This window comes from Xiphias gladius, chromosome 3, assembly GCF_016859285.1.
Source record: "Xiphias gladius isolate SHS-SW01 ecotype Sanya breed wild chromosome 3, ASM1685928v1, whole genome shotgun sequence".
Taxonomy (NCBI): domain Eukaryota; kingdom Metazoa; phylum Chordata; class Actinopteri; order Istiophoriformes; family Xiphiidae; genus Xiphias; species Xiphias gladius.
Genome location: NC_053402.1, coordinates 15,685,852 through 15,919,593, shown reverse-complemented (window position 1 = coordinate 15,919,593; position 233,742 = coordinate 15,685,852). Strand labels below are relative to the sequence as shown.

The following is a 233,742-nucleotide window of genomic DNA, read 5'->3' as shown; positions in this document are numbered from 1 at the left end:
CTATTTACACGCAGAACAAAATCATTTTCCCCACTAGCTCTCGACTCTGCCTTTTGGCAGATCGCATCACACTGCTAAAACCTTGAGCCCATAAACCCTGCCATGGTATATCATGGCATTATAAAATACCCTGGGCACAATAAAGATTAGGTGGGATGAACAGAGATATAGAAGCCAGAGGTCTCTTTTGATTTCGCACTGGTTTTAGCTTGTGAAATTTTTCCTTGTAGCCGTCACTCTGGCATAAGTCTCCTGTGTATACGACACTGTTGCAGTGTACCTGTTCAACCTCTAAACAACTAAACCGAGAACAATCCATATCTTGGTTTTAATAACATGATGTAAAGGGTCTCTGGTGACTTGATGCCTCTTTCTGGGTGTTCGTTAAAGCCTGGCAATGCTGCAGCTTGTCCGCTAACAATGCAGGAGGCAGAATTATAATAGCCTCTTGAGTTTAACAAAGTGTGAAGATTTTGAAACCTAATGATTTCCAAAACCAGCACTGGTGTATGCACAGCTAGCATGGCCAGAATTTTAAAAGCATATACAGCATGTTTGGCCCAGCTGTGTTGATCCCACGGAGACGAAACTATTGTCTGCGTGGTCTGCATACATTAACTGTATTTTCAACACAATGAATTATGGGGCAGAATGCTTGCACTGTACGGATGCCATTATACCATATTATCTAGCTAAACTTAAGCCAGTTGATTTGCCCAAGTAGCCTAGCAGAGACAGAGTGATTAATGCAGTTTTCAGGGGTTTGGGCTGTAGAGTAATATAAATGAATCTGGTAGAGCTGAAGTGCTCTCATGTGGGTCGGGCATTGTTTGGGCTGTCTAGAAAGCACAAGACAAGGTGTATATAGAAATTAGGATTCAGTCCAAATACTCTGCACCCTCTCCTTCTTATTGTCAACACAATCACAGCATAAATGAGACGACAATAAAATAAGGAGTGACAAATCCTTTCTAAACAGCATGGCAAGTTAGAGCATACGGTTTTATGTTCAGTTTCAACTGAACATAAAGTGTCACTTAGAGAAATTTACGTGCAGAGTAATGGACATAAATCACTATTTAGACAGCAACAAAAATAGAATACAGAAAACAACAGGTTACCCTGAGTAATGACATTGATGATTCCCACAGATGTCTTGCAAGAGCATTTGCTAACTGTCATTAGGAAATTATTCCCAATAGAGTAATATTAAATCATTAGCAACACAATCCTGTCCTGTGAATGAGGCTTGAAAAACGGCTTCTTCCCTCTTTTCAAAGGTAATTAGCCGCAGGAGATTAAATGACCTGTTAACACTATATTGACAGTATTTGTAAGATATGCCATAAAAAGACATATTGATTTTCATAAAGCAGCAATAAAGTGGGCTGTAAAGGACATCCAACCACAACCCAGTTATAACAGCATCAAAGCTGATGAGATTTGATGGAGCTGTTCAGACTAAAGGTTTATATTCATGATGTAATTTCTTATTTTAAGTATGCAGCCCATGTCCTCCACCGTTTAACACCTGAGTGTTAAAGGCACACAAGGTTAACAAAGCAAGGCATCATTTTCTTTGGAGAAGCCACTTGAGCTAATCATAGAGAGCTCTTGCGAGGTGATTATGTCAAAAACATAATTAGCGTCCTTGTGACGTCAAGACATTGTTCTTGAAATTGGGCAGCGGCAGTAACTTCAGCAGACATACTCTTATGATAGAGGTCATTTTTGTCATCGGGAGTATGGAGCCAAACCTTTATCCTGGCACTGAATATAGCTACTCCATAAATTTGATACAGTGCCAACGGGTAATCATGTCCTTTAAGTCCATTAAACATTAACCACTGAGCAGGCCAGTGGTTTTCTTTTTGACAACAGTCTTGGATTGAACAGAGTGAGCACATTCCAGGTTCACATATATTTTCCCCCTTAGGCGGTAAGGGAGGAGCGTCAGATATTATCTCCTGTTGATGCAACAGCCTCCATCAGTCTATACAGTCAGCCTCCTAACCTCCAGGAAGAATGCCTGCAGGCTTCAGCAGCAGCGGTAGTCTACAATGGAGCCCATTCCCAAGCGCAAAGCCTTTATGTTTCTGCTTGGGGTTTACCACTGTCAATAGATCACAGTCAAATGCATCAGAAACAGCTCTATTGTTCCCTTTCCGATATACACACTAACCCATAATAAAAAAGCTCATTAGGAATTATCTTTAAGAGAGACGGGTATGCTAAGATAAAGTTATGATTATCTTAAATCAAGTGTAGTCAATTGATGCAAGATTATCAACACAAAAAGTAGAGTGTATAGAAAAACTACAGTGATCTGTACAATTTATGTATTCTACAGATCCCATATGCTGGATAAATTCTGGTCTTGACCTGCAGTCCTGCCCTCACAGATCTTTATTGACTTAACTCCGTTGTTCCTGATTCAATGCCAGCATCCTTGTGAGACTTCAGTGTCACTCAGCTCCCAAACCCTTGAACATGTTTTCGCTCCTTCATCTTTGGGTGAAATAATTTCATGTCGTATCATAAATCCAAATAGGAATGTACTGTACAAAGAAAGCACACGGAGAGCACCCAGAGAACTTCTTGTCAGCTCATATAAAAGTTTTCAGGTGGATAAAAAATATAGTTCTGTTGAGATCTGCCCTAAATTCCATAGGTTAGAAGAGAATCTGTGTGCCATGTGACTGAACACTGTCCTGTCACATCACAACAATCTACCCTGGGCACATTTGTACACATACTGTACCATGGCCAAAAGGCTGCTGTTTATTTCACCTCCTTTTGATCTTCCAGCTTAAGAAAGAGCATCTGCGATGATGAAGACACTCTACTGGCACCCAGCCTGCTTCAGCTCCAGCGCCGTCAGCCCCAACAACCCACCCTGGCTGCTGCGACTTTGAGATGGTGAAGAACAGTGGACTAGTGCCAGCTAGCTGCTCCTGGAGCTCTTTCCATCCGGCCAAGACAGTCATGACTAGTTGTGGCAGGAACTGACCTCGACTGAGAGTAGTCTCTTATGTGTTGGTGCTTGCAGAGTGCTAACGGGATGCGGGGGAATCATGATGAGGTCAGTAGGTAGAGCGCAGGCCACCGGCAGACTAATCGAGGCTGAACACCTACATTGTGAGTCAGATCTGGATGTGGATGTATGCCTCGAGGCCAAGCACCCACTGTACTCTGTGTTTTTCTGTGTCACCTCACAATGATTTACCCCGAGTTGATATGACTGCATACACACCACGGCCAAACAGCCCTGTCTATGCTATTCATTACCTTTGTAAGATCTTCCAGACATTGTAGTGCCTTCAAAGCCCAGGTGAGAAGGGCAGTCTCTCACTGTGGTGTAGACCATCCAGGGCATTCATGTTCTCTCTGCCATTTCCTCCTATAAGGCAAAATGACCAACTTTTTTAGAGGTCTTATGTACAAAAAGAAGTTGACCCAGTGAGCAGCCCTGCTGGTTCAGCATCCTCTTTCCTAATCTGGTGCAAAAGGTTGTGTAATATTATACAAGAAGGGTATATCTGTCAGTAATTTCCTCTTATCATGTAAAAACACAAAACACAAGGAGAAAAAACCATGCTTTGTAGCTCCAAGCCGATACAAAACAAAATAAGTATGTATTACAGCAAGCTTATGCTAGAAGTTATACACATAGAGAATAGCTTGTCTTGTTTAAAATGATGTTTTCTTACTTGGGAATAACAAAAACTGAGCAATACTGCAGTGCTTGAAAATTCTTCTGTGGACCTCAATTGTTACATTTCTTTCCTAAAATATCCCCTGACAAGCTTTACCGAGCTTTCTTTTTCTTTCTGCACAGCATTGCTTCTTTGCCCTGTTGTGTATCCAAAGTCTAACCTGATGTTTTCTACACCTATCGTAAATACCTTGGCTGCTGCAATGGTGAGAACTGAACACTGGCGTGTGGTGTGTCAGCAGTAGCTGGGCATCACATTGGGACCACATTTCAACCACAATGTGACAGTGGAGAGTGGAAAGTGGGAAGGATGCTGAACTGGTGCATTAAAACCTGCATTTTAGTCCACTGTTATTTCACGGCTGAGATCATTGGGTTCTTTCAGGTCAAGGATGGTTCACCTCAATGCCTTTTGATCTCCACCTCACATTTAAGAAAGGAAGAAGAAAACACGTAATGTCTGCTCTGGGTCTCTGTCCTGTTGGTCAAAAGTCAGTGAGAGCCAATCATACGAACCAAAACAAAACAAAGCTTGTAAAAGCTGCTGCAGTGTTCTCACAAGATTCTTAGTGGGATCTGCATCACTAACCCTCTCGCTTTACGGATAATTACATATCATTTTTAGGAAATGTCAAATGTATTGCCTAAAATTATTTTTTTTTCATTCACTTATAGTACCTCCAGTTGAGCAGATGAAAAAACAAAAATTTGGGAATCGAGTTAATGAGGCAGTTGACTGCTGTGGATGTAAGTTTGGTCTCTTTAGCCTTTTTAGCCAGAAATTAGTTTTCCCAATCACTTGCCCTTTTTTTTTTTTTTTTTTTTTTTAATCCTGTACCAGCTTATGTCTCATTCATTTCTCAGTCCTTCTCCACCTCAGTGTTGTTCCAATTTCCTGTTTCCCCCCTTCTCCAATTTTCTTTCACATTCTCTGTTCAAATGTCAAGTAGCAGCTGCCAGTGTCTTGCCATTGCAGTCTTTGCTCATAAATCTGGGTTAATTCTCCACCTCTCTTCCGTGGTGTATAAATCTTCTCACTCCCAAGAGCATTTCAATGAATGGGCTACAGAAAGTACTGGATGCCAACTGAGCTCCAGTAGAGCGTATAATCCAAACACAGCCAGTGGAGGTTCAACAATGTTAAAGTCAGCAGTTACATATCTGTCTTTCCATGTGTTTGGTGCACCTTAATACCTCTAATGTAGATGTTACAGCCCTACTGCTGTGGGTTGTTATTCTGTGGAGTTGCTCTCCTCTCTCCCGCGCTTCAGGTACCGCCCCTCCTGCTGTGGAGCGGGTGCATTGCGCGGTCATGAACAGGCATGCAAAGGTGGAGAGAGGGAGCCCAGCCAGGGCCACTGGGCCACTGTGTTGGCAGTGTGTGACCTGCGTGCAGCTATTATTCCTTTCTGTGGAAAGGAGGGAATTCATTAATCTAATTGGCCTGTTTTCTTTTGATCAAGGTTTAAACTTAGTTCATTGTTTCATTTTGTCATTTTGTGGTGAAACCGGGGTCTTCTGATGTTTAGTTTTGTTTAAAACCAGTGTATTAGTTATATTTATTGATTTAGTTTGTTAATAAACAAACTTCTTTTCTTTTTTTTCCCTTTTTTTTTTTTTTTTTTTACATGGTTCAACCTTACGATATTTACTTTCCCAGGAACACGTTTTTTGTTTCTTACCCTCATCCCCTGGTTTTTCCCCGGGAAACGTAACAAATGTGGGGCTCATGCAGGATGTTTAAAAGAGAGGGTTTGGAACCTTTCAAGTGGCCCGAGCCTAGCGTGTTCTGGGAAGCTTGGGCTAGGCAGGAACTGGGCGCAAGGCAGTTTATTTTAAACTTGCTGTATTTGCCACTGGTGGATGTGAGTTGGTTTGTCATAGCAGGTAAGTTGCGAATAGGTTAAGCAACAGGTTGAGTAGGTGTAGTAGTGGTAGGCTAGTTTAGCTGATTTAGAATGTGCATAGTGTTTTGTAGGTTTCTCAGTAGTTATGGCAACATTTGATGTTATGTTATTGATCCTACGCTGAGTCAACTAGATAAATGTAGGAAAACAGATTTGTGTGAGGTTGCTGCAAATTATGGTGTTTCTGTCTTGGGTTCTCTTCCTAAAACCTGAAAGCAGCTCTTAGCATTAGTTGTTAAACATGACTCTGAAATTAGCTTCCGATTTTCAGCTTTCAATTCGGCAGTTAAGAGGAAAGTTAAGGTAAACTTAATTTGCATTGCTGAGCGACCGATCCTGCATTTTTTTGCACCTCTTACTTATGGGAAAATGTGTTAGACATTTACCTGTGCAGGTAGCTTTACTCCTGGTTCACATGGCGTGGTGGAGGAAAATCCAGTTACGCTGCTGCAGCTTGATCCTTTCTCTGTTGAGTCCACACCTAGTTCTAAGCTGGATGCTTGGTTAAAAAGTCGCCACCAGTTAGGAAAGGAGGAGCGGGAAAAAAGAGAGGGAATTTCAGGAGGATTTCAGCAGAAGTTACAAGTAGAGACCGCTAATAAAATGGAGCAGTTAGAGTTGCAGTCGGGTTCAGGTTCTACTGGAATGCGTAGCCGCTGCGTTAAGCTGGCCGCAGGATATGTTGGCCATTTTGATACAGTGCAAATTAAATGGTAATGTCCAGGAAATTGCTCTTCACTTACTACCTGGTGTATTAAAAACTTGTGAGCATACGAATTGGTGCCAGAAGCTTATCGCCAGCATTTCAGGGATCTTAAAAAAACCCCAGTCAGACATATACTGATTTTACAAGGGAGAAAGGGACTTGTAAGGCTAATGATTCAGTTTCCGCACAGAGGTAAATTTCGGTGGAAGAATTTAAAAACTGTTTGCCTGAGCGTATCGTGACTTATTTAAATGAACAAAAAGTCTCCACTCTGCAGCAGGCTGCCGTGGCAGATGAATTTGCAAGTAGAAAACAATACAGAGTAATATACCCTGCTGACACTTTAATGCTGGGGAAAAGCTACGGTTTGCATTTTTGTTGTTTGTTGCATTTTGGTTTTGTTTTCATTTTGTATTGATCTTTTACAAGATGTTTTTACAATCTATAAATGTAGGTTCAGGAAGAATGCAGTCTCAACACCTACATTATTTTATACTATGGGTAAAAAAACAAAACCAAACTAGCTATAATATTATCTAACTAGTCATACAGTCATCTAGCTCTCATCATCATAAAAGCCAAGAGTTTCAAGTAATTCATACACCAAAAGAAGAAAAGAAGGTCATGTCCTGAAGCTTCAATTCCTCAGTGAAATGTTGAGGGTAGCGTCATGAGCAAAGGTTGAGGCTTTACTAAACATGACAGTGGATCATCTAATTGCCACAGCAACACATAAGTCAGGGCTAGCTTGGTACAGAAGAGTAGTTTGTTGCCAAACAAGCGCAGCAGTGAGTGGGTGTTGTGGTTAATGAGAGGGAATGAGGATCTGTGCAGCCACTAGCTAATAAACAGTTGTTATTTTGTGCTTCATTAATACCAGCTGCTTGAGTCGGCCCAGTTGATCTCCATGTCAACACACATTACAAAGTCAATCTTGCAGCTTGACTACTTGCTGAGAAACCAATCATAATCGATCGCCCTTTTCCCACCATGGGCAAGAGAGAGACAGAAACACCCTGCCAGCTTGTCAAGGGCCAGAAACACTCATTCAAAAAGACATCTTGATGACATGGTCCCTTGGCACACTCTGGGCATTTGTACATCACTTTGAACAGTAAATGAAAGTGCGGCAGATGCCATCAGTCATTATGAAAAGCCTGTCATGGCAACTCTCCAATGCAACTCACAGTATCAACACCACCTGATACTTCAAGGGTGATGGGGGAAATGCTGTAGTCAGTTTCCAGCTGGCAAGAAGGGGGTGAAGTTGCTGTCTGAGTTGAGCTGATAAATGACACATTAGATACATCGCTATCTTAAAAATACGAAGAGAGAACACTCTCTGGTCAACAGTCTCTAAATTATGTTATCAGCAACTGCAGGATCAGTTCTGAGAAATATTCAAGCTTGAATGTCAGGAAATTCAACACATGTATAGCAACTTATTTAAAATGGAACTGGTAATTCACCTGCAATGTAATATTGTACTTCAAAAATAATTTTAGCATCAACACTTAAGTAGTTTGTATCTATTACCTGGGTATATGACGGTAGCAATGTTCCAAAGTAAAGTTGACAGAAAAAGAAAGATGTGACTCCTGAGATAGTATAAATTGATGACCTCTGTGCACAGCCACCTTTGTGGACCCAGTTGGCCAGTCTAAATCAGGTTAGCCAAACATAATGGGCCATTTATTTCTTTCGTTTTTCATATCAGTGCTGCTGGAGTCACCACCAGCCCAAAGGTCTCCCACGCTCCAGATGGCTAGTCTGTCCTTGAGTGGCTGTAGCATAAAAGTTAAAGAAGTGGGTCTCTGAAACGGATGCTCATTAAAATCTCTACACAAGCTGAAGGTCTGGGTTTGGGAAGTGAGTGAGAAGACCCTTACTTTTGTCAACAACTACTCTCACAAGGTGGCCCACTGTAAGGCACTAAACCTTCACCTGTTCTGATTCTGCTGCTCATTGGTTAAAAAAATGTCAGAGAGGCTCTTTATCCTTGTGAGGGTGAGTGGTTTTTGAAATTGGGATGATGCTCAAGCAAGAATAAGAGTCTACACTCCTGCTTGCTGAAAAAGTGACAGAGCTGTCTAGCGGCCATGGGAAATATAGCTGTTTGTTTCCTATCGACAGTCATCGTTGGTTTCTTTCACCATGACCATGATCATTCCCTAACTTTACCCAAGTAATTATTACTGTAACCATAATGCAGAAGGTCCTCTAACCTTAATGAAGTATTAATTTTAACCCAAACCAAGATGTTTTTCCAACCTTAAGTGCCTATTTTAACCCAAACCAAGTCTTGTAAGTCATCATCCTACTGAGAGGGTCGTCAGATCAGAAAACAATTTTATGCGTTGACCTGTGAGGACAGTTACAAACAATATATATTTATATTTAAATATATTTTGTTGTTTAATTTAGAAACTTGCTGAATATATTTGACAAAGGTGATTGTAGATAAGGATCACGATTTATATTACAATTCTTCCTGGGGGCAGCATGAATTTCATGTTAATCCATCCAATAGTTGTTAATAATTTTCACCCCCCCCCCAAAATGTCAACTGATGCTTAAGGAAAAGTCAGAGGATCACCGAAGTCAATTGGCTACACTGTCTGGGAACCATGAATGTCTGTACAAAATTTTGTGCCAATCCATCATGTAGATATTGAGATGTTTCACGGGATAAGTAGAAAAATTTGACTTGCTGATGGCACTAGATGAAAAGTCATGGGATCACCAGAGTACAAAATGTCATGGCAGTGTACCCAATGGTTCTTAGAATGAATTCACACAAGTTCTTTCACTAATACCTACCAAGACCCCTCCCTGCTCACATCTTTTTCCTCCCTTCTCCTCTCTTTCTATCTTTGTCACCCTAGAATGTTACATGCTACCTGCCAATTAGATTTTGCTTCCCACCCAGTTGATATGACTGATATAGAGATGTGGGGTACCGGAGCAGAGCCCTTGGGGGATGGCTAAGGTAAAATATGAGTGTCTTGCCAATCACAATGAAATGCTGGAGTCGCCTGTTTCGCAGTGTGCCCACCCTAACACCATATATCACCCAGCACTGCTATATCTTCTCTGACAGGTTCAGTAAATCTCTCACTGTTTTTTACTGTTTAAACTGTTACTCGTTGCTTATCTCGAGTCACCCTCCCAAGGCAGGTTGGGGAAGAACATTGTGGACACCATGCCAAGCACTGTTAGGCCTTATACTGAAGTGACGGAACTTTAATTACAACTTTCCAACATGTGATTTCCCAGGATACTTCTTATTCCTTAGAACATACAGGTTTTGATGATGGAGCATAGCAAAAGTTCAGAATGACACATTTCATTCTCATATTCATTTCAAATATGCATATTTCATATATCAGCTGACTTTGGATGTTGCCACTAGTAATTTCAACTTACCTTTTTTTTTTAACTAATTTCACCAGTGTGATTCTGATTTGATCCTCATTGACCAGTCATCCTGTTGCTGCAAGATGATTACTTTCTGGGGTGCTTTTAGCTGTCATGTCAGTGCTGCACGTACGTCCACCCCTACACCTTCATGATGAAAGCCCCAGGTTCCATCGAGTGAGCTCCACAGAAATTATGATCCAGGTTGCATTTATTCCACTCTTCAGCTGAAGGTCTGTCTGAAAAAGATGTCTCCTTGGTTGCTAAATCATTTCAAGATCAGCACTGCCAGTGTGACTCCATCAAGGGATCAAAGGGAAATTCCTACACTGAAAGTAAGGAAGACGTCAGCCTTGCAAAAGGCACTTTGTATTCCTCTGTAGTATTTTCTATCATTAAAGGTGCCCTACAGAGTTTTCTTGTCAACAAACAAAACTTATGTTTACATTCAGTATTTCTCACCAATTTGCAATGTGTTTATCCATGAGGTTTAACAAGCATGTTGAATGCATTGCCTTCCTCAAAAAAAACCCCTGTGATACCTTTTTTTTGTTTTGTTAAAAATGCTAGCTAGCAGTCTTCTTCTTCACTCCCTTTGTTGGGATATTGCAATGTATCTTTTTGCGTTACCACCACCAACTGTCAATTTGTGGAATACTGTAAAACAGCGCGGCAGGATGTGAATCGCAACGCCTGCATGCTCATGTGCTTGCATGATACAAATTAACCACTGACCCACTTGTAAAAACCATAGTGCTACTAGTGGCCGAAATCCACGGGGCACCTTTAAGAAAATGAAAAATAAAATCTTATCATCACTTCTCACTTTATTTAAACTAATCTCCTTCTCACTTATTCATATATACAGAATGTCCATGCATCCAAATGAATTGACAAGTTCACGAGTCCATTACTGTATATTTGCACAGTGTGTTTATGTGTGCATATCAGCAGGAGTGTGTATGTATAAATTGGTATCTGCGCGTAAAGAAGGTATCAGCAGCAGTAATCTAATTATCCTGACACTAAGTGAAGGGCACAGGGGGATTATGGAGGTTAAGTACTGCATTCCATTTGCAGTCTGACACTTATCGCCCCTATCAATTCATTATCTGTAATTATCCTTATATCAGTTGAAAAGACCAACAAATTCTACTAGACTGTAGAACCCGAGACTGTGCTGTACTTTCAGTGCTTTTAATATAAGATGCTCCAATCCCCAAAAATAGCCTCATTTCCACACTCACAACAATTGTCTAACAGCATGCACTGCAGCAGGGGAAGATGGGGATTAAGCTGAATTGTCACTTGGGTTTGTACCAGTGCACAATCCGGGTATGGGAGTCAGAGTGAGTAGGAGGTGAAAAAAATATAAGTTGCCTGAGGTGCAGAGGGGTCTACTTAGCACATGAATAATGTAATGAAATAGCTGGTGATTTATTCTACAGTAAACACACCCTGAATGTCTTCAGATGGTAAGAGTTTGTACAACTCCGTACATTGCTTGTGTGCACATCAGCATCTGGATGCAACCGTCTTAGTACGTGCCATCAAGTGTAGGTTTAGGTGTGAGACCCTTGCAAGGTGCTGGCTGAGCTGATCACAGGTGAAGGCTGTGTGTGGGCTGCTGCCCCTGTCCTCCGTAATTCCATCTCCCCAGCCTGTCCCCGAATCTCAGGGCTTTTTCATGGCATTCATTAATGGATGCCCCAGGGCCAACAATAGCTCACTACAGCCTTTTATTACTGTCACTTCACTCTCAGAGCCGTCAAGGTCAAATCTGCTTCACTGTCGTTCACCTGTCACACTCAGCCTGCTGACATTTGTGTTATAGGGAGCAAGAGGGAATGTGTGTGTGTGTGTGTGTGTGTGTGTGTGTGTGTGTGTGTGTGTGTGTGTGTGTGTGTGTGTGTGTGTGTGTGTGTGTGTGTGTGTGTGTGTGTGTGTGTAAAAGAGGAAGAGGGTGGAAGAAAGAAAGAGACAGAATGACAGAGAGAACGAAGGGAAATAATCAACGTCAGGAGACCTGCCATGTGAACAGATGTAGACTGTTCTCTGTCCTTGATTAAGCGTGATGAGTATAGCTCCTATGAGAATACAATATGTAAATAAAAATATAAATGCAATCTGTTTCCTTGGGAGAATTGTTAATTACAGGATCATTGTGTTTTGAAAAGAGGTGATAATTTTTCAAAGACAGTTGAAGAAAATAAAATTAAATGTTGCATCTGCCATAAACAGGAAGAGAGGGGCATTCTAAGTCTGATCAATCATACTTTGTGGTAATTTTCTGGTGTAAATGTGTTTTCTTATGCTGTACATGATGATAAATAAAAACTGTAAGAAGTCATGTTTCATTCACAAGCCTTGGAAAAGTTTTTAATTCGGGGTATAATATGACACCATTTCCTATAATTTAGCACCAAGTTATCTTAGGTGTGGCCTATTTGACACAAACTCCAGGAATTTTGTTCAGTTGCAACCAGAATTTGAAAACAGCTGTACACATCTTCTCATCTCCTCTAGGAGATCCTAAATTGATATAAATGGGGTGAGCAATATAGAAACACCTGTCTGTATAATACAATACAATTCAACAGCGCGACAAACACCATAGCATCCAAAATGACCATTAAGTTGATTCACAGCCTTCTTGCAGGGCTGCTGTCTCAGACTAAGTGTAATTACTGAACACAAACCCTGGATATTTGTTCTCCAATAATCTAAATTACTTCAGTCTGAAATATACTGGGCAAACCCCTTGTTTTCCCTGATGACTCCACTTACGCAACTCTAATTGTTGTTTCTAGGTATTTATGCAAGCACACTGACTGTTGGCACAAATTCCTCGGTTAGCTGCGTGTTCTCACATTAGTGCGACCGGCTTCAGACTGATTGTTGTAATGATGATCAGGCATTGTCAATGCGACATACAGGTATCTCTTTTGCATTCCCTAGCAAAGCTCTGATTTGTCACAAACCTTCAGTGTGCAGAGTAAGTACTCTCATATATTTACTTTATTTGATGTATGACTTACCCTCCAAATTTATAGGCCTTTATTCCATGTGTAAGATAAGAATCATTTCAGTTGTTTTACAATAAAATCTACACATTGATCTCCTTAAGATGAGAAAAAACAACATCTGGTATATTATTAGTATCTTTATTTTTTCAGAAACTTAAGTCAAAGTTCCCTCATTTGTGCTGCATTGCTGATTATCCTTACTTACCACCATCTCTGTCTTGTAGGCCCTGTGACATTAGCCCTGAGAAAGAGCTTCTCTGTTTAATTTCATGCTCAGAACAGAAACATGCTTCCTTGGTGTTATGAGCATTTTGGGTTTGTGTTAACAGAGAAAAACTCTGTTGATGGTGACATCTGAGGTTGTCATGCTCTTTTGAAGGGCAGATTTCTTCACTGAATTGCTGTTCAGGCTGACTTCATTCCTTGTCTCATGAACGTGGGAGATGATGGAGCAGACTGGAGAAAAGGCCTCAGGGGGAAAAAGTATGACATCAAGCATTATATCTAAAAACTGTTTGCAAAGAATATAGTTAAACACTGCATGCGGCAAGAACTTTGGACTTAACTTGAGCTAGTAGGAAACTTGTACAGTGTTCAGGACAGGCTGACAGCCAATTATCAGCATCTTATTCTCCTTAAGAATTCCTTTTTTCCCTCAATTCCAGTTCTGGACTCGAAAAGTAGACCATTTTTCCAGACAGTGATTTCTTCCAATATCTCATCTCCCAGTGTCTATTTGTGTTTTTAACAGGCAAGCCCATGGGATTACAGTCTTGCAAGCCTTGCAACTCCTGCCTAGAAAGTAAGGAGGGACGCAGAACGGCTGGTGGCTTCTCTTGTGTGTGCAACGACTGGAGATATTGCTCTGACCGCTGCTGTGACATCTGCTGCCAGATGTGTGTGCATGTGTACTCTGGCTTGTGTTCAGGAGACTGCAGCTACACCTTCTGTACTCTCTGCCTCAGCCTGGCACACAACTGTATCTCATTTTGTACCACCGAACAAACTGAAACATCAGAGGCGCATAGTAAGTCTGTTATTCAAAATGCAACCATTTACAGGTGACTGTACGTTTACTTGAATTACTATTTTATCCTTAATGTTTTTTTTTATCTGTTTTAGTGGCTATGATAGATCCAGAGCAGCACGTCTAGATAAAATGTGAGACGTGACCAAACTCAAAAGATTTATCAAATTCAGAACCCATTTGTACACCAGGTGAATTAAATTTAGCTGCACAGCATTTTTTTTGTTTGCTCCAGAGTTTTGACATGTACTGTGGGGTTTTAATGCAACTGGGTCCTCTGTTTAATCAAAGACTAGATTAATGCCAATTTCAGATGCACTGTAACTAAATGAGAAGATTTTTCATTTGAGCTATTTAATCCACATTGACCTCTAAAATTCCTGCCAAGCATACTGTGGAATAGATCCAGCCATTTGTATTGTTCACTTCCAAGTGCATGTCAGTGATAGTATAAGTGCATTTCAGTGGTAAAGAGCTCTTTGATCCCAAGACGTGCTGACAATAACAGAAGTCTCACAACGCCTTTAACTAGAAACAATAATCGCCCTCTAACTTACAAGGGTCAAAGCTAGGCCTGTGTATGTATGTAAGTCATCTTAAATTTGACCTGTGAGTGGTAAATCTAAGTTTCGCCAAACCTGATTTTAATAATCACATTGTTGGCAATGGCAAGGGTTTTTTTTGGTCTCATTTGCATTAAATGCAAAGTTGATTTTGTGCTTGCTGTGGGTTTTTCTCGTGTGCTTGGGAGGAAAAAAAGGAAAAAGAATGCACATGTTGTGCAAATTGTATTTGATGATCAGTGTAGCGCTCGTTCCCTCTGTACAGGCTGATCTGGTGACAAAAGAACAGCAGGGCCTTGAAAAACTGCAGAAAGTTTTTTCTAGATGGAAAAACTAAAGAAACTTCCATTGCAGTAAGATGAAGATAAGTCTCAAGCATTTGGAGTACCACAGTTAGAGGAAAAGAAAAATGTTCAGTTTGCTAGATCATAGTATGTTTTCAAAATGAGAAAGAGTATTCATAACCTTGACCTTTGATTAAACATATTTGTCACGAGCTGTAAACACTCCCCAATCTAAGAAAGAGCTATATGCCTTATAATAATGAGACAGGGCAGGGAAACTGTAGGAGACAGAAGGCAAGTCATATTTCAATGGAAGTTTGATTAGCTGGGACAGGCTTAGCTGTAGGCTTGGGCTGTAGGTGGGTCAGTCTAGACGGGTTTGAGTTACCAAGTGTAAAGAGGGAGAGAGTTTAGATACAGTTTGTACACGGAGCATTGTGAGAGACAAAAACTGCCCATGTTCTAAGTGCAATAAGTGCATTTGGGGAGGAGGCGAGACAGTCACGAAATTGAGCTGCCACTGTGGAGATGGAGAACTTAGGTTCAGAGGTGGTAAAAGTCTTGACCGGAGCCATTAGTGAAGCAGAATGGACATCTATCAGTTTTCTGAAAGTGATTGTCTAGGCAGTGTTTGCATTAATTGAGAACAATTTTTCAAGTGACAAAGAATGGCATTGTGGTCTGATAGAGATATGGAGAGGGCAGTAGGACCGAGTGGATGGCGAACAGCAGAACTGACAGATCCAGGGCGTGACCCACTATTGTGTGTGAGGAAAGTAGACCTGCTGCTAAGTTAATAAGTCTCAAACTGAAAAGCCAGAAAGTCTGTATCAATGTTGAAGCCGACAAGCAGTAAAAGCTTTGTTTATGTATCTACTAGTGTATTAACACTGACGATAGACACTGATAAACATCACTGTCAGTATAAAATGTATGAAAATAAAGATGAGTAAATTGATTAAAATGGCTGAAACAGGATACAAACACCTAAATATAATGTACAACTATGTTATACAGGGAATATATACAGAGACACCACTGAGCAACATTAGCAAACATAAATTAAACCATACAGCATAAAAACATGTGATTTAGAAATCGAGCAAATCATACAGAACGTGTAAAACAAGACATACCTTTAAATTAGTTAAAGTAACAATAAAAAAATTACATTAGAAAAACCAGCAGAACATAGAGATTTGGTTGAGCGTAGACAGGTCAGTGAAAAATGAAGAGCACAGTTTGGAGCGATGGTAGATTAACTAAACTGAGGAAGGACAGACTGGAGCCACCTGGTAATAAAACAGGAAGAGAGATGCAGGATGGTAGGGTGGTTCAGGTTTATGTGATGTGGATCAAAAATGTTGATGCAATGAACAAGAATCAAACTCCAGTCTCCCGTATGGCAGGTAAGAAAACCATAATTTTAGTATAAACCAAATAATTAAAAATATTTCCTTCTATATTTATTTGATAAATCTTTATTTTTGTACATTTATACTGTATGCCATATGGTGGCGCATGCTAGGTTTTAGAATTGATAGAATATTTTTGGCTTAGTTTGGTCTAGGGACACCTGTATATTGTGACAGAAAAGACAATGGGAATTATTGCGCACCCTAGAGTTCGGGACTCATAATGCAGCTGCACACCAAACAGCCCATGTTTTCACTGACTTGCCTATTTATTAGCAACTGCTGTACAACCTACAACGATCCAACACCACAGCAACAGTAACTACGACATCCAAAATGAACATAAAGTGATACATGAATGTTGCTCACAAAGATACGCTTTACTGCAGGACTGTGATATTTGGATTATATTAGACTGTAAAAGTGTAACTAATACCTTTGTAACTCACTATACACACTGGGGCCATGAATCTTACGAAGACATTTTAATAGATTTAACAATTTATGTTCCTGGTGAGGCTGCTCTGCCAAACAAAAGGTATATGCATTGAGTATTTTGCACGACCTTTCTATATTCATACTGTATGCTCATGTTGTATTGACAAATACTGTTTTCTACACCCTAAATTTAATAAAATTCAACTGGCAGCATGAAATTCCGCAGAGGTAGTTTGACCCACAACATAACCTGCACATAAAAACATGGTCGGTGAAATCCTGATATTTCTCCTTTGCATCAGATTGATTGACAAGTATATATTGAAGAGAGTCGGACTGCGTGTTCCACAGTGACTGGCGAGCCAAGCTATGGGCTGCTCACTGATGAGGATGGAGATGGAATCACAGAGACTTTGACAACGGGTGTAAAAAAGAGCTGTCTGCAGAGCGGCGATGTGTGCGTGTGCATGCACGTGGGCTTGTAAGTTCAAAGTTTGTGAAATCTTTCGTGTGTGTGAAGACAAATAATGTACAATCACTTATTGCCTAAGTTTTATATTCTATTACAGAATATATTATGTTTTGAATTAAACCATAGATAGTTTAAAAACTTCATATGGCGATGGACTGCCAGAGCTATCTCAAGTAGTATATTGTATGTTTTCTATTTTCAGAACAATGGCCCTTACCATAAACTCCGGCTTGTCGTGAAAAGCTCCCTGAACAAACAGGCTTTCCTTCTCCTGGGCCACACCCATCTGATGGCAGAGACTGTACCCTACTTAAGACTCATGTCACCGCCTCACCAGCCCCATGCTGCACCTCATTTCGGGATGGATTTCCTGTGTATCTTCATGTTTGGATTACAAAAAGGACAACTACTTTTTCCACATTTTTCAGTACAGGACTCATAAGGGGACAAACAGCATTCCCCAACATTAGCCCAGCCAAAGTGTTGCATTTTTCACATATGGAAGATTAGACTTAAAGTGTATAAATGTCCTCATCCTGGCATACAAGCAGCACTTCAGACCACTTGTTATATGGCTGCAAGATTGTTTTGCACTTTGAGGCTAACAATAATATAATTTGGTTTGCACACAGTGTATAATTTAATATCTCTTTGTGAGATAAGGGCGCCTGACGACACAAGGTGCTATTTGCTTCCACTGAATTAGACCTTTTTATTATCCACAAAATTGCTAGTGTATGGGAATTTTAATGATAGAGTGAGCCATGTCAGAAGCTTAGAATAACAACACAGAGTGTGATGGGCTGCACTGTGTCCCCAGCTGCTCCTATTTTCTTGTCCTCCCAGTTCCTCTGGACTCTGCAGTGCATTCGGTCCATCTCAAATTCATATAACTTTCAAACTCAGTAGATATGCGGTGTGGCCTAGTTTACTCCTTGAGCTGACCTTATATTTATCATATCTGCAGTAAATCCTGTGAGTCCAAAACAATTTATATACTCTTCACTCCCCTTGATTGAGAGATCGTCTCAGAGTGTGCTTGTATATGTTTTTCTGCTTATTTGCTTGAAATATCTAGAGAATAGAGGATTTGATATTGTGAAATCTTAATGTCAGAAGTCCAGCAGGAGCTCTGATGTGAATTGAAATATTGTTCAAAAATGTTGCATTAAGATCAATAAATATTAAATGCTAAATTGCTTAAGAAAAGATGTAATATTCTGCCTCAAAGAAGTCTGTTATGAATATATCTTATACTGTATTTGTCCTAGTTTGTTAACACTAGATTCAGTCTTTCTACCTTTACAATGTGGACCTGTCAAATCATTGATTCCATATCTTTAAATACCTCGTCTCAGGGGGCTTGTCTTGAAAGATGTGTTCATTTAAATCCAGCAGAATGTGAGCACAAGCCATGGTAACGGTAATAGAAAGTCAGGGCGAGAACTGAAATGACTGAGGATCTAACTCAAAAATGTGTAGTAGGAAGAACAAAATTTAAGATCTTGTGAGGATTTTTTCCCCCTACCTTTGCTGTCTTTTCATCTTCTTTCCTCTTTCTTATCTCTGTGGCTGAGTGCATTTCTCTCACCTAGCTCCCTGTCTGTGTTCTCCTCTCATGAATTGCATGGCTTTTACTGAATGTCTTCTGGTTAGGTGTGGAGAAAGGCATTGTCTGCTGCTGTCAGTCAACTAGATTACAGCTCCGGAGGATCCTTATTGCTCACCCTCCAAAAATAAGTAGATGGCTGCTAACTTTGCCGGCCAGATATACTGTATCTGAGGATGTCTGTTTTTTACCATTTTGGGAGGCGGTGGAACAAAAAACTCAACATGAGAGACAGAATTGAAAGACTAATTCTGAATTTGATTCAACAAAGCTGCTATCAGTGAATCCTCGCACACCTTGTAACTCTGTAGATGCAAAAATCGTCTGATCTAAAAAGCAGAAGATAATCAGATACGCTTTTCAAAGCTTCAGTCATTTTTTATTTTATTTTTTTTGCAGCTATGTTCATAATGCATTTTTTCAACGGTTGGTTCTCTTTTCACCTTGTCAACAGTCCTGCTGAGCTGTAAGCTTAGTTAGATGTGGCCATGCGGGGTGTACAGTGTTTCCCCCAAAGACAACAAGAGTGAGCACGTCCATGGCTAAGAGACGCCTATTACTGCAGTGAGACGCTTTGCTTCATCATTAGGACAATGGAAACAAAATGTTCACTGCATGGAAAGTGATCTCAGCTGACGAAGAGCTAATTGCTATTCATACATCCAAATCAAACCCTCTATCCATCACAAAGCTCAGTCTAAACAACAGCACGAAGCCCCTTGAAGCCCTTCTTTCCTCTTTTCACTCCTAAAATTGTTTATCTATTAAAATACTGGACTTGCAGTTTTCAATAATAGAAAGTCTTTGGAGCACAGCTTTACTTGGTACACTCTCTGTCTATTATAATATCAACTATGTAGAGACTTTAAAAGTAAAAACAAGGGCAATGTTGTGTGTCCAATCTCAGCTGGGAGAGAATGGAGGCAGTTGGTGCATGGTCCCTCTCTTTTTGCCCTCCTGCTGTGTGACAGCCTGCTGAAGATGGGCACGGAGAGCTAGGAAGGCTGCAGTTTGGAGAGGTGGGGGGCAATGAGTTTTTTTTTTTTTTTTTGTTAAAATTGGATTTTATTTTTGTCCATTCTGAAACCTCCATCTTATCCTGCAACCCGGTCCTCCCACTCAATTTCCATCTCACTGTGTGAAAATTTGAGCGATATAAAGATGTGAGCTAGAGATGGAGAGGACAGTCAGAGATGGTAAAAAGGAGGGCAAGGGAATGGCAAAAGATACAGACAGTGAGATGGAGGGGAGGGAGTGAGATGGAGGGTGGACAAGGTGGCAGCACACAAATTTCAGCATTTCCAGTGCAGAGCGGCAAATGTCTTGATCAGAATTCTTGTGATAGCTTTTACTCATGTGGCAAAACACACTATGTAGCTATCACACTTCAGTAAATTATTTACTTCAAACCTTTTTTTTTTTAGTAGCAAAATATACACGACTGAAAAATAATGCATAAGAAACCAGTAGATTGTAAGAATGATTTACAAGAAAATGTTATAATAGATAAATAAGACTTTAGCTTGAAAATCAGATATCTATTATTTCTTTGGCCACTTGGGATTTAAAATGTGGTTGCAATGAAACAATGCCAGCCCTCCCAAATCTCCTCTCAGATGGACAGACAGAGACACTCAGTGACAGAGATGTTGCTCATCTTGAATGCATTACATGTTGCGATTTGATAACAGGTCAGTAAAACAAAATCTTTGTACTTCAAATACATTCCAAATGTTGTTGTTTTTTTTTTGTAGAGTCTACAATGGAAAAGTATTTAACAGATTCACCAGCATGCATATAAAGAGGAGAAAATCATTAGCTAAAGCTAAAGAGAGAAATCAATGAATAGAAAAAAGGCTTTAATAGCGTGGTTGGGCGGTTTGTGTTCAGCAGGTTTGCATTTATAATGTATAGGTTGGCAGCCCATTAGACAGTGTTAAAAGGAAATAAGATTCTGGCCCTCCACCAAAGCCATTAGCTGGTGGGGTCAGCCTGAAGACAAACTGGTAATTGGCCGAAAGATTCAGGTAAATTGCATGTAAATTGTTGGTCCCTGGGATTACAGGTGTATAATAGCAATGACAGTGCTGCAACGGGCCCAGCAATCAGACAGTCCTATCACTTTCAGCTCTATAAATGTCCTCCCAGTGCAAATGCAAACACCACAGTAATGGAGAACTATTGTTGCGAATTCTGGGATGTTTTACTTGACAAAATCGAAAGCCTAGAAAGATGCTGACAGTAAAAAAAAAAAAGAGACATGGCTTTATAAATGATTTTGAAGAAAGTGAACTGGTTGGAAGTTCTGCATGAATGAAGGGTCAGAGTTTGTTCAGCTAGACATAGAAGTCCACTGAATACTAACAAAACCTCAGGAGCCAACTGTCAGTCACACTAATGGACACTAACACTTGTAAGGTCAATGCTTTTGTAGGTACATTTGTGTGTGTGTGTGAATGTGTGTGTGTGTGTGTGTGTGTGTGTGTGTGTGTGTGTGTGTGTGTGTGTGTGTGTGTGTGTGTGTGTGTGTGTGTGTGTGTGTGTGTGTGTGTCTCTGATTCTAGCCTGTTTAGTCTGAAATGATAAAAATGCTTGACCGTGATGTGGTCATGCTTCATGAATATTACTTATTGATCGAGTGTCAGTGATCAAGTGCCCATTAATCTGTTAGTGCAGCTACCTGGTTTAGTAATATTAAATTAGTAATGTTAATAATATTAAAATTAAACTTAGCGCCATTGCACATGTGGAAAAACATATCAATAAATAAGTAGAGTCTACAACAACTTTTAAGGCAATAGCTCTTTCACCTAAACCATAGCAAAAGATGTTGTGTTAATTGTTATTGGTGATCAAAGTTATTTAGAAGCTGTAGTAACCTGTGGAGATTGCGTTTCCATTTAATTGAAATACTGTAGCTGTCTTTCATTCCCCGAAGGACAGTTAATATGCTGAGCACATCCACAGCACGTACCAGTCATGTTTCAAAGACTAAGTGAATTCCGGGCTTGGTGCCACAGGACTGATTAGGAACTTGATCTCACAATAACATGCGGGCTTGAATTTGATCAAGGCTAGAGAGCCCAGGCAGCAGCTAAACAGTTACCATGGGGAGATCTGATCTGCTCCTTCCTAAGCAGCACGGCCTGCACTCTGTACCACCCAAAGTCTCCCACTCTATGACCTTCTGTAAACAGACCCCCCTGGTCAAACATGGAGCGGCAGCCTGGTTGATGGGTAAGAAGAGAGAAGAAGAGGAGGAGGTAGGGGATGTGGACGTAGACCCCACGCCCCGCAGGTATGACTTACGACAGTGGAAGAGACCTGCTGCTCAGTTACAGTGATGAACGACTTTGCCTACCCTCTGATAATTGCTCACTCAGGGCCAGAGAGAGGTCCATTAATCAAAACGGGCCGCGTTACTGCAGGACTCCTCCACCTATGGCAGACTCCAGCATGCCTCAACAATCCTGGGGCAGACCCGGAGGCATCAGCTTCAAAGGAATCTGGCTGGTCAGGACACTGTCATTCTGCGATGACAGTCAGCGCCTCTGCCTGATGATCTGCAATCTAACCTGCTGAACAGAGCAGAGATGGGTGGAAGAGGGGAGGCGGGTCTCCATTAAGTGACTGCCAAATGGAATAGCCTTTCCACTTCAACTTGAAGCAATCTGCACTATGCACCTATGGGATTGTCACACAGACTTTGTTGACATGTCTGAGAGTGAGAGAGAGGGAAGGAGACGAATAAATGTGAGAAAAGGACAGAAAGAAAGAGGAAGAGGGAGAGGGATCTTCTTTCTTTCTATGACAAATCTAGGAAATACGGTGAGGGTAAGGGTCGGCCATTGATTCTGGCAATAATGCATCAGCTGGTATGTCTGTTGGTGGGCGATGGCAACGTGTTTATTTTTTCTGTTAACAAAGGAGCAGATGCAGCCAGATCACTTTGTCTCAAGAGTCAAATCCATTAGCTCACGCTAATGTAATATAGTTAAGGGATGATTCTGCTTCTTCAGTTAGATTGATGGGACATCACAACCAAGGTCACAGTCTCATCTGTTTCGCAGTGTTTGTTGCTACTGTTGTTACTGTTGTTATTTCACTGTTTATGAAAGGCGGAAACAAAATGCACAGATGCATAGTGAAGCTTTGATGTTTATGTTTACTTTCTGTTCTGCTTTGATCCGCAGTATACAGGCTTTGAATGCTGGAATACATATTTTGTATTATATGAATTTTGTTTTAATTTTAGTCTACTATATTCAACTTCAATGCCAAACGAGTTATACAAACTTATATCTTTAGGTTGTTTGATTATTAGAACAACTCTGCAAGGCAGGGTAATGTCTCCTGTACCGATATAGTTGAAAATAGCCATAGCCAGAATCAGTCATTCTCTCTTATCATTTTACCGTAAATATCTCTGTTCTTCATGGGATGTGTGAATCTGTCTACAAATTCCATGTGCTTTTATTATTATTATTCATTTCAGTACATCCCTTGGGAACCATTTGCACTTTGACTCTGAGGCTGTGTGTCTACTCCTAATATTGAAGATAGTCGTGAGCAATAACATTTCAGGAAATCTTTGTACTCAAGTACATTTATATCTTATCAGTGGACCTTGGATTTCCAGGATTTTATTTATGCAGTATACAGAGACACTATAACCCTAGCCCTCAATCTAGACCTTGAATTTTTATCAACAATAAAACCATGGAGCATCAGAAAAATGATTCAAAATTGTATGCTGACCAATGTTGAAACTATCACGACTGTGAGATAATTGTTTCAATAACAAGGGCTCAGGGGGTGCAGCAAAAATCATAAGACATCACTACAAGGTCAGAATTATAATTAATGTCATTAAGCTGAAGATGGTGAACATAAAATGTCTTCTTAATGAAGAACAATTCCACTGATTTCAGTAAGAGTCACTTTGACCTTGTTCATGGATACACTTAGGACCGTGAGGTCATACACACTAAGGTTAAAAGAATGAATTTTCAAAAAATAATTTTTAAGCAAATAAATGAATAAATAAAACATGTAGCAGGAATAGAATATCACTACATGTTTTTACAAACTGTTCGTACATAGCTGTGGTCAGCTTTGATACTATCTTATGAACACGGGCATGATCAGTATCTAATTGTCTTGAAATCTAATGTTTACCATTTAGCAAACAAAAGTGGCAGATTTCCCTCAGGAGGTGGTTGAGACCAAAAACAGATCTAAAAGAGTGTGGATATTGGACTTACATTCACCAGGCGGTCAGGAACGGACTCCAAATTAATGGTAACCTTGCTCCCTAACTCATGGATGTTTAAATAAGCAACTGTTTGTTAACAAGTTCACCATATCAACTTGAAAGGGGATGACACCTCAGTCTTGTGTATTTATATATATATATATATATATGAATCAGTAATTGCAGGTTTAATAAAAGACCTACACTGTATACTGACATGACATAATGATGATGTACTGCTAATTGATAACATCAATCTTTATATTGCAAAGGGAGCACATGGATCATGAACACATGGTGAAGTTGAACAGGAGCAGCAGAATTCAGACCCTCTATCAGTGGTGTGAGATCAGTCCTTCACCTCAAAGACAGCCCCCACCAATCCTCAGGGCCAAATCTTAGTATTCAAGTCAGCAGGAGCCAGATCTTATTATCCTGCCCAGCTGAATGTGGGCACACTTGTCCTGGACCTTTTTTTTCCTCCTGAGTGTGTGGAAGCCAATGTTTTTAGATGGGCCTGTCTGAGTCCACATCACACAGCTGGTTGTTAAATGAAGATCAGTTCCTTCCATCTCATCCTAACACACAATAAACTACCTCTATGCTTCCTAGCCAATCTGCAGGCACCCTGCCTATTTCACAGTCCAGTTTATGTGCTGTGTGTTGCTCCTGTCTTGTTGCTGTGTATACCACACATCTGCTATAATGGGAGGCAGGAGAGGGAGCCTTGGCTTCAAGGACTCACATGGGAGCCCACATTATTGTCTTTATATTAAATAGCCTATAGTGGTTTATCTCTGCATTAGCTCTGCCCAACACATTAGAATGGACATCAGCGGGGTGATTGAGACCTACAGTGTAAATGAGCAGTAATGGGCACTATTTTGAACACGGACATAGATATATCGTGCCGATGTCACACTGGTATGGAGACAGATCATCCGCCCGTATTCAACACAACCCGAAAGATGGAAGAACTGTGCTCTCACTCGCACCACAGCTCATCTTCCAGACAGTTGCACGAATTAATAGCAGACCGGGGGCTCAAAGTGCCACCTCACTCCTCACTCAGTGTGGGGACAGGTACTGTGGGGCTGCCAGCACTCCCGGTTGTAACTGTCTCCCCCACTGGACGTCATCTCCATCAGGCATGTCCATCCAGCCAGTTCAGTACTTTGTAGTCATTACGTGATGGATACGCTTCAGCTCTCAAAAAGGAATTAAATCATTACTTTGTCCGCATCTTATTTGTGTACTGTGTACTGTTTCTTAGATGGGATGTCTACATTTTAATGCTGCGATTTTCTATTTTTAATTTGATTTTGGCATAGACACAATGATAACTCTTTCCAAGAGCACACAGGTCTGTGTGACACTCTGTTTGATGCTTTGTGGGACAGCCGGATAATTTAGTGATTGACCTTTTAGTTGTATGCCAAACATGCCATGTGCCTCTCTGTTAGACAGAACTACTTTGACCGCATGTACAGGCTCAACCTGAGAATTAGTCAAGAAGAGTGATGATGTGTTCAAGGTGAAAACTAACTCTTTAGTGTATACTCATCTATCTTCCCTCTCTCATTCACAGGATCAAGGCACAGTGAAAACATGTTCCGCACTAACTGTGCCTGCCAAAAACCAGTCGTGTTATTTAAAACTAATGAAGACCCAGCTGGCTCAACTGTCCTCAAGCTGTAATAAAGTACTCAGTGAAAATTTCTGATAAGCCTCCTATGTGCTGTACAAGGGCGAATGTGCTGCACAAACCCCTCATTATTCAGTAACAAAGGGACTCCATTAGACACCACAGAGCATTTGCAGGTAGATTTTACTATTGGTGACAACACTGAAATTGCCTCTTTTGTTAGATTTCTAGAAAATTGGAATTGTCTTCCAAGACAATGAGAGCCTGTCCTTTCTCAGAATTTCTTTTGCCTTTGTGGAAGCTAGCTATGACCATGGCAAATTTAAAGAAATATGTATTAATGATGAGTAAGATGTCATGTACAAGAAAATAACAAAAAAAGAAAATCTGCAGTATGTAATAAAAGTGGGGCCTTGTAATGAAAAGTGCAGACAGTATCTGTGAATCAGTGAAGAAAGCAGAATGGCTATCACTACAAGGTCCTCTCATTTGCCACCGACCATGGATCTGTTCTCTGCAGCTATGGGCTCAGACACAACACACACAGGCACACATACGCATACACACGGACACACGCACACACACACACACACACACACACACACACACACACACACACACACACACACACACACACACACACACACACACACACACACACACACACACACACACACACACACACAAGCACACACACAAGCACACACACAAGCACGCATAAACAAGAAAAATTGATTACCACCTCTTCCTGATTGCAGCCCCTCTGTCTTCTAAATCTAAATTGCAAGTCCAGACACAAAAGCAGCCCATGCAGCTGAAGCATGCTAAATCAATCTCCCCCACTCTCCAGCTTCTTTACTGCCAAATAAAAAGTACAACCTTTTGCAGGGAAGCGAAAAGCCCCAGAATGTAAAGTATATCATGTAGGACACTACTTTCTGTATTCTATGACCTTGTGCTCAAAGGGTGGAAACAATAAGTTTTCATGTTTGAGGCTAATGGATTTAAGAGCCACTTGCAAGGATATCTTGACCAGACTTTGAGATGTGAGAAGAAATTTGAAATTACAGCTTTCACCAAACGCTCTTTGTTTATAGTTTGGTATTCCTTTAATTTACCAAACTGTGGCGTCATGTATTCCCTCCACATCCTACAAACAATTGGACATTATTCCACCAGGAACCCTATCTGTCTAATTACCGACTGACTTTACACTCCATTGATTTGCATTCTTGGCTATTCAAATTATACAATACATTGCATTTTAAACACTGACAAAACTACTTAAAATTCAGTGATTAAACTCATTTAAGTATATCAGCAGTTTTACTCTACTATGGGATACTTTAGTTCCACGCCTCAAGCCCGTGGTATTGATTCACCACCACCACCCCTCCCCCCATTCATTACATTTATCTGTCTCAGCCCACTTTCACCACCTTCACTTTCCCCCTGCATCCTCTACACTGGTTCCCCAGTATTGTTTGTCACATGTATTACAACCCAGTCTTTAATGTGTCCTTATCCGTCACTCAGACAAGGCACTTAATATGAGAATGAATGTGAGACCTTGTCCTCAGCAGGGGCCATTATGTGTAGTGGTTGTCAGCTGTTTAGAAAGCATTACGCATGTGTCACTGAAATCCTGTCATTTGTACCCTTTCTTAGTATCAGTGTATGCATGAGCACTCTTGGTTATTCAGTAGCAGATATTGGAAACCTTGCCAGCCAAATGGATCCTTGTGATTTTGCCCACTCTTAAAAAAAAAATGTTAGTATGAAACAATTGAAGCCGCAGGTGTCATTGACAGAGAGAGGATATTATTATCTGTGATAGCCCTCTCCAGTCAGCTTTGCATGAAGCTGGCTCAGTTCCTTCTTGGACGAAAAACAGGACAGTGCTTCTACCAGGAATCTCACAGTACTTCCTCTATTTGAGTGGCAATTCGCTTTTTTTTTTTGTATTAGCATACTACTCTGTTTGACACGCCTGAGCAAGCTGCGCTGAGAATGTGTACTCAGAAACCTCTTAAGAGTCTTCGTAAATAACATTTAAAACTGATAGCAGTCCCATATGTGAGTGGGCCTGTCAGGGTGGTGTGAAGTCATTTTGGGTAACACTTCACAATAAGGGACAGACTCCTGAGTAGTTAACTAATGAGTGGGAAACTATGTATAATGAATTAAGATGGGTAAGTTTAAACACTGCAACTACAACCCATTAGATATGCAGCATCAGGCTAAGAGGCACATCAGCTATGCAGCAGATAATTATTAAATTAAGCATATTGAGCCCAGAAAAATCATAGCCTTGAGCAGATAATCTCTTTCTATGAAATGTTATGTAGCATTGATAAGCAGCAGATGACCATCAGTTCATAATCTTATTGTTTGCAGTGAATGTGCCTGAGAGTAGCAGCAGCACAAGCGGTAGAACAGAGACTCAGCAGTTAAGATGCAATTATGATATGAAGTATAATAAAATAAGCGGTCACATATCGCTTTGAATTTGCTCTAATGCTTGAATGAATGAATATGAATATGAAGTGTGTGGAGAAAAAGGTCCAGTAGTGACAAAACGTTTTAAATTTGAAGCCAATATTTGAGGGAAAAAACTGAAAAATGGGGGAGTGTGCGAGAAGACCGACATTCCTAAAGCCAATGTACATGCACAATATAACCCTCTACAAGAGATACCCTCAAATGAGCGAGTATTCATATTTCATTGCAATATAAATCAACAATATGAGTAAATGCACATGTCAAACAACCACCAAGATAAATATAAACTCAGCAAGTACAATAAAGTAATTCACAATTAATACTTCAGTTAGATAATAATAACTTAATAACTAAACTCAGTATTACACTTAGTAGATGGCAGCAGAAATCAGCAGCGAACAGGATCCAAGGTATCACAAGCGGATCTGCAATAAAACAGCCCAAAGCCTCTGTAGCCTATAGCTGATAGCTTTCTGATATTGCTAACACTGTGTCCAGTTCAGGCTTAAAGTGTCTCCGAGACCAGCAGCTTGTATGATGATCACCCATGCTGCAACAACGGGGAGTGCAGCATAGACACAAATGTTCCTGCACGATCAGAATATACAGGTGAGTTTGCTAACGTAAAGCTTCGTGAGCAGCAGCTCAGCTCGACAGCGTGGGCGAGTGTTTCCAGCAGTGTTACGGCAGAGTTGCGAGCGAGCAAAAAGACAGCCCCGGTAGCAGAATCAGAGTCAGACTCAGAATCCGTGTGTTGACACGTTCAAGGAGTCTGACTGCAGTTCTCAGCGGCTTTCAGTATACTTAGACACAGTGAAGAGGACAAATACAGACGTACGGCTAAGATATCGAGCTCAAGTAGTAGTTACAGTAAAGCAGCAAAGAAGTTGGCAGAGTGCTGACAGTTTAAATGGAAAAAATAATGATTTCATTGCAATTTCAAAATGAGTATACATTAAGTAGCGTGTCTGCAGTAAACAGAGTAGTGTGAATAGTGTGACAGTCGTTTGAGTGTAGCACTGCTGAGTGGAGTTGTCTGCCTAATTTAGCTCCATTTAGTTTCTGATTTATTCCTTACTTGTTCATTAGTAACTACTTGGAATTTTGACACCATCATAGAAAACTGTTGTACTGGGGTTCTAAGACTTTTTTATGTCCCTCTCTCCTTTTGATTTTAGGAAGCGCAGTCAGCCTTAACCTTTACAACATTCAACGACTGAATAGAGGAACTGGGGGCATCAATGGGGAAGTTTTCCCTCACTAGCAACCAATAAAACCTAAAGCCTATACTATATCTTATTGCCTCACAATTACATCATCACAAAGGCCAGATAAACAAACCAAATATTATTGCACACAAGGAGCACCCTCTCCTTTTCATCATGTGCTCTGTTTGTTTCCACCGCATGGACCCACTAGATCAATACAATTCTGTTGCAATTATTACCATCAGCAACCATTTGGAATGATTGGATTTGCTCCAAAGGCTAAAAAATAGACTTAGGCTGTATCATGTGGTCGACTTTACACTGCTGTAAATCCGTAATTGGATAAATTGCAGGCAAAGAAAGCCGTTTTCCTGCAGGGGAATAAAAAAAAAAAAGGACCAATGTGCCAATGTCAGTTTAGTTTTTTCTCCTCACAAAATTTATTAGTGCATGAAATAGCCCTTATAGCACTGGGCAGCTGTATAAAATAATAGTATAATCATGACATCAAAGCTGCTGTCTCATGTTGCACCAGTGTCTTAGCTCATTTTAAATGCCTTACCACACACAGAGTTGAAAAAACCACGCAGAACAGAAGAAACAGACAACATGGGCAAGTCTCTGGAGGGACAGATCACGGGGGGAACACACTGAATGCTTTGCTCACTAAAGGTTTCATCTGGGCTCCAAGCATTTGCAGACTGAACATGAATTTCACCCTTGCAGGAAAAATAAAAAAGACCGAGGTTCAAGGCAGTCTTCTTGTCAGGATGAAATTGAAAAACCTTTGTTTACTGTAGTTTGTGATGGAACAATAGTAAAAAAGATTACGTGTTTTGGCCATCAGAGCATGACAGCAGGACTTCTTGTTGTTAAAGAACCCCCCGGAGGACTTTGCAAAGCTGTAATACTACTGAAGAATTTACCTCCTCTCTTTCTTTGCAGTGTTTCACAACATTCCGCGGGTAGAGATGGCACAGAGGTGTTTACATTCAACATCTGTAGAGCACCTCCACCTAGAGTGCTGGCCAGGCTTTTGTTATTTTGTCACAATTTGGAATTAACAAACAAACAAACAAAAAACACTGCAATCTTGCAAGCCATTGGAACAATAAAATATGTTTTATGAAGTCTAAAGAGACCTAGGTTTAGACATTAAAATAAATCAATGTAGTTTCTTTAGCTGTGAGGAGACTCTTTAGGAAATAGGTTCCAGGGACTCTGTTCTATTTAATTTACTGTACAGAAAGAGACAGGTTGCAGTCTGGTTATTTCCCCTGCTTTTAAAAAAAAATTATTTATTTTTGAGTCACCTGCACTGCTTTGACATTTTATATTTTCTCTCCATTCAATCACTGATAAAATAAATTACGCATGATAGGCAATTTTTCATTAATTCACCACAGCAGTCTCCTACATGAAACATCACCTAAAAAGACAAATCCCCTTGATCATAACATGCGGCTATAGCATCAGAGGGACCTTGGGTATTTCAAAGTGGCAATATCCTGAGGATTGCTGCTATGATATTACACTTTAATGCAATCTCAGGAGCCACTGAGCGGCCCAGTTTGATTGGATAATACCGACACATCAAGCTCTCAGGCATAAATCTTCATTCATATGTATAAATCACTCAAAATGGAGCAAGGGGATTTGAGTCACAAATCCAAAAAAGCAATAACCATGAAAGAGAAAAAGTCCACTACAACAAATTCCCACATTCGACTGAGCAGTAACTGTTATGGCTCGGAAGGAGCACAGTTGTATAGGAAGTGGTGCGCGTCAAAACACTTTTAAATGAACCAATCATCCCTATGATTGTTATGGAGACAGTCAATCAGGAGGTAAATCCAGCACTTGTTGAGGACACTTGAGCACATGATGAGGAAGAATCAACAGCTATGTATCCACAAAGACTGTCAAGAGGGTTTTTTTCTTCCCCCTTTTTTTTTTCCATGAAAATAACATCTGCAAACCACTGCACACAGCCAAGTTTTGTCAAGGGGGAGTGGGGGAGTGTCAACGCATCTCATACATTTCTTATTCTATCCATATGGTATCATGGAAGGTTTTATGGAACAAAAAAATGGTTTATAGGAAAGTCCAAACAGACTTTTTCTGTAATTCAAGTCAGGGATGTGACATTATTCTCAAGGCAGTTCTAGTCAGTTCCGGGTGAAACATGGTTGTACCACAGGAGTCAAGTTTGGAGTATCACCTGCTCCTAAAGGGAATATTTTGACCCACGATTTGAAATTTCTGTCCGACACTACAATACAATCATTGGAATACTACTAGCTTTGAGACTTATCACTCACTATGTGACTTTATTCCTACACTACATACTTCTAGGTTTTTCTGCGTGGTCAAAATTACTTGACTTCAAAGTTCTCTTGGATATGTACTGTATTTCCTGTAACATCGGGGCTCGAATGGCTGACCCCAGGGCCTCTTGCTGAAGAGAAGCCCTAGAGAGCAGTGGATATGATCTATAGGCCACATTAAATCTCTTCTGGACATTATTATGCACAGAGGAGCTCCGCGCAGTGAATATTTCCCTCTTCACAGATACACAACCACAGGACGCCACTGGACAACAGTAAAGTGCTGGGCTGCCACCTAATGGTTCACCTTCATTGTCTGTTTAGGAAAGTGTTGTATGAAAATTTTAATTGTCTCCCAGTTGGCGTTTGCTTTTATCCAAAGTACTGTAAGCCCCCACAACTGCATATATTTGTAGTGAATCCTTCGCAGGAACCAAACCCGAGCAGTGTCGGTACGATATTTTAGACAGTGATGTACAAAATTACACGCACATACTTACGTTTAATTAAACGTAAGAACATTCTCAATTTCCTAAAGAAATGGTATTTTAGTGCTCCTTGTGGCCTAACTACGTACTGTATATCCTTTGGGTACAAGCTTGCACCAGCATCAATGTGATTTGTGGGTGTGACTTGTTTTGTCGGCATCAAGATAACAAGAATAAATGAACAGCAAGCAGGGAGGCTTGATGCATGTAGTCGGAATTAGAGAGACAGAGACAGTGGTGCTTTAATTCATGTCATTCTCTTTTTTTCCACATTGGTCCCTCAGTACAAACACTGAGTGATTGGCACTGCAATCACCGGAGAGTTTCCTGGCACAAAATCCAACTGTTTGTAAATGCAGAGCACAGTCAAGAATTCATATTCATACAGTGCAACTCAAGTGTCACCCTTTCAGAGTATTCAGACGCAGAGCACACTCTCTAGGCACTCTGGCCGTGGAGGTGCATCAAAGCATCCAAATAATTACAGCTGTAGCCATATGATATCAAGATGGTTTAGCTTGCTAGCAAACTGCTCTGGACTCCATGTAGATAAAACAGCTCTTCCTCAGGGCAAAATGCATATGACATATTTTCATTTTCTCTTTTATCTGCCAATTGACTTTTATTTTATTTTGTTTTATTTTTTTATTTTGTTGATTTCCCAAGGCTCGCTGTTTATATTACTGAGTGATGGTATTGTATAGTGTTTTTTGTGTGTGTGTGTGTGTGTGACTGTAGCAGTATGTTGAATCTGCTGTCTTTGCCACGAGTCTCCATTGCAAATAAGATCGGAAAAAATCTCACTTTGGTTAAACAAAAGATAGGACCCCTTTACAGATATGGTCCAGATATGCTGTAGGCGTACCTGGATTACACGCAGTTCATACAGGCAGTTCTGGAGGCATCGTTTTCTGTTGGTTCCGAGAGGACCCACTAGACATAGCGGGACATAAAGTACGAGTTAGAGCAAGGTGTCAGTCAGTTATAGTAGGCTACAGAACAACAAGACAGAACAAATGATAAAACCTGCACAACAGTTAATGTCCTATTCACCATTGTTACTGCTCAATCCCAATCAACAGAAATGGGAACCATTCAAAGAAACTTGGCAATATTATTAAATACAATGAATGGGATCTATAAATCTCTAAGTTTATAGAGAATGCATCATAAAAATGACATAATTAAGAATCACTTTCATCTCTACATCAACACATTACTTTTCTGCCTTGGGAAATCTATGCCAAACAGTATATTACTGTCAAATTCAAATATTTTTGTTAAGTTTTTATTTCAAATCTCAAACAGGTATTATATCATCAATTGGACTTTTGTATGACAAATACTGTTTTTGAATCCAGTTTCCATTTTTTGTCGGTCCGCTGCCATCCGTTCTGCCAGAGTTTATACCGCAGCAGGAAGGTTTTACACAGTTTAAAAACACTTTGAGACACGATACCAGCACATTAGCACTGGCGTCAACTTTCTCAACCCGCTCTTTTGCTGCCACTTTGCTCGACATATAAGTAGCTGACTTTAGCCGCACTCGTGCTGCTAACTGCATTTTGATGGCTATATTTTTCCAAGTTTAAAAGCCTCTGTACCCAGTTCTGTTTCAGGTCCATTTTCTCACATCTCCAAGCCCTTTTTTTCACGCATCACATCCTGCCCAGTACCACATAAACAGTTCTACTGCATTTTCCTTCTCTACAACTATAATGAATACAACCCACGAATTCAAAGTGACCCTTACTTCTCTGTTTTAGTAGTTTACTGAGTTGTACTGTGAATTGCCGTACCTTTGTACCAAAAGGGGTTTGTTTATTCAACTAACATCTGCCTGCAGTTGCAAATGAGTTCAAAGTGTATTTCTCCACCATTCAACAAAATAAATTCCAGCATGATTATAACAGTTGGTGTGGTGATTCTGATACATTTTTCACCACAAAAAAAAAAAAAAAAAATCTCACATTGTAAATAAAAGCAGAAGCTAACATTGTATGACTTTGGCTGCAGCATCTCATTACCATACTCATTACTGTTCACCTCAGTGCGCCTCATTGTCCACAAGAGGTCAGACATTAACAGGGGAAGTCATAAACTGTATACTGAATTCCCCTGCATCGTTACCAGCAGCTCGAGGTTGAGGCCGGAGACGGTGCAGGGCGTTTACATTGTATGTGACTCAGTTTCAATGTGTAATCAAAATTTTGAGTTTCCTCGGAAAAAAAAATCGCGCATGTGTGGAGAAGTGGGTGCAGGCCACTGGCATCATGCGGAACAATGTGTCATGAGGAATTCTTCTTCTCTCTGTTTGATCATTTACATTTTTCAGTTTGCAAATTTAACAGAGAAAACTCTCACCACATACTTTTTTTTTTTTTTTTTTTTGTCAGTACAGAGGGTTAACATATAATTGTTTACCTTCCAAAAGTGAGGTGGGCCTGGCCCACTTCACTTTAAAGTGGTTGTCACGCCCTCTCTGTTTAAGGAGGAAGGTTGATATCGTCACTCGGTCCCGTGTCTCGGATCCAAACGCTTGGCCCTCAGTGAAGCTGCGTATTTTCTTGTAGTTGCGTAACTCAAGAGTTTACAAACAACTATGGGAACTGGAGTGGGAAGTAGTAATAGTCAGCCTTGATCTTAAAGTGTCATGGCAAACGAGGAACTTCCTCTTTAATCGTCCGTGGTAATTGTAAGCTGTACTGAAGTCGCGTCTTTTTTTTTTTTTTTTTTTTCTTTTCGCAAAGCCTGGGAATATTTGGGTGTCAAGGTCTCAGAGGGAACCGTGCTGCCCGTGATCCGGTGGATTTTAAAGCAGGAATGGCCACCGCCAGGCTTGATTACGTTGCTCCGTGGTGGACGTACTGGCTGCACAATTTCCCGCACTTGAGTTTCTTTTTCCAGTCGGTCGACAACACCTTCAGACCGGAGGAGGCGAGCTATCAGCAGGTTGGTAACTGTGCCTGTGCGTAAAAGCGCAAGTAGTTTCCAAAGAATCTCACTAGGAAAAAAAAAAATCGGTGCCGTTGTGGACCACTGGCTTTCAAAAACAACGGTAAACCAAATATTTAAAAGTACAGTGTGACAAAAAGTGCTTTAAGGCACAATGCTGTGCTGATTGAAAAAAACCTTCTTTTTTTTTTCCTTTTGACTGTTTCTCTGAAGCACCGGTCCCTCAAAGACAAGTGTTGGTCCCAATGTCATGACCTGTATTAACTATGTGTAGCATCTACTGTATATACACGTATGATTTTGTACATGCAAGTTTGTACGCACTGCTTTGAGACACACAACAAATCCTTTTTTTGCCCTTGATAATCTAAATACTCATCATGTACCCCCCCCCCCCTCAATATTATATCATACTGTCTCCACTGTATCAACTGCTAAGTGAAAAAAAATAAAATAAAATAAAAAAGTAACACTGGATGACTGCTCAACCTTACACCATCAATAACTTATTCCCTGTAGGAAATCAGTGGGGTTTTTTTTTTTTATCCACAATTTTCTTTTAATTCAAATTTGATGGCAAGAGAAATGACTAAAAGTTAGAAACAATTGTCCCAGCGTATAAAACAAAAACATCTATTATAATTTCCCCGGAGTACATTTACACAGCCATTTTAGGCCATATAAATGTCTCAGACTGTCATGTTTAGTGATGAGGACTGACTGTGGACCATAGTCATTATGGATAAAATATGCTGTATGATGGGGATAGCTTTCCAACTGCAGTGCATCAGTGCATCATTACCTTTATTTTATATCTTTATATTATGGAGTTCATTTTCCTCTCTTTTTTTCTGTTTGACTCTTCCTTAAATCTAGACTTGGTTTAGAATGTGTTTGTCTACAAAAAATTTGGATTCGTCTTCTTTCGCAATGCAAAAAAGTCATGTGATATCACAACAGCATATTTTGGCAGCTGAAAATTTAATTAAAAATCACTAATGACATTCATATGAGTCAAAATATCAACACTGCATTATTTAATTTACTCCAACTAAATACAAGCTTTGTATTAATTTTTTTTAACAGAAAGCACTGTTTCCAAATCTTTTTTTTTTTTTTTTTTTTTTTAATTTGGGCATATTAGTTCACTGTATGACGATAACATTGGGTACTGATCTAATTTTGAGCTTGGAAAGATTTCTCACATCCATTACTTTCTGGGCTATCTTTCAAAATTCAGTCCCCGAAAAAATGAACTGAGTTTGTGTGTGTGTATCTGTGTGTAAGTGCATATCCAAGTGGCACTGCATAGTCCTATTGCCCCAGGTCATTTATGAATACAGAAGCCATTACCACAAACCTCGCTGCACTGACTTGTGTCCTCCACTGTGCCCCTCTTTTCATGCACCAGGGTCCACTTGGGTCACTGAGTCACAGCAATGTCACACTGGCTGGTAGTCTGTAGGGTTGACAAAGCCTTTCAAGCCTCAAAATAACTCTTGTTCCTAATTTGACATGCTGATCTTTGTCTGTTGTCTTTTCAGAAAAGTGGAAATTGCCGAGACGCCACAGACACTTTTCCTAAACCTTGTTGTTTACCCTTTAATTAAATTAGAGAGGTATCCATACGTAAGTCTACTTTATAGAAAAACATCCTTTTGGGAAGATAAAAGATCAATGACCTTCTAGTCAATGACCATTGATACTCTGGTTGTTTTTCTGTCTCTCTTTTTCCTTCCTTTCATGCATCCTTGCCTTGTTATGGCACTGCAGCCGGTGGAAATTGAACTGCCTGCATGTCTAATTACAAAACAATGGAGTGGAAAATTAGAGGAAAGAGTGGATCCAGCAGCACTGTGCTTATGAAGGGCCTGAACAGAGCTATAGTGATGGGAAATCTAACCGGGGTTGAAATAATCATAGACTCTACACACATAGCGTCTCTTGGCTCCTCAACAGTGTTATCAAAACCAATGATTAGCAAAGCATTGGATTAAGGTTTTGGTGCGGGTCTGTAATTAATGTTAAATCACTTTATATAAAGTAAACTGTATCTTTCTATTTTTATTTTTATTCCTGTGCAGTCCCATTGTTCGTTTGGGCATTTTTGGCATTTTTGAGGCCACCATTGATCTTAATATGAAAAGTAATGCACATCAAAATGCCAGTTATGTAGTGTTTATACTGTATGCTTCTTCATTCACCCTGGCCATTGTTTTAGTTTAGTGTCTGGTGATCTAATTTTTTTTTTTTTTTTAACTGCAATATGCTAATTGCTAACCTACCTGATAAGCGAAACTAAGAGCAAAAATATTGCTCAGCGAAACCTAACTTGAAACAAAGTTTGAACAATGAAGGACTTTGTTATGATATGCAAAGAGCATAATTTATATTCAGTCACAGTGTCAGTGACATCCAAATGGAATAATTAGTCACAGACGTTGTAGTCCAGGAACGGCTCCACTTAGTCAGCCAGAGCCAGGCTCTTTGAACTTGTGGGCATTAAAACTTAAGTGGAAATTATTTGCAAGTAAAATCAAGGTCATGTTTATTTTTGCTAGATTGTCTTTAAACTACCCAAGAGCTCAAATGTTATGAGTTTGAACCCACAAAATGTTCTTAATGATAAACACAAGGGATCCTCCAGTCTGGATATTTTGGCTCAGATACTGATACCACACTCAAAGTGTCAGCCAGTGACAGTAGCAGTGTCTGTGCAGCAGTATAAACACAATAGTATAAACGGCTGGGGATTTGTTTTTAAATGGTGGTATAAAGACAAACGGCTCAAGCGATGTGTCCACTGCCTTTAGACAGCTAATGCATTTGGAAATAAGTTGCTGAAAACTATTAGCAAGTTTGTTCAATAAAATGGTAATATGACATTTCTGTAAGAAAATAAGCAGGATTCTAAACTGCTTGTTGTAATGCAACTTATCCCCCCGAGGTATAATCTGAAACAAGCAAACAATGGCATTTTTCTCTGCCTTGGAACATTCTGTATATTCTGTATGTACATTTTTGTACTCTTTTTACTTACTATGAAGCACAGTGATGACAGTAGCAGCTCGACAGAGAGTGAAACATTACTCATGGAGTAATCTGAAATACATTGTGTTTAATGTGCAGAGTGTCCATATGCAGACTCTTTCAATACAGTATTTCCTCTATGTTCTCTACATCAGTGCTCTTCTGTTTTCCTCGATCCTTCAGACTTTAAATATTTTGTACACTCAGAAATCACAAGACTGAATGAAAGCCACTGTGTCACATGATACTCCACTCCCGCAGCCTTGGATCATTTCTGTTTTCCCCTCAGCAACAATCCAAGTACTCCTGCTGAACTTGGCAGAAAAACCAGGATTCCTTGTGAATTCTCTCTGCCCCAAGACCCCCAACTTCTGTTTTTCTGCTCTCATTACTGTAGGCAGCAGTCAGCAGTGATAATGTTAATCAGTGGATGAGGTAGTTACACACAAACCTCAAAAATATCTCTATACCTGAGTGTTGTTTGATACTGGTGGGTTGTTTTCACTCAGGCTGTCAAAGGTTCAGGTGGTGGGGTCAGGCTGTCTGACACCTTGAGACCTCACATAACCGCTGTGTGACTCTGTGAGGATATTTGTTGATATAATCTGCTGAAAAGTTCTTGGTAGACTTATTTTTCAGTTTTCAACTGATGGTATTTCTGTCTTTTTGCATCCTTTCTCTCTCCACTCTCCTGCCTCAGTCTCTGATATTAATAGCATGTGCGGCTGCAGTGGGTCTCGCTCTGAGCCTGCTAATTCTGGCAGTATATCTGGTCTGCCTGTGCTGCTGCCGCAAGGACATAGAAGAAGACACCAAAAGACCCGATACCTGCTGTGTCACCTGGGCTGCCGTCATCACAGGTCTCATCATATGGTAAGTCTGAATGGTAAAATAATGCCGTTGTGTGTCTTGTTGTACCACCAAACTCACAAATACACATGATTACCTCAATCAGTAGCTTTGCACATAAGCATAAATGAACTGAAAGCTGTGTTTTGTTTTTTCGGGGAATTTTTTTGGGATCAAAGCACCCATCTACTTTGGGCAAACAATGGAAAACACCAAAAATTAATCCAGACATTCAGGAAGAGGGATGACATTGTACATAAGGTTGGTCTGATAATCCAGGGTCACTTGAACAAAGCATGGCACTGCCAAAGGAAATGCTGCTCAAATTCAAACATGAGTCAATAGACTGGGCTAAATCTGCAGTTTGTTTTTCATACAATATTTTAATATGGTGTGAGATTTGTTAGTGGCCTCAGATTAGGAATACAAATTGACAGTACTATGGGCTGAAAGAGAGAGTGCAAATATGCACCTTCACTACCTACTTGTAACCAAGGTACAATTCTTTCTTTTGAAAGAATACACATAAGGCTAGTGTAGCTGCTGCTTTGGTTATGCCCTTTGAATATTGTGCTTTACAAAATATCGTCTTGTGCTTCGCTCCACTGCCAACTGTTAATTACACATACTGTACCCAAATCTTACAATTAGTAGCAATATTAGCATGGTTGCTGTTGCAGCAGGTTTATGTAAGCAAAAAACGAGCAGCGAGCTCCAATAAAACTTCCAGAACCACGTCAGCAAACACAATTGTACTTTTGTGTATGATTTAATTCTGGCAGAGAATGAAAGAGAATGAGTCTCTCCCAGAGGGCTTCATTGAATTTGCGCTTAAACTGGTGACATTTATCTGAGTGTTAGCCTCTAACTTTGTTAGTTTTCTGTATCCATATCGAAACCACTGCTACAGCACACACAATTTGTTGTAATGCTAAGTGAGTGGGCATGATGCTCTTTAGCAAAGGAGCTCTGTTATTTAGTCTCTGCACTAATCCGTCTCTGCACAGGCTTGTTCCAATGGACATAAAAATACCCAGATCAACAAATAAACTATCGCATACAGCATCCAATTAAATAATCTAGCCATGAATAAGCATCAGGTTGAGGAGAGACTTAGAGACAGACTTATTACATTTTAGGTTTTGTGGCTTAAACCCACACTTGTACTGGGTTCCTCTACATAAAATTTTACTCAGTAATAACATCATTTTGTCTTTGTTTCTTTGAGATTGTGAAGTTATTGCTTTTGACATGTCTTTAATGTTTAACCCTATGTGCCTATTGACTGGTCTTGTTATTGATGGAAGTTTTGAGCTGTAGCAGGATTATCTTAATTGAAAATATGCTTCTTTCATTTTTCTGTAAGTTTTTTAAGCTACACTGGAACAAAGAAAGCTTGTAGAGAAACACAAAAATGCAACAAATGTGCCTTTGTATAATATGTTACTTAACTGCACACATTTAGTCCTTTATTCTGTTGGGTCATGGGATTTTTATTAGCTAAAATGAGTCGAGATGTGCTTGCATGTCATTTAAGAAAGATCATATTTTTTACCATGACCATCCAATTCACCTTTTACCACTGTTTAAATGAGAGTGATATTAAAAAAGAATTACATCTGAGTTTCACTGCAGAATTTGAGTACTAAAAGGGTTTAAGAGGTGCTGCACCTCTGCGGATGATTATTTCTGACCCCAGGGGAGTGAGTAAATTCAGGTTATAGATAGAAAACAAATCTAATATTCTACTAAACCTCCCTCACTGTGTCAGTCTCTGTTAACCCTGATATAGTTTATTATAGCAGCAATATGCTGATCTCCAAAGAATCAAGGCGTTTATCTGTCATTACTTGTTCATTACTTGTTCAGCTCAGCCCACATCATGATTTGAATACTAAGGTACAATTGTCCAGTCGTCTCCCAGTCAGTGAAGTCATCTATCCTTGGAGGAACGACGACACTACATATCCTGGAGCGTACATATGCACGAGTCCTGTGGTTCATAGTGTGGGTTCTTTTAAACACCTCCAGCTGCTACAGGCAGCCTTTTCTATTGCCACAAAAGCACACATGCTTCCCTTGAGGCTACACTGCCCCATGATGTGCTGTGTCATTACGGTTTCACTACTGTATCATTAGCGGGTCTTTATTGTCGCTGATGTGTCACTGGGTTAGCCACCGGGGTTAATGATGGGCTCTTTGTCCAGGCCACGGCAGATCAGCTGGAACACAAATGTCTTGAAAAGCATAAAGCAAGATTGTTCCGTTTCCTTTAACCAACTGAATGAAGTAATTTTATAACCACATCCATGCAGTTTGGGGTCTAAGGATTACTGTAATTGTATCTTTTTTTGCTTAGACCGGATTGTACAGAATGTGGCCCCCAGTGCCCCTAATCATAACCAGAGGGAAATAGTTTAATAGAAGAGACCTAGGCAGTGGTTTTCATTATGCTTACAAGGTTACAGTGACAGGAAGCTAGCTGGCAGCTGCAAAAAGAAAGATACACCTATGCACATGCTGCATTCACGATGACATATCACACACACACACTGACAGTATGGATTAAATGCTAAAATATAATTATACTCCACATCCTCACTTTAAAGTTCACCAACTTCCTTTGTTGTTTCCATTATTTGGGGGGATTTGCAGCACAGATGCTGTTAAAAGTCTTCAACACATGAGTTATTATGAGAGTAAACTAGAACTTAGTAGATTATGCCTTTTTGTGTTTGTGTGTTTATGCGGTTTGCCAGAAAACAACTATCCTACTCAGGTCTCCTGCTATCCGAAGTGTGATAAACGAGCTTCCTCCAATGGTGGCCGAAACTGCCCCTAAATGCATTTCAAAGTGTTACTAACCTCCGACCTTTGTGTAGAGCGACCATACTGCAGTCAAGTTAGATGAAATTGTATCATTGCTCATGTCACTGTAGACTGTTAGCAGTAGGGTACACTGACTCCGGGGGTTAGGACACTAATCCTCCCTATTGCAGAGGCTCAGGCACAGTCACAAAAGGCTGAAGGGAGGAGGGAAATAGGGATCCTGTGCATTGCCACTTGAATACTTTTTCAGATGTCGAGCAGAATTCTGATGTGGCTTTGGCCAAGAATGGGATAACAAATTCAAGCTTGCAGCTGGAAATAGAGGTTTGATATGTTTAACTCCAAACCTCAAATTGTAATAAACAAGAGTAAGCAAAACAGATTGAGGTAATGATGGATGGATTTTACATATCAACATCCCAGCCCATATGAAAGCTAGGTGGAAGATGAGTGAAGCAAGTACAATAAGAGCTGGATATTCTGCCTGGACTTCATCAAGATATCTTACAAACACAAATCTAGGAGTCAAATTACTCATAATCTTTTGTATGTCCAACCAAACACATTTTTTTTATTTATTCATGGATTTGTTGAAAAGTGTCCAGATGCCAGTGGCATTTTTTAGTCTATGAATGTCAGTAAAAAATGTTCAAGAGTAAGAACAAGAGTAAGATTATAAAAAACTATACAAAGGCTTTATTGGTGTGATATGCCCCATGTTTCCCCTAAAGCCACAATGTTTCCCCTTTGGGAAATAATGAATAACATTTCTTGGTCTTAATTGTCTTTTAATAACCTGATGCAATCCATAATCCAGAAGTAGCATGATAAAACAAACATGGAATTAACACTGTTTATTTATTTTATTAATATTTACCCGAACTTCTCCCTTTTTACAGTTCTGCTGTGGGGGTGGGTTTCTATGGAAACAGTGAGACCAACGATGGGGTTTTCCAGCTGACCTACTCACTCTACAATGCCAATCAGACATTTGGTGGCATCAACAATCTGGTGAGAGAAGCTTAACAGGCTCTACTCTACAACCTACACCTGTATCATGATAAACATGAAATGTGGTCACTGAAACTTATTTGTATCAGTTGCAATTCTAACAATTTTACAGTTGAAACACAGCGGGTTGGCCGGGCAGTAAAAATGTCAGAGCTAACAGAAATTATGAATATTCATTTTGCTGTTAATAAATTCTCATCTCATGATTCTTATATTGTAGCTTTTTTCAATTACAACATATTCTATTAGCCTGGATGGCACAGAGCATGATGCTTTCATGGCTTACTGTCTGACTGTACTTGGAAACACCGATTTACAGCTTTTAGACACCAGAGCTCCTTCTTTATTAATGGGGTGTGCATCTGTCTCAGAGTAGCTCCTCACTGCATGGGGTCTGTATCCGCTTTGTATCACAGTGAAGGAATTGAGGTGACTGCTGACACGGGATTTGTAAATAGGGATTTTTTTTTTTTCTACACAACTCCTGACCTGCATTCAGGGAAGTTATTTGGGAGGCTTACGGGGGAGGAGGGATAGGAAAGGGGAAGGCGAGCAAGGGAGTCAGAACAAGGCCCTGCAAGAAGCAATAATCACAGTGAGGAGGAAGAGGATTAACTCCCATCTGCAGTACATTAATGGATGTTAAGCCTCTCCTCTTTCCATCTCTCTCAGTCTTACTATCTGTACTGTATGTGTGAGTGTTTGTATGTGAGTGTGTGTGTGTGTGTGTGTGTGTGTGTGTGTGTGTGTGTGTGTGCATGGCCATGTAAGTATCACACATCCACTTAAAGGCCTCATATGCACACATATTATATTAATGTATGGACACAAATGGATTGGCGCGCACCCTTTCATTGTGCACTCTGAATATCACTGTATATGAGGTGATAACAGATTTAGATTTAATACATTTGCAGCTCACACACTGATTTTTATGATACAACAATTTCGGTCATGATGGTTAAAGGAACACTTCAGAAACAAACACTCATTAGCCAGTTTATTAGGCACACCAAGCGATAGAATCTACCTTTTGGAAGGTTTTAAAGTTCAGTTTTTGTTGAAACTTTTTGTGAGAGGTTTTTTTTTGGTTCATTTCAGTTTTGATTCACCTTTATGGTCATTGTGGAAGCTGTACTTAGTCTCCCCTCATTGACATAAATGTGTTGGACATTTGGACATAAATATTAGAAACACCTCTCAGTATAATGCAATATAATTCAGCAGCACCACAAATGACCATAAAGTTCCATAGGATTTATTTCAGGGATGTTGTATTAGATTGCATTAATTTCAGCTTGGTGTAACAAGTAATCTGGCAATGGGATGCAGTTTGCATCCCATTGCACATTTTCTTTGTGCTGTAGGAAATAAATGGGATTCAACTTTGAGTCCACAGTCTTCCTACTGACTTTTTCTGTGGTGTCTTGGTATTGATTTGATACTGTAGCATGATGTATTATACTATGGCTGCATGAGAAACATAGATGTTCCCCAGGGGAACAAGGGCTTTCTCACTTGCAGAATCATATCTTGATGTAATGTACTCCACTTACAGAGCTGATGAGTTGGCCAGCTGTCCATCCCGTAAAGCTGCTTTAGTCTGTGTTTAGTCTTGAGACTGAAAGTAATCTCTCGACTGTTCTTTACTGGTTGTCCAAACCATTTTCTGCCTTTTCATGTGTGTTTCTAATTCGCCTCAAAAATAATTTCCTCAGTAGTTTCCTTTATCTTAAAGCCTTAAAGATATTTCCTTTCTTGTATTTCACTCACTGGGTTGATATCAGATTTGTCCTGCAGAGTAAAGAGCCACCTAATCTCTGCTTCACGAGACTCCTGTGAGGTTAGTGATTTACACTAAGAGCTGTTTGGCTCTACTGATTGCTTGATAAAGCTCTTCTCATCATAAAATATGCACTCTCACACTGCAAAGGATCCTCGTGTGTAATAGAGGGAAAGATCTGATGAGGAGGAGCATTCTCCCTTTGCTATGGAAGGGAGCTTTTGATTGCTCACAGGCATTCTTTATTTCAGCCTCATTTCCAGTGTTAAGCTCGCAATATGAAAAGCTCTTCAGTGCTGCCATGAAGTAACGGATGAAGAAATGTGGCATTCACACTACACCTATTCCAATTTACAGCCATAGTTACAATTTAATGTATAGCAGCTCCTCCTCTTTGAAAGTGAAAGCCGTATTGTGATTCTTGGAACAAAATGATTGCTACTTTCTTCACTATACATCAGTTCCCCTGAATGTCTCTCCTCAGTGTCCTATTTCTTAATCTATGACTCTGCTTGATTTTGAAATACTGTGATCATGTATATTGTTTTATTGTCACAAGTTGATACTGTACATCTCAGATATATAAAAACACTGTAGGCAGAGCAGTTCAGTTGCATATGAAGTGGCATTTGGAGTACTGCTGCTGCGAGCCTCAAATCAGTCAGTTTCATTTAGCCGGCATGTCAAAATATGGAGAAGCCTCCTTGTGACCCGCTTTTAGTAAGAGTGAACGTTAATCCATTTTAAAGGAAGATGGGACGATTCAGATTAGGGAAATGCGGATCACCCAGAGCAGCTAGCTGATGGATCCCGTTTCTCACACTCAGGCAGACTGGCTCGGAGATAAGATTGTTTGGGTGTTGTGGCAGGAACTGTGAGAGATGATGAACATAGAGGCGGGGAGTGAGAGCAGTTTACTGGCAATCGCATGCGCTACCCTGTGGGAGTGTTGGAGTGGAGGATGGGCCTAGATCTTTGCCTCATCTCCACATGGATACTCTTTCTTAGAAACCATCAGAAGCATCCACTCAGTAGAATTTAATCAAGAGTGTTTGAAATGTTATAGTGTCAAGGAGACCAAGATACATTTCTGTCTCCTTTGTGGTGAGTTTTCATGGCCTGCGAATGAACAGTCTTATGCAAAGAATTGGATGTGTTAAAGAAGTCATCGGTGTAATTGAGAAAAGATGGGACTATAAAGAAAGTGGGACTGCTGCAAACTGTTGCAGATTAGATCACAGAACACAACATCTGTTCAGAAAATATTCGAGCCTCCTACTCTGTAATATTAAGCGATGACAGTCACCTGTCATCTGTTAAATTATTGTGACTTTAAGAGGTTCTTAACTGTTATCTTTGCTGTTCCTCGGACCACACTTCTCTTGACAAAAAAAAAAAATGCAAATGTAGCATCTACTTGACCTAGAACCTCCAACCTAAAGATAAATAGTTTGACATTTTGGGAAATACACTTATTAGCTTTCTGGTGGACAGTAAGATGAGAAGATTGATACTATTCTCATATTTGTCCCTTAAATATAAGGCTACATATTAGTATAGTAGCTGGTGAGCTTAGCTTAGCACAAAGACTGGAAAGAAGGTGAAACAGCTAGCCTGGCTTAGTCTAAAGGCAACAAAAAAGCTCTAAAGCTCACCAATTAATACGTTGTATCTCATTTATTTAAGCTGTAAAAAAATCAAAGTGTAAAAATAGCAGTTTTTCCATTTTCAAAGGGGGTTATGTGCAGTTGCCAGGCAACCAGCAGAAACTCCAGGAAGTTACTGCTCAGAGCCAAGAAATGGTTGGACCGATAACCCCCTGGTGAAATGGCAAATTGTCGTTTTTTACATGTTGTTTTTTGTACATCTTAAGCAAATGAGATATAGCATGTTAATTAATGAACTTTAGAGGTGCTTTTACGTGGATTCTGTTAGTTAGAGAGAGTGAGACTAGCTGTTTCCCTGTTTCCTGTCTTTGTGCTAAGCTAAGTTACCAGATGCTTGTTGTAGCTTTCTATTTAACAGACCAATGGTTTGGTATCGCTCTTCTCATTAAACTCTCTGCCAGAAAGCGGAAAAGTGTATTTCCCAAAATGTTGAACTGTTCCTTCAAAAAGAGGAAACACTGATTTTCTTTCTTCTATGTATGTGTTCTACACATGCTAATGTTTTCACAAATAGTACTGATATAAACCCACTCTGTCTGGACCTAGTCTAGGTCTATGTATCAAAAGACTTGTCAATCAATTTTAGAGGGACAGCTACTTTCAAGTATACATTTTCAATTTCGATGGCAGGTTTACCCTTTTGTTTTAATTGACAGAGTGGATTGGGCCTTTAATGTCACTTTTTGAAATATCTATATAAGTAGGTCAAGCTATTGTGGCTGTGATCTCAGTGAAATGGAGCTACAATAAAGAAACAATTTCCCCCTGTCAGCATCGGGCTAAAATTGACCTGTTTCTAGTTCCATTGTTGCTGTGAAAGTGCAGGCGTTTGCTGCATCACATTGTTTTTGTTCAAACAGAAAAGTAAAATGTATTTACTCTACTCCACCATGACTCCCCCCACTCTGTTCTCCCTATCAAAGACCCCTGTGATAACAGGTCTCCCCGGTATTGTCATCAGTATTCCACTCTAACATTGTTTATCTGAATAAAACACACGGTTGAGGAGAAGAGTTAATCTTTTCTCGAGGGAGTGCTCCTTTGGTTCTTTCACCTCACTCTATATTTTCAATCTTCTCTTTATGAATATCCCTTTTTTCATGAATTTATTTCTGTTCCTGTTTCCTTCTGACCCTGTTTTCATTCTGACTCCTCTTCACCTTCCCCCTCCCTTATTCTATTATCCACTGTTTCCCATTTTCTTTGATGTCTTTCATTCTCTTACCTTCATTTTATTTTTTAGGTTGCAGGATCTCTTGGCAATGCGGAAACTGGACTCAAACAGCACCTGGAACGGCTGGATGAGATCTTTGCTACAAGGGCCGACTACCTCCAAGCTCTTCGCTTCATGCAGCTCATGGTCAACAATGTCATCCGCGAGCTAACTACTCTGCCAGACATCAGCAAAGCCAATGCTGACTTAGCAGCCATTGCTGACCAAACAGCCTTCATTGAGTATTACAGGTAGGTGGGGCCTCAGCCACTCCCCCTGGGGTGTTTGAGGTTATTTTATTTCATCTTTGTGTGGCTGAAGTAAACATGCTACTCAGAATGGGACCATAAGTCATCCAGTCCAGACACAGAGCAGATGGGTTTTTATTGATATCCCCTCTGGAACACAGACCGGAAAAGCTATTTTTCCTGATTGCCAAATAAAGGAAAGATGAAATTGAGCTTATTGTCCACTGTGCAGTTTGAGCTTTAATGCTTATTGCTCTCACAGAATATTATGCATGGCAGAATGGCTATTAGACCGTAAATGACCTTACCCCAAGACTCTAGCTTACATTGATTGAAGTTATTTTGACATGGTTCTCTCTTTGAGAATTTCTTTTTTTTTTTCCAAAAAGGAACTCTGAGAAAGTCTTAAGAGGCCAGAAATGAAATTCAATAAACATAGAAAAATTAATGAACCCAATCAACAACAAAGTAGTCCAAATGAATAAAATATCCAGCAATAATTCAGGAAGGAAATTATAATTTATGAGGCACCGAAGCCTGCTGCTCCAAATCGTGAGAGTAATTCGAGAGCTTTTGTGGCTTGTTTTATTTCTGAGTACATAAAACTTAAAACTTCACGATGCTGTTGTGCCGTAAAGTTTTACATTTGCAACCTGTTTATGACTGTACTGTACGAGTAAACTTGAGTACACTGGAAAAAGAGACTAACAAAAGACAGACTTAGGGTTGTATGCTGCCTTCGGCAAAATAATTTGTTTGGTATACTTTATAGACACAAAGTTAATCAGGGACAGGTGCTTATCTGGGTGCATGTTAGAGCAAGTCCTCTAGGAATCTGGAGATGATAATATCCCGTCAATTAGCATGTGTCTTATTTACGCAACTGTGCGCAGCAAGATGATTAACAGCATAGTTTATTGTTTGCTATGATGCTCAACTCCCTGTGTCTATGGAAAGTTGTGTTAGTCACCTAGACCCTGGTTATATACAAGATAGACAGTTTTAGATAACCTCCACTTGCATCCAACATCAGTTTAAGCAATTTTCTCACTTATACATGGCCGTTAAAGGAAACTCGAGAACCGCTCATCCAAAAACCTTCACAGTCGACACTGCACTTTCTTGGGTCCTCAGCAATACACACGTTAAGTTTGAAGTCGATCGGCTGAGCGGTTGTTGAGAAAATCAAAGGACCAACAGACAGACAGAGAGACAGGCAGACAGATATTTCTCTATTTATTAGTAGGATTACATTTGCTTAATAGTAAGATTTATACTGTTGACTTATGTTATTTATATGATTTTCTTTATGATATGTTTTGTATTTATTAGAATGGAGCTTTCTTGTTTTAGACTACATAAAGAATGTGAAGAGGTTCAACACATATTGCAGTTTTAGAGGTGCAAAGAAAATATGGGTGTTCAGAGTGCCTTCAGTGTCTAGGATCCAAACGATCTAAGAGAGCAGATTATCCGTGAGTCATGATTCATGACCTCACCTGCCCGTCTTGCCGGCTGCCATGTAAACCTATGTATGGCAGTAAGTGCGTGCCTGCAAAAAGGGACACTTATGTATAGCCCTGTAGTCATGGTATGAAATGGGTCTTAACCAAAATGAAAGGTGAGTGGGCTGTTTGTCTCTAATGTAAACTATAAAGTCCTACTTAAATCACAAAATAAGCTGATTAAGACAATTTCTTTAATTTATTTATTTGATTTTGACGACATTTTGAAACTTTCATTCTCTAACTTATACAAGTGTCCAACATCATATTGTATCGGCATATATCAAGTACTATATCTAGTACTATATCTCTAATTCCTGGCATGATAAAGCACAACTACCCACTATTGTATCACTGGTAGTGTTGTCTCACCGACCTATTCCTATCATAAATTTCATACATACATATTGCTCTTTCTATCCCAACGCCAGATCTTCTTTTGGACTACAGTTGCCACTTTTTGCATCCTGATACCAATCTCCTGGGTCTTGATTGGATTTCATGCAGCCATTGGGCTATGAACAGCCTGTGGCAGGGCTTTATTGATGAACAGGAAATGTTACAGCCAACCCAGTGTTATTTCGAACAAGGGAAAAAATGACACTGCTCTGTTTTCCAATATTATACTCTCTTACCTATTCTGTTTCTGGATTCCCCCCCTGCCCCTGTGCTCACAGAAATATTTCTGCTGTTCTGTTTATGCAGATAAAGTAAAGTGCAGTCTCAGTAAGTGTTTTTCTCCAACCATATGCCCTCTTCTGTGAGTAGAGAAATAGCCAATCTACATTTTATTTTCAAAGTCTATTAGAGTACCTCTGGACTTCTTCGCATAGCATGGGTGATTTATATTCTCTAGTGACCTTTGCATACATATTTACTTCAGAATTTGCCTGTTTGTGTGACACCCTGAAGGTCGATGTTTTTAGGCATTGCTGTAAAATTTACAAAGCCACTAGTACTTGTGGCATTCCCTTGTGTTTGGTTGGTCAGAACACACACAGACAAGTCCTGGCTGAATGTAGGCCATTCCTGTGAAGGACAATTTCAGAGCTTGAAAATTTAATATCTATGGATTTGTGGTGTTGAATTATTAAGCCAACAGCCTGAATATTACCTGAAACAGATGGGCTCTAACTAGGAGACAAGAATGCTGATATACAGCACACACAGATCTCACACATTAAGTGCTGAACATATGTCAGGCAGGCCCTTCCCGGGGCTTGTACTTGTGCATAAAGTGTGCTGTTTGCAAGCGAAAGTGATCAATCAGGATTATTATGCTGGTGCTTCATTTTCCTGTCTTATAGATGGCTGACCTATCTGCTGCTGCTGATCCTGGATTTGGTCATCTGCTTGGCCTTGTGCTTGGGGATAGCTAAGCATGCTCGATGGCTGCTGATCACGTATGTATCCTGAGTGTGTATGTGGAGGTATTTTTGCCTTTCAGCTTGTTTATGAGGCCATTTTTTTTTCCTTGCAGTCCACATCTGTTCTCAATGACCTCTGCTTGGATCACAGACTGCAGACAGACAGGGCAGCGGTCAGCCTCTCTGGCACCATATAGGTCACTCCATTAACAGCACCAATAATAGCATTACATCTTCAAATAACACTAACAGTGGCACTGCCTCTTTTCCTCTCCTCAGTGACTCGCCTTACGTTTCATCCACAGACAATTAAAGATAACCTTGTAGCACCAAGTTTAGATTTAATCTCAATCAAACCAACTGATGAGTTTGCTAAATTCATAGATGCTCAGTCTAGATCAAAACCACTTTAGTTTTCTTTCTAAAAAAGAGATAGGAAGTTTAGGTTCCAAAGCTCTGACATAAGCAGAAAAAATAAGAAGATGCACATTTGATTCAGTAAATTGCAACCAACAATTTAAACCAACGCTGATGTTTGACAAATAAAAGCCACAATCCAAACTTCCTATCCCATTTGCCCAATTTAGTGCGGTCTACGTGTCAGTGTTAGCAGATGATGCTCAGGATCTCTCTTCCCATCCTCCTCTGATGGCTCCCACTAATGTCTATTGATCACCCCGAGCAGGATGAGTCTGGTCCCTTAACTAATTATTAAGTGCTCTCAGGCTACTTTATTGGTGCTTTCAAGAAGGTCCAAGGAGTGAGTTGAGAAGCAAAGCCCTCTGCAGCCGTTTTACATCCATCAGGGGGCCATTCTTCTCTTTCTACTCGGTTTATCACCCTCTCTCACCCAGCGCTTTCTCTAGCTTCTGCCAATGGTCACTAAGAAATTGTGGTTAATAGTGGGGAGATTTTTTTTGATGTTTTTTTTTTTTTTCAGGAACCACCTCGACAATGTTATGACCCTGCTGAACTCATCACTCTTTTCAGACAAAAGGGGGCAGAGAAAACGAGGTCTACAAACCAAAGCACGTGGCAGCTTTTGATTGACAGTGACTCTGCAAATGGATTGACAGCTAATACATCCATGACTGACAGGAAGTGCTGCCAGTTAAAATGTTCCTGGTGGAATCCGGCAGAGCAGCAATGACAAAAGACAGTTAGGGAAAGTCCCCAGACGTCCAGTAGGATTATCTTTAGTTGTGGCTTTGAGAGACCTCAGCTGAACAATTCTTTTGCTTCAATCAAGTTTATTTCTGAGTAGAATAGATCTTTTTTTAAAGTCAAGAACTAACAAATGAATTCAGCAAGGAGTCATGAGTTAATTTATCTTCATATCACTCAATAATAAATTGAATTTCAGCTGTGTCATCTATTCTACGATGCACCAGTACAAAGTATGAGCTGGGCCTCTGTCTTCAGGCAGAAGGTTAACAATTCCCAAGCAAAAGCTGAAAAGAATAAATCAAATTAACTTGGTGAAAAGGGACTGAAGATCACTAGTACAAAGAAAAACCGATTCATCTACTTCTCCCCATGTGTCTTTGTCTTTGTATGCATCTGCCTCTCACCCCCTCTCTCTCTCCCTTCTGCTGGTTTCCTCCAGGATCATGGCTTTTGTAATGCTGTCTCTGATCCTGAGCTGGGCCTCACTGGGAGCGGGCACTGCTACAGCTGTGGTGAGAAATCAATGTCTTTAAAAAAAAAAAAATAGTTCTTTAAAGTCTTATCACGCTTAATTCTTACTTATTTTTTACTTTCTAAAATTTTTGATCTCCCCATCGGACGCCCAGAGCTGGGGCCTGTACCATGAAGCAAGATTAGTGAGTTATCAAGCTATCTTTGGGCTTAACTCAGTTTTTTTTTTCAGTATCCTGAAGCTGGCTCACTTTTTAACCGGGGTAGATCACCATGGTAACCTAGGCTGCACCCAGAGGATCAGATCCAAACCTGTCAACCGCCTGACTTACTGACCAAACAGTTCACTAGTTAAACTGGGTCATCATTCCTGCAGGATCCCGACATGGATTAAAGAGTTTACAATAAAGAGTTAAGAGCCACAGATATTTTTAGACATCAGTTTTGCTGTTGGAGGCTTTCAGTGTGTCCACTCTGGTTTAACAAGCAAAGGGAGAACTTACCAAACTAAACATCTACATAGTGAAAATTATAGCTGCATTTTAATTGCACAAAGATTATTTTGTTCTCGGCAGGATTTCTGACAGCACTGATGCTTTTACACTCTTATTCCATCACTGCAGCTCATAAAAAAATGACAAGACTGCGATGATAATTGGAAATAAAAACTATGCACTCTTTTGTCTTGTATCAGTAAAATAGTCCACACACTCATAAATATTTCCCATGATTATAAATGCCACATTTATGTCAGATAGACCTTAACAAACATGAACTGTTCCTCTCCTCTCTCCTCTCCTCTCTTCTTTTGCAGTAAAACCATTCACTTTAACTTTTTTATGTGCATATTCGTAATAGTCATCAGACATAAAAGAAAAAAATACTCCCTCTATACTAAACACATACAAAATAATTACCACATGTATTTATAGACATAGCTTTATTTGGAAATAATTTCTATTGTTTGGATTTCACCTTGTTGAATATCATTTCCTTGCCGTCACTATAACCATATTTCTCGCTGATATCATCATTTCATCTCATGCCATATTAAGTACTTCATTCATGCTTCTGATGATGTTGCTTCCGATTAACAACTCTTCCTCTTTCACATGAACACGCTTGTGGCCAGATAGGTAAACCCAGACTTAACAGAGCCAATCGATAACCAGTTTTGGATTATCCAGGACGACCAATGTTAGGCTCAGTGAAGCCAGATAACCCAGAGAGAACCAGACTAAGATTAACTCACTTTGTGATACAGGCCCCAGAAACCATAGACATCTTGTTGGACAGTGTGGGTTCTTGTATTTAGCTTCACACCTCATGCAGTTACTCCCTTGGGTATTACTGTCAATAAACATATGTTCTTGGACATCTCTCCTGCTTAAAAAGCTTGTGTTTAGTTTACAGCGGGTGCTTCTCTATGGTCAGTCACGCAGTAAAGCTGATTACAGGTCCACAGCCATTTAGGTTAATCAACCCTTAGCACCAACGTTGTAAACTAAGCTTTTACTAGCATTAATTACCAGCTCTGCTTTCTTCAGAATGTCTTCTTTTGTTGTGCTTAGCTTTATTTCTCTTTCAGTCCTCCTTCTCTCTGACAGATTGTTGTCTCTTCCTGTCCGTATACCATGTGTTCAGCACATCTGGCCCGACTGTGTTTAATTGAGCTCGTATTAGGGACACTGTCTGGTGTGCAAAGAGTAAACTCTTGCTTCCAGCCTTCCTTTATCCTGCCTCCTCTCCTCAATCTTCTTGCCTCCCGTAAAGCGACCTTGCATCTGTGGATTATCCCACAGGATTTGGCATCTGGACAGCCGTATAAGTGAGGCAGGGGATGTATACAGAATGAGGGGGAAGACAGCTGTTTTTAACCAGAAATTAACTACAAGGGTGTGAAATGCAGACATCTGTTGAGGTTCTTGGTGAGCTTCTCTGCAGTATTGCCTGTGGCTTAGCTCAGCTAATTATAGCAGAACATGACCCTGCATTAAAACCTCTGACCTCTCAGGCCATCTTATCCAAAATAGTTGATTAAGGCCTGTCTCTAGCATCCATCTCTCTGTCACTTTCAGACTGTCACATCACAGGTGACCTGAGGTAAATTTTCTCAATAACTGCACCTGCCTAGTTATTAATAGGTTGGCTAGTCCTCCGCACAGAAGCGGATTATCAAAGAGCACGGTCTTGAATGTGGGACAGTATGCAAAACACGCCAGTAAACTTGTTGCCACTGTACATCAATACTCAAAAAAACTGCATGGTGCAAAAACATGGTACATCTTGAAAAGAAGGCAGATGATGGTAGTGCCCTAGAAAATGCTCATAAATTTATACATATTTGATGAGACGCGGCATAAACAAAATGTCCCCACTAGTATAATGAGACAGAGATGAAGAGTAACATCTAGCAGCAGTGCTGACATCTCGCTGTACAGTTTTTGCTGAAAAACAAATGTGATCAGGGTCAAGTTCAGAGGTGTGTTGATAATTTGAGAGTAGGTTGGGAGAAGCTTAAATTTTATGATAAAAAAAAAAAAGACATGAAGGTTCGGTGGGCCTATTTTGCGTTCTTGTGCTTGCTTTATAATCGCAATCCCATGTATTTTATTCTCTTGCATCCTGTGGTGCATCGTTTGTTTCTTTATTGATCATTGGTTTGGTACAAGTAGGTTAGCTTGCAATGTCAGCCTCTGAAAAGAAACTTTTTCATCGGTGCTGACATGAAAACCAGTGGATGCAAGCCTATATTAGGAATAAATGGCATGAGGCTTTGATGTGTGATTCAGCAACACAAAAGACGTCTTCATCTCTTTGAACTTTATCAGTTTGAATGGTAGCCCATTATTTTCAACTGTGAATTTTACACGCGTGTAATAATTTTCTCTGTTTGTTTATTTTTGCTGTTTGCCCCCCCTTTTTTTTTTTTTTTTTTTTTTTAAAAATTCACATCTTTTTATGTTCTGGGGAAGACTAAGTGCACGGAGGCTGTGTGATCTTGACCCCTAACTGTTTATGCATGCACATTAGCAACTCTCCATGGATGAATTAAAAAGCATGAAAATATTTAGTAGATTTCATACATGGTCAGCAAAGAACAGAATGCTCTACGCTGTCAATAAAGCTGGGGGTTTGTTGCTACATACCACACTTCTCTCTGCGTGCTTGTTTAATGCATGTTTGTGTATCTATACTGTATGTGCGTGGAAGAGTGGGTGTTAAGTGTTTGCACGCTGCTGTACTACACATCTGTGTGAGCATTTATGTGGATACTTTTATTTCAGAGGCTCACTCTCTACCGAGTTAAAGGGTGTTAAAATTGTTATAAAGCAAGTAGTTTGTGGTGCTGTAAAATCAGTTTTATTCAGTCGCAGCACAAGAAATTGTATCTTGCACTCATTTTGGTCTTGCATACTCGCAAGATTACAAAATATTGTTGTTGTTTTCCTACAGGGCACCAGTGACTTCTGTGTGTCTCCAGACAAGTTTATTGTCAACAAAACCAGGGATTTGATCAGTGCAGGTAATTTATGTCTATAAACAGAACTGCAAAAATACCAGCTCTGTTTTTGAATGTTAAAACACAATTATAATCTCCCTCACTGACCCCCCCCTCTCCCTATGTCTCTCACCCTCCAGATGTTGCACACTATTATTTGTTCTGCAGTCCGAATCTACCAAACCCCTTCCAACAGGTATTGACTTAACGTCCAAAGTCTTAGCTGTTTGCTTATACATGTTGTTATTTAGGGGTCCCACTCTCTGGAGAATGTATTGCTATGTTGAAATTAGCTTTCCATTGTTAGATGCCAGTTAGGTTTCCAGTTAAGGTCTTCTTACTGTACATGACTAGGTGCACCAGATGATAATGTGGGGTGGCGAGTGATAGACAAATTCATGGACAAGACAATGAAAGCAGCTTCCATGATCACCTAATCTAACACTGGGCCCAGCGGGAAGGTCTGAAGAACAGAATGTGAACTGGATGCCCATTTACAGATGAGGAGGTTTTCTCTCTTGGGGAATTCTTCACTTTCCCACCACACGCAGTTTTATGGCATCATATCAAGGAGAATTTAAACTAGTGTGACCCCACTATTTCACATGTATTATATTATTTGTATAATGGGAGATTTTTGCATGAGCAGCACTGTATTTCTGTGGCATGTATGGAACAAATTTATGGAGGCTAAATCCAGGACCAATAATTGTTAAAACCCACATGCTTAGTTATCATTGCAGTATCCATTTAGGGATTAAAATAATGCTTGTTAAGTAGGTAAGGATAATCTCTTCTCTGATGGCCTAGTTGATTATAAATATTGGTCTTCTGTTTGTGCTTGAGATCCGGTGGCAAGAATGGGAGGAGGGACAGTGATAGGTGGGCGAGACGGTTGGTGACGAAGGATAATCTGGGCCTATCTGCCTGGAAAGAAATGTGTCCTCTGTTAAGCGCATTAGAAAGCCTTACTTAACACCAAATTACTTGTTGACATGCTGTTCCCAAACAAAGCTCTCCTTAATATGATCCTCCCATTGTTTGTGGTGGATGTCTGTGCGTGTGATGTTGGCGGGTGATTATGTTTTCACAGTCTTTGACAATCTGCCAGCGTTCTCTGACCACCATGCAAATCCAGATCCAGGGTTTGCTGCATTTCGCGGTGCCCGTCTTTCCCACTGCTCAGGTAAGTGGCTGGCTGACAGAATATTACACCAGACTGTGGAGACGTGTATATCATTCTTTCCCCCTCTCCTACCTTGTTATACAGAGAGACCTTTTGGGGATCCAGCAGCTGTTGAACTCCACCGAGTTCAGTCTACACCAGCTAACAGCCTTGCTTGACTGCCGCGGGCTACACAAGGTAAGGTCAGATCCCAGCCAGGACGCCTTAATAGGGCTGCTTTGTAGCATAGCTCAAAGCCACTTACAGGACAAACTTGACTGATTTTCAACCTTATCGCTATGTACTTCTCATACACTGACATGTTTATATACACCACTGCAATTGTCAGTACACTCTGTGTCTGCTAGACAGGCTATATTCACCACCCTCAGTTTTTCTGACTTTAAAGTCAAACTTTACTTTTCCGGGTTTCAGATTGTCAGAGTTTTATCTTGTAAAGGAAATAAGCCATCTCTGTGCTGAAATGACTCTTTTCTTGCTGCTGTGAATTCAACATCAGATGTAGACTTTGAGATCAATAGAGCTTTCCAGTAGTCTATACTGCACGAAGGTGCAGGTGTGAGAAAAGGTCAGGTGGTGGTTGTGTCTGCCTTGTATGTCACATTAGGGCCAGAATAGGGAGGGTTTATTCAAGATGTCAGCTGGGTGGTGGTTCAAGTAAGGGTAAGGTTGCCAAGCGTGCCAGTAATATATCCAGTTTACATTATAAAGGGAGTGAACATTAAATGAATACATCCCAAACAATTGTAAGTGACGACCCAACTGTGAAAATGTCACAGTCAAGACTGCTCTCAGAGCTTGTTAGTCATTACTCAGACATAACAAGCAAAACAAACAAAAATTCCTTTTTTAGTGTGCATGTCATCAGCGTAAAATGACGGTCTGAGCATGGAAAGACAACTTTGTTATGTATAAGGCCCGTGTAAAAGTCTGAGTTTACATTTTAAATTGTTATCTACATTGTTCATGGTCCTGATATGGACTTAATCTGCCCTTTTTGAAGAAATAACTTTGAATTTATGATGTTCCAAAAACCAAAACCTGAATTCAGTTTAATTAAGGAGACAAAAAAAGTGTGGTCAGGTTAGGTTTAGCCATGCTTCCAGACAGGTTTACGGTTAGGTAAGCCTCCAGGTAATTTATGAAAGTCAATTAAATATCCTCAAAAAGTGGTGTTCCCATGTCATGAATTTAATCTCTGGTTTTAGATGAATAGATATACACACACAATACATTGATTTTTTACCTGAAAGTAGAACCATTATTTGTGAAAAGTAATATTTTCACTGGACACTGACAATAACTGACTGTACTATATGTATTGTGTCTAAATGTCTAGGACTACCTGGATGCCCTTATGGGTGTGTGCTATGATGGGGTGGAAGGGCTCCTCTACCTCTCTTTGTTTTCTCTGCTGGCCGCCTGTGCACTCTCTGCCATGCTGTGTGCGATTTTCCGAGTGTGGACACTAATGGGCAGCAGGTCAGCACCAAGCGCGACCCCCTTATCCCATTACGTACTGCCAGCAGTGAACTCTTGCAAAGTGTTAATGCGTGCACTTTCTCTGTTTCCGCCTTTGTCTGTGCTGTGTGTGGGTGTACCACTTTCATCCAGGGACAAAGAGTACGATGACATAGATGAGGAGGACCCGTTCAACCCTCAAGCACGGAGGATGTCCTACAACCCCAGAAGGTCCAACATCCACAGTTTCTGTAGCTATACCAGCAGCCTCGGCAGCCAGGCCAGCCTTCATCCACCTCCACAATCTGCTTCTAATGCCATGCCACCCCCTGAATACATGTAAGATAAATGATGATGACAGTGTGTTTGTATTTGTGAGTTTCACCTCTCACCCCCTTCCTCTCCCTTTCTGTCACAGGAATCAGTCCATGCTGTTTGGAGGGAGCCCTCGATATGAGAACGTACCACTGATAGGGAGAGGATCCCCGCCTCCCTCGGTGCGTTGGCCCTACGAGGCTCTAGTGTCCCTAGTGTGATGATGATGATGATGGCACTACTTACCTCAACACTGCTGCAACACTAACAGAAAACATGCACAGCAGCACCATGAACATAGCAATGTATTCCCAATGTACACAACCTCGCACTCTCAACATTTACTTAGGGGAGTTATGGGGCTCTGCACGTGATGGAAGACTGCTCTCTGCTGGCCATTGTCTGAAGTGCATTCATTTTTAGCCCCGTGCCATCTCTGTATGCAGACAGACACTCATGCTCCTAAGCTCTAAGCATACGCTGGTATGCTTTCCGCCATTGCCTTGGTTTGCCTTGTAGTTAAAAACTAATAGTTAAGTGGTGTTACTCCATAGTCGAAGCTAAATAACAGATAACACTGGTAAATGCACTGTTAAAGTATCTTTTAGGTAAAGTTTCAGCTTAAGTTTTCTGTTTGCATGGCTGACTCAGTGCTTGAACTGCATTCAGATCGTACCACAGACTTTGAAAGGGAGAAAGAGAGCGAGCCAACGTGGACCCTTATTTGAAATTTTACATTGCTTCTGTGAGACACATTTCTAACAGTCACTGGCATGGGTTTTTTTTTTTTTTTTTATGAAACAGATGCGTGAAACCTTGGAAAAGATACTTGCAGTAAAGTAACTATTCTGCATTTTATGAATCTACAGAGAGAAATATGTGTAATTTTTTATTTAGTTTTTTGCAAATAAGCTCGGCAATGCATTTTATTTATTGTTTGTTAATAAGGTGTCTAACTGCCAAATATTAATAAGTGTTTTATAACTAACCCTTTTTTTATTTTCATCCTTTGACTCAGACCTTTAAAAACCGTAAGTTTTCTGTTGTCTAACTTCTTCCTGATTTGTTTGATTTCATTTTCATTTAGCTCCCGGAAACACGCTGTGGGTTTATCTCTGTAATGATGCTTGCTATGCACAATGTTTAACCTATAACCCCCCCCTTAAAGCTCCATACAGTGCATCAGCTGTGTGACCTTTGACCTTTGGCACTGTTTTATCCACAGACTGTTAAGTGTGAGTGTTACTTATCCTGTGACCCCCAACTCATGCCCTCCATCTGCTCTTCATCTGCTCTTAAACTCCCATTGATATTAAAGTACCATCCCCTGGTTCCACAACCCCCTCATCAAAGAGCAACTCATAATCAAAACAAGTGCTCCCCAAACTTAGATTAGATCTCATCATTTTGATGTTTCACTTTATGTTATCTTATGATGCCGTTAAATGCAAATGTGCTAAATTGTGTTTTGTTTTTTGTTTTTTTTATCATTTCCCTTCCAGTATTCGCCCAGTATGAGGACCACCTATCTATCTATGACTGATGCCCAGATCAGACACTTTGGGACTGACTTCCAGGTGTAGCCTTCTACCCACTGAATCCCTATTCAGAGAGGCACTGTATGAGACTCTGGGTTCTTACCAAGGAGGCTGTCTTCATGGCATAATCCTGTTTACGGGAGCTGCAGCCCGCTGTCCAAATCTGAGACATGAAAGCAGGCCATATGAGGCAATTACCTCAGTAACACACCCATGCAGTGCTCTGAAAGCCCTGCATGCAGTTTTGAACAGAGGGTTGCCTGTACAGGATCATCTCAAGACTGTTATTGTTGTCATGATGTGTGGAAATACTGCTGCTCAAATTAAGAGCCTTTGAACTGAATGGATCAAAAAATGCCTTTTTGCTTTTCCTATATTCTGGTAGCCTGCATGGATATGATCATAAACATGGTCAGTATTTTGATGTGAAGTGAGATGTTGGGGTATGACTAATGCTCAGACCATCCATCAGGACATTTGCTTTTTGAAAAGTCCCTACTGTTTGGAAGTAATTGAATTCCTTCTAATTTCAGGCCTTTGTGTAATTTTAAAAATGCCAGTGAAAACCATAACAAATATTGTAGTTTTTCTGTGAACAGCCAAAGATGCTGCTCAGTTGATATTTCTGATCATTATTTTTTTTTTCTCTTTCTAGATGTGTAATTGCTACATTTAAGCATCTCTTGGTTCTTGTTGTAACACTGGATTGCAATGTATGACCTGGTTATGAAGGATGAGTCAAATAGTCACAGATGAGGGGTTTATTGTTGTGCTAGACTGTACTGCAGTTGCATGTGGGAAAATTGCCTTTGACCAAATAAGCACAGCAGAATGGGATCTGACTCCCATCCAGGCATTTATAACTGTGCCTTGAGACAATCACAGCAAAAAAGACAATTAAAACAAAACTGTCAGTACTTTTATTTGCTGTGTTATAATAATATTGCATTTTGAAATACTCAGTAGAATAAAAAAACCCAGCACCACTAGTTATGAAACATGAATCAAATGTCCAGATTTGATTGAAGTTTTTTTTTCTCAGATCCATCTATCCTCAATATCTTGTGAATGTGAAACAGTTCTTTACATTTTGGAGAACTCTGCTGTATGCTGTTATCTAAATTGGATGACATATCAAACTAAAATAATGTTGGACCATAAAACGCTGTATGCAACCTTGTGTGCTATTGTGTCATTCTATTCTATTTTAACGTTGTTTATTCTTTTATTCTGACTCTGATGGCCTAGAAAGACCTGTAGTAATGGTAATAGGGTATTTTGGATTTTGAGCGTCCCGTACCTGGTGTTGTTATATGAGGCGATAACCCTCCACAGATAACATAAATCTAAGAAATAAAATGGCAGATAATGATGGTTGTGGTCAGATGCGTGCTCTATTGCACTTGTAACCACACTCAACATATCACCTTAAAAGGTGATTAAATGAGAACGGGACTGTGAACTTCTGCTGGCGCCGGGAGGACAGATCTATCTATCTGTCTATTAAAGAGTGTGACTTAATTTTGACTGGAGACCCCTGGATCAAAACGGAAATATGGTCGGCCTCACGAATGTAAACTAATAATACGTTCAGGCGTGATAACGTAGGTTGATCAATTGACCAACCCACAAGTCTATGTAATCCTCCTGTCCTCCTTGTCAGCTCAGGTGGGTCCTTTCTTTCTTTTTTTTGTTTTTAAACAAAAAAAACATGTAGCAAAAAAGTATGGTTGTCACTGTCCAAGGTGCTGATCTTGGAACCCCCCCCCACCACCACCCAGCCCCGGGGAGTTGGGAGCTGTTCGAGGTACTCAGCCCGTCTTTAAAAAAAAAATGTGTGTGTGTGTGTGTGTGTGTGTGTTGTCATTGTGCCGCCCCACTGTTATTCCTATCCTTATCTACTATATGTGCTGCTGATATCGGGCCGTAGCTGTGTCGTGTTATCATGTTGCGATCTCTCTGCTACTTCAGCGCACTGGCACCGGGTGTTCTTTGAGGAGAACCAGTTAGTGCGAAGGCTTGTACGACAACAGATTGAAGGTCCCGCCTCGCTTGCCGTAGGTAACACGGGAAAAAAAAAAAAAAAAAGAAGTGTGGCCATGGTGGTCGTCAGTTAGCCTGCTAGCCACTTTAGGCTGTTTATGACCATGGCGAAATGTGCAGTGAAAAGGGATATTTTGTAGGTCGACGGAGGAGGGTTTGGCGGGGATGTGGCTAAATGATGGGAAACATTTTTGGGAGAAATAGTCGACCTTCTCGTGTAACGGAACAAGACAAAGCCATTTTGGTGAGCTGATAGCGGCGGTAGCGGCAGATTAGCCCCGTTACATGAGCACAAGGATAGTGTCAGCTGAGGAGCGTTAGCCGGTGTGTTTGCCTTTGGATATTAATGCAGTCCATAGTTAGACGGGGTTGCCTTGTCTGGACGAGCTAAAACTGTTCCCCAACATGTGTGTCTGTGACAGCTGTTGTGAAGGAAATATAAAACCCCCCGTGCTTTGTAATGCGGTCAAAACACTCATGCCATAAATATTACTTTTGTCAAACGTAATTTTTCAATCGCTGTCGACACATTATAACTTACGAACAGATTAAACTCTGGGCATTTTTTCGAGAGCGTTTGCAGTATGTTGTCATTATATTGCCATAGTAGTGAACATCAAAACTAAGGGTGTAATGTGAGTGTTTGTACAAATACAAACACTGGACACGTGTGTCAGGTCAGTGTACGATGTGGTACTGTGCAAATTAATCAGCGTTTTTATTTATTGACTCTTCCCTTAGATGGCTCATAAAGGCTGTATTGTTACTCTATAAAAATAGCTCTGCCTTTGTGCGTTCATTCCCAGCAATTGAAGCAGCAGAGAGATAAGCTCAAGCAGTACCAGAAGAGAATCACCGGGCAACTGCAGAAGGAGAGACTTCTTGCAAGGCAGTTGCTAAAAGATGGCAGGAAAGAGTGAGTATCGAGAGCTACTGCCATTTAGTCAGTAAAACCCCTTCTGTTCAGATCTGTAAGAGTGTAATATCTGTATATACTTCTATCACCATGTAGGCACACCACTGTGAAGGCAGTCAAGAGAAAAAAGGGAGAGGTTATTAATTTGAAAGAATATTCAATGTGTACTTGACCAGCTTTAAAAAGAAAGTACTGTACCATCACGCTCAGTTGTCAGTTTATTAGGTACACCTTGCCAAGACTAATGCAGTGTAATACAACAGTCCTGCAATAAATCCTCCCTTCGTGAAGGTTGTAATATTCATTTTTTTTGAAACTGTGTTAAAGAGAAGTTGATTCAGCTTTATGACCATTTATGAGGCTGCAAGGTGCTGTTGAACTGTATTGCATTATGTTGACTGTTATGTATTCTGTTATTTTGTGCACTTCATCCAAATCAGTGAGGGTAGGCTAAACAACAGACACATCTCCTTGTACTGCAGCCTCCAAAATGATCATACAGTTGGATCAGCACCTTTTTAACAAAAACTGAACATTATAACCTTCACGAAGGAAGATTCATTGCAGGACTGTTGTATTAGATGGCGTTAGTTTTCGCTAGGTGTTCCTAATAAATTGACAGCTGTTATGTCCTACGTGTAATGGTACTTGATTAAAAAAAAAAAAATCTGCATGCATTACATGCAGAACTTAACACAGATATTGACACTTTTGAAATCTCCTGGGGCACAGACCCCTCCCTGGGCTCAGTAGCGTCATCTGTAATTGTTTTATTCGGTTTGCAATGCTACACACTGTATAACAAAAAAAAAAACATACTCTTTGCTAAATTAGGTTTTGTCTTTTTATTTGTTATTGCAGAAAAGCACTGCTGCTTCTTAAGAAAAAACGATATCAGGATCAGCTGCTAGACAAGACAGAAAATCAGATTTCAAACCTGGAGCGCATGGTAAGTTTTTTGAGATTACTCTCTTCTGTCCCCTCATGATATAAGGATCACTACCAAGGTGTACTGTAGTGTTAATAATTCAACAACATTTAACAATTCATCATCCTAAGAGGAGCAAAGGTTGTGTTCTCTCCATTCACAGCATATTCTTTTAAATAAAAAACTCTAATACGTTTGGCAAAAGTCGAACGACACTGTGTCGCATGACAATATCAGACTTATACCTGATGCGCTTGTTTTAAAGAGCGAGAGGAAGGATTCAGTGTGACTCCAAATATTACAATAAAATCTTTCTAAGGCCTCTGACTCATTCCACATCAGTGGAATTGTGATCTCATCCTGCTGTAATCTCCCTTTATGCTGCTTGGTTACTATAATGCAATCAAGCGGTTTTTCTGCAAAATCCAACCTAAATCTCGACTTTAAAAAAAATGTAGAGAATGATGGGTGTTGCTGTCTTTAAAAAATCAATATAGGAAGGACTTATTAATTCTAAAATCCTATATTTAATGTAATGAACCACTTGTTTGTTTTGTTTGTTTTGTTTGTCATGCGTGTCTGTAATTTTTTTTTTTTTAATATGCTAATATCTGTCAACAGGTTCAAGAAATTGAGTTCATGCAAATTGAGATGAAAGTCATCGAAGGGCTTAAGGTTGGGAACGATTGTCTGAAGAGTATGCATGAGGTAGATATTTTTTTCTATTTTTTTCCTGCCTTTTGGGTTGAGAAATATGCTTTTCACTTTATTGTAATAATAATACCCCCTTAAGCTTTAGATATGTGTGTCTATACTTAAACAATGTAAGAGTTTCCACTGATAAGCATACTTTCTTTAATGTGATCCTGGGGTGAGGATTGAGCCGCACAGAAAGCTTGTGGTTTGTGGTAGCATTGGTGGTGCACATTGTTTGAAGATTAAAGGATTAAGAAGCAAAGCCTTGATTACAGAGGTGTGACTGCAGCACATCCTTGGATACGGTGTACAGAATTTGCTCAGGAAATTCACAAGCCAGGCAGTATTTGTGGAAAACACTTTTCCTCCACATCACCTTTCTTATTTAATGTGGGCTTTCTTTCCTTGTTTGTGACAGATCATGTCAATAGAAGATGTGGAGAGAATCCTGGATGAGACCCAGGAATCAATTGAATATCAAAGGGTAAATGTCTGCTTGATGTTAGTCAAATACAAGTGCACAGAGGTATTTCTGCTTTTCCAATAGTCTGCTTATAAGCATAATATCAACTTAAATGAATTAAAACTGCACTATAACTGGTGGTCAAAATCTGAGGACTTCTTAATGAATTTTGAAAAAAGCGACTATTTACCAGTAACTTATTAGTTTCTTCATATAACAGTGTACATGTAGGGTGTGTGATGCAGACCGCTTAAAGCAGAACTTTCCAAGAGATTCAAAAACTCATGTTTGTCCACGGTTAAATGTCCATGCCTATTTTAGGTCCGAAAAAAACGGAGCTCTCGCCGTCCTGTCAGCTAACAGATTTTTTTGCTCCTGCAGCAAATAGATGAAATGCTGGCTGGAGCCCTGACACAGGAGGACGAGGACGCTGTTTTAGCAGAGCTGGAAGCTATCGCTGAGGTGGGTGTTAAGCTGCGTGTTTAACCTCCATCGATAAAGGGAATGTTTGCTGGGCGTGCACGCTCTTTTCCTGTAACACCCCACTTCACATTTATAGTTACACACACCGAGGCCTGGTGCAGCCATAGGCTGCAGCCGTTGGCCACTTAGCGCTTCCACTGGAGCGGTACTGTGGTTAAAGCTGTGATTGAGAGGAGAGTCAAGTGGGGATTTTGTGCCAAAACTGCATGTTGGTCCTCTGACCTCAGATTTGTATAATATCTGTCTCTTGAGGAGGCGGAATGAATTGAGCAGAGATGGAAGAATTTTGAAGTAAGCCACTGTATCATTTTAATGTAATAACAGGCTGTAACTGAGCCGGGAATGTGATTTTGGTTGATTCATAATAATTAAAACCTCAGCAGATTTTTCTTCTTTTATGAATGAGTCTCAGCCCTATCACACTGCACAAATTACTTTGTTTCACTTTTGAACACAGACACTGTTTCTTGGTTTGATCCAATTATACGAATAAAACACACGAGCTCTATAGTAAATGGACTGCACTTATATAACGTCTCACCATATTATAATTTCTTTTGGACAGTGAGCATGGTACAGCAGTATATATGTCTAAGGATACTTGGTGTTTTATGTTCTACAGATTGTAAAGCTGTTTGAGCCAAATTTGTGATTTATAAATATAAATTCAATTTAATTGACTTGACAGGTTTTGGCTCATTAAAATAAAAAATAAAAACCTGACATTTTCAAAATTATAACTTAAAAAATATTTCTAGCTTGACAACTGAATTTTTTGCACTTCTCTCGTTAGTTTGCATAACCTTTACGGTCTCTGTTCCCAGGGAGAAGATGTAACACTTCCGGAGGTCCCCACTGAGCCAATACCAGAAGTCCCAGAGGCAACTAAAGCTGAACCAGGTACAGTTGATCTTTTTTTCATTCTTTCCACAATTCATATAATTTTAATTGATGCCAGACTGAATATATTTGCTTTACTTTCTTTTCTAGAGAAGAGAGAAGCAAAGAACAAGCCAGGCAGAGAGATGCTGGCAGCCTAACAGACTGAATGAGTGGTTGATGTCCTGGTGTTGGACTCCAGAAAAACGGAGCAGGCTGTCTTTGTTCTGAAATTCTGTCAATTTCAGTATTTCATCTTTAATTCGTAGTAGCTGAAGGTGGGACCTGCACACATCCGCGCACCTTTACACATTTTACAGGATCAGCACTGTGTCTGTACTTTAGTTCACTGTTCCCCTGACGTATGTATATAAAGGAAGCGCAATGTCCTGTTCCTCCATGTCTGACTTGGAATAGCATAGCAAGGTGACATTGTAACTGTGCTGGTTAAGGCATAACTGAATGACAGGACTAATTTTTAGATGTTTTACACATTGAATTCAGTTGTTTTATGTATTAAATGGAGCTGTGGCAATAATATGTCGTCTTGGCTTTCTCATTCTTTCCCTTATAATAGAGTAACTGTTTTGTTCACATATTTAATTTGTGTAGCCTGCATCCTCCAGAAGGTGGCACTCCTCACTAGTTTTTTGGCTCAACACAGTACAAAACAGGTGTCTTCATTCACATGCCATCAGTGAAGTGTGTGTGGTTATTGACAGAAAGTAGAATGCACGTGTTGCCGATATGTGGTAAATGTTTAGACAAGAAAGCTGATATAGTATTTATAATCCTACACTGAGTGGGCACTCAGACTTAATTAGCATGCACAATGAAGCTAACATAAATTACCCACTGTGAGAAAAACATCACCTATGGTGTTACTGAAAACAGTCCAGAGTATGACTGGCTTACAGCCTTGCGTGGCGCAATTACATGCATAAAATATTCTTTTGTAAACTGAAAAAAAGCGAAACTTCATGGTGACAACTGCACTGAACATCATTTACAGGTTACTGAGATGACAGCAGCAGTGTGCGCAGAGGCTTGAGTGGATAGGAAACAGCTCAAATGCAGCACACAGTTCCTCTTAAAAACACCGGTGGAAATGGTACACCGGGGTACAGGGTGCACACTGTACCCCAGTGACTATTATGTCATTTTGGATGGATTGGTTTCATTTAGAGCTGCCATTCTTTGTCCAAATGATGCATGAGAGAGAAAGAAAAGGGAAGCGAAAGACAAAACAGGTTTTCATTTTCTGTTTGAAAGGCACCTTTTCTCTGAAGACAAAATGGCAGGGGGACTCCACCAATACCTTATGGCACTTGTGTATTGCTAATCCTATAGATTTATTGTTTTACGTGGATGCAGATTATAGAATAGACTTGTGACTTTTTAAGATCATCATAACACAAACCAGAAGTATCAATATAAATATGGCAAATATGTAATGACAGTTTGTTTTTTTCCAGGGAAATAACAATATTTAAATAGGCTATTAAGTGTTATTTGAAGACACACATATTTGCCTCTATATTATGGGAATTGTGGAGCTAAATGGGTACAGAAATACACAATTGGACGAGATGGAGTTATCATATTGCATTTAGGATCTGAGTGCTCAAGTGGTAAACAAACGTTCTGTGATAGGGAGGCCTTGTCAACATGGTAGTAATTTTATTACCTGACGTAATAATGTTGCGTTTGTTAAATATTAGCCTTTATTCCCACCTCCTTTAAATTTTAGTATTTTAATATTATTTACTAATGAACCCAATTTCTATATTTTCTCCTGTGCTAGTGCACCGTGTGATTTACAAAGCAAACCATATTTATAAAATGTTACAGTGTCCGTTTTTTTTTTTTTGTTTTTGGCTATTTGTGAACACCCCTGCGCGTCTGAGATGGCGAGAAAACGGAGCTCTCGAGGAGTCCGTGAAGGCAGCAGCGGACTTGTCAGCGGCGGAGAGGGAAGGTGTGTGTGTAGTTGGAGTGGGGTTTCGGGAGCGCAGCATCGTCTCAACCCTCTCAAGGGCGCGTTGCCTTGCCCGTGGTTTGATCAGCTCGGTGTAGTCGCTTTACCCCTTCCCCCTCTTTTACGCGGATACACCTCTCAAGGGACAAAAAAAAACAAACCAAACAAACAAAAAAAAACAACAACCGTTTATGGTCCTGGCCGAAGATTTCACAATGTCTCGCACCGACGAGGTTCACCGCTTGACGGAAAATGTCTATAAGGTAAGGTTCAACTAATGAATAAAGTTTTGAAATGCATGTGATGATAGGGGTTCAGGTGTCCGACACACTGTAGAAATCCACCATGAATCAGACTTTATTATTTATTGGCCAAGCCGCATTCAAGCCTCGTACTTTTTTTTTTTTTTTCTTCGATAATCTCAAGGAGAGGCGCAGCTCAGTTGGTTGAATTTTTTTTTTTTTTTTTTTTTTGGATCACTTGTCAATTGACCAAAATGCTCTGTCTTCCACCTCCACATACTTTTGCGCGACGCCAGGTTTGATAATTAAGACAACTACTCTCAGCTAAAAGTCACTCACTCGTTCACTCAGTCTATTCCTACATGCAGGCCTATATTGCGTGGCTATAATCCACCTACCGCGCTGATGGTGGTGTAGGCCCTTTTTTCCTAGTATACTAGTGGGTTTCTATAGGGCTGGTTGTCTTGCTGAAGTAGGAACATATCGCATTCCAGAAGTCAGTGTTTGACGGGCAGAGAAGGTTGGGCTTATCTGTTGCAACAAGGAAAACATTTGCCCCATAGGGATTTCAACATTCAGACCTGTTCTACATGAAAGGGGAAAAGAAAAAGAAAAACCCTGGGTAAACCTTGCAAGCAGGTGTTAAGAAAATAGGAGGGGGGAAAATGCACACGATCTACAAGTTTCCAAAAGTATGTCTTCAAATTGCTTGTTTTGTCCAAGCAACAGTCCAAAACTGAATCGCATTTAATTTGTAATAATATAGAATGAAGAGAGGCGGCCAATGTGGGGATAATGTGGGGATTTGTCATTGTTGGTTGATGAGTGGCCGAAATGATAAATTGATTTATCAAATTGATGGATGATTGACTTTGCTTGGATCAACTGATACATTAATCAGCTACTTGTTTACTGGCCTGGATTCACTAACTTTGCCGTGTTTCGGGGTTGCAGGCCACCACTGATGGAATGTTAACAAAACTTCATGTTATAAGGGCTCCACACCTGCGTCTGCATAGTGATGATCTCAGGTTTCGCTGCCACTAGAGGAGGCCCCTTTTTAATATGTTTCCAGTCACATAATAATCCTTAAATGTTATTCTACTTTTACGCGTCGCTGTACCCTAAGCCAGCAGTAGTTCCTCTAACAGGAGGCCAAGAATAGGCAGAGGGGAGCTGCCAAATCTCCTACAGGGAATAGACATCTATCAGAAAAGAGGTCAGATGAGCCGAGAGTGACTGACTTGTGCTTCTTTTAGAGCCGCCGAGTGGAGCGAACGTTTCAGGTGGCTATTTCTGTGACAAATTGGCCACACAGCCAACAGTGTATCCTTCTCATCATGAATTGGATGCTGTGCTCTGTCGGGGTTTGTCAGAGTGTTGAGCACCTACTCATGTGGGTCAATCAGCACAGACACACTGCAGGTGTCTGGATCCTGAACCCTTGAGGACGAACAGGTCCTTCCGTAGATGGCGTTGCTCATTTAAGTGCAAGCCCAGCAGTGGGGCTCTGTCTCTGGGGTGAAAGCGCCCCGTCAGAGCCCTGACAGCCGAGAACGCTGATGGGCAGTGGGGTGGAGAGACGCAGTCCCTCTACCTCACCGGGGATCTGACCCAGTGGCAAAAGCTAGGAGGTCAGAGAGAGTGTTATCTATAGTCACTGCTTATTTGGCACTCCTCTTGCTTTCTTCACAACCCTGCAGTGTAAAAGCAAGTTTCTTAGTGTGCTTTAATATTTTAAGACATGGATTCAATCGGACTCCCACCATATTTCAGTGATGAAAAAGCATCAGTCTTTCACAGTATACTGCACGCTTTTAGGTGTTTATACCCTCAAAACCAAATTTGTTTTTGTTTTTTAACTTCGTTTTCAAATGCTGACATTTTATCCTAGGGATAGGCAGTAATCTGCGTGTTTGGTCACCGAAATCTGCTGACATTTGGTTTGGTTGCTAAATGACACATTGTCTGAGGCTGAAGTGCAGACTGTCACCTTTAATTTCGTGGGAATGTAGGCCAGACTGAGGGAACGGTGAAGCTGCGGGGCTTGTTGCATAAGTTTTAGAATTAGAACGAGATTATATTACTGATGTAAGTAATTAAAAAGATGCAAAATTTACTCCAAATCTAAACATAAACAGAAAAATTGAACCAAGTTTACCCCATCATTACTGGCACAGAGAGTGGGGCACGATGATTGGATATGTCTTCCCATAGTGTTGGCCGGGACTCAGTGTTGACTTCTCCCCTGAAGTTGTTATGTTTACACTGTTGTACCTTTGACCTTTTTCTCAGCTTTGGACCTTTTTTAATGCAGTTGCTAAAACGGGGGGGGGATTACTTTAATATTCACAAACCTGGCTGCCGACTATAACTCTGCCCATTACGCATTTGAATACCTCCTAGTACCTAGACAGTAATTGTGTTTGTCTGCTGTGTATGCAAACCGATATCTCCTGAGGAATAGGAGATGTAAAAACACACGGTGGCTGCAAAGTCATTGCAGCCAGCAGCTGGGCAGATACTGAGTAATCGCAGGGAGAGAGAGGGGGGCAACTCCACTGCCGTGACTCATGTTAGCCCAGTTGAGTGTGTGTGTTTAACAGGGCTTGGACTGTAGGCACAGTGAGGGCGAAACCCAGGATTCAGAATCTCCCTGCGAGCGCTGTTCCTTTGGTGAAGACCAAAGGCACTCCTTAGGTTTTCTTAGATGACTTTACCTCGATCAACAGGGGAGTCAACCCTGCAAACCCAGCAATCTCAGCGTGATCCTCCGTGACTCACTTCATTTCTCCTCCCTCACATAGACAGGCAGTTCCAGACGTGGCAATTGGCATCTAGTCATTCCCGCGCTGACAGGGTGAGACGGATACTTAAGACTGACACCCAGTGCTTGCGTGCGTGTGTGTGTGTGTGTGTGTGTGTGTGTGTGTTTGCGCACATGTGCGCGCGCACCACAGTCATCTCCACCAGCTGGCCGTGTTGCTGGGTGTCTGAGAGAAGTGGTGCCCTGGGACAAGCCTCTTAGCATGCCAATGGGTTAAGTCTGACCTGGCTTGGGGGGGGGGGAGGACAAGTTGAAGTGAACAAACAGATTAATCAGACTAGAGACTGAAGAAGAATAGGGCTTTTTGTTAAGTCAGTCACTGACGCAACCTTTTAATCACTACCATGAGTTCAACAGTTACTTTTGATAAATAGTAAATAAAATAAACAATAAAGGTTGTGAAAGGTTACATCCAGGGGAGACGGTTGAACACATCCTGTAGCTCAGTGTAAATTTTACTTGTATTTATTCAGTCTTTGTCATAGAAAGTGTGGTTTGTTCTGTGCCCGATACATGCGGTGCGCGTTTTGAACACGCCCTTGCAGGTAAGGGAATAGAAGGGTGTGTCTCGTGTCTACCAACCCTCAGGACAACACTAATTTTCCCATGCAGCACCACTCCCTCATCGTCAACACAGCCTGGAAAACCGTGGATGCCGGTTTCTCAAATGGCTGTTATGTAGAGGGCAGAAAAGTTGTTTGACGTTAACTGGATCAAGTGTGATACTCCGTACTTTAAGATCTTCATTGTGTCATGAGTCTGACACCGCTGCAGTATGCTCTTTGATTTAAAAGAAGAAAAAACAAAAAAAAAAAAACCCTGATCTGAAATGCAGTTTTTTTGGCTCAAAAGACATCTTGTTATATAATAGGTTTCTCTCTCAGTTGCAATATTGTCGTGACATTCACTAAACTCAAATCAAAGATATTCTGATGACGATAAGAGGACTGCAGTTTCACCACAATCTCATGTGAGAGATCTGAACAGGTGGTCTCTTAGCAACAACGTGCCATTATTCTTATGTGTTTCTGTCATATCATTGTGCTAAAGGACGTTCAGTTGGTGAAGGGCTGGAGAAGGCGATTGAGAGGGAAGAAATGGGAGGTCACATAATCTTTTGCAATTATTCATGCGTTTTTCTCAGACAGAGATAAAAGGGAGACGTTGAACCTGTCGTAATTGATGAAAAATGCTATATAAAAGGCCCATAAGTGGTCCAGTGTAAACCAGCCCTTTCTGCTGTATATACACTGCTGTGTTTTGTCCCTGTGGGCTTGCATAAAGAAGTTGTCCAGAGCCACTTGAATGGAAACGTCATCCATCGCTTTATTTACCTTTTTCTAGCAGTATATCACATCAGGCGCCACTTGCCATATAATATACGATTTAATGGAGTTTAAAATGACTTCGGCTCCCGAACATCTGCCTCCAGAATATAGTGTTTCAACAAGTTTATGCCTGCTGCTGCCCAGGGCATTGAAAAGATTGCCTTATGCACTGCGGGAGATATCATAACATTCATTGCCTGTGGAACAGCAGATTTGTTCCCTGTGCCTTTGACTGCGATGCAGAGAGAGGACTATTGCTCCACACACCCACCTCCTCTGCACGTCCGGGGGCGGATGGTTTAGAGACATTCGCTCTCCTCTTTTACTCATCACTGCTTTTTCAAGGACGGAGACTGAAGATACTCAGTGCTAAATCCAAGGCTACACTGTATTGACCGCAAAGAAGCTTTGTAGCTATCGCTGACAGAAAAGGTTGATTTGAAGTCACCTTGTTAAGATCGCTATCATCCATAATATTACTTGTCCGTCACAAAAAACACATGCATAGGGTTTTCCTTTGCTTTATAGAAAGCATTAAAATACTTAGTTTTAGGGGGTGGGGGAAAGAGGAAGAAGAAGAGAGGGCAATATAGATGGAGACATTCCACATCCTCGTTGAAATAGTCCCTAATTACTGTGGAGGGTGAAGGTGTAATTACACAGGCTGAAAGAGACACAGAGGCAGAGACAGAAAACTTTTAGTTAGTGCTGTGGCAGTGGACAGTGGCCTTACATTTATGGGTCATGAGCTACAGTTAACATGCCTGTGGCTAGCTTTAATGTATGTCTCTGTGGCAGATGCTGCTACTTTCAGTAGCAGTGGCCACATTGCACCACTAGGCTCGCTGAGCAGGCAACCACAGTGTTCCTCTGAGCCCCAGACTAGTTATGCTATTGTACAGAAAGTAGGAAATTTTGCACGCATACCCACATTTTGTGCCTTTTCCTTTTGGTGAGGACGTTTTCACCGTGGGAAACTTTGCCATTGGGGTGTAAAGTGACCAATGCAACAGACACACTTCTATGACTCTCGTTGTCCTTTTCAGTGTATTTATTTATTTTGTTCTCTGTTAATTGACACTATAGCAGGATGTGTATTTTTTTTTTCACAAGCTCACTGAGATGCACTAGCATGAAGTAAAAAACAGACGGGGAAAAATAGTACTACCTCCATGTTGCATTCAAATTGAAAAGACTGGAACTTTAGGATGCTTAAAAAAAACAGATATAAGTGCATTTTGAGTTTACATTTGTTGAGCACTAGAAACATGATTTTCTGTCTGTTTTGGACTGTGGTGAAACCTGAATGTTACAAGGAGGTGGTCAGCAGTGGGACCCTCACACATTTCATCCATAATTCATAAAAACCCTTTCTGGAAGCTTTAAAGCTGACATGCAAAATTCACCGATATCTTCCTCATCTGACCAGTTAGCGTAACCTGAACTGAAATTAAGCTTTTCATTGCAAGACGTGTTGTTTTTTCATTAGAGTGGTCAGTTGGAGAAACAACAATCTCTGCTATATGTTTATTACCATCCTGCTTTTGAGCAGAGTCTTTCACAATCGATTAGCGTTAGAACAATATATTGAGGGATCTGTTTCCTCAACCAAAATGAATGGGTCTTTTGCTGGCCAAAGAGCTAAAGCTAGCAAATAAGTCTGGGTCTTGGTTGCTGTGGCAACCAGCACTTGTGGTGGGTTACTTGAGTGGCTGATGCCTTGGCTGAGGGGGGGGGTCACACTGGATGCAGATGACAGCAAAGCAAACAAACAGAGTAAATAGTTGGTTTCTGGTGAGCAAATGTATTTGTTGTGCCCTGGTAGCAGGAGACACTGCAGATCGAAAGTGGGGGCGGGACGAAGAACCTGAGAGGTAACGTCTTTCCTCCTCTACTTAAGACCCCTTGCAGATAATTGTGGGGCCCAAGACAGTCATCAAGCCTCACGTCTAGTCGAGTTGTGATCGTATTTGACTAAATTGTGCCTTTTGGCTATAGCCATTTCACTGGCAAAAAGCAAAGCTCCTAATGATGTATCTGTTAGTCGCGGCAGAGCGTCGTGAAGAGACAAACATTTACCAAAGTGTAAATAATACCTCGCGTTCCAAGGTGGGAGGCAACTCCAACATGACAAAGCACTCGACTTCTGCATGATGTGGCATGAGGTGGTATCATTGTGTTGCCGATTTTGAGGAAGTTTACAGATGCAGCTTGAGAGTCACCCTCTTTATTGCCATATGATTCAAGATTTATATTGTTAAGATGCGTCTTATAACATGAGTCATGCTGGGCTCATGAACCATGATTGGATAAGCAGAATCACAAAGAGAATTTATGAAATCTTACTGATAGGAAACTGCCTTTCTGCCATTATGCTGTTTTCACATTTGCAAAAACAATACATTTACAAAAAGAGCAGAAGAATACAATTAATTGATGCCTTCATTCTGTATTGTGTTATTTGATGTGGTTTTACGTAACACTACAGAATTAACTGTCAGTGGAGTGCTGATTTTATTGTCTCGGTTCTCTTGAAAATTCTGCAGGTTCATGAGTTTTAACATGACTTCTGCGGCCACAACCCATAATCGGATCGGTGCTACTTCTGTGTTAGCTGAAATAATTAGTGCTTTATGATGCTTGCTAGAGCTGGACAAAGAATTCACCAGGGGCCAGGTTTTCATCCCCATAGTTTCTGACAGTCCACAGAAATAATTCTCATTAAGTTGTTTATCCAGGTCAAAGGGGACAAAACCTATCCCCCTGATTTTCAATTGCACTGGTAGATTTGAACTGTTTGCAGAGCATGAGCAACATAATTATATCTGTAACATAAGAGCGAGTCCAGAAACTGTCAGTGTTTACTGCCTCCACAAAGCAAGAATTGCCTGGCACGCTACGAAGTTATAAGAGGAACATCCTTGGTTTGTTTAATATAGATGTCTGACTGTGGGTGACGTGACTGAAGTGCAATAGTATATTCTGTACACTTCCATAACAAAAGAACACAGGAACTATGCAGTGTTCTCTCATTTCACGCTGTTGAAGTTTGCTTACTTCAACACAACTTGGAAAGGACACAAATATTCACATGGTATTCTTGGATTTGATGTTTTCCTTGGCTTCCACTGAAAGCACATGCTTTGCTTCCTGCAGGATTAGTAAGGCTTTAGGTATGCAAAACGGACAAACTTCTTCATGGCATCCACTCAAAGTGTATACCTGGACTTTGCTCTGAAACAAGCACGCGCCTCTCTGCGTGCTTTTTTTTCTGGGAGTACGTGTGTACTTTAGAACGTTCTCTAGCCTGTCTTTTAGATGTATTACAGTAGGAAGTTGGCTGTGTTCCCTTCACTTGCACAATAGCTCTGCAGTGATTCTTTAGACTCCTGGTACTAAACATCCTCAGCCCTTGTGAGGTCCCCTTGATAACTCACTATCTACTGTATTTTAGAAGGAACTGATTTTAATCTGTAAATCTAAGATTGTCGGATCTAGCAAAAAGTTTGCCACCACCCCTTTTGAGGAAATGGGAGAAGTCAAAACACTGACTTGTGCCTATTTTTGAGCTTGATCTTTAAATTATTTGGTATTCTCCTGGTAAATGTAATAAGATTTGGAATGCAACCTCTCACAAGTGGGAGTTGTCTTTCCGATAAAGCATACAAGTCTGACATTCTCAGTGATTGCAGAAAGAGGAATAGTTAAGACATACAAGCTAGTTGTGATGAGCTGTGACCAGCCTCTGTACCAAATTAACTCACTTGGGAGAGGAACCCAGGCAGAAGAAATAAACTTTACAGAAATAATGACTTTATTTATTTGTAGCTAATGTCTTGAGCACACATTTTCGTGATTACAAGGTCAATTTTAGAGCTGGTAACTGGACAAAACTTAGAAAAGTGTTTACTTAGCTTGTACCCTGGCTGTCCATGTTTTTCTTTTCAGTAAACATTCCACAAGTATTGCAACTAGTGTCATCCTTAAGGATCACATAATAAGATCAGAACATGATATGGCCCAAATAGCAGTTTTCTGCTTGGAAAGTATGGTCAAGCCTACCTCAGTGAAGTCACTTGGGCGACAATGGGATTCCCCCAGGAGAGTTAAACTGATGTGGTGAGACAGATCCTGATGTGTCCTGTCGCTGTCCAGTGTTCCTCATCGATTTGGTGAAGTCAGCCAGACAGGGGATTAAACTGCAACCTGACTATTTTCCCTTGGCAGAGTGGCTGATTGAGACCCATCATAAACTCGCAGTCCTCCTTATTATGAGAGAAAAGACTAACTCTAGGGTTGTCGTAAGTCCATCAACACATTATTCACTTTCTTTACATTCCTCCCTGATTACATCATTAGGCTTGGCTGCCTCTGCTGCCTGTCACCACATGACATGTCTTTATAGTCCACACAAATACAGTAATTGGTGGCTTCAGTGCTCATCCGATCCGGGGCATTTCAGGCCTGTGGCTGGTTGCCATGTAGAAGAAGGAGCGAGGAGAAGGGAGTGAGAGGAGGGCGATAAGGAACAGATGATGGCATCGTGGCTTCTGACTGTGCGTGATTCCCCCCTGGTTCTAATCAGCTGGTGTTACTTTGAAATTAACCCCTTTGCATGTCATTACTGTGTTTGTAGGTGTAAGTGTGTGTGTCTGTGTGTGACAGAATGGAACAGAAGGAGCAGAGGATGATGAGTATCCCGTAGTTTGAATCGACAATCTATTTCATATACACTGACCTTGTTTCAATTGATATTTCTACGCTGAGGAGAAAATCATTTGCTTAGGGCGCGGGGAGAAGATCATTTTAATCCGCTTAATAATGTTTTCCCTTATCTGCTGCCTTTATGCTTGTGCTCCCGACTTCTCCATATTCTTCCTGTCTCACCTCAGAGCACAGACGGGTGTCAAACAGATTTGATTCATTTTGTAGGAGACATTTCTTGCCCCTCTTTTAATTGTCTGCTTTCATTTTTGCACAGAGTGCTGATAATGAATTCATTCAGTCCTCATGTAGGCAGTCACAAAATGGACAAACCTCTCCATCTCCTGAAAGGAAAAGATGACACTTTGGCCGTGACATATTTCTTATTTTATTATTTCTTTAATTGAAAGATAATGCCGAGAGTGTTTTGAATAGGAAAAGATATACAGTACATGATTACGAACCTTCTGTTAGTAATTCTTAAAATATAAGATTATTACATCCTTGCAATTTTCTACTCAGTCACTTGCGCTCTCTCTCTCTCTCTCTCTCTCTCTCCCTCTCTCTCTCTCCATGTCACACAACTACAAGTGCCTCCTGGCCCCATTTCCCAATTAGCTGCCACAATTAGGATAACAATGTAGTACAAGAGAACTGGGATGACAAATTTAGCAACAATGGGAAGAGATGAAGAAAGAAACTACCTCACTGTTTTTTTCCCTCTCCACTTCCCCCTGGCTGCATGTCATTTAAAATGCACAGTAATTTATGTGTCTTATATAATATTTATACCAGTGGCTAATAATCTAATTCTTTGTGTAAAGTTGCATGTATGTTCTGTGTGTTTATTCATTGAGAGTGGGTTAGCGTGTGTGTGTGTGTGTGTGTGTTCAGCGCATGTAAGGAAGGCAGCCAGGCCTGTGTCAGCTACCTTTGGCCTCCTCAGTGGGAGAGTGTGCCGTAATGATGCTGCACCGGGCTTTTCTTTGTTATGCAATCCTCCCACCAGTTTGAAACACCACCACTCTTTATGAAAAGCCTTGTATTAATGTAGGTGTGTGCATGAGTGCGCACACATGCATGAATATGTGTGTGTGTGTTTTGTGGTGCGCCCATTCATGTGACCTCATCCTCATCAGCAAGATGCACTTTGCATCAGAATCAGGCAGAGCGGAGAAACATTAAGGAATAAACATTTCCTTAGCGAGGTCCTGAGGGATGCGTTAGTCTTTTATCTTCCCAGAGGCGGAGAGAGCAGGGATACCTTTTTATACGAGAGCTTTGTGCTTGAAGATGGGATTCTCCCCCAATTATGCTCCTATCCTTCTAGTAGATTAGACAGAGCCAGATGATAAATAAAAGGAGCTGCTTTAAACATGAGTTGCTGTTAGTTTGAGTTGCTTCAGTCTGCCGTTGCTTTGTGGTAGCTTTGAAATAGGTTCAGATAAAACAATTCGCTGACATGATGCCCTCTGTAAAAATGAATCAGCTGTGTATTCAAGAGTCTGTAGTACATTAATATGCTCTCTTTTTTGAGAACATTTTTTCCTCCAGGAAAGACTGTTTTCAAAAGAAGTTGCTCTCCAGAATCTCAATGTTTTCCTGAGAGCTGCCGAGCTGTAGCACAGTGGACCTGTTGTGAGTCCATTTTGCTTGAGGAAAAGACCCAGTTGGCGGATGAGTAGGAACTTAATAGGGAGGATGGTGACCTCTGATCTCAGCCAGCCGGTAGCCAGGGGAACCTGGATAACACCTGACCCGTCTTTTTCGCTTGCTGTTGATACTAACCTCCATTTTCACAACGACCAAGGCAATATTAAAACGTTTTATACACAATTTGAACAGGTTGGTATGCTTCCAAAATGCAGCAAAGTATATAAACAATCAGAGGTGCAATGATTAATTGATTTAGTCAATAGACATAAAATTAATTGGCAATTATTTTGACAGATGCCATTGTATGGTTCCAGCTTCTCAAAGATCTGATTCTTTTCTTTGTTGTATATGATAGTAAACTGAATATATTTCGCTTTCGGACTGTTGGTCAAATAAAACAAGCAATCTTAACAGATAACCCTGGCCTGTGAAATTTTAACAGGTATTTTTTCATCATTTCTTTCACATTTTGTTGACAAGAGCTAATTAATCGAGAAAATAATTTGTGGAATAATTGGTCATGATTGGTTTGTTGAGTAACTAGAGACAATCCCTACTCTGAGGCGTACATTATATGAAAATTTACACTTGTGTTGATTAACAGGCTGTATCATCAGCACAAGTGAACCAATCTAGTTACAAGCTATATATGATAGGTCCAGGTGCATCTTTTACTGTGGACTGACTGCTGCTTTTTTTTCATTGTGTCCCTATTTTTGTATTCCAGACCAGTTTTTGCTGTACCGGCCTCAGATGCAAGCAGTTATGGAGCGGCGTAGTAAAATAGTTACTGCTGGTAATTTAAGTATCAGTGGTTTATGTCTGACTCATTGGTATTTCTACTGTAGGTGGGTTGTGCTGCACTCAAGCCACTTGAACTAGGACTCCTGATGTGTGTATGTGTATGTGTGTATCCCATGTATAGACCTATCCAAAGCTTGGCTCTCATTAAAAAACAAAAGAGAGACAGCAAGATGAAGGCAAAAGCAAAAATGCTGAGGTCGGACTGAAGATACGAGGCATAGGATTTTCAGTATGAGCTGCTGGGGTTGTTTCAGGTTGACACCGGTGGTACCTTTGCCATATTATTCTGCCACAGAGTGGTTTCAGGCTAGAGGTAGATTATTAAGTGTTCTCCTGCAGTATTGATGGCTTGTGTAGGGAATGCTGCTGCAGCAGTGTTGTGGTTGTCTCGCTGTCCCCTGGCTGTTCCTGACTCGCTGACTGGGGACCGGCTAATTGGAGGGAGCATGATACTGGGAAGGGAAGGGAGTGTAGTGAGATACTGTATCACTGCAGTAACAAAGCATAGTGCTGCTGCCATGACAAAAATCTTCTCAGTTTCTTTTCATAATGACAATGAGATCGTCGTCTTGTTATACTGTACTGTAATGATATAAGGACATAGCAACGTATATTATTGTAGTAAGAAACTTTTCTCCTTATAACAAGTTAGGTAGGTATGTAGTTACAACAAGGATGGCAGCAAGGATAGCAGCACAGCATTTATTTCCTTCATGCAATAATCAGTGTTATGGCAATAATTTTAAGTCTAGATGCTGATGAGTTATGGCCAGCAGCATCATATATTATCCGTAGAATGTACACTGCTCTTCTCTCTTGTGGCCATAATGAGCCTTTGTGTCCATCATCTAATGCTCTATAGGGTAACTATATGCATCACTGTCAATGCAAATTTAACAGTCACTTTGTTTTTGGTGCACAAGTTCATCTACCCACTCCTCCACCACCATCATCCACCCCAGCCATTCCTGCCCTCTCCCACCTGGACTATTTCTCACTGTAAGAGGGCAGGATGTGGGTGGAGAAACCCACTCCTGCCCTCATTAACATTCAAGACAACCACTGAGTGTGGCCAAAGGTTCTGTCGATGGCTGTTAAGTTTGTATGAGGCAGATCTTGTGCCGCTGAGGGAGGTTTGTGTATGTCAGAAAGAGAGAGAGAGAGAGAGGCATAAAGTGCAAGAGAGAATGAATAGAACAAGGTGAAAGTCTTTCTTCTCTGCCCTTGATCCCACTGTGCTTATACGTGAAATCTCCACCTCCCATCTATCTCTTGTTTTTCTTTCAGACCATCATGGAGCAGTTCAACCCCTGCTTACGGAACTTTGTTGCCATGGGGAAGAACTATGAGAAAGCCCTCGCCAGTAAGTGCTTTTTTTCCATTTATTTTCTCTGTGCTCCCTGTTTCGTTACAGATTCAGGCACACAGCCAAGCCAGCACTCCGTCTTTCTATTTCTCTTTCTCTCTTTCTCCATGTATGTATCTATCTACCTGTCTTTCCTTTTGACTCTAAAAAAGGACAAAGTTAACCCTCCTGCCAAATGAGCAGGCCTTGTCATGTGGTGCACAGCCTCTGCCATAGCTTCTACACTGTAGTGGAGGTGTACTCAGGGAAACACAAAAAGACTCTAATCTGATGCAGAAGTGAGGGTAGCTCACTGTCAGCAGTCAAATTATTAAAAAGTAAAATGTGAGGATGTATGGTTTTTGCACCTTAAACACTTTGAGTGTCGTACTTTTTTTGGCCCTCTGACTTGGTAACATTGTCACAAAACTTTTCCCCCAATATGCCCCTCAACCATAACACAAGTTAGAACCCCCCCAGTCCAACTAATCCAGCAATTAGTAGGGTTTCTCCTCCCTCCCCACGCCTGCACGTCTTTCCCCTGACACACACAATAACTAATCCTAGCCTTCCTGTAGGTAGGAGACAGGCTGGTAGGGACTCACTGAGCCATTAAAGACCCACTTTGTAGGATTGGCTCGGCCCAAGGGGCTCAGAGGCTCTAATTTGCGGGGGCGGTGGATGGGAGGACACGCTTCCACCCATATGGTACAATCACGGAAATTATTCAACACCAGAAATGCCAAAAGGGCTTCATGGGTAAGCTTGCTAGAACTGGAAGTGGTCACGTTCCAGGTTTTTCAACACAGCAGTCAGCTGCTGAATCTCACAGCACTTTGATAAGTGTAAAAGGCCTGCAGCTTGTTATACAAGTCCCCTGGCAGCATGAAGAGGACGATGCAGGTACAGGAAACAATGATTGTCCTGATTAAGAAATGAGCGGTTCTTCCTCCTCTTCTCTGGAGTGAAGGATGAATGATGGATCAGTAGCTCTGAGATGAGCCCCTCCCCTAGTGATTGTCTGTCTGCCTTGCAATCAGAGATCCAGTAATCCTCTCCGTCTGTCGCTGTGAGCCCCTCACCACACATTTCATTAGATAGAAGTAAAGAATCTATATAGATCCGGCTTATCCACTCAGCAACCCTTCAACCGCAAGCACGCGTGCACACACACACTCACACACTCTCTCTCACACGCTACAGCATCAGCGTAAGCAAGAAGAAAGTGTCCATTGCTTGGAGATCTCTTTGAAACTCTGCTGTAGCTCCCACCATCCTGCTTGCACAACTCCCTACCACACATATGCAAACTCGCATGTACGGACACACAACCAGACACACACACTCACACACACTTTCCACATCAAGCAAGGCAGGAGTTCTGTTTTCCAGAATGAAGAGAAATCAACCGTGATGCTCTGCGGGCTCTGCTCTCACTTCTCAGGTGTTTCCCCCAGCAAGAGAGGAAGGAGGAAACATAAACCGTATTCTGCCGTTGACTCAGCTGTAATTGGGATTAGCATTAGCATATGTCCCTCAGCCTTGGAGCAGAGCTGCGAGGCCTGGGAGACTTCCTCTATCGCAGGGCTGCATCTGTCTGCTAGAATTAGCCCGCCCCTGCCAGGCTATTGTTGTAAATGTGTCCCTCACCTGGCAGCTGTCTGCAGGCACAGGGCCATCTGTCACCTGGACCGCTGTTGAATTTACCTCCGAAAAGCAGCGGCCATTATTCACTGGAGATGGGCTGATTGGCAGTCTGTATGGCAGTGGGGCAGAAATCACTGGAAGCTGACTCTGGCCCTGTGTGACCTTTGTTGGCCAGCACAGCAGCAGTTGGAATAATAGGGGCTGAGGTGATTATTGATCTGGGCAAGCAGGAGTACTCTTGATCTTTATTTAGTCAGTGAGAGAGAAGAAGAGATAGGGCTGCTGATTAGGATTAACGCCACAGATTGTTTTTCTGTATGCTAAAGATCTAGAGCAGAGGTCAAGCATTTTGTGCGTATGTTACTAGATGTACGTTGGTTTGCACAAACTTGCACATTCATATTTGTATACCTTACATGTGACAACTTATTTTAGTGACTAAATAATTTTATATCAGGGAGTAAACAGATTATTTTGAGCAGTCAGGTAACACCGTGCATTTTAAGGGCCATTACAGTTGTATACCTTGTATCGGTGCTAGAGGGAAAGTTATTTTACTCGCCCCCTCTATTGAAAGTCGCGGTGCAGTGTCGGCCACATAGCCTCACACGTGAAACAGAAACTTCCAATGTTGCCATGGGGCGCCCCAGCAGGTGGAAGCCTTGTCTATACAGGTGAATGAACTTTAATCCATCTGTTAATAAACAGTCTCCCCAAGTTACAGTTTCAACCCTGCTGTCCAGAGTTCAGAAATATTGACTCAAAAGGATGAAAAGGAATGGAAGACGGAAAAGGCCAGGGGTGGTTAACAGCATGTGGTTAACAGCACGACAGTGCTGATTCATTGGTGGGACAACAGTGTTTTCTCAGAGCTATTGGCTGGAAAATATTGATTTTTATTGGCCCATTTGATCATAAAAAAGAGCCCAGGGGTGAAGAATGCCGCTGTGCCTTTTTTGGACTCCCAAGTGGTCCACCTGATTTACCACACACTACCACCCAGTTACTCTGTGCCAGACTCATGTAAACATCTTCCAGAATGGACTCAAACACCAGACATTTAAACATACACACAAGCGTGATGTCTTGATAGACTCACTGCAGTGTGTGGTACATATGTCACCAATAGACAAGCTGTTAAAATAAGTACCAAAGTAAAAGTTTCCAGTTGTAACCTTTTTTGAGCTATATTGATTAATGCTTCACTGGATTTTGTATGTAGAGGACATATTCTTTAAGCAAAAAGAAAGTCCTTTTAAATATTTAAACTTAATTCTCACATACACCTTGGGGTTATCACAAGCCAGCTTTTCTTCTCATTATAACCGAGTGTGAAACAAAACAAAGAGATTTAGCGGTTGTGTAGCTTACCCAGTAAGCACAGATTTTCTGTCGGAAAATAATTTCCTCTTTGCAATCAAGCATGCGGAACGCCAACAAGATGATGCTGAGTAATTACGTAGCAGCAGCAGTAAAAGCATCTGAGGAAAAGCAGAGGTAGAAGGAAAGACTATGTGAAAGTAGGAGAGATCAAATATTTCTGCGTCACTGGCAACAAAGATGTTGACTGAGTTTACACAAATCTTAAGTGTATAATGGTTTGTATTTTCTAATTTGAAAGGACCCACTGTTCTCGTAACTTAATAATTATCCTGCTTTGTTTTTGTTCTTGATTCTCTTTGCTCATAGATGTGACATTTGCTGCCAAAGGCTACTTTGATGCTCTGGTCAGAATGGGTGAACTGGCCAGTGAGAGTCAAGGATCCAAAGATTTGGGTAAGTGACTGACAAATACCTGATAACCTCCTTGTTGTTTTTTTTCTTTTTTTTTCTTGTTTTTTTGGGGGAGCTTTTTCTCTCTTTTTCTGTCTTGGTGTTGGCGTCAGTCACACTGACCTTCTGTAACAGCATGAGTTCTTTATACGGTTACATACACACACACGTCTAACATCAACATTAACTAAAAACGTGGCAGGGGGAGCCAAGTCGCATTCAGAGAGTGTGTGGGTTGATACAGGAGGCGTTTTTTAACTAGATTTTTACTGAATCATTTTAGTCCTAAAGCAGTTTGATGTTACATTGTGTCGTGGAGGGAATAACTTTTTCGGAGAAATGTCATCTGAGAAAGAAATAAGTAACCAAGATGAGTGCAGTACTGTCAGCACAGTGAGGTGGGAGCTGAACATCATTTATTTACAACGGTATAGACGATGGCAACATGTTGACATCTGAGCTGAAGATTAGATTTTAGAAAAGCCTTTTTATATGACTATTAGGAGTTTGCCATTTTCATGTGTTTCCACTGTAATATGTATTGACACTGTGTGGAAAATAGCAGACGTCAGACGTGTTGCACCTTATGTGATGTGTGTATGTCATGTCAATTAGGTGTGTGTGTGTGTGTGTGTGTGTGTGTGTGTGTGTGTGTGTGTGTGTGTGTGTGTGTTCTGGTTACAAATATGAAGGTCAATTGGCGAAACAACACCTGGTGCTCTCATAGGGAATAGTTTCCTAGGTGATTGGTGTCTGTGAGTGTATCTGTATTTGCTGTCACCAGCCCGTGGGAAATCAGCTCCTTTTTGTAGAGATTCCCTTTGCACTGATTGTGCTTTCGACAGCTTGATCTGCGTGGAAGTAGCTGTTGATTTGACGGGGCCTTTGTTGCAGTGGAGCTGAGATCCAGTTTGGGTTTCCTCCAGCCCAGCCAACAGGGACTGACATGAAAGTGCTCTCAGGATGTTTTATTCAGCAAGCGGCCCTCTCACTCCCTCTCTCTCCATCTCTCAGCCTCTATAAGGTTTTCCATTGATTCCAAAGTTTACAGCAGTACCTCCGTGTTGACCTGAGCAGCGCTAACAGTAGCGAGCTTTTCAAAGCCAGACATCCTCAGCACAACTTGTCATGAAAAGAGAGTGAAATGTACTTGACCTAAGTGACAGCTGATCTAATCTCTTCTTGCACAACACAACACTAACAACAAGGAATTCTCCATTATTTAAAAGAAAACATATTGTCAGGCACTCTTACATGTGTGTTTACATTTCTGTGTGTGCTGGTAGGTTAGTTCACTCCCTGTTATTGTTGCACATATTCACAAGGGAAGTAAAATTGTCAGTTTTGGAAACCGGGCATATATAGTGTGTGTGTGTGTGTGTGTGTGTGTGTGTGTGTGTGTGTGTGTGTGTGTGTGTGTGTGTGTGTGTGTGTGTGTGTAAGTATATCAATGGACTGGAAAACCACTTCCATTTTCAAAAACCCTGCCTGGAGGAAGATCTGCAAGGGACTGGATATTTGAAATGACTCATTCTTCTGCTCAAACAATTCCTCTTGTCTGTCTATATATCTGCTGTAGCTTGATGAACACAGACCAAAAAAAAAAAAGACAAAGACTGATCACTTTTGTGCAGTTGTAAGTTGAAAAAGAAAGTTTGTGATGTAGCTAAAGGTATTAGCGCCTTGTTGTTCACTGTCAGTGTCGAGTACAATATACCAGCTACACCCAACACTCTCCTGCATACCAATGTGGTGCCCAGGGGAAAGATCGGTGCTGTTTCATTTTCCAGCAAACTGCTTTTTTGACTTTTTTGTCCACACCCTGAGGTCGATGCCAGTGCTATTGACCTCCTGTCTGATCATGTGCAAGGGTGAGCTCGGCGCTTCCTGTTTGATTAGTGGGAGTGCACAGAAATATCCACAGATTGGAGGAAAAGAGAGTACTGGAGGTTAGCTGCACAAACAGCGGCCTGTGCGCTTAGTTTGACAACACAGAGAATATGAATGTAGATATTGGTTGAAGATATCAGTCTTAGTCTATTTGAAGAATAAGCTTTTAAATCTCCCTTTTATTATTAATCTTGCCTGAATCGTATTTTTCTCAAGGGATGATGCCATGCGAAATATTTGAATTGTTTCTCTTTAAATAAAGTGCATAAATAAGTAACTTAGTGTCTCAGTAGCTGATTTCACCTGCTTTTAATGTCTGTATTGATGGAGATTTTAAAAAATAACCTCCCCACTAAGGTGATATTAAGGCTTGAGGTTGATATATTTTGGATCTCTCCGGTCTCCCAGGGCTTCAGACTCAGTTGTCATGATTGTTGCTTGCTTGCTTGTCTGTCTATTTGAACTCCAACCAGGCCACAGATTTGAAATGCCTGGCTCCAGTAACTGATAGAGATGGACATGAATGTAAACTCAAGCTTCAAAGCATCGTCTTATGTACCTGAGTGACTTCATAAACCCACCATTAGTGATTTTCCACACTTGTAATCAATCAGATCATTTACATGATTGATCAGTTGGCATCATGTCATTTTGAGCCGGCTGATTGTCCTGAAGAGACAAATACCAACTTGTTTCTATGGCCTTTCAGTATGAAAGAGGTGCAACACACTCTTGTTGCACCTCTTTAAAGCCTGTTAATTCCATAGAGGCTCAGTAAGAGACGGGCTACAAATGGTCCCACCCACACACCTAAGAGTCGGCAGCTGCTCTCCGTTTCTTTCTTCCTCCTCCCTTTTTCTTCCTGACTGTCATGCACGCGCACACACACACACACACACACACACACACACAGACACACAGCCACACGCACACGCACAAACACACACACACAGACACGCACATACAAACATTATGCTTAAAACAGGGTATGAAATTACCTTGTGATATAATGCCCTCTGTTGATGTTTTCATTATCAGTACATCAACATGCACTATACCCTGGCTTAATTGAGTCAATTCATTCCCTTAAAACACAGGAAATCCACCCATGTGTGTACGATCCATATGTGCATGCATGTGTTCATGTCTATTATACTTACGTGCTTGTTTGCATTTGCTGTGCATAAATCTCCTGTTATTTCTGTGTGTTTATACAGAACGAGTGCTCTTTTAATCCACTTGTGTATATCTCTGCCGAAAGAGACGGAGTCTCTTTCTCTCACGCCAGCCCCACTACTCCTACACACACCCTCCCACATATCCTCCTCTGGTTGGGCTAATCATCGCCTGTCACTTTGCCACCCACACACACACACACACACACACACACACACACACACACACACACACACACACACACACACACACACACACACACGTGCATTCACAAATACACACACACATGCTAACACACCCACCTGCTCTCCCTCCCTCATTCCCCTCTCTTTCCCTTCTCTCCCTCCGTTTCTGCCACCCTCATCTTCTATTATCCCTCTTCATGTAGAAGGAGTGAGTGCTTATTACCTTGGTGACATTATTGGCTTTCCACCCCTTCTAGGGAAATACAGGAAACATAGGGTTTGTGGGGCTGAAGACATTTATGACAATCCTAACCAACCAGTTCTGCTCCATTGTTTTTATATTCCTCTCAACTAAGAGGCTTGTTATTTACCACCAAGCCTGTAGCCAAGGAGGCAATTCACCTCATCCTAAAGTCTTAGTATTTTGATTTGTCATCATTCCTAGAGCTCCTTTATCTTTGTAGTGACTGACAGAAGCCCAACCAATCAGCCAACTTTGCTGTTTTACAAAAAGCTTTGCATTCATATATTTTAGAGTTTGATTGCCAAAAGTATGGAGAGAACAAGAAAAATACTGTTACCAGGACAAATTAGAGCAGCTTTGTAGAGATGATTTTTTTTTTCTTTTTTTTTTTTCTCAACAAATCAAGATTGATCACATCACCTAGATTATTGATATAATTTGTTTGAATTAATTTAAATGAAACCCCTTATCCTATACTAAGTTGTATAAATAACGTGATGTCTCTGCTGCCTTATGGGCACAAGCTAATTTCCCTGTTAGGCGGTTGCCTTTTACAAAGTCAGCAAACAGCCTTACCTTTATCCATGATTTTTCTAGTAACGGTGTTGAATCCAAAATGTTTGCTCACATTATTTGTCAAATATTTTGGTGTCATGATTATTCATTCAGTGTGGCGCACTAGTTTTCTCCATTTTGCATTTGGTAAGAAAAAAAAAAAAAAACGATAGCCCAGTTACCTGATAGCAGGGTATGCTAGTGCACTTTAGGAACACCACCCTCTGGCCTACAAGGCACTTTGTGAATAAAATTGACAGCTCTCCAACATTGCTATCAGAGTACACAGACATAAAATATATTATTTTGATATAATCTGGACAAAAACAAGACCAGCAGACCTAAAGTTATTATAAGATCCAATTTTATGTATGTATTTTCTTTGTCCTACTTGTATATAATGCAGTGGCGCAACAGAATAGCATAGCTGATACACCCTACATACTGAAGGGAGATAGGTCTCTGGCTGCGGGCCTGTTTTCAGACTCGCTGGTGTGGTCAGCCTGTTCTTTTAGTGTCCTCAGGTGAAGTAGAGTTGAGAGCTGCTCTCTGCTTGGCTGGGTGTGTTCCACAGTTCTGTCCTGCATGGCTAGTGTTTCACTGTTGGAAGAGTGAAAGTACACAGTACTAGCCTAATTCTAACAGAAGTATAGAGCATAGACATAATATATTATACTGTACTAAATTGTATGTTAAATTCCAGATGGCTTCCCTTCATCCTGCCCTCTCGTTATAATAAACTCCCTCTCAACCATTTGGCTGAATAGTCTGTTTTTAAGAACCTTAAAAGGAATGTGAAGTGTTTACAGTCCAGCCTCCCCAGCCAGAGGAAATCAAATATCTTTCTCCCCTCTTATTGACTCCTGTGGCCTTGCTAATTGCCACATTTTAATAACACACACGTATGATTCAGCACAAAGACTTGTCTCTTGGGAAATTACGTGCATTAGGGAAAAAAAAGAGGCCATATTAAACTGTACTCAAGTAATGGATAGTTTAGGTTGCTACTGGGGAGAGGGCACAAACACCTCATAGCCCTGAGTAAAAGGTTCACATGGGGAAAAGGAGGCTGCAAATTGATGTAGATAATGGATCTAGGACATAAATGTTAAATTTCTGCTGGTAAATGGATGCCGTCTAAATGGCTAAATGACCTGTCTGTTGTTAAGGGCGGAGGTTAGCGGCGGCGGATGAAGTGTCAACTCTGGCTTGCTGCATTTGAATGAGCATCCATGAGTACACATACTACACGCATGCAGCTCTCTCTCTCTGTTTCCCCTCTCCGTCTCAGTGTCTTCAGTCTGGCCTACCTCCCTCCTCCTCCAGCACCTGTCCCTGTTTAAATGAGAGCAGAAGAGCTCTTTTCTTAGCCCTGCGCCACCATCCCAAGGGCCCCTGCCTTCTCCTGCTCTATTTCTGAGACACGCACTGCATGATGGGAAGCGGGTGGCCCCCACACTCTCCAGCTACACACTTTCACATTGCCCTTCATTTGTTCGTGGCAGTGACATGTGCCGAAGGTACGCTTAGATACAGCTGGGATGGACATGGACAGGACTGCACAACTCTCTCTGTCTCTGTTTACTTCAGATAAGCACACACACACTTACAGTGCAGTGCACACCTGTCAGAATAATCGATGTATTTACGTACCGCACTGGTTAGGTTGCAACAACACAAAGCACCACAGTCAGTGCCATGCTAATGTGAAAGTGTGATCAAACCAGTGTGTCTTCATTTTTGGGTCATCTGGTATTGTGATGTATGCAAATGTGCATTTTGTAGATGTGTGGGTTTTACATATTGTCTTTCATGACTATGCAAGAGCCTCTGAAGTCATTTGTATAGTTGAAAAGAGTGAGATCTGATGATGTCCCGATTTTTATGATATTAAACATTATACATATGTGCTGTGTTTTGCATATGTCCAGTGCTCTCGTAGGATAAGTGTATGTGTGGACCTAAACTCAACCTGAACTCCAGTCTAATAGTGGCAGCAGCAATGTGTTTGTTTTTGTTTTTTTAATCCTGCACTTTCACCATTCCTTTATCTACTTTGGAATCAGTTAACATCTAAATTCTGGAGACAATCTGCACACTTGCATGTTCATCTCAGCGTGCGCACAAGCATACATTATTAGGGCCATACAGTATTAATGACATTTTCCCTGGATGTTACCGCTGTGACACAAATTTTAATAGCTGGAAGAAGCTTCTTAAAAAGTACATAATTCAGTTACACCTAAAACTTGTATGAGAAGTAAAATACCTTTTAAAGATAAGATAATCCTTTATTAATCCCACAGCGGGGAAATTTGCAGTGTTACAGCATCAAAGGGGATAGCGCAATAGAAGAGCATCAGTAAAATTAAAAATAAGTAAAAAGAGGTAATTAACGAAACAGGTAAAACAAATACAAAAGTAAAATAGAAATAAGCAAAATAAACATAAAATAATAATAATTAAGTAAACAGACTCAACCGTTGAAGTCACATTATTACACATAGGAAATATTGATATTGCACATGGGTGGATTTGTCAGTTTTGTTGTGAGTGGTATATTGGGGGCAGTTGTCTGACAGTGGTAGGGAGGAAGTTCCTGCAGTATCGCTCCTTCGCACACCGTGGGTGAAGCAGTCTGTCACTAAAGGAGCTGCTGAGTGCTGTCAGAGTGCCCTACATGGGGTGGGACATGTTCTCCATCAGGGGCGATGTCTTAATCATCATTCTTATTTCTCCCACCACCTCCACTGGGGACCAGTGTGCAGGATTTAGTGGCCTCTACCAGTGAGGTTGCAGATTGCAACCAACTGAATAACCTTCCCCTCACCCCTCCCTTTTCAGTCGTGTAGGAGAACCTAGCCCACCTGGCCTTCAGGTAACATGGAAATGCGAAAGACCTTCTCTAGAGCCAGCGCTTGGTTTGTCCATTCAGGGCGACTTTAGAAACATGGCGTCGCAACATGGCAGGCTCCATGGACGAGGACCCGCTCTCTATGTAGATATCAAGGACTCATTCTAAGCTAACGAAGACACAACGATTCTTAATTTCAGGTGATTATACACTGATGAAAACAAAATTATGGTTATTCAATATCTGCCAATAGATCCCCCTAAATCCTACACACTGGTCCTTTAAATGGAGTAGAAAGAAAAACATATTAGTTTTAGTTCTCATATTTTTTTGATGTGTGACCTTATTTGCTGACTTAGGGCTCTTCTCAATGGCAGAATACAATACAGACCTAGAAAGCTGTGTGAAACATCAGCCAGTCCACCATTCTCCCCTCACTAGTGCAAATTCAGACTTGCATACACTCTGTCTGTGTTTAGAGACACTTACTAACCCTGTCATTTCTTAGTGCTAACTTCCTGGATCAAATAACACACACACACACACACACACACACACACACACACACACACACACACACACACAGTCAAAGAGCTCAGTTTGGTTTTTCACTCAAACCCTCCTTGAATCGCCATACCTCAACAGGTAGCCTCATGACTCTGCTGTTTTTCTTATTTGTGTCCACTCAAGTTGAAGCGCTATCATTAAAGTTCAAACTTTAGTATGAGTTCACAACTGTCTCTTTCCTGTTAACCTGAGGTATCACTTGTTATTACTGTATTCTCCAGCGATTTTTTTTTCCCTATCATTCCACTTTTTACCTCCCCACATGTTGCGCTCTCTCTGTCTGCCTAATTTGCCCTAGAGCAAAATTTGTTTCCCTTTCATGTTAAGTTTTCTTCACTTTGAACTTCTTACTGCGATTCTTAGAAGACTTTGTCGCAAAGAGCGGGAAGACAAAAACACCCTAGATCTTTAATATGATTCCACACCCAAAAACACATGCGCGCGTGCGCACACACACACACACACACACGCACACACACATGCACACACAGTCAGAGTAACTCTTCCTGATCTGAATCATGCTTGCTCATCTCGCCGTTATTTGACTTTCTTTCTCCTGCCTTTCTCCCCCCATGTGTGTCCCGAGTTTGTCATATGAAAGTGCATGTAATTCATCACTTTCGCTGTCACCCACAAGAAAAAGCGCTCAAGTTCTCAAAAGGGGGTTTTGTGCAGCAGTTATCAAAGTTTCTCTCAGGAGACATACTTTTTTGGTTGTTTTTTATGAGAGTTTGAGTCATGACCCACAATTGCTTTTGTAGTCGTGTGCAGGTTTCAGTTAAGTTATTAACCTTTTACCGTACAATAAAAATCTTGTTTCAATCAGGGGGGAAACGATTTGAATTAAATAAAAGACAAGTTTATGTTTCATGTGATTTCACACTAGTCAAGCTTTAGCTGTTGTTTTAGCTGTAGTTTCCATGGTGTGGTAACCCCTAACCTTGCTAAGCCTGGCTGCATCTCATGACCTCAGCAAATATGATAAATGATCCAGCCCTCTGAGAAATGTTCTGGACCAATCAGCAACTCTGTAGACTGTAACGTGCAGCAGTCTAAGACACATCAACTATGCAGGACAGAATTATTAGCTTATGTGTTATGAGAGAGCAGGAATTCATGGACTGGAGATCAGAAACATTATAAAATGTTTGCTTGATGTTTGCTTTAGCCCAAAGCCCTGCACCACTTCAGGGGGCAGGGCAATTGGCTTCATGTTTCATCATCATCACTCAAAAACTAGAACCAGATGGTTTGGATTTGCTCCATACTGTAAAGTATTGTCCAGCAGACAATGCACGACAGCCTACCTGAGACCTTTTTAAAATAAATGTCAAGATTACTTACTTACAGTCATACATTTCTCCTTCTCCCTCTTAAAGCTTTTAGTATGGCCTAAATGCATGACACCATTGCTGGACAAACTTATATTAGGCTAGTAGGTCGAACAGCTGTGATGGCTGAGTGTCCACTTTTAGTAACATGTCATATACCATATATCAATAATATTTCTCCCGTGAGAGGCCTATGTGAATGAGCATAGTGGGAAAAAAGAGTTAAAACTGGGTTTATCATCCAGTTTACAAAACTACTAAATGAGTTTGTGTGTGTGTGTTTATCAGAGCAAGAGATGGCTTAACTATAAGCATAAACTGCCCTCACTTGCACATTAACTGTGTTTAGATGTTGTGGTTTCACACAAACGCACACATGTACGCGCTCACAGAGCCACCCAGACTCTCAGTTATTATCTACGTCTCGCACATTATCCCGCCGCCCCATTATACTTGTTTGTTTCCCCTTGTGACTTAGCATGCCAAGTAGGCAGGTATTAACATCCCTGTACTTTTTAGTCACACGACACACTGTGCACATACACACACACACACACACACACACACGTGCATGTACTGTACACAGACTCCCGCGATGGGACTTTCCTCCCCAGGGTAGTGTAGATGCTGATGTGATGATAGCTAATAGTGAGGGTTGAGATCTTTGATCAGCGTTTTGTAACACAGCACTTTGCAGCTGCTGCTGCTGCTCCTCATCTTGTAATTCTCCCATGGCAACGACCCTAGCATTATCCTGCTTCCATGACAACCCGTAGTGAATCTGGCTTGACCTTCAACAGTGATTCAGTGTCTCTCCATCCACCTCCATTCTCTCCTCCCTCCATCTCTGTCTCTCTTGTTCTCTCTGTTCAACATTTCAAACTTCCACTTTTTTTTTTTTTCCTGCTCCATAGCCCACATTCTGTTGTTGTTTTTTTTTTTTTTTTTTTTTCTTTTTTTTCTTTTTCTCTACCTGTGTGGGTGTATCATTGCTGCTGTTACACAAGCAGTCAATACATCTACACAGGCTGATGTCATACTTCAGGGGACAGTCTGTTCATGTGCGCCCAGGTCCTGTGTCCATGCTTCCTCGTCTGACTCATTGGTTTGAGCGAACGGGCATGTGGCTGCTTGTTGCTGTGCTGCAGCTGCAGATCAACCTGAGCTCACCTCCCAACAAAGGAACTATTGTTTACTCTCAGCCAGGGACACAGGCGTGGTGGAAGAGAGCTGGGAAATATTGATACAATAATGACAAGTACTTGAGGGTTTAGATGTGCCCGCATGCGTGCGGTTGTGTATCTGCGTGTAAGAGGGTCCGTGTTCCTGTGCCTGTTGAGCTTGTCACTGTGGCTATCGATCTGTCTGTCACGCCACTCTTAGCTGGAATGCGGATACCCTCGTCAGGCTGGTAGCTCTGGCTTCAAGTCTCACAGGTTGTGTCATGCCTGCCAAATATTTCCTGTACGAAACGATAACATTGCACAACACATTCAAATTCTCCACATTAGGCCTCTTTATTGATTGAATTCTCTGCTGTTAACTGCCCATGAAGGTTGCAGTCCAATTTTCTGTAACTGTTGTTGTGTGACATGATATCGAAGTTGCCATGGTAACTATTTGCATCTCCAAAGTGTGATTTTTTTTCTTTTTTTTCTTTTTTTTCTTTCTTCTTTGCTTCGGCATCATACATTTTGCAGTATTGAAACCGCAGATGACAAGATGAGATCTGTTGCAGATTCATTCCTTCTTAACCTATCCAGCTTCTTGCAAACACCCTGTCCTACTGGCAGTATTGACGTGTGTGTGTGTGTGTGTGTGTGTGTGTGTGTGTGTGTGTGTGTGTGTGTGTGTGTGTGTGTGTGTGTGTGTGTCTGTGTGTCTGTGTGTCTGTGTGTGTGTGTGTCTGTGTGTCTGTGTGTCTGTGTGTGTGTGGTACAGTGATGGCTGCTCATTTATTAATTGATCCAGCTAGTTGAAGCCGCCAGCAGAATGCTAGTGTTTCTAAGCCTGTGGGGCTGTGATCAGGGATGAGTATCTGTAAGCTGCTTAGCAGGACTGCTGGGAACTGACAGGATGGTTTGGCCTGCTTCTCTGCTCCTGCGAGAGGCACAAGATCAGCAGGCAGGTTACACCATAGGGAAAAGGCCCGGTGTCTTGGGTATTCAGGAGTTGTAGAGGCAGTGATTGCACTGAATTTAGCATGGAATGCAAAAAAATCTCTTTTTAAATATATGTTTGGTTTTGCTGCACACACTTCACACACGTTTCTGGTGATGAACATTTCACCAAGAACTGCAATAGCATTTTACTAATCAGAAAAAGTCATTTATTTATTATTTCTATTAGTGTCACTACTTAAACCCTTGCTTTAAAAAAAAATCAGTGACAGTGATTGACTCCTCAGGATTTAATCTTCCACTGTTTGACTTCATGGTAATGCTTTCCTATAACCTGCCTATTGACCATTCAAAAGCAGTATTTAAAACATTTAATAAATGGTCTATAACAGGTTGTAATGTAGTTGTAAGCAGATATAAATGTTTATTGATGTATATGTTAAGAACTACATCACCCATAGATGAGGGTTGGTGTATAACAGATAAAGAATAAAACTAACATGTAATGATATAAAGTATTTCTTTATAAGAGAATCAATAAAGAGATTAATAAACATGTAAAATTTCCTTATATCTGCTTACAACTACATTATGTCGGTCATAAACTATTTATTAAAATTTATTATATACTGCTTATAAATGCTAAATAGGTTTTTAAAGTAAAGTGATACAAACTACAACAAAAATATCAAAGCACTTTATCGATTATACTTTTTTCCTGCTCTATTTTTTGCAGAATGTTAATTCCTGTGCATATTGTATTTCCTCTCCCTTATGTGGTCTTAAGCTACAACCTGCTTCACTGCCTTTTTTTTTTCGTCCTTCGTTGCAGTCACTTCAGTGTCATCTGTCTGCAGCAGTTTGCATTGTACGTGCCGTCTGTTGAGACGGAGACCACTCCAAAGCCCTTTGCTGAAGTCTAAAGTTTGTTTCTGAAACCACTCAAGCGGAAGTTGTGATTTCACTTATGAAGCATTTTGCGATTAAAATGACATGTACGCTTACAGGTCAGCTTTCAAAAGACGGCACAGCAGGGGTGTGTGAAATGAGATTTTTTTTTAAAATCTGATGCGCACACAACTTATTTTTCAAGATGGTTTGCTATATAGTATTAATGTCTGCAGTAAGACAGTAATACATAATATTTTGTCTTCTTTTCATCATGCTTGCTAGATTTCATAGATGCTATTAAATTGATATATAAATGATGTCTCGGTTTTCACAAATGACACCAAAGTACACCTGTCACAACCCACAAAAATCAATATACAGACATGTGAATGTAATGCAAGTATGTTCCTCGAATAATTGAATGCAGTCAATACAAACCAATACTAGCTAGTATTACAGGTTTTTCTAAGCAACAAGTAAATAACTCATATGTAAGAAGTCAGACAGAACTACTGTAAATCTGAGGGGCTTTGGACCTTTTGGCCAGGGGAATGTGTGTGTCTCATTTTTCTGTACATGTAGATCTCACGCTGTCTCTCCACCAGGTCTCTATGTGTATACGTGTCCTTCGCTCAATGTAGCTCTTTGTGTTCCTTTTTCTTGACAATGCACTGCATATTCAGAAGAGGCAGCCTGTAGGTATATGAAAATGAAACCTCACTAGCTGCATGACCCCCCCCCCCTTATCTCTTCCCTTTTGATTATTTCCTTTTCTTCTCCTTTTCATGTTGAGACTTTAACCTTTCTTTGAGGTGTTTATTTTGTTTTTTTTTTGTTCTAGAAATCAAATTGCCTGATGTTAAGATGAATCAAAGAAAGAGAGGCAATATTTTTGATCTCCACCAGACATCATTACTTACTCGCTCAAAGAACCAGGATTTCATTTTAAGCATTTTCTTTCCTTTAGCTTGTTTTGTTTTTCACTTCATATATCTCACTTGGCATTACTTGTTGTCGTTTCATATTCTCTGTTTTCTGCTATCTTGTACCAAAAACAAACTTTCATCATGTTCTTCATTGTCTCAGTTACAAGTCACCTGTCCTGTATGTTTGTGTGCCTTGTATTACTGCATGAGTATTGCACGCTGGGGTCTCTCCGTTTCTCTCTCTTGCTTATCTTGTTTCTTCTTTTTTCTCTGTAGTTTCCTACCTTTCTCCTCTCTGCTTTTCTGCTGTGGAAATGCTCATGCTCTTGACTGTTGGTGATTAGTTTTCTTCCTTTCTCCCTCCTTCTCTGTGCAGGGGATGTGCTGTTCCAGATGGCTGAGGTCCACAGACAGATCCAAGTGCAGCTAGAGGAGATGGTTGGTATTCTAAGCCCAAAGGGTTATTAGTTTTGTTGTTCAGCCCTACAGCACTCAATATAAAACTCAGAATATGTAAAAGGTCTCTATTTTAACAGTAATTTAGACCCGACTACAAGCTATTACAAAAGTAATACACTTTAGTTAGCCGGTGTGGGCTCCTGAACAAAATCTGCCCAGCTGTGACACAGATTTGTCCCTGAGCTCTTGAGCCCCTGTGGGCAGTACACAGAAAACATGACAATTAAATGAACACGAACTCATATTGAATGAACAGACATGCTGAGCTCATATAAATCCAAACTGCTAACTCAGGAGTTGGCTGGGGAAGTCGAGTGAGTTAATTGAGCAGTACGGCATTCTGGGTAGTGTGCTTGTTTGACAAGTTTATCCACAGTCAAAATTAATTTTATTGCTGTGCATGTAATACAGGAGAAGGCCTGGACATAGGTGCTGATCATGTGGCTGCCCTGGAGCTTGAGCACCCTGAGTTCACCCACAGCTCAGCTGCCCCTAAAGGACCATTTCATATTTAAAAATGTTTTTTTTTTGTTTTTTTAAACATCTATCTTGATTTTATATTATATAGGATATTATATTATATATATACCCGCAATATCAATTAATCACTATGATTATATGTAGAATAAATAGAATCTTTGTTGCATATTATGCACATATATTGCTGTTAAATGTCAAAACCACATAACTTCAATTAAGATTTCAATAAGCTGAGATAAATCTCTGATGCAAGAGAAATAAAACAGCAGATATGAGGAAAAAAACAAGAAGGGTTCTGGTAAACTATGTAAGCGAATTGATTTTAATTAAACTGTACATATAACAACGAATGTTGGCAGAGCATATATTTAAAATGTTATTCTAGTTTTGGGATTCAGTTCCTCAGGCAGGTCAGTTTAACATCTAGTAACTAAAGATGGAGAATCAGTAACAACGAGCTGCAAGCTGAGACAGGCTTCACAGGCAAGGACTGTTGGTTAAACAGTTATTCAGCATCTGAGTTATGAGGATAACACCTTATTTAATAGCTTATTGATCTATTCTGAATAATTTAACGTGGAAATCTTTTATTCCGTTTCTATATTCAGCATCCATTAATGATTTTGCCATTGACATTGCTATCATAAGCATGTTATTGAACTGCTTTTGTGTTTCTTCCCCAGTTGAAATCCTTCCACAATGAGCTGCTCTCTGAGCTGGAGAAGAAGGTGGAGCTGGACGCTCGTTATCTGACTGTGAGTATCTGATGGGCTCGCGTTTCCAAAGCCTGAGGTCAGCCTCCATCCAATAAGTGCACTCCATGTTTTAGCCCATTTTACTGCTTTATAATATGTTCCATCAAATCTTTTAAGACCTAATTTGACTGAAGCGATACCAGAGATGGAGGTGAAACAGTGTGTGTGTGTGTGTGTTAACGTCTGTCTCTGAGACAACTAGAGGATGTGTCTGTGGGAAAAAAAAGATGCTTTCAACTAACAGTTCATTTCACGTCTACTCACCCCTCAAGGGCAGACTGATTATAATAAACCCCTCCTGGAGAATGTGTGTGTGTGTATGTGTGTAAATGCTGTGGAGCTGGTCTACATGTGTTATCTTTAGAATGAGTGGGTTGCAGCCTGAGTTTAGAGCAGCACTGCTGTGTGTTGTCTTGGGGGATGGGATAAGATTGCATTTATTGTATTGTACTGTATTGTTGGAAGGGCCAGGTTACAAGCTGCTTTGGCTTACAGCTACTCAATCACTCACACACAGTTTATATAATTTTGCTTTTAAGTTTGAATAGACACATTGGCTCATTTTTCAGCTTCTGGCCTCTTGACTTAACGGGGAGGCTTATCTATAAATTCAGATGCTGTCATGTCAAGGGCAAATTAAAACCGTGAGTGTTCTGATGTAAACCATTTCTAAGTAATCCATGCACATCTGCCAAAATGTGTGTTTGCTGTCTAAACTGATATGGAAAAGATATGAAAATGTTTCATGCTTACTACATTAGTTCAGATGCATCAGCCATTTCAGACATTTCTATCTTGGTGTATCCCTGAGGTCTTAACATGCCTTACTTTTAATGAATTTCCTACAGATCTGCCACAGTGATAATAGCAATCACTGTGTTTCAGACTTTGTGAATTAATCATCTGAAATTTTGACTCAGTTTAAAAAGACTCAAAGGAAAGCTTGCTGTTTTTTGTTTTTTTTTCCGGACTCAAGTGTGTGTGCCGTTCCCAGCGGTGCATCTCTCGCTCTGTTCTCCTTCTGTCCCGCTCTCCTGTCATTACACAGGGGTCAGGATTTGGGCATGAACTTAAAACGCAAAAAACAGCATATACAGCGGATGTAGATTACTGATGTAGAGGAGCATTTCTGGCAGATCAGCCTTTAGGGACAAGGGGTCAGATTCTCCGAGTATACCAAAGTTCATCCACTGTCCAATCTGGTTCTAATCAGTTTTAAACAAAAAACAAATCTACAGCATCTAATTATCTGTCTGCAGTACTACCCAGTGATTGAGAGTTTTGCGTATGTGGACTGGCAACAAAACTCGACAGGCTTTTGCTTTGTTAATGAGGAGGAACATTCCAGCTCAGGCAGATGCTCGCAATATTATTTTGTTTACCCAATATGGCCCTGCAAACTAAAAGAAAACTTTTCACAACAGCCAGCTGTGTCTTCTCTAATCATTACTATGATCTATATGCCGGCTGTCCGGGAGTGAAATAAATGTGAATAGCAGAGCAACACATATTGGCTCAACTGCTTTACCTCGAAGACGAGGAGGGCGTGAAAGGATGAGTCGTTCATTGTTATTGGGTTACAAAGTCAACAACTGTGCAAATGCATGTTTTGGTCCATTTTGTGTGGGGACATTACAATATTCAAATCTGCGTTTCAGAGAAGCTCCTGACATGGGGAGAAAAAACGAATCAAAAGTAGATAAAGCTTCCAGCTGTTTTTTAAGTTTACTGTTGCGAGGTCGCTCAGACCTGCAGAACTAATACCACCCTCTCTGTTATGAAATCCAACCACAGCATGTGTCATAGTTTTAGTCTTCCAGTGACAACATCTTCTTCTTTTCCACTCCATTTCAGCCAAATGATGCCTAGAGGATACCTACCTACATTCTCAGTGCCTTACACTATGCAAATGTGGGTGTTGAACCCTCATGCATGAGCTCTCTGCCAATTTTGCCTCGTACAGAAACCACATGAGCTTTGTCACACCAGACAGTTACTATAGCAACAGAGCTGGTACAGCCCGAAAACAAAGCCATTTTTTCTCAATAAATAAATAATTATAACAGGAAATTAAATAAATGAAATATATTTTTTCATTTTTCGTTTTTTTCTGCAGGCGGTCACTGATTTCTGTTCTTTTCACTACTTAAGAAAATCACCTTGAAATCTGCTTGAGATACATAATCAATTACAATGGCTGTTTTAAGAGGCAAAATCAAAAGCTGCGTTGTTGCAAAATCAAACCTGGATGACAAGTATTACGCAAATATGGAATTTGTAAAGAATTATGTGTAATAGCTTGTTTGCTTAATTAAAAAGCCCCCATCAGCACGCCAAGATGGAGTTTTTAAAAACAGTCCCTCCTTGTATCCGCAGTGTAACACAACAGTAATATAACTTCACCAAAAATGAAGGAGAAACTTTCTTATGGATAACTAAAGACGGTTTTAAGCCAAGGCAGGGTGACTTTCATTACTGTAGTGAAATGAGTTGAGTCCGGTCCGGCTGTTAGTAAAGTATGAATTGTTGAAAAATCTTTCCAAAAAAAGGTTGGCAGTACTTTTATGTACAGTCTGCCCAACCCCTCTTTCACCCAGACTTTTTAATTTTGATTGTGTGTTTGTGCACTGCCTGTTGCCCCATGTAGGCTGCCCTTAAGAAATACCAGATGGAACACAAGAGCAAAGGGGAGAGTCTGGAGAAGTGCCAGGCTGAACTGAAGAAGCTGCGCAGGAAGAGCCAGGGCAGCAAGAACCCCTCCAAGTACGGAGAGAAGGAGATGCAGGTGAGCCGATTGCTGGGTTTTTGCAAAAATCCTAATATTACATTAGTATTCAGAATTACACAACAATTAGAATAAAAATGTCTTATATAACCATCAAAAGGCATCGGTCAATTAAGAGTTAAATTTCAGTTGTGAATGTTCAGTGTAAAACAAGAAAACAGCACAAAATATCCAGACATACCATCCTGCTCTACTTAGTTTTTCCAGTTTGCGTGCATGTGGGTGATTGTTGAATTACAGATTTATGAGTCCTGGTGCAAAATAATGACTTTATTCTTCATAAAGTAAAGAGAATACACAAAACAGCAAGGACGGGGGTGGAGGCGGTGGCGACAAAGTGCCCTGAGTGGGAAGGCAAATAGTGGAGGTTTGATTATGAGTCTTGTGCCCTTGCCAGTCTTTAGCGCATCTACACACATACAGCAGGCACGTAGACACACACGAAAAAGATAATAAGTCAGCTACACTAATTGATGTACTGGTAGAGTACACATTTACTTCAGTGTATCCAGTGTGTTTCAACAGAAGGAGTAATCAGCACAGCTCGTAAATACAGCGCAAAATAGCCGACTCAATTATCCAAAGTGGACTCGATAAGATGGAAAACTACCTCTGACCTTTCAAAATAAAACACAACTTACAGCAGAATGCTATTTTTCACATTTTTAAAGTTATTTCGTAGTTAAAGTAGTAGTACACTGTATATAAGAGGAAATATACACTTTGTTTTTATTTTAAAATTTCTGTTTAGTTTCCAATTTCTGTGTTTTTATTCAGAAATCAGTTTCTAAGGCTTGACAAGGACCCTGAAGGCCAATATGAACTGTCGTGTGAAATATATTATGCAGTTGGAATTTGCTGTAGAGATGGACTGATTTGTTGGGGCATATACATCCGTTTTAAACAGAAACCCTGAAAATGTCTTATTTTGGTAAAGGTGGTTAGGTGGCATGGCACACAGAGGGTGTGCTTGTGTAACTACTATTACATTTGGATGACATGCTCAAATGCTTTTAACAAAAACAACATTTTTTGCAAGAGTTCCAGTCCTCCAGAGTCAGACGGCCAACATTTTAAACCTGTCAGAATGTGTATACGTCAAACCGAAGCAGTCACCTGATTCACAGAGCGAACAAAGCAGTGTTTGCTTCGGACGTCATCGTTCATGTGATAATTTCCAAAGCCAAGCAACCTCCAATAGAGCAGCTCAGGTGAAATGAATATTGATGAGTCGGAATGGACCTTCAGTGTTGGACGTAACTCAATTTGTCTTTCACATTTAGTTTTCCATTACTCGACCGCCTGCTTGACAGGAGAAGGAGTGACAGTGTACCCTCATATGCAGACACTCCATCTCTGCATTAACCTGCTCTTGCAGGCCCGTGGTGTTCCTTCAGGTTATTTATCTGCCCCGTCCTGTGACCAGTGTGCACTGTCAAACTGAGAAACACGACGCGGCGAAAAAAGGTGACAGTGTGACTTTACAAGGAAGCTGGAAGGCGGACTGGCTGGAGGGATGGGGGCAAAACTCTCAAGCTAACGGTCCAAGGCTGGCACAGTACTGACTGTGCTGCTGTTGGTCCAGCAGTGAAGTGTAGCCGGCCTTTGCAGAATCAGATCGATAGCTAGACCAGAAAACTGATTCGGCCAACCCTTGTGGATACAGTGTTTTCGTAAGAGTTCATTGGGTATTGAAATTTTGCTCTTTGCTGATCAGGTTCGAGAAGAAAAACACCTACAGAGTTTACATGCAGACACACACATCTTCCCTTTCCTGTCTGGGAGGGTCTGGCGGTGTTGGATTGGTCTGACTGCTGTGTCCTATTGAGTTTGTTCCACTGTGTCAGGGATGCCATGAGGAGATGCTGTATGAAATTTCATCTTAAGGTGTCAAAGTTGGCAGTGTGTACGGCAGTCCAGTTTTGTGTGGAGCAGTGTTTAAAATGGGAAGTGCTGTTTGAGTGCATAAAGCCAGTAAATCTGAATGGCAAGTGGTTACACGTACCTGCCTGTCTAAGACTGCCGTATGTGCTGAATAATTTGATGAACAGAAACAGGTATATGAATGAAATCCTTTATTGCAAATCAGTAGGAGTTTGTCCAGAAATTAAAAAAAGAAATAATTTAATTTGACTAAATCTAAAAATACAAGTAAATGCATATTAGGGGCTGTAATGTTCATTACACCCCAATAACAATCTTGGACTTAATTACTGACAATTATGTCTTTTTAGTTTTAATTGGAAATTTGTCTTGAGAAAGTTGTGAAAGACTAAAGTGGCATTAAATATAAAACTTTTATCCCCTGAAGAGGAATGTGCTCAGAAATATGTTTAAAATTTAGTCCCAATGATTCTGCACGAGGAAGGTTTGTGGAGTGTACACAAAGGACAGATTAGTTTTCATGGCATTTCTTAGCAATCAGCCCCCATAGATTTTGTTATTTCACTTGTTAAAATTAAAATATTATGGCTTGATGGTGACACCAGATGAATGGTACAAATTCATTAGCACTCATGAACTGGGAACCATAAATATCCACAGAAAATTTTGCAGAATTTCAGTAATTTAGTTTTCCAGATACACTGGTATGACTTGTGTTGTCGGTTAAAATTATGTTTTGACCTGACCCACGCACCAAACGAAAGGTCAGGAGTTCATGAAAAACTTTTCTTTTGGGGACCATGATGCCACATTTCGTTGCCAGCAGATTATACTCCGTGATACAGTATTTTGAACATTAGCACAGCCAAAAACCAAATGAATTTTATCTTATAGGGACCGACAGAGTAGTGGCATTACTGCACAGTCATACTGAGGCTGCATGACTGATCAGCTGAGCCCATCTGCGCAGGGGAAAGATCTCAGCAGGCTCTGGACTAATAATGCACAGTCTGTTAGCAGGAAAAGGAAAATCAATCTCCCTCTCTCATTTTCAGCCTGCTGACTTTCACTGATCATATCACGGCTGTGGGCGTGTTAGAGAAAAGTCAACTTTGTGCCTGAGTCCTCTGGAGAGAATGACACAAAGAGAAGGACATAGCCCTGCTCTCTCTCAAGAACTGCGCTTCACAATGATATCCACCTACTGTAGAAATGCTTAGATAGTGACACACTACAGATAGAAAGTCTGCAAGTGTTCTCTTTAATTGTATGTATAGAGATGGTTTCTTTCACACAGTGGAAAGCAGTTGACAAGTACAAGTAAAGTTGCTAAGGTGAGCTCAACAATTCCTCCTCCTTCTCCTCCACCACCACATCTTTGTTATTTTAGCAGATGAGAGGCACCAAGTTTTCTTTTTTTATCTCCTTGCTTTTCATTAAAAAGTAAAGTATGTTTGAGCACCGTCTGGCAGCGGACACAGATGGCGACCGCATTTCATTGATCGTCGTCGCTATCGCTCTCTCCCTCCGTCTCTCTCTCTCTCGTACTTTTTGCTGTTGTCTCACCCAATTCTCTCTGTCTCTTTGTCTGTCTCTTCTACCCTCCCTTTTTTCTTTCACTGTGCCATCTCATCAATGGGTAAAGACCCTGCCAAAATGCTAATCAGCTCATTATGTAGTTCAGTGGAGTGGGCCATGGTGCCGTAGAAAGGGGTTTCATCTAGATAAACTCCTGTGCACTACATAGGCTGTTAATAAGGGCCCAGACAGATAGAGAGCGATGGAGTACAGGATTCAGAATTAATGTCACCAGATGCTCGATAAGCTCGGGGATTCTTCAGCCCCGTGTGATTCAAACGTGGAAAAGTGGATGGATATATTCATACAGATGCAGGAAAAGGTGTAGCTGAGGTGCAAGTGCAGTAGACAAACATTGACAAACACACACACACACACACACACACACACACACATGTCAGATCCATGCAGGTACTGTAGGTGTAGGTGCTTTCTGTTGTGCCTCAGAGCGTGACAATACTGTACAATTCTTTTGAACCCAAAGAGTGCTAATGATGGAGGAACGAAAGAGCAGACCTAAGCAGCTCTCAACTGTGCAGGGAAATGCTTTTTGATCCCCACAGGAATGAAAATGAGGATAAATAGTTTTGTTGTTGTGAATCTTACTGTATGCTTCGCTGCTCTTTGAAGGTTGTGATTCCCTCTCTTCCAAGTATCTATAATTTCTAGAAACTGTGTTGGTGTGCAGTGCAATAGAATGCATAATGTCACACAGTTGAGGCTGTGAAATTGTTTTTCCTGTCCTGAATATGCAAGCGAAGGGGACACACAGAGAGGCAGTAATGCCGATCAGTTAAAGTCAGAATGTAAGAGCTGCACTGACGTGTAGCAGGTTTCATTTAAATTCATAACCTTTGCAAAACAAGTCATTCCAGCTATGATGTAACCTGAGGTTGCTCAGATATAAAGGTGGCTGGTGTCTGCCTGGGCTTTTCCCACTGCACTCATTGTCTTGGGTTACTTCAGTGACCTTTTTAAATGGTTGGAGAATTGGGCCATGTGGATTTGACAAGAGGAGAGGGCACACCGGTTGAGCCGTCACTATTAGCTCTGCTTATAAGTGCTGGAGAGGCCAGCAGAGCGGTGAGTCAGAGGCTGCGAAAAAAAACAAAAAACAAAAGGGTCACTCCATTACTGAGACAGTGGGAGAGAGGGAGAGAGGGGGCAGCCAAGCTGGTTGTGATCTTCCAAATGGTTGTTATGTGGCTTCCTTGAGGTGACCAAAGACTCATTCACAAATGTTATTAGCTGAACATCCAGCTGTGTGAGTGTGTGTCTGTTAGACATGTCTTTACTATGGCATGTTTTTCTCCTTCTTTCTCCCTCATCTCTTTATTCTCTCTCTGCATTAAAGAGTGTGACTCATACCAAAAGAAAATCACTATCTTTTAACTTTTTCACAGGAAAGAAAAAGAAGAAAAAAAAAAAAAAGGTTTCAACTTGGCAGCTCCAGTGGCATATCTACAGTAGCTATCTTTGCTCCTCCCTTAACAACCCACATTGTTGAGATGAGGCTCGGGCCTTTAACTGTACGCTGTGCCTGTCAAGAGCTAAAGCAACTAAGTGATCCAGTTTCCGAGCACTTAATTTTAGCTTAAAGTGTAAAGTAAGGTCAGGCTGCACTCATCACAATTTGATCCTTCTCTTGCATCATTTGACAACTTTGCTCCAAGGATTTGTGCTATGGTGTAAATCTTCCAGCGCTAATGCAAAAGCCCATTCGCCAGAATGTTTGTGTTTCAGTATCATTTAGCCACTTAAAATATTCCTCTAAGCTTGGAATTTCAATAAAGTAACCTTGTGGCCTTTGGCAGTGGGGAAGTAGTGTGCTCTGGTGGTTACTGAATGAAATACAACTGCACTGTGTGGTGGCACCACAGGACCTAAACAGAAACGTAACAAACTTCATTAGTCTTTGTGGAATATAATGTAAAACCTTCTAAACTGTACTCTAATGCTTTGAGAACGCTGAACTTGAGGAGAGTGAAACAACAAAAGTAACAGAATCATCCATAATCTTGATCCAGTGTTTGTCTTTTCCATGTTGTAACATTGCCGGGTTTTCGTATATAATCAGCCATAACAAGCCAGGTTTATTTGAATACTACAACAACCTTAGGTGTGTATGGCTACTTGATTCGAGTTACATGTGAAAAGCTTCCCCTGTAACTTCAAACCTACTAATACACCCACGAAAAGTTAAGTTAGAGTAAATCAATGCAAGTAAATATAACACTCCCTTCTTGGTCAGTTTTTATTAGCAGATGTTACTGTGTTTAAGCCATGAAACTAGACTCAGTTGTAGTATTTAATAATGATAGTAACAGTATTTCATGTTACCCTCACGCAAAAGCTCACAGAAACACCTAAATGCCAATTCTTCTTCAAAATAAGACTCCCAGCCACTTCTGTCCACTGTCACTGACCGTCGTGTGTGTGTGTGTGTCTGTGTCTGTCTGTGCCTGTGTCTGTGTGTGTGTTTTCAGTGAATTCAGTGAGACATTTCCCATTTTCCGAGAACTCTTGCTGAGATAAGCTGACAGCTCTCTCTCTCTCTCTCTCTCTCTCTCTCTCTCTCTCTCTCTCTCTCTCTCCAAATCTCTGTTGCTCAGTCTTATACACAAATTAACACACCTGTTATTTGTTATTTTCTGACACGTAAAATGGATTAGTGGGTCTTTGTGAGCAGTTCCTCCTCCACGCTGCGGGACCTTCGGTCATAATTGCCTCACCGCGGAAGCGCTTGGCAAGGAAAACCTGGCCAGAGAAAGTTACTGAGAAAGGCTCTCTCCTTGCACAACTATTACCACCAAGGTGTAGTCAACCTCTAATTGCTCCAGTGCACCCGTGCAGTGATTGACAGTGTAAGACTGTGCTGTACTGAGCAGCTCCTACGTGTGAATGTGTGTAATAGTATGAATTCTGAAGCAGGCTTTTATTAAAAAAGTACTTAGTATGCAAGTGACCTTGCAAGTAGTGCAAGTAAGAAAAATATCTTTCTACCTATCTCAGCATCAAATTTAATTAGGCATAACTAGGTATATGAAACAAAAGAAAATATTTATTATTTATTTATTTATTTATATGTATTATTATGTCAAACAAATGTGTCCCAATTAGTAAATTATACTGATGTCTATGTATCTTTGTTCCCCTTCAGTTTGTGGAGACCATCAGCAGTAAGCAGACCGAGCTGGACACCTTCATTGCTGAGGGATACAAGACGGCCTTGTCTGAAGAGCGTCGCAGGTACTGCTTCCTGGTGGACCGCCAATGTGCCGTGGCCAAGAACAGCAGTGCCTACCATGGCAAGGTAAGTCCCAAGTGTCAGTGGACCACCCGGAAGATAAAAAACAATGATTATTTTACTATCAAAGATGGACAAAGACTGAGATGTGTGCCACAGAATTAGAATAGATAAGGATGTATTTAGTGTTGGCAGCTGAGCTTTGCTGGAGCAAGTCCTTGGTTGATATTCTCAAGGCGATAGCTGTTTAAGTCAATACTGCCACTTAAAAAAACGAAAAACTTTCAAATCTCAAGGATATCTATCTATCTGTCTATCTATCTATCTATCTATCTGACTAAATAAGCAGTTTAAGTTTAGGAAAAAAAATCTTTATGTATTATGAAGTTTTCCACTGGAAAAACTCAGCTAATCTACTACAATAAGACTGTACGGGTGACGTTTGATCAGATCTGATTGACAGTGCTGGCAGCAGAAGCAAACAACCCCACAACTGTCATCCTATTTTGATTTCAATGTTGAAAAACTGATTGGTGCAACAGAAATACATGACATCACGTTTGTAAAAAAAAAAAAAAAACAGTGAGAAAGACAAGGACAAATAGACAAAGACGGACAGCTCTCATTTGAAATATGCAAACCTGTTCAGCAAAAAGCTGAATGAGAAAATAGGTTTTCATAGTCTTTAGTTACGATATGTTTTTATGGCCAGAATTAGCGTTTTCGTGAAAACAATTGTTTAAGCATAAAGTACTTGTTTGCAGTAGCACCTCAGTAAGTTGTGGAGTTTAGCCTGTTTTCAGTACTTTTGATCTTTTGACTAATAGAAAACACGTTTCTGTCCAATATCTTCATGAAAGTTTACGTGCAGAGCTTGTTAGGTCACTTTACAAAACTTAAAACTTATTCTGTGGATTCTAGTCAACTACTCCCCATCTGTCATCTCTGTTTTATTTGGAACTCACCTGCTGTAGACCATTGTTCAGTGAAAAGAGCACACTAGGAGATATATAATTCAAAGTCACATTAGCTTTGACCGCTCTTAGGGGCTTCTTCATTTTAAAAATTCATAGGGACTGTAGACAATGCCCACCTGACAGGCGTATTTGAAGCTGCAATCCATCATTACACCTTCGAGTGTCTCTCCACCTTCATGTGTAGAGAACTGCGTCGCTCATTCATTTCATCAAAGACTTTAACAGGAAAAGACATCAAAATTCTAAATCTAGAGCAAGATGGAAAAAAAGTTGCAAATAGTTTCTTATCCATACTATTATTTTCACAATGCTGCTGACATTTGAAGCGAAGAACCTTTGAATCCGAATAGATTTCACCTTATATAGTCCCATCGAAGGTAATGGATCGTTATTAAGCAGGATCTGGTCAAGTTAATTTTTTTTATGTATTTTTTTTTTGTGTCTGTGTATGCTACAAATATACGCCTATCCGTGTCCCACAAATATCAAATTCTCGTGTAATGGAGTACATCATTCTCCTGGGATTACTGGTGGGTGTGAACTGCCAGCCTGAAGATGTGGCTGGAGGAGGACAGAATGTGTGTGTGTGTGTGTGTGTCTGTGTGTGTGTTTGGACTGTGCTTCCGCTTCGTTTTTCAACATGAAGTCTAGTCATTAATCAGGATGGGGTTATGTGTGGGAAGAGTTCACCTTCAGCAAACTGAAGAACCATCTCCCAAAGGGTTCGTAGTGTGTTTGTCTGTGTGTGTGTGTGTGTGTGTGTGCCTGTGTGTCTGTGTGTGTGTCTGTGTGTGTGTGTGACTGTGTGACTGTGTGACTGTGTGAGAGAGAGAGAAAGAGAGAAAGATATATTGAGCGCTACAAATCAGCGGATACAAAGGGACAAAACCGTTGTGTTTTTTTGTACGTGTGAATGCATGTATACTGTACATTCATATACAATGTGTGCATTTCTGTCCGTTAAACTCTATTTCTATACTATAGCCATGTCCATAGGCTTCGAGATGCTGCAGTGGGCAGCTTGGTTGTTTGTTAGTCTGTCCCACTGGCTCGCCCACGCAGCATATCATCACAGCTGTGCAAAGGGCAGCAGTATAGGATACACAATGAGGAAGATCTTTGAGGACTGATTGTTTTTGGATAATAGGGAGGAAATTGAAGGTTTTACTAAAGAAATTGCTTAACTGAGCTTTTCAATGGTCACATTGAAAAGCTCTTCCACATCTCTTTTCTCGTAGTACTGCCTACTTGTTTTTTTTTTTTTGTTTTTTTTTCCATTTTTCTTGTGTTTCATGAATCTTTCTTTCCTCCTTTCAGGGTAAAGACCTTCTGACCCAGAAGATCCCAGTGTGGCAACAGGCCTGCTCTGACCCCAACAAGCTGCCAGAGAGGGCCATGCTCCTAGCCCAGCAGATGGGCTCTGCTGCCCTTGGGGGCACAAGCCCCCTGCATACCTCCAAATCCAACCTGGTCATCTCAGACCCCATCCCTGGAGCCCAGCCTCTTCCTGTGCCCCCAGAGCTGGCCGTCTTCATGGGCAGTGGCCTCGGACACCCAGCGGTGAGTATAGGATATGGGAGCTGAAAACATGTCACAATTTTATTTATGTATGGTTCTTCTTAATTTTTTATTTGATGTTTGATGATTAGGAAGCAGTTTTTTGATGATGTTATGTATTTTTTTTTATTATTTATTTCTCTATTTTTATTTTTTTTTTGTTATGTTGTCATCTTGCTGCTGTTTTACATGGATAACCAAATGATTATTAGCCAACCTACTGGAGGCTAACTTGAAGCCAGAGGAAATACTATCAATTTTAATTATGATGATGAACGTTAGTGACTGATTTGAGTATAGCATCACACAGTAAATAAATTACGATATTTTATAAAGAAAAAAACCCTCCCATTATTTAAAGAAAACCGCTTAAAAACTCAGTTTAAAGATGCCACTCAAGTTAATTAGCTGTTTAGAGTCTACATTTCATGTCAACTCCACCGTTATATTTTATCGAGATGAATTTATGTCACCTCAGCAGATGTCAGTCATAACATATCATCACTTCAGCTTAATCTAAATATTTAAAGATTGCTGCTGTCGTATATTTATGACTGAATCCATGTGTCCGCCTGTTAATTCCAGAGGCTGATGGGCCCTGATGGTATGTCCATGGTCAATGGGACAACAGGAGTCCACGGAGAGGAATATTGGACGGATGGGGGTACCATGTCCGTGTCTCAAGTGAGGCCTTCATCCCCTCAGACCCAGGCACAGGGCCAGTCCCAGGCTCAGCCTCAGAGACAGGTCAGCGATGTCTACTCCAACACCCTCCCTGTGCGCAGGCCTGCCCCCGCCAAGAATAAGAACCCCGTGGGTAAGATATCTGAACGTTCCTAGAATTTAATGAGCAGCAGTAGCACTGCAGCAAGAAAATCACAAGCAGAATGATAAATTGAGCATCAACGTGATTCCTCTTGTTTGCTTTACAATTATGTTGAGAAGCATTTTAACATCATATAAATAGTGTAGTCACATTAAGACTGATATCACCTACCAACCTCTTTGCTAAATTACAACGCAGGCTGTTGGGTTGGGAAGGAAGGAATCAACATCCTCTGAGCAACAAGATTTGTGAGAAATATTTTCTCTATAGATACCAGTCACCTCAACTAGTGTCATGTGTTTATGGTGATTCTACCAGTTAATCTGGCAGTGATATATGGATGTTTACAAATGCCATACAAAAGCCAATTTAAGATATTGCTAAATTTAGTACATCTGCCTGACTTCTGACTGTGCCTAAAAAGACATAAATATTACTGTACCTTTAGTTAGCACCACAGACTCCAGTTATCCAGAACTTTTGTGACCCTGGTACTCTGAACTTTTAATAATGTTCATCGTGTCTTTCACCATTGTGTCTGTCTGCAAACCCCTTCAGGTGAGACACGGACCCTTCCCAGGTCCAGTTCCATGGCAGCAGGCCTGGAAAAAAATGGACGCTCCCGTGTCCAGGCCATCTTTTCCCACGCTGCGGGCGACAACAGCACCCTGCTCAGCTTTTCCGAGGGAGATGTCATTACCTTGCTAGTGCCTGAAGCCCGCGACGGCTGGCACTACGGGGAGAATGAGAAGAACAAGATGTAATTAATGTATTCATTAATTCTGTTTCGCCTGAATCCATACAGTGAGATGGGATAAATATTTATCCCACATTCAGGTACGGAAAAAGTATAACGTTTGACAAAGTCTTCACTTTTCGCAGGCGTGGCTGGTTCCCATTCTCCTACACACGCGTGCTGCCCGACAGCGACAGTGAGAAGCTCAGAGTGAAGTACGTGGCCTTTTTCATGAACAGTGTGTCAGCTTAGCGAGCCCCAATGAGTCCAAGTCTGAGGCCTTTGTTTTCTGACCTTCCCAGTTTGCACCATGGCAAAAGTAGCAGCACAGGGAACTTGTTGGAGAGCGATGCATCACTGCCCACACCTGACTACGGCCTGACTGCCCGACTGCTTGCACAGAGCCTAGCACAGACCCGCCCACGCCCCTACAGCATGGCAGGCTTTGGCACACAGGTGGGTACGGTTTAACATGTGTAGTACCTGCGAACAATACAGTCTCTACACTTGTTACGCTCACTCAGGTAATTTGTAGCCCCCATTTCGTTTAATCTTATGTTGCATAATTGGATATGAGTAATCCTGCAGTAACTGTAAAAGGAGACTTTTGCTCGGGTTCTGCTGCCACCTAGTGTTTGTATTTAAGTACAGCAGGTACTTCAGTCCCAGGCATACAAGCAAACAAAGTAAAAGAATATTACTTTTATCGTTTCAGCCTGCTATTGAGGATTATGACGGCCGCTTTGCCACAAGGTAAGCACCCTTTCTGCCTTGCCTTTTAAGATATGGCTGATACTGTATGACTGCTGCTGCCATCCGAATGAGGTATACTCCAAAAAGGGCGCATGCATACTGTGTACCGCAAAGAGTCAGTATGGATACTAAGAAAGTGCTGGATTGTTTCAGTGCGCTGTTGATGATGATGCTGTTGAACTGATGGAGCCAGTCACAGCTGAAAAACGTTAAGACAAATAGTAGACTGTGATGAGATTAGAAAAAAAGTACAGAATGATTAGCTTTTGTTCAGTGAATTTAAATTGGCACATGTATTTTGACTGGCGTCACATATTTCATAATTTTTTGATTGAAGTGACACATGGTTTCTTAACAGCAAGGAGTATTCTTTGATAATACAGTAGCATATTCTGTATACAATTAGTATGTAGTATGGAACTGGGATGCTTTGATATACTGTTCCACACAGTGTCTGAAACAAAGTCCACTCACCCACATTTACGTGGTATGCGGAGTAAGGCTACAGCTATTGATTATTTTTTATTATTGTTAGCCATAGATTTTTTTTCGATGAATCGATGAGTCTATAGCCGTCTTCAATAGCTAGTTTTGCCTGGCCAACAGTCCTTAACCCAAAGATAGACGAGATAGAGATAGGCTACATAAATGACTTAGACAATTATCAATTATCAAAATTGTTGGCCGCTGATTTTCTGTCCATCAGCTAATCATTTCAGGACTCGTGAGGACTATAGATGAGCTCAAGCAGTACATTTAATTTTGCTGTAGTTTTAAAATCCCCACCTTGTCAGATGTATGCACAGTGTTTCCTTTCAATATTTATTGCTGTGTCTTCTTTGTCCTTTCCTCTTTGCTCTTGCTTACCTTACTCTGTTTTAATAGCTCTTTAAAGTAATGAATGCAGTCCAGTGGTGTCAGTGTTTCAGTTTATAGTCAGAGTGCTCTTGGCTATTTTAACTGTAATCCTACGAAGTCCTCGCTGACTGACTGGGGTTGACCGAGGTTAGGGTTAGGAATTATGCTCTGTCTGTCTGATCAGCATTCTTGTGTAGATGAACAGAAATGTGTGCGTTGGTGTGTATGAGAGAGAGAGAGATTGTGTGTGTGTGTGTGTGTGTGTGTGTGTGTGTGTGTGTGTGTGTGTGTGTGTGTGTGTGTGTGTGTGTGTGAGAGAGAGAGAGAGGTGTGTGCGCATGTGTTGGTGTGTGACATCATGCTGTCAGTCATCACTCACTGCTTGTCAGCCACAGGGGCCTCATCTCAGTCATCACTGCTTGTCAGCCTGGTGTGTTCATGTCTTTTTTGTGTTTTTTTTTTTTTTTTTTGTATTTTTTCTTTTTTTTTTTTTTTTTTTTTATTTTTTTTTTACTTGCACACGTGTCTTGTATGGGGGTGTACTCACCCCAACAGACTAATCGAACACTACATCCCTCCAGCTAAGGAGATGACTTGGTGATTTTCTCATCAACCGTAACCTGTAGGATTTGTCTACCTTTGACTGCACTAGACAGACACACTACAGACTAATCAAACACTACATCCCCTCAGCTAAGGAGGACTTGGTGATTTTTTTCTCACACGTACCCGTACTGTTTGATTACCTTTCTTTCGGTAGCTACAGACAAACATTCTCTAAAAATGTTTAATATGGGCAACAGCATCCAACCAAGCAAACATATCTGGATAAAAAAGTGTTGATGAGGGAATTGGAAGTCCAATCCTCCTGATCACGGCAGGTGTGTTTGGAGTTGTGGCTGTAGGTGGGGTGAAGTAGATGTCCTGACCCCACCTACATTTCTCCTAAACTCTACTCTGCCTCCTTGTGCCTGTCTTGTCTTTCTCCATTTCTCTCTGAGTGTGTCCGACCTGGCAAGCTTCCTTCTCTCTTTGTTCCACAGTGACAGTCCTGATGGCAAATTGATTTCGACTGTGTGAGAACAGACAGACATACAGACACAGACAGCTCCGGATAGCACAGGGGCCTCTTCCTCCCCATCTTTCCCCCCTCTTAGCCTCCCTACTGTCCACTTATCTCCACCTCTCCTCCTCTGCCTCCACACACACCCCTTCTCCAAGTGGAAGAGGCCAGTTTCATCCCTCCTTTCTGTCCTCTCTTCCTCCCCGGGTCCCTCCTTTCCTCCTTCCGTCCATCCTGGGTGCTGCTGCTGGCGGTGTCGGTGTGGACAGTAGCGGTTGGTGGGTGGAGGATTGCGTTGAGCGAGAGAGCCAGAGCGGGGCCTACCTGCTCGGCATGCAGCGATATGGACTCTGAATACACTATCTCTGACCACAGTCCACCATCACGGACTGATCTCTCAAGAGACTGCCTTTGCTACTGCTTGTCTTTCATGCATGTACATGGTTGTGTCATTTTGTCAAACTAAAGGACATGTTCATGTACTGTACAAGTGCCAAAAGACTTCAATGTCGTTGTACTAAAGCCACTGGCTGAATGGCCTTTCTAAGCACATGTGGGCCCAGTATTATCAAGTTCCCACCCAACACAAACAGGCTCAAAAAAAGCTTTGTTCAAAGTAAGGGTGTGCAGCAGATTACTGTGTTTCTGTTCTGAGAGATCACGTAGATCGCGCTGTTCTTCCTTGTGTCAGTGCTAGTTTCCGTCAAGAGGGTGTGTCATATTTGCCTTACTTTGCTTCTCTTTTTTTCTATTAAACACATATTTTATGTTCAATGAAGCAAATTTCCAATCGAGCTTCAAGAATATACAGTGTATATATATATATATATATATATATATATATATATATATATATACACAGATATCTATATATATAAATTGCTTCCGTCAGTCTACCATATTGCACTGTATTATGGTCATTGCAAAAACATGTTTTCATAGAAAATTTCTATTAATCTTTACACCCTCAGCCCCAGGGAAACCTTCTGTTGCCGTTTTTGGCTGAACCTACTGCCAGAATTGTCAGTTAAAATAAAAATGCCTCACTCCAGTAACCTTCAGTTGGGTCTTTTTTCTGAAGTTACCGTGAGTTTGGAGGGGGTCTATGATCTTTATTTGAGTATCCTCAATAACAGCTGTGAATTAGTTTTAGGTTAAATGACAACCATGGCTTTTGCAGCTCTCAGTGTTATTTATGATTGTATTCCCTGAGTGGCTATGTAGTTTTTGGTCTTTTCTTTTAAAAACTTATTGTCCTTGTAAAAAAAACAAAAAAAAACAAAAAAAAAAAACATTTGCAGAAACAATGAGAAACTACTGATTAGTTGAAGTGTTTATCTTGTGCATGCTGTTGAGGGAAACCAGAAAATGTGATACTAAAAATTGACCTTGAATGTATGGTGACTTTTTACAAAGTTATTCTAAATAAAACATATCTCTATATATTAATAAACAGTCTGGTCTGACGAGAAATCTGTTCTGTCAGTGACAATGACATCTTCAGTTTTGTTGAATATTTTCCATGTGTCAAAGTTTTCACAGCTCTGAACTGAACCCCCCCACCCACCCACCAAATGTATAAAATAATTCCTTTTGCAAAACTGCTACCTTTGTGTGAATCATTGCAAGCCACAGCGGCGTCCCAAGCATGCAGTTTCTTCCTTACCCCTGTAACACCCATTGCATCTGTGCTACTCTTTGTTTTGTTTGTTTTTTTACAGTGACACAATCTGCGTGTGTGGTGGTGTTGTGTAGAGTATGCGTACAGTAATGTGAGTGTCTGAACCCTGCCTGCCCGCTTTTTTGGTGGTTATTTAGATATTATTTTGGCTTGTGTTTTGAGTTGTATTTGGGTAATAGAAATAACACTTCAGAACACCTAGTACTTCAGAACACCTGCCTATTGATTGCATTGCATTTAAAGTAAAATGTATGTCCACTGCGATGAGCCGCGGACACATTTCCTCACGCAGTTTAGGATTTGAATAGGAGCATACAGTACTGTATATGGCATGTTGAGCATGAAGTGTGTACTTCTGTTTTCCATCCCTCATCTCAGTTACAGTTATTATTATCAACCTACAGTACGTTCATCTTGCACCAGACTAACCAGCAGTGTCGTTACAAAATGTGACCCATGCATGATCTGAGAGATGAGCCATTCAAACCCAAAGGTTCTCTTTACCTTCCAGTTTGGGTCCAGAATTGTCCCGGTTCTGAGGGAACAGGACCTCCGTAAGTCACCAGCCTCCATTGCCTTTTCAGCCAACCAATCACTTTTCTCCTTCTCTCTATTACTGCCTGGTTTTCTCTGCTGTCATTGGCTGTCTGGCTGCAGTAGGATGCTGGGAATCATTGGTCTTTTCTGTCCTTTGGCCTCCATGGATATGGCAGCATTTGGTTCAGCCAGTCCAGCAAGCCTTGGGTTATAAAAGAATTACCGATGATTATTTTTTTTGGTGTGTATAACGCACTATTATACAGAGAAGACACTAACCCTGCATGCATGCCTGTTACAAGCTGTTTTTCTTCTTTCTTTTTTTTCTTTCTTTCTTTTACTAGAGTTCTCTCACCCCATGCATGCTAAAACTCACAGTAGATACGGCAACTGTTTGCTCAACTTACTTTAAAAAAAACAAAACTTCAGGAAGGCAGATTTCTTTGGTTGTGGGGACATAGCTGACCATGTATCTCTCTAAATTTTGTACTGTATTCACCCTAATTTTCACTGTTCCTTGCCCCACCCCTCCTCTCCCCACAGTGACCGAGCCCTGGAGGTCTACCTCCGGCCCACCTTCACTGATGACCGATCTGCACCCATCTTCTACTAGCGGCCTGCTGTCCCCTTATGTGCACTCATGGGCCCTTGTTTTCATAAGGGGGGGAAAAGAAAATGGCCGACAGTAGCATGTTTAAATTGTGGGATTGGGGGTATTTAAAAAAAAAAAAATTGCCCCAAAGACCATGTTACACTACAAAGAATCTAGTTTTTTTGCCGTGGAAATTCACTCAGACAATTTTCATTGAATTCTCGTGATGTTTTGCAAACGCTTCCACAAACATTGAATGTCTCAGCCTGAACATTCTAGTGCAAGTGTGACAGTAGATTTTATTAATTATTTAGATCACACCACTTGTTGATAAGGTATGGCTAATAGGTTTGACTAGTGTTGCTGTCAACTCATTATTAATCTGTACTTCTACAATGGGATTTCTTTTTTCTTCAACACTGTACACTGTAAATTTCATATGAGGATTATTCACATTAATGAGCAGTGAAGGCACAATCTGCTTTAGTTGTTCTAAGAGAGGCTTGAGGGTGAATATAAGATGTTCGTCAGTGCACCACTGTAATATGCACTGAAGACGAAGTGTAGACTGTATTGCCACAGAAAGCTAGAACTAGACAGTTGCTGAGAAAACTGTAATTCTGCTTTTGTTAGCTGATATAGTCCTATATATTTACTAGTTGTGATACAGTGTACCCAGATTTTCAATGTGGGAACTGTGCCTTCTACTTTTTTTTTCTTCTTTTTTTTCAAACATAGGCTTCATGCAGCATTGACCCAATCATTCTATAAACTGGGATAATTTCCCCTTTTTGTTTGCTTTTTTTTTTGGTTTAACTAGTTCCAGTACAGTGCAATTGCAGTTCCACCAAAAAACAATACAATAATATTTAGAATTGCTATTCTTTTCTTCCCTCTTTGAATTTCAGTGATTTCTAAGCTGCGAGGAGATGAAATACAGTGCATACTTAATGGGTCTTTTTTTTTTTTTTTTTTTTAATATTTAGCTTTGAGGGAGTGGTAGCTTAACAGATAAGGTACAGTATTATCATAGCTTTTGATCATTCATTCTCAGTATTACACACTCATCTGGGAGAAGAGCAGAGGCATGTATGAATGCATGTGGGAATAGAATAGAAATCGTATGTGATGGAAAAGCAAGAAAGTGCATGGATGTCATTGTGCTAAAAATGCCTCTTAAGACTGCAATAATTTAAAAAATTACATCATGAAAAGTCAATTTTCCATGGATAAGTCCTTTACACTGAGTGATATGATCACGCTTTTATTACACAGCTCATTCGGGCAGCAAGTTTCCAATGCATTTTTTACTTTTTTATAGCTTTTGTCCACTTTGTCCATTTCTCACCTTTGTCCCTGTTTGTATTATATCTGTACTGTACAGAGAGTGCATATAAATTATCCTGTCCAAAATAAATCTACATGGGCACAGACATCATACTTTATGTGTTGTGTTGTCATGTTGTGTTTTATTCATTTTTTTTTTTTTTTTTACTGAAACCTGCACTTCTGTGACATCAATACAGATAAATATATCACAGACACAAGAAGGGAAAAAAGTATTTGGATTTATTTGTTTGGGATAGTACAATAGCCATGTGTGAGGGAGAAATGGAAACAGCAATGATGTTACTACCGGTGCATAGAACAACCCACCTCACCTTCTCCAAAAGGTACCTGCCACTTTATAACCAATGGGCTTTGTAATATCTCTTTGGCAAATTTGAGAGACTATCAACCTGGATTGCATCTTTTCAAATGCTTGTACAAAAATACTAGCAATGTTTTCTCTTCTTGCGGAACTTAAAAGGCAAGGTGCGAGGAAACAGAATTGGCACTTTGAGCTACAGGAAGATAGAGAGGGGGAGGGACTTGTCAATACAGCAGTAGTAATTCAAGTCAAGCTAACTGCTACATGTTGATATAACATTCATACAATATGTGAGATATGTCCTATTTTGAATGTCTTTTTTGTACACCTCAGACCCAGGCATTCAGCACAACTGTAATAGAATACATTATGTATGAGAGTATGGACAATACATAGATGTAGAACAAAATGCATTAAGATGATAACTGACATTCAACATTTATGACTGGCATGTTGACATGACACCGCTGAATTGTGAGGAAACACCCCTCGATCCCTTTGGTGTCATTCTATTGCTGATGAAATGTGATTTAAACAAAGCTAATATGCCACAAAATATAGTGAACCTGTAGCTGGCACTGTTGACACAAATAGGGAATCTCACATGTTTAGATATTTCATTCCAGGGTAAGGAGATGCTGAGCAACAGAGCCATCATTAAGACCCAGTTTGGCTTACATGAAGTGCTTCAGACAGATATGGTAAATGTAGACATATACTGTATATCATTATCAACCAGAGTGAGCGGTGGTAATAATCAGGCAGCGACAACACCTTGATGTCCTGTAATATGTTTCCGGTAACATAACACACTGAATCCACCATCGGTATGATTTGGATATGTCTTGGATTACGGAAAAAATTAAGTTTCAGCACCTCCATCTTGAAACACCATCACCACCACCCACAACGGTTTAAAAGAGTCAGATTTTGTGTTTAGAAATCCACCGCAGCATCTTATGCAACAATCATCAAGCATTGTTTTCTGGCTCCAACTATTAGAGTTGTAACAGTCCTTAAAAATGCCAGATCAATGGTAAGCAGATGGACCAAGGCAGCCAATGAGAAGAGCAGCTATGAAGCTTGTCATGTCGTACTTTTTTCTCGCTTATTTTTATTAATTTCCTTTAAATTCACAAATTAAACGACCTGTAAGGTGACCAGCAGAAACGGATGCTACATTGAGCACAAGATATTGTCATATACTGTATGTTAAAACTAATATACTGGTGTTTTGTTTTTCTGAAAACAATATGATTAGATTTTATATCCTTTTTCCTGGTTGCCATACCAGCAGCTATCTCAGTTTCATCACAGAATTAAAATAAAGAAAGTGTGCAAATCATCAAGGGTGTTTCACTACAATATGAGGCACTGTCTCATAAAGGGTCACCACGGTCAGATGCCCCAAACGTCGATAAAAATAAAACTCTGTAAAACATCTAGATATAATAATGCTGCTTTTCTGTGTCGAGAAGGACCAGGACTCGTCCTCCTCCAGTCAGGGCCACGGGACACTCAGTCTTTTGGACTCTCTTCACTGTTCCCTGTTGGAAATAATTGATTGGAAATAAGTGTGGTTGATTTACAATAGAAACTAATCAAACAGCTTAAAGTGATACTCCACCCAAAATCCTTTTTTTTTTATGACAAATACCTACCCGCCTGTGTGTTTCAAAAGATTCCTTTTAAAGATAAGAAGTTTTGTCCCTCTAACATAGGGTTGATATTTTATACTAAAAATACATAATGTGCGCTGCATTTTAGACAAACTTAACAATTTACTCCAACTTTGTGAATTTGAGACTTTGGGAGGTTTTCACATTTTCAAGGCAAATAAATTAGCTTTGTACAACAGTGAACATTGTGTATGACAGACAGTTAGTACAGACCTGTTGCTGAGCCCATGTGTGGGTCAGAGATTTGCGTGATAGAGAATCGTGAGACCATAAAACGGTTAAGTGCTACAGCTGCAGGTTTAGGAGATTCGGGACTATTGGAGGTGGATGTGGGTGAGGACTTGGGCTCAGGTATGGTGTCAGGTGAAGATGGGCGGGGCTCAAATGAAAGGTCATCTTCCCATTTATAACCCCCACCTGGAAGCACACACACAGTCACAGTCACAGTTACAGTGATCAATCCGAGATAAATCAGCTAGAACTACTCTGTGTAATGTTTTATGTCCCTGACAAACTCACCCTCTTCTGAGTTGTTCCCATCTGTCTCTTCAGAAACACAGCATGCTTCCAAGGCTTGAGCTTCAAGTTCAGGGTCAAGTTGCAGCTGATGGTCAGAGGTTTTCGCCTCTGAAGAGTCCTGCCCACTGGACTCTGTTCCTGTGGAGAAGGTGTAGTCAGCCAGCTCTCCCGTGGGACTCTCCTGGAAGCCATAAACAAAAATATACCTCACACACTCTGAAAGAATAAAATAATCAAATCATTAGTAGACAATATGCATCACACAACTTTGACCTAGTAATGTGTCATACCTGGTCAAAAAGGAACACTGTTACATCATCAAAAAAGGACACAGCTTTTTTCTTCCTCTCCAACTCATCACAGAAGGACTGGGTGAGGAGGGTGGGCATCTTCAGGAGGCTGCGGAGGTGTCTAGCCCTGCTGCAGTCGCTTACCACCACTGGCACTGTGGTGAAATCCTCCTCACTCTCCTCGCTGTCTTCATCTTGGATGTTGTAGGTCCTTAACTCTTCATCAGACTCACTGTCATCAGAGTCATCTTCATCCTCCGCCTCCTCTAGTGGCGCTCTTACATTTTCTCCACACAGCTCCAACAATGATGAGGAAGTGGACAGGTCAACAGGGCCGTTGGATTCTTCACATAAACTGTCCTGTGAATCACATTCCTCTGCATCTATGTCCTCAAAATCTTCTTCATTTATTCTCACACCCTCCCTTCTGTCCTCCGTCTCGTCCTTGACATGATTGAATTCGGGCAACTCCTCCTCCTCTGTGGATCCATCACCATTTTCATTTTCATTGGGGGCCTCATCTCTGAGGTCATTTACAGTGGAGTCAGAATTCAAAGACTGGACGGGGGAGCAATCTTCTTCTCTCCTGTTCCCGTCCTCATGGTTACCTGAGGCCTCCTGGACAGTGGAAGAGGGTTCAGACACAATGGAGGAGCTGAGCTCTGAGGAGGGCTCCTCTCCTGAGTGCTCTGTCTCCAGTCCGAGATCATCATCTGCAGGAGCGGACTCTTTGGTCAGACATCCGCCCATTTGCGGAGGAAACGGTGACAGCATGGACAACCCAGGAGTGGGAAGGGGATGGGGTGAACTAGAGTCAGCCTCTGAGAGATTCACCACAACACAACTTTTGATGTGTCTCAGATTTGCTAAATGATCCTTGTTATTGAATTGCCTTTTGATAGGATCATCATCTCTAATAGAGGTCAGTTTCTCAGTATGAAAGTCGTGGTTAGTTGGACCTGCAAAGAACTTACTGGCTTCTTCTTGAGGGCTCCTCTCATTTTCAGCATCATAGTCTGAGAAATAGGCCGAGTCCCTGTACGGGTTCTTATCCGTCAAGCCCTTTAACTGTAGCTCTGAGGTGCTGGTGGAAGTGCAGACACCCTGGCCTAAACCCACCTGCAGAACAAGTTCAGGTTCTCCACCTAGCCTAGGGCTCCTCTCACCACCCCGGGGATCTCCAAGCTCTTTGAAGATAAATTCTGGAGATTCGTTGTTCTCTGTGTCGTAGCCGCTGTCCAGGGATTTGGGCAAGATGGGGGTATTAAAGGGATCAGGGCTGAAGGCCTGATCACAGGGGCTTGCAATCGATGAGGACAGGTTAAGGGTGTTTACAGAGTCACGAGTTTCCTCTGGATTCTTCAATGGGCTTAGCTCTTCCTCTTCTACCTCAGCATAATCTAGATTGAAGTCGGCAAAGATACCTGATGTAATATCTGTAATGTCATCATCATCATCCTCACTGTAGTCGCCAAGCTCAATCAGGCTAATGCTTGATTCTCTTATCCCCACTTTACTATCCAGTGCTCTGCTACTTTCTGATGTATCTGGATAATTGAGCTGCTTGTCTCCCAGACCAACAGCTTTTCCTGCTGAAACCCCCTCCCACATGTTACCTCTCTGCTTGTCTGACAAGGCTCCTGTTTGACCAGTCTGAGGATCCTTGAAAGAGGATGGCGACTTTATATAGATTGTCTCAGGTATCATCTTAGGCTCAGAGTACAGTCTCTCTCCATTAAGCAACAATTGCTTTTCATATTTTCCTTCCACTTTTCCACCTTCTGTACCTCTGGAATTCATACTTGAGCACGTATGAGAATCATTATTTCTCAGATTTTCTGCAGTTAACTCCCTTTCCACTTGAGTGGCAGCTTCCTCTCTTTCTTTGTGACATAATTGAATGTATGAACTCAATTCAGTGGGCACGCTATCAGCGTTACAACCTGTGTCTCCTCCGCCTGCCTCCAAAGTGCCAGAAGACGTGGAGCTGTGGAAGGTTCTGGTGGTGGCCTTGGTTAATGACCATAATTCTGTTGTGTTAGAATGAGCAGTATATTGAAGGTCCAGATAGCTTTCATGCCCACTGCCTGTCTGTCTGCTATCAAAGCTCAGGCTATTGTTGTTCGCGGAATGGTTTGAGGTCCAGTTAGTGGCATCTCCCTCCGAGAAAAGGTCATCCTCAATGTCTTCACCTCTCTGCTGGCCCACCAGCAGGCCGTCATCTGTTCCAACATCAATACTAATGTGGTTAACAATGGGTAGTGTCTTTCTGAGGGGACCCATCATATTATGGCAGCTTTCATTAACTGTGTTATGACCTGTGCTCGCCTCAAGGTAGGGATCACAGAAGCCTAAGCTGGGGCTGCTCACTGCTTGTGACAAACTGCGTGTGTTTTCTAACCGCCCCACTGGATGGACAAGGTTCGATCGGGACTTTGGCGATGTATCCAGTTCAGACAGACAGGACTGGTGGCATGTCTTGTAAGCTGAAGACTGTTCACAGTATATAGTGCCGTCCTGATTGGATGACAAGCAGTTGTGAGAGTGGCTTAACTTTACAGGGCTGGTGCTGGATGCCTGTCTCAGCAGTGGCTCCATGGTTAGTTGAACAGTAGGGCTTGAATCAGAGTCGTAGGCAGTAGATTTGGTGTAGTCAGCAGTTGACCAGTAAGCACTAGGCTGTGCCATGGATGAACAAGTCCGACTCTCAGAGGACAACCTGCTGTTACTGGCCTCCAGTCCCGGGCTGTAGTCCACAACACTGTCATCCAGATTAATGTTACACTCTACTGGTTCCTCTATGCGAATGTAGTACTCGCTGCTGACGGAGGGGCTGTGGGCACTCAACACTGGGACCACACCGGGGTGTTCGGGTTCATAATAGGAAGGGGATACGCCTGAGGTCAGGCTGTCAGTCTTGCAGCCCCCTGAGGTGCTTCCTTTGCTCGAATAGTAAATATCCTGGTAATGGGGGTTCCCCTGGCCCAGTGGCCCACTGGTGGAGGAGGAGCAGTACGGCTGCTCAGCTCGGGCTTGTTCCCACTTGTACTCAAAGTTGAGACCATGGCTGGTCTCTGTGACAGTCAGTAGGTCGTCTCCTGTGTCAGAGTGGAAGCTGTCAGAGAAGTGTTCCAGGAGGGGGAAGGAGGATGATGCAGAGGAGGCCAGCTCCACTGCCTGAGTTTGGTCCGCACCAGAGGCATCAGCTGGTCCAGGTGTAGGGGTCAGGACGAGGGCTGTTGACGTAGCTGTGTGAGAGGAACTACCAAGCAGGTTGGGTCTCAAGGCATTCCAGCGTTGTTCAAAGTCCTCCTCAGCCTCACTGGAGCCTTTGGCACACAGATATGTGACCAGAAAATGTACTTCCTCACTACTGGGTCTCAGCTCTGGCTGTAGCCAGCAGAACTGCATCACCTCGTACCTGGACAGAAAGGAGAGAGAGAAAAGAAAAACAAATGGAGGCAAAAGAGAAAAGAAGAGAAAGTTATTATCAGACTCCTTAAGTTTACATATAAATACCTGAGAGGCACTTATTTATATCTTAAGAATATGTATTTTTTATTTAAAGGAGAGATGAATAGGCAGAAGTTATAGAATTGATTCTAGATGAACAATAAGGCAATATAAAAGAGAACTTTTGAAGTCAGCAATTTCTAGCAACGCCTAGCACTTGTTTATGGCACTAGCCAATAACATAAAGAGTGTATGAAGGAGGGGCAGTGCAGTTGCTGACACAGTTAGAAGATGTTTACATTCCTCCTTGTGTGTGTGCGCGTGTGTGTGCGCTTGTGTGTGCGCTTGTGTGCGCGTGTGTCTCCTCAGCATTGGCACCATTCGCATTTAATTTAATGAGGAAACATTTTGAAAAATAAATAAATAAATAAAAGACGGTATTTGGCTGGCTTCCCCTGTAAAAATAAATGAGGTGATTCAACTCTGGTCAATGCCAAAGGGATCATAAAGAATAGGGAGAGTATTGATCATCTGCTCTTGCTACCAAAGAGAAATATTGCTACAGTGGTTCTGGTTCACCACCATAAGCAGAAACTAATTTTAAAAACTGGACACAGTGACTAGTTCGAAATTAATTGGTCAGTAAGACTTGAAGGCCTAACAAAAATTAATCTTATGCGGCATCAAAATATACAACATTCTGAGTGTCCCTCTCTGAATGTGTTTGTATGGTATGATTCTCTGAGTGTGTTGGCAGGCTAATATGTCTCACCAGCGCTCAGCCAGGGGGAATTGGAGATGGGGTTTGGGTAGTTTGAGCTGCTGTTCCTTCACAGCATACGTCAGCACCTGTCTGTCGGAGTAGTGTCTGTACGGCTGGTTTCCCAGCTCAAACAGCTCCCACACAGTCACCCCCAATGACCTGCAACAGGCAACGAAATCATTGAGTGTGTTCACTGCTCATATCTCAGACATGGCCATGTTCCAAACAAGCTGTTCATTTCATAACCTTCTTTATGTTGTGTCACGTGTATCTCTTTTTGCTGTACATATACAGTTAGGTACATGAGCATTTGGACAGTGACACAATTTTTGCTTCTGTACACCACGATAATGGATTTGACACGAAACCATCAAGATGCAGAGGACAAAACTGAGGGCAGAAAGACTCGTAAACAAGCAGCAACTGAAGGCAGGTGCAGTAAAGCCCTGGCAAAGCATCTCAAGGGAGGAAACTCAGCATTTTAAGATGTCCATGGGTCCCAGACTTCAGGCAGTCAGTGACTGCATAGGATTTTCATCCAAGTATTAAAAATAATCCTTATATATATAATTGTATTGGTTTGTCCAATTACTTTTGAGCCTCTGAAAATGAGGGACTATGTATAAAAATGGCAGTAATTCCTGGACAGTTAATGTGATATTTTTGTTAAACCCATTGAATTAAAGTTGAAAGTCTACACCTCCATCACATCTGATGGCTTCGTTTCAAATCCATTGTGGTGGTGTACAGAGGCAAAAGTAAGAAAACTGTATCACTGTCCAAATACTTATGTCCCAAAATGTATTTCCTAAAGAGTTTCATAATAAAAGCAGACCAGATTACAGGAAAATTGAACACTGAATGGATTCAAGTTGTTGTACATGTTGTTAAGAGTATTACATGCAGAAACCTTCACACAAATAAAATAAAATAAAAAATAGTCAAAAGATGAGCATCCTAAATAAAGTTTTAACACTACAAGTAATCGGTTGCAATTTTCATACACACAAAGGGAAAAAAAAAAACATCTATGTTAAACAATTTCTATAACTTGATAAAGGTAATGCTGGTATGGTTATGTTATCTCAGTAAACTTGCAATAATATTTTCTGTTTGTTGCTTGGAATATCTCACCATATGTTGCTGCTTTTTGTTTGGTCAACAACCAGCAGGTTTCCATGGACCTCGTCTACGAGCTCAGGTGAAATCCAGCGCAGGGGCACCCAAATCTGGTCTTGTGTTACATAATAGTCATCCTACAGAAAAAAAAAGACTAATAAGGTGATATGGCAAAAAGCATTCGATAAAAAATTACTGACATTATCAAAAGTCAGTCTGACCTTGTATCGGCTGTGAGAAAGGCCATAGTCCCCGATCTTAACTGACATTTCTAAAGTTAGCAGGCAGTTTCGCAAGGCCAAGTCACTGTTGGAGGAAAGAAACCCTGAGTAACTTTTCTAAAACACTGTGCATAAACATAGTCTTATTTCAAACTGTATGCTTTAAAATGTTTTGGTTGAAAACATTAGGAGCTCAGTATTTTTCCATTGTTACACCCTTTTCAGTCAGTATGTTATGTACTGGAAAGTGCCTTTTAGTTATAACTGTAGAGTATATACCATTTGGGCTTTCAGTGTTTTTCTGTTTGCTAGAACAGACAGTATTGTAGGTGTGTTGCCAATTAAAATATATCACTGCATTATGACTAACCTAATGTAGCTACAGTATTAATTAAAGTATAGCATGAAATGTGTACATGTACATGTATCATGTTACGTTTCTTCTCATCTGACCATGTGAAGACGGACTGAAGTAAGTCACCTTGTTTATTCTCACCTCCTCCACAAACAGGGAGATTTTTAGCCTGGCAGCCACGGACTGGTTGCTATGGCAGCCACCACATGGTTGAGAGACAGCGAAGGTGGCTCGCCCCCGGCAACAAAATCACTGATGCTGGAGTTTGTGACAAGTACTCAGGCAGCACCAGGATGTTGTTGCAGGGAGAGACCAGCAGGGGGCACACAGACCATTCAGGTGGATTCCTCCTTTCAAGGGCATTAATATGCAGGTTGATGAAGGTAAACAGAGCCGGACTTACTCCCATAATGTACCTGTGTATGAAGTTGTTTTTGTGGAGGTGCAGAAGCCCTGAGGCAATGTCACACGCCATTCGCTGGAGGATCAAAGGGTCAGGAGTCTCAGAATCAGCCACACGACAACTGCGGAGGTAACTCTTCAGATCACCCTGAGAGGAGAGAGGAAATTAATATGTGAGCTTATGAATACTGCACACAACGCCGCACTACGAAAGGAGATAATGAGGTATGTGAGAAGGACAGAATAAACAAAGTTTTAATCATTAAATTGTATCCCACCAGAGGGCAAAACTCCATGACCAGCAGATAAGGAGTAACCTCCGAGCACTGTGCCAGACACTGCAGGAGGGCAGGGTGCTGGAGGGTTCTGGCAGAGGAAACAGAATTTGAGCAGGTATGAAGGTCGTAAGGTCATACATAAAATAAATAATCAGATCCTTTATCTAATTTGTTTTTTTTGTTATGTGGTGCTGCAGTCGTGGTTGAAATGATTGGCACCCCTGAATTTTAAGAACAGAATTTAGAATATAATATATAATATCTTCAGAAATAAATGCAAAGTAACCAATTTTTTATAATCAAAATATTTCAATAAAATGTCCAAGGATAATGAACAAAAGAAAATAAGAAATACAAAACTTGCATAATAGTGAAATAATACAAACACAAAAGCTACCAAAGGCAAATTTATTGGCACCCTTCTCTAATATTTGGCTGCAGAACCTTTGGCAATAGCGAAAGCCTCTAAACGTTTCTTGTAGCCATCGAGAAGCCTCTTGCACTTGTCTGCTGGTCGTTTCTGCCACTCTTCCTCTGCTCTGCGTTCAAGCTCTTTTAAGTTTGCAGGACTCCTTTTTACAATGGCACATTTCAGCTCTCTCCAAAGGTTTTCAATGGGATTTAGGTCAGGACTCATTGCTGACCAGTTTAAAACAATCCATCTTTTCCTTTTCAATCATTCTTTTGTGCTGCTGGATGTGTGCTTTGGGTAGTTGTCCTGCTGAAAGACCCAAGGCCTTCACCTCAAGCCAAGTTTTCTGACACCGGACAACACATTTCGCTATAAAATGCCTTGGCAATCTTCTAATTTCATCATTCCTTTGATACATTAAATGCCTCCAGTACCGGAGGCAGCAAAGCAGACCACAACAAGACAGAACCTCCACCATGTTTTACTATAGGTTAGGGGTTCTTTTCCTTATGGGTTTCATTCCGTTGCTTATAAACAAACTGAATCACTGCATTCCCAAAGAGCTCTACCTTGGTTCCATCTGTCCATAAAACATTACCCCAGAGAAGACTGTGGCTTATCTATGAAAGTATTAACAAACATTAGTCTTGCCTTTTTGTTCCTTTCTTTCAATGGTGGTGTCCTCCTTGGCATTGACCATGGAGCCCCACTTGGTTTAGTGTACAACGTATGGTACAGGCTGAAACCACCAGTCCAGACTGCTCCAAGTCAGCAGACGTTCTTTAGATGTCTTGTGTGGTGTTTTTAACACAATCCGCATTAACCTTCACAGATTTCTCTCACTGAGTTTCTTCTGAACACCACGTCCTGGAAGGGTCTCAACATTTTTATGACTGTGAAACCTCTTGATAACGTTACAAACTGTTGAAACAGGGATTTCAGAAAATGCTATGTTTTTCGATAATGGCATTTCTGATGCTCTCAGAAAGCGCTCTTTTTTGCTATTGTGAAAAAGAAACAATCATGCAGGAAAACCATCATTCATTGGTTAATTCAGGTCATGTGAACACTGAAAATTAAAACACAGGTTAGTCTTATTTAATTTCTATTTAGTTTGAAGAACTTATTTAAACTTATCAAAAGGGTGCCAATAGTTGTTTCAAGCATACATTTTATTTCTGTGTTTTTTATTTTACTCTACGAAAGCTTTTTTGTTGTTGTTCGGTTACTTTGGACATTTTATTAAATATTCTGATTATACACAATTGGTTAATATGCTGAAGATATTCTAAATTCTGTACTTAAAATTCAGGGGTGTCAATAATTTCAACCAGGACTGTATTTGTGGGCTGAACGCCTGTGGGCTGTGATCTCTGATTTGTCATTGAACTGACCGGTATGGCTGTGCCTCCTCCAAGAACTGCATCTGATCCTGCACACTGGCACTGGCCTTCAGCTCCTTCACCACCACCTGGGTAGTGTTGAGGCCCGCATTGACCTCGCCCAGCAGAACCTAAGAAGTATACATAGGGGGAAGAGCAGAACTGAACTTTATACCAAACTCTAGGAATGTGGACTGGAATTTACCACAAACAGCAACAACATTACAAAGTGAGCAAGATGAGAGAAAAACAAAAACCAAAACACACTAGAACGGGAAGCATATCTAGGAAGCATGATAGCAACAGTTCTGTACAGTAAATTGTAAGGACTGTGACTGTGAATTTCAACTCTTCAACATCCTGACACAAGTGCCAAAGATTAGCCTCGCTGGAATGAGATCATCATCACATTACCCTCGCATTCCACACACAGTAGAGAGCACATCAGACTACAATTAGTACAGTAAGAACAGATGCAGCTGGGACAATTAAAGCTAGTGATGATGAGTACAAAGGTGTTGTTGTAGACCCAAATACTGTGCGTGACTGTGTCTATGTTTTAAAAAGAACAAAAAATGCATTTCTTACCTTGCCAAACCAGCCATGTCCAATCTCTTTTAGATAGAGCAGACTATGGCGGCCAAGTTCTGATGATTTCAGCAGCTGGACTGAAAAGGAACAGTAAGAAAGACGTAAGATTACTCTTAGACAGGAAAAAATGAGACTGCTATAGTTGGAAAGGAGTGATTAAGAGGAAAAAAAAAAAAAAAACTGATTTCTGAAAAGACAAGGTTTCAACATATTGAGCAAAGTAAACAAAAGAAAAATAGAAAGTTGGAAATTGTTTGCAGATACAGAATAAAAATAGAGCACTGCAAAGCAGGGAAACTGCAAACACAGGAAGAGAAAAATTAGAACCCCCTCTCAGCCAAACAACAAATGTACATTTTCCTAAATAATAAGTTGCGTCAACTAAAGAGAAGAGATTTGCCTGAAGGCAAACTTGAACTTGTTACTTCCCCACTAGTTTAAACAATACTTTGAGTTCAAAGAAGCTTACAGCCGCCACACACAAATTCACTACAGAGACCCAGCGCTAGTCTGCAAATTATACTAAGTCGTGCACAAAATCAAATACCTCCATGAATCCTCATGTTTCAAGAATGGGGAGGATAATGGTGAGAGGAGAGATGATGATGATGATGACGGAGCAGTTGAGCGGCCAGCCACTCTGAGCACCGTGATAGAGGCCGAGTCCGAGTCCCAGGCAGGGATGAAGTACTGGTTCAGAGTGTGAGAACCGAGAGCCCGTGGCCCCAGCCCCAACCCCGGGCGTCTTAGCTTCATTGTGTGTATGTGAGAAAGAGCCCACGGTCGCAGTGTGTGTGTGTGTGTGTGTGAGAGAGCCTCGGCAGGATTTAACCCTCCGAGCCCTCGCACAGCTGAACAAGCTCGCCACGCTGCCTCTCCCCGTCTGCACCGAGCTCATCCTCCAACTGGGACACACAAATACACATACTGTCCTCGTCTCGAGCTCCCCAGCTGTCAGGCAAACACTGAAATCCTTGGTTCCTATACAGACTACATTTAAATCTGCCGTAAACAGAGCGAGATAGAAACTGATCACAGCTTTGAGTCAGTGGAGCAATCTGCTGATGGGTCGATGCAGGAGTTCCGAGGAGGATTTCTGCCCTGGGCGCTGAGATTTTCTGGTCACGCCTGATGTGACCGTCACGCATGTTGGTAGTGTGCCGTTTGACGCGCCAGCTCTCTGTGCAGCTTCAAGACACCCAGTAGTGACATAAGGCCTACATAATGCCGCCCTGTCACCCAGGACAGCAGCATTCCTCAGCCAAACAGGACACAAACACTGCTCTGTCAGATACAGAAAAGACCTCTGTCATACGCACTCACCACCCCCTATCTGAAGCCCCCCCTCCCCGCTCTTAGGTCCTGGTGCATGCCACCACTCTTCCCCTGTCTCTCCACATTCTGTCACAGACCCCTCACTGTATTCTGCCCATAATGCCAGTCCTCCGCTGGTGCGTTCCACGGACGTTTCGGTCCGGCCTTATGCTCACCCACTGCCCAGCCGGCCTAAATCAGGGCCATTGTTTGGCTTGCTCACTCACACGCTGCATCTCCTGGTACCCAGTGCACCAAGCACGCACACACACACACGCGCACACACACACACACACACACACACACACACACACACACACACACACACACACACACACACACACACACACAAACACTCATATGAAGACACACACAAGGCCCATTCTCCACTGGAACGCTGGGCAGTGGTTGTCACAGTGATAACCCACACTTCTCCACCCCAACCCCTGAGCCTCCAACACCCCTCCCAGACGGGGAGAAAGAGAGAAGGAAATTAAGACGTGGTATTATTCCAAATGTGGAATGTGTGAGCATGAGTGTGCATTCCCGTCCTACTCATGGCATTCCCAGAGAAGGTGGTAAGGTCCAGTGGGACTGCTGGATTGGTGGGCCCATGGAAAGATACACACACAATCACTTCACACACACTCACTTTGATGCATCGAGCCTCTGTAGTGGTTTGAAAGCTTTACATGACCTCTTGAATAAAAGATTAGAGCAACAAGTAAAAAACAGGACTGTCAGATCAATGGCAAATATTGTGCTGTATGTTCATTCGCCTGAATTGAGTGATGCTTGGCTCATATAGAATACGCCATTCATGGTTAGAGTAACTATACAACTGGTGTTTTTGTTCAACATGCAATTACTAGGCTCATTATCACCATGTGTATGTTAGTGTGGGGGTGGACAACTTATGACGTGCATGATGATAATATGTATGGAAGATCCCGCTCAGTCCTTGACCTGTAGATTGATGTAATGCTTTTGAAATGTGAGCACATCCCTGCTGTTTCCTGTCCTCTCGGTCTTTTCATATTTCCCCACGCTGATGATAATTTGTGAAAAGTGAAGTCGGCACAATACGTACATGTACAGAAGTTAATATAAAAAAAAATAGACTCAGTGAAAGGAGACATTCTCCCCCTTTCAAGATCTTTTCTCTTTTTCCCCTTTCATCCATTCCTCGCCCTGCAACACCTGGACCAATCATACAGCGGTAACTATGGAGGACAGAGGGGAGGCTAGTGACTGGCTGTGAGCCTGAAGTTGCCCCTATCCAATCATTACTGGAGCTCACATCCTGGGAGGCTGAGCCCCAACTCACCTCCCTTCTGGCTGAGCACAGTGCAGCACAGGCAGCCAGTGAGTCATGCAGGGAGAGGCACTTTGAGCACCCAGGATCTGGCTTACACTTTGAGATTGTCTCTCTCTTTCCCACTCCCACTCCCACACAATCACACACACACAAACACACGCACACACACACACCATCACACACACGCACATAAACATTTAAACAGGCTGGGTTTGAGGCAGAATAGAAAAAACAAAAAAACAAAAAACCAAACAAACAGGCTGTGATGTTGCCGGGAAGGATCATGGATATACAAAACAAATTAAACACACTGACATAATATGGATGTGCGCTGAAAATTCTGATGTTGGATATATGTAAGAATCAAGTAAAATGGGAACACAACAAAAACCACAGATCTCCGGCCATAATGTTCAGTAGGGTTAGGTCAGATTCCTTCCTTTCCACTGGGCTGTAGATTTTAGATACAATAAGCAATGAAGCCCTGCAGTAGGTCCATTTCTAGATGCATTACACAATGGACAGATGTCTGTCCCTTGTTGAGCAAGAGAGGGTAAGAATGAAGCAACATATATTACAAGGTAACAAGTGAAGGAGGCTATGTCTCCTCCAATTAGACTTGGCAAAATTTATTCAGTTTTACTTCATCCAAGTAAATACAGCTAGTAAGATGTTCCATAATCCACTTGCGGTATGCTCCAGAGAAGTAAAAAATTGTTTTAATAGTCTCCGTTGGTGTTGCAGAAATTCACTCTTCCTAAAAGAGCTGGGAATTAATACTGACCACTGGGATATGCACAACACAGAAAAGAGCGAAGAGCAGAGAAAAAAACAAAAGAAGAAACTAAATACATGATGAAGCAAAGCAGCGAGTTAGAGGAGAGGAGGATAAGAAAAAACTAAACTCAAAAACAGGTCATTAAGAGTCCAAGCAGATATAACTTTTAGGTGTTATGTGTTGATGTTGTTGTGTAGTGTCTTACTGGATCTGCCAGGCTGCTTGGAGACAGGCAGGGAGACCTCAGTGAGGGGAAGGATGTAGACCTCGGGGCCATTCTGGGAGGAAGGCGAGGCCAGGGCGGAGAGATCTGCCTGGTACTCCTCTCCCTCAGTGTTTTCAAACTCCTGATGCGAAGACACAAACTGGGATTAGTCATCCACTCTCAACCATCCTACCACTGAGACGGCAGGACACAATGGTTCAACTGTGAGACATTCAGATGCACTGCGGCACGCCCACCCAGCCATATACATAAGTCATGTTCATTGTGGGGTGTATTGTGTGGGTCACTAAAAAGACACTGTAGGGGAACACACTAATGCATACTGCTAATCAAACTGTACAAAGAAAGCTTTTCTTTCTCTAATGTCTTTTCTCTCTTTCTCATAGCCAATACACATACATATACAAACCAATGTTCTTATTGTGAAAAAAAAAAAAACTCCTAAAAACTTAAAATACTGTAGATAAAACAAACAACACAACATGACTTATATATATGTAATACACACACACACACACACACAAACATATAATTATATATATACATATAAAGATATACAGATATATACACACAGAAATACACACAGATAGATAGATAGATAGATAGATAGATAGATAGATAGATAGATAGATAGACAGATAGACAGATAGACAGATAAGTACATTTCGGCATTTACTTAAACCTATCAGGATAACTTTTCTTGAAGGATGTGCCAGTTTTGAAAATGTAATCACCACTTGCATCATGTCATAAATACTTGAGAGGAAACACCAGTGTCCTGATGATTTCGGTCACATTATTTAAACTGTGCTGTTACATTTGCTAGTAAGTCGCACTAGTAGTACTTGTTCCACTTTTATGTAGAGAAAAAGATAGCACAATAACGCTGAAAACATACACACACACAATACCTGCTCTGGACTGCGATCAATAATAATGAGCGGGGCTAGGAGACCAGAGCTTTCTGTTTAGTGTTTCCCCTTATGCCACCATGTAGCTGCAAAAACCTGAATTGCAGTTCTATCCTCTACTGTGCACTATAAAAAGGGGTAACCAGAAATAACCTCTACAATATAAAAGGTTAAGTGTCCACACTACTCTCAAATAAAACCAAGAGAGAGAGGGAGCCGTCATCAGCTATGCAGAAAAAAAACTGGTTCCTCAACTGCAGATTTACCCCCCTCTGCCAACCACGCCAAGATGGATGAAGAAGCTAGAGGGAGTGGAAAACAGTGACACTCTGTTTTCATTATCTATACTCCATATCCCACATCCTTTGCTCTGCCTGTCTGCTTTACCCCCACTACCCTTTTTCTGTCCCCATCCGTCTTTGCTATCCGGTCTACCGCAGTGTCCTTGCTCTCTAATTGTTGTAGTGTGTCCCAGTAGTGCCTTGTCTCTCTAAAGCACCATACAAAATGTATAAAGAGTGCTGATCTTAAACCAGAAGGTAGGGCATACGGCCTAAAACAACTCAATTGAGAAATACCTCATTGTAGGAGGGAGACAGCTTTGATTCTTTGCAAATATGAGAGCAAAATCTTGCATTGTCCTATATTTTGGTCTCTTCCTTTTCGTTCACAATGTACCTCCAACTATTTGAGGATCTGTCCTCACTCACCTACTGTATGTCACTATTCTAACACACAGAAGATACATAGCCAAAGTAAACCGTATTTGAGCAGTAAACTAGAGAAATTGCATTATGTGCAGCGTGAGGCTGATCACAAGGTAGTCTAGTGGAGTATATGTCAGGGTGAGTCAAGAGTAAACAACTTCATGAACTCATATGAGACCTTAGGGATCCTACATATTCAATTACGATTATAATTACATTATATCTACATATTTAGTTTTTCTTATGCTCCTTTAATCCTTAGTTCAGGAGCGGTGCAACTTTTGTTCAGCAGCTGCACCGGTCCAAGTGTGACTTTAAAATCCCTGAATATCAACTTACTATAGTCACTGTGAGTATGCTTGAATTCCAAAAATTCATTTGCTTGGGATTCTCAAAAAAATATCCTCTTTTCCTCAAGAAAAAAAAAAAAAAAAAAATGCCCCTGGGAACCCTGGATTTTTAGTATGTGTGTGCTTGTGTGTCTGCGCCTCTAACCACCAAATCAACATATCCAAATGGCTGCATGTGACAGAATTTACTTTGCTGCCATTGCAAACAATTTTAACCACTGGTCAGCACTATAAAGATGGTTGCTCTTCTACTAAAAACATCACCACATAATCTTACGTATAATGAAAATGAAATAATAATAATAATATCTGACTGGAATTACCACCCCGCGGTTGTAAGACTCCACCAACTGGTCAAGTTGCAGTTTACATCCATGTCTGTCCAGACTCATAAAATATATGTAGTGAAGATTTTGAAGGAATTTAATAAAAGTTATTAAGTGTATTTTATCATAATTAGTGTATGAATTCTTGAGTTATGGCCAAAATTGTGTTTTGTGAGGTCGCAGTGACAGTGAACTTGACCTTTGACCACCAAGATCTAATCAGTTCCTCCTTGAGTCCAAATGAACGTTTGTGCCAAATGTTAAGATTCCCTCAAGACGTTCCTGAGATATCACATTCCCAAGAATGGGATGGATGCACGCACGGTCGGACCACCTGAAAGCGTAATGCCTCCGGCCACAGTTGTCACTGGTGCAGAGGCCAAAAAAAAAAAAAAAAAAAAATTAGAATAAATGCTATCCTATGTATAACTGCAGTTTTGATTTAAAAGTCAAACTTAATTTCCTGCTAGAAGTCCTGGTTTTCTTGGTAAGAGGCATATATTGCTGGGATGCAATAATCTTAAAAAAGACCTAGCTCTGAGTAACCAACACGGCCAGTTATTGCTAATAGTAGAGCAGAATTTGACTATTGAATCTGCAACAAAATAATAAATTGGGTTTTACTGAAAGGTATGTACTCTGGCTATCTGTATTGCCTCATTACACAACTGGAATGAATAATTGAGTCAAACCTATGAACTATATAGAAACTGAATAACCAAGATAACACAGTGCTGCGCCCAGTAACTGAAATGCTGCAATTATAACGATTTCCCTTTAATATCTATTTTAGGTTATAGCAGAGCATATGGAAAATCTCTTAAATCACTGCCTCCTCTCTTTCCATTAAATATGTCGGGTCCCTAAGGCAAAGCACCTCTTGATGCTGTCCTGAGCGTTTCCAACTACATGAAGCAACATCCCACAGTAACTCAAGTCAACCTTGTTAGCAGTTTCTCAAACTGTGGATATGATGGGAAGCCAGGCTGGCAGTAGCGCTTTGTTCACAAGCACTGAGCCATCCACCTATCCTTCCATTCCCTGGCTAATGAACTGTTACCCATAACAAGCCTATCTCCCACTTGCAGCAATCACAGAGGTAAACAAAGAAGAAAAAGTGAAAAGAAAACAGGAGGAAATGATACAGGAGGAGAGCAAGAGAGTGGGTTGCAGGCCGGATTAATTTGAAAAATTTGATTGGCTCCGTGTGTGTGCTTGTGTGTATTTACATGTGTCCGATGTGTACACATAGGAATGTGTGTATGTGCGTTTCTCATTCAGGAGAACCATCTGCCACTCTCCTCAGAGTGAAGTGTGAAAGCAGGCACCTGGCTGTGAGTCAGCGCTGCATAGCTCCCCAGAGAGCCTTCGGTTTAGAAAGCACTTAATATCCAGCCGCACACTACACGCTCCACTAAGAGCACCGCGATGGAAAGGAATAAAGAAGCTTCTTGGATGGTGCAGCGGTGCGATTTTGCAGTCCCACACGAATGCACACCTTACATGTGAGCTGCTGAGTGACGAGCTGGTGCCAAAGAGAGGGATAAAGAGTGGGAACCACTGAACCATTCCGCGGTGATTGCTGCCAAACTAAGAGAGCAAGATGAGGATTTGATAACTTTTGAGAAATTAAAGATTAGAATGCATTAGCCATTACACTACCTTGTGTTCTCCTGAATTGCAATGAACTACGATCAAGACAACATGCATAAATTCAATTTACTAAAGGTCACAGTCTGTATAATCCAAACATCAAAAAAATATTCCTCTGACAAAAGATTCCTTGTTAGTGACCACAGTTACAATGTGCTTTCTCATTATTGTAATCCTCTCATTGCCTTCTTCATAAATGTCAACTACATTTACTGTTTTATTACCAATGACCCCCACCTTGAATACACAGAGGCTGACTCAGAGACCTGAACCTAAGTTCAAAGAAATACAACCTCCACCTAATTTTCGTGCACTTTATGCACAACATTAAGAAGAGAAGAGGGCAGTAAGCTAATGAATTTAACATTTTTGAAGGAAACTCTTGCCTACTACCTTTGCCCATTGATTATTAGAGTGGTCTGGCAAAAGACTCAAGAGTCTCAAAATTGATTTTGCGATTTTGTAAAACTATACTCGCCTCTTTTCATATATATCAACAAGACAATAAACACGGCATACGTGCTAAAATAAGTTTCATAACCTGAACTCTGCGATGACCGTGTGCTGGAAGACAATATCTCTGCATGAATCAGTAGTACTGGTCATACTTGTATGTCAACCAACCAACGTTGGGCCATGGTTGACAAAATGGATTAATTACTGTCTGATGCTGTTTTAGTAGCTGGAGCCATCCTTCTGTCACTAGTATTTTCAAAGTAAAATGCAGGCCAGTGGAGAGCAGACACGGACCTAAACTCCCACTTCCTTCGGGTTATTAAAATACACTTTCACATGATGAGGCGGAGGCGATCTAGCCTGGGACAGACAGGCATGGCCGCGCACACACATGTTAATGTTGCCTCTCTATGCTGTGCTCATTAGTCACACTGTTATCCTTGCAGCATCTACCTACCAGAGGCTGCTCTCACTGTTCAGTACGTACGCTGAGGCACAGACCTGACTCTCACCACATACCTAACCAAGGAACAAGATGCACTGCTCTCACTCTCTATCCTGCACTCTCCTTTGCTTTTTTTCATCTTTCTGATCAACAACAAAAAGCCAAACAGGGTTTTCATTCCCTCCAACCAAATTGTCAAATGATCTGCGTAAGTGATCTTAACATAAGACTCTGCTGTTGAGTCTGGGCTGTAATTTCTCCATTCTCTTGCTAAAAAGAGTAACATTAAAATGCATACAATCGAAATGAAAATATGTTTGGATACTGATGCCATAATATGAGCAGCATGTTAATGGGACACTTGTAACGACAAGGAGCAGCCAGTACAACAGCTCTAGAGTTTCTCCTCCCTCTCCATATGCCCCCTGCCTGTGTCAGTCTCTGTTAGCCGCTCACTTCAGCACTGATGTTTGACACAGCATGGCTGAGTCATGCTGGCAGCTGAAGGCAACACAGAGACAATGTGTGCCAGCCTGGGATGGGTAGGGGTATTTGGTTGCATCACTTGCATACAATGAGGCAACAGTTCTCAGCAAAAGACGTCAAAATATAAAGTATGTGTAGATTAGAGAATTGGACAGATCGGTACCGAAGTATCCACGCTTATACGATCCAGACGTCTCCGGGGAATCCTCGAGAATCAGCTCTAACATAAAATATTAACGCAGTAAGTGTTTCCTCTAACAAATCAGTTAGCCGATTAATCGATTAGTTGTTTGACAGAAAATGAATTGGCAACTATTCTGATAATTGTTAAGTGTTTTAGTAATTTTCTTTAAAAATGTCCAAACATTTACTGGTTCCAGCTTCTAAAATGTGAATTTTTGAAGCTTTTCTGTGTCATACATGAAAAGAAGCTGAATATCTTCAGATTTTGAACTGCTGATCAGCCAAAAAAAAAAAAAAAAAAATGTAAAGTTGTGCTACAAGAAAAATTAGCAGATATTTTTCACTGTTTTCTGACGTTTTAAACACAAAACAATTAATCTGTTAATTGAGACAATAATCTGCAGTATAATCGGTAATGGAAATAATCGTTAAGTTTCAGCCCTACATTTCATTATTACTTTTTTAATGAAATTCAATTTGCATCTCGTGCCAAAAAAGTAAACATATTTCAGTATATCAAATGAAGGAAAGGAATGTTCTATCTCGGCTAACCAGTATTATTTTTTTTCTGTCACACTTTATTTTAGAGCTGAATCATACTATCGATTTGTCCATCAACAGAAAAAAAACATGGGCAACAAATTACTCATTTAAGTAATTTAATCAAACAACTGCGGCACACTGAAAAGAGGTTGAATGACAGTTTTATTAATACGCACAGTTGTGTCCAAGTCTGAGACCAATTTCCCAATCAAGTGAATGGGAAAATGGTCCTGTGATGTCCTCTGTGAGCATATAGTTTGTGCTGCCTTCACCGCTTCCAGCAGGGGGCAGCAGTGAGCTCACCTTGAAGCCGATGTCGCCCTTCTTGCAGCAGAGGCAGGCCAGCATGAGGAAGACGAAGGTGAAGAGGCCAGAGAAGGAGACGGCTACCACCGCCAGGGACGAAGGCCATGACAGCTCGCTCAGCGGTGCCCCATCTGCGGCAACGGAAGAATACGCCAGTGTTAAAAGGGCGGGACCGGACCGAGATCAGACTGCAGGGTCATACACGTAATTAAAAACAAAATATAGATGAAAGTGATTTGGATACACACAAATGATTTGTGACCATTTAATTGACAGCTTGATGAAAAGGGCATGTGACTCATTAGTACTCTCTTCTGTCTCCTATTCATGTCTATAGACTCTGAATAGGAAGAAGGCCCCCGTGGCCTGACTCCAGTAGTTACTATGCACTCTGCGCCATGGAGGCTAAAAGTTTGAAACCACCCACCAACACAATTACTGCCTCTGGATAAAAATTTAATAAAGCAGCGGCAGAGTATGTGCCGTGGCTCATTCAGTTTCCGTGTAAATAGCCGTGATGAATGAAAATGCTTTCTTTGGCTCAATATATCGTTTTCTGCAATGTCCTGCAAAAAAGCGTCCTCATAACAATGTCTGGGATGCCAAATACAACTCAGAAAATGATTTAACTGAAGTAACGACATCCCAGAACAATGAGGAAAGTGCTTTTGAAGCCTAGCACACAATGAGACACAGTTGTGTTTGAGGGCAAAGCCTTTTGAAAAAGGTCAACTTCAACCGCAGTGTTTCAGGGAAATTTGTTGTTTAGTTGTGGGCCAGACAGCAATAAACAGAGCACGTACACATGCATAATGGGGACTGTGGGTAATTATTTCTCCGCTGTGTAAGTTATTCACAATCTGTTATTGTTTTTCCTCCCTGCATATGGGCAGCATACACGTGTCAGTTTGTCTTTTAGCCTGTACAAGCTGACGACAGCCCAGAGGGTCAGATGTCACGGTTTGGAGCACCTCTATATAATCTTATTTTCCAGTTTTAAACCTCCTGCCACCACAGATGAAAGAGAAAGACTAGGAAAGAGAGAGAGAGAGAGGGAGAGAGGAAGAGGTTGAGAGAACTATAGGAGAGGTTGAGACAGATGCACAAAAACATGCACAGGTAAACAATATAAATAATACTCATCAGTATTACTATACCTGTCAAGACTTAACACATCCATCCCCCAAAACTATCCTTTCTTCATGGATTTTCATTGATATCCACATCAAAGCCCACTGCATCCATCTTCAACCCAACACATGTACACCGGTTGCATTCAAACAACAAATGCTTGAGGAACTTAACTGCAATCAGTGAAGTACTGGACACTCGGGGGTTATTTTACTACAGCACCTAACCACTCCGAGCATTAGCAGTCTATCGGGAGAAACGGGAAGAGTTCTGTTGTAGCCTCCATCTCACATTCACATATCGTATATATCTGAACCTCAGTCATATTTACTGCTGTAAAATGAGTTATTGGAGCATCATTCATTTGCCTGCATATATTATTTAGGTCCCATCATCCTGTTTAGTAATGGTCCCTTCCTCCCAACCTGTTAATTATTAACTACATGCTACTTCAAACAGTACCTACTGTCATATTCATCAGGAGGAGGGATGATCCTATCCACAGAGATGCTCTACAGAGCATTTGAATTAAAAGGGTATTCCAGCAATTGAGTATTGTGCTTCCACATACAGTAGTAGAGCGACTTATGACAGATTAAGAGTACCAAAAAAAAATAAAATAAAAAAAATCGGAGGAGCAGAGGTCACAATATCCTAACTTTTAGTCGCTAGTATGGGTGGAGAGCGTCACAAAATGTTGAATCCTACATTACCTATAATAACTGTACTAGCAAGCTGGGTAAATGGCCGAGTCTTTCAAACTCCATGCCTGCAGTCTGAAACACAGGCTCTGTGTTAAAACTTAAAGTATCATGAACGGAAATAACCCCGATAACATAGCTATGACATCATTAGGATATTTTCTCAAAATTTAAAAGATGCATCCAGAGACTCAAGAGACATCATAGTGGACAGCTGCTCTTTACAGGACACCTAAACTGATATTCATGTGATAAATCAGACTGGTCAATATTAAGTCATTAAGTTTATTTTTTTATAATGTTATATTTGCATATTTTGTGGTTAGTTCCCAAAATTATGCGGACAGACATTTTAAGAAATGTTTGGAACTTTCTGGCTAAGATCTTCCCCTTTTTATAGACAGTAAATCCATTATTTCTATTTTTCCCATGGTATTTAGATTAACCTGATCTATGCATTGCTACTCTGAGTTTTACTCACACATATTCTTGTAACAAAAAACGAAAAACAAAACAAAAGAAACAAAATATTTTTAACAGAACAACATATCAGCATATCTACTGTTGAAATGTACCAGGCCTGCAGTAACCCTTATTCCCTTTTTATATATGAAATATAAATCTATCATATCTTGTTGAAGAAAAGGACTGGTATATGTCCTCAATCCAGGATTCCCTTCATCTCCATCTCTATCCTTGTGAGGACAACACAAGCACAGAAACATGGGACTCCAGTGCTGACTGGGGCTAGGAGGAGTTGTGGTCTGTGATGCTTGTGTGTGGGTACTTTTCCAGCTCACTGACTGAGACCCAGCGGTCCTGACCCATTTGGCTGCGGGGAACAAACTCTTCCAGGCCTGACAGCTCCAGCAACGCAAACAGCCCTGCTCCAACCAAAGCTCGACCCTGAGGTCACGGCCATAAAACCCACGCTCACACTTGCACACACACGGGTGGATGATGCAAACAGACAGGCACAATGCATCCAGGTTCCTACTTGAAGCCTGGTGTAAGAACTACAGCATGCGTGCGTGCACGTGTGTATATATATATATATGTGTGTGTGTGTGTGTGTGTGTGTGTTTGTGTGTGTGTGTGTGTTTGGGGCACGCTGACGTGCCAGCAAATCACCATGGCAACAACCTCGCTGGCCAACACATATTAGTTGATTGGCTTTTACAGTGCGGTAAATCCCCCCCACCACCACCACCCCACCACCCCCAACCCCAACCCCCATGTGTGTGTGTGTCCGTATGTGAGAGTGTCTGTGAAGTGGAAAAGAAGGAGATTACCCAACTAAACCAAGCCATGCCCTTTCTGGATCCACCACATACCACAACACAGAGCCTGAATCGGTGGTGACAGGACACATTGTGCAGACGCTGATGGGGGAAATAGGGACGATGCTTTCCTTCAAATGTGAACATTCACAGCTATTATTCATTCCCTGTGGCATCATGGTCAAGCGGCTAAGAATTTAAATCAATGAAAGAAATATGCAGTCTTCCCCTCTGCCATTATATATAGCTAAATTTCCAGCACAAAGCTTCAAAGCTTTAGGATAACTGTGTTATACGGCCATTTGATGGGGGTTGAAAACCTTTTTTTTTTTTAGAATTTGCTGCATATTGATTACCTTGAGGAACTATCTACTGAACCTATGGATATATAGATGGACGGATGGATGTGAGGAAGGAGAGGGAAAAGAAAGGAAGTACACTGCGCAGATGGTGCCAGAAACCGTGATGATACAAGCTGAATCAGATGGCATGGTGAGTATTTAATGCCATCACTAAATACTGTCTCTCCTGCAGCGTCACAACAGTACAACATGTTACAAGTATTCAAAAACATATCTTCAGGTTAAAGCGTAAAGCACCAATACGCAACTTTTCAACATGAGGTTGGAAGTGTACGGTGGTGTCCACTTCATCCTGCTGGTCACATTCCCATCACAAAACCTCATTCATCTTGGTAAGCTTTCTACCTTGAAAAGTTATCTAGCCTGAGGCTGAATAAACTGTCAAGCTCAGGCCTCTAAAGGCACTTGAAGCAGATGGTGAACACAGGTCTGGAATAGTGGACCAACTTGGTACCCTTTCACAAATAATGGAGGAATCATGGAAATTACCAATCCACTCTAAATTTGTTTTGTGGTCCGAAGAAAGGAAATGACTGTGTTTCCTGTAAAGTACTAGGAGGCGGCCATTTGTCCCTCTATATTTGGAGTAAACATCTCTATATTTGGAGTAACATCTATATGAACCCACTAGCTGAGATTATGGAAAATGTGTCACCATAATTATGCAAATGCAACTCAAATTTACATAACCATATCACCAAGGGGACTATAATCTTCATACAAGACCTGGTTAAATACATTGAACAAATCAACTATTGGACGTGCCAGAATTTTCTGCAATTAAACATAAGATAAAACTGTAGTAATTGTTTTTGAAGAACGATTAAAAGTCGGTACTCAGCTTCAATCAGCAATGTTAAAAACCACAAACCAAGCCAGAAATCTTGGCGTAGTCATGGAGTCAGACCTGATTTTTAACATCCACATTAAGACAATTACAAAGTCATCCTACGATCACCTTGAGTACATATCAAGGATTAATAGACTTGGATTTGGAAAAACTTGTGGATGCCTTTATCTTCAGTGGACTCAACTACTGTAATGGTGTATTTACAGGTCTCTCTTAAAAAAAAAAAAAAAAAATCTATCAGAACACTGCTGCTCAAGTCCTCACTAAGACCAAGTGGGTGGATCATATCAGTCCAGTTCTCAGATCTTTACACTGGCTTCCTGTCCATCAAAGAACTGATTTCAATATACTGCTGTTGGTTTATAAAGCACCAAATGGTTCGGGGCCAAAATACATTTGTGATCTGCTGCTACATTATGAACCTCTAGGACGTGTGCTTTCTGACCCCAAAGTCAAAAATAAAACATGGAGAAGCAGCGTTCAGTTTTTATGCTCCACAAATCTGGAACAAACTCCCAGAGAGGTGAAGGTCTGCTGCGACTCTCAGTTCTTTGAAATCAGGGCTGAAGACTTTTCTATTTACCACTGCCTTCTGTTAACTCAAATAATTACTCATTTCTTACATTGCACTGTAACTTTTAAACTTGTATTTTTTCATTATTTTTTATTTTCTATTTAAATCTTTTTAATTTATATCTTAACACTTCTTTGTATTGTCTTATGTTGGTTTTACATTTTGTCTTGATGCCTTTTATGTCTCATGTCTTGTGTAAAGCACCTTGAATTACCTTGTTGTTGAAATGTGCTGCACGAATGAATGTGCCTTGCCTAGCCTAAAAGCTGTGTCTGCATTCATAAGATCCACATGTACACTGGACTCTGACAAGGGTGTGCTTTGCCACCTCCAATGTGTGATTCTTGCGGACACAATAATGGTGCAGCTGAGCTCTAGAAAGTGTCAGGTTTGGTGACAATGTGGTGACTTATCTGTTACTTGCCGATGATGTTGTGCAACACAGCCTGATTGAAGACCATTACCTCTAACTAGGTAATGAGATCAAAAAAAAGCCCAGTGTTAAAACAGGGAAAGGAGTTGCGGTGGTATGGATTTTTTGTATCAGGTACCAGTGAAATAGTATCAAGGAAGTCCAGTTTGAGTAAAAGATCTGTGATGAAGGCTCATCAGATGCCAAAACACTGCATAGTGGGGTTTTTTTATACTATGAGGAAGGATTTTCCAAGTCTGGAAAGTTATGACGGCAGCAAATATTTTATCTTCCATTGTGGCGATTATGAGTAGAAATAGAGTTCATGTTACAAAAATATCGATCATAAATATGTTTGCATGGATTAAGCAAGCACTGAACTTATTTGTCAACCTTCTTTTCAGCCCCCACCCAGCTTTGGGTAGAGATTTGAGTGGTATTTGCCAATACAAGCAGCTGAGATAAAGGTTGTTCTCTGTGATTCCAATCTCAAGCCGTTGCTACTTTGAACAAAGGGGGTATAGGTAACTAGTCAGCACCCTACAAGTATGCATAAATACATGATTGGCTGTGGGGCGAAAGTTAAATGTACAAAGGACATTTGGGCATCTCTGCTTATGCTTTCACCACCATGACTCTGCCAAAGACAAGCAGTTTGAAAATGGGTCAATAAATGGAGGAGTGGACTGTCCTCATCTGGCTCCCATTTATCCTCCCAGTTCTTTCATTTCTTGGTTTATCATATAGCTGTTGGTATACCTATGGTTTCCCCGTCACTGGCAGCTTGCCCCACTTCATCTCACCTACACATGCACTCACACAAAATGGCACACACTCCAAAACAGAGTTAATAAAAAGCCAATGTCAGCACTTTTGGGCAATTTAGGCATGTGTACACAGAATCGAAGATGGACCCAGATAAAATGTATATTATAGCCTATTTTTTTCATATTTTAGTTTTAACTACAACGGATGGATGAACCCTATTAAGTCTTCATTCACCACCGGAAAGTCTAATATGGTCATCCAGAGGAAAATCAGTGGCACTGTTTTCATAAGTGCGACATTTAAAGAATCCATCTCCCTCTCCCTCTGAGGAACTGTGAGAGAGAGGCGACCCGGGGTCCTCCATAAATATTTGATAAGCACACATTACTTCACCAGCTGCATGCCGAAATGAAAATAAAGCACTTAAAGCTGGGCTCATACCCGCTTTATTAAAAAGACTGGCGGAAGATGAGCCATGTCCTGACAGACGGGAGGGGAGATTGATGGAGTCAGCCTGCCACCTCCACAATTCAGCCTGACAATCAGTAGGCTGCAGAGGACTAAAGAAGCGGAGGAAGAAGAAAGAATGATTCAGGAGGCCTTTGCTATTACTTTTTATTTCCTAAAAGTAAGACTTATCAATAAAAGTCTTGCTTCATTGAGCATGACTTTGGCAGTTTCACACAACTAACCTGTGACTAATTTTATGACGTCTAGCATGTATCGTCAGACGATGGCCACACAATTTAACACCAGGCTGAGCAGAGGGATGCACATTTCAACTGGCAGAAAAGAATTTGCTGAGTGCTTCACAGTCACAGAACAATAGCTGATAATGCAAGTTTATGAACACGCAAGTAAATAATGGCCATAAAATACAACACTGCTGTAGCTATGTCATCAGCAGTCGAATGCTCACCACGTCGATGCAAGATTAAGGTCTACAAATAGAAAAGGAAAAAGGAACCGAACTAACAAAAAGTAAGCCTGTTAGCCTGTTTTACTGAGGTTGCTTAATGGAACACCAGGCACACTTACAGAAAGTAATAAACGGTGAGAGAAATACAGACACGTAGAGAGATGAAGGCCCAGGGAGGAAGCAAGAAAGCTAAGGAATGCTCAGTTCAATGGTCTGTGTGTGTATGTTCATGCATGTAAGTACGAGATGAGAATGTGGTATGTTAAGCACAGCCACTGAGCTTGTCATGGTAGATCATAAATAAAGCATGCACCATTGAGGTACAGCTTTTTGTTGCTGTGCAGCTTTCAGCTGAAGCAACTGAACATCAGGTCTACTGCTGCCTATGTGTAACTACCTAGCATACGTGATATGGCTCATCGTGCATTCAACGAATCTGTTCCAAATGGACATGAGTAGGAGAGGGACAGAGGACAAACGGGACAGGGAGGGAAAATAAGGATTTTATTCAAGGCAGACTGAGGCATATTACAATCCCTCCCACACTCGTATCAAGGCCAGGGCTGAGCCATGTGGTCAAATTCACACATGAACACAAGAACATGCACCCACACAGAGAGCCCAGTCAAGGTGTTGCACTGGGCTGCGTAGGACAACTTCGGAGTTTCCGTGGTAACTGAGAACAGTTGGCTGTTGTTTCTGCTCCTGACAGCAGCAACCCCTTAACAAAGTCAATGAGGAGGAGCTCTAACACACCACAGATAGACAGAACAGAATAAAATGTCTCTCTCCCTCCGAAGTGCTGCTCTCCCCTCTCTGCGGTCAACCCCTCTGTCTCTTTTTTCTGAAATCTCTCACTTTCTCGCTGGTATGGTTGCCACGCATGGACAATTGCACAAACACACACTCACACACCATTTCTTGCTTTTGACCGTGGGACCAAGTAATGACAGGGCTGCAGGGGGTGGGCACTGTGCCAAGCTACACACCACTGCAATCAAATCGTCTTGAGAAAGAGTGAGGCAGAGACAAAGCGAGAGGGTGAGATACAGTTTCAACTGCAATTAGCTTTCAAAAGAGTGGATACAAATAGGGACATTCATTATGCAACTAGTGTGTTGAGTAAAAGTCTGAAAATTGATGTGTGGTCAGCGGCCACAGACTCCGATTTGTGTCTGTTGGGAAAAATAAGCTGGCTGCAAAAATAGGTTGTTCCACTCATCCAACACCACATCTCACGGTGTAATATGTCTGACACCCATATGCCCAGAAGACACTAATGAACAAGCCGCATGTCATATACTGCAAAAAGACTTTAGGAGACTTTAATCCGTGGAGGTTAGTGTCACCATATGCAAGAGGAGGCTAGCTGCTGCCATTATTTAGGCCATTAACTAACCTTCCACTGAGCGAGAGAGTGCAGGGGAGCAGAAGAGTCCCAGATCTCTCTGAGCATGCGTTTACATTCAGGACAGTGCTGCAGGGGCAAACAAGCTCCTCCATCTGCCCTGCTTGGGCTTCACCAAGTGGTTTCCAACAACAACACGTGCATTCTCTCTCTCTCTCTCTCTCTCTCACACTCTCACACACAAACACATAAACACACAAACACACACACACACACACAATGATGGAGAGGGAGGAATGGCGAGGGACTGTTTAGGATACAGCAGATAGGACAGGAGCGAAAGAGACTGGAGATATGTATGACCTTTAGGTTTAGATTTACAGGTCAGTTAAGAGGCGGCAAGGAGCAGAGCAGTTGGTCTTACGGGAAGAATTTACATACATTATCACTTGCAAAGCTCCAATGATAATTGATTGGAACTTGTGGGGTTGACAACAATGAAAACATTCAGCTTACAGTAGCTGAATACGAATTCAAGTCATTGACAGAGCTGTCTACCTGTGTGTAAGCCAAATATTGATATTGATTCTCCACCGCTTTTGTGCACGTGTTCATTAAATGCATAAAGACAATCCCTACAGATCAATCGTTGGCTCAAGTGGAGAGCTCATATTTGGCATCGAGATGTAAGATGTAATTTGAGTATCTGTTTTAAAAGACTTGCTCCGTATGTATCACCGCCAAGGGATGCAGAGTGGCTAGAGTTCGACAGCCACTAGGAGAGCTAGTGGGCTGCATTCAAGGAGAAGTGAGCTGTGCTTTGACACAGCCTTCTGTTACAGGCCGTATGAAGAGGGGAGAGATCATGAGTTAGGACAGAGGAAGGGAAAGAAAGTGCTCTGGAGATAAAAGGAAAAGGAAAGCTAAAGCAGGAGCTGTGAGGTTGAAAAAAAAAAATTGGGAGAGGATTGCATGGATTAAAAGCGAGAGAGAGAGTAAGGAGCATGAGACTGATGTGGGAGGACTTAGCACAGAGAGGTGCAGAGGAGGAAGCAAACACACACACAAAAACACACACGAACAGATATGTCAGTCTCAGGAAGGGCTGACAGCAGAGGGAACAGCATGACAAGATTAATGGCAGGGTACAGTATCCTCCACCGATTTGCGTCCTCTCTGCTGTTCGCTACTCATGCTCTCTGTGAATGACTGCAGATGGCAGAGGGATGCACAGGCCTGGAGAGAGCCATGATAACTGTCATTAACTGGGAGTGAGAGCCCAGGAGGATCACCATGGATCAGCATTACAGGCCTGTCATGTCCGTCCCACTGCAGCCCGGGCAAGGGCACACTGATGGAAAGAAAGGGTGGGAATATTAACTTTGTGATGGACATATCTTTCCACTTAATTTAACAGATTAACTAACTACACAACCAGCTCATTTTATTCAAAGGTGCTAGGAGCAGCATTTAACATCAATAATTCATTTATTTCAGACATGATTATAATTAATGTAAACTCAGAAAATTGCAGAGGAGACTGGTAGCCTCTACTGTCCTCTGTTCTGCGTTTTGCAATGTGGCTGCGATCTGCTGAATTGGGTAATTATTATGCAGCACAAAAAGAATTAGAGTTACTATTCTGCACAAATGGAACAAAAGCTGTTCATCGTTTATCACATTGGCAAACAGACGGTTGAATGAATGAATGGAATGAAAACATGTTTATCCTCTTGAGCCAAGTAGAGGAGGAAACTCCTCTGGAGGAAACCAGAGGATTCAAGGGTCCTCTTTGCAACAGGAAGCAACACAGTTTGGTACTAAAAGGTCAGTCCAAAATCATATCGATGTAGTCAAGAAGCTATCAGAAATTGTCCTTTTACATTTTGCAAAGCAACTACACTGCAACTAACTACATTACCCTATTACAGAAATTAAAAAATACAACCGATGAAACTGGATAAGTTAATGAAACTGATGGCTGTTCAAAAAAATGGCATAACTGACTGTTTTGGCACTTGTGTGTTTAGGCTGATAAACACAAATGATATGCATGTGTAAACCATATGCATACAAATGTACACTTGATATGACATTTCAGCCCGAGTGTCATGATGCAGACAAAGCTGTGCGCGCGTGCGCACACACACACAAAGAAAAACTGAAATTCAAAAATATACCTGAGCAAAACCAGTTAGTGTGGGCTATGCAGGCTCCCATGCATTTATTATTTTTTATGTTTTCCTGATGCTACTGTAAGGCACATACTCCCACTCATACACTCATCCACTGAATTCAAACACTTTCCACCCAAATGTCTTCTTAGAGCCGTCCTTCTGAACACGAGAACACGCTTGCATGCATGTTCTTTTCCTTCCTGTTTTTTTTTTTTTTTTTTAAATCATCATCATAAAACCTCCCTAAAATCAGTCCACTAAACCTCAACCTTGCTTCCTAGCCAGCAAATATCTCCGCTACCATTCACCACCATTTGAGGTGTTGCTAAATGGCTCTCAGGGTGCTCTAGCATTCAACCTGAAATGATAGAGAGCTCGGTGGCTTATTAAATACTTCACTCTCTAAAACAAACAACCATGCAATTGCACACGCACACACACACACACACGCCTTCAATGAGTGTGGCATCAATAAACCCACATCCCCCACATCATCACACAGAGAGTACATAGAAGAGACATAGATGGTTCCCCTTGACTGCTTAAATCCACTTCATTCTTTTTCTAGTTTCCCCCAGAGGCAGACTTATGTAACCAAAGTGCTTGGTGTTACACATGGAGGGATGAATAATCAAATAGTCAGCGGCGGCTGGCTTGTACTAACCCAGTCAGTAGGAAGAACTCTGAGAGCAAGTCAAGATACCATTTTTAACGTCTTTCCTCTCCGGCATCACGGCCACCTTGGTTACAGCCGGCAGTCTTGTGTCCATGTGCATGTGAGGACACGTGTAAGCCCTCCTGCATGTGGAATCTGCATTATGCATTATGTTGTAGTGTGTGTGAGTGATGGAAAACGTGCGTGTTATTCTGTGTCTACATCACGATACCATCTGTAACATGCCCGCTGGCTGCCACTGCCACCTCCAGGCATCAGCAGAGACTGCTGAAAGACAGTCTCCCAGAGTGCTGCATTGTCAGCTTGTTGGTGTATCAGTGATGTCATCCAGGTCAGTCTGTCTTTTGTTGCCCTGGTGGTGACATGGTGCACATTAATTCCGTGCGTAGGATGCAGCCGGGTTTCCAAATAGCTACCCTTCACACATTGACATCTGCTCCCTCTCCTGATGGGAGAGCTCTCTGTGGTGCTGAAGCAGTAGCAAGCCAGGTGCTTGCCGCAGTTGTCATTGGTGCAGAATGCCACACACACTGGGCTAGTTTCCCCCTGGCCGAAGTGTTCAGGATAGTCCTGCAACAGTGTGTACGTCCCTGCTGACGGCTTATATAATGCCGTGCAATGTGCAACTGACCTGAGACCCACAGTTGTTTTCCTCTGTCTGGGCGTGTGCTTGTGCATGTGTGACTGTTTGTGCGATTGTGTGCAGAGGTAGAGCACATTATGTTCTTACATAGCCCAGGGCATAGGGAGGAAGTGCAGCTGCGCAGCGTGGCTTTAGGTGCTGCTGAAGTTCAAACACTGGCTGAATTTTAGATTTGATCTCGAATCAATACGGCAAAGCACTCGACTGGACAGCCTGGTTAAAATGGTCAAACAGTTTGCTAAATCCAAAATGGGGGAATGGTGTAGCATTGGTGGTGTTTATCCTCCCATCATTTTTCACATTGTTTATCTTCTAGCTGGCTGACCACAGTCCGAGTCTTGTGATATTTACTCATCATAAAACAATGATTTTTCAGGTCAGATTCAGGTCTTTTTGGTTGGAAATGTAAATCTATTTTATTCATCTACTCCCTCGCCTCAAATACATATATTCAGCAACTACAGGTGATTGAATGCTGTTCCTCCCTGAGTGTTTCCCTGCCCTTTAAGGGACTCTAGCATTTCTCTGTCCTGAGCACTGGCCATGAGATTGATTGGTTCCTCGTCACACGCCCCCTTCCATCACCTAGGCAACATTGATTCTCAGTCCAATTACTGGTAAGGAACAGGATCGCTAGTGAGGTGCTATTCCTCTGAGAAATTTACATCATTATGATAGGGGAGTGACGATCCAGACCTCGTCGTCTACTCCAGCTACAGACAAGCTACATGCAAATGCCCACTCATGCCCCACTGTCCACCTAAAATGAACCAATCCCGATTGCATATGCTGATTCCATCCTGACCTGTCACTGAGGCTACTCATTCTACTACCATTAACTGAGGAAAGAACATACGAACGTTTCACTGCACATTCCCGAGGAAAAAAATTTCTCAAACCTGTGATCTCCCCCAGCAAGAAAATACCAAGACAATCAAATTAGGAGATGCCCCAGACGAGCCACGGTTCGCAGGCATTTTACCCATAATTCAGCTGGGAACCATTTATCTTGCTTCAAATGAAAAGGTTGCACTCCTCTGGCAGGTTTGTATCATATTCTACTGCACAGAGCCAGAGAAAGCCAGCTCAACACAGTCCACACTGATAACTGCCCCCAGAACTGTTTTCCCAAACATCTAAACACTAAACTGATCTCTGTTTCTCTTTGCAGTACATCTTAAAGGTGAGCATAACAGTATCTGTGACAGTTCAAGCATTATCTATCAACAAATCTTCCAAAGCTGGCATATCATATTAGTGCACTATACCTATATAAGTCTTATATTACAAGTGATATTGAGATTTGTGTATTTATCGAAATGTTGGCCGAATTTTCACATCCAAAAAGATTTGATGTGATAGGAAAAGCATCCGCTCTAAATATAAAAACGTACTCATCATTTACTTGCTATGGTGCTTTACCTTAATAAAGGGTCAGACTGATGTTTAAGATTGAGGCTCTTTTTGTCCTACCATGTTGTACAGTGTTGTTGCATTGCAAAAGGACGGCATACCTCATGTAAATAACCTATTTGACTTTACATGCAAGGCCACTTTTAGTGTCACATTCCGACCGAGGAGCAACAAAGATTAGGGACACTGAATGAGAAGTGAAGAGAGTCACAGGAAGATCGAGAAGGGTGGAATAATTACACAAAGAAGGATCAGAGATCACCGAGAGTGTGCAATTTTGGGGTGGAGAGATAGAGCCTGAAACTTGAGAGCCACTGGGCTCACTGTCATTTGTATTCTAAGCACACAATGACCATCTCAGGGACTTTTCTCAGTCCTGTTTACATTTGCACACAGTCATTTATTCTGCTCTAATTCAAGTCCTCACACAGGCTGTCTGCACGGCCATGACCTCCTTCCCACTGGTCCCGTAGCACTGCAGCAGCAACCGGGTTCTCCTTTGCCAAGGATCACCCCGCAACCTAGAGGATGATTAAAAACTGCATCCAAAAGGGCGCAAAGTACCGCAACCTCACACAGCAGAGCAATGCACCTCTGTCAGCAGGCCACCTCTGTAATGTTGCAGTCAGTCACCACACACACATCCTGACAACAGCAAACACATACAGTACATACATGCACACACTCGGCTGCAGTGATGTACATGTGGGACTATGCAGATTCACTGCAGACACAACTTTTAACCCTCTTGTCACCAAGCTATAAGGGAGTGACTGAATGTATAGCATCCATGCCTGAGCTATTCTTTTGAGGTTTAAGCTCACTGTAGTGGTGATGATGATGATGATGTTATTGCGCCGCTGCTGCCGCTAGTGAAAATGATATATACAATGTTATAGCACCGAGACACAGTGTATGGCCTTGCATCAAACCCCAGACACAGAGGAGAGCACTCAGCCCGATCGTGACAAAAAAAAAAAACATCAAAATCACAAGCAGGTCTGCAGCGAATGGATAAAAGCCCTCATTTCAAAAGTCATTCACCGGTTGCACCCTTACCTGTGTCAAAGTGAGAGCTGAAGGCAAAACTGGGGTTGAAAAACGCCGAAGACATGACAATCACATGTAGGGCAAAGACCATCCTCCTCGTCGCGTTGCAGAAGACAGCAGAAGCCTAAAAACAAGGGGGTCAAGAATAAATTCCAGACTCAGGTGCATTCGAGATTCAAATAACCTGCGGTAGAAGCAATAATGCGCAGCAGTTTTATTCCATCACACCTCACAGAGAGCCCCCCGAAAATCCAGCTCCACCTTTTAGCCCGACCGGATTTGGAGACAGATGTTGACGGTCATTTCCATTTTACTACATCTGTTGGTTGACCTGTTTGACAACAATATCCCGGCTCGCGCCCTCTTTCTCGTGGCTGCTATGCTGGGCAGGTTTAGTGCACCTACCAGGTCACCCCGGTGGAACGCTTATCCGTTATTTACACCGATTTCACACACTGTCAAATCTTGACCGCTCCGAACGTTTGGTAACATCCCGTTTGCGTCCCTTTCAGCATAAACCTCTGTTTGCGCCTTCCCCCGCACTACGTGGAGCATGCCGGGTGCTCGCAAGGGGCAAGCTGATTCGTTTTAAAAAGATGCGTCGGTCAGCGATGCGCATTTGCTTTTCAGCTTTGGTAGAGAAAGACTGCGCGACATTTTGCACCAGTGTCAAGCGAGACTTCGTATAGAGGCACTTCCGTTTACGGCTTTCAAACTAAAAACTCAATTGCGTAGCACAAGGCCGTTTTTCCCTTTTATTTTGAAGACAAAATCCGCTTGATTTCCGTGGTGCTCCGGATTTCTCTGGCACACCTGACGGCCATTTCTAGAGGAATCTTGCGAGTGCCCGTGCGCGTGCTGCGCGGTCGTTGAAAACCGAAATATGCTTCAACTGAAATTGGGAAGGCGGGCGCCGCCATACCTCCCATCCCGGCATCCTTGCCGGGTACGCCCGCGGGGAGGCGAAGAAGGGACGCGGAGGACCAGGCTCCGCACAGACCAGCCCCCCCCAAAAAACAGCCGGGCAGGCTTGCGAGGCCAAAAACACATTGTCCGCATAGGCCCCGGGGGCCCTGGTCAGCGGGGAGACCGCAGCCTTGGGCCATCAAAGGCGTCTCCCGAGTCCCCCTTCGTGGCCGGATTGTTCCGTTGCTGTCGAACAACCCCGGCCGCGCCGATGGTCAGGTGATTGGCGGAGGCGGGAAAACTGAGCAGGGCGACTAGTGGACAGGTGGGGGATGGCAGCGACGGCGTCGCCATGACAGAACGCACTGATGTCGCTAGACTGTGTGTGTCCCTGCTAAACGTGACAATTGAGAGGCCGGGGGAACAAAAGTAATAGACTCCGACACCGTGATTTGAGAAGCACTGGCCGCTTTAACTCTACTGCGTTTCATAAGGAAACAAATCTGTACCGACCGCGGTCTGTACATCGTGGAACTGCCAGAGTCGGCAATCGCTTTCTACACGTGCTGCCATTGTGGACCATTTTGCTGTCCACGGTGATTTACTGCATACGTGCGTCTTTTCAAAGCATCTAGAGTTCGGGTGCTTGAATGTGCACGTTCCGTGCTTTCCACTGAGCGCAGACACGCGTTGGTTTGCTGTGGCCGAACTGGATCATGCCGGCCTTGTGGGCCGAGTTTGTATCCCTGCGCTACTTATTCTTCCCGCGTTGTCTGTGCTGTTGATTCGCGTGAACAGTTTGTTCGGACCGACTCCAAACGCACAGAGCCCAGATAGGAGGGACCATGCCCTCAGTCATCAGGCAGAGATCCCCTTTCGACCAAAGTCGGTCACAAATGAGCGTTGCTCAGGCTATATTGCTGTTACACTTCCTAAATTCCTCATCCCCACGTCTGTCCCCTGCCTGTCCTGTCCTGTCCTGTCCTGTCCCTCTCGTACCCTCTCTGTCTCTCACGCACACTGATGTTTGCTATTTGCCCTCTGCTGGTCGTCAGCAGTAAAGCAGACAAAGCGATTGCATAACTATCACCCCATTCTCTCAAGCATCAAAGTAAAACTAAAAGTTCCCTTAAGATTATAGACATCTACTGAATTGGGTTGTTCTATGCACTAGTTCACTATTACAAATGTTTTACATTTTTTTGATTTATTTGGGGGATTTGTTTATTTGTTTAAATCTTGATTTGAGAAGTAACCTCATACAATTGCTCAAGCAGTCTGCAATGTCGTTTCCAACCTATTTCTTGCACATGATGAAACATTTATTAGTTCGACTTTGTGTGTTTTAATGTGGACAGTGTTGTTGTTCTGTTGAACGCACACTAGAGAGCAGCACAGGATCACTATTAGAAAAGCACAGCGGGAACTTTTGCTAATGGAAGAACTGTAAAAAAACAGACAGATACATGCACAACCCTAGATTTCGAAGATGAGGGCTCATTTTTCAACTCCTCTCTTTAATCTGCAGGATGCACCAGCAGGCCTCCTGTCTTTATTTAGCTCCATGTAAATTAACAGGTTGAGTGTCAGCTCCCCGTACTGGAGACACACTGGTGTTTTAGTTGTGAGCATTTGGACAGTAGTAGATTATTTAGCCTGTCTCATTTTAACTTGTGGAAAATGTATGAATCACAAAGACGATTTTTGTTAACTCGTAAACCACTAAACCGAGGAAATGTAAAGATTCAACAATTACACAAATGTGGATGTATGGCATGGGTATATATTCGGTATACTAAAATAAATAAATAATGAATAAATAGTATCTGATACTGTTGAAAAAAAACGTTACTTACTATGAACTGTGCCCTGCTCATCGCTAAACACTGTTTCTGGTGTATATATGACACATGACAAAAACCACTATCTTGAGCTTAAAACCCGAACCACACATCATCTTGTATGATGTATGAGTCTGAAAACACTCCTCCACGTATGGAATGGGGATCTGCAGACTTCCAAAGATAATATGAAGATTTATGGTCATGGATAAAAGAAGTAATGAAACGTAAGATTATTGGTATGAAATCATCTGCGGATGTGACATGAAACCACGTACGAAATGTTTTTCATTTACTATGGAAAACTCTGTAAAGTGTAAAACATCTCATCACTGCTCTAACATGTAAGATATTCTTCGCACCCCTTTTTTTTTTTTCAGGCATGAACCTTTGACTCATTTATTCTTCTGTGTATGTTGACAGATGTTGATGCAGTGATAGTGCTGACCCAGACGCCTGCTGTCCACACAGTTTCTACTGGACAGGAGGTTATGTTCAACCGCAACACTGAAAGATACGACAGTGCTTCTGTCACTTGGTATAAAAACGCTCCTGGTGCAGCTCCTCAGTTTGCTCTAAAGGTTTTCCTCGGTGACAATTCATTCAACTTCAGAACAGGATTTTCCACCGACCGATTCAACTCTCAACCACATTCAAACCTAGATTACCAGTTCATCATTAAGTGGGAAAAGGCAGGAGACTCTGCTGTCTGTTACTGCAAATCATGGAACAACATCGCGAAGGAGTTTGTATCACAGTGATTTACACTGTGTCAAAAAACTCCTCACCCAATATATTTGTCTTGTCATATGTTGGCTGATGTGAAATCACCAAAACCAGTGCTCTCTGTAAAAACCACTGTATTTAATCTCTTTTATGAAAGCTGTTTACATGCTAATCTTTCTCATCACGTGGTCTTCGTTTATATTGCCGGCCTTTGGTTGCTAAACATCAGATGGATTTTCATTTTTAGTGAAGCATCACCTCTCTACTCCTCCCTCTCTTCCTTCCCACAATGCACCTGCAGGCCTCCTCTCCTTATTTATAGCTCCATGCAAACGAAGAGGTCAATTGTCAGCTATCATTTGGTGAGATATAAAGCTTGTGTTATCTGCAAAGCCAAAACTTATATTCCGCAATGGATGTCCACTGTTCAAATGTGAAAACATAATCTGTTTGATTATGGCGTTTATATCTTTTCCTTTTTCTGACATTTAATTAAACTAAACATCCGATATCTAAAAATGGACCTTGAACTCATGAATCTCATTCTTTTACCACTTGACATAGGCAATAATACACGACTCTGAAACTGCTGGCTGATTGTCTCGCATCATCTATTTCACCCTGTAACCCTGAACTGTGATAAATCAGATGCCATAATTCTCTCCACTGAATATGTGAGGCTAACAAGTCAGGAATGTCATAGACCACACTATGATTAGAGTAAAGACTTTCTGCCTGTTATAAAAATGAGTGAAACCTTCCTGCTTTGACACTCCTGGAATTGTCAAACAGGCTGAAAGAATTTTATAACCAAAGCTGCTCCTCCTGTCAGTCTCTCAGTCTCAGTGTTGTATTAAGTTGCTCCTCCAGCACCTCCTCCCCTCATCCTCCAAAAACCCTCTGATCTGTCAGCAGTGAGCTCACTTTCCAAGCTACAAGGCCGTTCTCAGCACACACTGACAACATGCTGGGGAACCCTCTGCACTCTCATCACCGCTCTAACGTGTAAGGAGGCCGACTTACTGCGGCTCTGGCCTCGTGCTGGATTCGTCGCTCCGTGTGTTCCTCTTGACTCCGTGTCATCTTGTTGTTTCCAGGTGTGAGTGGTGTGTGACGGCGGTGACACAGAAGCCTCCTGTTGTGACGGTGAGGAAAGGAGAGACGGCCGCCATGGACTGTGTAGTTTATTAGGTGGTGAGGATGATGTGAAGAGGATGAAGGAGACTCCGCTGACACCGTCTTGATTGCATATAAAGGTTTATGACAAAGAAGTACAGCGTCAAATCGAGCATCTGCAGATCTGCTCGTGAGAGGGTGGGAAGCCAATGAACCACTCTGAAAATCAGCCTTGACCACGGACTCTTAAATAAGGCAGTTTTTTTCCTAAGAAATGTCACTAACCTTTTGGTTTCAATCACAAAGCATTAACTCCCTTTTCAGACTGGGAGGCATCCCCTGAGGTCCCCCCGACCTAGGGGCCTCTATGAGAACATATAAATTTAGCTCGGCATATTTAACCTTACACCTCAACTGTATCATCGCTCTGTGTGTTCCTCTTGACTCCGTGTCATCTTGTTGTTTCCAGGTGTGAGCTGTGTGTGACGGCGGTGACACAGAAGCCTCCTGTTGTGACGGTGAGGAAAGGAGAGACGGCCGCCATGGACTGTGTAGTTTATTAGGTGGTGAGGATGATGTGAAGAGGATGAAGGAGACTCCGCTGACACCGTCTTGATTGCAATTCCTCAGTTTGTACTGAGATGGCATCATAGCTGGAGCTCCGTAGACTATGGCTCTGGCTTCTCCTCCTCGAAATTCACATCTAATCATCAGTCGACATCAGATTATCGTTTGATCGTCAAAAGTGTAGAAGAGGAGACTCAGCAGTCTGTTACTGTCAAACGTGGGACGGCTCTGTTAGTGAGGTCATATCACAGTGATTCACACTGTGACAAAAACCTCCTCACTAAAGACTGGTTTTTGAGAATCTTACACATCTGGACTGAATGTGAAGCAATGAACCAAAGCCCTCTGTCACTTCCCTACATACACATTGAGAAATATATCATTTTTCCTCCCAAATCCTCAGCAGTAATATAATTACATTAGTCCTTCATCATGAGACAGGCCCCAAATAACAGGAACAGCTGATAAACAGATTCCTTATTTGTTTACTATAAGTCAGTACAGTTGGGATTAATAGGAAGCATGTTCTCTTGGTGAGATGAGTATGCAGAGGAATAAAATACTGAGATGAAACGTAAAATTAAAATCTGTTTAGAAAGTTGTTTATTTCACATATTGACATGGTGAGACCTCCATAACACAAATCTAAAAAAACAATGGCTTTTTAAATAAAAAGATAAATAGAAATTAATCTTGCATCACTGTTGGAATAGATAACACTATAATCAAATAACATCAGCAGTATTCCAAACACAACAGGGAGATTCATTGCTATGAACAATATCAGCTCAATAAGGAAAAATCAGTTGGAAGTGTGCAGCAGCGTTGACTGAGTTTTAAAAGAGAGGAGGACTTTGGCGATTAGAAGAAAGGTGGAATCCACCAGAGTTTAGACACCGGTGCCCGGTGGACGAAACCCAGAAGATGGAAGAGGAAACCTCTCAGTTGAGACACCTGAATCATCCTGAGTGACGAGGTGGGGATAGGAAGGTGGTGAATTGTGCAATTGCAGGTCCCAAAGACAAGAGTGACAGAAAAAAAGGGATGTTTAAAGAAAAGCGTCCGAGGACGATTGGCGAGAGGAACGCGGCCAGAAACAGCATTGGTGGGATATGGTGATGTCAGAATTGTGAATGAAAGGGATTTTGACAGTGTGAAAGTGTAGTTTGGAGCGAGAAAATCAAAATCCCAACAGAGAGAAAAGTGAGAGGGAAAAGATCTTCCTTGTTGAACTTTTGCCAAACCAAAAATGTACTATGTAGTAAATTTATGAATGTAATGTGAGTTGAGTGTTGAACCTCCTCCTCCTCCACTTCTCCTCTCCTCAGTGTCTTTATAAGCTTCAGTCTCTCTTCTCCTCACACTCCAACCCTGCTCACCTCTCAGCTGGACAGTGAGGGACGTTTCCACCACACACCGACAACATGCTGGGGACCCTCTGCGCTCTCATCACTGCTCTAACATGTAAGATATTCTTCTCACTCCTTCTACAGCCCATACTTTCAGACATGAACCTTTGACTCATGTATTTTTCTGTGTATGTTGACAGATGTTGATGCAGTGGTAGTGCTGACCCAGACGCCCGCTGTCCACACAGTTTCTACAGGACAGGAGGTTGTTCTCAATTGCAACATTCAGAGATACGATGGAAATTACGTGCATTGGTATAAACAGGTTCCTAATGGGGTTCCTTTTATTTCCTGAGATTTTATCATGGGAACTGTTGACCCAGCTTTGGATCAGGGTTCTCCTCAGACCGATTCAACTTTAAAACCTCATCAAACATAGATTACCAGTTCATCTTAGGCGGGAGACTCTGCTCAGTGTTTCTGTCAGACATGGGACAACTCTGCTTCTGATTAACACAGTGACAAAAACAAAAAAAGTGAGAGACTCACAACAGATTTTATGAATTCAGACCCAATTCAGACAAGTCAAACTAAACTTGGACCAAAACAAGAAAAAAAATTCTCTACAGAAACAAGAACATTTGACACAAGTGCAGCAGGTTCCTGGTGGGGTTCCGCAGTTTGTTCTAAGAAGTCAATATACTGACAGTTCACCCAGCTTTGGATCAGGATTCTCCTCAGATCGATTTGACTGTAAAACCTCGTCAAACGTAGATTACCAGTTCATCATTAAGAGGACAGAGGCAGGAGACTCTTCTGTCTATTACTGTTACACGTGGGACAACTCTGCTTCTGCAGCTGTATCACAGTGGTTCACACTGTGATAAAAACCTCAGGGAGAGACTCACTACAGATTTTAATACATTCGGACCAAAAAAGAAGACAAGGAGATTAAAAATTCTGGAACAAAACATTTACGAATGCTGAGCAACTCCTTTTATAGAGCAGAGTGTTTTGGAAAATAAACAGACTGATGAAGGGAATGAGATGCTGACAGTGAAAGTTGGTCTCAACAGGATGTTTCAGTTCCACTCCCCCCGTTAGTGAGAGTCAGGAGGTTTTTGTACAGCCATGTGTACAAACTGAATCACTGTGGTATTCGGACCAGGCACCAAGCTGATCGCGACAAGTAGGTACTTTTTAACTGATCTCAGAACAAGAGAGATTTTCTCTTTCTATATAAAAAAAGGATAGAAAATAATCATTGTATATGTTATTTCTTGTTTATAAATTATAACATGGTGTTCAGTGAATAATAATTTTTTTTAAACCACTTTTGCTTTTATGCCAGACTGGGTCTTTGACAGAAATATTTGTAAATGATCATAACATTTGAATTATTTTCTACAAATGCTCCACGGTTTGTTGGTGGTTGAGTCATTTTTAACAGGTGGCCAACCTTTTCAAGAATGCACTTATTTGTTTTCACATCCTGTGACGTATTTAATCTTTGCGAAACCATTTTAGTTGTGTTAGATGATCTGTCAAGAGTATTTTCACCACAGTTCCAATGCTAAATCACTGAGTCTGTGTTGTTTAGTTTAAGGATAGTTTTGAATTTATCTGAATTTTTTATTGGCTGTTTGAAATCTTTTCTCTGTTGGTTAGAGAGACACCAGAAAACTAAAGTGAGGACTGATGCGAGATAATTTCTCACCGTGAATTTGTTGGACACAAAAACTGACTTTATGAATTTTTCCAGAATACAAAAATTACAGTCTTAATGATCCTGTTCTTAATTAGTTAGTGAAAAATGTTATTCAAACGAACTCTTCTGATATGTTAGGTGATGATTTCTAGATGGTTTCTTAGTTTTAACATGCTTTACTTAAATCTAATTATAATCCCTTATTCAACTAATAAATTACCCTGTTACTTTCATTCTTTGTATTAATAATTAGACTCTCAGTCATTTCACTAATGTCCTCCATGTATTTTCAGGCTCCAGCTTCGCTCCTCCCGTCCTGACAGTCTTCCCTCCGTCCAGTGCTGAGCTCCAGTCCAGCAAAGTCACACTGGTCTGTCTGTCCAGTCAGTCTGTGCCTTTTGCAGATGTGACCTGGTCGGTTGGTGGGAGTCCAGTGAGCAGTGGGATCTCTACCAGCGCCGCTGTTCGGCAACCGGACCAGACTTTCCAAATCAGCAGCTATCTGGCCATCCAGACCTCAGACTGGAACATGGATAAGCTTTACACATGTAAAGTGTCTCTGGGCTCCCAGACTTCAGACAAAAACATCAACAAGTCACAGTGTCCCACTGAAGAATAGCAGAGGAGCAGAATGACCATTTCAAATCTGCTTCTTTACTCTTTGTGCTGTTTGCTCATTACAAGGTTTACATGTTAGAAAAGATGTTTCTGCAGGCTTGTAATAAATGTTGGGACAGTTAGGTGGAGGTGTTGTATCAGCTTTGCAATTGCTGCATTTTCAAAAACTCAAAAAAAAAACTGAAAAAAAAAAAAAAAAATTATTTGTATTTATTCATAGTCATGGAAACATTATTTAAATATTTATGTTCTAAACATTTTGTAACCTTGACTAGATTTTATATATCTCACCAACAGTCACAGTTTAAACACGACAAATTGTTAATTCTTAGTTAAATATGTACAGTATATTTAAATTTGGAAACATACATAGTTATAAGTGGTACACTTGTACAATAAGCACAACAGAGATATTAATATAACTTTATCTGATTTTAGTCACCTCCAACAGTTAAAATGTCAGAAAAATCACATCCAATGAGAAGCAACTGAAACTGAGTTTTCATCCTCCATCAGTGAAGCATCACCTCTCTACTCCTCCCTCTCATCTTTCCCAGGATGCACCTGCAGGCCTCCCCTGCTAATTTATAGTTTCATGTAAATGTAGAGTTCAAGTGACAGGCCTCTGTAAAATAAGAGGAAACTGTCCCTGACTGGAAACGCACTGCTGTTTGATTTATTAATATTAAGTCAATCACAGACAGTTTGCCTCTAATGTGTGTAACTTATGTTCATGTGTGCAGAGTCAAAACGTAGATGCTGCACTTGATGTCTCCTGTTAAATTTTGAACAATATATAAATGAGATGAAGCAAGTATAAAGATTCAAAATTGTTGTATTAGCGTGTAATTGCTGCATTTTTAATAATTCATTCAATGAAATAAAAACATTTTGATAACAACAAAAATGTTTTTTTTGATTTGTATTCATGAAATCACCATTTAAAATATTGCTATTTTACTAGCAATGATTTTAAAAATTACCAAAAAATGTTTTAACTCATGTTCATCTCACTCATAATTACAATTAATTCAGAATACATAGATAACAGACATATTTCTAGGTCACCTTTACAGAAATATGTATTGATATATATAGATTTAGAAAGCTATATTTTATTTAGTGTACATTTGCAATAAAAGCACAACATAGAGCAAAACCTAATATCTCTTTATCTATTTTTTTCCTAAGAAGTGGTTACAATGTTAGAAAAAACAGAAAAGACGAGTAGCACCTGAAACTGAATTTTCATCCTCAGTCAGTGAAGCATCACCTGTTTACTACCCCCTCTCTTCCTTCCCATAATGCATCAGCAGGTTTCCTAGCCTTATTTTTAGCTCCACGTAAGTGATGTGTCAACTATCATTTGGTGAGATACAATTTGTGTGTTATGTGCAATGCGGAAACATATTTGCAAAGGATGTCCACTGCTCACATGTGAAAACTTCGTAACTAGACTGAGTTGATTTTCTTATTCAGAAAGTTTAATTAAAGCAAATATCTGTCATTTAAAAGATGAACTCATGAATCCTATGAATTAAGTGCTTGGTTTAGAAAAAAATACACAACTCTGAAGCTGCGGGTTGTTTTACTCACATTATCAATTGCACATCCATATTTTTTCACCCTACAAAGACTGTCATTATTAGATGCCATAATTCTCTCCAATGAAGAGGAGAGGCTAACAAGTCGGGAATGTCATAGACCATACTTTGATTAGAGTAAAGACTTTCTGCCTATTATAAAATGAGTGAAACTTTCCCGGCAAGTGTCAAACAGGCTGAAAGTATTTTATAACCAAAGCTGCTCCTCCTGTCAGTCTCTCAGTCTCAGTGTTGTATGAAGTTGCTCCTCCAGCACCTCCTCTCCTCATCCTCCAAAAACCCTCTGATCTCTCAGCAGTGAGCTCACTTTCCAAGCTACAAGGCCGTTCTCAGCACACACTGACAACATGCTGGGGAACCCTCTGCACTCTCACTCTAACGTGTAAGGAGGCCGACTTACTGCGGCTCTGGCCTCGTGCTGGATTCATCGCTCCGTGTCTTCCTCTTGACTCCGTGTCATCTTGTTGTTTCCAGGTGTGAGCGGTGTGTGACGGCGGGGACACAGAAGCCTCCTGTTGTGACGGTGAGGAAAGGAGAGACGGCCGCCATGGACTGTGTTGTTTATTAGGTGGTGAGGATGATGTGAAGAGGATGAAGGAGACTCCGCTGACACCGTCTTGATTGCATATAAAGGTTTATGACAAAGAAGTACAGCGTCAAATCGAGCATCTGCAGATCTGCTCGTGAGAGGGTGGGAAGCCAATGAACCACTCTGAAAATCAGCCTTGACCACGGACTCTTAAATAAGGCAGTTTTTTTCCTAAGAAATGTGACTAACCTTTTGGTTTCAATCACAAAGCATTAACTCCCTTTTCAGACTGGGAGGCATCCCCTGAGGTCCCTCCGACCTAGGGGCCTCTATGAGAACATATAAATTTAGCTCGGCATATTTAACCTTACACCTCAACTGTATCATCGCTCTGTGTGTTCCTCTTGACTCCGTGTCATCTTGTTGTTTCCAGGTGTGAGCGGTGTGTGACGGCGGTGACACAGAAGCCTCCTGTTGTGACGGTGAGGAAAGGAGAGACGGCCGCCATGGACTGTAACCTGGGGACTGCTACTGACAGTTCAGCTCGCTGGTATAAACAGATCCCAGGAGGAGTTCCTCAGTTTGTGCTGAGATGGCATCATAGCTGGAGCTCCGTAGACTATGGCTCTGGTTTCTCCTCTCCTAAATTCACATCTGATCATCAGTCAACATCAGATTATCATTTGATCGTCAAAAATTTGGAGGACGGAGACTCACCAGTCTGTTACTGTCAAACATTGGACGGCTCTGTTAGTGAGGTCGTAAAACCAAAACCTCCTCACAGAACACTTGTGCTTTTTGACCTGCTGAAACGGATTGAAGCTATCAGGCCATGTTTTTATGTAACCTCTGATTACTTACATTAAAAAAAAAAAGATTTTCAGAATTCTAAATCTTTATTCTGATTCTCACGCAAATCTTTACTAGTGGTACAATAGTTACCTACGCTACGCTATGTGTACAGGCTTTAACAAAATGGAACTGATGGAAGGGACACCAGCAGGACACCAAAAACAGCAGGAATAACAACAATATCACCTACTTCCCCAAATATTATGAATAACAGCTTGTTCTTTCACACACAGCTGAAAAGTGAGCAAATGAAAATGTTGCATGTTTCCAGACAGATCATCCAGATGCTGAGATTTATGATGTTTCCAATAGATTAATCGGAATAAACTGAATAATTATCCGACATCCTGACTTTTATATGAATTGTAGAAAACTTTGTAGAGAATAGTGAATAGAGAACAGTGTAAAACTGGAACTTGAAGTGACATTTGCATTTACACCACGCATTGGACATGATTCAGTCCAATTTTACATTAAACTATAGACAAAATAACATCTGATCTATGTGATTTCAGAACTGGATTTGACACTCAGTACTTTGCAAACATTTCCAAATACCATATGAGGATATGTTTATGAGCAACAGAAGTCATGATGTATCTGATTTATGAATGAAAACTGTGTTGAGTGTTGAAACCCCTCCTTCTCCACTTCTCCTCTCCTCAGTGTCTTTATAAGCTTCAGTCTCTCTTCTCCTCACACTCCAACCCTGCTCACCTCTCAGCTGGACAGTGAGGGACGTTTCCACCACACACCGACAACATGCTGGGGACCCTCTGCGCTCTCATCACTGCTCTAACATGTAAGATATTCTTCTCCCTCCTTCTACAGCCCATACTTTCAGACATGAACCTTTGACTCATTTATTTTTCTGTGTATGTTGACAGATGTTGATGCAGTGGTAGTGCTGACCCAGACGCCCGCTGTCCACACAGTTTCTACAGGACAGGAGGTTGTTCTCAATTGCAACATTCAGAGATACGATGGAAATGGTGTCCAGTGGTATAGACAGGTTCCTGGTGGGGTTCCTCAGTTTGTTCTAAGGCGTCACTATACCGACAGTTCACCCAGCTTTGGATCAGGGTTCTCCTCAGATCGATTTGACTGTAAAACCTCGTCAAACGTAGATTACCAGTTCATCATTAAGCGGACAGAGGCAGGAGACTCTGCTGTCTATTACTGTTACACATGGGACAACTCTGCTTCTGCAGCTGTATCACAGTGGTTCACACTGTGATAAAAACCTCAGGGAGAGACTCACTACAGATTTTAATACATTCGGACCAAAAAAGAAGACAAGGAGATTACAAATTCTGGAACAAAACATTTACGAATGCTGAGCAACTCCTTTTATAGAGCAGAGTGTTTTGGAAAATAAACAGACTGATGAAGGGAATGAGATGCTGACAGTGAAAGTTGGTCTCAACAGGATGTTTCAGTTCCACTCCCCCCGTTAGTGAGAGTCAGGAGGTTTTTGTACAGCCATGTGTACAAACTGAATCACTGTGGTATTCGGACCAGGCACCAAGCTGATCGCGACAAGTAAGTACTTTTTAACTGATCTCAGAACAAGACAGTTTTTCTCTTTCTGTCTCAAAATGATAGAAATTAATCCATTTATATGCTACCTGTTGTTTAGAAAATTTAAAATGTTCTTCAGTGAACTATAGATGTCTTTGCAAATCTTTTTAAGCAAAGGAAAGACCTGTGAATAATCACATTATCTGAAATATTGAAAATGTTAAATAAATAAGTTTTAACATTGCAAAACCCTACATTAAATGAAGTGTCAAGCGTACTTACATTGTGACATCAACAGTAAATTATTGTTTGCAATGTTGATTTTCGAATCTTCCAAATTTTAGGGATAATTTTGAATTCAACTGAATTTCATTTTGACATTTCCAAATTAAATATTTTTTAATCTTCAGTGGTTTGAACGAAACACCAAAAAAGAAAATCGAATGGTGTGCCTTAATTTGTCACAATGACTGAAATTATTTTATTAGAAATTTGAAAGACAGAGAAGGTGAATTTATGAATTTGTTTCCAACATCCAAATTATTAAAAAGGAAGGTTTTTAAGTGACTATTTTTTAAATACTGGACCACTACTCATATTTTAAGTGATGATTTCTGTCTTTTCTCTAATTTAAAAGTTTTACTTCATCAATGTGAGTTTGTTATGTCAGATCAATCAATAAATGAATCTGTTACTCTAATAATTTGATTTTTTTTTCACTAATGTCCTCCATGTATTTTCAGGCTCCAGCTTCGCTCCTCCCGTCCTGACAGTCTTCCCTCCGTCCAGTGCTGAGCTCCAGTCCAGCAAAGTCACACTGGTCTGTCTGTCCAGTCAGTCTGTGCCTTTTGCAGATGTGACCTGGTCGGTTGGTGGGAGTCCAGTGAGCAGTGGGATCTCTACCAGCGCCGCTGTTCGGCAACCGGACCAGACTTTCCAAATCAGCAGCTATCTGGCCATCCAGACGGCAGACTGGAACATGGATAAGCTTTACACATGTAAAGTGTCTCTGGGCTCCCAGACTTCAGAGAAAAACATCAACAAGTCACAGTGTCCCACTGAAGAATAGCAGAGGAGCAGAATGACCATTTCAAATCTGCTTCTTTACTCTTTGTGCTGTTTGCTCATTACAAGGTTTACATGTTAGAAAAGATGTTTCTGCAGGCTTGTAATAAATGTTGGGACAGTTAGGTGGAGGTGTTGTATCAGCTTTGCAGTTGCTGCATTTTCAAAAACTCAATAAAAAAAAAAAACTGTGATCAAAAATTATTTGTATTTATTTGTAGTCACGGAAACATCATTTATACAATAATGATCTAAAGATCAGACAAAATGAGAAGCAATTGAAACTTTTCATCCTCCATCAGTGAAGCATCACCTCTCTACTCCTCCCTCTCGTCTTTCCCAGGATGCACCTGCAGGCCTCCCCTGCTAATTTATAGTTTCATGTAAATAAAGAGTTCAAGTGACAGGCCTCTGTAAAATAAGAGGAAACTGTCCCTGACTGGAAACGCACTGCTGTTTGATTTATTAATATTAAGTCAATCACAGACAGTTTGCCTCTAATGTGTGTAACTTATGTTCATGTGTGCAGAGTCAAAACTTAGATGCTGCACTTGATGTCTCCTGTTAAATTTTGAATAATTTATAAATGAGATGAAGCTGATGCTAAACAGAAACTTTCCAAAATTACATCTGTGAATCCAATTTATTAGGAGTTTGACAAATAAATGAATCTGTTACTGTATAACCAGCAGGAGATAACTTTCAAGACATGATGTTGTAATATTTTGGAGTTAAGAGGGAGACATCATCTTCACTTACAATTATTGATACAAATAAGATCACAACAGATAAAACGAGAATCACAAACCATCCACGATTCAACCAAAGCTGCTCCCCCTGTCAGTGTCTCAGTCTCAGTGTTGTATGAAGTTGCTCCTCCAGCACCTCCTCTCCTCATCCTTCAAACCCTCTGATCTCTCAGCAGTGAGCTCACTTTCCAAGCTACAAGGCCGTTCTCAGCGCACACTGACAACATGCTGGGGAACCCTCTGCACTCTCATCACCGCTCTAACGTGTAAGGAGGCCGAGTTACTGCGGCTCTGGCCTCGTGCTGGATTCGTCGCTCTGTGTGTTCCTCTTGACTCCGTGTCATCTTGTTGTTTCCAGGTGTGAGCGGTGTGTGACGGCGGTGACACAGAAGCCTCCTGTTGTGACGGTGAGGAAAGGAGAGACGGCCGCCATGGACTGTGTAGTTTATTAGGTGGTGAGGATGATGTGAAGAGGATGAAGGAGACTCCGCTGACACCGTCTTGATTGCAATTCCTCAGTTTGTACTGAGATGGCATCATAGCTGGAGCTCTGTAACTTATGGCTCTGGTTTCTCCTCCTCGAAATTCACATCTAATTATCCGAATGAATCAAGTTATCATATGATCATCAACAATGTGGAGGAGGGAGACTCAGCATTTTATTACCGTAGCACACGGGACGGCTCTGTCAGTGAGTGGGTATCACAGTGATTTACACTGTGACAAAAACCCCCTCACTAATTGCAATCATTTCTGCTTTTTAACCCCTTCAAATAGATTCAGAATCATCAAAATGGAACATTTTCACCTTGGTGTTTTACTTATCAATGGAGCTCATTACTGTCATTGTTTGATTACTGATGGACCTTTGGTGAAGGTAAAGTGGATATTTCAATCCTCAAGATTTGGAAGATAAACAGACTGATGAAGGGAATGAGATGCTGACAGTGAAAGTTGGTCTCAACAGGATGTTTCAGTTCCACTCCCCCCGTTAGTGAGAGTCAGGAGGTTTTTGTACAGCCATGTGTACAAACTGAATCACTGTGGTATTCGGACCAGGCACCAAGCTGATCGCGACAAGTAAGTACTTTTTAACTGATCGCAGAACAAGAGAGATTTTCTCTTTCTGATTCAAATGCTTATTTTTCCTTTAACTCCCCAGACGTCCTGGAAAATAACTAATTTACATGTCACTATTTCTTAAATATCGTTGTTCAGTGCATAAATGATTGTAGTTTTTTCATACAAATAAGTGCAGTGAATCAATATATTTGATTGCTCTCTAATTTTTGATAATTCAGTTTACTTATTATTTTTGCACATTTCTTTTTGACATATTTTAAAATGAAATATTACTAATAAATACAAATCTTCTAATAGGGTACAATAATGAAGCTGTGTACATTCAAGATATTATTTCTAACTGTGTCAAATATAATCTTAAAATTATCATTTTTTTCTCACATTTTAATTTTTTTATTTGACTCATTAACTTGACCAACTCAGTAGGAAATACTTATGCAAGTCTTTGTAACAAGATTTTGGAAATGAAATTCACTTGATTGAATCATATAAACTCTGTTTACAATAACTATTATTTATTTATTTATCTAAAATCAGCTTTCTCTCATTGGGAGAGATTCTGATCAAAGTAACACCTTCTGCTTTGCTAAATGTCAACCAATGGCCTCTCATCAAATTCCTTTAGTGATTTGTACAGGAGAATAATATTCTAATATCACACTTTTTATTGATTTAGTCCTCTAAATTTTAGAAATAATATTTGTTTTGATGATTAAATTAACGTCAATGTGTGGAGAGATAATGTTTTTAAAATATGTTGTGTCACTATTTCTTTACTGTGTAACACCTTTTACGTTAGTTGGGTACTTTAAAGTGGTTATTTTGAATTTGGAATACATATTTTAGTTTTTAAATCTTCTTCTGTTTCAGGCTCCAGCTTCTCTCCTCCCGTCCTGACAGTCTTCCCTCCTTCCGGTGCTGGGCTCCAGTCCAACAAGGTCACCTTGGTCTGTCTGTCCAGTTTGCCCAGTGAGACTAAGGGTTTTGCAGATGTGACCTGGCCTGGTGACGGGAGTCCGGTTGAGCAGTGGGATCTCTACCAGCACTGCTGTTCAGCAACCAGACCAGACTTTCCAAATCCGCAGCTACTTGTCCGTTAGACCCTCACAATAGCTCATGGAGAAAGGCTTCACATGTAAAGTGTCATCAGGCTCCCAGAACTCAGAGAAGAACATAACAATGTCTGACTGCCGCATAAAATAGAAGGTGAATAGATTTATTTGTCTCTTTTCTGCTAGTGCTGTTTATGAACTATCAAATTCTTACTTTTTAAGATTTTGTCATTTCTGTCCCAGTGAATTTTTTTTTTTTTTTTTACAGTTAACCTACTTAGTTTTAGCTTTGCTCAATTTTTGCAAAATCATTTTGTGCTTTTCTTTGTTTGCTTGAAGTGATAATCAAATGAAATCTGATCCAGTAAAATTATAAAAGATTCTCTTTTTAATGTATAATCCATGGCTTACTAACATAATTACCAGTCATATAGCTACAACTACAGCTACATATATATAGCTTTTAGTAATTTACAGACATTTCACAGTGCAATAGTCCATTTTCATTTTCTTTCATTATTTAATTTAAACATTACTCATAACTATGACAGAGTTTCTCATCAGGTGAGATGGGTTGACAGGTTCCTCCCCCTGTGGCTAGTTATGACTTAGTGTAAACACCCCACTGTATTTCGTTTGCCTTTATAATCTTGTGACTTAAATTGCTGGTATACAATTTTTGTCATGCACTTGCTGCACATATTTGTACCTTTCTTTATCCTTTGGAAACATATACAATGTCTCACAGAAGCAACCTTTTATCACACCTTTCCGATGTACCAGACAACTACACCCTCTCCTGCGTCAGCCACTTTAAGCGCTGAGGGTGTGCACCTCTCATTAAAACTCACAATTAATTCTGTGAAACATACCGATTAACACTGTTTCACCTAGTTACACCTAGTGTACCTAGTCTTTATCAGAGGAGTTCACATAGGAATAGGAACACGATGTCAGCAATATATTATCTGCAAAAACATATCATATTGATTGCAGCAGGAGTCCCTGACACATTATAAGTTAGGCAGTTGATATACTTATGAATTCTCCATTATTCATTGCTTTGGTTTTCTTTTTCTTTTGTCAGCCATTCTACCAAAAGCCAACAAAATTAAAATCTTGTGAATCTTATTGCAGTTCAGATATTTTATTATTATATTTGAGTACAACTAAACACAAACAATTTTTTGATCACAGTTTTTTATTGAAGGAGTCTTTGAAAATGCAGCAACTGCAAAGCTGATACAACACCTCCACCTAACTGTCCCAACATTTATTACAAGCCTGCAGAAACATCTTTTCTAACATGTAAACCTTGTAATGAGCAAACAGCACAAAGAGTAAAGAAGCAGATTTGAAACGGTCATTCTGCTCCTCTGCTGTTCTTCAGTGGGACACTGTGACTTGTTGATGTTTTTCTCTGAAGTCTGGGAGCCCAGAGACACTTTACATGTGTAAAGCTTATCCATGTTCCAGTCTGAGGTCTGGATGGCCAGATAGCTGCTGATTTGGAAAGTCTGGTCCGGTTGCCGAACAGCGGCGCTGGTAGAGATCCCACTGCTCACTGGACTCCCACCAACCGACCAGGTCACATCTGCAAAAGGCACAGACTGACTGGACAGACAGACCAGTGTGACTTTGCTGGACTGGAGCTCAGCACTGGACGGAGGGAAGACTGTCAGGACGGGAGGAGCGAAGCTGGAGCCTGAAAATACATGGAGGACATTAGTGAAATGACTGAGAGTCTAATTATTAATACAAAGTAAAACTGAGGAAAACATGATAAATAAGACAGTAAAAGGGCAAATTAATTAGCTGACCTGACAATATAATAACCAGACTAAAGTCTGGTTTTTAACTCTGCAGAAATCTATAAATCTTCACCTAAATGTTTTTTTTTTTCAGCATATTGCTTTCAGCGATTTATAACTAATTTAAAATATGATCAATTGGAGTATAAAATTTTGCAACTTTAGAAAAAAATAGTATTTAATTTCTGAACTATAATTCAGTCACTGTGATAAATTATGTTACATTAGTCCTCACTTTGGTTTTTTTGGTGCCCCTCTAACCACCAGAGAAAAAAACATTTCAAAGAGCCAATATATAATTTAGATAAAATCGAATTACCAGTAAACTAAAAAACTCAGACTCACTGATTTAGCATTGGTATTGTAGTGAAAATACTCTTGACAGATCGTCTAACACAGACAGAACGGTTTTGCAAAGATTAAATACGTCACAGGATGTGAAAATAAATAAGTACATTCTTGAAAAGGTTGCCCTTCTGTTAAAAATGACTCAACCATCAAAAAACTGTGGAGCATTTATAGAAAAAATTTCAAATGTTATGATCGTTTACAAATATTTCTGTCAAAGACACAGTCTCTCAAATCTCTCTTGCTTTATGATCAGTTAAGAAGTACTTACTTGTCACGATCAGCTTGGTGCCTGTTGCATCATTTTGTTTTCTCGGAAATGTTTAAAAATTCAGAATAATGACGGTGAACACATTCTCCTCCATCGGAGGATCATTGATTCCTGATTATTAATCATGAATCAATATGGGGGTGGTATAACAGTAATTTGGTTCAACCTTATGTATTTCAGCTGATCCTCTTCGATTCTATCAACAAGGATCTATCAAATACTCTTCTGTTGCCTTAAGGGTCAAAATTCATCATCAGAGAAAACCCCCTAAATAAGACCTCACCTGAAGTAAACCTGCTATCTGGAAAACTGAATCATTCACTATCTTTTCATTTAAAAAAAAATCTGAACACAATAAGGGTACAAAGATTTTTGTTGGATCTTGTTTGACCTGGCACTTATAAAATCTTTTGGGGATTAACTGAAATGTTAATAAAGGGTTTATAGCCACTACAAACATCCCTATAGTACAACATCAGCTGGGTCCTGCATTCTTACGTAATCTTGTGGCCCTGTCATGTAGAGGGGCCCTGTGTCAAAATCTTGTTCAGGCAGCCATGATACTCAAGATTATCTTGCACTCACATTGTACATTTTCCTGAATGAAGTTGTTTTTCATCAAGTTATCACAGACTAATAATGTAATGAAGCTGAAATCTCTACTGAGCTGTGTTGAGCTGTGTGCACTGTACATGATGGGAACTGGGTGGAAACAGCGCTGCAATGGCAAATTTTAGCTCCCAAACAGGTTAATCCAGCCATGGTGGTCAGGAACTGAATGGAGTCCTGGCACAGATGGGTCGTTTCGACCGTTAGCTTAAGGGGAGTGTACGGGACCAAAAGACATCAAGAAAGACGAGAAATTTGTGTGAAAAACACAAAGAAACGACTCAGATAAGAACAGATTGAAGGCAGGTGTTTTCAAAGTTACATGTGAGGCTAGTGAGAGTATTGTTGATGGATTCATTCTCAGTAAAGATGAGCGAGAGACTGAAAAAGTAGAAGTTTGGAGTGAGGAGGAGGTTTTTGTCACAATGTAAATCACTGTGACACCTGCTCTTTGGCAGAGCCGTCCCACGTTTGACAGTAATAGACTGCTGAGTCTCCCTCCTCCACATTGTTGATGATCAAACGATAATCTGACGGGGCATTTTGACTGATGGTTAGATGTGAATTTAGGAGAGGAGAAACCAGAGCCATAGTCTACAGAGATCCAGCTATGATGCCATCTCAGCACAAACTGAGGAACTCCTCCTGGAATCTGTTTATACCAGCGAGCTGAACTGTCAGTAGCAGGCCCCAGGTTACAGTCCATGGCGGCCGTCTCTCCTTTCCTTAGCGTCACAACAGGAGGCTTCTGTGTCCCCGCCGTCACACACCGCTCACACCTGGAAACAACAAGATGACACGGAGTCAAGAGGAACACACAGAGCGACGAATCCAGCACGAGGCCAGAGCCGCAGTAAGTCGGCCTCCTTACACGTTAGAGCACTGATGAGAGTGCAGAGGGTTCCCCAGCATGTTGTCAGTGTGTGCTGAGAACGTCCTTGTAGCTTGGAAAGTGAGCTCACTGCTGAGAGATCAGAGGGTTTGGAGGATGAGGAGAGGAGGTGCTGGAGGAGCAACTTCATACAACACTGAGACTGAGAGACTGACAGGAGGAGCAGCTTTGGTTGAATCTGGATGGTTTGTCACGTTTGCGGGCTTTAATCCTCTCTGTAGAAAAATATCTTTAATTTATTCATTATTGTCAGTGTAGGTGAACACTAATTTACAAAATACAATAATATCATGATGTCAAAAAAGCCTGCAGTGGACAGTAATTTATTGCTATTTTACTTTCCTCATGGATAGGATCCATGCTTGAAAGTTTTTATTGTTTTTTATTCATTTTGCTAATTTTAGTTACAGTTGTTTTTTTTTTTTTAAATCATCTAATTTACAAGATATTTATGCCTCAAAAAGAATCGTCTACAGGATTTGAGCTTTGACTCCGCACACATGAACATAATTTACACACGTTAGAGGTAAACTGTCTGTGATTGACCAAACGATAGTAACAGCAGTGTGTTTCCAGTTAGTGACACTTGACCTAATCATTTACATGAATTAGCAGGGGAGGCCTGCAGGTGCATCCTGGGAAAGAAGAGAGGGAGTAGAGAGGTGATGCTTCACTGATGGAGGATGAAAATTCAGTTTCATTAACCACTCATTTTGTCTGATTTTCCTAACATCCTGACTATAGACTAAGTGACTCATGGCTTCTGTTTGTTTCATGTTACCAACCATTTTGCTACCGGTCACAACTTACCGACCCATTACAACTGTGTATAAATCCATCATAATACATCATCACCCCCTGATGTTTAGTTAGATCTATTTATTAACTCCATTTCTAATATTTTTAAAATATATATGACAAGTTGTGAACTTTCTTTTGGAACTTGTAGTTTTGTAGCCCAGACAGAGCTGAACGTATACAGAATATAGTCTTAGTTATGGGTTGTTTTAACTATAGTAAACTCCAGGGGAAACAAATTGTGCTATTTATCACAGGCAGTGTAAATAGGGCACATTTTTTGAAACCATTCACATTTTTAAACAGCGTTACAAAATTACATTTGTGTCGTTCCCAGTCAAAATTGACCTTCAAAATTCTATTAAATATTAATCTTTTTTTTTCTTTGTTGTACTTTAGCACACTTAATAACAGTGTCATTTTATATAATTTGCATCAATACCTTTTCTATTAATGTGTTTGCAATTTTTAGTAACCAAAGAAAAACTGAAAGGCGCACAGTAAAAACGATCCAGAAATATGTTTACTATCTGTGTTTCCTGAATTAACTGTGACAAATATTAAAGCTGCAATAGAATTTGATGTATGTAAAAAAAAAAAAAATGCAGTTGAAATATCCTACTACTATAATTGTAGTTTATAATGGTTGGTGTGTGTGTGTCTGTCTGTGAGTCTGTCTGTGTAATAGTTCTGTCTAGGAAGCAGCTAGGGGCATGAAATTGAGAATAGTGAGGCCTTTGAAATGACACCAAGTTTGTCCAGTTCGATCGTTCCAGGTTCTGGATCCTTGTTCTTTTTTCCCTTGTGCATTTACTGTGTGATATAAGGTAATACTGTCAAGAGCTGAGTCTTCTCATATTTTCACCCAAACCTCACTTCTGACGGCAAATTTACATATGGCAGTATTATAGATTTGTTGTTATATTTATACTTTCTATCTATCAATTATCTATTATCTATCTATCTGTGTTGTAATGCATAAAAGCGATGGGATAGGAACAATTCATACAGTTGTTTGGTAATATATTTATCATGTTTTCCTCAGTTTTAGACGTGTGGACTCTGTGTACCAAAGGAAATTAACATTAGAATAAGCCTTACAAACATTAACATTTTAATAATACAGAAGCCATGAGTCTATATTCTCCCAAACAGACCCTACTGACCTAAGAAATATAACTAGCCACCAACCAAACCCTGTATAATTTTCAGTGTATTTAAAAAGAATATGAAAAAAATATTAATTTGTTTTATTTTATTTCAAAATTTTCTCTATAGTGCCAGCAATGCAACACTGGTGAAAAAATACAAAATCCCTTCTATAATATTTTATTTATTTATTTGCCATTAAACTGTCATTTTTGTTAAATATCAAAGTCTGCCTTGAAAAGGCACGTTCGCACTATGTGTGTAATCAAAGAATTTAAACTCCTTTTAAATTTTCCTCATGCTTTTGAAACCCCCAGAACTCCCAGAATTATTACCAAGGACATGTCCCTGGTGTCCTCAATGGTTGCTATGGCTCTGTGTGCAAGTGCAGGTTAGTCAACAAACCGATCCAGCTAATTAGGATATCTAAATACTGTATAAAAGGCAGAGGCACCTGAAGAGACAAGTCTGTTCACAACTTTAATACTGCACTTTTAGTTGTAAACTAAACACTTTAAACATTTTAAAATGTTTAAAATGATTAATACTGCACTTAAAGTCAGAACCCACTGAAAACCAATATCATAAATATAACTTCATTTTATCTGTTACACCTTTTTTAATTTCATGGAAATAAAAGAATAGTATCATAAACAAACCCTCATGTCACAAATGGAGCCATTGATGACCATAAATTACACCTGCCATGCTAAGGTTTCAAGACGATACATTGGTATGGTCATTTTTACTAGATTAACCTTTAAATCAACGAGAAGCCAGAGTTAAATACATATGATTTTTTTTTTAAAAGACAGTGGAGTTACAAGAGAAACTTTCTTCATTCAAAATGGAGTAGAAAAAGATCACAGGGCTGTTTGGGGAGGATTCATTTGTTTTCCATCATATGAAAAAAAAATAGGGACAATTTTTTGCATAGTTTAATAACACTACTGAATCTAAAGCAAAAATCCTTTAGGAGCATATACTGATTAAATTTAGGAAACACCCCTTTAATTATAACTGAAGATTTAGTTATGTTTTTTTTGGGGTTTTTTTGTTCCTTTATGGGCAGAATTTATGTTTCATAGGTCTGCTAGACCAGCATCGTCTATTCACATTCAAAACAGGTTAATCTAGTATTTATAAGGGATAAGACAAGAGATTCAAGGGAAAATTTTGACATTTGGCATTGTTTTGAATGGGGTTGTCAGCATTCCCAACTGTCACCCAAAAGGTTCCCAAATGTCAACCAAGGACTTGGTGGTCCTGCAACTCCCAGAGACCCAGGATTTTGCACACACAGCATGGGAGGGGCCTTGAACAAGCCTCATGACCATGGAGGGGATTCTCCATGGAATCTAGGAGGGGGTTTTATATGGAATGATCAAGGGAGGATGGTGCGAGGAAAATTGCATTAAATTTAGTCAATTCAATTTACCCTGAACAGTGAGTCCCTGGTTCGACTCACTAACCAGACCATCTGCTCCATGTCACTCTCTTTCTCATCATTTGCTGTCTGTCTTCACAGTCCCTATCAAATCAAACAATTAAAAAAAATCAGTTTATAACTAAATTACATAATTAAATTCACTGAATTATATCAAATTGAGTGAAAATAATACAATTAAATTATATATACTCTGTAATTAAATTGATCTAAATTAATTAAATTCAGTAAATATACTGTTATACTGTAATATTAAATGTATTAATTTAAATTTTTGCAATTAAATTACTTACCTAACATTGTTGTACACAACACTTCCAGGCTACCTTCTTTAGAATAATAATTGCTCCAATTAATTTATTGAAAGTTCTCATCTCCATTTCAATTGGAAAATGCCCGTTTTGTAGAACTATTCCCTTAATGTCAAAGGCAATTCATATTCATTAAGTCAAAACATAATTCTAAAAAACTCTATTATAACGATATAGAAAACATTCTGGGAATTTGAGAGATGTGAAGTAGGATATTACATAGACTTCTGTTTTAAGGACTTTTATTTTGAAGTGTAAACCCGAAAACAAAAGTACTATCTTGGATTATGATGTAAAATATGTTCAGGATTTTAATTTTTCTTAACTTCATAAATAGGATGATTTAAAATGTAACTATGGGAATAAATAAAATAAACAAACAAACAAAATAACCATGAAACATAAATTTAAGGATTACAATTACAATTGACAGATTTAAATAAATGCTGAATGTATATATCCAGTTTTCAATAATAGATTCATTTTATTCCATTTAGCTAGTTGATTTAACTGTTGTGAATATAAATCAATACAAGTTTGTTTGGAAGCCAACATTTTTTATTTAATAAGTCTCTATCACTTTTTGGTCAGTGGAGAGAGAGAACAGCGAAACGTACAGGTTACAAGTTGTTTAGTACCTGCTTCCAGGACTTAAACTCCATTGTCCATCACAAGGCACAAGAGTCTTTGTCAGAAACTCCAGTCCTGCACCACACGGGCTGTGAGAAAATCTCTTCTGATAGAAAAGATTTTTTCTTCATTTTCTTCCTCTTTTAAAGCTCTCCAGTGGCTTTTCACCCCCTGCCGGCCAGGGGGTTTTTACAAGGAGACTAACGTTTTGCATGCATGAGAAACATTGGGATTCGGCTGCTGCCAATGCAGCAAATTTGATTTTTTTTTAATTCACTTTCGTTTTGTTGGCAACACCGGTTCACCTGCTTATTTATGCAGTTCCAGTCAGCCAATGATGTGGCAGCAGTGCAATGCAAAAAATCACGCAGATACAAGTCAGGCACTTCAGTTAATCAGTTAATAAGTTCACATCAAACATCAGAACGGGGTTAAAATGTGATCTCTGTGACACTAACCATGGCATGATTGTTGGTGCCAGACAACAATCATGAGGTCTGAGTCTGAGTATTTCTGAAACTGCTGATCTCTTGGCATTTTCGTGGGCAATTGTTACGGTTCATCCATGCATTCCTCTTCTGCTTGCCTTTTCCCCTCCTGTCGTTTCACACTCTGCCACTACCGATCACAGCCCAAGCCCTGACTTCGTCTAACATCTGTCCTTGCCTGCGTGGGCCTGCCGAGCCTTAATAAAGGTGAATTGTTTTGAACTTGTACCGGTGTCTTTGAGTCCCGCTATTGAGTCCTCCTAAACCTGAGCCATGACACACAATCATCTCAACAGCTCACTCAGAATGGTGCAAAAGACAGGGAACATCCAGTGAACAGCAGTTCTGCGGATGGAAAGACCTTGTTGATGAGAGTGGTGGCTGGTTGAAGCTGAAAGAGAGGCTACGGTAACTCAGATAACCACTCTTTCCAACTGTGTTGAGCAGAAAAACATCTCAGAATGCACAGCTTGTCGAACCTTTTGTCGGAAGAACTACAACAGCAGAGAACCACGCCGGGTTCCATCGGCGCGGACTTGTGTCAGCAGTGTAATGGTGTGGGTTACAGTCCATGGTGACCGTTCTGTGTCACCGCCGTCACACACCGCTCACACCTGGAAACAACAAGATGACACGGGGTCAAGAGGAACACACGGAGCGACGAATCCAGCACGAGGCCAGAGCTGCAGTAAGTCGGCCTCCTTACACGTTAGAGCGGTGATGAGAGTGCACACACATGAACTGTTTTTGCTGTCGTAAATCCATCAGATGTCAACAACAGAATTTGCTTCAATCTTCCAATTCCAGTCAAACTTTGGAATTCTGTTATAGTGGGCAAGCTAATCAGGACATTACAGACAGAAAAAGAAAAGAAAACTAAATTAAACTAAATTGTACTATATGCATGTAGTGGACCAAATGTTGATTAATATGCTCTCTCAAGAATCTTTTTTTAATAATTGTAAAAACAAATTGAATACAAAAAGGTCATACAGTGTTGATTAATGAAAAACGTTTTTATATACTTTATTATATTTTATATCACAATTCTACTACATTTTCATCCATTAAGTTATTTTATGCCCAGCTATCACACGTATAGCAGCAGGATGACAGTCAAGATAATTTGATAAATGCTGCCACCTTGTGGTTGAAAGTGACTTTGTACAGAGGGGTGAGGATAGGTACATTTTCAGGCGATTTCTAGAACATGCATCACTAGGTCAGTCTTCTTTCTGTGATCTTATCTCATATCACACTCATCAATGAAATAACTGGAACTAATCATCTTCTCCTGAAAACTCATCAACTTTTGTTCAACACATCAGCACGGATAACAGACAGGGTCTACGGTCTCTGCGGCCCTCTCCTCCTCGCTCTGATCAGCGTTGGCCTCGTGATAATCCCCCTGTCAGGAGCCCTCATCTGTGCTCGCAGCGGAGACCTCAGACCAACGCTGGGGGGGATCCTCTGCGCGGGTCGCCGAAGCAGAGTGAACCTGCTGTCCCTGAGGTCGTCCACAAAAGCCTCCACCCTGTCAAACTTTGTGGTGAGCCTCCCCAGCTCGTCTTTTAGAGCGTTAAACTGCCTGTAGAGGTCTCCCAGAGCGTCCGACAGGGGTTGGATCCTGGACAAATGCAGAGGCATTTGGGAAAGTACAAATTGATAAATGGCTTCAGTATTGAAATGATCAGTCAAAGGACTTTGGCACTGCAGTGCTCCATTAAGTCACTTGAAATAGGAACATTGTTTATTGGCAAAACATAAGTGAGGGGAGAGCCAAGTCAAACTGGCAACATGAACGTCATAGTCACGACATGCTGTTAAGCACAAAGAGCCCCATCGTCTGAAGGAAACATCAGGATAACATACATAAAAACCAGAAGTCCCATAAAAAAAAGATTAAAGTGTAAAAATAACGTTTTTTTCGCCCGGTTTTAACACAGGACATTGTTAATGTTCACATTAAACATGCTCCTGGCTGTTGAGATCATGTTCCAGAGCCCAGTCTCCAGAGGAAAAGGGTCAATGACTTCTAGCAATGTCTGCCACAAACAATTTATTCACCAGAACGTGAAGCTGAAACGTTTCCCGTTTTCTTTCGGCACAGTCATTTACAAAGCATTTGCGATAGTGGGGTCATTTACGAGGCAGAGTCGGCCTTTGCCAGGACCATGGCCATCATGGATAGTATTACTGGCTCTGGCAGGTCCGAGGTCGTATGCAGATCAAAGCGAGTTACATAGTTCCGAATATTGTACGACTGTGAGGAACAATAAAATGTTCACCGAGAGTGTTGTTATTCTGGCACGTTTCACTTCTCTCTTGCTCAAGATTTAGACTTTCTTGTTTTGTGTTGTAGCTTGTTTGTGTACCAACCATGCGGCATTCATTCAATCCAGTCAGACGCTAGCGTGACCCACCTGTTGTATTCAGGAAGGACAGATGCAGGGTCATTAATGAGCAGGTCTTTCACTTGGGATACAATAGCAAATTTCCAGTTGTCCAGCACCTGAGACAGGTTGGAACAAGTCTTGCCGTTGGTGTGTTCTGCTAAAGACAGAAACTTATACTAAAACTTTGCAGGCTAGTATTCACCCTAAATACTAAAACACAATCTTGATTTAAGTACTTTTGCGATGCAAGATTATTGATAACCATTGACAGACAGCGGACTGTAAAAACATATTTTCCCTGACCTTTAGGATCCCAACGTGGGGTTTCCTGTTTCCGTTTCTGAGCTCCACACATTGAGAGCATGCAGAGAAGGACCAGAACCTCCTTCATCCTCATCCTCCTCACCTTACAAAGACAGAAATATAAGTCATGGGGGCTGCTGAGAAACAAGTGCACAGGAAAGTGATGCAAAACTATTGTAAGTGGACGTGTTTAACACTCTTTCACTTGAAGCAAACCTCTTACACTTCAGTTAAAGTTAGAATTTCAGTTAATATATTTATTTGAATGTGCAAATGTTTCTTTTTTTCAAAGACAATAGGTAACCAAGGTTTTAATTCTCAGAATCAGCATATAAATGATAATTTTGTGAAGTAAGACTAGTGCACACATATATATATATATATACTGTTCTATCATCAATTAGAGTTACTGTACTGGAGGTGAAGCACTGTACAAAGAATCTGATCAACAGTAATCGTTTTGGCATTGGATGTTACGATACCTTTCTGTGAGGTAGTGCCAGGGGTCTCTCCAGGTCAGAGCAGCAGAAGACACTCTGTGGTACGATCCTTCGCTGGCGACACGCTGAGAGACCATGACCTGGGCGGCACTCTCTTATAACTGCCTCCGTCAACTCCCATTCCCCCACCTGCCTCCACCCACTACAGTGATGCAGGGTTGTGACACACTCGGTTCTTTTAGCAATCAGGCAATCTTGCTGCAGGGACAAGCACATAACATGGCACTGAAGGCAAGGCTCCGCAAACACATGTACAAACACATACTTTCCACCTCAGTCTCTTCTCAGATGTATCTTGCAGCCTCCACGTCTGCCACAATGATAGAAAAAAAATACCAAAAAAAACCCCACAGAGCCTGAATGGGAGCTCCCGATGATTCCCTGTCTATGCTCCGTCAATCCTCCACGTCTTTTAGCTGCTGTGAGCGGTGTATGGTGGTGACTGCACTCCCTATGGGCTCTAATCCAGAGGAGGTGTTTGATGTATCAGTGTGGCGCCAACATAGCATTCTTACTGCCTACTGTCATACAATCTGCTCGGCATCTGGGCTACAAAAAACCCAGCCAGCAATGGTGCCTTTAACTGTCAGGGCAGATCAAAACCTGAAGAGCCACACTTACATGTGATGAAGCTGAAAACACATGTTGTTTGGTGTCAATCATTTCAATAAAATGGACTATTTTAGAGACTATTTAACAGTATTTCAGACTAGGAAGTTGACCAGAAAGATTTTCTAGTCAACTCTCACCCCTGAACTCCCTGCTCAAAGAGGTTGCTGATTCACTCAATGACTTTACTCAGATTGACATTAAGTCACCTTTGACGGATCTAGATAATTTATGTGAAGCAACACATTTTCTTTAGCTTCATTGCTAAGAAAGATTTCTTCGATTTATAATCCGGAGAGTGTTGGGCAGACAAATGCAGCTGGACCAAAGAGAAGTAGAAAAAAATATATCACTAAAGCACATTTTCCTTCATTTTTAAATAACGGGCAGAAGGAGTGCTTTTCGTCGTCAGCTCCGAAATGAAATACCCTCCGTGGTGAGAAATTCCAGCTCTGATTTATTCCAGATCAGAGCTCCTAATTCCATTTGGAAGACCGTGCTGCATCCTGTGCTGATATGCGGAGATATTTGAACTGATATACGACATGAGACCGGCTCATCACTGCTGAAAAGGAATGTGGCTGGGCAACGGTCCCTGCCATCCACACTAACTTTAAACCCGTGGAGACAACAGAGTGTATTTCATGCCGCACATAGGATGAACACTGTGTCATCTGCTCTATACATCTTCAGTGCTGACAACACTCCACAATATGTTGGGTTCTGCGCAAGGAGTGGAAACTAAACGCACTTTGTCCACCCTCCCAAAAGATTTATAAACAAGGAAACAGTGAGATTTGTCAAAGAAAAACTATCTGACATCCAACTGCTGATTCTGCCAGCAACCAGTCACAGTAAATTTGTTGTAATCTTATTAAGCTGTTAACCACATTTTCTATTTGAACAAATTATTTATTACCTCATAATTGACATTTGAGGAAAAAAGTTTCTGTTGGTGCTTGTTTGTCTTTTGGCCCAAGCAGATCGGAGTTCATTGTCCATGCAGTTTATCATTTTCCACTACATCAGTGGAAACATGCAGCAGAGCACTGAGAGAACGTTTGCGTTTTCTGGGCAGTGGAGGAAGAAGCATTTTACTTATGTAAAAGTAGTAATACCTCACATTACACATAATCTATTAGTAAAAGTTAAATGTTCAATTTTTTTTATTCTGTGCAAGTACAGAGGTGATAGCAGGAAAGTGAACTTAGTAAGTAAAAGGAGGCTACTCACATTGCAGGAGAATGACCACTGTCAGTGCTGAACTGTATTACTTGACTATTGTTCTTCTGTTCTGCATTACTGTGTATGCAGGATTTTATGTTGCAGCTGGCTGAATTAAAGATACATTTTTATACATATTTACATATATATTTATGTATATATATATAAATATATATAATACAAATCTCACTATAGTGTAGTAGTGTAGTCCAATCTATAATAACAAATCATATTTCACAAGTTTTAGTGGAGTAGGAGTATGAAGTAGCATAAAATGGAAATACTGAAGCACAACTTTCTCAAGTAGAAGTACTGTGTTGCCTTTCACCACTGGGTACTGTATGTGTTGTTGTAGAGCAGTGGATACTGGTGTATATCCATCTACAGGCACACCACGCACATTTGTCTCCACTGTCAAACAGGCAGAACTCTTACTATCACCGTCTAACCACACAAAGTTTCCTGGGAGGTCGTTGATGGGTGTGACATATTGTAATCTGTTTTGCTGTTCATACACATTAATATGGAAACAGATTTATGGCTGGCTAATGCGTAGCCTGATAAGTTTCATAGCCCCATCTGGGGTCCCCCACCAGTCAGTCTCAGGCTCCGTGTGCAGCAGTGGACTGACTTCCTTCCAGCTCTCTGCAGCTCAGTCCAGCACAGGCAGGGGAAAGAATGACAGCAGTGGCCCTGCAGAGCCAGAGCGTGAGATAACCAGGCCTCTTGCTTTTTCTGTTTTTTAACTCACTGTCACATCTGCTCTCTCACATGCTGCTTGTTATTGACTCACGGCAGCATATCTTTTCGTAATGACTTTATCAGAGCAATATTAAAAGGGCAGTTAAACTGACTTAAACTCATGGTCAAAGACTGTTGCCAAACAGAGGGTGCACCTCGATGATTCTCTAGTTTGCTACTGAATCACATGACATGTTGGTGTTTATCGAGGATGATGTAGTTAGTTGTTGTCGTACCTCATTTGACTTTAAACAAGTACCATGATAAGCCTGGCAGGTGGGATCAAAATCATTCAGAGCCAGTTTAATTCTTTAAAAGATTGCAGCACCTGCTACCATCATCGTCCTCATAGTGAAGTTAATCTTACACACGACAAGGGTATTCATAATTATGTTAGCTCTAGTTTTAACAGTATCTGTATTAATAATAATTTAATAATCTGCCTCAAAAACTACCTTTAGGCATTTTTTTGTCCATCTCCATTTACAGACTTAGTAGTGGATAAAAAATTAGAAACACTTCTGATTCTTCCCAGTATCTTATTTTGAAATATTTTATAACTAGTTTTTTTTTTTTTATACTGTATTGATATAATGTCTGTCTTGATGCGAGTGACTGACTTGATGCTAGTTCACAGCTGACCTGTCAGCGTAGTGTATTGAGTTTCATGAGTGTTCAATGTCCTCCAGTGGCCACAGTGAGAAACTGCAACACTGCATTAAATTTCCATGCCAACATAACAATTATACCAGTATACTCAATCGTTCATCAGATGTACTAATCATTATTAGTGTGATTAGTACAAGTAACAACTTTATTATCAGTACACGTTCATACCAGCTTCAAGGCAGACATAAAACGTCTGGTGAATACTTGCAAAATAAAGTGAAAAAAGAACAATCAGAAAAGAGCTAACAGACATGATTATGGAATGATTTTGTTCAGGGTTGTGGCTCCACATGGCTAAACAGTGGAGTAGGAAAACAAAGCCTAATAGGAAAATCGTTGCACGGTGAGTTTTGTTTCTGCAAAAACACAGTGATAGCCAAGCAGGAGCCTGTAAAAGGCAACATTAACTAGCCTGGCTCACCTTCTCTTGCTCTCATAAGAAAGGTGCTGTTTATCCAGGCTGCAGCAGTGAAATGGAAGGACCAAGCAGATTTACTCACTGTGCTCAGCAGTGTTAAATCACTCTAGGTATCTGTGCATACACTTCTGTCATTATATAACATATTCATATTTTATGTGCATTACCATACACTTGAATTCAAGCAAAGACGTAATATTTCATGCGCACAAAGCTTGGCCCTTGGCTCTTTTTCAGAGATTATTTCCTCTGGGATGTACACAAGAGCAGCCTGGGCTTCCTTAACTCTGCTGAGATGGTTGGTGGAAATTTTACAATTTGATTTATCTTTTCATATTACAACTGGCAAATATATATTCCATCCTGTCATAGCAGGACCAGCTGACCAATCTGTCTTTAATAGCCAAACAGCATTAACTGTTTGAGCGATGAAAGTGAGAAAAAAAAAAACTGATAATAAATAGCTCAGATGATAACAATTAGGAATAAATTTTTCTGATATGTATTGATGATCTTTGAACATTAGGACAAGAAATAGTATTAATTTATCTGGACTGAAACTTGAACAAAAGTGGCGATACTGATTGCAAAAATTAAATGTGTAAATGGTCAAGGGGGAGGCAATAAAACTTTTTGCCTTGATTGTAGTTCATAAATTTAATTCACCGATGTTTTGGTTAGTTCATGGAAGGTTGTTAGCGACCACTAGCTAAAATGTTGTAACTAAACTGCTAAACTGCAGACGGTATTCGTCTTCAGGCATTTTTTCTCAGTTGCCAATCAGGTTGCAATCAGGTTTGTGATCTGGCCACTGGCGATGAATACTTGTGGCCAAGTGTAAACAAAATTGATGACAAGTGTAAATGGGGCCTAATAGTTACCAACCTATTTGACTTGTGAGGCAAATGTACATGGGTTATCAATGGGTCAACAGGTTATTCTTCTTACCTGTTTGAGCCCTGAAGAAATTGTCCGCTAATTTGCATGAAAAAAACAAATTCCACAAGAGGGGTTGAAAGAATTAAATATCACTTGCATGCCCCCTATGGAGGCACCGCTAGGTTGAGAACAGCTTCAATTAAATGTACACACACATAAGATTAGCTAAGTTTGTAGATGACCACCTACTCAATCATGAACTAAAGTCCTCAGATTCCTCCAATAAAACAGTTTTTTTATGGAGTATATTGTCTATCAAGTACCGTAAGAATTAAATGATAAAATATAATAAATAAATGTAATAAATAAAATTTTTGTGTCAAAAAAATTTAGTTTTTCAAACCCACACATCACATCACAAGTTGTTTTCCTGACTTGATTTTGTTTTCATCATTTGCACATCATCAGCAGTGCTTTTTACTCAGTAAGAAGAAACACATACCAGTTTTTCTTTAACCATCCACTTCTTCTTTTCCAAGTCCAATTGAATGATTACATAACCGTTAGAAAACTTTCATATGTTAGTGGTTTATGTGAGTGAACTTCACGTCAAGTCTCTTGTTCCAGTCTGTTCGAGTCCCACTCTTGTGCGTGTGAGTTTCTCATACACGCTGTGATAACCGTCTAATCCCCTCACTGTGACTCTCACATGATGAAGAAAATCCCACGTCTCACAGCAGCCTGGGGCTAAACACTGCATGTCTACCCCACCTCGGCTCACATGCTCCTCTGTTCATACTGTAGCGAATGCTCCCCCTATGCTCCGCTTTAGGGTCTGTCGTTCTCACCAGCTAGAAGCACAGGGAGGATCGTCTCCCAGTGGTTGACAACATGAGGAGATATATGGTGATAAAAAGGATTCCTTTGCCGTGGTCGAGGAGAGACAATACACAGAATGAGTCCAGTCCACTCATACCAAAGGTAAGGGGTCACTTTTGAACTTCTGTTTTGTTCCATTAAGTTCCTTTCTGAACACTGTGTACTTTTTAGTTCTCAAAAACTATGGTATTTAGTTGCATTCCTGTGTGTCCAAAGGCAGGCTCTGCAAAAAGGGATGCTGAGGAGCTTGGTCATGTCACCACTGAAATTCACCAAGCAGGGACAAACAATGGACTGGACGACGACAGCCATGTATTCAGAAGGGTCCAACCCCACTACAGTTATTCTTTGATGGACTATTTCCTAAAATTTTTCCTGGTCCTGTGCAATCTGGTGTTCACAGTTCTGGGCCTGGTGGTTCTGGGTCTGGGGATGTGGGGCCTCATCAACAAAGAATCCTTTGCTCAGGAGAAGATCGGCACTATCGGCACTGACCCAATGCTGATACTTGTGACTCTGGGCTTCGTGCTGACTATGCTCTGCCTGTCAGGCTGTGTGGGCGCCTTAAGAGAGAACTGCTGCTTACTGAAGCTGTTCTCCGCTGCAGTGCTGGTGCTCATCACAGCCCAGGTGCTGGCTGCCATTATGACCTACAGTCTACAAGATCAGGTGGGAGGCTACCTGCGGTCGGGGGTGTTAGCTGCCATGGCACGCTACCAGGATGATCTAGATCTAAGGTTCATCATGGACGAAATTCAGTCAAATCTGCAATGCTGTGGGGCAGACAACTACCGTGACTGGGAGATCAACATGTGAGTGGAGTGTGACTAACTTGGATAAATTTAGAGAAAGTACATTTTGACTTGTTGGTCATGATGTAGGAATGCCTTGAAAAGTAGAAGTGCTGCTCAGCGTGTTGTTTTTTTCCCACTTCCTCAGATATTATAACTGCTCGGCTCCGGGAGTGCTGGCCTGTGGTGTCCCTGCGACATGCTGCGTGGACCCTTTGGAGAACGGCACAGTGTGGAACTCTCAGTGTGGCGTCGGAGCCCAGCTGCTCGATGAGTTTACTGCTCAGAGCGTGATCTTCCTGGGCGGTTGTCTGGGGGGAATCACTCGCTGGGTCGAGCAGCACGAAGGCCTGATAGGGACAGTTTGCATCATCATACTGGGGGTCCAGATTCTGATGCTGTTTATCACTACGCGACTGCTGGAAAGCATCCAGTGGCATAAAGTTTATATATGACATGGGGTGATGAATACAACTATACACAGATGACTATTGAGTGCTGATTTTTTGATTCTGGCCTTGTTTGTTACATAACCCAAAAAAATCCTCATTCAACTTAACTGCAAAGATTACTTTGCTGTTTTGCCAAAGGAAAAGAAAGATTACTACTAATTTTAAGAAAGCACATTCCTTATGCTAACCTAAGCTATCCAGCTGCTGGTTGCAGTTTTATATTTATTGCACAGACATGTCAGCAAAATCAATGTTCTAACTATCTAACTCTCTGCAAGAAAGCGAATAAGAATATTTACTAAAAGGGTTCCTTTAAGTATTAGCAAAATGCAAAGAAACATGCTAACTTCATGGGAATAAGCAGGGGTTCAATTGACCCTTAATGACTTATACACTGCTCTGATTATTTTGAGTTTCACGCATGCTACTCTTCTTTTAAAAAGGGACAAATAAAGCACTAAAATTATGCAATGTGTCAAACACAGTAGCAAGGTTTAATACGGCACTATTTAGTTTGGTGAAGTGAAAAAGAATGAAGAAGAAAATGTTTGAAATTGTTTTTAAAAATCCCAAGCTTTATTCTGAGTTTGATTAAACATAATAAATATGATGAAGCCAGTTGTGCAGAAACCCTGTCTTTAAAGTCAATAACCAAGCCTCCAGTTACAGCTCCCGCTGCAACCTCAACGACAGAAGACACATTCAGCATCAGCGAGTTATGGATGTTAAAATGGCAGCTTGAGAGTCTTATGAAAATAGATTTAATGTATAAAAACAACTTAGGCAAAGAACAGCATCCACAATATGCAGACATATATTTTATATACTACATCTTTTGTACATGGTTTACCATTCAAACAAAGCCAGTATTGATAATCCAGATTCGTTGGGGTTGGTGGTTGAAATTCCACATCCGTTCCGCTTGGTGAATATAAAAAGAATTTCACAGTGAAGAGACTCAGATGATACCATACTGAGCCAGTTCGTGTAGCTCTAGATGGCTGTAAGCCTCCCATGGGCAGATTACAGTGATGTCTCCAAAAGAAAGAACGTAGTAATGAGTAACAAAAAGGAAAAGTTGTGGGGTTTGTGTGTAGACGTTAGTGTTGTGATGGTCTAACTGTGCAACTTCTCCTTAACAGTGAGCACTTTATTAGGAACACCTGTACGGTTTGATGCAAAATTTCACAAAATTTACATAATTCCGTTTTTTTGTTGACAGTGTAGGAAATGTGCAAATTTAATTAAATATTTATTACTGAGGTCATAGTTAAATGTGGTATTTTACTGGAATACATTATACTGAGAAGTTTTTCTAATTAGCTAATTAATTCTAATTTTCTAATCTCCTCCTTATTCACATAAATGGATATATAACCGAATATAATACAGTCCTGTATAAAACCACATGTATAACATATAATTGAATTAACACTTCTATGACAGTGTCAGAAAAAACGGAACATTATAGGCATCGTATAAGTTGAATTAATGGCAGAAAATTTGTATTGGATTCATCTTGGACACATATGGCATTCCCATATTCCAATAATGTTTTAACTTGTGAATTACATTTTTTCATCTAATAAACTGATATCAATATTTGAAATAAATAGTAAAATAAATCCTGAACAAGCAAGCACTTTTCTTGTATTAATATCATCAATAATAATATCACACGTAAAGTTGAAAGTACAGTAAAATAACAAAATGCAATGTGAGAGTAATTGTTTTATATGACATAACAATATTAGTATGACATATGATAATTTGACAATGTGTCCAGCGAGCTCATGTGCACAGAAATCTGTCGGAAGCTCAAAAAAACATTATCTAACTTGCTGCAAATACTCACCACCTGTGTTGCTGGATATGTCAGCTGGTAGTGTCGTAGAGATCCGGGCTACTGTTACATGATGAGTTGTTTTTAGTTAAGCACTCTTACACTCCTCAGATTCCGAGAAGATTATGATGCTACCAGCCATTAAACTGCATAGCCTTTATCCCTTGTACACACACAGGTCTTTCACATTGTAAACGGAACTGTACATTCATTACGGACTGGCTGACAGGCAGTTGAGGGGATCTCGGTTCCCTGCAGCTGAGACCGTCCTGAACAGAAACATGACAGCAGGTGCAAATGCAGATGTTTTTAGAATAACAATGAGGATGTGTGGAGGGATACCATTTGCGTATTTCCACAACCTTCCAGAAACATTTCAGTGTGGGGACGGAGCTGTGGGATTTTCTCAGAACTTGTCCCATGATCCTAAGTTTCTCCCCACCACCTTCAACATTATGTAACGCCTACAGCCGAGAACATACTCGCATGAACAGCGGCAGCATTCTCCTTCAATCAGCAGTCTCACAGATTGAGTTGCATATGTCTCACTTGTACCTTCCAAACAAATAAACAAACACCCTGTTCATTCAACTGATGCTTAACTACATCTTATCGCTGTCATCTATACTGTTCATACAAATGCACACACACAGGACACATGTACTGACACACACTCCCGCTTCCTGTGGTTTATTTACTCTCACTGTCTCTCTCTAAAAGACACACAGATTTAGCAGATATGCTTTACACAATCACAAAAACCTTTGCATTCGATGCCAATATTTCCTCTCTTTATGATCTATAACGGTGAGTTTTTTGATGAGTAATCCTCCACACACACACACACTGAAAACCATGTAGGACCATGAGTACCTATGCTGCCGGAAAAAATGAATGGCACACTGTGTTCCACATCTGCCACACACACAGGGACAAAATGCTGTCTGAGTTACGTACAATACATGTGCCCACATATAATGGTATATGACTGTGACTAACAATTGTTTACATTATCGATTCATCTGCCGGTTTTTTTTTTTTAAATCATTCATTCTTTGATAGTTTTATAAACTGTCAAAAATAGTAAAAATGTCTACCACGAGTGTTGAAAGGAAAAGGGGACATCTTCAAATTGCTTGCTGTAATGGAATGTAAACTAAGTAGCAACATTTACTCAAATACTGTACTTAAGTACAACTTTGAGGTACTTGTGCTTTATTTGAGTATTTACATTTTTTTGTATAATATGTATTATGACACTTTATACTTCTACTCCAAAAAATTGAGGAGGAAAATAATGTATGTTTTACTTAGTAAACTTTATCTGCTATAGCTACTAGTCACTTTGCAGGATGACACTCAGTCAGCTACCATTTTAAAATGATGCTCTCATGTTCATGCATCACAAATAATAATCAAAAAATGTGACATATATGATATTTTATACTCTCAAAAGAGCATAAAATAGTACTTGCACCTACTTGCACCTTTGATACTTTATGTACATTTTGATGATGATAATTTTACTTAAGTTAATGGTAATTCTATTAAATAAAGCTTTCAATGAAGGATTTTTATTGGAAGTACTTTTACACTGTAGTTTTAGATTGTGATAGTTCTATAGTTCTCAGATAGTCAAGTAAAATATCTGAGTACTTCTTCCACCACTTTTGTTTCTATCCAGCCCCTAGTCCAAAACTCAAATACAGTCAATTTACAATTAATTGAAACAGAGAAAAGTACATCATACCATTTTATAAAGCTGGAATTAGCAAATATTTGACATGCTTATCTAATAAAACAGCTAAACAACTGATCATATATCAAAATTGTTCACAATTAGTTTTCTGTGGATCAACTAACTGATAATCAACCTCGTCCTCTACTATCGATTGTTCTTGTTTGTAAGGTTGTGCTTATTGCTAGAGTCAATTTGGCTTAGATTTACTCCTTTTAAGACCCTCTTTCATTGTCAGAACTATTGCTCATATGAAACTACAAGGTATTACCTTTTTCAAAATAAAGATTTATTTTGAACCAACTTGAAATTTTTGTTTTCCAATACTATTCTCACCTTTGTTTGACTTCAGGATGGGCAAATGAACTACACTGCCACCTAGCGGTGGCAGATAGGAGTAACAGCAGTTACTGTAGCCAATCAGGATGTCCTTTACAAAAAAGATCGTCTGCTGCCTGGTGTATTACTCTGGGGGAGAAAAATTATTCCTTCTTTCAGGAACCAGGCGTGATTTTTATCCATTCTTTACTTCATTTAACTAAATAAATTATACATACGATACTTCGACCTAGAGCTAAAGCAGTATAGGAGAGGAGCAAGTTTGAAACAGCCTCAACATTAGGCTATCACCAACATTTAATTTGCTTGGTTAACACTCCTGAATGCCCCCTAGTAAAAAAAATCGACGGAGTGAGAGATCTTTACTTCCTCGCTCTCTGACACCTAAGGTTGAGGTTCGTAGGTTAAAGGCTGTCCACGCTGCTCTACATGTGTTATTCTTTTGTCATGCGTTGAAATAAAGTGCGGTAACATGGGAAAGAATAAGAAGAACAAAAGTAACGAGTCAGGAAAACAAGCAGACAAGACCGGACAGCATCCAAGGTAACGTGAGGACGTTAATGTGTAAAAAGAAAAACTGCTAGCTAGCCAGCTACAGCAGCTAGCTGTTTATAGCTCTCTAAGTTAGTTGCGAGCTAGAGTAAACTTGTTAAACTCTTTCTTGTATTAAAAAGGGGACATGAGCCTGCAATACACTACCTTCAAAAGCTAACGATTATTTCCATTCTTCCTGCACGCTATCTGGACTGAAATGTATCTAAATTTCAGTGATAAGAAGCTCAAACGAGATGGAAAACCCAAGAAAGCCAAAGAAGAGGACCACCTCACACACATCCCCTTCAGGCTCCGAGAGATAATGAAGGGCAAGGAGAGAATGAAAAAGGGATCGATGAGATCCAAAAAGCTAAAAGAGGGTGAGTTTAAAAAAAAAAACTTGGTTATACCTTTCAGTCATTGATTTGTTCTTTGTAGGTAGTGAGGAATTTGTTTTCTGTCTCTTAGCCATCTCCCGTAAAGGTCAGCCAGGGGATGCTCCGGATGGAGACATACCTGTGCCACATTTCAGGAGGGGAAAGGACGAAAGTGAGAAGGCGTACCTGCGGCGCATGGAGAGGGACACAAAACATGTCCTCTTCCTCACTAAGAACCAAGTAGACAGAAAGCCTGAGCTGGAGGCAGACAAGGGCAAGTCCGAGAAAAAGAAGGAGTGAGTATACTGTGCCTTTTTTTGTAGTTAACTGATGATATTTGTTTGTGCTCAAATGTTTTGAAAAAAAACCTCATTCTTAGGGTCCTAACCAAGTGGCAATTGTTTCATATGGGTCAATGAAGAGATAAAAAATGTAATCTGTTCTAATTTTATATACTGCGACAATATGTCATCTCATGTTGCAGTTTAAGCCTAATAAATGTCTAATTTATTTATTCTTCTCTGTCTTGTTACAGGTATGATACAGTGAAATTACAGAGGCTACTGCAGAAAAAGTTGAACAGACAAGAGGCCATGATGGAAAAAGAGATGTTTGTAGGTAATGAAAGCATGTTTTTCTACAACGTTTACCCCTACAAAGGACGTGAGATAGTAGTTCTTTTCACTATATTAAATACAAGGATGTATATTGACTGGCGAAAGTTGAGACAGGTTAAGATCATCTGGAGGTAGGTTCCATCTCTACAGTTTCATCGTGTTTGGCACTACTAGGCACTACTGTTTCCTAAAAATCCAAGGGACCTACTGGGTTTGTATTCTTCAGGATGATAAGAGAAATTTTTCCCCCAAGCCCTCTGGTGATTTTAAACTAGCAGAGGCAGAAGGATATATTCCGTAATGAAATGTCAGTGTAAAGATTTAAAAATAAAGTACATCATACTTGCTCACTTCTGCTGGTTATTGTTACGATTTTGGCAGCTGCATTTTGAATTTGCTGTAGTTTTCTAATGGTAATTTTGCGGAAAGTCAGACAAGAGACAGTTACAATAGTCCATTTGGTGCAGAGGAAGACAGGATTTTTTTTCAAAATCTTGTAAGGACTTGAAACCTGTGTCTCTTGCTATTTGTATTAGGTGAGAAAAGGCTGCAGCAGCTCTTGCTGCAAGGTTAATGTACCCTAATATAGCTAAAGATTTTTGGTTCTTTGTAGTGTATTGCCCCGAAATCAAAGTGAGAAGTAACTGGCTGATTAATTCTTGGAGAATTTCATTTAAACCTGCAATATTTATACATGAACAATGACTGTGTGTAGTGTGAGGGGGTTGTTTGTAGTGAGGAACACACAGACAATTACCAACAAAAAACTGCAGTTCTCCTCAGCTCTACTGAGCTTATTTTTCTATTTTGGATCAGCGGTTTTAGTTTTCTGGCCCACAGATCTACTGCTGTAGACAGTTTTTTTCATCAAAATGCTCTGATACACCCAGTGTACACTACACCCAAATCACCGGACAGTTGGCAAACTGAGCGGAGCATTTAGTAGCTAAGGTCCCAGATATTCCCCATAGTTGTTGGTGGAGACCAAAAAGAGAGCTGAAAGAAGAGTGACTATTGGACTTAGATTCGTCAGGTGGACACAAACACGACTCCGAATGAATGCTAATGTTGCTCTGTGTCTGATGTGTGATGTATGTACGTTTGATGGATGTATGACAAGGCAATTATTTGCAAAACAATTCATCATAATAACTTGTTGCGCTTCCCAAAGTGGCTACCAATGCTGAATAAGTGGTAAGGCTTTTTGTACAATTAACTTATTGTTTTTGTTTTGTAGATCATGTTCCCTTTGGGGAAGTTACAATGGCCCCACCATCCTTGAGCACCAAACCCAAGAAAGCTCAGGTCAAATCTCAGGTAAGAACTCTTTGGATTTGTCACATTATCTCAGCGATCTTAATGCTTGAGTAAGTTGTTAACTGTGTTTTTCTCCTCCGCCTCCATCATCCAGAAGGCTTCAAAGGAGCTGCTTCTCAACTCTCTCCTGGGCCACACAGTGGCCTCCACAACCAAGCCCTCCATGGCCAGACAGAGAATCATGGAGGAGGAGAGGGAACGAGCAGTGGAGGCCTACCGTCATCTGAAGAAACAGAAACAGCAGCAGCATGAGGCCAGGACTGCCAGTCTGGAAAAACTCAAGAAATTTCAATGATGTCTCAGGCCACTCAAATCAAGGAATTATAATTACTTAACTACAGTCAGTATGAGCGACTGCAGTTCAGAAACTGAGACAGCTCATGAGATAACCATCAGCAGACTGGTGAGGAGCTTACCACAATTTAGCTAACTGTGAGTAAAAGAAGCAAACATTTGCATCCACAGGCCACAGCATGAGGTAAGTTTAAGTACTAATATTTAATGTAATAATTATTTCAAAAGAGAACTGGACATTATAATGATTAGTGGAACTAATCACCCCTAACTACCATGAAATACATAGAGACAGGTGGCTTTTGTCGATTTCTCACCCTTGTAACCATGTTGGAAGTTCACTAGCAGGTGTTCATTTCTATTTACTATTTTCATATTTCCATCTGTAGATCACCACTATGCCAACATTTTTGATGTGATAGACAATAAAATCATTAAGGTTATCTCAAGGCAAATATAAACTGCTGATTGTTTTCTGAAGTTCCACTAGATGGCAGTCCTCCTGTAGAGAGCTGGTTTCATACTGTTTGTATGGAGGGCTGACAGAACATGCTGACTGAATTATTTTTTTGCCTTTTTTTTAACGTAAAAATGTTTATTTGGTGGCACACTGTGCCATATTATATATGTTGGTTTATGGCTAGTTTATGTAGTCTTTTACCATATACGAGTCTGTATTCAGTGAGTGGAACTGAGCGCAATTTATGTACAAATGTAAAAAAAAAAAAAGACTAAAGTTCTCAGCATTAGGTCTATTTAATAGCTGGATTTGGAGCTTTTGATCATATCACATGATCTTCATCAGCAGATAGAATTTGCCCAGTTGTCAAAATCGCATTTTATTCCTGGTCACTTAAAGGTTTCCCATCCATATTGGCTTTAAAAAAATTTGAGGTTCTAAGTTCACTCCTAAGCTTGGAAACAGTCTCGCCATCAGGTCCATTTAGTAGTAGTTGTAGAGCTTTCAGTGATCTGACATGATCATCTTTGAAGATCTTATGACCTGTTTTCTCAGCTTTCTCAGAACATTTTGTATTACCGTTTTGTTGAAAGATGCTAAACAGATAAATTTGTCTTGCTCCATCTTGCCTCCTGTTTCCAGGCTCAAGAATTAACTTTGAACCTCAACAGTAAGAATAAACAAACTTCTTGGGAGACAAAAAGCAAGAATTCGCAATACCTTGTTTCCCTTTGTAACTCTCTGAGAGCCTGAATGCAGGGATAAATGAATCACATCAGCCTTTTTAAATGTGGAATACTTATTAGAGCCTGGCACAGCTATTTACATTTGTAATCCCTAAAAGCTCATAAACAAGTCCTTTGTTTGAACATTGGCCTCTGGGACAAACTGTACAAATTCAGATGTTTTCTTTGACAAGTTGATCTCTCAAAGCATCGTAGATCAAAAAGAAAACATTACAATGTTAATATTTTTGCAATAGTGGTCTACTGAATAATATCAGCCGATGGTATTATCTAGTAATACTGAATACCTGTTGTCTGCTCTGTGGGTTAACAATCATTTCTGTTTGTTCAGCTTGACCATTAAAACCATCAGTCTTTTTTTATTTTACATTTGTGTTTGTCCTCTGAGGGTTGTCACAGTGACAAGGAAATGCATTAAGTGGGGACAGCTGCTTATGATCGGTAGTGCTGACTCCCTTGAGCTGAGCCCGACCATCACTGGTCTTGAAACCACCCGTGTCCATGTGCAAAAGACAGCTATTCATACTATCAGCAGATTAACAGTTGCTACCTGTCAGAGAAAGATGCTGTTTATGATTTCAGCTCAAATTACTGAACTTGGAATTAATGTCCAATACATTTTAAATAAAGGCACAGGCAAGGTTTGATGTATTTATATTGTGGGATCCCTTTTCTGCAGAGTGACACCTCAGCAGTTACCCCTTTATATAAGAGATGTATGGGTGATACCCTTCTAATGCTCTTCCAGGAAAACCTACAGTGTTGCCCATAAATCTAGAGGTCAGTGATGTCAGACAGTAACTACTAAGTAAAGCGGCTGATGTTGTTAGAAGTGCTAAGAAAACATCGTATCAAGTTTCAGATTGCTCTGTTTTTGCTTGAATTTGAATACACTTTTCCTGTTGACAAGATGCACTGCCTATCTGCAAATGTTTTGCAGCTCTATGCGTCAGTTTTTACTGTATATCGGATGCATAGATTTGTGGGCACCGTGGCTCAAAGGGTACAGGCACGGCGCATTACAGAGTAAAATCTCAACGTTTGCACATGTGTGCTGTTGTATCTTTCTGATCTGATTTCCAGTTTGTAAGCAATTTCCTCTGTGGCTGCTGATAATACAGGATGGTGGGAGTGATTGGGAGAGTGCCTACTCAGCCTGCTGCTAGGCAGCCACAGCTCACTCTGAGACTCTTAAAGTGTGTTTGTGTGTCAAATTATATGTGAATAGCTGTTCCTCTTTGTTCAGAGGAAAGGAAGAACTCATCATAATACAAAGTAGTTGTCCTTGCTAATTTGTGCAACCTAATTTGTCCCTTAGTTATATACCCACAGTAGCATTATAAAACTGTTTCAGTTGTTAAACCACATTCAGGCAGTGTGTGGATGAGTGTGTGTGTGTTTGTGCTTGTTTTGTGATTATTTGCTATCCACTCTGATTCTTATGTAACAAACATACATGCTGCGAAGGCTCCTGGCAGTCTTTTACTGCTGCTACTGTCGGACAATGCAGTTTCTATCACACAGTCCATCAAATCTCAGTGTAATGCTCCTAACTCAAAATATTAGTGCATGGAATCGGTTGTACTGAGACTATCACAGCCCTAAATTTCAATTAGTAAAGAGAATTATATGGCTTTATCGTTGGATTTTTCCATTTGTGTCTTGTAACATTCCCGCATTATCACTCTCAGTGCCACCTAAAACAGTTTTCTGCATTGTTCAGCAGTAAACCCATACGCCATCATATGAGAGCCAATCCCTACCCAACGGAAAGCTTATCAACCAATATATTTAAATAATTGCTCTAGGCAGTGTAAATGTGATACTTCCTCTTTGTCCTCTTTGCCTCCCAGTGAGTTGTTACCTGTTACAATCCGATGATCAAACAGCCTCACAGGATTTAAGTAACCTTTACAGGTTTAATAATTTAGAATTTACACCTTGACATAAAATTCCTTTTTATAAATCCAAGACACTACAAAATCATGTGGCTTTCAGAGGAAGTCTGAATCACAACATCGTTTCGCAAGTGAACAATGTTATGCAATAGCCAACAGATTAACAAATTACAGGCAGCAGATTTATGATAAAACAGAAAAAAAAAACATTGGTTATAATTGAATCGCAACTTTTAGTCAATTATCAACACTGACTTTACACAGTAAACAATTAAGGCTAGTCTGTTAAATCACTTTGCTTTTAAACTTCCTGTACCTGATCCTTGTCTACTTTTTGTCTGCCACCAACCTACAGTGGGTCAGTTGTCACCTAAGAATTTTAAAGCACTAGTTTCCATATAGTGAGAAAAGGAAATGAAATACAGGAGCTGAGGCACAACCTTTCCATATGGAAATCTTCATAATGGCTGCAAATAAATTAGCCTCTACTAGCCGCCCATCTCCACTCATTGTAATCTTTTATTAATGCCACTCAGCGTTTGTACGTACAGAACAGACAAGCAGTGCACGAACGGAGGAAATAAAGTGGACAAAATTACGAAGTCTGTGAAAGGAGCTAGGTCATATTATTGCATATTGTCTGAGATTCAGTACAGTATGTTGTTATAAAAGCGTCTTCCTAAAAGACCGTAAAAGCTGAATGTGCAATGTGCTCTCAACAGTGCCTGTGTGTGACAATGATTAGGATGGGAAGGACTCGACCGAACGTGGCAGGGAGCTGCCACTTCCTGGATTCAAAGAGGGAGCTGTGGCTCGAGGGATCATAGCATCTTGGTCCATCTGTAGAAACAAACAGAAAATTCATTATTTCAGATGCAACGACAAAGAGATGTTTTGTGGTATCGAGTATTGTGCATGCATTCACCTTTGTCAGACCCTTGGCAATCAGGGCTATTTCAGTGGGCTGGTACACACAGCTTCGTACCTGACCGTTGTAAACCCCATATGGAGACACTGGCTTTGTGGGTACTGGCAAAGAGAAGGTGGAAGAGGATTGAAAAAAAATGGTCTTTGTTTGGTTTATTTTCATTGTATGGTACATATTTTTTGTTTTAAATCAGGCTTAGCACAAGTTATACATCAAAACAGCTATGAAAAACAAAAACAACATCTGCCACTGTTTAAAGACCCTTGAACAAAAGACTGTGTGGCAACAGACATTTACCTAATACTCACCAGTGAAGTGAATCAGTATTTCCTTCATATGTAAGGAGCTGGATGTTTTGATTCTTTGAAAGAAGACTGGAGTACTAATGCCTATTTTAAAAATATGATAGTGTCATACTCAGACTCTGCATTTTCCTTTTATTTATTTATTTACCAATCTGTCAACCAAACATTTTCCACACACTTTTATCCTAATTAGTTTCTTTTTGTCTTCAGGGTCATGCACTTTAATCACAGTGGAGATCCCTGATACTCGTCTCAGCATTGTTCAGGATGTACTAGTGACAATCGTGTTTTTGTGTGACAATGTAACGATCTAAAACTTCCAAGCAAGCTGTTTACAAGTAAATAAATCACATTGTTTAAGAACTTTGCAACTGTAATATAGTGATTTCTGTCCCCGGTTAATTGAGTGATGATACTGCTTCATAATATTGGCTAAGGACACAAACTTCAGTAAGTATGTGAGACTTTTTTTTTTTCCTTAAAAGAGAGCATGATACATGAGTCCAATTGTGCAAAGCTGATCGAAAACCTAGCCTGTACGTATTTGTGTTTTTGTATCAAATTGTAAAGATTTGTTTTTAAGTTTAGAATGCTTATTCTTACATTTTTTTTTCCCTCTGCTGATAAGTGTCACATGGCTAACAGCCAGACAAGAAACATATAATAGGTTTGACTTTTCATCTGTGCATCTCAACTAATAACACATGAAGCTAAAAGAGAGTAGAGTGTGTTTTGTCAGCAGCCTCTCCCAGCTGTTTATGTGTCTGAACAATGATGATCACACTGACAGAAATTGGTGAAATTTTTGGCCTGCCTGCAATGTGTTATTCTCATGTATTTTATTATTCTTCTTGGTAAGATCTGGGTTTATGCAGACTGAAAAAATGGCAAATAACAGCAAAACTGTTTCTGCTTTTTGCTGCTTTGTCAAAAAAAAAAAAAAAAAAAAGAAACAGCCAGCTGCCAATTATTTCACAATCTTTTCCTTTGGAGCAAGAGGCAAGAGCAGACGAAGTACTGCCAATATTGTCAGATTAATTATTAGCTACTCTGTTGCACTTCATTATTTCATAGAATTCTGAGCATGGTTGAAACACTGTTTCAACCAGTGTTTCAATCTTGCAGTTGAAACACTGCAAGATTGAAGTGCTTTCCTGTCCTGCTGGTAGATTGAATTTTGGTTCTGAGCTTTAAGCACCCATCAATACGGTATACAGCAAAACTGAGTACACCCCCGGTCAGCATCACTAAAACGTTTAGCAATTACAAATACTGTCCATTTAGTAGACTTTTATTTGTTTTTTCAGCCAAAGCCCAAGAGGAAAGAAGCCAGTTAATTTGAAAAAAAAAAAAATACAGAAATGTTTTGACTAATTAAAGTATCATGAAAGGTCCATATTACTGAACCAACTGCAACAAAAGTCACTACACCCTTCATTAATGAGATTCCATTCTTTTATTTATTTATTTTTATTTTTTTTAAATGTTTTGCATGTCCGCCTTTATTTCTGGTGACAGATTCGATCCTGCTGGGCATGGATGATACCAGTCTTGCACAAATCTGTGGAGAGATGTTCTACCATTTTACACAGATGAGGTGTTTTGTTGCTCTACCTTCCACTTTCACTCCAAATGTTTTCTATTGGATTCAATTCAGGGGACATACTTGACCAGGTTGTAGTTTTTACTTTTTTCTCCTTTTAAAGATCATTTGTGCAGTGTGTTTGGAATCATTGTCATGTTGGAAAATTCCTGGGATTCATCTTTTCGTTCAGTATTTTGGTAGACAAACTTGCATTCATAGTGTCATCTATAAATGCCATCTCCGCTACACCTTCTCCACTCATGCAGCCCCATATCCGCACACTTCTACCTCTATGTTTTCACAGTCGGCACTATACAGTCACTGCCAAACATGCTGGACCCCATCTGATCCAAACCAAATTTATTTTGGTTTCATCTGACCAAAGAATGTACTGCCAACATTCATCAGGCTTCTTTGGCAAAGTTTAATCTTGCAGTTGTGTGCCGTTTAGTGAGCAATGGGTTTTTTCTTGTCTGTAGAGGTTGACTACATGCAATGTCCTTTACACTGTCTGGTCTGTCACTGAAACACCAGTTTCCACCATAATCCTTGTGCCAAGTCAGAAGCGCTCACCTGTCTGTTTTTCAAAGCAAGGTTGCATAAATAGCAGATTCTACATGACGTCAATTTTCGAGGACGGTCACTGAGCTTTCTGTCATTGGTAGTATAGCTTTTTCCTATACCTCCTAACTGCTGCAACTGTGCCTCAACCCGTGCTCAGTAGCCTGCTGATGCTCTTGTACCCTCTCCCATCTTTATTAAGTCTCACAATCTGGTTTCTTACCCGTTCAGACATTTCCTTGCTATGTGGAACCATGTTGCATTAGACACAACCCAGGCCAAAACTTAGAAAGTTGTGGTGTTCCCAGGTTATTTTATAACATTGTTCATGGAATTAGCCTTAAATAGAAATCACAGGTATAATTAAATTTGTTGCAGTGATCCCAGGTAAAGTGATTGTTGTTGCATTGAGGTTGTACTTTGGGGCCTGTAGTTTAAATGCAGTTTATCTAACCTGTTTTATTTTTGTTTTTTATTATACAGAAGATCAAATGCCCTGCACTTCAATTTAAGAATCATACAATTATTGTAAGATGATACAACTTTGAATCACTTTCCATTTTAGTGATATTGCACAGGGGTGTACTCAGTTTTGTTGTATACTGTATATACCAAATCATAGACTTTAATGTGTCATGCTGTACCTGCTGGAGGCTCATCCATAGAGAAAGCTTTATTCTCCATGTACATGTTCTGGTGGGGCTCCGGCTCCTTAAGGATATTGTCATAAATCAGGCTCCTGGCAGGATAGATGTTTTCTCCATCATGGGGCTGCTCCTGGTCTGGGTCCTCCTGGGTCAGTAAACAGATTTCTGGGATGGTGTAGAGGAAGAGGAACACCCAGGCATTTGACACCACAGCAACAGCCAGAGTAGGATCATCCCAACTGGGATTACCGTCCACTCTGTTCCCATGGATGTACATGACAATCCAAGCTACCCAGATACCCATGGTGAGGAGCCCTGTGACCAGGATGAAAGCCCCATCTCGGCGCCATTGCTTGTGCTTGTGGGTCAGTGAGGGCAAAGCCATCAGCACCACAGCTAGCAGCTGAACCATTACATAGATGAGTGCCATCACAAAGTCCTTGTTAGCAATGCTGCAGGACAGGTCAGGGACAATGACACCTCCAGGTGGGCTCCTGACCACGGTGATGATAAGCCACTCAGTGTTAATGATCACCTCAACCAGCCACAGACCCAGGGCTCCCAGGCATAGCATCCAACTCCTGGGCCCCCGGCCTCTCCGCTCCAGCAGGGCGAGCCATAGCCCATGCATCACCAGGCAGGCTAGACAGCCCGAGAACAGTACTCCAAACAGGAACCTGCGTGCAGCACAGCTGGTGGAGTACCGGCCCACAATAAAGGCAAAAGTGAGTCCAAAGAGTCCCAGAGTGAAGACTAGAATGCCCGCCTGCAGGGCGACCATACCCTTTCTCTTCTTGTCCGTCACAAACGGTAAAGAGGCCATGAGGATGATGAACAGGACAAAGGAAGTCACCACACCAGCAGCAGCAATGGCCTCCACCACGACCCCCCACACTGTAGTCAGGTCACACAGGTTGTAATATATGGAGCTGATGCTGGGACCACATCCTTTAGGAGCACCGGTCAGGCCCATGGTTTCACTGTTTGTTTGTTTTTAGAAAAACTGACACAAAAACAGTTTGATTATTGAAACATGAATTCAAATTTCAGTTAGTTATTTTTTGCATCCCTAATTTACAGACTTTGTGTGCATTTGTTTCACAGCACAGTAAACAAACGGTATCATCCACAGCATAAAGGCCCACTGAAGTCTCAGTTGTGTGGAGTCTTACTGTGCTAATTGCGGGGCATTTAAATAAATTCCCTCGAGTTACTGAAGAATCCAATAATTACATAACATTGTCTACTCAGCCCTTAATTATCATTCTGCAGTGAATTTTCATGACAGATCAGAAAAGGTCTGGCTATGCTACACCATTGAATTTGCAGAGGCATCATTTTAACATTTTACCATGGGACACAATGAGTACCCCCCCCCCCACCAGCATCCCGCATCCCTGCTCCAGCAGACGTGTAACTCAGTGGTCAAATAACGTTTAATCTAAAAGGTAAGTTTGTTTTGTATTCAACTTTAATTCCAACCATTTCCCATCGCCACTTGGATAGTAATTTCCTCGTGCAACATCCAAAAGTCTCAAGTTCTCAACAAATGATCGAAGGACGTTGTCACTCTCCAGTGAAAACCACGCATCTCAAATGTTGGGGGATTTCGAAGTGAATTCTCCTGCTTCTTAAACCTAGTAAAACGTTTACAAACTGGCTTGATTTATCTGCCACAAACCTGGAGACAGCGCTTTTTCCTTAGCTCGTTAAACGGTTTTCGCGGGACGGCTAATATTAATCTTGTAATAATTTTAGAGAGGCACACTTAAGAGGTTAAAATCGCCATGATAAGGTTTCTGGAAGCACGCCGTTGAGACAGCGGCAGACTCCGTGGACAGTGCTGTCAGCAGGCTGGGGTGCTTTTCTTTTCCGTCAGGGACATCTCACCTGGACTGGTGACACCGAGAGCAGCTCCAACAGGTGACTCAGGTAAATGGACTCCGGTGAGGATAGCCCACCTCCGAAATGAACCTTGTCTTGCCCGAATCACTTGACCAATTCCAATATCCAATTAATAGATCCACGTTTGTTTGTTTTTGTTTTGTTTTTGTTTTTTTTTCCTCGGCTTAATCACGGACAGTCCTTCATCCGCCCACTCCTTCCCGGTTGTTATCGAACCACGTTATAATCGACTCGCCGATAGTCGCATCGGAGTAGTTTCCCTGTGCGGTTTATTATGTGACACTTTTTGTCGAACGACTCAGCTCAAACCGGCCCGTCTCATTATCCGGCCTCTGTGGTGCTTGCAGCTTTGCATATTCTGTGAGATTAGCACCCACCCTTCTTATTTGTTTCAGGCGATTTACGTCCAAACAAAGGCCCCACTCACCTCTGAAGTGATATTTCCACTTGTATTCGGGCCGTGCAACGTGTACTGAGCTGTGACCTGTTTGACATGCAGAGACCGTCATTTCCATCTCACTGATGATGGATGATTAATGGCTTTTCACACGTTTAGTGATTAGATCAGTTTTTGTGATTAGTCGCTAAATGTGATTTTCTTATGCTTGTATTTCTTAGCTTACTTGCTGAGTTGGTCTGCTTTCAGTTTTATTGAAGAAAGTGGCCTGCATACAGTTATTCAATCTAAGAATAATTTGACCCTAGTGTATGCCACTTAGTGCGCCTTTTAAGAATTACATGAATACCTTCTACACATGCACATCAGGGATCTGTGAAATCTCTTCATAATGTTTCTCTCCTGAAGGATAAGTCATCCTGAGCAGTCATCATCGGGGGAGACTGTGGACCCAGTTTGCAGAGCCACCTGGTGGAAAATATTGTTATAGGAGAGATCTACTCTGTTTTTCAGTGAGACAAATCAGATTACACAACAAAATGGATCTTGTTATTGATTTGTTGTAGGCCATGCCACTTAAAAACCATTCGATAACTAAGAACATTGACTAACGCTATTGATTTTGAGCGTTTATTAGAAAGTTATGCTCTCTGGAACAAAATGTTTACACATCTGAAATTTGCTGAAATAATCGGGTAAAAATATAAAACTAAAACATTCCATTTTTGGGATTGAAAGTCAAGGGGTTGCTATTTTAAATGCTGTATTTTCTATTGTGTTTGCACTGTTAACTGGTTGTAGACAAATAATGACAAACGCGTTTGCTGTCAGATTAGACTACAATACAGTGTAAGAGCGGGGTTTTGTTTCTAAGGACACACCTGAGTATTCTTGAGATATACATTGTTGTTTTTTTTTGCCATAAAACTCTCTCGCTCTCTTACTCCATTTAGTTGTAAAATTTGTAGTTTATAATTAGAAAAAAAAGATTGTGCCACAAAAGAGTGAATAAACCACCTAATACAATGCTAGGTGGAATGTTAGATGCTTAGAAATAACTGTGAGACATAGTAGCAGAATGCAACATCTCTACATATTCCATGGTGTTTGGTTATTTTTATTCATTCAACACTTTGTATGCATGTAAACATTTTACATATTTACATGCATTCAGCATCTTTGCCATGTTTCGGAGACCTGGTTATCTAGTGCATTCCCTCCGGGCTCAGTGCGAGAGTAAGGTCATCCAGGACGCCTTGTTGAGGCTATTTCTGGCAAGCAGCCTGTACTAAACGTACTGTTTATACTGTGTGATGGAGCCCCCTGTGGTGCATCGATCCCTCAATGGATCTTGTCCCAAGGGGTGCTCTCACGAGCCCAGCAGCTCGTCAATCCATCCTTTTTCATTGTGGTCCTGTTAGCAGAATCTTAATAGGAACTGATCTCAGAGGAGAAAGCAATTGGACCTTAATGAAGGACATGTCCTTTCCAGATGCACACACAAAAAGAGCTTTGGGTTTATTCTAATTCTAATATTGTAGCAAAACAACAGTTGCCAGATTCATGTTTTAGTACACAGCTACACTTTGAGCTGGTAAACCAGTTGCCTAATACTGTATATAGAGAATACAAGACCTGATTATTTGCATTCATACAGATTGATTGCATTCACACATAAAACTCATGGATCTCATTTGTGTGCATCTGTATTTACTTTCATAAAATAGAACGGATAGAAGATGGCACCACATATGATCCACAATGTCTTCTCCATATTGTCTAGTCCAGTTTGTTGCAGCATGGGCACCGCAGCACCGCTCTCCTCTGAGAAACTGTCAGGTTATTCATAGCTGTGGCTTAGGTCGGGGTCTCGCAAGACGTCTCTTCTCCTGCATTTTCACTGCAGCCTGGCAGCCCTCAGGGCTTCACCACAACCCACTTCCCTCTGAAACACTGTATCTTCTTGTCTTTCCCATTGTGAGCATGGTAGAATTGGAGCTTATTTTAAACACATTTATCACATTGCAACATGTTAGTATAACTATTGGGACTGAACTAATGGCCTGGTCGGATGCATTGATATTTTTTTGTTTTTTTGTTTTTAATATCAGATCCATATCTATCTAAGCTTTTTGAGAAGATTTTAACAGGGATCTCAGTATTGACTGACCTATCTGTGAATGAAAGATCAATGCCAGCTGGGTGGGGAATAAAGGCTCGTTTAAGTGAACTGTAAACATCTCTTTGAGGCCTGGGGCCATGACCAGAGGCACTGTGGACCACTGTAATAGCTTCCATTTCACTCCTGTTGTATCTCAATTAATGCATTTTATTCTAGGATACATGATTTTTTTTTTTTTTTTCATGTCATGTGATTCTTTAGTTCGCTTTGAGTCATTTTATCATTTCATATTGATTATCATAGCTCTGAGGTTAGTATGTTCCATGCCAGCAGCAACCATTAGCTCAATATCCAGCTGGAATTTGTCTATATCGCACACGCATTCAGTAAACCCTCCTGCACTGCTTGTGATGAAACAGCTGCTTGTACATGGCACCTGGAAATAGTTTTACATTCACTTAATGATGAACAAAGAAATTCTACAAAGTTGTTTTTCACACTGATAACTAAAAATACATGTAAACTCGACATGACTATACAAAACACTGATGGGCAGTTAAATTTGATAAACAGGGCTTGCCTTAAATTGATGAGCAGCACCAATGAAAGGATCCTCCCATTACTTAGGTTAACATGCCATCAGAGAAATAATTGCTGTCGGCTGAAAAACTGCCCTATGAATGGATTATGAAATTTGATTGACTGCAGTTGGTCATACAAATTAGAACCTCAATTACTTTTGGCAAATAGTCTCAGTGGCAATCTACTCTAACTAATTGACTGATTACAAGGCACTGATTGTAGTTAATGTAGATACGATAAACAAAAATTTGAAGTCCAGAGATCTGTTGTATTCTGAATTGCATTAAAACATAAAACTGTGTTAATATTGATTGTTAATAACTTTTAAACTAAAAAAAGAAAAGAAAAACACATTAAGCTGAGTCCTTGGCTGGCCCCGGTGCAGTTGATCAATGCCATGTAACATCCAAAAGGGAGAAATTCAAAATCAAAGCTGTCGCTATAGCAACGCCCCTGCCAGATTCCACCAATCAATGGAGCCCGTGGGGTTGCGAGATGCGCCATGGAAAGGCCAGCGTCCTACATAAAGAGTGCGGGACAGGGAGCTGGGCGGCACACACGGGGCAACACACCTTTCTGCACGCACAAGACAAAGGCACAGCAGCAAGAGGAAGGGTCAGGAAACGGTGGCACAGAGAAAGGAAGAGAGGCAGGGAATAACTGAGAAGAAATGGTACGCTCATGTGAACGAGGGATCCCTGCCTGGGTCTGTGTGGGCACCCTGCTCCTCTTCATCCACTTCCACCCTGTCACAGTTAGAGGAGGTAAGAAAACAAATGGCATCTCTACTTTGAATTGTTAGCTTTTAAAAAGTCATCTCACTTCTGCATCCTTGTCTTAACATCCTACATTGTAAGTAGAAGCTGTATTGTTCTATTTCAGTCCAGCTTCCCCCATACTGTCAGTGGGTAGTAGGGCACAGCATGAATGTGTGGCTCGTGCCCAGCCTCAGGGCAGGGGATGGGTATTTATCTATTCTACTCATCCTGCCCTCATCTATCTGTCTGCTGAGTGCAGGGAAAGACAGGCAAGTGCATTCGCTGCCTGGCTTTGTGCCGGCTCAGTAATAGAGTACAGTACAAGCACTGAGGGATAGCTTTTCTTACTTACCTTAGAGAAGATCTGACTTTGACTGATTTTGACCAAAGCTACTGAAGGCCACATTCCTTTGCCATCACATTAGACTTCATTTGAAATTCCTCACTAGCACAGACTCATCTAACCCTAGATATTTGGGGACTGTGTATAAAATGTTTTATTTAATGTTTTCAGCTCATTTCAGTTTGAGTGGAAGAGACACTGAATCATTCTTTATTCATCTTTTTTTGTCTACTTTGAATTTAATCTTTCAGATGTTCATTTTTCTTACGTAATCAGAAAAAAGTAAATTATGTAACAGATAGTATATACTGTTCCCCAGTTATAATGAATTTAGTGACTTTTCAAATGGCTACACCGTGCCAGAATCATTTGTCAATACACACCTCCACCTATTCCATCATGCTCAGCTGGCTCAGAGTGCCGGCTGGCTAATTGGAAAAAGGTTACTTTGAAGTGAGGGGGCTTGATGGTGGTGGAGAAATGAAGACTGTGAGGCATCCCAGGGAGCCAAGTGTGCTCCCCCTGTGTCTCATTAAATCACCAGTAACAGGCCAACAAAGCTGCTGATGGCTGTGGCAGCGCAGAATGGAAACAGCAGCTTGTCATGCTGAGTCTTTCATGTGTGATTCTCCACTAAGTGCCACTTGTACTTGCGTTCAAGAGGGCCCACAGACGCAGCCATCTGCAATACCGCTGCAAACTCAGGATTCTTTTCTGAGCACCTGGTATTGGAGGTTTTCTGAGTCAGCCACCTGGCTCGATGCTCGCTTTCTCTATTAATTGAGACCAGAGGAATAGAAGGATGTGGAAGTCTGCTTTTTCCCTGACACATATTATCAGTTGTGGTTAAGTTGAAGGGTTGGGGAGTACTTTTCGAATTCTTGCTGTGTCAAATCTGATTAAGGTTGAGGAACAAATGCACATGAATTCTGCTGTGAAATCAGGTTTATGCAAGTGATGGTGCTGAAAATAGAAACTAAGAGAGAGTGTTTGGTACTATTCTAATTCAGAGATGATTGAAAACAATCTTAAAGTTTCAGAAAAAGCTGATAGTTTAGTTAATTGCAATTGCAGGAGAATGAGGTGTATGTTTACATATGTAGAGCTGTGTTTAAATAGAGGCCCTAGGTCAAAGGTCCTCAGAGGATGCCTCACAGTTAGGAAAAGGAAGTTAATGCTTTGTGACTGGAACCATATGTTAGTGACAGTTTTTAGTAAAACAATTGCCTTATTTAAGAGTCGGTGGTCAAGGCTGATTTTCAGAGTGGTTCATTGGCTTCGCACCCTCTCACGAGGTGATCTGCAGATGCTTGATTTGACGCTGTACTTCTTTGTAAAAAAAAAACCTTTATATGCAATCGAGACAGTGTCAGCGGAGTCTCCTTCATCCTCTTCCCATCATCAACACCATCTAATAAACTACAGAACGAGAGCGATTTCTTCTGCATGTAGATAGTGATAATAGTATTTCTGTCAGGTGTTGCCGTTGACCACAGTCTCTCTCCTTCCACAGCTGCCCTGAAGCAGGAGGCAGCTCTGGACATTGGGGCCACGGTGCTGAATCACTCCATGAGTTTAGTGCAGCGCATGGAGACCCTGCTGGCCATGGGGAACGGCAGTGATGTCACCCTTCGGGTGCAGACCATCAACACTGACGAGGTGAAGGTGATCCAGGCCCACAGCCTAGTTCTCACCCTGCAGAGTGATGTGTTTGAGGAACTGCTGCTCAGCCGCAATAACAGTGCTGTGGTTTTGAGGGAGACACCCGACTGTGCAGCTGTCTTTGACAAGTTTGTCAGGTGAGGGTGACTCAGGATGTAATTATTTGTATAGACTTAAACTGGCTTAATTAAACAAAACCATTCAAGAAACTGTGGAGCTGCCTGTAGATGCGTTTGTATTTCCCAAGATATGAAGTTATAAGTATTTACTCAGCATTTTGCTTCTGTCCTTTCTATTTGGAGAAGTGAGATGCTCCATCTTGTTAAATATTCCAAATTTAAGCCTGCCGTTTTAGGCTCACAGTCAAATATTGGACAGTGTGGGTTTTTTCAGTGACTCAGATGTGAGGAGTTAACACCGCTTCAAAAAATACAGTGGTATGCCTCACAGAAAGATTGTTCTCTTTTTTTATGAGTGTTCGTCCGGTTTCTTTTTAGGTAACTGGTACAGATTTTTTTTCTCTTGCAGGTACCTGTATTGTGGTGACATCTCAGTGCGGCTAGATCAGGCCATTTCTCTGCATAAGCTGGCCAGCAAGTATCATGTGTGGGGCTTGCAGCTGGGTCTGACCCAATATATGACCCAGCATCTGTCTAGTGATTCCCCCACGGGCCATGTGGTTGGTTGGTACAGCTATGCACTACAAATTGGGGACATGGCCCTGCGGGACAGCTGCCTGCAGTACCTGTCCTGGAACCTGTCTTCTGTGCTGCAGAGCGAAGAATGGGGCTTCATCAGTGAAGACCTGCTCCTCTCCTTGCTCCAGCGCTCCGACCTCATTCTGCAGAGTGAGCTGGAGCTCTACGAGGCTCTGGAGGCCTGGATTAGCCAGAACCAGCCTGTCAGTACGACAGTGGAGAGTGCCCTGAGGGCTGTCCGATACGGCATGATCCCCCCTCAGCACCTCTTCCGTCTTCAGAAGCAATCCGCCCTCATGCTCAAGTATTATGAGTCTATCCGTGATCTTCTCTATCTAGCATTCCAATTTCACTCTGCCTCACCTATCCAGCTGGCAAAGTACTTTGATGTCAACTGCAGTATTTTCACTCCCCGTAACTACCTGTCCCCCTCCTGGGGTTCTCCTTGGGTCATCAATAACCCAACCCGTGATGACCGCAGTTTCAGCTTCCAGACCCAGCTCGGGCCCAGTGGCCATGACGCCAGCAAGAGAGTGACATGGAACGCCCTGTTCTCCCCTCGCTGGCTCCCACTCAGTGCCAGGTCAACCTATACTGAGCTGGGTGCGATGCAGCCCACCCGCACAGAGGGAGGTCGACCTCGCATTATTGTGACACCGGCCACCTCTAGTCCAGACTTTGCCGGTGTGAGTTTCCAGAAGACGGTGATTGTAATGGCAAAACAGCAGGGAAAAGTGGTGGTTCGCCACGTCTACAACTTCCACCAAAGCACAGAGGAGGCCGGGGATTTCCTGGTGGATGCTGACCTGCAGCGCCGTGCATCAGAATACCTAATTGACAGCTCCCTCTATCTGCACATTATGATAAAACCCCTCTACCATACCCTCCTTGTCGCCAGGAAATAAAGGCATGAATTTGGTGTGGCTTCATCATTGGTTATCCACCCTCCACCCACACAATCACATGCACATATTCCAAAGTGCACTCATATCACAGCACATGTTTATTTGTCAGGTCTGTGACATCGCCATCGTTGATTAGTGTGTGCATTTTGTTGTCTTCCAACTATTTAGCAAGGAGGTGACTGGTAAAATAAAGAACTCACAATTTAAAAGCTAAGCGGTGATTATAACATCAATGATGGTGGGTTATTCAGCATTTCATGCATACTTAAAAAAAAAAAAAAAAACACTTCACAGTACTGTATCTGTTCAGGTATTTTAGACTGTTTTTTCCTTGAATTTATTAAATCTATTTGATGGTTACTGTTGTTTGCATAGGGATTATAGAAGTTTTGCTTTAAAATAAATTGGTATTGCGATTAATTTTATGCATTTCACCATTCAGCAGTCAAATTGTTAGTTAACGGCTCTTATATCCTGTGACATATACTTATATACCTGTTTGCTGTTTACGTACCAAAATGTGTAAATTGAAGTCCAATCATATTATCAGTGTTCCTTTGTACACCGTAGTTGACTTGCAAGGCAAGTGGAGCCCATTGTTATTGTTTTTTTTTTTTCTTATTTACTGTTACACAGGCATTTTATCTAGGTTTTAAAGTTACTACGCCAGTATGCATTTTCATCCTGAAATAAAAAAATAACAATAAAAGACTAAGATTTAAAAAAAAATGTCTGTGGTGGCCTGTAATTGTAATGATTTACAATTGTAATTGATGCAAAATTAATGTATGATCGTACTGTAATTAATATTTTCAATTAGTTACATTGATTGCTGCAAATCTCTTTGTTCACAGAAAAGTGCTCACTCAATACAAACTACACGTCCCATGATGCTTAGCACAGGGCAGGAAATACGTTATCACGTCGTTGGAACCTTCAGCTGTCAGACTTTGGCCACCCTAAAAGTACAGGTTTTGTTAGCAAACTAACTCGAACTGTACAACCAGCGCCAACTTTATTTAAAGTTGTGCATCCATCTGCTCATCGATCGTTGAACGTCTGAGCTGGTGACCGAAACACTAAAATTGCACGAAGAGGAACCATCTTGTTTTAATCGCTGCTAGTTTTTGCACGACAAGCCAGCGATCCTGAGCGGGTGTAAGGGTAGATGCAGGGAGGGAGGGAGTAAAAAAAGGCAAAAGTCTTTGTGCTTCCCTTCCCCCTCATCAAAGCAAAGGGGAAATGTCTCTGTCTAAAGGAGGTAAGTGTGTTTTTTTCCCCCACTCCTTTTAAAACAGCCGTGCATATATTTAGAATATCGAGGTGCAGTTTGCGTGGAAGTAGTTGAGCTAGCTTTGTTGAAAAATGTTACCTTGCCAGGTGGAAGGCTGCATGTATGAGAGGAGCAAAAAAAGCTAGCCAGCATGTCTTTACTGCTTTCTATCATTATGCGAAGTCTCTGGACATCCTGGTGTCTGAGGGTATTCATCATAGACCTACTGATATTGCGATTTTTATTGGTAATATCTTAGCTAAAAGCTACACTCGCATCGCTTCGTTTAAGTCCCCTGTGGCGGTTAGCTAACACAGGCTTTCACGACAATAAAGGACTTTTGCCAAGCTGTAATTATCAACCAACTTGCCCCTGAGCTGGAAATTACCGCGCTGAGATTAGTTTCTCTCTTTCGGTAAAGTAAAGCACACTGGGACCACAGGTGTTTGTATTTTTCGGCCTCATGACTCATCGATTGCGTTGGGTCGTTTTGGTTTGGCCACTGTGTTAGCGCAAACATATTTTTAGCGCCGCGACCATGTAAATGTTTTTTTTTTTTTTTTTTCCTCCTCCTCTCCTCCACCCGCCCCCCGCCCCCCCGTGGTGGAAATTCCTTCATTTTTCAAACAGGCGGCGATGCCAATGAACCAGGGCGCTATCACACACTTGGCTTCCGCCTGTCACTCTCGGTGCGTGAGACTGTGCCGTGCAATTACTGTACTCCGCCGAACAAAACACACACCTTGGAAAAATCAAGGTCCCTCCTCTGCGTCACACACACGGAGCATGGTGATGATGTCAATTTACATTTCAAGTTCACCGCTTGTGCTGTTACACAATCATACTAGCGTTACCATGGTCGGGAGTACACACTGTTTTGAGAGGGCTGTGTAGATTGGCTGGGCGCTGCTCAGGCAATCATAGCCTTTGGCCTACCATGGCATGTTTTGACTTGCAGCACCAGTACCTAGGGCAGCCTCTCTTTGTTGACAGTTCGCTGGCTGCAAGCAGAAACTCCATAACTGCTGCACAGGTTCTGTGCTGCTGTTGTTGTTGTGTGCCCAAAAGCAGGCAGGAGTTGTCTCTGTGGAAGTGCTTTTTTTTTTTTTTTTTTTTCTGGCTGCTGCAAGGAGTGTTCCTTCTCAGGTCAAGGGTGGAGTGGACCTATTTACATTGTAGTCCTGTTGATGGTATTGCTGAGGCATTTTTGCAGATTGGATTCTCCCTAACAGCACTGATAGGGTTGTGTGGAAGATTATCTTTGCATGAGTCATCATTGTCTGTATATGGACCCAGGCTGGAGTTTCCTGATGGTGACTTTCCACACAGCTATTGACACTTTGATCCCATGCACAATCCAGAAATTCTTGTTCACATTACGTATGTATTACTGCACTGTGGATATTTTCCACTGAACATCTTTGGTTTTCTAAGAACTTCTGCATTTCCTGTAAAAGTGCACCAATTCGCTGCTAACGCAGCATCAGCACAAATATTGATCTGATTAAGAAACTATTATCTGTACTTAAAATGAAAAGATCTATGGGTAAATAAACCTCTTCCCATGTGAGGAAAAATGTCTGCAGGGTGAAGATGTTTCATAAGATTGCATAAAGCAAGTTGTGCCATATTTGGATATAAGACTCAGATCCTTTCTGAGAAAACTGTATCTCTGTACGTGTAATTTCCCTGTTCTCACTTGATATACTTTGACTGCAGCTGTGGCTGATGTCAGGGCACTATTGTGTTCTATTAGGCTTAACTGGAGGACCAAGCAGGTCTTGCAGCAGAAAGCTGCAGTGAAACTGGCCTTGGTTGGGGACAGAGAGCAGCTAGCGGGCCAAGTGAAGTGACATCATATTTCCCAAAGGGTCCTGACAGTTGTTGTGTTTTCAGTGGATGTGTCCAGTCTGACTGCCATGAGTCATATCCCACTCCACAGCCCTGGCCGCAGGGTCACTGCACACACCGCACACTGGCTCCCCGAACAGGACTGCTTCCTGAGAGGGGTATTACAGTATTTCAAGTCCATTAATTTTTCACAGCACACACTTCTAGTTGTAACTCAGACTTATATGTAAATATATATAATGTACAGTCTGCAGTTTTTCTGCAGCAGAAATGGATAGTTAAATATGTCTAACAGCTTGAATAAAACACATTTTGTTAGATGTTTGGCACTTCAGATGCAGGCTCGGAGTGCTCATACTTCATCCTACGCAGAGGAAATGCAAAATCTATTTTTGACTCAACGTGTGTGAGTAAATCACAATTCAATCTCTCCCTACCACGTGAAACTACCGTAGTCTGTCCAGACACAGTAGTCCTATTTTAGGGCTGCAGCACAAATTGGGCCTGTCTGACATTTCAGTGGTAGGCCATAGAATCTAAAATCTTAGTAAAACTTCACTTCCCCTCCAACTCGATCTACCAAAGGAGGGGTTTACCCAATCGTACTTCCTCCAGACTGGAGTGGTGTGACTCACTCATGGGTAAATACAACTCCACAGAAACAGTGACAAGTTAAAAATCGTTCTAACCATTGCTAACTGTTGCTAGTTTGATTAAGAGTTGTTTCATTTGTTCCAAAGTGACGGTGCCTTGCCTGTGCATTAAACCAGCTTCTCTGAACTTGGGTAGAATCATTGCACTGCCTGGTACGACCCTGTATGCAGCAAGAACAGGAAATAACCAGCCAGGTCTAAACTGTTTCTCATCATATCCCAGTGGGTGAAACTCCAGCCAAGTCTGAGCACAAGCAGATAAAGGTCAAGAAAAGTGTTCTGTTTTTCCTGTCGACCTTGCAACAAGAGCAAACATGCTGAACAAAAGTGTCCATGTCAAGAAGAGTTGAGCTGTTTTTCCTGTGTTGCTGCTCGTAAGCCTGGTAGCTGTGTCATTCTGGCAGAGACTCGCAACCCCTTGTGGGAAGTCCCAAAGGCTGCTGGTAAACTGTGTTTATGAATGGACTGCTGTCACTGAATTAACACAGAAGGGTCCTAGAGCTGGACTGTTTGCAGCAGCATACACCAGATATTCAAAGACTGTAACAGATCCTGAACTGAGACAAAACAGAAAAAAACACTGATTGATGATTTGTTAGCAGTGATTGTAATAGTAAGAAAAAAAAATGATGCCAGGATCCTCCCCTTACAATCCCCCTCCTCCTCTCTGCATTTTAGTCATCATACCAATGTCAATTAGTCATTGAGTCCACCTTCTCTCTGTTGCAGGGCCTCAGCTTTGAGTACACCTAATCTCCAGTTAGATAACAGATCATTTGCTATGGTTTGTGTCAGTGGCAACTGCAAATTGATTGTAACCTTGAGAACACTCCTTACTACCAGAATGGAATCAAATATATCCATAGGCCAATGTGGATTCATTTAAACAAGCAAAGGCCATGTAGTTGGCAGTGGTCTGAATCTGAACTTGGGATCTCTGTTGTGGCAAATGGGTTGATAAGAGTCTGTAGATGTGAAATCCATTTACCTTAGTCCTTTTACAAAACACTGCAAATTATACTAGCTTGTGCTTGCTGCTAAATACAGCTTTATTGATCACTGTATATGAAGCATGGAGCTGAGATGGTAATGGTTTTCTAAATTCTTGTCTCTAAGGGAAGAAGAAGAACCCCGGGCTGAAGCTGGCCAAAGAAGTGTTTGCGCAGCCCCCACCAGCAGCAGCAGCGTAAGGCTCCTTTTTACAATGGGGTAGTGACAGCAGCTGTACCATCCCAAGAGGGTTGCAAAATTAGAGCCTGACTGATAACATTGGCTGGGTCAATATATAAGCGTATATTAGCTCACCGCAGATACATTGGTGTTGGTGTATATGTTGGCCAATAAGGAAACAATAAATTGAAGAGACATGAGTATCAATTGTCATATCATATTTTTCTGAACTCTCAAATATTGGCTTCAGCCTCAAAATTCCACTGTCAGTCAGGCTATACTTTCCTACTATACTTTCTCTTAATGCAGATGACCAAAATTTCAAGACACAGTAATTGACATTTAGATGAGGCTTGCATTATATTTTTAAGTAAGCAAAGTTTTTAGGAAATATATATATATATTTTTTTTTTCTGAGAATGCAGCACAGTCTCTGCACTCCATTCAAAGCTCCTTTGCCTGGTGCAGATGTTAATTACAAGCTACAGAGTTACATGGGTTCAGAGAGAGTGAGACCTTGCATGGATCATTTGATTTATTATTGGTTTTTGCACTAACTTTAATCAATGTTTGCTTCAAATTCATCTTATAAATTGCTCTAATAAACATGAACTATTCCTCTAAGTGTATGAATTTACCGTTACTGAGTATTGTGGCATCAAAACTGACTACGCACTCTTGCTATTATCACACATGGTTTAATTGTTGCTCTCTCCCCGCAGGCCCCCTCGAGATCTTGACTCTAAAGCTTGCGTCACAATTGGGGATCAGGTAAAGCTGACTCTCTGCTCTGAGACACGCTGTTCAGTTTTTCTGTGGAGCTGAATACATACATTAGTGTAACGTCTGCCTCCTCTGTCCAGAACTTCGTGGTGAAGGCAGATGACTTGGAGCAGATTGCAGAGCTGGGGAGGGGAGCATACGGGGTGGTGGACAAGATGAAACATGTGCCCAGTGGTGTTATCATGGCTGTCAAGGTAGGCTACTCAGGTTACCTGATTTGACATCTTTGTAAATGCACCATACTTTTAAAATAGAAACCATGACTCATAGATGTACAACATATGATCTCAACTTGTAAACATTGGGGTCAGATCTGTGACATCTTATATTGAGAAGGGGGCCTATAGGACATTGGATACCATTTCATTTAAGCTATATCTACCCTGTGATGAAACTGACAGCCCACCTGTGATGTTTGTGTCCCCAGAGGATTCGGGCTACAGTCAACACTCTGGAGCAGAAGAGGCTCCTGATGGACCTGGACATTTCGATGAGGACAGTGGACTGCTTCTACACTGTGACCTTCTATGGCGCCCTCTTCAGAGAGGTGAAGCCGATGTTCAAATCTTAAACCATAAATCATTTGTGACTACTGCGGTCACCTGCCATCATCTTGTTTCTTCCTTTTGGGGCATCTGTTTTTTCAGGGGGATGTCTGGATCTGTATGGAGCTGATGGACACCTCTCTGGATAAGTTCTATAAAAAAGTTATTGAGAAAGGCAAAACCATCCCTGAGGACATCTTGGGAAAGATCACAGTAGCAGTATGTCCTGTCCCATATTTTACTCTAAGTACCATTAAGATATCAAGTGCATTTTCATGTACATTAAAGGACTAGTTCAAAATTTTGGGAAAATATGATTGTTCTTTCTGAGAATAACGCAATTTGTGGTTTTCTGGGAGTTAACGTGCTGTAATTATTTCTTGGCGAACAACAGCCAGGTGCAGTGACTTTCTGGAGTCTTGTCGTCACGGTGAGGTTGCCAGGCAACCAGCAATTTAGCCAGAGATGGTCTAGATGAGGTACAATTGTTCATCGAGAAATATACACATCACATAAATGACAAATTCCCCCTAAATTCCCCCTAAAATGACAGTGTCATTTTTACATTTTTGTTTGTATATGAGTCAAACAATAAGAAAAGTATCAATTTCATTCATTTCTCATCTAATTTTCAGAAAGAAAGGAATACATATATTTCCCAAAATGTAGAACTATTTATTTAAAATGGTAAATTCCGTAGAATTTAAAAAAATGTTAGCATTTTGCATGTTTGTTGCTTCATGGAAATTAATGTGACTCCAGGGAAACTACATCACCAAACCCATCCAACGATAGACATATTATACAACAAAATAAGAATTTTGTTAATTGTTTTATTTATGTGCTTGCAAAACACGAATTAGTCTCACTTAGATATCATCTACAGCTCCAGGTCTCGAGATTTTTTTATTTTTTTTGAAGAAGAAGAATTCAGTCTTTTCCTTATTTTTCTTTTTAATCCACAGATTGTCAAGGCATTAGAGCATCTGCATAGTAACCTGTCAGTGATACACAGAGGTAAGCAGATCACATCATCAGCGTGTACAGTTTTCAGTTTTCCCATTGATGTTTCTCATCATAGGTTTCCTTATCTTCTCTCTCACCATTCTCCCAACAATGTCTGTCCCCCTCCAGATGTGAAGCCCTCCAATGTTCTGATCAACACTCAGGGCCAAGTGAAAATGTGCGACTTTGGCATCAGCGGCCACCTGGTAGACTCTGTGGCCAAAACAATGGATGCAGGCTGCAAGCCCTACATGGCGGTAAGTGGGGACTGGGGAAGATCAAAGAAGGGATTCCTGGTACCGCCTAGCTGAGATTTAGGAAGGGATTCTCTAGAAATTTACTGAAGGATTGTAATGCTCAAAGTGGCCTGGCCAATGTAAATGTCTGAGGTCTTGGAAACACTCATCAGCTGGAGCAAAGCCAAAAATCCACAGTCCAGGAGCTCCTTAACCATTTTAAAATCTGGACCTCGGACTGATGGTAATCAGACCTCCACTATGCAAACACGTAAGTTTTCAAACTGGAATGTTGGCTCACAAAACCAGTGCATTATTTTAAATCCCCTGAAAAACACATTGTAGCTCACAGATTTGTTTTTAACCCAATTACACTTATTCTCATCTTTACATGGCTTTTTAACTCTTCAGTGAGTTTAATTCAAGTCTGAAATTAAAATTGCTTTTATCACTTTTTATTTATTATTATAATTCATTGTTTTTTTTTCTGTTTAGGTTTAAAGAATAAATAAAAATAAACATTATTTCTAAAAAGTACGGTATAATTATATTTTATAATTATTGATCAAAAATTTTTTTTTGATAGTGTTGGAATTTATCTGTTGCTCATAATCTCCATTTCAGCCTGAGCGGATTAACCCTGACCTCAACCAGAAAGGCTACAGTGTCAAATCAGATATATGGAGTCTTGGTATCACGATGGTGAGTAGGGCTAGATTATAGAAGTTTTGGCTTTGACTTTGTGATACTCACAGTTAGAACAGTTCTGATGTGCCAAGTTAACGCCCTTGTTGATATAGTTTTCAGTGAATTAATCATGACTATAACTGTTCTTTAATCCGGTTTAAATGTGGATAAAAACATGGTTCACAACCATGTTTTGTCTGCTGGATCATAAAGGCTTTAAAGTGTATTCACTGTGTTGCTACTATGAGCTTAGTTCATATATAGCTAACACTGGTGGCAAACACCAAAATGTAAATGTTATCTTAGTCTTATGTAATCACCTGTTCTCCGTAATCCAATCAGATCATAACAGTTATTATATGATGATAATAAAAATACTTTTTATTTACATAGTAATTTTCTTGTCAAAGTTGGAAAATGCATTGCAAGGAGTAGAAACATACAAACCTAATTTAGGTAAAACATAAAAAGCTTCTTTCACTCGTTCTCTGCCTGCTTAGGCCTGTGATGAGTGGCCTGTTGTGTCTATATACTATATTTTGTCAGATGGTTAATTGCCGTATTTACCAAACAATGTCAAAATAGATCCCATTACAGGTATCTAAGCTTTCGAAACACAACCCAGCACTAATGCTGATTCATGGTGCCCCTTGCCAATTTTATACCTATGTAGTAGTTCATGCTGTCCTCAGTTAACACATGACAAAGCTTACAAACTGACATATTTTCTATTTATGTATATTTACTTTGAATACATAAAGGAGCTTTTGTTATGTCTCATTAAATGAATTTGACACTTTTGTAGTTTAAGAAAGGTATACATCTGTAAAACTGCTTACTATTCATTAGAATTCACGTTAAAACACACATTACCTTGTCTGAATTGTCCAAACACTGTTGCATTAAATTATCTACAGTATATATATATATATAACCATAAAGTGTTCAATAGTTGAAAATCAAAATATACTGCGGAACTTTTTACATAAGTTAATAATTGTCTGAAATGTATAGAATAGTTTGAGTTGCAGTTGAGAATCAGTATTACTCACCTAGCATTTGTAAACATTGCACTGAACCATTACCAAAACTGTAACATGCGTTCACGAAATTTTATCTCTGACATGTGCAATCATAGTTGAATCCGACTCCCTCTGTCTCCTAGATTGAGCTGGCCATTTTGAAATTCCCCTATGACTCATGGGGGACCCCGTTCCAACAGCTCAAACAGGTGGTGGATGAGCCTTCTCCACAGTTGCCCGCCGACCGTTTCTCCCCAGACTTTGTAGATTTCATCTCCCAGTGGTAAGTCTCACACGGGATGACAGCACTTAGTTCCTCATTCTCCTGGCTGGTTGGGGGGAAAAAAAAAATAGCATCGAAGCCCAGCAGGGGTCAGTGTTTGCTCTGCGTTTACTGAAAGAGGTGGCATTAGTACAGTGTCTAAGTACAGTGTCTATGGAGCTATTTTTGGATATGGTTTAATATTAAATTATGATACACTTAAATTTTGATATGGTTTTTTTTTTTTTTTTTTTTTTCTCCTCACTTTTGAATTTATCTCTTGTTTTTACAGCTTAAGAAAGAAGCCAAATGAGAGACCAGCCTATACAGAATTAATGGTTAGTAGTTTTTACATTTTATTTCTCTTACCCCAAAACAAAACCATCAGCATCCCCACTGTAATGTCAAGTGTGCTCTGGTTCATGCTTTGTCCACAAGAGGCCAGGCTTACCAAATTAACCCACCAAATCTACGACGTGTGTGTTTTTCACAAGTAAATAACAACACAGGCGTCATTTAAAAAAAAAAAAAATGTTGTCATTCAAAAACATATTTCTAACTATGTTTTTCCTTCTTTTGATGCAGAAACATCCATTTTTCACCCTGCATGACTCCAAAGAGACAGACGTGGCCAGTTTTGTCAAGGTCATCCTGGATGACTGATGGGCTCCCTCCAGGCTCCACCCCATCAGGGTAGGCGGGACCTCTCAGCAAACGAACCAATGGCCTACCCTTTTTTTTTTTTTTTTTTTTTTTTTTTGTTTAAAAAAAAACAAACTCACTGGAATGAAAGACTCTCATGCACCCACACAGAACGGGGGGAGGGGGGAGGGGGGGGATGACCTAAAGACTGACAGCAGCCCAGCAGCACTGGAGTGGGAGAGTGGTGGTAATATGAACTTGTACGGCCAACTGGAGAGGTTTAATTCACTCCTCCAAGCTTCCTGTGTGCGCAATTATCCAACATGACAAATATGAACTGAACCTGATTTGTGGTTTTTGTCTTGTTCCTCTTTTGTTTTTGCCCCCACTGTCCCTTTTTATCTATCTTTTCAGAATGGACAGAGCCAGCCATTATTTTTTTGTGACACATATTGTATGAATAATTTGAATTTCATCTGCAAAACCAAGAGTTAATGTGTATGTTGTTGCATATTGAAAGCTATATTTGCATATGCGTTTGTATGTTTTCTCATTATACAGAGTTTTGATACTGTATATCGTTGACAAGTGTGAATTTTACCAGACTAGGGCCTTATTTGTCAGATGGCATCAGGTGAACAGTTTGACCTGGTTCTTCCCTGAGTCGATTGGTCAGTGCAGGGGCTGCAGTTGTCATGGGCCGGGCCGTGGAAGGCTCCAGGACTGAGACAAAACATAAGAAATGTCAAAGGTCACATTCTGGGCGAGAGGAATTGAAAGTCATTCCTGGATCGCTTGGCGGTGCGATCGGCAGGAATGTAAAGCGTCCCATATCATCAGTGATCCGAGGCGTAAGACCCTCCATACAGTGACCCCTCCGTATTCCTCCTCCTTTCTTGGGTATTAAAGAGTGGGCTCCAGTGCTGCCATTGTTACTACCTGGAAGTATTCAGGGGTTGCCTAATCCAAGCTCACAGCTTTATCTTTTTCAGTGTGCCATTTTGCAAATCGTTCTCATGAATTACTGCATTAATTGTTTTTCTCTTCTTTTTTTTTTTTGACTTGTTCTGGCATTTTGATCTTATTTCAGCAGCATTTAAACTTATTCTCCCCTTAGCCTACCTTTCTCAATTCTGGAGTCGGCATAGTCTTTACATATGAGGCACTTATGTTTTCTTTCTTTCCAGAGGCCTTATTATGCCTTAAACAGACAGTATGGTAGGGAAATAATTTATGTGTTGAAGATGTAAATACTATCTCCTTTTTTAATCTAACATGGCACTGTCCCAACCAGGCAGTGTAGATGAATGGTAGATTGGTAGGTATTAGTTAGTTTTAATGCAGTGTGACACGCGTAGACAAACACTTGTACTCACAGGGCCAGCTGACTGTCGTACACCTATTTTGGACTGATGTGCTGTCAGGCTCCACTGCTCAGGTTTCCGTGCTCTCCCTCATGAGGAGACGGCCCTTTTTTTTTTTTTTTTACCCCCAGGTCGTACTCTCCTTGAGTGCTGGACCGAGAGCCTCTTTTCAGTCCATGGCAGGCAGCCATTATCTCTTCTATCAGACCATACTATGCAGAGCCCCTTGGACTCATAACAAGAGGCCCTTGCCATGTGGCAGTTTCCCCACTCCAAGTGTTCAGAGACTGTGATGATGATGATGATGATGATGACGACGATGATGATCACGACGACGACGATGGTGGTGGTGGTGGTGGTGGTGGTGGTGGTGATGATGATGATGATGACGATAGTGATGATAACTGCCGTGCCTCTGTTCATGGCTAGCACTCATTGCCTCTCTGGTTTACACTGTAGTGTGACCTTTATCATAAGTCAGTGAGTTAGGAGTATTTATGATTGTGAATAATAAGGGAAAGCTAGCAAGACCACAAAGAAGCTGCTGTTTTTTTTTTTTTTTTTTTTGGCCTTCTTTGGATGGCCATTCCCTTGGTGTGTAAAAGTGAGTTTTTACGCTGATCACAATGAGAATGGAACACTTGCTCTACCTCTTACTCCTTCACTCTATTTGCCACCTTTTAATTGGGTGGGACTGACAAACTTGAACTATGGAAAGACAAAAAAATAAAGGCTTTATTGTTCAGTATGTCCGTTTATAGCCTTCATGTCATGATTGCTGCAGGTTTAGCAATAAAGTAAATGGTTTGTGTGGGTAATGCAAAGAAGAAGTACGGTACAATATAGTCCTGAATTTTTTTGCTTTTGAAGAAAATCCCACGAATAGACCAAAACAATTAGTTGATTCTACTTACAAGCTCTTGTGTATAGCTAAAGTTCGATATAGCTTATTCCTCTAAATAGACCTTAAACGTTGTCCAAAAACTGTTAAAAACGCATTAATGAGCCACATTGTCGCACTTGCGGACATATTTCTGCAATACCATGAACACGGGCACTGGAGTTTTGTTTCAAATATGCAGTCCTCCTGCTGCAAATAGTTTTTACTGCAGCAAAAATTGTAGTAGGTCACGTTCAGATCGAAAAAACACGAGCTCCCTGATTCATTTCAATGGTTTCAGTCTGGCAGAGCTGTGGGGGTGCAAAAAGCAATGTTCGGAAAGGTTTTGGTATTTCAACAGTTTACCTTGCGACAGTTCGAACCATAGATAAAATAGTTGCCTCTGGGAAAACTTTCTGCAGCTGTAAAATCCTGTCCACTTTGCGGCGTTTTGGCATCTGATAAGCTGTCACACTCATGAAGCTACTCAAACTAGGTGTCTTGGATTGTATCATCTCACTGGTACCTGGAGCTACACGCCCCAACCAACGCAGCCCCTTGCATTGTTTTAACACAGGGCCGTTTTTTGGCCCGAAGGCCCGCTCAATCTGCAGCTGGAAATAGTCCCCAACAAATTCACTGTTCACTCCTGTTTGAGTAATTTTTTCTAAAAACTATAGGGCCCAGCTTTTTTAGGAAATTACTCTGTAGGATTTTTTTTTTTTTTTTTTTGTAAATTAAGCTACATTTATGACCAATTTTTAAAGACTTTGGCTTCAGTAGAAAGCAATGGACGTGAGCCTGAGTGCCACAGAGAGGGTAGGGAAGTCAGGTGTTGAGGGATGCGTCAGACGCATTTTTGGTTTTGGCCTTTGATGGGATTTGTTGAAAATCAGAAAAATACAGATTAACAGTAACCTTGCTGATTGGTCTCTTCCTGCCTTCTTCTTGCTGTATTTGGTCAAATTGCATTTCAGGCTGGTCCTCAACCCACTAAATTTCCTACATCCATGTCACTAACAGTTCCACTTAAGACTACTATTCCTGCAACCTCACACTCTAATTGAGATGAGAGATACTGGAGCCAACTGATCCAACAAATAAAACGTATTTGGGTTACTACCCGCAGCAGTCTCCAACTCTCTCAAATTTCTACTCAGGCACCTGTCAGTTAGACCATGTTTTCCACTCTCCCACGTGATACTGGTAAGATGCCATAATGTAATGACAGAGTGATTGAAGCAAGAGATGGAAATGGTACACCCGGCCTCAGCACATGCACACAGAGTTATATTGCCCAGCCTTAAACCAACTTGCTGAGAAAGCAGAGCCATCAGCTTCTACAGTTCTAAGCCTGAATCGGAGCAGTCTCAGCACCTTCAGTTCTACTGGAGACAAATTGCTGCAAATTAGGATCCACAAGGGTTGAAGGTTTCACAGTTTCCAGTGCAGGTCATTCTCAAATTCAGTTGTTACAATCAGTGGTTGCCGTATGTCCGTTGCCAGTGGTATTACAGTTTCTATTTTTGTGTAAACATGCTTATGTAAGTACACAGAAGTGAAGTCACACTTCTTGGCAGTTCGTGATTCTTCTGGATGTGTGATGAAGGAAGAATTTCATTTTGATGGCTCTTTCTGAGTGCTTTTTTTTGCTCTGAACGTTAACGGCAGAGGTTAACAAAAGATCACTTTGACCTGACCACTCCGCTCTGAGTGTGTCTGTCAAAGACCGATGACTTCATGCCAGGATGAGAAAACTCAATGCCAGCAGACTGCAGGCAGTGGTCCAGTGTTGTGCAGAAGAGTGCTTTGCCAGCCAAACTAAAGACACTCTTTTTAGGAAAGAAGGCCCTTTGATGCGAACTTACATAATGCCGCTCAAAAGATCGTCATGTGAGGAGAAAATAGCCAGAAGCCAATTGAATTACTGTCCCAGCTCATTTCAACGTGGACTGTGATGCAGAAGTGAATCACTACCTCTCTAAACTGCAAATGGGCATTTTAGGAACTCAGCGGGGTGGCAGTGAAAGTGAACTCGCACACAATCCTGCTTGTTATGTACAAAATTAATGATATGAATGCTAGACAGAAAAGTGGTGGAAATGTAAAATACATTTCCAAATAAATTTAATCAAGCACTATACTTCAGCACAAACTTGGCATACTTTACTTGCTTGTTACCATTTTATGTTTCTTCTACTCCATTTCATTCCAGAGGAAATGTACTTTTTACTAGAAATATTTCATAGCTTTGGTTTTTAGTTACTTTACACATCAATATTTACATATAAAACAGATGATAAACTTATAAAATATAATGCACCATTGCAGATTAAACTACGCATTTACACTGTAATCCATCAGTGATAATACAAACATAATTGTCATATTACAATCAATTTTGATACTTTAGAGACATTTTTGCTAATATATATACTTACGTGACATTATCAGCGCAGGACTTTAACTTTGTACTACAGTATTGCTGTTTTTATTTAAATAAAGGATCTGAATACATCTTCCATCATTGCTCAAGAATGCAACATCCAGGACATTTTAGCTGCAAGATATATTTAGTCCTTTTCTTTTTCTATGTCAAAGCTCAAGCCACAGAAAAGAAATGGACAAAACGTGTGTAACCTTGGTGTGCATGCTATTTTCCTACTTTAAGGATTCAGTGATGCTGGTTGAGAATTGCTACTGATAGTTTTCAACACCATGGAAGGTCACTGATGTTGCTCAGCAAATAAAGGAAAATTATATAAAAGTCATCAAGATAGTTGAAAAGTGCAAGGTTTAATCTCAGGACATTGTATTTATGTTCAAAATCAGTGTAGTAAAATGCATTTAGTGGCACAAAATGTGCAACAGAACAATGAGAACTAGTTTTCTCAGCACCTTGAACCCCAACCCCTCAAATAATTACAGCAGGTTAGACTTGTTATACTGATACCTATTTGTAGATAGGTATAATTTTATTGATTGACAATTATTTGTCTCAAGAGCGCAGTGCAGTACCAGCAAGACAGCTGTTTATAGTCTTTTTCCAATGGTAAACAGACGCGTAAGAGACAGAGAGATTATACTATGCCTAGTTATCGCACACTTCAGACTATCTTAGCTTAGCTCAGCTTCGACGATTTAGTGAGCACCAAGTAGATAGTTGAGCACATTCTTGGATCTGTACTGATATCCAGAGTTTCTTCCTGTCCGTTCAGCCCTAACTGTTCTTTCTCTGGCAGGTCTCATCCAACAAACAAGTAGTAGTGATTAAATTCATGCCTATTTTTGCCCAGTGAAGTAAAGTTTGGGAACTCTGTTTGCTGTTGCCCCAGGGGACTCTACAGATGGACAGAAGAGTGCCAGACAAGACATGGTAAGTATGTGCAATCCATTTTAGAATTATTTCCTTAATCTTATGCCAGATCTCACGATCTCCTGACCTGCCTGCGTCCGGGAGATGGAAATCGAATGGCAGTGTTTTGCACACCAACGCACAACTCATTAGAGTGCTACACACACACACGATGTTCCATACAGTCATCCTGCTGCCTGTGTTGTGGTGGTTGTAATAATTATGAGTTTTTGATTTTTAAACGTACGAATGGGAATTGTGGGTGACATCATCCCTCATCAGCCCTCCGTGAATCTGTATCCCCCTGCCGCTCTGTGTCTCTGTGCCCTTGCGAAGGAAAATGTGGCCGTTGCGTGCCCTTAGATGTCAGATGTACAAGAAGCAGATGACATTGTATAAGTTTGTCTTTTACAGGCATGACACTGGGTGGCCTGTGATGGAAAGTTAGAATGGGGTTCCCTTTTTTGTGGAGGGTAAAACAGTCTTTATGAAACCAGATCTTCTTAGGCCATGGGCTGAAACTGCTCAACCTTATGCAACGTGCTGGACTGTAGACGGGATCCTATTGCAGCGTGAGTTTAGGTCTGATAGGGGTGGAGGGAGGGGTAGTGAGTGTTGACGGGGACTTGGACAGACGAGACTGGTTGAGTAGCCTTGAGTAGTCTCATTAGGTCGGAGGGTGTCTGATCTCCATTCATACACGAAAGAATGTACATATTGTATAACCAACACAAGAGAAAATGTTATGAGAGAGCCCTGTTCAGAGCAGCCAACCTTTCCTTTCAGCAAAAGAGAAAAAGGATGAAAAATGTAATGCAATTTGGCATAAGATCAGGCTTACTTTGTCAAATACATGCTAAAACCCCAAATTTGTTTGTTTCTATTGCGTTAGTGGCTCAACTATTATCACAAAAAGTATTGATTATATTTTTGTCATTGGAGAGAGAGAGAGCATCATAAAAATGTTTATTTGGAGTACAGTTCAATGAGCCAGACATTACATCACCGTGCAACTGGCAAAGGTTTTGTTAGGGAATCTAGAGAGAATTTTTGTTTCTATCACAATAAGTTAAGAGGTTAGTGGTTAAAATTTGATTGCTGTAGCACCACCATCTTGGCATTTGGTAAAAGTTTGATTACTGTAATTGTGGATGAGATTCTCCAAGTTTGATGAAGAAAAACTGGCTGTAGAGCAAGAACAGAAACAAGAACAAAGTATGAAACAGATGTAAAATTCAACTGAAACTATATATTTTTTAGCGAGTAGCATCAGTCTAAGATAAAAGAGTGCCAGTGCTGGAAGTATTCAAATCTTTAACTTAGTTTCACAAAAAATACTCCTGTCCAGAAAACTTAATTGTTCAAAATCCTATGTAAAAACATGGAAGTATTATTGGAAAAATGCACTTCAAGTATAAAGGTAAAAGTACTCACAATGCAGCCAAAATGGGGTCTCTCATTGTTACATGATCATATATTACACTATTGAATTATTATTATTATTGATGCAGTAACGCATATGCTGCATTTTGATGTTGTAGTCAGCTGTGACACAGCTAATTTCATATCCTGTCGGGCAGTTTCATTTATTGAATAACAATGAATTGTATTTTATATGTTCATTATAGGCAGCATAAAATTAAAATGCGTAAATACAGTGCATGTAACTCAGAATTGTACTTAAGTGTAATAATTGAGTAAGGTGTACTTAGTTACGTTGAGCAGTGCCACTGAACAGTGCACAGAAGTCTATCGATCCCCTCAGTAATCTGGGTCATTGCATGGAGGGCAGGGTTCAAATAAGTTCTTCAACATAATGAGCAGGTTTAAATATAAGCATGTTTTAATACAATGCTAGTGTTATATTACTACTGCAGTGTAACCTTAAGTGTACTTCTGGCATGTTAGATGTAAACTCCCTTCTATCAAAAGCCTCGAGGGGAGTTCTGTGCTCTCTGGATTCAAAGGATTGGGTGACAAAGCAGACGCTAGTCCATGAATAAATCTCCTGCAGAAAAGAAAATGTCTCAGAGGGACTCGTACAGGATGAGCGAATTGCATAATTATATTTTGGTGAGATCTTTGGTGATTTTTAAAAAAAGGGCCTAAAAATTGGCTTGGGAATGTCTACTGCTTTATTTGTTTCAGCTTCTCAGACTTTTTAACCCAGTTGGCAATGAGCTTTAAAGATTTGATACAGGTCTTACATGGCAGATACGAGAGCACGGCACTGTTCCTAGATGTAAGGCCAAAGCTGGATTAAGCATTGAGTAGAAATATGAAAGGGCGTCCTGGATCATGAGTGGAACCTGCTCGAGAAAGTTTTCTTTACCTGGGTCGATCGAGAAGACGACTCTAACTACCTTTTTGTAAACAGAGTTCAAAGTATTTTGAGCTCCCTGGAAATACAGCTCTAGCATTACACTCTTACAATCCAATACAGCAGCTTAACTTCACTGGTTTGCACTGAAACAATCCCTTCTGTGGAAGTTAGTTCTTTTGTCTCGTGTTGAAGGTTATACCTGGACAGATTTGATAGTTGAGCCTGGATTAGAGCATGTCATACTTAAACCCTGAGGCACCGATGGCAAGCATCCATCACAAATCACAATGCCGAAGAGAGGTTTAAGACGAGATCTGTCTGCCCCTGTGATGTTTCATACGGGCAGGTTGATGACAAGTGTGTGTGTGTGTGTGTGTGTGTGTGTGTGTGTGTGTGTGTGTCTGTGTGTGAATAAGCAGACGTCCCCGTAAAATATTAGTGATGAGCACTCCTCATAAAACACAGATGACAGCAATATTTGATTAAACT

At 40.9% G+C, this 233,742-nt stretch overlaps 12 protein-coding genes and 2 pseudogenes across 21 annotated transcripts; 10 read left to right on the top strand and 4 right to left on the bottom strand.

Moving 5' to 3' along the window:
- The first annotated feature begins 34,481 nt into the window (after window positions 1-34,481).
- Window positions 34,482-61,413, top strand: ttyh2l (tweety homolog 2, like). The gene is made up of 14 exons (XM_040123696.1): window positions 34,482-34,955; window positions 38,689-38,861; window positions 42,566-42,677; window positions 47,371-47,591; window positions 50,401-50,496; window positions 52,067-52,139; window positions 55,555-55,624; window positions 55,741-55,796; window positions 56,694-56,786; window positions 56,871-56,963; window positions 58,126-58,268; window positions 58,401-58,586; window positions 58,666-58,744; window positions 60,065-61,413. Exons 1-14 carry the CDS (start codon window positions 34,827-34,829, stop codon window positions 60,143-60,145), a joined length of 1,605 nt encoding a protein of 534 aa, XP_039979630.1. The 5' UTR covers window positions 34,482-34,826; the 3' UTR covers window positions 60,146-61,413.
- Window positions 61,414-62,175: 762 nt separating this feature from the next.
- On the top strand, window positions 62,176-67,048 carry LOC120788147 (charged multivesicular body protein 6-like). Its single transcript, XM_040123697.1, has 8 exons — window positions 62,176-62,387; window positions 62,950-63,059; window positions 63,921-64,008; window positions 64,609-64,695; window positions 65,102-65,167; window positions 65,528-65,608; window positions 66,454-66,529; window positions 66,620-67,048. Exons 1-8 carry the CDS (start codon window positions 62,319-62,321, stop codon window positions 66,667-66,669), a joined length of 627 nt encoding a protein of 208 aa, XP_039979631.1. The 5' UTR covers window positions 62,176-62,318; the 3' UTR covers window positions 66,670-67,048.
- Window positions 67,049-68,462: 1,414 nt separating this feature from the next.
- Window positions 68,463-119,289, top strand: baiap2a (BAR/IMD domain containing adaptor protein 2a). 6 transcript variants are annotated; one of them, XM_040123862.1, is made up of 15 exons: window positions 68,463-68,749; window positions 81,335-81,410; window positions 84,729-84,815; window positions 97,928-97,989; window positions 99,174-99,245; window positions 101,893-102,030; window positions 108,653-108,805; window positions 111,034-111,276; window positions 111,859-112,090; window positions 112,658-112,859; window positions 112,982-113,050; window positions 113,138-113,291; window positions 113,551-113,588; window positions 117,702-117,744; window positions 118,271-119,289. In XM_040123862.1, the coding sequence occupies exons 1-14, from the start codon at window positions 68,678-68,680 to the stop codon at window positions 117,727-117,729; spliced, it is 1,626 nt and encodes a 541-aa protein (XP_039979796.1). In that variant the 5' UTR covers window positions 68,463-68,677; the 3' UTR covers window positions 117,730-117,744; window positions 118,271-119,289. The 6 variants fall into 6 exon arrangements, with proteins under 6 accessions (XP_039979796.1, XP_039979793.1, XP_039979795.1 ...); XM_040123859.1 differs by lacking the exon at window positions 117,702-117,744; XM_040123861.1 differs by lacking the exons at window positions 117,702-117,744; window positions 118,271-119,289 and adding an exon at window positions 117,231-117,683.
- Window positions 119,290-119,795: 506 nt separating this feature from the next.
- aatka (apoptosis-associated tyrosine kinase a) lies at window positions 119,796-157,659 on the bottom strand. 2 transcript variants are annotated; one of them, XM_040123855.1, is made up of 15 exons: window positions 156,663-157,659; window positions 155,750-155,864; window positions 141,434-141,567; window positions 135,050-135,191; window positions 131,432-131,511; window positions 130,856-130,974; window positions 129,050-129,137; window positions 128,786-128,919; window positions 128,015-128,099; window positions 127,809-127,930; window positions 126,684-126,833; window positions 122,459-125,879; window positions 122,169-122,349; window positions 121,863-122,066; window positions 119,796-121,517 (listed from the first exon to the last, which is right to left on the bottom strand). In XM_040123855.1, exons 1-15 carry the CDS (start codon window positions 156,675-156,677, stop codon window positions 121,489-121,491), a joined length of 5,019 nt encoding a protein of 1,672 aa, XP_039979789.1. In that variant the 5' UTR covers window positions 156,678-157,659; the 3' UTR covers window positions 119,796-121,488. The 2 variants fall into 2 exon arrangements, with proteins under 2 accessions (XP_039979789.1, XP_039979790.1); XM_040123856.1 differs by lacking the exon at window positions 156,663-157,659 and adding an exon at window positions 155,969-156,635.
- A 4,504-nt stretch (window positions 157,660-162,163) lies between these two features.
- LOC120788244 (immunoglobulin lambda-1 light chain-like) lies at window positions 162,164-164,711 on the top strand. The gene is made up of 5 exons (XM_040123864.1): window positions 162,164-162,360; window positions 162,446-162,570; window positions 162,905-163,104; window positions 163,400-163,434; window positions 164,247-164,711. The coding sequence occupies exons 1-5, from the start codon at window positions 162,321-162,323 to the stop codon at window positions 164,570-164,572; spliced, it is 726 nt and encodes a 241-aa protein (XP_039979798.1). The 5' UTR covers window positions 162,164-162,320; the 3' UTR covers window positions 164,573-164,711.
- Window positions 164,712-168,258: 3,547 nt separating this feature from the next.
- On the top strand, window positions 168,259-170,280 carry LOC120788245 (immunoglobulin lambda-1 light chain-like). Its single transcript, XM_040123865.1, has 4 exons — window positions 168,259-168,358; window positions 168,444-168,780; window positions 169,064-169,098; window positions 169,821-170,280. Exons 1-4 carry the CDS (start codon window positions 168,319-168,321, stop codon window positions 170,144-170,146), a joined length of 738 nt encoding a protein of 245 aa, XP_039979799.1. The 5' UTR covers window positions 168,259-168,318; the 3' UTR covers window positions 170,147-170,280.
- A 726-nt stretch (window positions 170,281-171,006) lies between these two features.
- Window positions 171,007-173,177, top strand: LOC120784016 (annotated as a pseudogene).
- A 1,150-nt stretch (window positions 173,178-174,327) lies between these two features.
- LOC120784009 lies at window positions 174,328-177,317 on the bottom strand (annotated as a pseudogene).
- A 5,528-nt stretch (window positions 177,318-182,845) lies between these two features.
- Window positions 182,846-185,072, bottom strand: si:dkey-282h22.5 (uncharacterized protein LOC107988040 homolog). Its single transcript, XM_040123944.1, has 4 exons — window positions 184,962-185,072; window positions 184,480-184,582; window positions 184,204-184,330; window positions 182,846-183,407 (listed from the first exon to the last, which is right to left on the bottom strand). The coding sequence occupies exons 2-4, from the start codon at window positions 184,571-184,573 to the stop codon at window positions 183,128-183,130; spliced, it is 501 nt and encodes a 166-aa protein (XP_039979878.1). The 5' UTR covers window positions 184,574-184,582; window positions 184,962-185,072; the 3' UTR covers window positions 182,846-183,127.
- Window positions 185,073-190,406: 5,334 nt separating this feature from the next.
- LOC120783998 (tetraspanin-10) lies at window positions 190,407-191,644 on the top strand. The gene is made up of 3 exons (XM_040117411.1): window positions 190,407-190,500; window positions 190,615-191,210; window positions 191,338-191,644. Exons 1-3 carry the CDS (start codon window positions 190,411-190,413, stop codon window positions 191,642-191,644), a joined length of 993 nt encoding a protein of 330 aa, XP_039973345.1. The 5' UTR covers window positions 190,407-190,410.
- Window positions 191,645-195,921: 4,277 nt separating this feature from the next.
- On the top strand, window positions 195,922-200,273 carry ccdc137 (coiled-coil domain containing 137). Its single transcript, XM_040118512.1, has 6 exons — window positions 195,922-196,104; window positions 196,330-196,475; window positions 196,564-196,768; window positions 197,008-197,090; window positions 198,327-198,406; window positions 198,501-200,273. Exons 1-6 carry the CDS (start codon window positions 196,034-196,036, stop codon window positions 198,699-198,701), a joined length of 786 nt encoding a protein of 261 aa, XP_039974446.1. The 5' UTR covers window positions 195,922-196,033; the 3' UTR covers window positions 198,702-200,273.
- A 1,574-nt stretch (window positions 200,274-201,847) lies between these two features.
- On the bottom strand, window positions 201,848-208,578 carry LOC120784572 (G-protein coupled receptor family C group 5 member C-like). 3 transcript variants are annotated; one of them, XM_040118499.1, is made up of 4 exons: window positions 208,482-208,578; window positions 205,828-206,833; window positions 202,730-202,833; window positions 201,848-202,644 (listed from the first exon to the last, which is right to left on the bottom strand). In XM_040118499.1, exons 2-4 carry the CDS (start codon window positions 206,801-206,803, stop codon window positions 202,546-202,548), a joined length of 1,179 nt encoding a protein of 392 aa, XP_039974433.1. In that variant the 5' UTR covers window positions 206,804-206,833; window positions 208,482-208,578; the 3' UTR covers window positions 201,848-202,545. The 3 variants fall into 3 exon arrangements, with proteins under 3 accessions (XP_039974433.1, XP_039974417.1, XP_039974424.1); XM_040118483.1 differs by lacking the exon at window positions 208,482-208,578 and adding an exon at window positions 208,163-208,255; XM_040118490.1 differs by lacking the exon at window positions 208,482-208,578 and adding an exon at window positions 207,512-207,725.
- Window positions 207,297-215,244, top strand: btbd17b (BTB (POZ) domain containing 17b). Of its 2 annotated transcripts, none has more exons than XM_040118463.1 (3): window positions 207,297-207,776; window positions 213,451-213,736; window positions 214,128-215,244. In XM_040118463.1, exons 1-3 carry the CDS (start codon window positions 207,767-207,769, stop codon window positions 215,200-215,202), a joined length of 1,371 nt encoding a protein of 456 aa, XP_039974397.1. In that variant the 5' UTR covers window positions 207,297-207,766; the 3' UTR covers window positions 215,203-215,244. The 2 variants fall into 2 exon arrangements, with proteins under 2 accessions (XP_039974397.1, XP_039974406.1); XM_040118472.1 differs by lacking the exon at window positions 207,297-207,776 and adding an exon at window positions 210,784-211,600.
- Window positions 215,245-216,110: 866 nt separating this feature from the next.
- Window positions 216,111-225,416, top strand: LOC120805077 (dual specificity mitogen-activated protein kinase kinase 6-like). The gene is made up of 12 exons (XM_040154935.1): window positions 216,111-216,463; window positions 220,096-220,165; window positions 220,872-220,920; window positions 221,013-221,126; window positions 221,360-221,479; window positions 221,580-221,696; window positions 222,443-222,494; window positions 222,612-222,739; window positions 223,343-223,420; window positions 224,571-224,710; window positions 224,982-225,027; window positions 225,275-225,416. Exons 1-12 carry the CDS (start codon window positions 216,445-216,447, stop codon window positions 225,350-225,352), a joined length of 1,011 nt encoding a protein of 336 aa, XP_040010869.1. The 5' UTR covers window positions 216,111-216,444; the 3' UTR covers window positions 225,353-225,416.
- The last annotated feature ends 8,326 nt before the right edge of the window (window positions 225,417-233,742 follow it).

Bases quoted from the DNA above. Each gene is read 5' to 3' on its own strand.
- ttyh2l (XM_040123696.1), top strand. From the start codon at position 34,827: ATGGCCACCGCCAGGCTTGATTACGTTGCTCCGTGGTGGACGTACTGG. The intron at 34,956-38,688 runs GTTGGTAACTGT...CTCCTGCCTCAG, and splicing joins AGGAGGCGAGCTATCAGCAG to TCTCTGATATTAATAGCATG. The intron at 58,745-60,064 runs GTGCGTTGGCCC...TTTCCCTTCCAG, and splicing joins GAGGATCCCCGCCTCCCTCG to TATTCGCCCAGTATGAGGAC.
- LOC120788147 (XM_040123697.1), top strand. From the start codon at position 62,319: ATGATGGGAAACATTTTTGGGAGAAATAGTCGACCTTCTCGTGTAACG. The intron at 65,168-65,527 runs GTAAATGTCTGC...TTGCTCCTGCAG, and splicing joins AATCAATTGAATATCAAAGG to CAAATAGATGAAATGCTGGC. The intron at 65,609-66,453 runs GTGGGTGTTAAG...CTCTGTTCCCAG, and splicing joins AGCTGGAAGCTATCGCTGAG to GGAGAAGATGTAACACTTCC.
- baiap2a (XM_040123857.1), top strand. From the start codon at position 68,678: ATGGTCCTGGCCGAAGATTTCACAATGTCTCGCACCGACGAGGTTCAC. The intron at 112,860-112,981 runs GTAATTAATGTA...CACTTTTCGCAG, and splicing joins GAGAATGAGAAGAACAAGAT to GCGTGGCTGGTTCCCATTCT. The intron at 113,589-115,778 runs GTAAGCACCCTT...CGGTGTGGACAG, and splicing joins GACGGCCGCTTTGCCACAAG to TAGCGGTTGGTGGGTGGAGG.
- aatka (XM_040123855.1), bottom strand. The intron at 129,138-130,855 runs GTCAGTTCAATG...TTCCTCTGCCAG, and splicing joins GAGGAGGCACAGCCATACCG to AACCCTCCAGCACCCTGCCC. The intron at 122,067-122,168 runs GTGAGTTTGTCA...GTGTGCTTCCAG, and splicing joins TGGGAACAACTCAGAAGAGG to GTGGGGGTTATAAATGGGAA.
- LOC120788244 (XM_040123864.1), top strand. From the start codon at position 162,321: ATGCTGGGGACCCTCTGCGCTCTCATCACTGCTCTAACAT. The intron at 162,361-162,445 runs GTAAGATATTCT...GTATGTTGACAG, and splicing joins TCTCATCACTGCTCTAACAT to ATGTTGATGCAGTGGTAGTG. The intron at 163,105-163,399 runs TGTATCACAGTG...CTGAATCACTGT, and splicing joins GACAACTCTGCTTCTGCAGC to GGTATTCGGACCAGGCACCA.
- LOC120788245 (XM_040123865.1), top strand. From the start codon at position 168,319: ATGCTGGGGACCCTCTGCGCTCTCATCACTGCTCTAACAT. The intron at 168,781-169,063 runs GTTCACACTGTG...CTGAATCACTGT, and splicing joins TCTGCAGCTGTATCACAGTG to GGTATTCGGACCAGGCACCA. The intron at 169,099-169,820 runs GTAAGTACTTTT...ATGTATTTTCAG, and splicing joins CACCAAGCTGATCGCGACAA to GCTCCAGCTTCGCTCCTCCC.
- si:dkey-282h22.5 (XM_040123944.1), bottom strand. From the start codon at position 184,573: ATGAGGATGAAGGAGGTTCTGGTCCTTCTCTGCATGCTCTCAATGTGT. The intron at 184,331-184,479 runs GTCAGGGAAAAT...TGTCTTTAGCAG, and splicing joins CCCACGTTGGGATCCTAAAG to AACACACCAACGGCAAGACT. The intron at 183,408-184,203 runs GTGGGTCACGCT...GCATTTGTCCAG, and splicing joins GTCCTTCCTGAATACAACAG to GATCCAACCCCTGTCGGACG.
- LOC120783998 (XM_040117411.1), top strand. From the start codon at position 190,411: ATGAGGAGATATATGGTGATAAAAAGGATTCCTTTGCCGTGGTCGAGG. The intron at 190,501-190,614 runs GTAAGGGGTCAC...GTGTGTCCAAAG, and splicing joins CCAGTCCACTCATACCAAAG to GCAGGCTCTGCAAAAAGGGA. The intron at 191,211-191,337 runs GTGAGTGGAGTG...CCACTTCCTCAG, and splicing joins CGTGACTGGGAGATCAACAT to ATATTATAACTGCTCGGCTC.
- ccdc137 (XM_040118512.1), top strand. From the start codon at position 196,034: ATGGGAAAGAATAAGAAGAACAAAAGTAACGAGTCAGGAAAACAAGCA. The intron at 196,476-196,563 runs GTGAGTTTAAAA...TCTGTCTCTTAG, and splicing joins ATCCAAAAAGCTAAAAGAGG to CCATCTCCCGTAAAGGTCAG. The intron at 196,769-197,007 runs GTGAGTATACTG...GTCTTGTTACAG, and splicing joins AAGTCCGAGAAAAAGAAGGA to GTATGATACAGTGAAATTAC.
- LOC120784572 (XM_040118499.1), bottom strand. From the start codon at position 206,803: ATGGGCCTGACCGGTGCTCCTAAAGGATGTGGTCCCAGCATCAGCTCC. The intron at 202,834-205,827 runs GTACAGCATGAC...TCTCTTTGCCAG, and splicing joins TATGGATGAGCCTCCAGCAG to TACCCACAAAGCCAGTGTCT. The intron at 202,645-202,729 runs GTGAATGCATGC...TTGTTTCTACAG, and splicing joins TTGCCAAGGGTCTGACAAAG to ATGGACCAAGATGCTATGAT.
- btbd17b (XM_040118472.1), top strand. From the start codon at position 211,507: ATGGTACGCTCATGTGAACGAGGGATCCCTGCCTGGGTCTGTGTGGGC. The intron at 211,601-213,450 runs GTAAGAAAACAA...CTCCTTCCACAG, and splicing joins CCCTGTCACAGTTAGAGGAG to CTGCCCTGAAGCAGGAGGCA. The intron at 213,737-214,127 runs GTGAGGGTGACT...TTTCTCTTGCAG, and splicing joins GTCTTTGACAAGTTTGTCAG to GTACCTGTATTGTGGTGACA.
- LOC120805077 (XM_040154935.1), top strand. The intron at 220,921-221,012 runs GTAAAGCTGACT...TCCTCTGTCCAG, and splicing joins GCGTCACAATTGGGGATCAG to AACTTCGTGGTGAAGGCAGA. The intron at 222,740-223,342 runs GTAAGTGGGGAC...TCTCCATTTCAG, and splicing joins GCTGCAAGCCCTACATGGCG to CCTGAGCGGATTAACCCTGA.